Source organism: Anomaloglossus baeobatrachus, chromosome 3, assembly GCF_048569485.1.
Source record: "Anomaloglossus baeobatrachus isolate aAnoBae1 chromosome 3, aAnoBae1.hap1, whole genome shotgun sequence".
NCBI lineage: Eukaryota > Metazoa > Chordata > Amphibia > Anura > Aromobatidae > Anomaloglossus > Anomaloglossus baeobatrachus.
In genome coordinates, this window is record NC_134355.1 from 188,777,972 (window position 1) to 189,066,329 (window position 288,358).

General features: G+C 44.6%; 1 protein-coding gene across 2 annotated transcripts; it reads right to left on the bottom strand.

Moving 5' to 3' along the window:
- Positions 1-2,983: 2,983 nt before the first annotated feature.
- TULP4 (TUB like protein 4) lies at positions 2,984-241,558 on the bottom strand. Of its 2 annotated transcripts, none has more exons than XM_075339647.1 (15): positions 241,478-241,558; positions 173,909-175,894; positions 130,630-130,758; positions 96,120-96,281; positions 65,838-66,018; positions 51,784-51,918; positions 47,511-47,677; positions 45,480-45,704; positions 43,980-44,214; positions 42,194-42,338; positions 34,841-34,985; positions 23,801-23,894; positions 19,374-19,517; positions 16,116-18,685; positions 2,984-4,548 (listed from the first exon to the last, which is right to left on the bottom strand). In XM_075339647.1, exons 2-15 carry the CDS (start codon positions 174,158-174,160, stop codon positions 4,432-4,434), a joined length of 4,701 nt encoding a protein of 1,566 aa, XP_075195762.1. In that variant the 5' UTR covers positions 174,161-175,894; positions 241,478-241,558; the 3' UTR covers positions 2,984-4,431. The 2 variants fall into 2 exon arrangements, with proteins under 2 accessions (XP_075195762.1, XP_075195763.1); XM_075339648.1 differs by lacking the exon at positions 241,478-241,558 and adding an exon at positions 219,948-220,002.
- Between the last annotated feature and the right edge of the window lie 46,800 nt (positions 241,559-288,358).

Genomic DNA, 288,358 nt, shown 5'->3' on the forward strand with positions numbered 1-288,358 from the left:
TTTTTTTGCCACAATTCTTCTGGGAGCTGTAACGTTTTTATTTTTCCGTCAATATAGGCATATAAGGGCTCGTTTTTTGCAGAACGAGTTGTACTTTTAAGAAATAATTCCAAATGCAGAAAAATAGCAAAAAAACGTGCGATTGCACAATTGTTTTTGAGATATTTTATTCACTGTGTTTACTATGTGGTAAAACTGATATGTTGGTGTGATGCCTCAGGTCGGTGCAAGTTCGTAGACACCAAACATGAGTAGGTTTACTTTTATCTAAGGGGTAAAAAAAAAAAATAATCAGAAGTTTGTAGAAAAAAGTGGCATACGTTTTGCGCCATTTTCCGCGACCCGTAGCATTCTTATTTTTCGGGATCAATGGCTCAGTGACGGCTTATTTTTTTCCGTCACAAGCTGACGTTTTTAATGGTACCATTTTTGCGCAGATGCTACGTTTTGATCACCTGTTATTACATTTTGCACAAAATTTGTGGCGACCAAAAAAGGTAATTTTGGTGTTTGGAATTTTCTTTGCCGCTACGCCCTTTACCAATCAGATTAATTGATTTTATATTTTGATAGATCGCGCATTTCTGAATGTGCCGATACCAAATGTGTGTATATTTTTTTAACCCTTTAATTTTCAATGGGGCGAAAGGGGGGTGATTTGAACTTTTAGGTTTTTGGGGGTTTTTTATTTTTCAAAAAACTTTTTTAGTTTTTACTTTTTTTTTTTAATGTTTACTAATCCCCCTAGGGGGCTATAAGAATCAGCAGTCTGATTGCTCTTCCATATCTGCTGATCACAGCTACACAGCGATGAACACCAGATATGTTTATCTCCTTTCTCAGACAGCTCTGGGACAGGTGAGACAGGAAGTGAGTCATGTGAGCTACAAGAGTCATCACATGACCCTGTGCTACCATGACAACTATCGGATCCAGGTGATCATGTCATGTGACTTCCGATGTCGGGCGGTGAGTAAACGGAACACCTCAACCGCTATTATAATGCCGCTGTGACAGTTTCACAGTGACATTTAACACTAGAAGTCCCAGGAATTTCGAGCTCCATAGGGTTCCAATGGTAGAAATGTTAAATGACCCCTCTCTGGGACTTCTAGGGGTTAATAGATACAGGTGGATCGCAGATTTGCTCTACCTGGAAGGCACACGTCAGCTGTATAAATCAGCTGACATGTGCGCGGATCCCCCGGACTGCGTGCTAGGACGTAATTTTATGGCCCGCGGTCGTTAAGGGGTTAATCGCTGTATGTTGAAATACTTGTAGGGCACTTCAAATTTCCACTGTTATACAAGCTGTACACTGACTACATTACATTGTATCACATTGTCATATCTTCAGTGTTGCCCATGAAAAGATAATAAAATATTTACAAAAATGTAAGGGTTCTAATCACTTTTGTGATATACTGTGTGTATATATTTATATATATTACATACACACACATATACGTTTATTATATATATATATATATATATATATATATATATATATATATATATATATAAAACTGTCCACCCCCATTAACACTATGTAGACATACACTTTTCGTCAAAGTGGATTGAAGTTTGGAAATAGGCACCTCATAGAAGGTCTCATCAATTGACCTCAACAGATTTATATCAAATCCATCTGAGATGTTAAACATCTCTATCATAAGATTAATTATGGAATAATGTTTCTATAGGGCCATAGTAACTAAACACTCAACACTATAACAATCACAGGGTTAGATATTTCCAATGACATTTTTCAGCTTTCTTATATTTTCTTCTATTCAATGTGGACACCAACAAAATGTCCATGTTACACGTGCTACATAGAGATGCATTAGTCAGAATAAAAATAATAATAACTTATATGGGTAAAGTGATTCAAAAACCTTTGATTTTTATGACGCTAGTTACATTGTAGATTAGATTCTTAAAGAGTAACTATCACTATCTGGGGCTGCCCCTTATATTTAACAAAAGAGGGCAGCCTCAGATTGGTGATATTTCTGAAAATAAATATATTGAAGGGATCAGAAATAACCCAAATGCCTCATTCCTAATACTGCATACTTTACTGAGCTGTTACCCAACAGAAGCATCATTAGAGAGGTTACCAATTGGTAATATCTTAGTAAAGAACAAGACAAGAGTTCTCGCTCTTTCACTACGAGAGGGCGTGTATAGGGATTTGGTATCCCGCAACACAGAAATTCTATTAAAGTTCAGGCCCTTTCGAGGCGCTTCTGAGCAGGGTGATATTTAGAAAAATTAGTAACCTGGGGCTGCCCACTGTAATTACATAAAAAGAGCAGCCCTGATTAGTGATAGGTATTCTTACATGTGAAAAGTGCATCAGAACTGTGGCATTAACAAATACATCGTTCACTTGCCTTCTTCTGTTAGGTGGTAAATAATTGTAGAACGTTTCCTAGCTTTTTTAGAGTATGAATATTAAATCTGTCTTGATGTGCAGTAACACCAGAATGATGGAGATATTAATGTGTACCTCAGCAGATTTGCCATTCAAGAGATTGATAAAGCTGGGCAGCAACACATATGAGCTGGAATGGTGGCCATATAAGTTGCCATCTATAGGTCTTGGAAACCAGTATAAAAAAATACATAGTCTAGTAAACCTTTTTGGTTACCTACAGTTTTAAGAGTAATCAAGTGAAGAAAATTCTTAGAAGGTCATCTAAGTTCTGAATAATGCCAGTAATGCAGTAAATGCCCTTCAGTTATTCCCATCACTGCTGTGAAGCCTCAAAAACTAGTGTAAGACACCACTAGCAGTACCAGATTAACGTCATGCAGACATTTTATAGGGCCTAGGAAACCTAGAGTAGAAATAAATTCTAAATGTAATACTGTTCCTATGTTATAAATTAGAAAAAAAAAAAAAAAAAGATACTGCTTCAACATACAGAGCAGAATGTGCAAAACGTAAAATAAGAGGAATATTCCATACAAAATATACAGGCAGCCATTTATATCAACAGTAAAGCAAGTCGATTAAACATAAAAGTGAAAAATATTTGGCAGAGATGAAGACGCCATGCACACCGCCCTATTATCTGTATCAGGTCATAGCTACTTTTAAATGTACAGTAATAAGTCAAATTGAGGTTTAGGGCTAAAATTACAATATAAAAAAAATAGAAATGTTAACGACACTTTTGCATTATATCTTCTGATATGTTGCTCCATACTAGTATGTTCCTGTGACTTCCATCGATTTCAATGGTTGTTTAACATCTGCAGACCTCTCTCTTCAGCCGGGCCTGCGTGATTGCATATTCAAGATCCTAACTACCTCTCGCCCCCAAAATGTCTTCTTACAATAGCCGAACATTGGAATACCCCTTTGTTGGCGAACAGAGCTCATTGGTAAATTTTTCTCTGGATTAGTGAGTGTTATTAAGAGGAAAACATTTAAGGAGTATTGTATGGAAAATAATAAGTCTTTAATTTGATTGGCATATTTATTTATATACTGGCCATCCATTGTCAGCACATAAAAGAGCTAGGTCAACCTCTAAGGATGACATATCCAATTACCCTTCTTATTTGGGTCGATTTTGAATGCAATGTTATTTTTGGAAGGCACACAGCGATGACATAACTACGGACAAGATGTCACCGTCTTAGGCATCACCTGGTCTTGAGATGACAGTAGGTTGCCATTAAAGGTCCATTCTGAGATGCCAGAAGACCATTACGATAGTGATTTTAACAATATTGCATCCGTTAATTTATACACTTGGAAAAACACCACAGGGCAGGTTATGTAGATGTTCGGTTCTACAATACAGTGGACAATATTTCTGGGAACTATATACAGATTTAAGAACAGATCTACCCTTGAAATGAAAAAACGTCAAGAGTTTTTGTATAGAGGGTTTGTATAGATTCTGTTAAAACCAAATTCAAACGCAATCCACAGACATTCACAGGCTTGAAGAAATACTGTACTTCCTAAACAAATGTATCCAACCTTTAGTACCTACTACCCATTTTAAATGCATTCAAGTATTGAAAAATATTTTAAGTTGATTTTTTTATGTTTGTGATTTTACAAACTGGAAAAAAAACAGGTCAATGAACCACATCGCTTACAGTTTAAAAAAAAATAATGTTATTTTAAATAAGGCAGATTTTCCATGTAATACTCTAACATCTATTGAACCAAACACAGCAGAACAGCCACGCTGCCGTCATAACACATAATGGCTCTTGTTCAGTCATCAGCAATATTGCAAGTAGAAAAAGAAAACAAGAGTGCGGTCATACAGGAACTTATGGATCTTTCCAGTTGAAATGAATTTAATGTTTTTTTTGTCGTCGTCCCATTTGAGCTACCTATGCTATTGAAACGCTGCTTTATCCTCGGTTGTTGAAATGTTTCCATGCCATGATCTAGGCTCATTTGAGACGCTGAGTCACGTTAGCCAAAGCAACAGCAAAGGCTTGGACGGCTGAAAAGGGATACTGAAAGTCTAAAATGTAGGCATTGCCATCAATCCTTCCAAACTGCATTACCTGTGAGAAAAGAAGAAAAAGGCCAATTTATACTACACGGATGACATTTTTTAATACAGGCTTCATTTACATTTCATAACGGGGTTGTTCTGGGTTAAACTCTATGGATAAAAAAGTGTAAGCAGTAGAAAATAACCAACAAAGCTATACTCATCAATCCCAGGTTCAGTGATGCTGCCCCAGTCTTTGTTGACCTGTTGCAGTGATGCCATAATTAGAGTGCATGTGATCACTGCAGCCAATCAATGGGTTCCAGCAGACCTACAATTGTAGGTGGCACAAGTCACAAAGACCAGTGATCAGCTGCAATAGTCATGTGTAGAGATGAGCGAACCCAAACAATAAAGTTCAGGTTTCATACCGAACATTGGCTTTTTTTTTTTTTTAAATAAAAAAATAAAATAAAATCAGTGTCCAAGTTGGGAGTTCAAGCATCAGGGTGCTCGGCTATGCTGGGTGCTCGGCCAAAGGCAAGCTGAATGCAGTCTCTCAATGAGGATAAAAAAAACATTTTTGGATATAGCGTGTCCAAAAAAACCCCCAAACCCGCTCTCCCTCCCCCAGAAAAGCTCTGTTTATGATTGGGTCTTCACCCACATGCAGCAAAACTGCCAATCAGTGACTTCAAATGGGGTTTGCGACCCGGGGTCAAGTTCAGATCAAGTCTGTGTCCCAAACTGAACTATAGATAAAGTCCGGCTGAACCCGGCGAACTCAAACTTGAACGGGTCTGCTCATCTCTAGTCACCAGCATTTGTGAATTGGCAAAGATATCAGCTAAATACTTACAGCCACACTAAACATGGAAAATTGTCCTAAAAATATACATTGTCCCTACACCACAACTGAATTAAACAGAATGTTAATAGCTCTAAAGTTTTCACTGTAATGACCCTTGGAGCACAAGGGAAAAAACTCATGAAGTGTAAAGTTGGTCATCCAAGGCTTCTCTGGAGACCTACATTACTGGCAACATGGGGCATCTGGCACATGCACAAATAAGGACAAAACCAATATACTTGGCTTCATTGCATGATGAGCCAGAAGCTGAGAGAGCTGGCTTGTAATCTAAGGACTTCAGATACAGGGACAATCTCTTAACGTTTTACAGATAGCCTGCACTACTTCATAACTTTATTTTTTTCTCTATGCTATAGGAGACAAGGAAAAAGTGAACACCTCAATGATGGTGCTAGTAGCTTTATTGCATATATCAGTAAAAACTATGCTTTTGGTCTGTGAAATTTAAAATTTAAAAGCATTTTTTTTTACTGACACATGATCTAAAACACCCAAATTGTGAAAATCTATGGACCATCATCAAGCTATTCATTTTTTCTTCTCTTATTTTGGATACCACATTTGGATTTGTCCCTTACTCCCCAGTGAGTTTGGCACCCTTGCCCCGAGTGAGCAGGATATCGGCTAAAACTATTGAGTGCCCCTACCAGCATGCTGTATGATAGTGTTGTACATATAAAGCACAACCAGATAAGGTGAACACATCACATTGTTTTAACGCATTCTCAATCCTGATGCAATGACCCAATGTACCACTTGTTATTTCCTTTTTTGCAAGCTATTCTCTCCCATTTCAGAGAGTGACATCTGACGTAAACCATTACCATTCTGTGTAACATTATGGTGGCATTTTAAACTTCCTCACAATAAGGCTAGGTTCACATTTCCGTTATTTTAAATCTGTCAGGCCTGTCGGCGACGGATCCGTCGTTTTATAGATGGCAACTGACGCAACAGATGTGTTTTTCACAGGATTCTATTCACAGGAATCCTGTGAAAAAACTGATCCGTCGCGTCCGTTACATTCGCTGTGCGTCCGTTTTTTGACAAATCCGTCATGATCCGTTTATGTTTGGGACAGCCCAGTGGGTGTGCCAAAACATGCTGGGCATGCTCAGTAGAGCATGACGGAATCCAGCACTGGATTACGTTGTAAGATGGATTACGACGGAATCCAGCACCATAGACATCCATTACAAGCTTGACGGATTCCTGCGCGGTGCTTTAATTTTGACGGCCCAAAAAACGTTATATTCTGCGTAGGTTCTGCCCGGCGGTCAGTCCAAAAACGACTGATGCGCCGCGCAGCGAATGCAACGCTAGGTCATCAGTCGCAATCCGCCACTCATACAAGTCTATGGGAAACCAAAGAATCCGCCAAACGGATTCCGTTGTTTACCACAGCCGCGGATTGTGACAGATACAAATTAACGGAAATGTGAACCTAGCCTAAGACACTAAGACTGTAAAGTCCATCCCCTCAGTTTCTACATCTGATGATCTGACAGCTCTCCAGAGCACCATTTCTTAAAACTGTGTGTTATGAAAATCCTCCATTCCTCTTGTCAATATATAGTCTCTCAATGTCCTAGCAGTGCTAACAGTTTTAGTTAAAGTGGTTGTCCAGGCTTAGGAAATTGGTGCCTTAGGCAGATCATCATGATCAGATCGGTGAGGATTCAATGCTTTGCACCTGATCGGTTTATAGATCTGGAAGTGGAAGAATGTATAGAGCACTGTGGCTCAGTGGGTATCAGTCTTACAGTGGGGTCCTGGGTTCAAATCTCACCAAAGACAACATCTGTATGGAGTTTATGTTCTCCCCATGTTTGTGTGGGTTGATTAATATCGGGCATTTCAACAATAGGTTAATGCGGATTATTTGGTTTGGCTCATAAGGAGCAATGTGTATTATATGTGAGTTAACTTGTCTGTGTACTTTTTAGCTTAGTGATTTTTAATCTTGAACAATTAAAAGTTATGTTTTAAATTTACAACCCCCGCTGAATATAGATATTGTAAAAAGGCGACCGGTGATATTAATGGGCGGTAATTACCACCAACCTAAGCCTGAAGCTCTGTTGTGGTACTTGTAGTGCCACAGCTTTGTATTATGATGTTCACTGGGTCAGGTCACCTACATATCCCGCCCATGGGTGTGTCACAGGAGAGGCCACATGCCATGTAAGGGAGTCAGTGTTTGGCACATGGCAGAATGTGTCTAGAGCAGCCTAGGTGAGAGTTGCTCTAGACTGCCAGAGACTGGGAGTCTGAGAAGCCTCTGAGAGAAAGAGTGAGGACACTGGCAGAGGAGACTTTGTAGGGATCAAAAGTCCAGGTCTCTGAGGAGAAGCTTCTGAGGGTGGACAAGAGGCTGCTGGATTCAGTAAAGAGGAACAGAAACTTCTCAGAGTAACGGTAGCCGTGGAGGAAACCTGACTGGGGTCAGTGAAACCTGAGTGGGAGAGACACACTTAAAGGGGTCAGTAAACCGTGTGTTTTTTTGGCTGCTGAAGGAGGTCCCATTTGTGTTGCCAGTGTACAATTTATGCTTGGATAACGTAAATGAACTGCTGAATTAATAAAGCGACTTTGTTCCCTATGCTACCTCGTATCGCTGCCAGAGAACTATATACATCTATATATATAATTGCCTTATTCTGTCTGTCTGTGTGTCTTGCTCCAAAATTGTGTCCTTACGGTGACACAAAGCTGATTGGCCGCTGGGCTCGCCATGGCCCCGCCCCCCCGCACGGATTGGCCGCTCGCCTCGGCTCCGCCCCCCACGGATTGGTCGCTTGCCTCGGCCTGGCCCCGCCCTCCGCATGTTTTGACCGCTGGCCCCGGCCCTCCGCACGCATCGCCAGACATAACCTTGCGCTGCTGGGATCGTGACGGAGCCGGTGAACGCTGGTAACCATTATACACATCGGGTAACTAAGGTCCCTTGGTTACCCGATGTGTATCATAGTTACCAGCATACACCGGCTCCGTCAGGATCCCAGGAGCGCCAGACAAAACCTTGCGATGCTGGGATCTTGACGGAGCCGGTGAACGCTGGTAACCATTATACACATCGGGTAACTAAGGTCCCTTGGTTACCCGATGTGTATCATAGTTACCAGTGTACACCGGCTCCGTCAGGATCCCAGCAGCGCCAGACATAACCTTGCGATGCTGGGATCTTAACGGAGCCGGTGAACGCTGGTAACCATTATACACATCGGGTAACTAAGGTCCCTTAGTTACCCGATGTGTATCATAGTTACCAGCGTACACCGGCTCCCGGGGAGCCGGCATTATACTCCTCTCCCCCCAGGACTACTCCTCCTATTATAGTCCTCCTATTATACTCCTCTCTGAGTATAATAGGAGAACTATTATAGCATGGGGGATGGAGCACGATGGGGGGGTGCGCAGCATGGGGGATGGAGCACGATGGGGGGTGCGCAGCATGGGGGATGTATGTAGCACGATGGGGGGTGCGCAGCATGGGGGATGGAGCACGATGGGGGGTGCGCAGCATGGGGGATGGAGCACGATGGGGAGTGCACAGCATGGGGGATGGAGCACGATGGGGGGTGCGCAGCATGGGGGATGGAGCACGATGGGGGGTGCGCAGCATGGGGGATGGAGCACAATGGGGGTGGAGCACAATGGGGGGTGCGCAGCATGGAGGATGGAACACAATGGGGGATGCGCAGCATGGGGGATGGAGCACGATGGGGGGTACACAGCATGGGGGATGGAGCACGATGGGGGGTGCGCAACATGGGGGATGGAGCACGATGGGGAGTGCGCAGCATGGGGGATGTAGCACGATGGGGAGTGCGCAGCATGGGGGATGGAGCACGATGGGGGGTGCACAGCATGGGGGACGTAGCACGATGGGGAGTGCGCAGCATGGGAGATGGAGCACGATGGGGAGTGCGCAGCATGGGGGATGGAGCACGATGGGGAGTGCGCAGCATGGAGGATGGAGCACGATGGGGAGTGCGCGCAGCATGGGGGATGGGGCACGATGGGGAGTGCGCAGCATGGGGGATGGCGCAAGATGGGGGGTGCACAGCATCGGGGATGGAGCACGATGGTGAATGAGCAGCATAGGGGATGGGGCACGATGGGGGGTGCGCAGCATGGGGGATGGAGCTCGATGGGAGGTGCACACCTCCCCCCAACACACACACACACACAACAAACCACAAACACCGCCATACACAGACACCCACACACACAGACAACGCCGCACACACACAACACCCAACACACAAACACCGCGGCATACATAAATATACGCACATACCGCACAACACACACATTGCACAAAACATACCTCCCCCCAAAACACACACACACACCCCACACCCACACCCACACAAACCGCGCAACACACACACAACGCTACAGACACACAGCGCTCCACAAACAACGCAACACCCAACGCAACACACAAACAACACCGCTCTCACCCCCCGCCACACCCAGACAACACCCAGAACATGTACAGCGCCCTACACAAACACTTGGTAACTACACACAACAACATATACATATATATATATATATATATATATATATATATATATAACAAAAATCATACATTAACTACACAATACGTAAATTCTAGAATACCCGATGCGTAGAATCGGGCCACCTTCTAGTATATATATAAATATATATATATATATATATATACTTGCCTTATTCTGTCTGTCTGTCTTGCTCCAAAATGAGTCATTACAGTGACAAACGTCGCATTGGCCGCTCGGCTCGGCCCGGACCCGCACCCCCCACACATTGGCCGCCCGACTCAGCCCGGCCCCACCCCCACACGCAGTGGCCGCTCGGCTTGGCCACGCCCCCCAACGCATTGGCCGCCCAGCCACGCACCCCACACACTGTGCCCGCTTGGCCACGCCGCCTACACACTGTGCCCGCTCGGCCACGCCCCCACACACTGTGCCCGCTCGGCCACACCCCCCACACACTGTGCCCGCTTGGCCACGCTCCCCATACACTGTGCCCGCTCGGCCACGCCCCCACACACTGTGCCCACTTGGCCACGCCCCCCACACATTGGGCACCTATACACCTCCCCCCAGGACTACTCCACCTATTAGACACCTCCCCCCAGGACTACTCCACCTATTAGATACTTTCCCCCCAGGACTACTCCACCTATTATACTCCTCTCCCCCCAGGACTACTACTCCTATTATTCTCCTCTTCCCCCAGGACTACTCCTCCTATGATACTCCTCTCCCCCAGGACGACTACTCCTATTATACTCCTCACCTCCAGGAGAGGGAGAGACACACTTAAGGAGATCAGTAAACCGTGTGTTTTTTTGGTTGCTGAAGGAGGTCCCATTTGTGTTGCCAGTGTACAATTTATGCTTGGATAACGTAAATGAACTGCTGAATTAATAAAGCGACTTTGTTCCCTGTGCTACCTCGTATCGCTGCCAGAGAACTATTATATGTATATATATATATATATATATATATGATATATATATATATATATATATATATACAGTGCCTACAAGTAGTATTCAACCCCCTGCAGATTTAGCAGGTTTACACATTCGGAATTAACTTGGCATTGTGACATTTGAACTGTAGATCAGCCTGGAAGTGTGAAATGCACTACAGCAAAAAAGAATGTTATTTCTTTTTTTTTTTTAAATTGTGAAAAGTTTATTCAGAGGGTCATTTATTATTCAACCCCTCAAACCACCAGAATTCTGTTTGGTTCCCCTAAAGTATTAAGAAGTATTTCAGGCACAAAGAACAATGAGCTTCACATGTTTGGATTAATTATCTCTTTTTCCAGCCTTTTCTGACTAATTAAGACCCTCCCCAAACTTGTGAACAGCACTCATACTTGGTCAACACGGGAAAGACAAAGGAGCATTCCAAGGCCATCAGAGACAAGATCGTGGAGGGTCACAAGGCTGGCAAGGGGTACAAAACCCTTTCCAAGGAGTTGGGCCTACCTGTCTCCACTGTTGGGAGCATCATCCGGAAGTGGAAGGCTTATGGAACTACTGTTAGCCTTCCACGGCCTGGACAGCCTTTGAAAGTTTCCACCCGTGCCGAGGCCAGGCTTGTCCGAAGAGTCAAGGCTAACCCAAGGACAACAAGGAAGGAGCTCCGGGAAGATCTCATGGCAGTGGGGACATTGGTTTCAGTCAATACCATAAGTAACGTACTCCACCGCAATGGTCTCCGTTCCAGACGAGCCCGTAAGGTACCTTTACTTTCAAAGCGTCATGTCAAGGCTCGTCTACAGTTTGCTCATGATCACTTGGAGGACTCTGAGACAGACTGGTTCAAGGTTCTCTGGTCTGATGAGACCAAGATCGAGATCTTTGGTGCCAACCACACACGTGACGTTTGCAGACTGGATGGCACTGCATACGACCCCAAGAATACCATCCCTACAGTCAAGCATGGTGGTGGCAGCATCATGCTGTGGGGCTGTTTCTCAGCCAAGGGGCTTGGCCATCTGCTCCGCATCCATGGGAAGATGGATAGCACGGCCTACCTGGAGATTTTGGCCAAGAACCTCCGCTCCTCCATCAAGGATCTTAAGATGGGTCGTTATTTCATCTTCCAACAAGACAACGACCCAAAGCACACAGCCAAGAAAACCAAGGCCTGGTTCAAGAGGGAAAAAATCAAGGTGTTGCAGTGGCCTAGTCAGTCTCCTGACCTTAACCCAATTGAAAACTTGTGGAAGGAGCTCAAGATTAAAGTCCACATGAGACACCCAAAGAACCTAGATAACTTGGAGAAGATCTGCATGGAGGAGTGGGCCAAGATACCGTATTTTTCGGACTATAAGACGCACCCTGGTTTTAGAGAAGGAAAATAGGAAAATAAAATTTTAAGCAAAAAATGTGGTCATGACACACTTATGGGGCGAGGATCTGCTGCTGACACACTATTATGGGGGGTAATGTCCCCAAATTCTCTAGTAAGGTACCCCATCCTGGTAATGATTCTCCTGACTTGTATATAATCCCCATCCTTTTATATATATATATATATATATATATATATATATGTGTGTGTATGTATGTATGTGTGTGTGTGTGTGTGTCCCTCATCCTGCTATAGGTCTCTCATCCTGCTATAGGTCCCCCATCATCCTGCTATATGTCCCCCATCATCCTGCTATATGTCCCCCATCATCCTGCTCATATGTGCCCCATCATCCTGCTCACATGTGCCCCATTATCCTGCTCATATTTGCCCCATCATCCCGCTCATATGTGCCCCATTATCCTGCTCATATGTGCCCCATCATCCTGCTCATATGTGCCCCATTATCCTGCTCATATGTGCCCCATTATCCTGCTCATATGTGCCCCATCATCCTGCTCATATGTGCCCCATCATCCTGCTCATATGTGCCCCATCATCCTGCTCATATGTGCCCCATTATCCTGCTCATATGTGCCCCATCATCCTGCTCATATGTGCCCCATCATCCTGCTCACATGTGCCCCATCATCCTGCTCATATTTGCCCCATCATCCTGCTCACATGTGCCCCATCATCCTGCTCACATGTGCCCCATCATCCTGCTCACATGTGCCCCATCATCCTGCTCACATGTGCCCCATCATCCTGCTCACATGTGCCCCATCATCCTGCTCACATGTGCCCCATCATCCTGCTCATATTTGCCCCATCATCCTGCTCACATGTGCCCCATCATCCTGCTCACATGTGCCCCATCATCCTGCTCACATGTGCCCCATCATCCTGCTCATATTTGCCCCATCATCCTGCTCACATGTGCCCCATCATCCTGCTCACATGTGCCCCATCATCCTGCTCATATTTGCCCCATCATCCTGCTCACATGTGCCCCATCATCCTGCTCATATTTGCCCCATCATCCTGCTCATATGTGCCCCATCATCCTGCGGAACACACATAAAAAAAATAAAATAAACATTTATATTCACCTTTCCTCGCTCCACGCAGCGTCGCTCCTCCTCCGTCTGTGCCGGCAGCGCTGTGTGGAGCCGGCCACGCTCCCTGCTGCACCGCGATCTCCTTCTGTCTGTGCCGGCGATGCTGTGTGGACACGTGCGCACAGCGATGACGTCATCGCTGTGAGCCCCGTTAGTCTCTACACAGCGCGGCCGGCAATCAGGAGGACATCGCGGTGCTGCGGGGAACGGTGAGTAATGTGCACTGATTCACTGCACCCCGCGCTGATGATGATGCGCGGGGAGCAGTGAATACAGCCGCACATGATCACTCCTGGCTGTAGTTGCCAAGGGTGATCACGGCTGGCTGTTTACTTCGCGCGCGTCCCCGCTCATCACCCCGCCCACCTGTCAGCGCTGAGAGATGGGCGGGAGGATGGGCGTGCATATGTAATGAGCGGGCCCACGTGGTCACGGCAGGCGCTGCTGCTGCCTGTTCGTGCCCCGATGACCCGCTCCACCGCAGCACCCTCATTCCCCGCAGCCATGCCCTACATTCAGACCATTAGACGCACCCCCCACTTTCCCCCAACATTTGGGGGGAAAAAAGTGCGTCTTATGGTCCGAAAAATACGGTAACTCCAGAGACCTGTGCCGGCCTGATCGGGTCTTATAAAAGACGATTATTAGCTGTAATTGCAAACAAGGGTTATTCCACAATATATTAAACCTAGGGGTTGAATAATAATTGACCCACACTTTTATGTTGAAAATTTATTAAAATTTAACTGAGCAGCATAACTTGTTGGTTTGTAAGATTTATGCATCTGTTAATAAATCCTGCTCTTGTTTGAAGTTTGCAGGCTGTAACTTATTTGCATCTTATCAAACCTGCTAAATCTGCAGGGGGTTGAAGACTACTTGTAGGCACTGTATATATATATATATATATATATATATAAAATGAATGAGTCATTACAGTGACAAACGTCGCATTGGCTGCTCCGCTTGGCCCCGCCCCCCACGCATTGGTCGCCCGGCCACGCCCCCCACGTATTGGCCGCCCGGCCACACCCCCACACGCTGTGTCCGCTAGGCCACGCCCCCAGACGCTGTGCCCGCTCAGCCACGCCCCCCACACACTGTGCCCGCTCGGCCACGCCCCCCACACACTGTGCCCGCTCGGCCACGCCCCCCACACACTGTGTCCGTTTGGCCACACCCCCACACACTGTGCCCGCTCGGACACGCCTCCCACACACTGTGCCCGCTCGGCCACGCCCCCACACACTGTGCCCGCTCGGCCACACCCCCCCATACACATTGGGCACCTATACACCTCTCCCCCAGGACTACTACTCCTATTATCCTCCTCTTCCCCAGGACTACTCCTATTATACTCCTCTCCCCCCAGGACTACTCCTCCTATTATACTCCTCTCCCCCCAGGACTACTCCTCCTATTATCCTCCTCTTCCCCAGGACTACTCCTCCTATTATCCTCCTCTCTCCCCAGGACTACTCCTATTATACTCCTCTCCCCCCAGGACTACTCCTCCTATTATCCTCCTCTCTCCCCAGGACTACTCCTACTATTATACTCCTCTCTCCGCAGGACTACTCCATCAACACACACACACACACACACTGCACAAAACATACCTCCCCCAAAACACACACACACACACACACACACACACACCCACACAAACCGCGCAACTCACACAGCACCACACACACAAAACGCTGCAGACACACAGCGCTCCACAAACAACGCAACACACAACGCAACACACAAACAACACCGCTCTCACACACCCCCAAACCCAGACAACACCCAGAACATTTACAGCGCCCTACACAAACACTTGGTAACTACACACAATAACATATATATATATATATATAAAAATAAAAAAAATCATACATTAACTACACAATAAATTCTAGAATATATATATAATTAGCTCTGGCAAAAATTAAGAGACCACTTCAAAATTGTTAGTTTTTCAAATTTTTCTCTTTATAGGTATATTTTTGAGTAAATGTAAATTCTTTTATTTTATAAACTACTCACAACATGTCTCCAGAATTTCCGGGCAATACATTTTGTATTTTCTGAAAATGAGAAATGGTCAAAATAACAGACCTCAAATAATGCAAAGAAAAATCATTTACAAACAACAATACTAATGTTTTAACTCAAGAAGAGTTCAGAAATCAATATTTTGTGGAAAATCCATGATTTTTAATCACAGCTTTCATGTGTCTTGGCATGTTTTTCACCAGTCTTTTACACTGCTTTTGGGTATCCTTATGCCACTCCTGGTGTAAAAAGTTAAGCAGTTCTTCTTTGTTTAATGGCTTGTGACTATGCATCTTCCTCTTGATTACATTCCAGATGTTTTCAATGGGGTTCAGGTCTGGAGATTAGACTGGCCATGACAGGGTTTTGATGTGGTGGTCTTTCATGTTATTCCACAAAATATTGATTTCTGAACTCTTCCTGAGTTAAAACATTATTAGTATTGTTGTTTGTAAATGATTATGTACTTGTTTTCTTTGCACTATTTGAGGTGTCTGAAAGCAATGCATTCTTTTGTTATTTTGACCATTTCTCATTTTCATAAAATAAATACAAAATATATATATACACACACATATATATATGTATATATTTATTATATTATATATACACATATACACACACACACACACACACACACACACACACACACATATATATATATATATATATATATTAGTTTATGAATACTTAATTTTCTAAAGGTATTTTTTTAAAAAATGCTTTTCCATACCTGTCTACCTTCCAGTTCTATTTGGAAATTTTTTGCAGATTCCTGAGTCACCCGACCTCCAAAGTCCAACTGGTAGACCTGTGTTGCCTCATTCCAAAGAGGCTGCTTGTTGGCCATTACGTATACAAAACCTTGGCTTCCAAATCTGCCATCGTCTTTGTCATTTGCTTTCCGACACTTAAATTCGTCCAAGTCACTAGCTGTCCTAAGATTCCGTTTTGTTTTCCAACCCTTTTTATTGCTCTGGCTCTGATTCATCAGCTCATCTCCACTAATGAAGAGCTCTGGTTCACTTTCTGAACTATCTTGAAATTCATTTGTCTTATTTAGCTTCTTGGATTTTAGCTGATCTTTCTGACTTTTGACCTTCTTTTTTTCTCTTCCAAGTCGGGGGCTAGATATCAGAGAATTAAAATCACCCAAAGTTCTTGCTTCCTTTTTCACCTTGCCCTCAGTAATGGCCTGAACGTTCCCTTCTTCTGCCCTGCTATCCAAACGCTTCCGATTTTTCTTAGCAAATTTGTCTGTTCTCTGGGGTATTGGACTTTCTGTCAAAGAAAGTACCTCTTGGAAATTATCAGCGGTTTCCACCATTACCTCTGTACCCACATTATTTTGGAGCTCAGGCTGAGGAGGAGCAAGGACAGGTTTCTCTGGCAACAAAAGAGGTTTTGGTGGTAGGGCAGCTTGTGAGCTTGGAACTGGAGGGCATGCACTGTATGTGTTCCATGGGTGCAAAGCTATTGCAGGAAGCTGCAAGCCATTGCAATTACTGCTTCCTGGATACATGGGTGGCAAGGGGCAACAAGGCAAATTGGGTGGATATGCTGGCTGTACTAGTATAGCAGACTCCTGTTGAACAAACTGTGTTGGAGCTAGAGCCTCCTTTGGGGAGCAAGGTTTTTGTACTTGTTGAAGAGGAGGTGGTATATTATAACTTCCAGTAAAAGGTATTCCAACACCAAAATTTGATTGGAATGTCGAAATGGGGCTAGTAGTCGTCTTAGGAGAAATAAATGGCACACGTAACATTTCGTGATGTTGTCCCTGTCCTAATATTAAAGGAGGAGGCCTTTTGGGAATTGGTAACGTGTTATGAGCTGTCCTTTCCTGTGGAACCCATACATCTTCACTTACCATTGGGTCCCATTGGTATGGTGGGGGGCGTTTTATTGTTAGTCCTGCCTCAGACAGGTTTATATGTCTGACTGGCTTTTCCACTTGGCAATGTTGAGAAACCGATTCATCTTCTGTAAAAGCAGAGTTTATATAGTCTGTCCTGTCTCTGCAACTTTCAGCAGGACTTAAAAGGTTATAAGATGACTGAGAAGCTAAAGGAGTTGTGCTGGCGGAGTGAACTATAACAGTACTCTGCTGAGGACTACAAGCTGAGGGGAGGTCAGGGCGAACACTTCCAGCACCAATGCTGCTGGTGATTATATTACTATTATGATTACTGATGCTACTGCTGATAACTCCAGTGCTACTGCTACACTGGCTGCATGTGTACAATGCTGTTGGTGTCCTCTGTTGGTACTGTCCAGTCACAACATTACTCTTTGATTTGGGTAGATGTTGTAGTGTAGCCCTCTGGTTATCAGCCATCTGAGCCATTTTAAGAGTAGCTTCACGACTATTTCTCCGTAGAGTAGCATGGATAAGACTGCTGTCTATTCTTTGAGCTGTTCCTCTGCTTTGAGCAAGTTGGGCAGCAATCTCAGGATATGGTGGTGGATCTCCAGGGGGTATAGAATAACGGGGAACAGTCAGTCTATTCAGTGTGGCACTAGTGCAAGGTTGTTTAATCTTCTTTTCTGTGGCAGAAACTCTTAGTGTTGCAGAGCTTCCTGGGCCAGGAAGAGTATAAGTATTTTGAGCACACAAAATTCGAGTTCGTGGTCTGCACACCTCTTCCACATTGCCACTGCTATCAAATGTTGTGATTCGTTCATAACCTAGTGGAGTCTGGTAATGCGCACTAGAAAAAAGAGAAAAATCCCCCTTTTTCAAGCAGAGATCTACAGGAGGCTGAGGGATTGGTGGTGGAGGGGCTGCTGATGTTGGAGGAGCTGGAATTGTTCCTGGGTATGGAGGGGGAGGATTGAGTTTGTTCAACTGCCTTTCTTGAACTGTGGTGAAAACAACAGCATCTGCTTCTGCAAACTGGGGAATTGGACGTATAGGTTTTGATTTTTGGGGATGTTCATGGTCTCGTTCAGGGTGCTCCACAGACATCTGTACTGCATTTTGGGGTGGGTGAGGCAAAGGAGGCTGGGGAGGTTGCAACATGCGGCCCATTTCAACTCCACCAAATATTACTTGCCCTGGATTAGAATAGCGATTCTGTGCAGGATACTGAACGGTATTATCGGTTGGATGATCTTGTGGTGCTGGTGCCACCATTTGATTGGCCAAAACATCTAGTTGTACATTTTGATTTGCTAACAATGACTGAACTAAGCCAATGCTTTGAGTTGGCGACATAGCTTGGGCAGAGCTATGGATAGGTGCAATGGGGATATTCACAGTGCAAGGTGGATTATTTTCTGGTGCCCCAGAAGTTCCAGTTACTGTAAGAGAGAGAAAAAAAATGCAATAAATAACTAAAAAGCAACAAATACAAACATAAAATTATTATTCCTATACTCTTAGACTCTACAGTTGACACGTTCTATGTCTATTGAATTTTACCTTTTCTACGCTTATGAGTGTATTTAAGGACAGGCATAAAATATGTTAGTAAAATTAATTGATGCATATACACCGCTGAGTCTATGGAGTAATAAATGGACAAGCTTCTTAAACAGGGACAGGACAACCTGATTTTGCTGCATCCCTAGCCTTGATGGTAATACCTTGCTTACTAAATAACAACCTGGCTCCCCATTTTTACTCTCTCATCGTTAACAACAACAGCCTGTCTTACGCCTAGTACTGCTTTCTCAATATATCGACTAATGTATGAAAACCTGTACTAGCTTCTATTCTAGCTTTCCCGACCTCATGATCTCACTTATTATTCTAGTTTTGGCTTTAGAATATTTTAACTGGAAATCATTAATTATAGTATGCAATATACAAGGCTACAAACTCACTTACGATAGTAAAAGTGACTACTGTAGTAAATAACTCTTTCAAGACAGGGCTGAGTATGAGAGATGCTAGATGGCTTCAATCAGCCAAGCCAAACACCCCTGATAAGAAAACAGATTAATGTAGTAGGATTATTGTAATAAATAGTTTTTTTTAAATACTTACCTGGTAAGTCATCTTCATCTTCACTGAAAACATTTGTATTAAATACTGGCAAATTTATGTAGTCCATAGAAATTTTTCGCACTTCCGGAAGGTAAATAGTCATCTGCCTTGGCTGGAGGTGCAGTAGACTCGTCTTATAAATAACTATATGATGATATGAAGAGGGTTAGTATGTATAACAGACAATGTAAATGATAATTAATAAAACAAGTATTGCTATAATTTAATGTTATGGCATACAGCCGTAGTTCTGACCACCTGCTGAGCAGAAACGGCGTTACAGCTATATTCTACCAAAACGAGCAAGGAACACATACTTAAAGAGGACCTGTCACTTGCTAAAAAAAAAATTGAGTTAAATACCTTGAAATAATTCTTGAGCTCCCGGAATTCTGCTGCTGTATTCCGTTTTGCGCTGTGTCACTCTATTACAGATATATTTATAGCATTTGGATAGGAATATGTGAAATCTCTGCTTGTAATGCAACTGTTTCCTCAGCGTTTTCTCCCACAACGTGCACTTTTACCTACTCAGATGCTGCCAATCACAGGTTGGCAGCTAATCTAAAAGTCTAGTAGTCTCAGAAGCTATTGAGCTGTGATTGGTCGTCTCTGGGGAGGGTGAAAGTGCACCCCACCAGAGGAGACTGAAGAAACGCCCAGTTGCACTACATGCAGAGATTTCCCATATTGAGATCCAAAATCAATCACATCTGAGTGACAGCGCAAACCGTAAAAGAGCGACAGAATCAGGAGAGCTCTAGGATTTTTATGAGCTCTTTAACTCAATTTTTTAGCAGGACCTAAGGGGAGAGGTGTTTCAAAGATTGATTTGGGCCAAGAGTTCAGACACTCGCCAGTTCTTAACTGATGGCATATGCTGGCCACATTCTGTAATGGGAAAACTCCTTTATAACATATTGTATTTTTTGGACTATGAGACGCACCTGACTAGATGACGCACCCAAATTTGGACAACAGAAAATAAGAAAAAAATATTAATATTAAAACTACCCTGGTGATGTAAAATGTTGTCGGTCTAAATCTGTGCTAATTTCTTGGTGCTCTAAGATAGAAGAGGGGATAATGAATTTTTCCAAAGTGATAGTGATATTAGGAGGTTTGTACTAAAAAAATAAAGGGTATTATATAGTGTCCACAACAGTGACACCAAGGGCTCAAACAGTTTACTTTGGTTGTCTTATACCAAAGTTCATAAAGAGCACGAGTACATTTACTGTGGAATCAGCTATGTGCCTGGTGTCTTACATGTCTAATGTTCTTCATTTATGCCACTTAAATTTCTTATGCATAATTTAGCCGGTTGTATACTTTAGTAAAAAATGTTCTAATAACCTCACTACTTATAAGGATGCCTGTAGCAGATTTTATATCAAGCACTCCTGTGCTACACTTATTTTCTGTGCCCTTCATGATCACAAATAGATGTGAGCAAACAAGGACGGGATTACATATGTATCGTATATGTTGTACAAACAGAGAGTGAAAATGCAGGAGATTGGCTTTTGCTTGGGGGACGCTTCTGCTAAGTGTAAATCAACTAGTTTGTCACATGTGACAGTTTTATTTTTCTTCAGCTGGTGCACCAAAGATCCATTCTATTAATCCTCATGTGAATACAAGCTTCTCCTAACCTGCCAGCAATATCGGCTCAGTCTCTCCTGAGTTAAGCTGGTGTCACACATAACGACGACGACAACGACGTCGCTGCTACGTCACCATTTTCTGTGACGTTGCAGCGACGTCCCGTCGCTGTCGCTGTGTGTGACATCCAGCAACGACCTGGCCCCTGCTGTGAGGTCGCCGGTCGTTGCTGAATGTCCAGATTCATTTTTTGGTCGTCACTCTCCCGCTGTGACACACACATCGCTGTGTGTGACAGCGAGAGAGCGACGAAATGAAGCGATCAGGAGCCGGCACTGGCAGCTGCGGTAAGCTGTAACCAGCGTAAACATCGGGTAACCAAGGGAAGACCTTTCCCTGGTTACCCGATGTTTACGCTGGTTACCAGCCTCCGCTCTTGCTGCCAGTGCCGGCTCCTGCACTGTGACATGTGGCTGCAGTACGCATCGGGTAATTAACCCGATGCATACTGTAGCAAGGAGAGCAAGGAGCCAGCGCTAAGCAGTGCGCGCGGCTCCCTGCTCTCTGCACTGTGACATGTAGCTGCAGCACACATCGGGTTAATTAACCCGATGTGTGCTGCAGGAGAGCAAGGAGCCAGCGCTAAGCGCGGTTCCCTGCTCTCTGAACTGTGACATGTAGCTGCAGCACACATCGGGTTAATTAACCCGATGTGTGCTGCAGGAGAGCAAGGAGCCAGCGCTAAGCGCGGCTCCCTGCTCTCTGAACATGTAGCACAGCGACCTTATGATCGCTGCTTCTGCTGTGTTTGACAGCTAAGCAGCGATCATAACAGCGACTTACAAGGTCGCTGTTACGTCACCGAAAATGGTGACGTAACAGCGACGTCGTTGTCGCTGTCGTTTAGTGTGACACCAGCTTTAGGGTGCGCTCACATTAGCGTATAAATGGGATGAGCACAATGCAAGAATATCTTGCTGCATATCATGCAGCTGCTTAGTTATCTCAGTGATAAGAGCACAGCGCATATGAATGTTCTACCCTATTATATAAGGAAGCAGTCCGCGAGGTCTTGGAATGGCTGACATTACAGACTGTGGACTATAAGACGCTCCGAAATTTTAGAAAGATATCAGCTTGTTAAAAAATGCGTCTTAGGCCCTGTGCGCACTGGAAAACGGAATTTTCTTAAGAAAATTCCGCAGGGTCTGAAAGATTACAGCACCCGCGGTAAAAAAAATGCGGCAAACCACACCCGAAAACCGCATGCGGTGTGCTGCGGTTTTACCACGGTATTGTTCGCGGTATTGCCGCATGTCGGTTGGTACATGTGCTTTAATGCATTCAATGCAATAAAGCACATTGAAGAAAAAAAAGTAATTTCCTTCTGAGATAGATAGCAGACAAATAAATAGACAGATAGAAGAATAGAAGACAGATAGAAGAATAGATAAAAGAATAGATAGATAGAGGGATAGATAGATAGAGTCCCTGTGAGCACACGCTGCATTTCTGCCAGTGGTTGTGTGTTCACATTAGCACCGGCCATGGGAAATGCCCCGTGGTTACCTCTGCTGTCTCGTTGCGAGGTTGCATTCAGTATGTGTCAGTCGCGGCTGGATGCAAGCATCGCAGGACATGGATTACGCCAGAGCTGTGTGTTTGGGTGGGGGGTTAATAAAGGGGTGAACCAGGGGCTTTTTTGTGTTTTATTTAAAATAAAGGATATTTCGGTGTGTGTGTTTATTCACTTTACTTACGGGTTGATCATGTCAGCTGTCTCATAGATGCTGCCATGATCAAGCCTGGACTTAGTGGTGGCGATCCGCCGCCATTAACTCCTTTTATTACCCTGATTTGCCACCGCATCACGGCAACAGGAAGAGCTGGGGACACTCCGGGACTGCCGCATAATGGATGCGACAGTCCCCGGGGCAGCTGCGGGCTGATATTCTCGGCTGCGGGAGGAGGGGGCATTAACCCTGGCCCTCGCCCTCCCCAGCCTGAGAATACCGGGCCGCCGCTGTGTGCTTACCTCGGCTGGACGGTAAAAATACGGCGGAGCCCACGTGTTTTTTTTTCTATATGTCCGTTTGCTTTCTATGTGTATTCTATGTGTCTGTGTGTGAGTGCGATGTGTTCTATGTCTGTGTGTGTGTGTGTGTGATATGTGTGTGTTTACTCTGCTCCGCTTCCTCTTCCTGTCATAATGACATCACTTCCCTGCAAACCGCAGGGCAGCGATGAACATTACCGCAGGTAAACTGCGAAATACCGGAGGGAATAACGCAGGAAAACGCAATGAACCGCACAGAATTTGCTGCCTGCGATATTCCCTGCGGGATTTCACGATTACATTGCAGTCAATAGAGTGAAATCCCGCAGCGACGTGTGGAAAAGAAGTGACATGCAATTGTTTTTGCTGCGGGAATCCCGCAGCAAAACATGCAGCTGTCAAAATCCGCATAGTGCGCACAGCATTTTTTTTCCCATAGGTTTTGCTGGTGAATCACTGCAGAGATGTTATGAACATAACATGCAGCAAAACCGCAGGAAATCCGCGGCAAAAAACGGCAAGTGCGCACAGGGCCTTATAGTCAAAAAAATACGGCATATCAAGATCCAGGCAGATGTCCATGTAGTCACAATAATAGCAACTAATAATGCAAATAGTGTGGTAGATATTATATATAAAAAAAAGTGTAAAAAAAAAAAAAAATCTGTTTCCCAATTTGCAACAGAATGTCAAACAATTGACAGAATAAAAGTACCAGATTATTGCCAATCATTCTGTATCTAGAATAAACTGTCCAAGTACTTACCCGCTCCAAGATTAGATGGTAGGAATGCTGCTAATCCTACTATTTTAAATTTGGTTCCCCATATATTGGATGTGACCTGAGCAAGATAGTTATGCTGTAATGACAGATAACAATATTCATGAATATATGATGGGATATCAAACACTTCAGTTTGCTTCACAAAAACTCTATCACATTGTTCATGTTGATATTTCAAATATTGGTCCTGAATAAATATCCACGTGTCATGCATGTGTATTTGTGGTCAACATTATGGTCATCTTTGAATATCACTTGTTTGGATATATAAACTCATATGTTTAAAAGGCTTGAGATAGAAAATCATTTAAAAAAAACAAACAAAATAAATAAAAACATGGCAGGAAAAAAAGGATACTTTAAAAATGCCAGGAAATAATTAACTGCACTCCTTATTCACTTTAAAACAAAGAATAAAATCAGACTATTCTGTGATTAATAAAGAATTAGACTTATCTATCCCCACCTTGCCAGTGCTCACAAGACTAAGGGGTACTTTGCACACTACAACATCGCAGCTGCGATGTCGGTGGGGTCAAATCGAAAGTGACCCACATCCGGCGTCGCTGTCGACATCGGAGTGTGTAAATCGTTTTTGATACGATTAACGAGCGCAAAAGTGTCGAAATCGTATCATTGGTGTAGTGTCGATCATTTCCATAATGTCGCGGCAGCGACAGGTACAATGTTGTTTCTTGTTCCTGCGGCAGCACCCATCGCTGTGAGTGAAGCCGCAGCAGCGAGGAACATCTCCTACCTGCGTCCCGCGGCTCACGCCGGCTATGCGGAAGGATGGAGGTGGGCGGCATGTTTACGTCTCGCTCATCTCCGCCCCTCTGCTTCTATTGGCCGCCTGCTGTGTGACGTTGCTGTGACGCCGCACGACCCGCCCCCATAGGAAGGAGGCGGTTCGCCGGCCAGAGCGACGTCGCAGGGCAGGTAAGTGCATGTGAAGCTGCTGTAGCGATAATGTTCGCTACGGCAGCTATCACAAGATATCGCAGCTGCGACGGGGGCGGGGACTATCACGCTCGGCATTGCTACCATTGGCTTGCGATGTCGTAGTGTGCAAAGTACCCCTTAGTCAGTCTATCCATAATGGCTTTGATGCTTAAAAAAGCGCATTATTCCTAATTCCTTGATAGCAAAGGTAAAACCAAGAGAACTGTCTGAAAAGACCAGAAATGCCATCATCACCAAGCCCAAGCAGCCTAAACGGTACAAAAGCATCCCCAATGACCTTGGCATCCCGGCTTCAACAGGTCAAGATGTAATTTAGACAGTTTGCTTTTCATGGAACAGTCGAAAGTAAAAAAGGGATAACCCACAGTTGCTCAGGTTCGGCCGGACTTAAAAAAAACAAAAACAAAAAAACAAACAAAAAAAAACAAAACCTGGTTCAGGACCGGACTTGAACCCGAACATCTGTCCAGACGCTGAACCGCATATAGGTCTATGAGGACCCGAACAGTGTGCTGTAAAATGGTTGTAGAAAGGGCTAGGGGGAATTAGAGCAGGATAGTTATACTTACTGAGTCTCCCGTGTGGCTGTTAGGCCTCTTTCACACGTTCGTGAAAAACCTTGCACATTTTCATGGACGTGTCAGACGTGCGTTTTGCCATCCGTGAGCTGTGTTTATGGCCTACGTGCGTTCTCCGTGTGTTATCCGTGATAACACACGGAGAACGGGAACTTTCTGCTCACCTGTCGCTGTCCATGGTGCTGATCTTCGGTCTCCGGTCCTGTCGACTCCCCGCTGCTGCTGAAGCTTCCGGCCGCAGTGAAGTGAATATTCAATGAGCATAATGAGCGGCAGTCGGAAGCAAGTGAAAGCAGCGGCAGAGACAGGAGGGCAGGAGAAGGTGAGTAAAGTTGTTTTTTTTTTTGTCTCAAACACAAGTGTTTTCTCCAGAGTGTGTAACACAGAACACCTCCGTGTGGTCCGTTTGCTTTCCGTGTGACACCCGTGATGCCGGAGTAAAACAGACATGTTGACGTATGTAGCACACAGACACACGTATGCTCCACACGTACACATAGTCCATGGCAGAACACGCATGTGAGCGCAGACCCATTGATTTTAATGGGTCTACATGTGCCCGTGTCTCCGGTACGTGAGGAAACTGACCAAACACGTACCGGAGGCACGGACGTGTGAAAGAGGCCTAAGACTGCTGTCGAGTCCGCTCATTAACACTCATACATATTCACTGCTTTCCCCGCCCACAGTCAGTCCCGGCATCTGGGATTGGTTGCAGTCACAACGTGTCCCCACCCTGTGTGACAGCTTCAGTGACTGATTGGAATCACACTTGCTGTCTGCACCCCTACAGTGTAAAAATAAAAAAATTGGCATAGGGTCCCCCCATATTGTGATACCCAGCGCAGACAAAGTATACAGCTACAGGCTGCAGCCCCCAGCCGTGTGCTTATCTTAGCTGTGTATCAAAGTGAGAGGGACCCTATGTGGCTTTTTTTTTTTTAATTATTGAAATAAAAAAACACCATCATGCTGTCACCCTGAATTTTGATACCCAGCCATGATAATGCCGACAGCGGATATTCTCAGAGTGGGGAGGCCCATGGTCACTGGACCCCAAAAGCCTAAAAATAGCAGCCTGCAGCCCCCAGAATTGTCACACCCCTTAGTTGTGACAATCTCGTCACTTTACCCGGCCAATCCAGATTGCCCTGGTGCAGTGGCAATCGGGGTAATATAAGGGGTTAATGACAGCTCACAGCTACCAGTAAGTCTTAGAATAGTAATGGAAAGCGTTTATGAGGACCCCCCATTTCTAATACTGTAAGTGAAAAGAAATAAACACTGAAAAAATCCTTAATTTGAAATAAAAATGCAAAAAAACCTGTTTCCCCAATTTAATAACCCCAAACACCCAGTTCCGAGGCAATCCACACGAAGTCCCACGATGATCCTTGATCTGCTAGATACTGACGTCGCAGCGCGTGGGCACATTAGAAAACATGACCGCCTGCTATGGCTTCAGTCAGAGTCTGACTGAGCCACAGCTGTGAGCGGTGATGTCACTCAGTTTATCTGTGGTCACAGCTGGAGGATCCCACGGTACCCCACCTGTGACTGCAGGTAAACTGGCCTCAGGTGACCTCATTGAACTCGGTATCCTCACCTCAGGTGAACTCATTCAGTTCAATGAGACCTGCATCTCCTAGCAGAAACTATGTTATTTTTGCCAAGAGATGCAGATATGGTACTGAAATGTACACAAATTCCTGCACCAAATCTGCTTCTTCTGACAAAATATCGCATATAAATGCAATGTGGTTTTGACATGATATTGTTGCATTTTTTTTGCCAGAAGATGCAGATTTGGTGCAGGAATTTCGTGTATAAATTTCAGCAACAAATCTGCATCTTCTGGCAAAAAAAAATCAAATCAAAACCACATTGTGTTTTGATGCATTTTTTTGCCAGGAGATGCAGATTTGATGCTGGAATTTTGTATATAAATCTTAGCACCAAATCTGCATCTCTTGGCAATAAAAATGCAAAAAAACAGTTTTGATGCCACTTCAGTGCCTGTAGCCATATGGTTTTATCTGCACTGGGTATGACAATATGAGGGGTCTCTACGCCAATTTATTTATTTAGTTTTACAATATAGGGATGCAGATAGCGTGTGTGATTCCAAACAATTTTTAGTGTTTAGTGTTTTTTAGTGTTTAGCTTTACTTTAGTATGTATGAATAGTGGTTATGGATCGCAGGCCTTCTATATAATTTGTTAGGTAAACATAGCTTTTGTCCAGTCTAATGATGTGTGATGGACAGAGAGGGCAGTACTTTAATCCTGCATTTCCTACAACTTGCACTTCAGTTGCAGTCCAACTAGTGGAATCCCTCCATACTAATTTTATTTTAGCTTTTATGGATTGGCTACAACAAAAAATAAAAATTCAGATCCTTCCAACTTATTTTCTAAATGTGTTTTATTTATCATTTTATAACTCTCAAGATGTGACTATCCTCTACAAAATGCAGCTTTAAAGTTTTATTAATTTTATGTATACAGCATTTATGGAGACAGTAATGCTACATATATATACAGCGTTTTACTATACCAGGACAGTGAATGAAACATTCAGCAGACACAGGGGGCTGAAGGACGTAGACCCAAATCCTGTTGTATTGAGGATGGCTTATGGATTTATTTTTTGTCTGTCCATTCATAGTTGTAGAAGCCGTAACATTTTAATTTTTATGTAAGTTTCACTATAAGCGATCTTGCTTTTTTGTCTGTAAAACAGTGTTCATGTGTTGTGTAAATACGGTGTTTTATCTTTTGCATGTTTTCTGCAGGTATCTTCACCTTAATATGCCATAACAATCTTCTCATGTTATTGCACTTTTGCGGCTTTTCTCTCCTCCCTATGTGATGCGTTCTTGGTGCAGACTGGAAGTAGCAATCTTAATAGTACATAAAAGCTTTGATACTGCACTAAAATAAAAAGCAACTGCACTTTTTTACATCCATTTCTTTCAGGCTCCCAATAGAAAAAAAAGAAGTACTAAAACAGCCCAGTCCAGCAGCGTCTTCAGAAACACAGCTGGCTGGAGTTTTCATGAAATCTCGGTTTTGGTGCATTTTTTCTCTATATGATTCTAAGAGGAGCCTGAAAAATGATAATTACACTAACTGGTAATTTGCTTTTCCGGAGCCCATGACAGCAGTCCTTCTCCATGGTCCTCCTCTCTGGTCAGGAAACCTGTGGATATGGAAAGGCAGAACCTCCCACCATTCCTCAGTGGTTTAGAAATAAGAGGTCACCTTCATGTGGTTAATTTATGGAAATACATTTCTATAGCACCTTGGTGACATGATCCCCATCAGTGTAACACTCGAGAACGGATGGAACTAAGGAGTACTGTCATGGGCTCTGGAAACGCAAATTACCGGTTTGTGTAATTATCATATTTCCTTCACCCATGACAGCACCATGAGAGATCAGAGGGGAATTGTGCCTTAGGGTGGGACCACCGTTACAGAGCTGATCAGAGGAAGACAAGAGATCCAATCTATACTGTTTGAAAAAAGGTAGACACAGAATATCAAGTGCACATAGCCATACTAAAGCTCCAAACTAAAAAAAAATAGAAGAAAACCCCCCCCCCATTATTTAGTCGAAAAGAAGACATTTAATAAAACATCTCCTTACGAACATCTGAAGACTAACGTCACAGCTCACGGGACCCGGTGCCTCTGTAGAGTGGTGGCATCACTACTCTTCAGTCGTTCTTGCTCACTCTGCACTCTGGACTACCTCGGATTTGGTGGACTATGTCAGGGACGGTTGGGAACATTGCTTTCTAATAAATTGGTGAATGTGGGACAGTTTCTTGTTTTTATTTTTGAAATAATGAACCAGGAAAAAATGTCCGTGAGTGTTTTTTCAAATAAACTATTTTTGTGTGTACGATTTTTTCTTTTTAACTTATTGGGTTAGTAATGGGAGTGTCTGATAGTATCAGCTCTCAGCTGTCTGCTTTACATTTCCTGTTTTTTAAAAATATAGGGGGACCCCAAGTCGATTTTTTTTTTCATTTATTTAATCATAAAAGGCTGTTCAATAGGCTCCACAGGGTGCAATTTTATTATATGTTGAGGTTGTAGAATTATATATGTATATATGTCTCTGTTTATATCTATTTTCTATTATCTATCTCTATCTATTATTTATCTCTATAGCATTCACTGCTGTCCAAAAACATTAGAAAACGCAGGCAAAAACGCATCGATAACGCTGTAAAAATGAATGTTTATCCTGCAAAGAGATGCAGAAATGATACAGAAATTTCTGCATCCAAATACTCATTGTGTGCACATACCCTTAAAGTGGTAACCCCTCAACAAACATCGCCATCTGCTGGTCGGATAGAACTAAAGCATGATGTGTTTCCTGGAGAAAAGAGTTTAAGGAGGAAGGTGACAGCTGTGGCACAGTTACAAAATATAAAGGTCAGGATGGCAGAGAAAGGTAATAGTTGGCGCAACAACCAGCGGGGAAACAGCGGACCAGGCCTGTGTCGACTACACTAGAGGAACCCAAAAACAGAATACTGTACCCAGTGGAACCCGAAGACCAGACTTCATGGTCAAGCAGCGAAGGCTGAATACCAAAGGCTGGAAAGTGGGAACAGACTATTCACTCCAGTGCAGCCTCCAACTAAGCAGAGCTACCTTAGTGTATGGTACTAAGAAAGTAAAGCTATTACCAAAGTTACACTGCTGATGTAGTAATGGTGCCGTAGCCATGTTGAGTCTAGTGTACTTCTAAGATGTAGAAATCTTGAGTTTGTTTCAATAAGGGAATACTGTGATCAGAAGCAGGGCGACACTAACACTTCGCTGACAGAAAGATTGGGATTTTGTTAACACTAGCAAAGTTTAAGAAGTCATATGTAATAGACTAGTCAATAGTTACTTTGTATATTACCAATTGTGAATTGATTTGCCTTCTCTTGAATGCTTGTATCATTCTCTGATTACTAATCATTCCGCTAACTACCTTTTGCTGTAAAAATAAAATAAATATTTGTTGTAAGTCACCACTGAGTCGCCTTTATTGCACTGCTGCCCTCCTGCTTACACAAGTGCCATGGAGAGGAGATTCACCATGTTAATTTCACTAACTGTTCACTAACTGATAGTATAAACTATCGCTAGGTTATTGGCACCTAATAAAGATGTACATGTAATTGGATGTTTCCAATGTTATTCATTCATACTCAGGTGCCTTAATCAAATCTCCTTGCTTGTTAATTGAAAATGTGAATATGGTACTATGTAAAACACTCTTTCCTCACTTCCAGGCTTCTTTGTATGTCTTGAATGTTGATTTAAGGTACCGTCACACTCAGCGACGCTCCAGCGATCCCACCAGCAACCTGACCTGGCAGGGATCGCTGGAGTGTCACTACACGGGTTGCTGGTGAGCTGTCACACAGGCAGATCTCACCAGTGACCAGCCCCCAGCCAGCAGCGACGCGTGGAAGCGATGCTGCGCTTGGTAACTAAGGTAAATATCGGGTAACCAACCCGATATTTACCTTGGTTACCAGCGCACACCGCTTACCGCTTAGCGCTTGCTCCCTGCACTCCTAGCCAGAGTACACATCGGGTTAATTACCCGATGTGTAGTCTGGCTATGTGTGCAGGGAGCCGGCACTGACAGCGTGAGAGCGGCGGACGCTGGTAACGAAGGTAAATATCGGGTAACCAAGGAAAGGGCTTCTTGGTTACCCGATATTTACATAGGTTACCAGCGTCCGCAGAACTCGACTCCCTGCTCACGCCACATTCAGTTGTTGCTCTGTCGCTGTCACACACAGCGGTGTGTGCTTCACAGCAGGAGAGCAACAACTAAAAAATGGCCCAGGACATTCAACAACAACCAACGACCTCACAGCAGGGGCCAGGTTGTTGCTGGATGTCACACACAGCAACATCGCTAGCAAGATCGCTGTTACGTCACAAAAGTCGTGCCTCAGCAGCGATGTTGCTAGCGATGTTGCTTAGTGAGACGTGGCCTTTAGACAGCAGTCATCTTATATTTGCATTTAACAACTTGCTCTGTATGTCTGTACATACTTTGCATGACTACATTTGTTGCATAGTTGGTGACTATTTCAGACAACTGCAGTTCCAACACTAGAGTCAGTTGAGGGCATCTATTGTTAAAGTTTTGTCCTACCGATTTGGAGAGAAAAATCAATTTGTCTTCATTTTGCTTTTATTGCAACCAAAACTCTCTCTCCAGACTTCCTCACTTCTGCACCATCCTGTGGCCTCAAATGAATTGAATAATAAAGGAAAAGGGCTGAAAAGATCTATGATGTGACCCCTGGAGGACTTAGTGTTGTCCGATTGTTATGACATTAAGGGCTGGTTCACACTAAGCGACAGCGACAACGAGGTCGCTGTTACGTCACCATTTTCTGTGACGTAACAGCGACCTTGTAAATCGCTGTTATGATCGCTGCTTAGCTGTCAAACACAGCAGCCGAAGCAGCGATCATAACCGCGAGAGCAGGGAGCCGCGCACACTGCTTAGCGCTGGCTCCTTGCTCTCCTAGCTACAGTACACATCGGGTTAATTAACCCGATGTGTACTGCAGCTACATGTGCAGAGAGCAGGGAGCCGCGCACACTGCTTAGCGCTGGCTCCCTGCTCTCCTAGCTACAGTACACATCGGGTTAATTAACCCGATGTGTACTGCAGCTACATGTGCAGAGAGCCGGAGCCGGCAGCACAGGCAGCACAGGCAGCCGGCAGCACAGGCAGCGTGAGAGCTGCGGAGGCTGGTAACTAAGGTAAATATCGGGTAACCACTTTGGTTACCCGATGTTTACCCTGGTTACAGCTTACCACAGCTGCCAGACGCCGGCTCCTGCTCCCTGCTCGCTTCATTTCGTCGCTCTCTCGCTGTCACACACAGCGATCTGTGTGTCACAGCGGGAGAGCGCCTTTGAAGAAAACGAACCAGGGCTGTGTGTAACGAGCAGCGATCTCGCAGCAGGGGCCAGATCGCTGCTCAGTGTCACACACAGCGAGATCGCTAATGAGGTCACTGTTGCGTCACCAAAACCGTGCCGTATCAGCGATTTCGGTAGCGATCTCGCTATGTGTGAAGCACCCCTAAGTGAGGAAGGAACACCTGTAAATTGATCAGTCATTATCATAAGTCTCCATTTGTATTCAGTGAAGGCTTTATGATTACTGAGATAGGAGATGGCAGCTGTTACTGGTGAAATTCTATGTAGAATAGGAGGGGGCAGAGCTCTGTTAATAGTTCCACCCTCCTCCCATCGCCCAAAAAGAGGAGCTACACGCAATGACGATGGCAGGATAGAAGACATTGCGCAGAGTTAATGGAAGTCAAGACACAGCCCTAACCTCCCGAGACAGATCTCTCAAATCTGGAACGGTCCCACTGGATTCGGGAAAGTTGGGAGCTATGCTGAAGGTCTTTGTAGGTCTTCAGTTTCATGCCAGATAGAATGGTGGAGAAGAGATCTGATGCCTTCTTGCACCATTACTGGGTACAAGTGTATCTATGTCCTCAGGACACAGATAAAGTTGGAGTTAAGACATCACCCCAACCTCCAAGGACAGCTCCCCCAATATGGGACTGTCTCACTGGGTTTGGGGCAATTCAGAGTTGTGATCAATGTGTGTTCGGACTAAACTACTACACTTTGAAACTAATTCCATTACAAAACATGATAGAATCATTTTAATTTCAATATCTTACATATGTATTTAATATAACAAGATTTTAATTTCATATTATGTTGTTACTATGGATAACCTAGTGTTAACTCTGACCATTCACACTTTAAATACCCAGATAAATTTAAAGCATACAATGTCCATCATTTCATAAAGAAAAAGTTTATCTCCAATTGCCTAGAAGAATCTTTTACTCCTTGCTACAATATTGAGTCAATATTGAGTCTCCCAGAGTCTCCCATTAACTACAGTCTATCTCTAGAAGTTATTCCCCCTGTGTTTGGAGGTCCCGGCTGAAAGACAGCAGTCATCATCGTATATATCATTTCCTGACATTAGGGCTATGAAATGTCCTGGCGAGGTAAAATTTAAGGACTGAAAATTAACCCCTTCACAACCGGGCAGTTTTTCACTTTCAGGTTTTTTTTTCCGCCATTCTTCTTCCAAGACACGTAACTTTTTTATTTTTTAGTCAATATGGTCACGAGAGGGCTTATCTTTTGCGGAACGAGCTGTACTTTTAAATGAAATCATAAATTTTACCATATAGTCTATAGGAAAACAGAAAAAAAAATCCAAATGCAAAAAAATTGCAAAAAAATAAAATGCGATAGCACTATTGTTTTTGAGATATTTTATTCACGGTGTTCACTATATGGCAAAACTAATGTGTGGGTGTGATGCCTGAGGTCGGTGTGAGTTCGTAGAAACCAAACATAGGTTTACTTTTATCTAAGGGGTTAAAAAAAAAATCAGAAGTTTGTCCGAAAAAAGTGGTGCACGTTTTACGCCATATTTCGTGACCCGTAGCGTTCTCAGTTTTCGGGATCTATGGCTCAGTGATGGCTTATTATTTGTGCCTCAGGCTGACTTTTTTAATGATACCATTTTTGTGCAGATGCTATGTTTTGATCGCCTGTTATTAGATTTAGCTCAAAATTTGTGGCGACCAAAAAACGTAATTTTGGCGTTTGGATTTTTTTGCCGCTATGCTGTTTACCGATCAGATTAATTGATTTTATATTTTGATAGATCGGGCTTTCTGAATGCGGCGATACCAAATATGTGTATTTTTTTTAACTCTTTAATTTTCAATGGGGCAAAAGGGGGTGGATTTGAACGTTTATTTTTTTTAATTTTTTTTTAAAACTTTTTTATTTTTTTTATTTTACTAGTTCCCCTAGGGGACTATATGGATCAGAAATCTGATCACTCTGCCATATCTGCTGATCACAGCTACACAGCTGTGAATAGCAGATATGGTCATTTCATGTCTCACCCAGCTCTGGGTGGGGTGAAAAAGAAAGTGAGTCATGTGAGCTACAGGAGTCATCACATGACCCTGAGCTACCATGACAACCACCAGAAGTCATGTGATCACGTCATGTGACTTCCGGTATCGGCCGATGAGTAAATGTTTACCGCCAATGCCATTATAAGGGCGCTGTCACATATTGACAGCGCCATGTAAGGGGTTAAACGGCATGGGCAGATAACGATTCAGGCACATATCTCAGCTGTAAAAATCCGCTGATGTGTGCGCCGATCGCTGCAGGCTGCCGGTAGCAGACCGCGGGCAGTAACATTATGACCGTTAGGACGTAATATTAGTGCCCACGGTCGTTAAGGGGTTAAAATGAATATGAATATGGAATTTATCCTATAGCATGAACCTTTAAGAACTGTATGTTTATAGATTTATATCAGTTCTAGAAATTAGATTTAAGTTAGCAATACAGAAATTAACGATCTTACCTGTGTGATATCATCTAAAGGAAATTCTCTTCGCGTTAAGCTTGGTGACCCAATTGAAGGCTTCCTTATAGGCAATCGAGGGGACCTTGTAATCTCTTGGGCAGCACGAGACAACTTTGGAGATTTTCTTGCTTCAATGTTAATTCTATAAACATAATCTTGGTTAAAATGGCGATTTAAGGCAAAAAAAAATGACACAGAAAATTGCAGCAGGACTGTAAAGAAATATAAAAACACTATAATCGCCTGCCCGGTCGCTTCTATGGCTTCCTTGCTAGTTATACTGCAGGTCTCTGTACAACTGGCTTCCTGCAAGAACGCCTCACTTCATGTAAGCACTGCAGGAAGTGATGGGCTACAGCGGACACATGGGACGAGAAATCTTCACAAAAGGCCAGCTTGTACAGACTGCGCATTACACACTGCTAAGACCTGGATTGGGAACGGAGATATTACAGAAATACGTTTCCATTATATGGCGCAACAATTAGGTTTATTCTGGTTACATTTAACAACAGTTGATTCCCCCCAAGTAAAGCAACAACAGGCAAATGACGTGATGATTTCAATCTCTCTATAGCGTTCTGGGGTTATAGGAGTCTAGAAAAACCATGTCACTTTCATCTGGAAAATGCATCACTCTTGTCCATGGGCTGTACCTGGAAATAGAATTCACCTCATGGCCAGGGTCACACTCGAGTATAGCATTGGATGCAATACACTAGAGACACGTGGCGCAAATTCTTCTGTGAGTGTCATAGTGGTTGGGTGAAGCCATTGTCAAAATACTGTTTTCTCTTTTTAAATCATAAAAACAACCAAAAACATCCAAATAGCCCTGATCAAAAGTTGACATACCCCAGTCCTTAATACCGTGTATTGCCCCCTCTAACATCAATGACAGCTTGAAGTCTTTTGTGGTAGTTGTGGATGAGGCTCTTTATTTTCTCAGATGGTAAAGCTGCCCATTCTTCTTGGCAAAAAACCTCCATTTCCTGTAAATTCCTGGGCTTTCTTGCATGAACTGCGCGCTTGAGTTCTCCCCAGAGTGGTTCAATGATATTGAGTTCAGGAGATTGAGATGGCCACTCCAGAACCTCCAATATGTTCTGCTGTAGCCAATGACAGGTCGACTTGGCCTTGTGTTTTGGATCATTGTCAGGCTGGAACGTCCAAGTACGTCCCATGCGCAGCTTCTGGGCTGATGAGTGCAAATTTGCCTCCAGTATTTGCTGCGTTCAGCTTTCCTTCAACTTTGACCAAGGTTCCTCTGCCTTTGTAGCTCACTCAGCCTCACATCATCAGCGATCCACCTCCGTGCTTTACAGTAGGAATGGTGTTCCTTTCACAATAGCCCTTGTTGACACCTCTCCAAATGTAACGTTTATGGTTGTGATCAAAAAGTTTGATTTTGGTCTTATCACTCCGAATTACCTTGTTGCAGAAGCTTGGAGGCTTGTCTCTGTGCTCTTTAGCGTATTGTAGGAGAGATACTTTATGGCTTTTGCACAGTGATGGCTTTCTTCTGGCAACTAGACCATGGAGCCCATTTTTCTTCACGTGCCTTCTTATTGTGGGTTTTTCTTTGCATCCCGAACAATTTTCCTGGCAGTTGTGGCTGAAATGTTTGTTGGTCTATATGATCATGGTTTGGTTTTTACAGAGCCCCTGATTTTCCATTTGTTAATCAAAGTTTGAACACTGCTGACTGGCATTATTAATTCCTTGGAATTCTTTTTCTATCCCTTTCCTGTTTTATACAGTTCAACTATCTTTTCCTGTAGATCCGTTGACAATTTGTTTGCTTTCCCTATCCCTTTCCCACAATCCAGAAAAGTCAGTGGCTGGATGAAAGACGCAAGAGTCTGTCTGGATGCCAAAAACTCACTCAGCTTTTATGCACACACACGGATTATAAGCAAACAGGTCACAGGTGAAGCCATTCAAACTAGTTTGTGTCAACGTATGTGCATGATATCAGACCAAAATCACCAGGGTATGTGAACTTTTCATCAGGGTCATTTGGATGTTTTTGGTTGTCATTATGATTTAAAAAGAGAAAGCACAGACGTTTGACAATAAATGGCTTCACCCAAACACTAACCATGAGTGGAAAAAAAGATTTTGTGTTATCATTCTAATTCTAGGAAAAAAGGCCAAGAAAGCAAAAAAAATCTGCCGGGGTATGTAAACTTTTGAGCACAACTGTATGTTGCATGTGAGAACGGAGCACAGGTGTGGAGAAGATGGAAAGTTTATTAACAGTCTAAATTAAAGACCTGAGGGAGGTAAGCAAAATTTGAATCACATTTATTACTGTGGCATACACTGCATGATCAATTTTGTCCACCCTAATAGACAAGTTAGACACATTTCTTTAACTTACATTAGACAAGTATTTTTATATAAAATTGTGGGGATATTCATAATAAATCTGGCTGATTTTTGGACTTTACTTTTGTAATTCCTCATTTGAAAAGTGTCTAGTAAGTGGAAATTCTGACTGACAGAATGTCTATCTATAGATACATACAAGTAAAATATATCTTTGTACCGTGTTAGCCAGTAGAGATAAAAAAATTGTTTAAAAGAAGTGAAGTCCTCAGTGGTTGATACCTTTTAATGGCTAACTGAAAAGATGGTAATAATTATAAGCTTTCGAGACTACTCAGGTCTCTTCATCAGGCATGGTATAACACAAAATCTGAAGAGTCACATATTTATACACAACAGGACTTAGAATAGTGCAGTAAAAAAAAAAACAAGTTATATGAAACAGAACTATCACTATGGCAGGGGGGGGAGGGCAAACTGTTGTGGCCATAAATATTGCTGCAGTTCAGTGTGAAAGTTTTATTGTCCTTTGATAAGGGTCTGGTCCGGGCTGTGACCAGTGTGAAAGTTTTATTGTCCTTTGATAAGGGTCTGGTCCGGGCTGTGACACACTGAACTGCAGCAATATTTATGGCCACAACAGTTTGCCCCCCCCTGCCATAATGATAGTTCTGTTTCATATAACTTGGTTTTGTTTGTTTTTTACTGCACTATTCTAAGTCATGTTGTGCATAAATATGTGACTCTTCAGATTTTGTGTTATACCATGCCTGATGAAGAGACCTGAGTAGTCTCGAAAGCTTGCAGTTATTACCATCTTTTCAGTTAGCCATTAAAAGGTATCAACCACTGAGGACTTCAGTTCTTTTAAACAATTTTTTTATAGATACATATACGCACACATATTACACACAGTGAACTGTGCAAAAGATTTAGGTAGGTATGGAAAAAATGCTGCAAAGTAGGAATGCTTTACATAAAATACAACTGTTGCTGTTTTTTGTGTTACAAAGTAAGGGCTCATGCGCACGTATCTGGTGAATATTCTGCAGCGATTTGACAGCACATGTGCGCTTCAAATCACTGCAGAAACACTGCATAATGGATGCAGTTTTTTTGTATAGCTGATTTCATGTGCTATGGCTGCTGCCCCCACTATAGACAGAGTGGGAGCTGTATCCATAGCGCACGGAATAATTGACATGCTGCTTTTATGAACGCACGGATTTGGGTCAAAATTTTAGCACCCAAATCACTGCGTTCATAAAAGCAACGTGCGCAAGTATCATGCACAATCTAAATAGATTGTGCAGGGAACGCAGGACGCATGCATTTACGCTGCAGTGCTATACGCAGCGTAAATGTATGCAATTACGCAACATGCGCACGAGCCCTAACAAAATGCAAAGTGAGTGAACAGTAAAGAAAATCTAAATCAAATCAATATTAGGTGTTACCAATTACAATTTTTTGCCTTAAAAACGGCATAAATTCCTTGGAATACATGCTCCTGTCAAGGATTTTCTAGGTTGATAGTCAGGTATTTAAAGTTATGGTTAATATTTTATAGCTTGCTTTATCATTTAAACAATTTATATTTATATGTCTAGTTCTAATGCATGTGTGTTTCTGTATGCTCGTAACAAGATTTGTTTGTAAATGTAACAGGACAGAATACTTTTTCTGATAAGAAATGGCCAACCCCACTGATGTTCGGGTTCGGAGGGTCCGCAAGACATTAAAAATAAAAGTCAAGGTCGGGACCGAACTTGACCCCAGATGCACATACAAGTCTAAGGGAGCCGAATTTGAGTGCTATAAAATGGTGTTCGTAAAAGCTTCTGGACTGCAAAAGGAAGCAATATGGGGCTTAAAGCAGGACAGTTATATTTACTGAGTCTCCGCGCGGCTGTCACACTGCTCCAGGTTCTGCTCATTAACTTTCATGAATGTTTACTACTTCCCCCGCCCACCATCTGTGATAGTGTCTGTGATTGGTTGTAGTCAGACTGCCAGCGTCTGTGATTGGTTGCCCTCACAGTAGCTGTCTTGATCTCAGAAGTGGAGTGTAAAAACAAATAAATAATTGGAAAAAATCGTGTAGGGTCCCCTGTATTTTGATACCCAGTATAGATAAAGCAGACAGCTCTAGGCTGCACCTCCCACCTGTGAGCGTTATCTTAGCTGTATCAAAAAACGAGTGACCTCATGCGGCTTTTTTAAAAATTATTTTAAAAAAATAATTTTAAAAACCGGCATGCGGTCCCCCCATTTTGATTACCAGCTAACATAATTGGACATGCGGGGGCTGGTATTCTCAGGCTTGAGAGGCCCATCGTTTTTTAGCCTTTCCCAGCCTAAAAATAAGAGCCCGCAGCTGCCCCAAAATTGGCGCATCCATTAGATGCGCCAATCCTGGCACTTACACAGCTCGTCCCGATTGTCAAAAATAATCACACCTGTCATCAAGCCCAAGTTTTTTAATGGGATACTAATCGTGTAAGGAAAGAGAAAAAACATAAAACACAGAAAAAATCCTTTATTAAAAAAATAAAAATCCTCTTTCTCCAATTTATTAAGCCCAAAAACACCCCTGAGGTCCTACATAATCCATACCACAATGTCCTCTGCTACATTCTAAGACTGCAGTGCGCAGTGACAGTAGAAAATGCGACCGATCACTCCAGTGTCAAGCACACATTGACGGAGTCGCAGCTGTTAGAGCAGTAACGTTAGTGAGTTCACAGCAAGGGTTCCCTAAGTATAAGTGTGTGGCTTATTGTTGACAGTGTGCCTGGTCCAGACTTCTGCGTGGATGATTTGGTGTGGTTATCAACTAAAAATATTAAGTTTAAGAAAGGGTATCTGCCTTCAGAAAGGGACAGTTAAGGCCGTATTCCAAGTTACCTCGTCACACTCCATGAGAACTCAGTGACCTCACGTCAGGTGAAGTCATTGAACTCAATACTGAATTACCGGATTAGGTGATGTGCGTATGTTGAGAATTTGGTTGCAAACATTTCTGCAAGAAATCTGTATGACCTGTCAGATAAAGGCACCAAAACCGCATTACAAATGCATGCAGTTTCGGTGCGTTTTCCTGCCAAGAGATGCAGATTTGGTGCAGAAATATCTGCAACCAAATTCTCAAAGTGCACACATCACCTAATCCGGTAATCCGTCATTGAGCTCAATGACCTCACCTGAGGTGAGGTCACTGAGTTTTCACAGAGTGTAACGAGGTAACTTGGGATAGGGGTGCCTACCCTGGCCCTAGCTGTCCCTGTTCCCAAAGATGTGTCTAATGCTGATGATGTTCACCTCTCATTCCCTTGAGGTCACAGATGGGGTATTTCCACTGCCTGGATAAAAAAAATGCATCGAAACCACATACATACGCACACAGAGGAAAAAGATCCAGCATCCAAATCCACGTAATTTAAAAAAACTTCGGCTTTATTAGAAAATCATATTAAAACCATGCGGTAAAGATTTAACCCAGGTGAGGTGTCATGATCAAGAATAAATACGCATGCAGTGTTGGTTCGTTTTTTTGCCAGGAGATGCAGATTTTGTGCAGAAATAACTGCAACCAAATACTCAATGTGCACACATTGCCAAATTCGGTGATCCAGCATTGAATCCAATCACTTCTGAGGTGCGGTCACTTAGTTCATCTCAGTTCAGTTAACCTGAGGTCACAGCTGGGGTTTTCACGGTACCCTAGCTGTGACCTCAGGTGAACTGACCTGAGATGAACTCCGATACCGCACCTCAAGTGAAGTCATTGTACGCAATACTGGATTACTACATTAGGCAATGTGAAAAGATTGAGTATTTGGGTGCAGATATTTCAGCTCCAAAACTGCATCTCCTGGCAAAACAACCGCACCTAAACCGCATCAAAATGCATGCAGTATTGGTCTGTTTTTTCACCAGGAGATGCAGATTTGGTGCAGATAATTGTTGGAGAAATCTGCACCAATCTGCATCTCCTGGCAGAAAACCGTATCAAAACTGCGTACTGATGCGTTTTTGTGGCAGGAGATGCAGATATGGTGCAGAAATTTGATAAAGAAATCTGCTCCTCCTGGAAGAAAAACGCATCAAAACCACATCGCGTACTAATGCGCTTTTCTGCCAGAGATGGTGCAGTAATTTATTGCAAAAATCTGCACCAAATCTGCATCTTTTGGCAGAAAAACGCATCAAAGCATTTTTCCTGCCAGGAGATGCAGATTTTCTGCAACCAAATACACAAAGTGCACACATAGCCTAAGGCGGTATTCCGGCATTGAGTTCACCTGAGGTGAGTTCACTTAAGTTCACTGAGTTCGCTTGAGGTCACAGCTGTGGTACCGTGGCAATGGACAGCTATCTGAACTCTGTGACGTTACCGCTGCAGCTCCATCAGTGTGTCCCTCACGCTGCAGTAATCAGTCAAGTTTTCTAATGTGGCCATGCACTGCGATCTCAGATGTAGCAGAGCTAAGATTGTTGTGGGACTGTGTGTGCATTACGTCAGACCTGCAGGGGTGTTTTGGGGTTAATTGAAGAAGAGGTGTTTTTATTTTTTAAAAAAGGATTTTCTGTATATTTTGTGTTTATTTTTTTTGCCTTACATGGTTAGTAATGGTAGGGTCTCATAGATTCCTCCCCATTACTATTTTTGACAAATCACAGCTGTCATGAACCCCTTATATCACCTATTGTCACCACACCAGGACAAATCGGGATGAGCCAGGTAACGAATGCGAAAATTCCGAGGCAGCTGTGGGCTGCTATTTTAGGCTGGCACAGGGGGGTCATGCACAAAGAGAAATAAGGATGGGCTCACACTACGGTAGAGTGACACACAACAAAACTGCACCATGTCAGTGAGGTTATTCTTTTCCACAATTACATCATTTGTGCAGAGTGCCACACTACTGCTCGTGAGAACCATTGATCTGATTCTCTGCTATGGACACCATTGGCACTTTTTACCGCATAGCTAGAAATAAAATAAGACTTTAAAACCTGGGTAATTTGGGGGATTTGCTAGCTCTTGTAATCTTTGGAGATTTCTTGGCCGCCCAATCATCACTTAACTCGATGTCACTGGAGTCAGAACAATTACAGCTGTCAATAACGGTTGAAATCAATCCATTGCTGTAAATTTCATCTGGTAAAAGAGAAAAAGAGCATATGAAACATTTAAAAGGTAGAACTAGACGTCACACCTTCAAATAACATAGCCCTTGCCCATTGAGTATAAACAAACATCCATCCCAGCTACTTCCTTACTCTCCAATAATGAGAGGATAGAAAAGTGGGGTTGGTTAGCTTACAAAAAAAAGAGACGTCTCAGAGGAGATCTCATTTGTATGTATAAAGACAAGTATGGTCATACAAAAGACTGGCACATGACTGGAGGAGAAAGGTTCAACTTGATGGACCTGGGTTTTCTTTCAACCTATATACGGGACCTATGTAACACTGCACTGTATACGGAGCTCACTGGCAATATTGCCGGATTTTCCTTGTCTAACCTACAGCTAGGATAGAACCCTATGAAGAAAAGCAAGGAAGCATTTCCTACAGGAAACTTTGGGAATGTTTCACTTCTCCCCTGTGCTAGGATGAACATCTTGGGTGAGAGAACACAACCATGAATGAAGTCTTAATTATGAGTACTTTAAGTTTACATTATTTTTCCATGTAGGATTACTGCTTTCTTGATATGCACCACATATGTCTACATAAGCAGCACAGTAATAAAATATGATCACCTTCAATGTTTAGCTGAAATTCAGTACATCCACCATATAAGCAAAGCCAAGACGGAAAAAGTCAAGATCAATTCAGGACTCCAGGTTAGAAAAAAATTCTTCATTTTAGCGTGTATAGCTCTTACATTTAAAAATCCAGGAGCCAAAAATATTCAGTCATCATTGGTAGGGGTGTAGATATTTTCTGCATATTCTTATTAATTGAAGTCAATTACAAAGTAAGATATGCATCTTGAGTGGTGGCTGACAGCAGCCAGAATGTCATATTTCAAGGGGAATATGTCACTCGAATCATGCTGCTCAACCCCGAACAGCCTGAAACAGAGTCTGGCTGCAGGACGGACATCAAGTATGTTATTCTCTGAAATGCATTTCACTAAAAAAACAGAGCTAGAAGAGCAGTTGGGAACTTTAGGTTCCACCTTGGGTGGCTTCTCCTCGCACTACTCTAATTGCTTGTTAGTTCTCTTCCATAAGGAGAGACCTGTCAATCACCTGGAGTGGTGTGGAGAAAAGTCAGCGTGGAATCCGCATCAGGATAATCTCTTCTCTCCACAGTCCTCAGCTGGGTCATAAATCTATGTTTTCTCTGAATATTGAAGAGTTCAGAGAAGAACATACTGGCTACAACTGTGTAGGTAAATTCTGATCCCTGCTGCCCGTGATTTGAGCAGCATGAATCGAGGGACAAGTTCCCTTAAATCTATGCTTATTTTAAGAAAATCAACTCCTAAGTCTTACAATTAGGCAGTCAAGTAATATTTTTTGGTGTTGCATTTGTTACTATTTTAGCTGCTATCTGGATTTTCCACATTTTAAAACAATCACATTTTGTTAGAGACAGAGCTCTGAATCCATGGATTGGAAGGGTTAAATGGCTAAATAGGATGTGAGGTGGGGTAAGGGTCACAAGGATTGGGTAAGCTTATGTTTTACTCCAATAATGTTTTTCATTTTTACAAAAAAAACCTACTCTTTTCTGATCATAAGTAAACGTTTGAAAGATATCGAAGTAAATAAAGCAAGAAAAATACCCGTTTTGCCATCTGTTTTCGGATCCATGATAACAAACTCCGGCCTCAGTTTGCTAATCCTGCGCCCTTTGAGAACAGGCACCAATCCACCAAGGTATTCCAAGTAAAGTGTGTAGCACGGACCCCCAACCTCTGGGTCATCCTCGGTCCTCTTCATAGTGCAGTGCAACCTCTCATTTCCTGAAGTTGGATAACTGACAAAATCTCTCATATTATTGGGGTCTGGTATGGGAGGCTAGATAGAATGTAAACAAAAGACATGATCACAGAAAAAGAATTCCTAGCTGTTTTACTAACATTACACATTGAGCAATAATCTTATGTGTACCATATAATGGATTTCTCCACTAAAGAAAGAGGTGATGAAAATTCAGCTTAACGAAAGAGACAATGGAGGTATATAAGGATAGAATACAATCAGGTTTGAGGACTGAACTATCCAGTGAGAAGCTTATCACAGCACAATACAAGTTACAATATAACCTCTGTGTGACCAAAGCAAATCTCTAATTATTACAGTAGACTCACTTTATTAAATGGAAACATTGTTACATTTTATCTGCCACTTTGTAACAATATCCACACTAGTGGTTCTCCATATACTGTGGCTCATGCTTCTGGTAAAGGACACCCATCACTAGATCATGCACACTGAACTATGGGTATCATGAATCAGAACCTAGTCGCAAGATTAAAGGGGTTGTCTAGTAGTTTAACATTAATGACCTATTCCTAGGAGAGGTCATAAATGGCTGATTACAGGGGGTGCGACACACGACAACCCGCTGATCAGCTGTTACCTGTGCAGCCGCCACTGCTGTCTGGAACTACTCCGTTCCAGAACCACCAAGCTCCAGCTTGGTGACCAGCGACTGCACATCCACTTCTTATTGATTCGAATAGGGGCAAATATGCAGTAACCAGCGGCGGCCACTAGACAGTTAATGAAGCTGTGCAGCTCCGCAACCGAGCAGTTCCAGCTGGTGGGAGCAGCACAGCTGATCGGTGGAGGTATCATGTGTTGCACTCTCACCGATCAGACATTGATAATGTATTCTAAGTATAGGTCATCAATGTTAAAGTCCGGGACAACCCTTTTAAAGCATGATATGTTTTGAAAAGCCGACCGGAGACTATAGTGAGAGGACCTGTCTAGTCCAGTGTGGCCCCAGCTAGCTTTTTCCAGCCCTGCTCCAGATGACTGACTGGTCTCTTACTTTGTAGACACTTGGGAGAGATCCGTCAATCAAATGGAGTGGAGTGGGGAGAAGGTGGTGAGGGTCTTCAGCAGACTAGTCATATTTCTCACTGTAGTCCTCGGTTGGCTTTCTAAATGGTTTTCTATGAAATGCCAGTGCGTTTCAGACAAAGCCTTACCTGGCTGTAATTGTGCAGCCAGGCTCTGATTCATGCTCATCGTGGTTCGGGTGCATGAATCTAACGAAAAGGTTCCCTTTTTAATATAACTGTAATGCAGCCAAGCTAAACATTCATAATTACCTTAATGGTAGGTATAAAGGCGGTGGTGAGGTAAGAACATAGCCGAGGAGGCAGGGAAAGTTTGGCGATATCTTTGTCATCACGGAGAGAGCTGGCAATTGCTTGCTGGCAGAGAAGCTGCAAATTAGCGATTCTATGCTCCACCCGAACAACATAGAGCGCAGGACCAGAAGCCAGGAATAGACGGGAATCTCTGTGGCCCCAACATATAGACGTGATGGGACGCTGAAGAACACAAGTGACACAGAAGTTACTTTTCCAGATGAGCCAGGAAGTGTTATACTATGTAACATATTACCTGCATTTTTACATTGTTTCCAGTTGGTTTACTGTTACATAACATATTCCCAAATTAAAGTCAATTTATTCCATAATTAAGCAAAATCTGTAAGAAAATTAGATCTTAAAATTGTCTTCAGCTTATCCATTAATTCCATTCCAGTGTAGCCAAGTTTCCCCTTCCTGACCAGATCAGATTTTCCAAATTTGAAGTGTCAATTTATGTGTTAATAACTCTGGATTGTGCTACATAATCCCAGTGATTCTGAGACTGTCGTTTCATGACACATTGCACTTTACATTAGTCAATATGACTTTTATCATTTTTTGAAAATCTTGCCTTTTTTATGGAAATTTAGCAACTTGTATAATATTTTAAAAGTCATACTGTAGCCAAGGAGTCAATAGATAACATTTCCCACGTCTATTTTAGGTCACAATCAGTTTTGAAATGTCCTTTTATTTTGATAGGATGTTAGAAAGCTTAAGAATTTTGCAGCAATCTCATTTTTTTGCCAAAATTTTCACAACCTATTTTTAGGGCTTACGTCACTTGAAATGATTTTGAGGGACCTATATGTAGGAAGACCCCAAAACAGTACGTCATTTTAAAAACTGAACCCCTCAAAGAATTCAAAACTGTATTAAAAAAATTGTTAACCCTTCAAATACTTCACAGGAATAAAAAGTGTTATATTTTTAATATTTAATATTTTTTCCACAAAAAATCTCACCATTTTAGACAAGTACAATAGGAGAAAATGAACCGCACAATTTGTTATGCAAGTTCCTCTGAATGCTGCAGTACCCCATATTATGGGCAGAAACTACTATTTGGGCACGCAGCATGGCTCAGAAAGAAAGGAGCAATGTTTGTCTTTTTGTAGTGTAAATTCAGATTAAATGCCATGTAACATTTTCAGAGCCCCTAAAGTGCCAAAAAGCTGAAATCGCGCCCACAGTCACCCTTTTTGGAAACTACACCCCTCAGGGCATTCATTTCTTAATTCGTTATTTCCTTTAAACATTATGTTCCCAGGGAACTCCATACCACCAAAAAACAACTACTATCTATGGCTAATATAACCACTATACTTTTACTGAAATATTAAAAAATTCTTTCAGATTTTGAGATGCCACGTCTCTTGACGTTCTCAGATTTCCTAGGACTGATTTCCAATTCCACCACTTAACGTTTTTCAAAATGACCAGTCCTTCAGAAGGCAATTTTCACTGCTCATCTCAAAAAAGGTTATTTTGTACAATATGTTAAAAGGCAGTGTTCCTCAACTCCAGTCCTCAAGGCACACCAACAAATCAGGTTTTCAGGATTTCCATAATAAAGCACAGGTGATGGAATTATTCCCTGTGAAATATTGAGGAAAACCTGAAAACATTGGTGGGCCTTGAGTTGAGAAACACTGTGTCAAAACATAGTTCAAATTTATCTCTAGTCCAAAAAATGAAAATTCACAGTGCCGATCACCAATGTCAAACCAAAAGGGGTCTATGGTTGGTGGTGGGAGAGGTTTTTGAGGCTTCAATCTGCAAGAGCCATAACATGCCAGGGACAGAAACTCAATGGAGACCACCATTTAGTAAGAACTCTGCCAAACATCTGTCACCATACCTCCACTATCTGGAACTTCTAGGATTGTGACAAAGTGTTGAGTACTGAAGTTTATTGTCAGTTTTTCCTTTCAGTTTGAAATAAACTTGTTTTGAAACATGTTTCCTCTAAATTGTTCCTACCTGCACTGGAGTCTCCAGAGTGTAGATATGTTCTCCACGGACATTGTAGAACTTTATTATGGCACTTTTAATGGATGGACCATTGCCAAGATCAGGTAACAGATTTTGTTTCTCCATCCCTGCAACAGCTAGCAAATCTCCTTGTGTGCACCACTGAACCACTACATCTGAAAATCAAACAAGCCAACCTTGAAACATATATAGCAAGAAACCATTGTACGTTTCAAACAATCCTTTATTGTTCCAATGAACAGATCTATGTAAGAAATACTGTTGCTATACACTGCATTTCAAGTCAGCTTTATTGAATGCATTCCTGCTAATTGTGTTGAGTAGAAAAGATGGGAGTCTCCGATTTCTTGCCATAATACAAACTTGTACAGATTGTGCTGCCGGGAAGGCCAGCTGGAGAGTGAACAAGGGAAAGATGGAGGATTATGCTACTAATTGAGGAACAAAACTGCAGTAAGAGCATTCTTATAGCAGAAGGTATTCATAACAACAAACATTATCCAACAAGTAAGCCTTAAAGGGATAGTCCTATACCTAAAATGTCCTTTCTTAATATCTATCCTTACACCCTAAGCATTTTTGTAAGTAGTTTTATTCTACAATACACTACATAACTAATGGCTAAATATATTTGTTTTTTTACTTCACTTCCTCTGATGTTTCATTTGAGAGGAGGCTCAAACATGACGTCTCAGGACGCTGGAGCTGCACTCACTTCCCCTCAGCGTCTATCGCTCTTCTTGTAACACAGATGTCATCAGGAGGCAGCGCTGCAGTTACTTACTACAGTTTCTTGTACCCCCCCCTCTGAAGATCTCCTAGATCCATGTTGATAGATACTGCGGGAGTAGTAACAGCTGCTGTCTCCTACCTCAGTAATGGGAAAGTCTTCACTGAATACAGATTTTACCTCAGATACCAGATTTAATTATTTTTTATGTTTTGCTGCTATCACATAGTAAAAATGCTTTTTTAGAATAAACAATTTTTTGCTGCCATGTTAGGGTTTGATTTTTTTACCAATTACGTGTACTTCTGTGTTTTATTTTTGGTTTTTATGCAAATACTGCATTTTTAGTGTTACATTTTGTTATGATTTTTGTGCGCTTTTTTTTTTTGTACATATTTTAACTTTTTTTTATATATTCCCACTATGACACATGAATATTTTTTACTCTGATCATTGGTCTCATGCTTTAGTAGTAGTATGAGATACTCAGACGTGAAAATTGCATAGTGATCTATATATAAATTGCAAGGAAAGCAATATCAATGTATGGAAAAATGACAAGTTGTGACAAGTTGCATGTACATGCAAAAGCAAGAGAAAAGGAGGAAAAACGACCAAAACTCCATATAGGACTGTATGCAAAAGTAGTTATTTTACTAAGGACCAACAAATGGGGGAGGGATAATGATTGCATAAAAGAAGGGGGAGCACATTCCAAAATGGTGCTATCAATAATCACATAATTATATAGTAAAGAGTAGTAACAATTCTATTTAGTCCACCAAATGAATCAATTCATCACAGGTAAAAGGCCCTCATATGTAATAATGTAATATCTCAAACCTATGTAAGCATAATCAGAGGAGAGGACATGGTACCCTGATAGACAGAGGATGCTCCAAGGGGAATGGAAGCTATATATAGCAGGATCTAACATAACCTGGGGTCATAAGATGAACCTCAAGGTACCATGGGAACGCCAAATTAAGATCGCGAGAGGCCGTTCCAGCCAAGGGGGCCTTTTAACCTCCCCTTTTAACTTAGACACTGCTTTTGCTATTGTCAACAATATTTAATGGTTTAATTTGTGGAGGTCAGTTCCAAAACTGATTGGGACCGATGCGCACAGGTGTCAGCTGTAATATACAGTTGTCACCAGTGGAATTTTTGTCAGCAGGGATGGGGGGGCACTATTCACTTATTCCTTACCGTAGGTTTTAAAATGGCAGTAAGGAATATGGCCCCTTAACAACCGCCATTTTAATGTAAATTGATGGTTTTTAAAGGGGTTAACAGGGACAAACACGACAGCAGCGGCTCAGTATTGGTATATCAGTACAATGAGGAGTTTGTGGAGGTTGAAAATAGGTGAGGACAATGCTGGTAATGTGATAAGTCAGATGCGTCTTTTTTGTACACATTGCAGAGGAGTCGTGGCTGGAAGAATTTGTCATAGTGGTCTGGGCCATATGGAAAAGTTAATGACGCCATCAGAGAGAACATCATCTATAAGTCACTATCTATAGTTGTAGTGTAATCCCTTAATATGTTCTACAGCACTATCTATCTACATATACGTGGTCACATGGTTAGGTGGCCACTTAGATGTGTTTTCCCTCCACTCCAGCTAAGACAAAGCCATGGGGTACAAGACCAGCCCTGAAGGTGGGAAAAAGACTGTAAATTGCAGATGACATGCACAAAAACAGAAACAGGGACATGCTTACACTATATGGATTAAAATATTAGGACTCCTACACATTACACCTACAGGAGCTTTTATGACATCCCATTCTAAATCCATAGTATTAGTATGGAATTAGTTCCCCCTTTAGAGCTACAGCAGTTCCCACTCTTCTGGGAAGACTTTTACAAGATTTTTGAGTGCGTCTGTAAGAATATTTGCCCATTCATCAGACAAGTATTTGTGCATTTAGACAGCAAGGTATCCAATCTCTGTTCCAGTTCATCCCAAGGTGTCTGATAGGGTTGAGATCAGAGCTGTGAGCAGGGTAGTCAAGTTCTTCCTGCCAGATTCAACCCCATCTTTATGGACCTTGCTCTGTACACTGGAGCGCAGTCATTCTGCAATAGAGAAGGGCCTTCCCCAAACTGTCCCCACAAAGCTGGAAGCAAACAAGTTTCCATAATTTATTGAAATTAGGATTTCCCTTCACTAGAACTAACAACTGAATAGAATTACCCCTGTTTCATGAAACTTTACAGTACTGTAGTCAGGCAGGTAACATTCACCTGAGAATTGCCACATTTATATAGGTCCCTCAGACTGCCATATAGAGTAGATGTGATTCACCACTCCACCATGTTTCCACTGCCTTCTAGCACTCACTCTGATGTGTGACATTGTGCCGGGTGATATACGGCTTTCATGCACTGAAGGAAGGTCCTGGTGCACAGTTTTTGTAGATGTTAATGCCAGAGGAGGTTTGGACGCCATCTACTGAGGCAGCATGATGATTTTTATGCACTATGCGCCATAACACTTGGCGATCCCGATCTGTATTTGTAGGGGGTCTGCCATTTTGTGACCGAGTTACTGTTGTTCCTAAACACTTCCACTTTTTATTAATACAACTCATAGTTGATGTTGGAACAGAGACTTGCTGGACCTCAGGTGCCGTGGTGGATGTACCAAGTAAAAAAAAAAAAAAAGATATGCTGTTTTATCACATCAGAACATTTGAAAAAGTATTAACATTCAAAAATAAAATATCCCCCACGTAGGGCATTATTGGACTTAGCCAATAAAAGGCAATGAGACATTTCATCGTCATCAGTATGCAGAGAAGCTTCCTTTTACAAAGGTACGGGGGGAGAGCAGATAAATGAGTGGACCCAAATCGCAACGTCTCCAACACCTAAGATACAAAGGTTTAGCTCCCATTCCAAAAGGCAGTTACAAATCAACAAGTCCAAAAAAATAAGATGGAAGGTGCCTACTCCGCTTTGATACCTACAGCGCCGATGAAGAGGAGACAGGAAGCATCTCTAGGGAGAGTCAGCATGTGGAGCCAGTATATGTTAGGGGCTGCTAATTTTAACTATTAGAAAACACCCTTTACTGCCCAAATGTTTTTGCAAAAACATGCCAAAAAATCCCTTGTGGTTATCCATGTGAGGAATAGCAACATGTTAAGGTCCCAAGTGTAAAAAGCTGTAATTACCATTTGTGATGCATAATTTATATAATTCAGAAATGATAAACTATATTCTCAGTATTAAATATGTCTTCATTTGAATCATTCTTTCATGGTGACAGGTTCTCCTTAAATTCTCATTTCATCTTGACTTTGGATCTAGTCATTTATTATGCTCTCATACTGCTATTAATTTGCTCTACATAGAAAGAAAAGTCAAACAGAATGAGCACCGAGGATAAAAAAAATCTCTAATTTGCCAGATCAAGAATTACTGCCAATAGGTATCATCAATTACATAAAAGGAAAATGACTTACAGTTATAACGTTGGGAAAATTGAAGAATGAAAACAAATGTAAGAGACGTCTTTACCTTTCAATCCTGAGCGAATAATGGTTGGTGACAGGTCATCATAGTTGTTCATCAAACTAATATCTCCAGATGTGAATCCAACAGTAAGAAGTGGCTTGATATTCTCCACTGGGATGGGATATGCAGCAGGGCCATCTGCAATGATCAATCAATGCAAGGTAAGCAGGAAAGTAATAATGCAATCAATAAAATGAAGGCAATATAGCAGACAATATACTGTGCAGCACAACATCCTGCTTAACTATCATTACACCAGGTACATAAACTAATAATCCTTCCCCTTCGGCTTCTATTACTCATGCTGTGAGCTGTCAATGTAATGCAATAATGTTCTGCATTTTCAAAGGTTCTTGAACAAAAGAACAAAAATAAACCAAACCTTTGTTATTATTTCATTTATTGAAAGGGAAAGTTATTAAATGTCAACTTGCCATATATGTAGATAAAATAAATAAATAGCCAACTGACTTTACTTCAATTCTCTCAAAATTTCAGCAAAAAACACAATATTGTCAGACGGTGTCTGGCTCAAAACTCGCCGAGTGTCAGGAATACATCTGACGCTTTTCACACAGCAGAGTCAAACAGTCGACACATACTGCTTTTGAGTTGCACTGAAAGGCTCAGGCGTCGACCAGCTGTGCTCGTTAGTAATCAGGATTGCAGGAGTTAATTACGGCTAGCCTGTGGATTACTGCTTGAGTCACATGTTGCAGGAGACCTATCATAGTCGCCTCCATCTTAGTTAAGATGGTGGAGCCCGTTTTCCCATGCTGATGATAGCTTTATGGGATCCCGGTCCTTGTGCTTTGATATCCAGTTGCTGGTGAACTTCTGTGTGCTGTTTGGTGTGTTGTGGAAATACTCTTGTTGCCTGATTATTTCCTCCTTCCTTTAGTTTCCTCCTGAGCACGTATTGTCTATACCTCTGTGAGTGATTGCTGTGATTTTGAGTTTTGGTTTTCCCCCAGTCTATTTGTGTGGCAGTAACTATTCCTGTGTCCAGGCCCTCTACTGAGTGAAGGGAAGGAAGCCACTAGATCAGGGTTGTTCAGGAGCTAGGGTTAGGGAGGCGTCACCTTCAGACATATCTTTGGGATCAGGGTCAGCCAGAGTTCCCCTAGCTGATCCAGCTATGAATGCTGATTTGGGGCAAAATTTTACCATCAGCTGTGACTGGTTAAGGCATAAAACATCTTGCAATACACAACTGATTTACAGAAACCCAGCTACCCCTATATTACAAGGGTCGCTGCAAAAATGAAAAAATGGAGAGGCAGATGACGCAGACAGGTGTATAAAACAGAGTCTCAATGTATGACTTGCTAGATCCCTTTTTATTTAAAATGGCAATTGGAAATTTGTTACACAGATGATCCAATAAAATGTATAGTTGTTAGTTCAAAGAAATCTATATATTTTGTAAAATTATTTGGTTGCATGCTACATTTATTGCTCATATAAAAAATAAAGCTCCTTACTGAAAACATATTGCTAAACTTATTTTTATCTCAAGAGTTCCTCTACTTACAACTGCAGTTCTGATTGAAATATTACAAGTTCCACACCTCAAAATTAGGACAAAGGTGATGATGTTATATAGCAAAACTTGACCAGAGAAGAGATAGAAAAAATAGATTACAGAAGCACGCCTATCAAATTTTTTATTCTCTTCATATATTGCAATCATCATATTACATAGCACTGTGTACTTACAATTGCTAATTCTGCCTTTCTACCCAGTTAATTTTTCTCTTTCATCATCTCTCTGCTTCATGTAGAAACAGGAAGTCCATTTTTCCTGCATGAGTCATCCCCATCTTCAACTCTTGACCCAGCTTGCTCTGTTCATATCTAGTGATGGGCAAACCCGGACTGTAAAAGTCTGAATCTGAGCGGGATACCTAATATCCGTGCACCGACCTTGGCGTTCTCAGGGAACTCCATGTAAATATCCATCAGAATCCAGCACCCCGGGTAATTGAAATATACAAAACAAAAGAAAAAGAAAATAGGAATACAGCAGTTATACTTTACCAAGTCCCTCCTGCGCAGCTCTAACACTACTTCCAGGGCTGCTCATTACCCTCATACATATTCCCCAGCCCATCAGCAGTCCCGGCGTCTTTGATTGGTTGCAGTTAGACCACACCCCTGCCCTATGTGAGACCGTGTGACTTCCTGGAATCACACACTGTGCGTGTCTATAGTGGTGTAAAAATAAATAAAACTGGATTAGGGTACCAAGCATACAGCTACAGGATGCAGCCCCCAGCTGTGTGCTTAGAAATATTTATAAATAATTTTTAAATTATTATAAGTGATTTTAAAAAATTGAGTGTAGTCCCCCCAAATTTTGATACCCAGCCAAGATAAAAACCGACAGTTGGGGGATGGTATTCTTAGGGTGCAGAGACCCATGCTTATTGGGCCCTCAGCCTAAAAATAGCGGACTGCAGCTGCCCAGAATGTTCGCATCCATTAGATGAGACAATCCTGGCACTATACCTGGTTCATCCCGATCGCCCTGGTGTGGTGGCAATTGGGGTAACATAAGGTTGTAACAGTGTGCACTCTGTGGCTTCAGGCAGAGACTGACTTAGCCGCAACTGTGAGTGGTATAGCTATTATCTCTCTATTTACCTATCTATATCTATCTCTCTATATATTGTGTAGCTATCTATTATCTATCCATCAATCTAGCATTTAACTAGGATTTTTCTTATACACATTAAAAAAAAAAATAAAACATTAATTTCAGTATCATCTGTTTTTTTTTCCAGTACCGGTCACACTGATATGGCACACGGATGTCCAAAACGGACTGTGCAACATGTCCGTTTTTTACCCGGGTGTGTGAAGGGGGAGAGATTTCAAGGATTCGGCTACTCTGTCTTTAATCTCACACACACATGCGTTATATTATATATATATACTATACATACATATATGTATATATACACACATACATAAATATATGTTGCTGTAATGATCAGAGTTGTTAAAAGAAACACTAGTGTGACGCCCTGGCGCCGCCAAGTGGTCACAGAGGTACATAACACCATACATAACACCTTCCCACACAAGGGTTCCATCAGCCACAAAATCCTAGCCACCCCCCCAGGGTAAGAATGACACACCAGTGGGCAGGACCAGTCGGATTGGGAGCGCCCGCCTAGGGGTCTTGAGGATCCGGGGGTGGGAACACAGTAGTTGAAGTTGAAGTCAGAGGAGTTTGGAGTTTGAAGTTGGAGGTCAAGTGGAGAGGAGTGACAGTGACAGACTATCAGGATGAAAGCTGAGCCTAGTGAGGGTAGACAGGGTAGTGGCCCTGGTCTACTGGCTAGGTGGCAAGCAGTGGGCCGTGTCCAAAGGCGACGGGAATACGGTCGCGAAAGATCCAAAGTGGACCGGGACAGGGTTGGAGCCCGCCGGTACCGACAGCGGAGATCAGGTCCGAAAACCGTGCACAGGCGGGGTACCTGGACCCTAGTTAGAAGACAGTTGAAAGCCCCTTCTCTAATTCACCAGGCCGGGAGCAGGTTTCAGGCCTAGCTCCAGAAGTTCATATAGAGGACTGGAAAGGACAGGATAATAGCGTCTAATATGAGTCACGCTGTGTGCAACCTTGCTGGTATGACACTGCCAGAAGTGCAGTATGGGAATATACGGCGTTTCCACAGGATATGCCAGTGGGAAGTGTGCTATGGGTTTCAGGAACCTATGTGGATGGCCAAGGGTTAATGCAGGCGGTAGCACCGGAGGAGCTTAAGGCCTAGGTCCTCGCCGCCGCTGGACGTGCGTTCTGTAATAGTGCGCTCCTGTGCAGTCTCCTTATGCTGAGATACTAAAGCACCTGGCTGGTGCGCCTACCACAGTACAGTCCTACCTTATAACAGTCACTGAACAACAGTGACGAGCACAACAGTATAAACTACTTTTCATTATCCAGTTCTCTTGATTGACGTGTTTACCACAACTATATTTGTTTTGAAAAGTCCAGTTTGACGAAGGTTGAAGGCCGAAACGTCAACTTGTTTTGGACAAAAACATATATGCAATAATTTTTTTCAAAAAAACGAACTAATAAAGAGTGATTTTGGATTACAAATTACTGTGACTTTCTGACTTATTTGGGAGTTTTAGTGTGCCGAGGTTATCCTCTATATTGACTGTTATTTAACTCTGAGCACCTGTTCACCAGTGAAGCAGAGCTTCCTCTATATAGCTCCAGAAGTTCAGCCCAGATAGAGTGAACCGGCAGCCCACCGCGGGGGATAGGGCATCCGAAATCACCCACTGAAATCCCAAGGGTCAGTGTTCGCGGGCAACGGCTCCTCAGGTACACAAGACACCGGGAGTGGATTTCTCCCGTTCCACAAGGGTTAAATCAACACAAGAAAATTGCAGACTGTCGGAGGAAGGGACATTGGTACACCAGCCTGGGTGTGGGACCAGAGTACTCCCGGACGCGGCAGCCGGCAACTGACACCTTGGTTTACCAAAGGACTTGTGTGAAATTATTCCACAGTGAGTACACCAACACTCCCCGGTCCGGCGCGCCACCTCCAGCCTACATCACTCCCAGTGTTAAGGACACTGAGCCCCGGGGCAACCATCCCTACCCATGGAGGGGTTAACATCCAGCTACCATCCCATCGCCCCCGGGTGCTCCCCAACCGCAGCGGTGGTGCTACATCTCACCACACACCGTGGGTGGCGTCACAAAGTACTTGCAGCAATCCCGTACAGATACGTCCCCTTTTTATTTGAGTGTCCGCGCGACCCCCAGGTCCGTAAATCCCTCGAGCCACTGCGGATCCAGATCAGAGCAGCCCGACTGCTGACGTGGGGGCGGCACACTAGCAAACTGTTACAAAAATTGTTGCACATATAAATTTTGGAAAATTTTGCTATGTTTAAAACATTTGACTATTTCACATGCTTTGTTTTTGCAGCAATTCTTTATGCAAATTAAAAACTGCTTCCTACAGTATAAAAAAATGGTTATCACATTTTAGAAACCTCATGCACAAGCTTGTTTTTTATTTAACTGACCATATTTAAGAACTGTAGTGGTTTTTTTTAATCTACAACAATTCTTTCAGATTTTTTTCGGTGTTTTTGGTGAATAAAATTAACTTTATGATACATGCACTATAGAGAAAGCATACATGTAATCCGCAACCAAAAATGCAGCAAAAGGTTTTTAACGCAGCATTTTTACTGCCAGGTGAGCAGGTTTGACTGCAGAAAAAATGTAGCAAAAATGCTGAGAATGACTATAGCCTTATAGTCACAGATTTAAAATGCAAGTCTATTTTTAATATTACACATAATAATATTTAATATATAATAATAATAATATTTAATATTATCACCTGAAGTTACTGGATTAGAAAAAAAACCCTCTATGGAGGATACGAACAAGTATGGCAAAGCTAAACTAGGATACATAGTGTTCTCTTTATTTATAGAATGCTGATTAACATATTCATCACAGATAAAAAGCAGCTATGAAATAGCGTTTATATAGTTGTTTGGAAAATAAGGTCACAATCAGAATAGAAACTGGAACCTAAATGTCGTCAAATATTTGCCTGATATACAGCAAGCAGAACACATGGGCTCCAAATCATCAAGATCGTTGAGATTCACACAGGTCTGTATGAGAGGGCGGAGTGGAGTGTGAGACTCATGATTCCATAGGGTTCGGGTTTTTTTTTAAGGTATATATTGTGTATTAAAGTGATTTTGGAGGATCTACAGTATGTAATGGAAGCCCCCCCCCCCCCCAAAAGTGAGCCATTTTCAAAAGGATCCATTAACATATTCAAAACTGCAGCCAGGTAGTTTATTAAACCTTCAAGTGCTTTTTAGGACTAATTGCAAAGTGAAAACACAGGAATGAGAAATTATACTTTTTACCACTAAAATGTTACTAACTTCTGAACAGGTCACTATAGCTGCCAGACTCTTAAGGTACCGTCACACATAACGAGATCGCAGATGAGTCACGGTTTCTGTGACGCAGTAGCGATCCCGTTAGAGATCTCGTTATGTGTGACATCTACCAGCGATCAGGCCCCTGCTGTGAGATCTCTAGTCGTTGCAGAATGGTCCAGACCATTTTCTTCAAAGGCGATGTCCTGCTGGGCAGGACACATCGCTGTGTTTGACACTGTGTGACAGGGTCACAGTGACTGCTGAGATCGTTATACAGCATCGCTGGTAAGATCTGACTGTGTGACATCTCACCTGCGACCTCCCAGCGACTTACCTGCGATCCAGTGGCGTAACTAGCGTTTGATGGGCCCTGGTGCAAAATTTGGACTGGGGCCCCCCTCCACGTACACCGACACTTAGGGTACGGGATAATGACACTGACACTTGGCTTTTACCCTGCGCACACAGGTTTCCCATGATGTGAAATCCCTCTATCAGCACCCAGCTTTCCCATGTTCTGATATCCATCTTGTCCTCGGCACCCAGCTTCCCCATGCTCTGCTATACATCATTCCATCAGCACGCAGCTTTCCCATATCAGAGCATGGGAAAGCTGGGTGCTGAGAGAAAGAGCCTTTTTCCCTGAGCACAAAACGTTCCCATCCCCTGCTTGTATCTTTGTCCCCCCTTGTATATAGTTCTCCAAATACAATAATGGCTCCCACATAGCCTTCCATATAGTATAAAGGGTCCCACATATCCCTTCATATATTATAATGCACCCCCATAGTTCTCCATGTATTATAATTCAACCCATAGTTCTCAATATATTATACTGCACCACATAGGCCTCCATGTTTTATAATGCACCCCCATAGTCCATGTATAAGGTAGGCTCCATATTCCTCCATATATTATAATGTAGCCCCCATTGTCCTATATGTATTATAATGCAGCGCCATAAATCATCATTTTGTATTATTCAGCCCCATAGTCCTCCATGTATAATGCACCCCTAGTCCATGTATAAGGTGTCCTTCATGTTTATTATGCAGTCCCATAGACCTCCATGTATCATGCAGCCAGCAAAATAAAAAAAAACAAGCACCTCTCTTCTCCTTCCGACCCCTGCGACCGCGGTAGTTACACCCCTGCCCCCATATGTCACACACCCTGCTCCCCATACAGCCTGCACCCTCATATCACACACACTACACCCCCATATCTCACACACCCTGCTCCCCATACAGCCTGCACCCCCCATATCACACACACTACACCCCAACATCTCACACACCCTGCTCCCCATACAGCCTGCACCCCCCAGATCACACACACTACACCCCCATGTCACACACCCTGCTCCCCATACAGCCTGCACCCCCATATGACACACACACTACACCCCCATATATCACACACACTGCTCCCCATACAGCCTGCACCCCCATATCACACACTACACCCCAACATCTCACACACCCTGCTCCCCATACAGCCTGCACCCCCCAGATCACACACACTACACCCCCATGTCACACAGCCTGCACCCCCCATATCACACACACTATACCCCCATATCTCAGACACCCTGCTCCCCATACAGCCTTCACCCCCCAGATCACACACACTACACCCCCATGTCACACACCCTGCTCCCCATACAGCCTGCACCCCCCATATCACACACACTACACCCCCATCTCTCACCCTGCCTGTACCCCAACTTACCCCTCTCAAACACTCTGCACCCCTTCACACCCTTCTGTCACAGTCTGCAGCCCTCATATGCCACTCACCCTGCACCCCCGTCCCCCTCATGTCCCCTCTTTTCTTATTACCAGTCATCATGCGTCCAAATCTCCTTCAGGATTCAGTATCTTTGCTTTCTACCCGGCATCCTGTGTCTCCTCCCACACAGTCATATGGGCGTGACATCACCACAGGTCCTGCAGGATGGATTATTCCGTCTGCTGTGCAGGTCAGGAGCACTCCTGCTCTGCTGCAGCTCAGAAACGCCTGGTGGGCCTCTCCAGGTCAGGGGCCCCTCTACTGACACTGGGCTCCCCTGACTCACAGGCCGGCCCCCTGACGGTCACATTGTCGGCCACTACACAGCGGCACTACACATAGGGGCCCGGCGCTCGGCTCTGCAGAGCATCTGCCGGGCCCCTATAACCCTGCGGGCCCGGTCGCAGTGGCCACCTCTGCGACCGCAGTCGTTATGCCCCTGCTGCGATCGCTATCAGGTCGCATCGTTTTTGGGATCGCTGGTAAGTTGTGGTGTGTGATTGGGCCTTTAGACTGTTACTTGGCCTTGGAATGCCATATCAACAAATAGAGACCACACCATGGTGATCCCAGGGTGCCGGTGAGCTTAAAGAGTGAGCCCACATGTTCACTCTTGTCAGTGTGAGGATACTTAAATGCCATAATGCTCCTCTGGGAAATTAAATATGCACATTGTCTCTTCAGAGAAGAAGATTTGAACTTTAGTGCCGCCTATTGGAAGCAGCAATCCTAAAAGTCCCCATTAAAGAGTAGACACTGACTTTTAGGATTGCTACTTCCAGTAAGTGACATTGGAGTTCAAGTCTTCTTCCATATCTTTGCATATTCAATAAAAGTGTAAAACCTTATGAAATGCTTCTATCGGTACTTCGCTAACAATAGAAACATGACTAAGGCTCTGTGCGCACTGGGAAGTGGAATTTTCTTGAGAAAATTCCGCATGCCCTCAAAGATTACCGCACCCGCGGTAAAAAACCGCCGGAAACCGCACCCGAAAACCGCATGCGGTTTGCCGCGGTTTGCTGCGGTTTTACCGCGGTATTATTCGCGGTATTGCCGCGGTTTTGCCGCGTGCGGGTTGGGATGTGCTTTATTGCTTTCAATGCAATAAAGCACATTGAAGAAAAAAAAAAAAAAAAAGTCATTTAATTCTGAGAGTAGATAGACAGAAGAATAGATAGAGGGATAGATAGATAGACAGACAGAGGGATAGATAGATAGAGAGATAGATGACAGATCGCTGCATTTCCCACGGTCGGCAGTGAGTTCACATTACCGGCCGTGGGAAATGACCGGTAATTACCTCTGCTGCATTCAGCCTGTCTCTGTGACAGTCGCGGCTGGATAGAGGCAGCGCTGGACGTCGGACCTGGATTACGCCGGAGCTTTGGTGCGGGAGGGGTTAATAAAATGGTGAACGAGGCTTGTTTGTTTTATTTAAAATAAAGGATTTTTCGGTGTCTGTGTTTTCTTCACTTTACTTACGGGTTGATCATGTCAGCTGTCACATAGACGCTGCCATGATCAAGCCTGGAGTTAATGGCGGTGGTCCCCCATCACCATTAACCCCTTGTATTACCTTGCCACCACTGCTACACGGTGGCAAGAAGAGCCGAGGACACGCCGGTATTGTCGCATATTGCATGCGACAGTGCCGGGGCAGCTGCGGCTGATATTCTCGGCTGCCGGAGGGGGAGTGAGGCGGGGGACATTACCCCTGCCCCTCTCCCTCCCCAGCCTGAGGATACCGGGCCGCCGCTGTGTGCTTACCTCGGCTGGACGGTAAATATGCAGCGGAGCCCACGTTCTTTTTTTTCTATATTTCCGTTTTCTTTCTATGTGTGTTCTATGTGTTCTGTGTCTATGTGATCTATGTCTGTGATGTGTGTGTGTGTGATCTGTGTGTGTGTTTACTCTGCACGGCTTCCTCTTCCTGTAATGACATCACTTCCCTGCAAAACCGCAGACAAGCGATGCACATTACCGGAGGTAAACCGCAAAATACCGCAGGGAATAACGCAGGAAAACGCAGTGAACCGCACAGAATTTGCTGCCTGCGTTATTCCCTGCGGGATTTCTTGATTAACATTGAGTCAATGGAGAGAAATCCCGCAGCGACGTGCGGAAAAGAAGTGACATGCACTTGTTTTTGCTGCGGGATTCCCGCAGCAAAACACGCAGCTGTCAAATTCCGCCCAGTGCGCACAGGATTTTTTTTCTCCATAGGATTTGCTGGTGATTCACTGCAGAGATGTTATGAACATTTTCTGCAGCGAAACATGCAGCAAATCCGCGGCAAAATCCGCGAAAAATCCGGTAAGTGCGCACATAGCCTAAAAGTCAAAACTTTCGGTCATGACTGCATCTCACCTCCGGATGTTTATTAAGAAGAAAATAATAATATAATTTTTGCATGATTGCTGAATCATTTTTTTACGTTTTCATGATAAGATCCTGCTAGTAACAACTGTTCAATAGAATTTGATTAAAACAAAATGACTTCCGACTAGAACATACTTTATTTTGAAGCGTTCCTTCTACTAGAAAATTGTAGCTTCCATTTTTACTCCTTAACTAGAATGACTCAAAGCAGGTTTAGTGGAGGGTTTCTGCCACCCACTCATGAAAGTGACTCAGAGACTTGTCAACAAGTTATTGATGTATATTACTGTCACACCACTAGAAGGGCAGATAAATTGTATATTAACCGTATTCATATCTATAGTTATAAAGAATTATACAGAATAGCTATTACAACAAACGGATCCCTGGGTGAGAAATAAGTATTATTCAGTTTTTACTAATGTGTTAATGTAAGACTACTTAAACCTCTATTCATTTAACGGGGCTGTCCTGGACTTTTACACTGATGGCCTATCCCATCCTTAGGATAGGTAATCAATATTTGATTGGTGGAGGTGCAACATCCCCGCTGATCAGCTGTTTCTGGTAGCGGCTTGGAGCGCACAGGAGAAACTGCCTAGAACAGCTCCGCCACCTGTATAGTGGTCACAGGATACTGCACATCCGCCTCCTATTTGAATCCGTGCAGAGCCACCACAGGTCTCTTCCAGCCAGCACCGCCAGCACTGGGAAGACGCTCACCACTTATCACATATTGATGACTTATCCTAAGGACAGGCAGTCAATGTAAATGTCCTGGATAATCCCGTTATTGATATTTTCAAGCTATAATAAGAAAAAGCACTTGAAAAATGTATAAAAACATTCACTAAGTGATACTAGACAATGTTAAGAATCATTGCCACAAGCACTAACTCTCTGTTTCACCTCATCAGTTGTATGTAGACCGTATTGGAAACCACCAACAATATTCTGCAAGTAATGATCGAAGGGTTGTCTTTTGTTTGATGGAAAATTGTGATCCCCAGGAACAGGTTGTTAAAAAAACAAAACAAAAAAACCTTCTCTTTACATCCCCTCCCCAGGTCCAGCACCAGGTCTCTGCCACTGCATCAGTGTTTTTTTATTGTCTGCCACACTGATGTCAAGTAAAAAGCGCTATAGCCAATCAGTGTGCTTAGCGGCTCTTGCCATCTAAACTGCCATCTAATGATACTGCCTTATATTTGCAAGACAAATAGTTAAAAGGGTAACCGTTGTTTTAATTTTCATTTAATTAAATCAATTTTACAAATCAAAATAAGCAACTTTGTATTCTATCTTACCAGACAAATTTGCTTCTTTCTCTGCCACAAGTGATCAGTCATTATCAACATTCTCAATTCTGAGGTAAAATCTGTGTTCAGTGATGAGAGTCTATGATGACAGGAGAATGGAGGAGTTAGAGGCAGAGGGAGGAGCTAAGAGAGAGGACCTAGAGGCAGAGAAAGGAGCTAGAGGAAGAGGGAGGAGCTAAGAGAGAGGACCTAGAGGCAGAGAAAGGAGCTAGAGGCAGAGGGAGGAGCTAGAGGGAGGACCTAGAACCAGAGGGAGGAGCTAGAGGCAGATGAAGGCGCTAGAGGCAGAGGGAGGAGCTAGAGGCAGAGGAAGGAGCTAGAGGCAGAGGAAGGCGCTAGAGGCAGAGGGAGGAGCTAGAGGCAGAGGGAGGAGCTAGAGGCAGAAAGAGGAGCTAGAGGCAGTGAGAGGAGCTAGAGGCAGAGGAAGGAGCTAGAGGCAGAGGAAGGAGCCAAAGGCAGAGGTCTACCCCTCCCACTCTTCTATCTACATACAATCTCATCAGTAGTAGCGCTCATCTCCTATCTCAGTAATGGGAAAGTCTTCATATAATACGGATTTTACCTCAGAACTGAGAATGTTGATAATCACTGATCAGTTCTGGCAGAGAAAGAAGCAGATTTGTCTGATTATTACAAAGTTGCTTATTTTCATATGTACTATTGATTTCTGAAATAAAAATTAAAACGATGGTTACGTTTCAAAACCCCAAATCACTAAACCTTCTTTGTATCGTGACAAGAGTATCAATTTAGCAAATCAGAAATTACCCTCTTTTTTTTTTTGCATTTAATTAGTTTCACTTTATATTCATTTTCGAAATAACGCCGGCAATTAATAAATTCAATTACTTTAACATCCTTTAAATTCAGTTTTTTTTAATGACAGGAAAAGATTATCTGGCTGAATCCATCTCCACATTAAATCTAATTTACCAGGAGCCCTCAGATTTGCTTTCAATCTCACTCAGTGTCAGAATGTGCAGATTTAATAAGATCCTTCCAGATGAACTATCTTTCTTGTCATTTTCATAGTTACATAGGTTGAAAAAAGACCTGGGTCCATCTAGTTCAATCTTCCTCCACCAATTATATATTTTTGTCACTAAAGTGTCTATAACCAACAATGTTGTGTGTAGTGAGGAAATCATCCAGCCCTTTTTTGAAAGCTGTTATAGTATCTGCCATTACTACCTCTTGTGGTAGGGCATTCCACAGTCTGACTGCTCTAACTGTAAAGAACCCTTTCCTATTTAGCTGCCGAAATTGCGCTTCTTCCTCCTATAATCAGTGCCCCCTGGTCCTTATTGTCGTCTTTGGAAGGAATAAATCATGTGCCAGTCCTTTATATTGACCACACATGTATTTATACATTGGCAGTCATGGGCAAAAGTGTTGGCACCCTTGAAATTGTTACAGGAAATTAAATATGATATAATAAATAAGTACCGGATAAAATTTCTGAATGCACAACTCCAATGTTTTTGCCATGAACAGGTTATGGCAGATTGTTGTCAGCAATTGATTAGCCATATACATGAACAACATCATTATGAAACATTATAAGTGACCTGAAACTTCATGAAATAGAGAATGTAGAGTATCCAATAAAATTAAAATGTGGACTGAAGCCCATAAGGATTCTATTATAGTGGAACCTCGCTTAACGAAAAACCCACTTAACGAGAATTTCGCTTAACAAGCAAAGCTTTCTGTAAATTTGTAACTCGATTTACGAGAAAGCTTTGCTGTACGAGCAAAATCCTCACCTCAGACACTTCCGGTTCCGTACATCCACCGTGCTCTGACCCGCTCTTGCAGTCCACACAAACACACACATGTACGCACAAAACACACACAAATACACACGCACGCACACACACATAAACAGTATTATGCTCACCTTACCTTCCATTCCATCGCCGGCCTCATGGTTCTTGTAGTCCGCCGGCTCATTGCGACGTCCTCACGGCGAACTACAAGACCTAGGAGGCCGGCGATGGAACGGAAGGTAAGGTGAGCATAATGTGTGTACCTTCAGTTCCATCGCCGACCTCCTGGGTCCTGTAGTTCGCCGCTCCACTCCAGGCTGTGCATCGGCAACCATAGCGACGAAGTAGGAAGTTCCTCTGTCACCGCTACTCAAAAGGCAGCGCACTGGCCAATCAGAGGCAAGCGGCTCCTGCCTTTGACATCAACGCGCTGGGAGCGGAAGTTCCTCCCTCGTCGTTATGGTAACCCGATCCACAGCCCGTGCCGGAGAACAGCAAGTCCCAGGAGACCAGCGAGGGAACGAAAGGTAAGGTGAGCATAATATGTGCGTGCGTGCTTGTGTGTTTGTACGTGTGTGGAATGACACAATACGGGACCTGAATGGGACATTTAACAAGTTGGGGAACAAATTGTCTGCATTGCAATGATTTCCTATGGGATGAGATGAGTAACTTGGTTAACACACTCCCAGAACGGATTGTTCTCGTTAACCAAGGTTCCACTGTATTTAACACCATTTTCAATAGCCTACTAAACCTAGAAGCCCAACATGGAGAATATTATGTGTATCCACTTTGTAAGCCTTTTGTAGAGAAGTATAATTATGCCGCTTTGGCCAGTTGTTACCTTGAGGTGGAGAGTAGTCATCAGAATCTGTGTCACTCTCACTGCTATCTTCCACCAAGAAGTTGGGGTAATTCCATGACATGCTCAGAATGCCATCTGACTCGTGTAAGAGAACATGTGCCAACATCCTGCCATGACAGTCCATAACTATAACCTGGCCATCCGCAGTGCCAAAGAGAACCTAGCAAACAAAACAAAAGACATTTTTTAAGCTGTATCTCTCCATTTCCTTGAATACCAGTTATGACAATTTTGTTATACAGCAGTCTCTTATTCATTACTTTCAACATACAATAGTCTTGGACACTCAAACCAGTATACTAAGGTACACACTAGACAGAGAATTTAGAAGAGATAATTAGAACAGATAAACATAAAATGACAGCTTTGTAGGGCATTTCTGGTATGTTAAATGTGAATTCCATGTACCATCATGTCAAACTTTGTCCGACTTTTCAAACTTGTTTCACTTTATTTTATAAATTAAAAGAAAGAAAAAGAATAAAATAAAATAAAAAACCCCAACATAGCAATAAATATTTCTTTAACATTAACCTTTATCAAGTATGATGAGAATAATACGTCAATTGCAAAGGAAAAAAAAAGATGACAGCTATTTAAACAAAAATAGTTATCTTCCCCTTCACCCCTCCCAAAATGTCACACGGAGATTTTCATAAACTTTGACGACTGTCATGGTGGCGTCAGGTTCTGCTCAGATTACAGATTCTTACACTCTGGTGTCTGGAATCAGTGCAGGCAAACTCGACCTGCAGTGCGGATTCATAGGCAAGCTAGCAAGAGTTAATCTCTGCTAGTCTGCTTGTTAGTCTCCTATGATCAAATGTTGTGGGGAAATCAATCATATCTGCTCCCCTCCTATTTATGCTGGCTGAATCCTTCCACCTATGCCAGCTATGGTTTATCTTACTTGCTCTGGTGAGGTGTGGTGTTCTAGACTATCTGGTGGAAGAAGTGCTTATTGCTTTGTGCAGTTATGGAGTTTACCCCTGTTGTCTTTTGTAGCTACTTTTCTGCGCTTTTAATTAATTTACTCAAAAAACCCTTAATACGGTATAAGGGTGCAGAGAACCAACCAACAGAGCATGTATACAGCTACAATGTATGTGCATCAGTAGTATTCATCGTGATATTGCATATCATAGATCTTATGTTTGCATTATACACTGATATAACGTCACATTCCCTACTGTGTCCAGCATAAGCGCAACGAGACAAGGAAAGCTCACGGATATCTGTTCCGGGGTTCAAAAGGTCCTGGTTCGGAGAAATAATCTATGCTTGGCTGCACATCATAATCATGCTGGTAATAAGATTGAGACATAAGGATGTTGAATTTCTTAATAGAAGTTTCTCAAGGTCTGTGTGGAGGGGGAAACGATCTCGCTTTGGTATAAGGAAGCTGACTGCATCAAAGGATAATTGGGGGTTAAACCTACCAAATGTGTTAGGGGTTACAATCTGGCCTGTTTGTCTAGTTATTGGATGGATTGGATTCATGGCTCACAGAAACACGTGTCCCTTGGAGTTAAGAGAGATTATGCATTTCCATGGGATTTAAAGGCCCCTCTACACACCACTCAAGCTAATCTACCCCACAAAATTAAGCAGTCTTCTCTGTTTAAGGATACGATAGCAGCCTGGAGAGCAGTGAGGAAGCATTACAAGTTGGCATAGAAAATTTCTAAATATTTACCCCTATAGGATAATCCAGGGTTCAATCAGGGTTTTAGCAATAAACTATTTGAAGAATGGAGGCGGAAAGGTATACAGAGGGTCTCCCATCTTTTTTATCCTTCGGAGCCAAGATGATTGGGGAGGGAAGAATTGGTAGGTAATTATGGGTTGAATCCTAACCAAATAATCCAGTATGATCAGGTGAAGCATAAGGTTATGGCTCAATTGCAAAACATATCGTCGGAGGTGTCACTTAATACATTTAACGGCCTTGGTCAAGTTGGCACAAACGTCCTCGTCAATTTCATCTCTATATGGGGCAATGCGAGACCAGTTGACTGGCTATCAGTTTCTTTAAGCCATGGGAAAAGCAACTAGGGGATTCCGAAAATGGAACAAAGATCAGGGAGGGGTGGAGGGTCCTACGAAACGCAATACTGAATGAGCAGTGGCGGGAGACTCAATATAAAGTGATGCATCGGGCGATATATGCATTCAATTTGCCCAGAAAGCTTGAGAATCCTGAGAAGAATACACGATGTCCGAATTGTAATTTAGACTCTACGGATCTCTACCATGGATTGTGGATGTGTCCCCACCTTGAGCCACTGTGGGCCCAAGTATCAAAGTGTGTTGCTAAACTCTGGGATATCACACTCCTTCTCTCCCCTACTCTGGTTCTGTTCCATGAGTGGGAAGAGGTGAACGTCGAGGGGAGCAGGAATAAACATCCCCCTTTACTATTACATTTAATCATACTTGCAACAAAGAGGATGATACTGAAATATTGGCTAGAGTCAAAAGTACCCTCGTTCGAAGAAGTAATAATCCACATAAAATGGCTGATGGAGTTAGAGGGCCTTGATGCTGGAAGGAAGTCGGGACGACTGGCTGTCACTTCAAAAAGTGGAGGGAGTTTATTATAACCTACTACAATTCGGAGGAAATAGAACGCTTAATGTCACCATTTAAGACGGCGGCATGGTATCACTGAGAAATTAGGTGGTACACTTGGAGGATTGGAGGTGGGGGGTTGAAGGTGACTAGGTGGGAGTGGGTTTGAGCAGAGGGGGTTTAGGGGGGGGTGGGGAGTAGGAGAGTTTAAGAAGAAGGTTGCAAATTAATTCATATAGTTAGCTATAAGTGTATCCACGAGGTATTAAAGATTCTGAGTCTAATGCCGGCGTCAGACAATTTATCGTGCGATCGCACAAGCGATCGTACCCGCCCCCGTCATTTGTGCGTCACGGGCAATTAGTTGCCCGTGGCGCACAAAGTCGTTTACTCCTGTCACACGCACTTACCTGCTGAGCGACGTCGCTGTGGACGGCGAACATACCCTTCCTGAAGGGGGAGGGACGTTCGGCGTCACAGCGACGTCACACAGCGGCCGGCCAATAGAAGCGGTGGGGAGGAGATGAGCGGGACGTAAACATCCCGCCCACCTTCTTCCTTCCGCATTGCCGGCGGGACGCAGGTAAGCTGTGTTCATCGTTCCCAGGGTGTCACACGGAGCGACGTGTGCTGCCTCGGGAACGATAAACAACCGGAGCACAGAAGAAGAAACGACTTTTTGAAAATGAGCGATGTGTCAACGAGCAACGATAAGGTGAGTATTTTTGCTCGTTCACTGTCGCTCGTAGCTGTCACACGCTACAATATTTCAAACGATGCCGGATGTGCATCACTAACAACGTGACCCCGCCGACATATCGCCTGATGTATCGTACCGTGTGACGCCGGCATTACTGTGAATACTGTGAACATTGATTAGATGTTGTAGTACTGAATTGTAAAAGGAGAGATATACAATTTTCTTGTCATTTTGCTGGTAATATTGTTGATATTATTAATGTTTTTTGTTTCTATGTAATGATTTGTTTGCTTTTGAAAATCAATAAAAAATTATAATTTAAAAGAAATGGGTCATGGCTCGATCTTCCAGCACGACAATGACCCAAAGTATACAGCCAAAACAACAAAGGAGTCGCTCAAAAAGAAGCACATTAAGGTCATGGAGTGGCCTAGCTGGTCTCCAGACCCTAATCCCATAGAAAACTTATGGAAGGAACTGAAGCTCCGAGTTTCCAAGCGACAGCCTCAAAATCTTAAAGGAGTTGTCCGACATTAGCTTACCAAACATTTTTGAGTTTATCTGTGCTGTATTGTCATATAAAACACCCCTACATTGTTATTTTTTGTTTTCTAACTTTTGTTCCTCTTGAATTATCCCTTTATTCTCTGCAGCTCCTTGTTTACATTCAGCTCCAGCAAACAGACTTCTTCCTGTGCCACACCTCCCAGTCAGAGCTGGCACAGCCCGGCCTCAGTGTCCAGGCTCGCCCCCTGCCCGCCCGCCCTGTCCAATCTCGCCCCCTGCACACACATTCCCTGTCAGTATTCTGCCCCAGCACCTGACCTGTTATCACTCTAGCATTGGAAATAACAGCCCCACATCGGGCTCTGCACTCCCCACACACATCGGGCTCTGCAACACCCCCCCACAAACACACACAAACGGCGCTCTGTACCGACCTCCCCCCACGATCGTTCTGTACTGACCCCTACCCCCATAGGGAACACATGTAGGCTACATTCACATGACCGTTCCGTTTTTGCGGACCGCAAAAAAAACGGAAACAGCAAGAAAGATGAATACAATGAGTAGATATAGAGATGGATAGATATAGAGACAGAGAGATAGACGGATGAATGAATGAATGGTATAGATAGATAGATGATAGATAGATAGATGAGAAAGCCCTATATAATGTCCCACCTCCCTGCATATTCTAAGCTGGCACCCTTAGTGACTTTCATGTGGCACTAAAGGGTGCTTAGCCTTGTATTAGGCAAAAAAAATAAATAATTTAAAAAAAACTACGTGGGGTCTTCCCTATCTTTTGTAGCCAGCTAGGGTAAAACAGACAGCTGCAGCCTACAAACCACAGCTGGCAGCTTCACCTTGGCTAGTAATCCAAAACAGAGCACACACCACACTGTTATTTTAAATTAAATAAATAATTTAAAACAAAAAACGTGGGGTCCCCCCCAAATTGGATCACCAGCCAAGGTAAAGCGGACAGCTGTGGTCTGGTATTCTCAGACTAGGGAGGTCCACTGTTATTGGACACTCCCCAGCCTAAAAATAGCAGGCTACAGCTGCCCCAGAAGTGGCGCATCCATTAGATGTGCCAATCCTGGCGCTTCGCCCCAGCTCATCCCGTTGCCCTGGTGCAATGGCAAACGGGGTAATATACGGGGTTGATGCCAGATGTGTAATGTCACCTGGCATCAAGCCCAGCAGTTGGTGAGGTTATGCGTCTATCAGATACCCAACATCACCAAGCCAGTCAGTAATAAATAAAAAAAAAAAATAGACAACAAAAAAAGTTTTATTTGAAAAAACACTCCCCAAAACATTCCCTCTTTCACCAATTTATTGAAAAGAACAATAAAATCCAGGTCCGGCGTAATCCAATAAGGGAGTCCCACGATATCCATACCATAGTCAATGTCCCAGTCAATGAAGCACAGAATGTTCCCCATTGTCTGGGAGACCAGTGCAGTGACCTGAGCTAACATCAATAAGTCAGCCCAGGTCACTGCAGGGGTTGACGAGCGCTGCTGTCAGGAGGTTAGAGGAGATCATTACCTGCAGTGACGATCTCCTGCACTCCTGACGTCAGCGCTGTCACTGACTTCTATGCCCGCCGAGTTCTCAGCAGTATCGCGAGAGCCCGTGACGTCACCGCTAGTGACAGTCTCGGGCCGCCCGCGAGACGTGACGTGAGAACGCGGCGGGCCTAGAAGGCAGGGACAGCGCTGACGTCAGGAGAGCAGGAGATCGTCACAGCAGGTAATGATCTCATCTAACCTCCTGACAGCAGCGCTAGTCATCCCCGCGGCTGCACGCACTGTGAGAAGCTGCTGATACACTGCAGTGCAAGCAGCCACGGGGCTGGCAGGGAGCGGGACACAGTCTGCACGGGCACTCCTGCTATCCTAAGCACTGTAAGCAGGGGGCCCGGTGCTGGCGGTGACACCGTGGGCGGGGAGAGTACGGGGTGCGGGGGAATGTGTGGGAGGGAGCAGGGAAGGGGGGCGGTGACTCCTCGCACTGTAGCCGCCCAGCAGGGCGGCAACATGCTGTTCCCAGATTTGCATGTCAACATGGTCCTGCCCATGTTGACATGAAATGACCGGAAGCAGCAAAATTGCGACAGGAGCGGTCACATGACCACTCTGAGCCGGGGAAGAGGGGCTGACAGCAGGGCAGGTAAGTGGTCACTATCTACTTACCTGCCCCAATGTAGCCCAATAGGGTAATAATAAAAAAAAGTCAAAATAAGCCGGATAACCCCTTCAATGATTTAGAGATGATCTGCAAAGAGGAGTGGACCAAAATATCTCCTGACATGTGCGCAAACCTCATTATCAATTACAAAAACGTCTGACTGCTGTGCTTGTCAACAAGGGTTTTACCACCAAGTGTTAAGTCTTGTTTGCCAGAGGGATCAAATACTTATTTCTCTCTACAAAATGCAAATACATTTTCTGGATTTTAATTTGGATATTCTATCTCTCCCTGTTAACCCCTTCACGACCGGCCGATTTTTCGCTTTCCGTTTTTTTTTTTCGACATTCTTTTTCTGAGAGACGTAACTTTTTTATTTTTCAGTCAATATGGTCATGTGAGGGCTCATTTTTTGTGGAACGAGTTGTACTTTTAAATGAAACCATCAGTTTTACTATATAGTGTACTAGAAAACGGCAAAAAAATTCCAAATGCTGAAAAATTGCAAAAAAAGTGCGATAGCACTATGGTTTTTGAGATATTTTATTCACTGTGTTCACTATATGGTAAAACTGATGTGTGGGTGTGATGCCTCAGGTCAGTGCGAGTTCATAGACACCAAACATGTATAGGTTTACTTTTATATAAAGGGTTAAAAAAAATCGGAAGTTTGTCCGAAAAAAGTGGCGCACGTTTTACGCCATATTCCGTGACCCATAGCGTTCTCATTTTTCGGGATCTATGGCTCAATGATGGCTTATTTTTTGCGTCTCGAGCTGACGTTTTTAACGGTACCATTTTTGCGCAGATGCTACGTTTTGATCGCCTCTTATTGCATTTTGCGCAAAAGTTGTGGCAACAAAAAAACATCATTTTGGCGTTTGGAAATTTTTTGCCGCTACGCCGTATACTGATCAGATTAATTGATTTTATATTTTGATAGATCGGGCGTTTCTGAACGTGCCGATACCAAATGTGTGTATATTTTTTATTTTTTTAACCCTTTAATTTTCAATGGGGCGAATGGGGGGTGATTTGAACTTTTAGGGTTTTTTTTTTTTTTTTTTTAATTTTTTAAAACTTTTTTTTTTACTTTTTTTTTTTTATTTTACTAGTCCCCCTAGGGGGCTATAGCGATCAGCAATCCGATCGCTCTGCACTCTGCTGATCACAGCTACAAGGCTGTAAACAGCAGATACGCTCTCTTTCTCTTTTGCTGTGCCGCTCGCACAGCGAAAGTGAAAGCAAGTCAGGTGTAGTACAGGAGTCATCACATGACCCTGTGCTACCATGACAACTATCGGGAGTCACGTGATCGCGTCACGTGACTTCCGGTATCGGGCGGTAAGGAAATGTTTACCGCGATCGCGCTTATAATGGCGCTGTCACATATTGACAGCGCCATATAAGGGTTTAAACGGCACGAGCAGATAACGATTCTGCTCGTGCCTAGCAGGCACACATCTCAGCTGTGAAAATCAGCTGAGATGTGTGCCGATCGCAGCATGATGCTGCCGGCAGACCGCGGGCAGTAACATTATGACCGCAAGGACGTAATTTTACGGCCCACGGTCGTTAAGGGGTTAAAATTAATATGGCATTAAAATTTATAGACTGTTCATATGTTTGGCAGTGGGCAAACTTACAAAATCAGCAAGGGATCAAATTATTATTTCACTCACTGTAGTTATTGAAAACAAAAAAAAAACAAAAACATCAGTAGCGATTGTAAATTCTGTCCATTTTCTTTTACCTTGTAGAAACAAGGATATTGTAATTACGAAATTGATATTTATATATGAACTGATACTGGGTACGTCATTTCCTACTTTGCTGATATAGTTGTAAATTATAATTTATAAATGTTGACGCAAGGATTTTTTTTTTTTCAATGCTTCTTGATTATAGTATGAACATCAATTATGGTGTGGGATTTCCAAGAGGGTCAGTCATTTAAAAATTATATTTACTGTAGTTCAGTGAAAGTAAACCACACACTGTAACATCAGGATTAAAAGGGTGACTCATTTTCGCTAATTTTCTATGATTCTATATACCGTAGTTGTACATATTGTAATTTTTACAAGTTGAATATATTGACACTGTCTTTTCACTTTTAGGCAAAACCGTGAAAAAGGCTCCAGTAGCCGAAAAGTCGGGTGTTTTGCTTTTTCATTTCTGTGCACTTTTTGCAGAATATCAAAAAATTAATAAAAATTTCTAAATTTTCAATTTATCTCTATTGTCTATCATTTGAGTGTTGGGGTTTACTCTTTAGTTTACTTATTAACCCCTATAGCACCTGCCTATATAGTGGTTGAGCCTGACTTATCTCTTTTGCACTATACAGGGGATAAGTAACAGTTTTTCAGGAGCACTATACTACTTTTTTAATTGGAGGTATTTGATATTATTATTATTATTATTATTATTATTATACCTATAGCATATTGGGATAGAGTCATGTTAGTGGGAATATCACTTTAAGAATGCATATAGCGTTCCAAAAGTATGGGTAGAACTTTTTTTTTATCACACTAAACTAAGATTTTTGATGAAAGAAGGAAAAAGGGATAATCTGAGTCAAAGTTGTGCAGACTTATTCTGCAGGCGCTCCGCAGTGATAGTTTATACAGGTATGATGACAGTTTAAATCATATAGAAAATTGGGGACAAGAGATCAAAATTATCAAAATAAATTACTCTCATCAAAATAACTCATCATATCTGTATGCACTATCATTGTGGTTACCATGAAGAAGTCTGTACAACTTTGAAACACGTAGAGGATATCACCGCGGAATTTATCTTTACCATACTTTTGGAGCATTAATTCACCAGCAGAACAGCAGATTATCCGCTTGTCCTTATTCTTTCATGTTATACTATGTTCATAGAAATCAGAGTGAAAAGGGGGTTAATGCCGCGCATCAGCCAAAAATGAAGATGTAGCACGTTGATGTTATAAACGTATTCTTTTATTCCATCGGTCTACGCGTTTCGAGGATATACCTCTTCTTCAGGACCAGTGCATCAACATAGTAATTTTGATACTATGATACATAGTATCATACTATCATACTATGATACTATGTTGATGCACTGGTCCTGAAGAAGAGGTATATCCTCGAAACGCGTAGACCGATGGAATAAAAGAATACGTTTATAACATCAACGTGCTACATCTTCATTTTGGCTGATGCGCGGCATTAACCCCCTTTTCACTCTGATTTGTATGCACATCCACGTGGGGCTGCAGCAGATGCCATCATCCTATGATCTACCTCACTGATCTGTTGGTATTACACTATCAGCGCTCCTTATTTTTCAGCTTATATGTTATACTATGTTGAATTCTTTTAATACGCGGAGCAGCAGCAGCTGGGCATCTGTACAACCGTAAGAGTAGTGCTTAGTGTACTTGGGTTGTGCCTTATTGAGCCCTCTTTGTCACTCTAAGGCTATGTGCGCACGTGTGCGTATTACACGCAGTTGCACTGCGCTTTGTCGCGCAGCGTAACTGCATGCGTCCCCTGCATAATCTATGGAGATTGTGCAGGAGCCGTCCGCACGTGGCGTCTTAGAGCACAGCGATTCGGCTGTTGCCCGAAGCACACGTTCTAAGAAGTGACATGTCACTTCTTCCGTGCGCTTTGCCAGCAGCTCCTGCTCTGTCTATGGCAGGAGCTGCATGCAGAGCGCACATTCTCTGCCGGCACCATGCGCTTCAGAACGGAGCTTTTCAGCTGCGCTCTGAAGCGCACCTTTTAGGTGCGGTGCAGAGCGCACACGTGCGCACATAGCCAAAAGCCCATCTTCACATGAAGATTTTCAATATTTCAACATAACGACCCCAAACATACCTCCAAACAGATCACTACCTTGCTAAAGAAACTGAGGTTAAAGGTTCCAAGCATGTCTCCAGACCTAAACTCTATTGAGTATCTGTGGGGCATTTTCAAACAGAAGTTGGAGGAGTGCAAGGTCTGTAACATCCACCAGCTCTCTGATGTTACCATGGAGGATGGAAGTGGATTCCAGTGGCCCCTGTGAAGCTCTAGTGAACTCCAGTGCTTGAAAATAATGGCTGCCACACAAAATATTAACACTTTAGGCACAATTTGGCTATTTGCACTTAGATGTGTACTCACTTTTGTTCCCAGCGGTTTAGACATTAGTGGCTGTATGAGTTATTCAGAGGACACACCAAATTTACACTGTTATACAAGCTGTACACTTTACAATGTATCCAAGTGTCATAACTTCAGTGTTGTCATAATAAAATATTTACAAAAATGTAAGGGGTGTACTCACTTTTGTGATATAATGTATGACTAATTTTAATCAAGCATGTTACTGTAACAGTGCACTAGTAGTGAAAGTATGAAAGCACTTAGAGATTACAGGTACAGTCTGTGCGCCAGCCAATTCATCTAGTAGAGCCCAGGGGACACTTAGCCATCACTATTTAACCCCAACAGAAAGATATAGATTGATGCAGGGGCTCCTAGGTTGAGTTTACAGAGTGGCTGCTAGCAGGTGGTGTAGTATAATAGGGGGTGATCAGAAAGACAGGTCAGTACCAAGGGGTCAAAACAAAACAAAAAAAGAATTCAGGCCATGGAATAGTCAAAACCCAAGCCAAGGTCAGTAATATGAATCAAACTTGCTGAGCTGAGAAGTGAACCAGGGTAAGTAGACCTAATAACTGGCAGCACAGAACAGAAAGCTAAGGGTTTATATAGGAAAGGACCCTTACCATGGCTCTCAAAAAATATATTAACACAAAAAATAATCCACTCATTGCAGAAACATATCTAAAAACGTCTCAGCAACACTAGAATTTAATCAAAACCCGTGTGTCACCTAGGGATATCTGCACTGTGAGTGCCGCACTGCCATGCAGCAGGGGAGGGGTGGTATGAGCATGTTCAGACATGGATGTGACAGTGTAATGATACATGGTTATACAACTAAAAGCACTAATTATAACATCAAAAAATCCGAGAATACAACAGCAAGTCTGAGGACTATAAAATCCTGGGTTCTTTGAAATTGTAAGAATTGATTGTATTTAATGAGAAACACAAATATATTTAAAAAAGGAATCATTTAGCTTCACTTCTTTTAGCAAGTAATGTAAGTTATCACAGCGTTATCACAATAGCAGTGTATACGTGTAAAAGAATTGTAGGAAGGTTCCTTAACATCTTGAGCTCTGAGAGCAGAAATGGCAGTGAAGTATGAAAAAATGCTCCTATAACTCCAAAGAAGCCACCGGAGGGACTAGGATGATGGGCAGTTCTAGGGTCAAAGCTCGATAGACTACTATAAATGAAGTGACATTGGTTGTGCAGTATATAATATCACAAAATTCATGATTACTGGAAGAAAGCTCGTGAAAACTACACCAACTGGTAAAAAGCTGAATGATTGATTTGTCTTTGCTGCACGTGTTGTATTGAATAAGTATTTCCATCCCAAATAATAATAATAAAAAAAAAGGAATCAGCAAAAAAAAAAAAAAAAAAAAGATTTCACCAAGATAGGATTTCTATTGTCCCAGGTGGCAAACTCTGTGGTTAGCATTTTACTGTAGTATGATTTATTTACCCGTTCTGGCGCCGTTCCAGTGCTGTGGTAATGGTGGTTTGGGGCTCACGTAATATTGTGACCTCACGAGAACCCCATGCCCAATCACCGCCGACTTCTCTCTCCCAGTCTTCGGACCAAATGAGTTAATCAACAGGAAGTGACGCTGCAGCTGGTCCGAAAGCATGGCGATAGAAGTTGGCAGTGATTGGACACAGGGCTCGTGTGACGTCACAATGTTACGTGAGCCCCAAACAGCAATTACTGACAGCACTGGAACGGCATTAGAATGGCACCAGGACAATTATAGCTCTGCTACATAACTGAAGTTACAAAGCGCGATCATGGAACATGACCGAACTCTGAGGTGCAGGCAGAGGATGAGCCACGATCAGTAGTGTCATCATTCAGATGATTTGCGGTCACAGCTGGAGATATCTGTGACTCCTAATAGCCTGAGTGACGTCACCGCTGATCATGCGGCTCATTCATTCTCTTCCTCACCTTACAGCGGGCAGTCATGATCTATGGCGCTCGCTTCAGATGTAGCAGAGTTAGAATCGTCGTGGGACCTCGTGTGCTTTACATCGGACCTGCAGGGGCGTTTTTGGGGTTAATAAAGTGGCGAAAGAGGGTGTTTTTAGCATTTTAATTCAAATAAAGGATTTTTTCTGTGTTTTGGTTTATTTCTTTTCGCTTATAGATTAGTAATGGTGGGTGTCTCATAGATGCCAGCCAGTACTAATCTAGGGTTTAGTGGCAGCTGTGGGCTGTCATTAACTCCTTATTAGGCTATGTGCGCATGCTGCGTTTTTTTGACGCTGCGTTTTTGTGCGTTTTTAGCCGATAAAAACGCACCCGCGTCGAAAAAACGCGTCAAAAAAACACATGCGTTTTTACCGCGATTTGGTGCGTTTTTGGCTGCGTTTTTGATCTCTGCGTTTTGCTGCGTTTTCCAATGCGTTGCATAGGCGGAAAACGCAGAAAAACGCAGGAAAGAATTTACAGGTCCATTTTTTTTTCAAGCTCAAAAACGCAGCTTAAAAAAAAAGCAAAAATGAAAACTCATAGACTTTGCTGGGGAAGCAAAGTCATGCAGTTTTGAGGCCAAAAACGCACCCGAAAAATGTGCAAAAACGCCGCGAAAAATGCACACATAGCCTTACCCTGATTGCCACCGCACCAGGGCAATCGAGAAGAGCTGCGTGAAGTGCTGGGATTGTCACAGCTAATGGATGCAACAATCCTGGGTGGATTCAGGCTGATATTTCTAGGCTGGGGGCGCACCCAATAAACTTGGGTCTCCTCAGCCTTAGAATACGAGCCCCCAGCTGTCGGGCTTTATCTTGGTTGTGCATCAAATTGGGGGCGACTGCATGCTATTTTTTTATTTTTTTTTAAAGGGGTGGTTCACCCATCAGCTCCCAACTCCCTCCTCCCTCACAGCAAAGCGCTGCAAGCAGGAGATACACCGGGCTGTGACAAGTGGTGAAACATCGCCCACAGCTCATCACTCACGGACACTGCAGCTGGCCGCGGTGTAACAGGAACTTGACATGACGTTACCGGATCAACGAGGTTACGGAGTGCGGGGGTCACGGAGCGGGGAACAGCGGTCCACAACAGCGCCTCTCACAGGCACTATTGCCAGCATAAGGTATTTGGGAAAAACATTGTTTCTCAATATATTGATCTAGAAAATAACAAATATGTAGAACAACCCCTTTAATTATTTATTTAAATAATTTAAAGAACAAAAAAACAGCATGGGGTTCCTCTTATTTTGATATACAGCTAAGATAAGCACACAGCTGGGTGCTGCAGCCTGTAGCCACTGGGTATCTTAATATGGGGGGACCCTACGGCCATTTTTTTATTTATTTATTTTACTGTACGATAGCCCTGCAAACTGGGTCTGTGATTGGTTGCAGTCAGACGCTGTCACACAGGTTGTGGGCGCGTCTACCTGCAACCAATCACAGATGCCGGTGGGCTGGGAAACCAGTGAATGTTTGAGGCTAATGAACGGCCCTGGAAGTAGAAGGAGGGCAGTGGGAGGCAGATAGAGTGATGCTGGAGACTGGTTAAGTATAGTGCGCTTGCTTTATTTTTACTTTTTTTTTTAATTACCCGAGTGCCAGATCCAGGTCACTCCTGGCCCATGCCTGACACTCAGGTACTTTTGAACCCCTGTGGATCTGGACTTGGTCCGGCCATCATAGAAGTGCAAAAACCGCTGTAAAACGCCATGTGCGGTATGCACAAAAAGCCTGGCCAAAAACCATACAAAAAAATGCAGAAAACCACCAGGACACCCAGGAGCCCCCAAGAGACTTCTGCCACAAGATCAGGTTTTGGTCAGGAAAAAAACGCCGTGTAAACATAGCCTAATGTTGTCATAAACCAATGATAAGAACGCTGCCAGAAACAATCCAGGAATATAACATATCAATATGGTAGTAGTATATAAGAAAAATGTGTTTTAAAAGATACATTAAAAATATTCCTTTAGGGGCAATAGACTCATGTTCACACAAAACAAAAAAAACTTTTAATGTCGAAACATTATACCAGCTTCAACCACGTTATATCATTATTTGCACAATTTGTAGAGAAGAAACATTACAAGTGTAAAAACTAAGCATGATATTTTCTGACTTTCACAATCTTAATTAATAATATGTTCCTGTTTTTGCTTTAGGAAATGGAGCCAAACCAGAAATTACAAAGCTAATGTAGACTGCTGATGGCTGGCAGGACTTAATGATGTTCTGACAATTAACGGCAGGGAGCAAATTTAGGTTAATAACTGCTCTTGAGATGTATGGGTTCCCAGCATATGGCCACTTCCACAAACAGATATATGGTTAACCATTTCTCACTGCACTAAATCGCTTTCTTTGGCCTCTACCGATGGACATCAAGCACTCATATTACAGACAAGGCTTTTTATGGAGTAAGTGGTATCATACATTAGGGGAAATTCAGACTGCAATGAACCATGTTTATTAGCACTCTAAAGCCATGTTCACATGTTGTATTTTTGCTGCGGTTTTTCATGAGTTTTATGCAAATTAAAAACTGCTTTTACAGTACCAGCAAGACCTATGAAGTTTCAGAAAATTCATCCACACACATCTGTTTTTTTTTCCTGACTGAAAGAAGCAACAGCATTCTTCCACCATTAAACGCAATGAGAAAGTGAAAAAATGCTGCTGCAAAAAAGGAACAGCTGCGTTTTTGCTGCTTTTGTGGAAAATGAAACTAACTTTATTTTAACATGTACTGTAGACAAATAACATCCCAAAAATGCAGCAAAAAAAAAAGCAACAAAAGTGTAGAAAAAAAAGCAACAAAAATGCAGCAACACCTGCTTTTTGAAAGCAGCTTTTTTACTGTTGAGAGGTTTTGGCTGCAGAAGTAACACAGCAAAAATGCGTGTGAACATAGCCTAAGTCTTTTTTTGCTCCCAGTTCACATATGTGAGCCAGTGGGAGGTGAGTGCACAGCTCCTCTCACAGTGTGCTGGTGCTGTGTGGTGGCCGCTGTTGTGCTGGTGTCGTGGCGGTGGGGTCTGGAGCCTCGGGGGCTTCGCCTTGCAGCATGGGCGCTGTGAGGCACCAGGTCGCCTGCCCTGCTGGTGCCTTGTCGCTGCAGCAGTGGTTAGTGCACAGCACCACACTATAAGGTTTAGATTAGGGACCCACTCAGAGGTTCGCCGTGAAATGGCAGTGGGCTTAATAAAATCTGATCAGAATGGTAACAAAGAACTCATGTTCTATTATTTCATTTTTTGCCTAACGGCTTTAGATCATTGTATTTTTGGAATGTGCGATCCTTGTCTTTTTCTGCATGGTGTGTTATAGTCTAAGTCTTACACTAGACAGTATGAAGATGTGCCAAATTGATAAAAGTGGTCCATGCTGTTTTATAAATTTGCCATATGTCGAATCTCTAATCTAAGTTTACGCCACCTATTAGTTGGGGTACACCTTTTCTAGTATAGCAGGTTTGTTTTCAGAAAGACCACTTATCGGACAAGGCACAAAACGCTCCTGATGAAGCTGTCTGTTGGTGAACTGCACGTCGAGGCGCGCCCAGCTTCACGGTGTCTCCAGCCTGCTCCACTGTGTCATCATGACCCAAGGTATATAGTGTTCGGCTCTGCTATACACATATATAGTGGTGTGGCATTTGTCTTATCAGTGAACATAGTTACTTGCAAGCTTATTCCTGCACAGGTATAGTGGCTGGTTATTTGCTACATACAGTGCCTACAAGTAGTATTCAACCCCTGCAGATTTAGCAGGTTTGATAAGATGCAAATAAGTTAGAGCCTGCAAACTTCAAACAAGAGCAGGATTTATTAACAGATGCATAAATCTTACAAACCAACAAGTTATGTTGCTCAGTTAAATTTTAATAAATTTTCAACATAAAAGTGTGGGTCAATTATTATTCAACCCCTAGGTTTAATATTTTGTGGAATAACCCTTGTTTGCAATTACAGCTAATAATCGTCTTTTATAAGACCTGATCAGGCCGGCACAGGTCTCTGGAGTTATCTTGGCCCACTCCTCCATGCAGATCTTCTCCAAGTTATCTAGGTTGTTTGGGTGTCTCATGTGGACTTTAATCTTGAGCTCCTTCCACAAGTTTTCAATTGGGTTGGCCACTGCAACACCTTGATTTTTTCCCTCTTGAACCAGGCCTTGGTTTTCTTGGCTGTGTGCTTTGGGTCGTTGCCTTGTTGGAAGATGAAATGACGACCCATCTTAAGATCCTTGATGGAGGAGTGGAGGTTCTTGGGCAAAATCTCCAGGTAGGCCGTGCTATCCATCTTCCCATGGATGCGGACCAGATGGCCAGGCCCCTTGGCTGAGAAACAGCCCCACAGCATGATGCTGCCACCACCATGCTTGACTGTAGGGATGGTATTCTTGGGGTCGTATGCAGTGCCATCCAGTCTCCAAACGTCACGTGTGTGGTTGGCACCAAAGATCTCGATCTTGGTCTCATCAGACCAGATAACCTTGAACCAGTCTGTCTCAGAGTCCTCCAAGTGATCATGAGCAAACTGTAGACGAGCCTTGACATGACGCTTTGAAAGTAAAGGTACCTTACGGGCTCGTCTGGAACGGAGACCATTGCGGTGGAGTACGTTACTTATGGTACTGAAACCAATGTCCCCACTGCCATGAGATCTTCCCGGAGCTCCTTCCTTGTTGTCCTTGGGTTAGCCTTGATTCTTCGGACAAGCCTGGCCTCGGCACGGGAGGAAACTTTCAAAGGCTGTCCAGGCCGTGGAAGGCTAACAGTAGTTCCATAAGCCTTCCACTTCCGGATGATGCTCCCAACAGTGGAGACAGGTAGGTCCAACTCCTTGGAAAGGGTTTTGTACCCCTTGCCAGCCTTGTGACCCTCCACGATCTTGTCTCTGATGGCCTTGGAATGCTCCTTTGTCTTTCCCATGTTGACCATGTATGAGTGCTGTTCACAAGTTTGGGGAGGGTCTTAATTAGTCAGAGAAGGCTGGAAAAAGAGATAATTAATCCAAACATGTGAAGCTCAGTGTTCTTTGTGCCTGAAATACTTCTTAATACTTTAGGGGAACCAAACAGAATTCTGGTGGTTTGAGGGGTTGAATAATAAATGACCCTCTGAATAAACTTTTCTCAGTTTAAAAAAAAAAAAAAAAAAAAGAAATAACATTCTTTTTTGCTGCAGTGCATTTCACACTTCCAGGCTGATCTACAGTCCAAATGTCACAATGCCAAGTTAATTCCGAATGTGTAAACCTGATAAATCTGCAGGGGGTTGAATACTATTTGTAGGCACTGTAGCATTGATACTAATATATATATATATATATATATATATATATATATATATATATATATATATATATTGTATTTTTCGCCTTATAAGATGCATTGGATTATAAGACACACCCCCAAATTTGGTGAAGGAATAGAAATTTTTTTTTAATAAATGGGGTCCGTCTTATAATGCCAGTGTCCGTCTAACAAATCATAGAGTATATGTCCCTCATAGCCCCTCCCCATCTTAAAATTAGCCCCCTTAATCTGGATATGGCCACCTTATATTGAATATAACCCCCTTGTGCTGGCACACGTCCCCCAGTGATGCAACATGCCATCTATGGCTGGCACACGTCCTCTATGGCTGGCACAAGGCCCCCTGTGGTTGGCACACGGCCCCTATGGCTGGCACACGGCCCCTGTGGCTGGCACAGACTGCCCCCTGTGGCTGGCACACACGGCCCCCCTGTGGCTGGCACACACGGCCCCCCTGTGGCTGGCACACACGGCCCCCCTGTGGCTGGCACACACGGCCCCCCTGTGGCTGGCACACACGGCCCCCCTGTGGCTGGCACACACGGCTCCCCTGTGGCTGGCACACACGGCCCCCCTGTGGCTGGCACACACGGCCCCCCTGTGGCTGGCACACACGGCCCCCTGTGGCTGGCACACACGGCCCCCTGTGGCTGGCACACACGGCCCCCTGTGGCTGGCACACACTGCCCCCTGTGGCTGGCACACACTGCCTTCTGTTGCTGGCACACACTGCCTTCTGTGGCTGGCACACACTGCCTTCTGTGGCTGGCACACACTGCCTTCTGTGGCTGGCACACACTGCCCGCTGTGGCTGGCACACACGGCCCCCCTGTGGCTGGCACACATGGCCCCCCTGTGGCTGGCACACATCCCCCTGTGTTAGATATCATCGCCCCCATGCTGCTGCTTTTAGTAAAATAAACTATTTCCTTACCTTCTCCAGCACTATGCTCCCTCGTGTCCCCCTCCTTGGGGTTGAGCTCCGGTCTCCTGCACTTCCTACTTCCTGGTTCATGGTCCCGGTCATGTGATCGGCGCAGCAGAGTGAAATCTCTGCGTGCATGATCACAGCACCAGGAGGGAGACCGGGGAGACACGCTGGCGGGGGTAAGTAAAGAGTTTTTTATTTCACTATGGGTAGCAGCATGGGGGCCATATCTAACACAGGGTTGCATGTGCGATCAATGGGAGCACAGGCAGATATACCGCGGTGCGGTTTCAGCACCACAGTGATGGACAGCGGCTATGCATATTATATGAGTGGGAGCAGAAGATCAAAGGCTCCCTCCCGCGCCTTCACCAGCCTCCACCAGCCCCCCCAGCACCACTCCAGAGCGGCCCCCACCTCCCCTGGACCCTGCAGTATATAATCCGTATATTCGGTTTATAAGACGCACCCCCTACTTTCCCCCAAAATTTGGGGGAACAAAAGTGCGTCTTATAAAGCGAAAAATACGGTGTGTGTATATATATATATATATATATATATATATATATATATATATACACCGTGTTTTTCCAAAAATAAGACCTCCCCCAAAAATAAGACCTAGCAGGCATTTTCAGCATTTTCGGAGAAAGGCTTAAATATAAGCCCTGCCCCGAAAATAAGCCCTAGTCGTGGATCAATAATGAAGTGTCCGTGCAGCTAAAAAGGTTGCAGATACTGCAGGACACTTCATTATACACAGCGGCACCCGGCAATTACACTCACCAGACGCCGAGCAGCAGGACCTGCAGTGATCACACACCCGCACTCTCACACACACACACACACACACACACACACACACACACACACAATCAGATCTCACACACACACACCAGAACTCACACACAAACATTGGATCGCACACACAGTCAGATCGCACACATAATCAGATCGCACACACAAACATCGGATCACACGCAAACATCAAATCACACACACAAACATCGGATCGCACACACACTCACCTCATCCAGCGACACCGATGTCTTCTCGCCGGCAGAATCCTGAGGCAGTGCAGTGGAGAGCAACGAACAGGACCTGCGGCCGGACACACGTGACTTGCTCTCATTCCCTGCGGCCGTAAGTGCTAGATGTGGTGTGTGTGTGTGTGTGTGATCTGCTGTGTGTCTGCGATCGGCTGTTTTTCTGCGATCGGCTGTGTGTATCTGTGATCGGCTGTGTGTGCCTGCGATCAGATGTGTGTATCTGTGATCGGCTGTGTGTGCCTGCGATCGGGTGTGTGTGTATCTGTAATCGGCTGTGTGTGCCTGCGATCGGATGTGTGTATCTGTGATCAGCTGTGTGTGCCTGTGATCGGATGTGTGTGCCTGTGATCGGATGCGTGTGCCTGTGATCAGATGTGTGTATCTGTGATTGGCTGTGTGTGCCTGCGATCTGCTGTGTGTGTGTGTGATCTGCTGTGTATATCTGCGATCTGCTGTGTGTGTGTGATCTGCTGTGTGTGTGTGATCTGCGATCGGCTGTGTGTATCTGTGATTGGCTGTGTGTGCCTGCGATCTGCTGTGTGTGATCTGCTGTGTATATCTGCGATCTGCTGTGTGTGTGATCTGCTGTGTGTGTGCCTGCGATCAGCTGTGTGTATCTGTGATCGGCTGTGTGTATCTGTGATCGGCTGTGTGTATCTGTGATCGGCTGCGTGCATCTGTGATGGCTGTGCGTGCCTGCGATCTGCTGTGTGTGATCTGCTGTGTATATCTGCGATCTGCTGTGTGTGATCTGCTGTGTGTGTGATCTGCTGTGTGTGTGATCTGCGGTGTGTGTGATCTGCTGTGTGTGTGTGTGATCTGCTGTGTGTGTGTGTGATCTGCTGTGTGTGTGTGTGATCTGCTGTGTGTGTGTGTGATCTGCTGTGTTTGTGTCTGGGATCTTCTGTGTGTGTCAGTATGTCAGCTAGCAGCAGGGTAGGACGGCGTGCAGCACCAACCGGAGATCACAGGAGGACCTGGGAACCATGCAGACGTCCTGGTCTGGTGAGTATGAGTCTCCTGGAAAGTGTGTGGGGGGGTCTGCTTTTTTGGGGGGTAAACTTACCTCCAACCGTGTTTCTCCAAGAATAAGACCTCCTCCAAAAATAAGCCCTAGTGCTTTTTTGGGGGGCAAAAAAAATATAAGACAGCGCCTTATTTTTGGAAAAACACGGTGTATATATGTGCATATATGTGTATATATATATATATATATATATATATATATACATATATACATATATATATATATATATATATATATATATATATACATACACAGTATATGCCTATGACTGTGCAGACATAGTGTTTGATTGTTTAGCACTCATTGTTCCCTGCGTTCCGTTTATTTACCTGGTGCACAATGTCTCCCACAATTGCATTATTATCTGCACGTGGGTGGCTGTATACAGTGTGGTGACCTCTGGGAGCTGGCTCCTTTACTCTGGTTGTTGCTGGGTGGCTGTATTTCATCCTGGCCACCCTTAGGGTACCTTCACACTTAGCGATGCAGCAGCGATCCGACCAGCGATCTGACCTGGTCAGGATCGCTGCTGCATCGCTACATGGTCGCTGGTGAGCTGTCAAACAGGCAGAACTCACCAGCGACCACTGAACAGCCCCCAGCCAGCAGCGACGTGCAAGCGACGCTGCGCTTGCACGGAGCCGCCGACTGGAAGCTGCAGAGACTGGTAACTAAGGTAAACATCGGGTATGGTTACCCGATGTTTACATTAGTTACCAGCGCACACCGCTTAGCTGTGTGTGCAGGGAGCAGGGAGCCGCGCACACTGAGCGCTGGCTCCTTGCTCTCCTAGCTACAGTACACATCGGGTTAATTAACCCGATGTGTAATGCAGCTACATGTGCAGAGAGCAAGGAGCCGCGCACACTGCTTAGCGCTGGCTCCTTGCTCTCCTAGATGCTGTACACATCGGGTTAATTAACCCGATGTGTACAGCAGCTACATGTGCAGAGAGCCGGAGCCGGCAGCACAGGCAGCGTGAGAGCTGCGGAGGCTGGTAACTAAGGTAAATATCGGGTAACCACCTTGGTTACCCGATGTTTATCTTGGATACAGCTTACCTCAGCTGTCAGACGCCGGCTCCTGCTCCCTGCTCGCTTCATTTGTCGCTCTCTCGCTGTCACACACAGCGATCTGTGTGTCACAGTGGGAGAGCGCCTTTGAAGAAAACGAACCAGGGCTGTGTGTAACGAGCAGCGATCTCGCAGCAGGGGCCAGATCGCTGCTCAGTGTCACACACAGCGAGATCGCTAATGAGGTCACTGCTGCGTCACAAAAAGCGTGACTCAGCAGCGATCTCGGCAGCGAGCTCGCTGTGTGTGAAGCACCCCTTACTGCAGGCAGTTTTCTTGCAGAGTTGTTATATTTATGATAAAGTTTCCCCTTTTAGATTACATTTTTTGGTCTTTCTCTTTGTGATCTCTTCTTTGTGTGATAATAGTGGCATAGCATTATTGAGGGAACCTCCTTTTTTTTCATTTTATAGGGCACAAAAAGTGTCTGTAACACAATAAATTCGGTGCAAGACAGTTTTTCTGGAGCAAATGATAACAGAATTCGGTCACATTTAGATTATTAAATGCCCAAAAAGTCTTCGTTAGCTCAAGTCATCCAACAATCAAGGATGGACTATATGGAGAGCAATTTAGATTTTCCTAGGGTTTCGTCTAGTGATGAGCGAGCACTACCATGCTCGGGTGCTTGGTACTCGTTCAGAGCAGTTCGTGCACCCAAGTATTGTGAACATCAATGAGCGACTTCTATAGGAACACCCATGTTAGCATTTGCATGTGATACATCCCCAACCATATGATCTATAATGTAAATGTGATTCCACCTCCTCAGCACAATAAACTGAATGACGATAATCTGATTCTAACAAAGCAGTTCATGCGCACGGCAAAGAGGATCTTGTTGCTGAGACTTATACATGAAATAAATTAGTCAGAATTGCAGATCACATGATCTCATCCTTGCCCCATCCTACGTAGTGTTTATCAAAATAGAAAGTACTTTTCATTTTCATTCCAACCAGGGGGCTATGAATCACGGATGTCTCAGATTACGTGTTTTCCCTGTCCATTAGTGATGAGCGAGCACTACTATGCTCAGGTGCTTGGTACTCGTAACAAGCAGATGGGTGCTTGTATGGGCGCAACTCCAGTACCTGAGTATAATGGTAGTCAATAGGAACTCAAAACATTTTCTGGAAGATTTTCTTGAAAAATTATAGTCCCCCATTGACTTCAATTATACTCAGATGCTCGAATTGTTCCCATTCGAGCATCCACCTGTTCTTAAACAGTACTGAGCACCCGAGCATGGTAGTGCTCACTCATCACGGCCTATAGAAACATCACATTCATTTTTTTATACTTTTTTAGTGCAGTGAAGTAAATGAATGGGAAGGTTGGGAAAATGCCTATGTGAATCAGCCTGATTTTGGTCAGCATAAAATACCAAACAAAATGGAGTATGATTCATGCTGATCAGTTTTAACTCCCCCCCACCTTGTTTCCCCGCAAGTAAGCCATACCCCGAAAATAATTCCTAGCAGGAATTTTCGATCTTTTCAGAGTAAGGCTATGTGCCCAAGGGATAATGTACCACGGCTATTTCCGCAGGTTTGTCCGCAGGTTTTCCGCAGCTGATCCCCGGAATCCACAGCTATACATTGCTGCGGGATTCGAGCATTTTTGCTGCGGTAAACCTGCAAGACAAGTGCAGAAATACTGCGGAAGTCCCGCCCTGTATCTCCATAGTGAAAAGGCACGAATTCCGCAGATATTTCCACATGAATAATTGACATGCAGTTACGTGCGGTTGCGGGAAATCCGCAGCATTTTCCGCAGCCGCATATACCGCAGCATTAATACAGCACTCTCCAAATCCCATAGGATAATATGGGAACTGTCTGTGCTTGCGAAAATCTGCGGATTTATCTGGAAAATATTTTTGGCCAAGACGAAAAGATCTGCAGCAAGTGTCTGTTTGTGAAGAAACTTGATTTCGTGAAATATGAACTACCTTGGTCACATACGTCAGTGTGTTAATAAGTAAACAATTGTTCTATCTACAAATGCATCTTTATTTATACTGCCTATGCACAGAACACTGCGGTCATCAACTAATCTTAAAACTGTTTACTTATTGCGCCTGAGCACACCCTTTTTTATTTATACACTTTTTCCGTTTATGTAACCACTTCAAAACCTTGCAATTTTTTGTTGTTTTTTTTTTCTCTTCTTTTTCCAAGAGTTATAACTTTTTTTATTTTTCCATCAATATAGCCGTATGAGGGCTTGTTTTTGTGGAAGAAATTGTATTTTTAATGACATCATTCATTCTGCCCCATATTATACTGGAAAACGGGAAAAAAAATTCAAGTGCGGTAAAATTGTAAAAAAAAGTGCAATTCCCCAATGCGTTTTTTTATTTACCATGTTCACTGTATGGTAAAAGTGACCAGGCAGTGTGATTCATCAGGTCAGTACAAGTGCATAGATACCAAACATGCATAGCTTTTTTTCTATTTAAGTGCTGGAAAAAAAATTCAGATGTTTGAAGAAAAAAAAAAAAAAAAAAGAAAAAAATATCACTTTTGTTGTCATTTTTCAGGAACTGTAAAGTTTTTACCTATACCATTTTTGAGTAGATATATTTTGATCGCCTGTTATTGTGTTTTTTTGCAATGTTGTGAAATTAAAGCCAAATAAACTTTAATTCTGGCATTTCTGAATGCGGAGATACCTGTTTATTTTTTATTTTTGTTAATTGGTTAATTTTCATTGGGGCAAATTTGAATTGTGTTTTTTTTATTTGTTTCATATTACTGAAATTTATTTATTATTTTATTTTTACTTTTTGCTGTATTTACTAGTCCTTTTAGGGGACTTAAAGCTGCAATCGTCCTATCGCTTCTGTTATATGAACAGTACCATTAGGCATGCTCTGAACAGCAGAAATCACAATCTCCTGTGAATACTGGCTTGCAGGTGGCGTTCACAGGCAGAGCATCATGACAGATACAGGGGTCATCAGCTGGCTCCTGGCTGTTATTACAACCCATTGGCGCCCTACGATGACATCATGAAAGCTGTTATGCGCAGAAAAAGATGCAGGCTCAGCGTGCGAGCCCACATCAAAGGCAGGGACACGGCCTATGACATACCAGTACATCAAGGTCATGAAGTGGTTAAAGGAAATAGGTCAGTAGGATCAAACCTACTAATGTGCCTATATGGGCATGCAGGTCACAGAATGTGAATAAAATGATACCTTGATATCTGCAATCCAATATTTTATGCAAGGCATATCCAAAATTTCTTTTCTATGTAAATAAGCTGTTAAGATCTATGGACTAGACTCTTATTTATCCCCCTGATAATCTTCCTTCAGAGCTTATTTTAAGTGAAAGGGGGAGTTACCATTGTGAGACATGTAATGACTGACACTTTGCTCTAATAATCACACTCAGTGAACTCATTACAAACACATTTGCAAATACAGTTATCTGCTCATAGTGCTGTCAGCTCTACTGCATAGCTGTGCCTGGCTATAACCAGCACGCAGTACAGCAGAATTAAACCTTGTCTCATTACAAACACAACAAATACATTTGCAGTAGTCCTCTCACAGTGTTCCCAGCTCTGCTGTGCTGGCTGCCTCTAAGATGGAAGCTAAAGCAGTTTGAGACGACTGAAGCTGCAACTGTGTTTGTAATGAGAACAAGTTAACTTCTGCTGTACTGTGTTAGTTTTCATCTCACTGCAGAGCTGTGGGTAATTATGAGAGCAAAGTGTCAGTCATTACATGTCTCACACTGGTAACACCTTCTTTCGTTTAAAATAAGCTCTGGAGGAAGATTCTTAGGGAAATCTGTGTCTAGCCCATTGACCTTAACTTCTTCACGACACATAACGTACTGGGTACGTCATAGATCGTGTGAGGTTAATCTGCGCCGCCTGCCGTGGGCAGTCCGTGGAAAGCAGCACACATAGCTGATTTCAGCAGCTGACATGTGCCTACCAGGCGCGAGTGGAATCGCGTTCCACCCGCGTCTATTAACCCCTTACATCTCGCTGTCAAAATATATATATAACATAACAGCGCGCCACCGTAAGCATAACTTACCCAGCCTCATCGGAAATCTCAGGACTTGATCACGTGACTTCTGGTGGTTGCCATGGTAGCACAGGGTCACGTGATGACTCCTGTAGCTATCATGAGTCACTTTCTCCTCTCACTGCCGGCAGAGGGCAGTGTGTGAGAGTAAAGGCTGCTTTACATGCAGCAACATCGGTAGCGATGTCGCTCGTTAAAGCACCCACCCCCATCGTTTGTGCTTCACGGGCAAATCGCTGCCCGTGGCGCACAATATTGCTAGGAGCTGTCATACATACTTACCTTCCTAGCGATGTCGCTGTGGCCGGCGAACAGCCTCTTTTCTAAGGGGGCGATTCGTGCGGCGTCACACGGCAGGCATCCAATAGAAGCGGAACTACGGAGAGCAGCCGCTTGAAAGTCACGCCCACCTCATTGCCGGAGGACGCAGGTAAGGTGTTGTTAGTCGTTCCTGGGGTGTCATACGTAGCGATGTGTGCTGCCTCAAGAACGACGAACAACCTGAGTCCAGTACAAGGAACGACATTTGGGAAATGGACGACATGTCAACAATCAACAATTTGGTGAGTATTTTGCATCGTTAGTGGTCGCTCGTACGTGTCACACGCAACGACGTCGCTAACGAGGCCGGATGTGCATCATAAATTCCGTGACCCCCAAAGACATCTCATTAGCAATGTCGTTGTGTGTAAAGCCCCCTTTAGACCTGTTTCAGACGTCAGTGATTCTGGTACGTTTGTGCTTTTTTTTTTATACGTATCAGAATCACTGACATACGCAGAGCTATTATAATCGATGGGTCTGCTCACACATCAGTGATTTTTCACTGACTATGTCTTCGTGCAGCGTACACGCGTGTCCGTGCTTCTGCACGGACACATGTCCATTTTTTTCTGGCATCACTGATGTCCTATGGACCACACTATGGTGTGATCCGTGAAACACGTACCAGAAAAACACGGACATTTAAAATAATAAACAATTTCAACTCACCTTTCCAGCAAAGCACTGAGCAGCCTCCGCTCTCTGTAGCTTCCTGGCCGGCTGATGAATATTCATGAATGCAGTCAGAGCAGACCCGGAAGTAGCTGCAGAGAGCGGTGGGCGGACGCTGCAGAGCTGAGGAGTTCAGCACCATGGAGAGCAGGAACGGGGCAGGTGAGCATACGTCCATGTGCAATCACGGATCACGTATCACTCCTGGACAACCCACGTGTGCCGTGAATCATGGAACATGGAGGGACATGTAAATTTTTTACACATCAGTGAAAAACGTCTGTGTTTTTGACTGACGTGTGAGATGGGCCTAAAGCTGCCTTTCTCTAGATCTCAGCTGTGTAGCTGTGATCTAGAGAAATGGAAGAGCGATCAGACTGCTGATCCTTATAGTCCCCTAAGGGGACGGTAATATATATATAAAAAAAAAAACAATTAAAACAACTAAAAGTTCAAATCACCCCCCATTTGGTCCATTGAAAATTAAAGGGTTAAAAAAATAAAATATATACACATATATGGTATCGCCGAGTTCAGAAACGCCCGATCAAAATATAAAATCAATTAATCTGATCGGTAAACGGCGTAATGGCAAAAAAATTCCAAACACCAAAATTACTTTTTTTGATCGTCGCAAACTTAACGCAAAATGCAATAATAGGCTATCAAAACGTACCATCTGCGCAAAAATAGTACCGTTAAAAACGTGAACTCGAGACGCAAAAAATAAGCAGTCACTGAGCCATAGATGCCGAAAATTGAGAACGCTATGGGTCTTGGAAAATGACACTAAAAGTGTGCCACTTTTTTTGGACAAACTTGTGATTTTTTTTAACCCCTTAGATAAAAGTAAACCTATACATGTTTGGTGTCTACATACTTGCACCGGACTGAGGCATCACACCCACACATCAGTTTTACCTATACAGTGAACATGGTGAATAAAACATCCAAAAAACGATTGTGAGATTGCACTTTAAATTCTTTGCTGTTTTCCAGTACACTATGTGGTAAAACCTATGGATTAATTTAAAAGTACAGCTCGTCTAGCAAAAAACAAGCCCTTATGGCAAGATTGACGGAAAAATAAAAAAGTTATGGCTCTCGGAAGCAGAGGAGCAAAAAAAAAACCAAAAACGGAAAAACGAAAAATTGCCCAGGGGTGAAGGGGTTAACTAGAAATGGGCAAGCTTTAAAATGATAGGGTGCTCGTTACTCAAGCTGAGCAGGTCAGATGCTCTAAAAGGGCTCAACGAGTATTATGGAAGTCAATGATCAGGCAATTCAGCTCTTCGCCCACATACAGCCAGCCATATACAGACCATTTCCGGGGGGTGAGGGGACAGGGTTTTTTTCTTGACATACAACATACAAAAAATGTTCTTTTTTTATCTCCCAGGAGAGCCATTCAGACACTGCCAATGGCTCTCCCTGGGTGCCTGCTCCATCATTCAGTGAAGGGAGCCAGCTGTGTGTGTTCATGCTTCATGGATGACATATCAGAGTACCCGGGATACTCGGCCGAGCACCAGGAGTACCCAAGCACCCCAATACTCGATCGTGTATTGAGTAGTGGTGAGCGCGATAGCTCATCACTAAGATTAACAGTTTATTTACATATAAGAAAAAGGTGGATGTCTCCAGATAACGAAATAAGATCGCAGATATCAAGGTATCATTTTATTCAACTTTATTTGGCCTCCATGCTCATATATATGGCTTCGAAGACTTGATCATACTGACAGATGGCATTCACATACAGTATTTCTTCATATGACACAAAAAAAATTGTAAAAGAAAAATACATTTTTAACATGTTGTAAAAGTAAAGCTAATGTCCAACAATAGCATCCACAGAGGCCCCATAATCTATATATACACATTTCTGCAACATATTGGCAATTTTTTAAGTAGAAAAAATGATGGTTTTTTTTTATAAGTAAGAACAAAGTTAACACAACCTTGACAGTGAGCAGACCGTAACGGTGAAGTGACACCCACACCTAGGACATTGTATCCCATCACACACAGATTGGGAGGGACAGATCCCTGGGACCTTTACAGATTGTTAGACAGACATTCCTGACCTTTGGAGAACCACACTTCCTTCAGAATTTTTCCCTCCTTAGCTTCTATATGTCCGACCATAATGTGCAAGCACCATACCTTAGACTTATTCAGCATTTTAAGCCCTAATAATCCCTGTGTGAATCTTTTTTTTTTATATTACAACCATGTCAAGTGATTTTATTTTATAAAAATAAAACCATGCTATTCTCTCGCTGATTACCATCTGATCATAAACAGGTTGAGTCATTTTGTTATAAGATCTGATGGATTCTGAAATAAATTGATGGTATTTACTCTTATCAAATTATATATATATATATATATATATATATATATATATATATATATATATATATATATATATATATATATATTGCTGTGTAATGGACTGCAATTTAAGAATTGCATAGCAACTATTTGGAAAGCTCATTTTTTAATTAATATTGAAGGGAACCTGTCAGGTCCTATATGCCCTCTAACCCAGCAGCAGGGACATGTGTGGACCACAAATCCCGGCCTAACCATCACTGTCTAATAATATTGTGTAAAAGCAATGTTTTAAAAAGGGAAAAAGTAGCTTATTAATCCTATGTTAAATAGGGCTGTGACTAGTCGCAAGGGCTTTGTTTCGCTCTGACTAGTCTGCCCTCTTTCCATGTTATGTGGGCATAACATAATTTCCATGAGCCGTTGTCACCGCCAGCTCATGGAAATCTCGCGCATGCGCGTCTCTTTCCCGCAGCGTCACTTGGCCTCTGTAGCTGGATGTTTGCTTCTTGGATTCAGAAGTGCACTGCACATGGTTGGAAGTATAGGAGACTTTTGATCATGCGCAGTGCGCTTGTGAAGCAGACAACCGTACACCGAGCTACAGAGGCCAAGCGACACATACGTGCACCAGATTTTCATGAGCTGGCGGTGACATCGACTCTTGGAAATCATGTTATCATGACTACAGAGGCATGATAACACAAGGAGGGCAGGCTACTCGGGGCGAAACAACGCCCTTGCGACTAGTCACAGCACTAATTAGCATAGGGAAACCGTAAGTTCTAAATCCACACATGTCCCTGCTTCTAGGTTAGAAGGCATATAGGACCTGAGAGGTTCCATTTAAAGCCTTATGGGTAGAGATGAGCGAACGTGAAAAGTAAAGTTCGGTGTTCGTACCGAAAATGGACATTACAAAAAAATCAATGTTTGAGTTCAGAGTTTGGGTGTTTTACATATGCAAACCACTCGAACGAGCATATCTGTGCTCAAGTACGCTTGGTGCTCAGCCCAGTGCGAGCCACTTGAAGTGTTTGATCAGCTCGTACTGGGGGTAACAGCGAAGGGAAATTTAGCGTGTATAAAAAAAAAAAAAAAAAAACCCTGCTCTGCCTCTTCCGGAATATAATCTGTTTATGGCTGGCTGTATGTGGGCGGTGACCCGAACTGCCCAATCAGTTACTTCCATTGGGGTTCAGGTCAAGTCCGCGGCCAAAACTGAACTTTTTAATTAAAGTTCGGCACAACCCACCGCACCTGAACTTCAATGGGTCCGCTCATCTCTACTTATGGGTCACATATTTTGCAGCCTTTCTGGAATGTGTAAAATGTAAATCTGAATATATTTTTGGAATTTAGTTAATCCATCATACCTGCTGATCATCCGGAGTCCAAATTCCACAGGTGATTTGACTTTCTAGGTTGATCTCCGATGACCAATGTCGTTGACCACTCACTGAGCCCACAAGTACAAATCCATCTCGGTATGATATCAAAGCTTGAGTGCCATCGTGACTCCAAGTAAAGTCACTAACCTTAAGGATAAAAAAACAGAGAAAAAAACATTACTTTATCTGCAATATTAAGAATATGGCAATAAATTGGTGCACACAAGATGAAAATGGATTCCAGAATCTTTTTTTTTTTTTCATTTTTCATCTACAAGGGTGATACTAGCACAGAGTCCCGTTATAGTTTAAAGTACAGCGCAAGGTGGTTTAAAAGCCAATAATCTTTATTGTAAATTCCTTTAAAGATTGATGGTACAGAAAAGTGTGCTGACGCATTTTGAGCCAATTCAACTCTTAATTGTAGATTCAAAAACTGAAATCTTAAAAATCCTTCAACACGATTATGATACAAGCATCACCTGTGAATCTTTAACTCAACGTACTGACTGGGTAATGCCATTGTTTGGATACTTGTATGTAGTAACTCACATTACAAAAAAATTACATAGATATAAGTACCAAAAAAACTGGCAAATGTTTTGGGTTTTTTTTTTTACATTAAGTGTAACAGGAGAGGATGAATATCATATCAAGTATAAACATTGTATATGGTCTACATCAGAATAAAATAGGATGGAGTTTGAGAATAAATTTAAGCCTACACAAATAAACGACATCAAGTGAATGGGTACAAAACGGAGCTAAAAAGAGATTTTATTCTATGATCAAATAGAACATAACTGAATTTGTTTGACATTAAATTGAAACATTAGGAAATACAGATAAACTGCATCATGTGAATAGGTACAAAATATATTCACGTTTGATATTTATATGGAGTTAGTGGAACATTCTATTTTGTGATCAAAATGAGGCAGACGTGGGGTTTTTTTACATTAATTTGTCACAAGAATAGCTAATTGGACACAATTTGGCCATTTTTTCTTAGGGGTGTACTCGCTTTTGTTGCCAGCAGTTTAGACATTAATGGCTGTGTGTTGACTTATTTAGAGAGCTCACCCAATTTACAGTTATACAAACTGTACACCGGCTACTTTACATTGTATCAGCGGTTTTTACATTAACGGCTGTGTTGAGTTATTTAGAGGGTACATTGCATCAAAGGGTCATATTTTCAGTGTTGTCCCATCAAAAGATATAATAAAATATTTACAAAAAAATGTTTGGGGTGTACTCACTTTTGTGATGTACTGTATACGAGACTTTACAGAAGTCTAAAAAAATAGTGAAACTTTGATTACCGTATTTTTTGGACTATAAGTCGCACCAGACCATAAGACGCACCCTGGTTTTAGAGGAGGAAAATAGGAAAATAAAATTTTAAGCAAAAAATGTGGTCATGACACACTGTTATGGGGCGAGGATCTGCTGCTGACACTGTTATGGGGTAAGGTCCCCAAATTCTCTACTAAGGTAGCCCATCCTGGTAATGATCCTCCTGCCTTGTATATACAGTATATTCCCTCAGCCTGGTATAGCCCCCATCCTGCTATATACAGTCATCCTGGCATATGGCCGCATCCTGCTATATACCCCATCCTGGCATATGACATCATCCTGCTATATAACCCATCCTGGCATATGGCCCCATCCTGCTCATATACCCCCATCCTGTGGCACATTAAAAAAAAAAAAAACGTTCATACTCACCTTACCTCAACTCCCTGCAGCATCACTCCTCCTCCGTCTGTGTCACCAGCAGTGCTAGAGTGTGGAGCCGGCCACGATCCCTGCAGCATCGCGATGTCCTCCTGTCTGTGCTGGCGCCGCTGGCACAGACAGGAGGACATCGCGGTGCTGCAGGGATCGTGGCCTGTGAGTTATACTGATTCACTGCACCCTGCACTGATGATTATGCGCGGGGAGCAGTGAATACAGCCTCACATGATCACTCCAGGCTGTAGATTGCAGGGGTGATCATGCGGGCAGGCTGTTTAATATGCGTGCATTCCCCACACATCACCCCGCCCACCTGTCAGCGCCGGCTTCAGCGGTGAGAGATGATGGGCGGGATGATGGGCGTACATATTAAATGAGCGGGTCCACGTGGTCACGGCAGGCTGCTACAGCCTGCTCGTGCCGCCGATGACCCGCTTCACCGCAGCACCCTCACTCTCCGCAGCCCTACATTCAGACGCACCCCCCACTTTCCACCAACATTTGGGGGGGAAAAAGTGTGTCTTATAGTTCGAAAAAATGTTCACACTGGCCATGAGACAAGGAGAAACCAAGGAAAAAATTGTGAAAAAATACCCTGCTGTAACTAAATAAAAGCATAGTGCATATAAACATAGGGTACTTAGTAAACACTGTTTTTGATCAAAAAAAGCATAAAGCTATCCCACCAACGCCAAGGTGTACCCACCAACGCCAAGGTGTACTCTCTAATATTAAAACCTTACCATGGGTCTAAAATATATAAAATATAAAATTTTTTGTTTTTATGTAGTTTGTTTTTTTTTGTATTCAGTACAAACAGGGAGTGGCCCCCTTCTCAGCGAGCTGGACATTTCATTCTGTGAATCCCCCTGACTGTGTGTGTCCTGTTGGGACCCGGTCGCTCTCAGCCCTTAGCCACATTGAGGCCTATTTTAGACCCATGGTAAGGTTTTAATATTAGAGAGTGTAGGTACTATCCCAACTGGGTACACCTTGGCGTTGGTGGGATAGCTTTATGCTTTTTTTGATCAAAAACAGTGTTTACTAAGTACCCTATGTTTATATGCACTATGCTTTTATTTAGTTAGAGCAGGGTATTTTTTCACAATTTTTTCCTTGGTTTCTCCTTGTCTCATGGCCAGTGTGAACATGGTCTCACAAGTACCATGTATACCATCTCCTACTCCGGCTCACTTTTTTGTTTTTATGTAGTTTTTTTGTATTCAGTACAAACAGGGAGTGGCCCCCTTCTCAGCGAGCTGGACATTTCTTTCTGTGAATCCCCCTGACTCTGTGTGTCCTGTTGGGACCCGGTCGCTCTCAGCCCTTAGCCACATTGAGGCCTATTTTAGACCCATGGTAAGGTTTTAATATTAGAGAGTGTAGGTACTATCCCAACTGGGTACACCTTGGCGTTGGTGGGATAGCTTTATGCTTTTTTTGATCAAAAACAGTGTTTACTAAGTACCCTATGTTTATATGCACTATGCTTTTATTTAGTTAGAGCAGGGTATTTTTTCACAATTTTTTCCTTGGTTTCTCCTTGTCTCATGGCCAGTGTGAACATGGTCTCACAAGTACCATGTATACCATCTCCTACTCCGGCTCACTTTTTTGTTTTTATGTAGTTTTTTTGTATTCAGTACAAACAGGGAGTGGCCCCCTTCTCAGCGAGCTGGACATTTCATTCTGTGAATCCCCCTGACTGTGTGTGTCCTGTTGGGACCCTCTCCTACTCCGGCTCACTTTTTTGTTTTTTTTTGTTTTTTTGTTTTTACCATATATAATATATATATATATTTTATTTTTTTGTACACACTTTGGGATCACTGATTTTGAACATTTTCACTTGTTCATTATAGCAAACGTGCATATTCTTTGTTTAAATATAAAAACATTTTTTTTTTTTTTTTTTTACATTTTATTCCTTTCTTGTAACTAATAGTCTTACAATTAGCACGACATAGAAATTTTGACCAACATCCTTTAGTAATGTTCCCCATATTGTTGTAACGTGCCCATCCTTGTCCCCTTGTAGTATTGTGCCCCATCCTAGTCCCCATCCCACAGTAATGTGCTCATCCTTGTCCCCATCCTAAAGTAATGTTCCCCATCCTTATCCCCATTTTGTAGTAATGTGTGTTCATCCTTGTCCCCATCCTATAGTAATGTCCCCAATCTATAGTAATGTGTCCATCCTTGTCCCCCATCTTATAGTAATGTTCCCCATCCTTGTCCCCTTGTAGCAATGTCCCCATCCTATAGTACTGTCCCCATTCTATAGTAATGTGCCCATCCTTTAAGTAATGTGCCAACCTTGTCCCCACTCTATAGTAATGTCCCCAGCATGATCCCTATTCTATAGTAATGTTTCCCATCCTTGTCCCCTTGTAGTAATGTCCCTATCCTACAGTAATGTGCCCACCTTGTCCCCATCCTGTAGTAATGCCCCCATCCTATAGTACTGTGCCTACCTTGTCCCCATCCTATAGTACTGTCCCCAGCCTTGTCCCCATCCTATAGTAATGTCCCCAGCCTTATCCCCATTCTATAGTAATGTCCCCAGCCTTGTCCCCATTCTATAGTAAGGTGCCTATCCTAGTCCCTATCCTATAGTAATGTGCCCATCCTAGTCCCTATCCTATAGTAATGTACCCATACTATAGTAATAATGTCCCGATCTAATAGTATTGTGCCCATCCTTGTAATGTCCCAATCCTATAGTAATGTCCCCAGCCTTATCCCCATCTCATAATAATGTGCGCACTTTGTCCCCATCCTGTAGTAATGGGTCAGCTGCTCCCCTCACCTTCCACAGACGCCGTAGTGAAGCTGAGGGGGAGTGGTCTGCGGCCCCAGATCCACAGTGATTGGAGAGATCGGTCACAAGGCCGGTCTCTCCAATCAGAGCTGGGGGCGGGTGAAACACAGGTCACCCAGCTCCAGCCAATGATCGGTGCTACAGCTGCCCTAATCATGGCTGGATTTCCTTGTTTCAGCGATTTTCAATGGCTGAAACATTAGTGGCTGTGATTGGCTGACGAACAGCGCTCAGCCATTCACAGCCTCCGTAGGTCCGGAGAGGAGACACCACCCCTCCTGAGGTCCCCTCCTCCCAGAATCTAAGGTATTTGCAGCGATCGCAGCCACCAGGGCCGCGATTTCGCCATGACGTACTGGTTATGTCATGGGTCCTTAAGTACCAGGGAGCCATAACGTACCCAGTACATCATAGGTCGCTAAGGGGTTAACGTCCAACACACACACACACACACACACACACACACACACACACACACCATTCTTCTCACCTGTCCTGCGCTTCCTCCACTGCCTCATCTCTGCTTCATGCGGCCCCCAGGCCCGTGCCCCTGTTCACTATCGCGGCAGGTGCAGTGTCACTGTCAGTGATTTATGTGAGATGATTGTATTGCCGACGCGAGAGCGCAGCGTTGGCAACACATTCATCTGACATAAAGTGCAGGTAGTGGCTGCGGCCCCTGCACCTGCCGCGATAGTGAACAGGGGCATGGGCCTGGGGGCCGCACGAACTACCTTGAGGGGCCGCATGCGGCCCGCGGGCCGCGTGTTTGAGACCCCTGCCCTAAACCCTCCAAATTTCTTTTTAATCACATCTATTTTTATACAGTCTTTCAAAAGATTTGCATTGGATGGCTGTAATAAAACCTCACCAAACAGAAACATGCAGAGAACCACAAAGCAGATTCTTTATCAAAAATCAATGGAATCATTATCTCAGACCCATTATGGTAACGTCTTTTAACTTGATAAATCGTGTTGACAGATCCTCTATAAGGAGTCACAACTGATGGCCATATCAATTCTAGACAACCTATAAAGGGAAGGAGTCCCACCGATCTGTATGTAATGATGCTACAGATGTGGATGTTGCTGTTTCTGCAATTATGGTATTCCTGTGTGGAATTTATCTCATAATGGATGCATACTATAATAATATCTAATAAAAAGAACTGGAACAATAGGGGAACTTGGTTACAAAATACAGTATCATTTTACGGTGAGTATTTCAGTAGATTATAAAGGCGAGATAGACAAGGTCAAAAATCATTGTGACACTATAAACAATACCAAGGAGACAAATATACCTTTCCCTCGGAATTACTAGACTGTTTTGTACATATGAATGATATAGACCGGTGGACCAATATGCTCACACTTCTCATATGGGTAGAGATCACCGAGTGATATAAAGGTCAAGGTCAACATCAGGGGGCTTTATGAGCTGAAACCAGTGTTGGCCACAAGATCTGTGAGGGAGCAAAGACTTCGTAACCCAACTGATTACTGGTATAACAGATCCCTTACACTTCTAGTAGACAAGGTGCAAACTTCACATACACTTCCTAACCAAGAATGGAATAAGCCATACAGCTAACCAATCTCTATTGTTAAATGTCAATTGTTAAATATTGGACATCACTTATCACCTGTGCTTATGTAAGGTGATCAAAGAATCTGGCTTGAAATTAAATATAACTAAATCCATTTCCCCATCTATGTTATATGTTATGTGGTATTTTCAGCCATCTGGATGCCGAAAAAATGTTAATGCAACGACATTAAAAGAAACTTTCTATGGGTCTCGATAGTGGTGAAAAAACTTATCCCCTAGACCTGAATTATGCTCCATGGCCAACCTCTCAACCTTTTCTTTCAAATTAATTGGTTACAAGCGTACAATCTTAAGAAAACTCAGTGGGAGATATACTTTGTATTGTTGGGAAGCTTTATATCCAAGATGAGATGGAAACGCAGTATTATACAATCAAAGCACACAATGGAAAGGAAAACACAAGGTTATCACCATCTAATACGCCAATAAATGTTGAAGTTTGTTACATTTTAAAAAGGCAACACAAGTTCTTTTTCATACCAAGATGCACACAAGATGACCCACTGCATTCCGGCCCTTACTGACTCTTTCAGTGACTCCTAACTCAGTAGGCAATGATTCAGGGTCAGCGAGGGCCAGCATCTGGTGGATCAGGAAGACCTACCAAAATAAATGTAAGTGAAGCAGTTCAAATGTTTTAATAAGAACCAACAAAGGCTACCACCATAGGATGGTGGGTCAGGGGGTCATTTGATGGGACGGGATGTGAAGGAAGTACCTACCGTATTTTTCGGACCATAAGACGCACTTTTTTCCCCCAAATGTTGGGGGAAAGTAGGGGTGCGTCTTATGGTCTGAATATAGGGCTGCGGCCGGGAATGAGGGTGCTGTGGTGAAGCGGGTCATCGGTGGCATGCGCAGGCTCTAGCAGCGCCTGCCGTGACCACGTGGGCCCGCTCATTACATATGCACGCCCATCATCCCGCCCATCATCTCTCAGCGCTGAAGCCAGCACTGACAGGTGGGCGGGGGGTGCGCGCATATTAAACAGCCGGCCGTGATCACCCCTGGCAACTACAGCCTGGAGTGATCATGTGCGATTGTATTCACTGCCACGCTGATGATGATGCGCGGGGGGCAGTGAATAAGTACGGTACACTCACCCGTCACCATTCCCCTGCAGCACCGCAATCTCCTCCTGTCTGCCGGCCAGCTGATCTGTGTAACGAGCGGTGAGCACAGAGATGACGTCATCCCTGTGCACGCTCTCCACACACATCAGCCGGCAGACAAGAGGACATCGTGATGCTGCAGGGGAACGGCTCCAGACAGGTTAGTGCTGGGGGCAGTGAATCAGTACACTCACCCGTCACCGTTCCCCTGCAGCACCGCAATCTTCTCCTGTCTGCCGGCCAGCTGATCTGTGTAGCGAGCGGTGAGCACAGCGATGACATCATCGCTGTGTGTGCCGCTAGTCACGCAGGTCAGCTGACCGGCAGACAGCAGGACGAGCGATGCTGCAGGGAGCGAGGAAAGGTGAGTATAAACGTTTATTTTTTCTGTGATACAGGATACATGCCATATAGCAGGATGGGGCCGTATAGCAGGATGGATGGGGGTATATAGCAGGATGGATGGGGGTATATAGCAGGATAAGGGCATATAGCAGTATATAGCAGGATGGGGGTATATAGCAGGATAAGGGCATATACCAGGATGGCAGTATATATCAGGATGGGGCGCATATAGCAGGATGGCAGTATATAGCAGGATGGGGGTATATAGCAGGATGGGTGTATATAGCAGGATGCCAGTATATAACAGGATAAGGGCATATACCAGGATGGGGTACATATACAAGGCAGGAGGATCATTACCAGGATGGGGTACCTTAGCAGAGAATTTGAGGACATTACCCCCATAACAGTGTAGGCAGCAGATCCTCGCCCCATAAGTGTGGCATGACCACATTTTTTGCTTAAAATTTTATTTTCCTTTTTTCCTCCTCTAAAACCAGGGTGCGTCTTATGGTCCGGTGTGTCTTATAGTCTGAAAAATAGGGTAGATGGTGGAAGGAACATGAGAGGCACCGCCTGATGTGTGGAACGCAAGGGACGCATACTATGGGAGGTGAAGAGACAGTATTTACAGTACTAGGGGCAGCTATGTGAACAGAAGCCCTAGTAATACACCAGTTAGCTTTTTCCTAGGTGTATAGGGAGGCCGGGTGGGCTTCTTTGGTGGTGGTCAGAGACAGACGGGGCAAGAGACAGACGGGGCAAGAGACAGACGGGGCAAGAGACAGATGGGGCAAGAGACAGACATAGAAAGACAGACATAGAAAGACAGACAGACACAGAGATAGAGAGACAGACAGACACAGAAACAAAGAGATAGAGACAGATACACTGATACGAAGACAGACAGAGAGATAGAAACAAACAGAGCCATACACACAGACACACAAGGAAAGAGACAGACAGAGATACAGACAGACAGCGGCACACAGACAGACTGGGAGAGAGACAGAGAGACAGTTACTATACCAGGCAATGCCCGGGTACTACAGCTAGTCCAAAATAAAATCCAGAAAAATCACATTATATAAATTTATTTGCATTTTGCAGAGAGAAATAAGTATTTGATCCCTCTGGCAAACAAGACTTAATACTTGGTGGCAAAACCCTTGTTGGCAAACACAGCAGTCAGACGTTTTTTGTAGTTGATGATTAGGTTTGCACACATGTCAGGAGGAATTCTGATCCACTCCTCTTTGCAGATCATCTCATTAAGATTTTGAGGCTGTCACTTGGCAACTCGGAACTTCAGCTCCCTCCATAGGTTTTCTATGGGATTATGGTCTGGAGATTGGCTAGGCCACTCCATGACCTTAATGTGCTTCTTTTTGAAACACTCCCTTGTTGCCTTGGCTGTATGTTTTGGGTCATTGTCTTGCTGGAAGATCCAGCCACAACCCATTTTTAATGTCCTGGTAGAGGGAAGGAGGTTGTCATTTAGGATTTTATGGTACATGGCTCCATCCATTGTCCCATTGATGCAGTGAAGTAGTCCTGTGCCCTTAGCAGAGAAACACCCCAAAACATAATGTTTCCACCTCCATGCTTGACAGTGGGGATGGAGCTCTTTCGCTCATGGGCAGCATTTCTCTTCCTCCAAACGAGACAAATTAAGTTAAGGCCAAAGAGCTCAATTTTTGTCTTCTTATCTGACCACAGCACCTTCTTCCAATCACTGTCAGAATCATCCAGGTGTTCATTGGCAAATTTCAGATGTGCCTGCACTTGTGCTTTCTTGAGCAGTGGGACTGCAGGATTTTAAGCCATTACGGCGTAATGTGTTACCAATGGTTTTTTTGGTGACCGTAGTCCCAGTTGCCTTGAGATCATTACCAGTTCCCCCCGAGTAGCTTTAGGCTGATCTCTCACCTTCCTCATGATCCTGGATACCCCACGAGGTGAGAATTTGCATGGTGCTCCAGATTAATGTCAATTGATATTTTGTATATCTTCCATTTTCTTACTATTAGGCCGGGGCCACACGGGGCACTAGTGCGATCCTTGCATGACACTCGGCTCATGCTGGCAGCACAACAGGAGCCGAGTGGCATGCGAGTGTCACTGCGACTGAGGTCCGATCATGCGATCGGACCTCAGCTGCAGGGGGCGGGCCGGCTCTGAGGAGGGGCGGGCCGGCTCTGAGGAGGGGCAGGCCGGCGCTGCGGAGAGCGGGCCGGCGCTGCGGAGGGGAGGGCCGGCTCTGAGGAGGGGAGGGAGAGATTTATCTCCCTCTGTCCTCCATTAACGGCTATTGCCATTCTCGCCCTGCACTCGCAGTACTGCGAGTGCAGAGCGATTTTTCTCTTGCCCCATAGACTTGAATGGGTGCGAAAGAAACAAGACTTGTATTACAATCGCAGCATGCTGCGATTATTTTCTCGGTCCGATAAGGGCTGAGAAAATAATAGATCATGGGTTCTAGGACATAGGCTAGTATTGGTCCGAGTGGAATGCGATGTTTTATCGCATTCCACTGGCTCCGGTTTTCATGCCTTGTGGCTTAGGCCCAACACTAACAGTTGTCTTCATCTCACCCAGCGTCTTACTTATGGTTTTGTAGCCCATTCTAGCCTTGTGCAGGTCTATGATCTTGTCCCTGATATCCTTCGAAAGCTCTTTGGTCTTGCCCAGGTCATAGAGGTTAGAGTGTGACTGAATAATTGAGTCTGTGGACAGGAGTCTTTTATACAGGTGACAATTTAAGACAGCTGTCTTTAATGCAGGTAACGAGTTGATTAGGAGCTTCTAAGTGGTCTGTAGAACCCAGTACTCTTAATGGTTGGTATGGAATCAAATACTTTTTTTCTCTGCAAAATGCAAATAAAGGACTCCTGCCTGTCTCGCTCCCAAGGTCTCCTGCCTGTCTCGCTCTCAAGGTCTCCTGTTATGATTCAGGGACCGGGGAGGATCAAATAATGCGGAATCCCAAAAAGGTAACAGAGTGGCTGGATACTTATCGGACTGCAGACCTAATCCTGACACACAACTAACAGTAGCCGTGGGGCATGCCTACGATGACCTGGACGCCTCAACAAAGCCGGAGAACTAAATAATCTCACAGATAGAAATATAAGAAAGCTAATCTGCCTCGGAGTAGTCCCCAAAGATAGATAGATAGCCCCCCCACATGTAAAGGCTACGGTGATATAGAAAAACACAATACAAAGCCAGAAAGGACAGATTTCAGCAAAGGTGAGGCACAAACTATCTTTATACAAAAAGGATAGGAAAGAGCAACTGTCTGCAGCCGTAAAAACCCTTATAAATACCAGCACTACTGATATGGAAAAATCCTAAGGTTACTACACCTCTCCCCCACTGTACCAGCACTCAGATGTTACAGGGATCCAAAAAAACACTAATACAGATGAGGGACTAAATAATACCAGGCATGACAAAACACAAATCCTGCAGAATCATGGAGCTAAGTATACAGACACTCCCAGCAGGGAATGATCCCATTCCACCACTCCACACAGACAAATTAGGAATCATGCATAGTATCAAAGCAAAACAACAAAAAGGGTGGTAAACAAACAGCAGAGGTACAAGACCACTTACAGTGCCTACAAGTAGTATTCAACCCCCTGCAGATTTAGCAGGTTTACACATTCGGAATTAACTTGGCATTGTGACATTTGGACTGTAGATCAGCCTGGAAGTGTGAAATGCACTGCAGCAAAAAAGAATGTTATTTCTTTTTTTATTTTTTTTTTTAAATTGTGAAAAGTTTATTCAGAGGGTCATTTATTATTCAACCCCTCAAACCACAAGAATTCTGTTTGGTTCCCCTCAAGTATTAAGAAGTATTTCAGGCACAAAGAACAATGAGCTTCACATGTTTGGATTAATTATCTCTTTTTCCAGCCTTTTCTGACTAATTAAGGCCCTCCCCAAACTTGTGAACAGCACTCATACTTGGTCAACATGGGAAAGACAAAGGAGCATTCCAAGGCCATCAGAGACAAGATCGTGGAGGGTCACAAGACTGGCCAGGGGTACAAAACCCTTTCCAAGGAGTTGGGCCTACCTGTCTCCACTGTTAGGAGCATCATCCGGAAGTGGCAGGCTTATGGAACTACTGTTAGCCTTCCATGGCCTGGACAGCCTTTGAAAGTTTCCACCCATGCCGAGGCCAGGCTTGTCCGAAGACTCAAGGCTAACCCAAGGACAACAAGGATGGAGCTCCGGGAAGATCTCATGGCAGTAGGGACATTGGTTTCAGTCAATACCATAAGTAACGTACTCCCCCGCAATGGTCTCCGTTCCAGACGAGCCCGTAAGGTACCTTTACTTTCAAAGCATCATGTCAAGGCTCGTCTACAGTTTGCTCATGATCACTTGGAGGACTCTGAGACAGACTGGTTCAAGGTTCTCTGGTCTGATGAGACCAAGATCGAGATCTTTGGTGCCAACCACACACATGACGTTTGGAGACTGGATGGCACTGCATACGACCCCAAGAAAACCATCCCTACAGTCAAGCATGGTGGTGGCAGCATCATGCTGTGGGGCTGTTTCTCAGCCAAGGGGCCTGGCCATCTGGTCCGCATCCATGGGAAGATGGATAGCACAGCCTACCTGGAGATTTTGGCCAAGAACCTCCGCTCCTCCATCAAGGATCTTAAGATGGGTCATCATTTCATCTTCCAACAAGACAACGACCCAAAGCACACAGCCAAGAAAACCAAGGCCTGGTTCAAGAGGGAAAAAATCAAGGTGTTGCAGTGGCCTAGTCAGTCTCTTGACCTTAACCCAATTGAAAACTTGTGGAAGGAGCTCAAGATTAAAGTCCACATGAGACACCCAAAGAACCTAGATAACTTGGAGAAGATCTGCATGGAGGAGTGGGCCAAGATAACTCCAGAGACCTGTGCCGGCCTGATCAGGTCTTATAAAAGACGATTATTAGCTGTAATTGCAAACAAGGGTTATTCCACAAAATATTAAACCTAGGGGTTGAATAATAATTGACCCACACTTTTATGTTGAAAATTTATTAAAATTTAACTGAGCAACATAACTTGTTGGTTTGTAAGATTTATGCATCTGTTAATAAATCCTGCTCTTGTTTGAAGTTTGCAGGCTCTAACTTATTTGCATCTTATCAAACCTGCTAAATCTGCAGGGGGTTGAATACTACTTGTAGGCACTGTATCTGAGGGAAGTTCTGGAAGTGAGCAGGACTGGTTGCAGAATGTCCAAACACAAAGGAGCAATTGACCACCGGCAAGTAACAAGAGAAAGCTACTAAGTTAAATAGCCCAATCTGACCCTGATTGCCAGTCCTCTGCAGGTGTGTCGCTTCCATTCCACACATCAACTGCACTGCCAGCACTGACCACCAGAGGGAGCTCTAAACCGGAACACATATTCACAACAGTCTCCTGCCTGTCTCGCTCTCAAGGTCTCCTGCCTGTCTCGCTCTCAAGGTCTCCTGCCTGTCTCGCTCTCAAGGTCTCCTGCCTGTCTCGCTCTCAAGGTCTCCTGCCTGTCTCGCTCTCAAGGTCTCCTGCCTGTCTCGCTCTCAAGGTCTCCTGCCTGTCTCGCTCTCAAGGTCTCCTGCCTGTCTCGCTCTCAAGGTCTCCTGCCTGTCTCGCTCTCAAGGTCTCCTGCCTGTCTCGCTCTCAAGGTCTCCTGCCTGTCTCGCTCTCAAGGTCTCCTGCCTGTCTCGCTCTTAAGGACTCCTGCCTGTCTCGCTCTCAAGGACTCCTGCCTGTCTCGCTCTCAAGGTCTCCTGCCTGTCTCGCTCTCAAGGTCTCCTGCCTGTCTCGCTCTCAAGGTCTCCTGCCTGTCTCGCTGTCAAGGTCTCCTGCCTGTCTCGTTCTCAAGGTCTCCTGCCTGTCTCTTGTGTTTCCCGTCTATCTCTCAGGTCCACTGCCTCATTCTCCCATGTCCCTTCTTCCATCTTTTCACTCTCCCGCTCTTTTCTTTTTGGTCTCCATCTCCCTGGTAGTTTTTCGCTCTGCCACATCCATTTAGCCCCACCCCTCCCCTCTCCTCTCCTGGCTCCCCTGACTGCAGGCTGGGATAAGAACTCCTGCTGCTGAGCAGCCTGCTATGCAGGTCCCAGTGCTGTGTCTCAGTCTAACAATCCTCCAGACAGTGCTTTTGCTGCTGGAGGATTGTGCTGCCTCATAAGACACAGTACCGGATCGCGGGATTTCTTCTTGCCCTTTCTGTGAACCAACTATGATTTGAACAATCGATTTGGGAAAACAGGCTGAATCCCACCCCTCAGGTGCAGACATATCACTGGGGCAATCTGTGCAGCCAGAGAGGGGTCCATGAGGTAAGGGGCCAATTTCTACTTCCAAAGCAGGTGCAATTGTGTATTTTGATGAGCTATTCGCCCGCAAAGGTCTCATAGACAGCTCTTGCACAGGGGCCCTCTTCTGTGTATCTCCACCAGTGCCACCCCTGACCCCATCCCTTATCTACCAAATGAGATGTTGTTCCTTAGCCAGAGGGCCTGACAAAGCCTGTGTGTTGTGCATTGTAGACAGATAAAGAGACTTGTTTATATATATATATATATATATATATATCTCTATCTATCTATATATATATATATAAATATATATATATATATACCCACACACATATTATATATATATATATATATATATATATATATATATATATTGTGAGGTAGCACGGTCGGCTGCGCAGCAGAAGACACGGGATCCAGGCATGAAGGTTCACAGCACACGGTTTAATGTCCAAACAAAAGTCCACAACAATATACATGTGCCTCTCCAGCAGAGAACTCAGAGAGTTCTGTTCACTCCCCCACACCCGGCACACCTGCCCTTGTTCCTGTTTCCATTTAACCCTTCCTTCAGCCTGAAGGGAAACAGCATTAACCCTAGAGTGGATTTACTTTCTATCATGGAGTGAGCACAACCGGGGCGAGACATACCGGCCGTCATAGATAACCCCGGTCACAGTCTCACATACCCCCCCCTCAGTTCAAGCGTGCGGGGTTGAACTCCCGCCATCAAACATGGGCCGCGGGACAAGGCATCGGCGTTGCCCTGCAACCCACCGGCCCTATGTTCAACCGTAAACCGGAAGTTCTGCAGAGAAAGGAACCACCGGGTAACCCGGGCATTCCGTTCCTTGGCGGACCTCATCCAGACCAGTGGAGAGTGATCCGTCACCAAGCGAAACTGCCGTCCTAGCAGGTAATAGCGTAGGGACTCCAAGGCCCACTTGATCGCCAGGCACTCCTTCTCCACTACGCTATAATTCCGCTCGGGAGGGGTGAGCTTCCTACTTAAGAAGGTGACGGGGTGTTCCTCCCCCTGAACCACCTGAGACAGCACTGCCCCCAGGCCGACCCCTGAGGCGTCAGTCTGTACTATGAACTCCTTCCGGAAATCAGGGTGTACAAGAACGGGCTGTCCGCACAGGACCCCCTTCAGGGCCCGGAAGGAGTCCTCGGCCTGCGGAGTCCACCGCACCATGACGGACTTCTTGCCTTTGAGAAGGTCCGTCAAGGGGGCTGACAGTCCCGCAAAATCCTTTACAAACCTCCTGTAGTACCCCACGATACCTAGGAAGGCCCTAACCTGCTTCGTGGTCAGGGGTCTAGGCCACTTCTGGATCGCCTCAACCTTGTTAATTTGGGGCTTAATCACTCCTTGGCCTATCACGTAGCCCAAGTAGCGGGCTTCCGTGAGTCCCAACGCACATTTCTTGGGATTGGCTGTCAATCCGGCTGTTCGAAGCGCGTCCACCACCGCTTGTACCTGTTCCAAGTGGGTCTGCCAATCGGAGCTGTAAATAATGATGTCATCCAGGTACGCTGATGCATACGCCTGGTGGGGTTCCAGCACTAAGTCCATCAACCTCTGGAACGTGGCCGGAGCGCCATGTAACCCAAAAGGCAAGACAACATAGTGGAAGAGACCCTCCGGCGTAACAAAAGCGGTTTTCTCCTTGGCGGACTCCGTTAGTGGCACCTGCCAGTACCCCTTGGTCAGGTCGAGCGTGGTAAAATATCGCGCCTGTCCCAGCCTATCAATCAGCTCATCCACCCGGGGCATGGGGTAGAGATCGAACTTGGATATTTCGTTCAATCTCCTAAAGTCATTGCAGAACCTTAAGGAGCCATCGGGTTTTGGTATTAGGACAATCGGACTAGCCCATTCACTCCGGGATTTTTCGATGACCCCCAGGCGTAACATTGTCTTTACTTCCTCCGATATGGCTTGTCGTCGAGCCTCCGGTACCCGGTATGACTTCAGGCGTACCTTCAGGTGGGGCTCGGTGACAAAATCATGTCGTATCAGACTGGTCCTACCGGGCAGCTCGGAGAAGACATCGGGGTTCTGCTGAACCAACCGTCTGGCCTCTCGCCTCTGTTGCTTGGTGAGGGCTTCTCCAATCCTTACTTCCGGTTCGTCCTCTCCGGAGGTCGCTGGAGCCGGATGTGAACGACCCGAAGAGGAGGGAGGTGGGGAAAAAACAGCCATCAGGCTTTCCCGTTCCTGCCAAGGTTTTAATAGGTTGACATGGTATATTTGTTCAGGTTTCCGCCTACCGGGCTGCAATACCTTATAGTTGACCACCCCGACTCTTTCCTTTATCTCGTAGGGGCCTTGCCACTGAGCCAGGAATTTACTCTCCGCCGTGGGGATTAATACCAACACCCGATCCCCGGGTTTAAAGGTCCGCACGGTGGCTTGTCTATTGTAGCGGCCGCTTTGTGCGGCCTGAGCCTCCTGTAAATGCTCCTTCACAATTGGCATGACCGCGCTTATGCGGTTCTGCATACCCAAAATGTGTTCAATCACACTTTTATGGGGGGTGGGCTCTTGCTCCCATGTTTCCTTTGCCAGGTCCAACAATCCCCGGGGATGTCGCCCGTATAACAATTCAAAAGGCGAAAACCCCGTGGATGCCTGTGGCACCACACGGATGGCAAACATCAAATAGGGAAGCATCATATCCCAGTCTTTCCCGTCTTTGGAGATCACCCTTTTGAGCATGGTTTTCAGGGTTTTATTAAAACGCTCGACTAAACCGTCCGTTTGAGGATGATACACAGACGTACGCAACTGCTTGATCTGGAGTAGCCGGCATAGTTCTTTGGTCACTTTAGACATGAATGGGGTCCCCTGATCCGTAAGGATCTCCTTGGGCAACCCCACCCGGCAGAACACAGCAAACAACTCCCGAGCTATAAGCTTTGCTGCAGTATGTCTGAGAGGTATCGCCTCGGGATACCGGGTGGCATAGTCAACGATCACTAGGATGTGTTGGTGCCCTCGAGCGGACTTTACGAGGGGCCCCACCAGATCCATCCCTATACGTTCAAAAGGGACTTCTATAATGGGTAACGGTACCAACGGACTGCGAAAATGGGTCAGGGGTGCGGTAAGCTGACACTCCGGGCAGGTTTCGCAGAACCGTTTTACCTCCCCAAAGACCCCGGGCCAATAGAACCTTTGCAATATTCGCTCCTGCGTTTTCTTGACCCCTAGGTGGCCACTCATCAGGTGTTTATGAGCCAAGTCGAGGACCCGCCGGCGATGCGGCTGGGGCACCACCAACTGTTCTACCCCCACGCCCCGTATTTCATCTACCCGCTAGAGTAAATCCTGCTTAAGAGCGAAATGGGGGTACCTTACCTGGGCACCGGGCAGCTGTGCCACCCCGTCAACTACTGTCACCCGACTCCGGGCATGTATTAACGTAGGGTCCTGGAGTTGGGCTGTCCCAAACGTATCCGGGGACGCCTCCAACTCCGGGATGGGCTCGACCGTCTCAGCCTCTCCTGCCAATACCTCTAGGGGTGACCTATCGGGTTCACACTCTGTCCCTATCATGGTGACCCCTACGGCAGGTGTCCCGGATTCAGGATTGTAGGGCTCAGGTCCCGGACTGACCAATATCTGAGGGGACTTAGGGGGTCCCCTCCATAAAGTCCAAAAATAGGGCAGATCCCTTCCTAGGATCACGTCATAAGGAAGAGTGTTAAGAAGTCCCACCTCATGTTGCACCTGACCGCAAGGTGCTGTGATGGTGACAATCCCCGTGGGATAGTCGCGGCGGTCCCCATGTATGCAAACCACCCCCACGGTACGTCCTGTGGCCTTTACTTTAGCCCTCAAGGTGGATCGCACAAGGGTCACTAAGCTTCCGGAATCCAACAATCCTGTAACCGGACATCCATTCACCTGTATTTGGCACAAGTGGGGCTCCGTCTCTGGGGAGACCAGGTCAGCGGTACACAGCACCTGAGCATACATTGAACCCCGCCGGGTAACCCCACAATCCATGGGCTCCGTGGTGAGTGGACACTGGGCTTCCATATGTCCCACCCGCTGGCACCGCCAACATCTAATGGGGACGGAAACCCCCTTGACGGGTTGTCGTTTAGGGTACAGAACCTTCCGGACCTCAGGAATGGCGGCCGCGGCCTCAGACGGGACGGTAGGGGACTCCTGCACCGTTGTCAGCGGTGGGTCCTTGGCCCTAGGCTTGGAGGGGCCGGACCGACGGGCGGTACGCAAAGTCTCAGTGTCCCGTATCAAGTCCTGCGTAGCCACATGCCGCTCTACCAGGGACACTAATTGGTCCAGGGTACTCTGGTCACCCTGTCCGACCCACCGTTGAACGGTGACGGGTAAAGTGCGCACAAACCGATCCACTACTATCCTTTCCACCATTTGCGCCGGGCTTAGAGTGTCAGGCTGCAACCACTTTTTTACAAGATGCAACAAGTCATAGGCCTGGGAGCGTACGGTTTTGGCTTCCTCATAGAACCACTGATTTACCCGCTGAGCCCGTACATAGGTATTCACCCCCAACCGAGCCAGTATTTCGGCTTTCAGGGTCACATAGTCAATGGCGTCCTCGGTACAGAGGTCCAGGTACGCTTTTTGGGGTTCCCCCGTCAGATAGGGCGACAATACCTCAGCCCACTGGGGGGTCGGCAGCTTTTCCCGCTCGGCCACCCGCTCAAACACCGCCAGGAACGCTTCCACATCATCACCCGGGGTCATCTTTTGCAACGCTTGTCTCACCGCTTTCCGGACGCTGCCGCCGTCACCCGGTCCCGGGGTTGTTGCTGCCGGTCCGGCACGGATCGACGTGGCCAGGAGAACCATCTGTTCTTGGTGCCTTTTTTCCTGCATTTGCAAGGATTGCTGCTGACGTTCCAACGCCCGGAGCAGGTGTGCATTGGTCTGTTGCTGCTGTGCATTAGCCTCTTGTAGCTGTGCATTAGTCTGTTGCTGCTGCCTTAGTATGTCCTCCATGGCGTCGCCGGGTTTGGGCTGTAGTATAGCCGCTCGAATCCAGGACATGTGCTGCTGGGTCACCAGGGATGGATGCTACACCTCACCGGCTGTCATGCCCGCCGATTCTCCACCATATGTGAGGTAGCACGGTCGGCTGCGCAGCAGAAGACACGGGATCCAGGCATGAAGGTTCACAGCACACGGTTTAATGTCCAAACAAAAGTCCACAACAATATACATGTGCCTCTCCAGCAGAGAACTCATAGAGTTCTGTTCACTCCCCCACACCCGGCACACCTGCCCTCGTTCCTGTTTCCATTTAACCCTTCCTTCAGCCTGTAGGGAAACAGCATTAACCCTAGAGTGGATTTACTTTCTATCATGGAGTGAGCACAACCGGGGCGAGACATACCGGCCGTCATAGATAACCCCGGTAACAATCTCACAATATATATACATATATATTATATTTTAATATCTAGGACTATTAAATTGGAAGTTTGTGAAACTAATACATATGTGCAGCCCAATAAATGTTACATCATTAGAATTGGGGTCCCTCCCCTTTCATCATGCTGCTCTCTGCTCTCTGGTAGCAAAAAGATGGCGGCCGATTCCCTTATTTAGTTCTTTAGGCCTTTGAATTTAGTGTTCATATGTTCATTTTTTTGCTGCATTTAGAGCAAAAACATAATTTCGTTGTAAATTTTAAAAAAATCACAGCAAAAAAATTGCAGTTTACAGAGATCTCAGCAGAAAAAAAAAGTGCCAAAAGCTTATGAACACAGCCTAAACCTATGCCTGCCATTTTTTTAAAACCTTTCCAACTAGTAAACTGCTGTCTAGATTAGCACCTCACTTAAAATGTAATTAAGTGGACGTGCGTGCTTCACATGCAAATGACATAGTCTCCGATAATAAAGGCTATGCAATTTCATCTGGAGAAAATAATGATAGATTTCTGATCCAGTTTGGTTAATTTAGATAGATCGCCTCATGTAAACACTCATTATATGCATGATTATGCTCATGTTACAATACTTAGCTTCATTATTCTAGACCACATGATAAAATAACTCCTGCTGAGGATAAAAAAAAATCTTTACTGAGGTTACCAAGCTTCTCAAACATTTTCTCTACACTATTATATAGGAAAAAAAACTCACTACAAGAACTCCTATTTTGGGGGCACTAAATAAACAATCAAAAAAGAAAAAAAATGTCAAAACTTTGCTTCCCAGAATAAGAGAAAATATTATTTCCAGTTTATTTAGTTCCAAACAGGTTCTATAAACATCCCACATGTCAACGCGTTTCGAACCACTGTTCTTTTTCAGAGCCTCGCCCAGCTGTTCTGACACTACAATGGTATAAGAACAGAAACACTAAAAATAAAAAGATATTTTGAAACATATATAACTAATCTTTATGTGTGTTCTTTGTTCAGATGTTACTATACTGATCAAAAATAGAAACGCAACACTTGTTATTGCTCCCATGTTTCATGAACTAAACTCAAAGGTCTAAGACTTTTTCTATGTACACAAAAGGCCTTTCTCTGTCAAATATTGTTCACAAAATCATCTAAATCTGTGTTAGTCAGCACTTCTCCATTGCTGAGATAATCCATCCACTTCACAGGTGTGGTATATCAAGATGCTCATTAAACAGCATGATTATTACACAGGTATGCCTTTGGCTGGCCACAATAAAAGGCCACTCTAAAATGTACAGTATTATCACGCAGCACAATGCCTTAGATGTCGCAAGTTTTGAGGGACTGTGCAATTGGCATGCTGACTGCAGGAGTCTCCACAAGAGAGAACACCCACAAATTGAATGTTCATTTCTCTACCATAAGCTGACTCCAAAGGAGTTTCAGAGAATTTGGCAGTACATCCACCGATCTCAGACCACACCAGCCCAAGACCTCAACATCCAGCATCTTCACCTCTAAGATCGCCTGAGACCAGGCTAGCTGCTGCAACAATCTGTTTCCATAACCAAAGAATTTCTGCACAAACTGTGAGAAACCGTCTCATGGAAGCTCATCTGCATGCTCGTCATCCTCCCTGGGGGCTCCACCTGACTGCAGTTCATCATCATATCCTACTTGAATGGGTAAATGCTCACATTTGATGGCAGCTGATGCTGGAGAGGTGTTCTCTTGACAGATGAATCTCAATTTTCACTGTACAGGGCAGATGGCAGACTCTCAAATCGTGGTCACACCAGAAACTGACAGGTTTACTAACCCCTCCGGAGCTCCGCAATACTGTAAAACTGCACATTTTAGAGTGGCTTTTTATTGTGGCCAGCCAAAGACACACCTGTGTAATAATCATGCTGTCTGATCAGTATCTTTATATACCACACCTGTGAGGTGGATGGATTATCTCAGCAAAGGAGAAGTGCTCCTTTATGTTGCTGTCAGATGAGGTAGCAAAAATCTGCTGACCGATTCCCTTTAAAAAAAACATGGAACCAATCAATTGTGATCTTTACAACACACAAACTTTGTACACTCTAGTACTATGGTTATGAAAATGAGGACAGTGTTCCAGCAGGATAACGACCTGAAGCATTCACTGAGATTGCCAAAGAAATGGTTCAATGAAGTAAAGGTGTAAGATTGGTCTCAACTGTCCCCAGACCCCAACCCAATCAATAGCTTGTGGGTAGAGTTGAATAAAACGCTGTATACACAACCACGTGTGTCGTCCAGTATGCACCAACTTTGGGAACGTGTAGAAGAGAACTGGTATCAGATTTCGTCGGAGATATGCTTGAATCTGATCAACAGCATGAGCAGCAGGATTCAAGCAGTGTTGAAAGCCAAAGATGGATTTGCAAAATACTAACAAAATACTAAAAATTTTAATTTAAAATTTTTGGAGCAAAACAGTAACAATGCAGTGACATGACAAAAATCTGCATAACTAATCATATGCTAAATAGTTGCAAGTCAAATTTATGTATGAGATAGCCAAGATAAAATGAAGGTAGTCTCATGGTCGAAGTTGTAGTGGATGGTGAGTGATAGGGCCTGAAAGTGAAAAATTCAAAACATTATTACCCTTTTGCTTGTCAGTGTATTTCAAAGAATTAACTGGAAGCCCCGATGTGCCGTCGCACGCAAAATTGTAGGAATCGTTCTACTAAAGTGAGGGGGGAAAAAACACAATGGACACTGAAATAACCGGAAACTGACAAAATTAATTTTCAGTTTAAATTAACGGGTTATCAACTTACGAAAATCGGACATTGCTTCTGAATTGTGGCTCAACAGAACAATTAAAAATTTGAGAAAATAAAAATGGCTTGGACAGAAATGATGGTATCCTTAATTTAATATTTTGCTGCATAACATTTTGAGGCAATCACTGCAAACAAATGATTTCTGTAGCTCTCAATGAAACTTCTACACTTGTCCACAGGTATTTTGGCCTATTCTCCGTGAGCAAACTGCTAGAGCTGTGTCAGGTTTGAAAAATGACATCCTCAGACTGCATGTTTCCTCTCCTTCCACAAATGCTTTTTGACACTAGGCCGGACATTTCATTCCAGAAAGACCCAGTTGTACACTCCAATATGATGTGAAAAATGTAGTTACTTACAATAGCAGAGGATCCAGTATGTGAAGACGTTTCGGTCACATATTTTGACCTTCATCTGCTCACATACTGCTGTTGTAATAAGGTGCCTACTACAATAGCGGTGGACTCCACTAGCACGCTCCTCACAGCAGTATATGAACAGATAAAGGTCAAAATATATGCCCAAAAAATCTTCAAATACTGGATTTGCTGTTATTTGTGAATAGATCAATTTTTCGTATCGTATTGGAGTGCCTGGTTATAATGGTGTTCACTGTACCGTGCTTTGAATTCAACTGTCCAAAGGACATTTTTCTAGAACCTTTGTAGCTTGTCAATATGCATTTTGGCAAATTCTAGTCTGGCTTTTCTGTTATTTGCATTCAACAGTGGCTTCTTCTTAATTCAAATTCAATGGAGTCTACTTTGGCTAAGACAGCGACAGATAATGCAATCTGACATGATGTATTGTGACATTTGAGTTCACCTCTAATCTCTTTGGATGTTGTTCGGGGCTCTTTGGTTACCATTTGTATTATCTGCCTCTTCATTTTATCATCAATTTTCCTCTTGCAGACAAGTACAGGGAGGTTGGATACAGTCCCATAGAACTTAAACCTTCTGAATATTATGTGCAACTGTAGTAACAAAAACATCAAGCAGTTTGGAGATTGTTACAGGTAAAGGCTATGACATATTTGGCAATTATTTTCTTTCTAACCTCCTGAGACAACTCTTTCCTTAGCTTTCTTTGATCCATGTTTAGTGTGGAACACACCATGATGTCAAACATCACAGTGACTACTTTTCATCATTTAAATAGGCAGAATAACTGATTACAAGTTTGTAGACACCTGTGATGCTAATTAGAGGATACGGCTCAAATTATTTTCTAGGGGTACCATATAATTTTTGTCCAGGCAATTCTTAGCAGTTTTTTTAATCAGTTGATCCACAATTTATAAGCAGTGTCTGATTTTCATTAATTTACAAATCAGTAAGTTTACTTTTGACAGTTTCAAGTTTTTTTCAGTGACCATTGTGGGTTTTTCTTACTTTAACAGGATACCAGTAATTTTGTCCTTGTCTATAACAAGCTATATGTGAACGGAGCCTTAAAAATTCTACAAAATGTTATGTACAACTAAACGCCACCAATAACAGCATCAACTTAACCCACAAAAACAAGGCCATACCCAAGTCTGTCATCTAGTAATGAAAATATGCACAAAGGCTTTAAAAATGGGACTTGACTCTAACCCCAAAAGATATCCAGCAAAATGTGTTCCCCCCCAAATTCAAATAACCTCTTTCTTTTGAGCCACATAGTGCGCCTAAACCGCAATTCGCATTCATATGTTTGGCATTACTGTAACAGACTGTACAGCCAGATGTGGGGTATTGCCACATTCAGGAAAAATTGTGGAACAAATTACGGGGCCAATTTTATCTATTTCCCCAAGCGCTGGGGCTGAAACAACAATTTAATGATTGAAATGTAATTATTTTGTCTTCAGGTATAACACGGTCTGAAACACCTGTTGTGTCAGTATGCTCTTTGCATTGAGGAGTGTAAATTGTAAGAAGGGGTTATTTATATGGAGAAAGGGAGGGGGTTTCTGCTGGTTTGGGACCTAAGGGGATCTGCCAATGTGACATGGCACCCGCAAACTATTCCAACAAAATCTGTACCCCAATATGGCGCCTCTTCGCTCCTGGGTTTTGTACTGCTATTGACAAGTAGTTCCCAACCACACTTGGGCTATTGGCATGCTAAGGAGAAATTGCGTAACAAATTATGTGCTCCATTTTCTCCTTTTAGTCCTGTTGAACATTTAAATCTTGAGACTAAAACAACATTTTAGTGGAAGAAGTGAAATTTTTCATTTTCACAGTCCAATGTTATACAATTCTATGATTCACCTGTTATGTTGCTCACTACAACCCTAGATACGTTCCTCGTGAGGTGTAGTTTCCAAAATGAGGTTACATGTGTGGGGGATTCTGCTGCTTTGACATTTCAGGGGCTCTTCCCTTCTGAAACATGCCTTGTTCCCAAACAGTAGTTTCTGACCATATTATAGAGAGTATCAACGCACTCAGGAGGGGTTGCACAACAGTGAGGTCCATTTTTTTTTACCTTTTACTTTCGTGAAACTGAAAACAACTTGAGGATAAAGCTACATTTTAATAAGAAAAATTGGATTTTTAACTTTTTTCTTACAGTATGTATTATTTATGTATTTACTTATGTGAAGCACCTAAAGAATTTATCTTTCTTAATGAGGTTTTTAATATGATGAGGGGTGCACATTTTAAAATTGAGTCTATATATGTTTTGTGAATTTCATTGAAGACAAAAAACTAAAAAATTTCTGCAAAATGTTTAACCCTTCTAACATTCTAGCAAAGAATAAAAAAGTATTTTCAAACATGATAAATATTATTTATCAACTGTTTTGTGTGGTACAACTATCCGCTTTAACCCCTTCATCCTAGAGCCTGTTTTTACCTTCCTGACCAGGCCAATTCTCTCAGTTCTGACAAGTGTCACTTTATGTGGTAATAACTCTCGGATTCTGAGACTGTTTAATCATGACATATTGTACTTCACGTTAGTGGTAAACGTAGGTCAATATTCTTTGCATTTATTTGTGAAAATATTGGAATTTTGGAGAAAATGTTGGAAAATTTTGCAATTTTCTAACACTTAATTTTTATGCCTTTAAACCAAATCGTTATAATCACACAAAATAGTTAATAAATAACAATTCCCACATGTCTACTTTACACTGCCATCATTTTTGAAACATATTTATTTTGTTGTTACAATGGTTAAAAGTTAATCAGCAATTTGTAATTTTTACAACAAACAAAATTTACATAAACATTTTTTTTAGGGACCACATCACATTTGAAGTGACTTTTAGAGGCCTGCATGATAGAAAATACCAATAAGTGAAAACGTTTTAAAAAGTGTACCTCTCAAAGTCCTCAAAACCACATTCAAGAAGTTTATTAACCCTTCAGGTGCTTTACAGGAGTTAAAGTAAAGTGGAAATAAAAAATGAAAACGTAACTTTTTCCTACAAAAAATGTTGCTTTAGCACAAAATTTTTCATTTTTACAAGGGTAACAGGAGTAAAATTAATCAATTTGTTGTGCAATCTCCCGCGTACACAAATGTCCCATATGTGGTGAAAAACTACTGTTTGGGCACATGGCAGGGCTCGGAAGGGAAGGTGCAACATTTTACTTTTGGAACGCAAAATTGGCTGGAATAGACAGCAGATGCCATGTCACGTTTGCAGAGCTGCTGATGTGCCTAAACAGTGGAAACCTCACACACGTAAACCCACACCACTCAAGCAATTTATTTGCAGGTGTAATGAGCACCTTGAACCCACAGGTACCTCACAGACGTTTATAAGGTTGAGTCGTGGAAATGAAAGAATCAATTTTTCCCACTAAAATGTTCTTTCAGACCCACAATTTTCAGTTTTACAAGGATAACAGAAGAAAATGGACAATACAATTTGTTGGGTAATTTCTCCTGAGTTCATTGATACCTCACATTTGGTAACAATCTACTGTTTGGGCACACTGCAGTGCTGGGAAGGGAGAGAGTGCCAAATGAATTCTGGAGTGCAAATTTGTCTGGAATAGATTGCAGATGCCATGTCACATTTGAAGAGCCCCTGACATGCTAAAAAGCAGAAACCTCCACAAGTGACCCCATTTGGAAACTGCACATTTTGAGGCATTCATATAGGGCTATAATGAACATTTTTAACCATTCAATTTTTTATTCATTTTCATTGACACATCAGCAATACTGTATATTCAACATACATATTGAAAACAAGTTACATACTGTTTGTACAGTAACACGTAAATCAGTATGGATAACACAAAAACCAAACAACAAACAAAAATAAAAACTTGTGGTTAATGCAATTAGGTTGAATAGGCTGTTTAAACAGGGATCTTATTCAGTGATGAGTTTATCCACACTTGCCAATCTTTTATGAACCTATGGAAATTATTTTTATGAGCTAACATTTTTTCGAAAGCGCATGTTTTATTGATTGTAAAAATTGTATCTGCATTGGTGGAGAGGTCTGGGGTTTTCCAACGCCTGGTAATGACTAATCTGGTGGCCAGTAAAATGTGTGCAGACACCACTCTACCTCGGGCAGGGATGTTCTGTAGGTTAAGCATAAGCACTGCTAGTTCAGGGGAGGGGTGGATTGTTGTGTTACCAACTGAGGAAATTAATTGGAAAGTATGGGACCATACAGATGATATTCTGGGCATTCCCACAGAATGTGGATAAGGGAGCCTTTTGAGGTACAATTGCACCAACAGAGATGTGGGATCTGAGGGAATATATAGCCAAGTCTGACCTGGGTATACCATCTCAGGACCGTTTTATGTGAGATTCAAAGTATGACATACAGCTGAAGGTTTGAGAAGCAAAGAATAATGATTGTTGCCACTCAGAAGTGGAGAAATATCTATTCAGTTCTCTCTCCCAGGACATGAATGGTGTGGTTTTGACAAACCTATTTTTGGATCCTAGTAGCAAATAAATTGGTTTCAGGCCTGCGGGTGAGAAGTGGGATTTGATAGAATTTGGATTAATTAGTTATGTAATTTTATAAGGTCCTGAAAAGCAGAGCGTATTGTGTGTCTGACTCGGAGGTAATCATAAAATTCCTTGGGGAGGAGTTAAATTTTTTGCTGTAGTTGTTCGAACGTCAGCATACCATTCCCATTCGTGATATGATTAATCGAGGTGGCACCTTTTCTTGGCCAGTCTTGTAGGTTAAGATCTTTGGACGGACTTCTAGTGGTGCTTTCGATATTAACCAATTGGAAAAGGATGGACTTATTTGAGAAAAGAAGTCCAGTTGGTAACTGAATAAACCGTTAAAGGTATGGGGTCATGTCCCTTCAATGGAGCAACCATCAACATTAAAGGGAACCTGTCATCAGAAATTTAGCTATAAAGCTAAAAGTTCCCCCCTCTGCAGCTCCTGGGCTGCATTCTAGGAAGCTTCCTATAGTTTTTGTGGCCCCTTTTATTCCAAAATAAATACTTTACAAACTTGTACCTTTTCGTATGCAAATTTCTTAAATCTTCCATGGGGGCGGGCTGCCTGATGTACGTTACTGTCCTCCTGCCGATTTACGCCGCCCCCGAATGCTGAATTTCAAACCTCAGGACGCCGCCCCTGGGCGCCCGTGGTCCCGCGCATGCGCTGTGCTACTGTAGCGGTGCCGTGCACTGTGTGCACGTGTGACCGCTAGTGACACTTTGCGCGGGCACGAGGTTATGGGCGGCGCTGTGAGTGTCATCAGTAAGTGCCGTCCATAACCTCGTGACCGCACTTTCCCCTCTTCCTCCAGCGTTCTGCGCAAACGCTCGCTGGCCAGATGACCGGACGTCACCTCCTTCCCATCCTGCTCAGCAGCAGGAATTAGATGGGAGGAGCGGACGGAGCAGTCGGTGCCCGCGCAAAAGCGTCACCAGCGGTCACACGTGCACGCAGTGCACGGCACCGCTACAGTAGCACAGCGCATGCGCGGGACCACGGGCGCCCAGGAGTGGCGTCCTGAGGTTTGAAATTCAGCATTCGGGGGCGGCGTAAATCGGCAGGAGGACAGCAACGTACATCAGGCAGCCCGCCCCCATGGAAGATTTAAGAAATTTGCATACGAAAAGGTACAAGTTTGTAAAGTATTTATTTTGGAATAAAAGGGGCCACAAAAACTATAGGAAGCTTCCTAGAATGCAGCCCAAGAGCTGCAGAGGGGGGAACTTTTAGCTTTACAGCTAAATTTCTGATGACAGGTTCACTTTAAGCAGAGCACAAAGGTTTTTTGAGGGGACAAAATGAGATTTGATCTGGACCCATTGGTTGGGTTGATCTCCTCTCCACCAGCTCCTAAGATGGTCTATTTGTGAGGCTGGAAAATAATCGGAAATGTTGGGAAGACCCGAGCATCCAAATTCTTTGGGTCTTTTCAAGAGGTGGTTGGAAAGTCTCAGCTTTTTGCCTTTCCATACGAATGAGTTTAGAAATTTGTGAGCTTGAAGGAAAAAGAATTGGAGAGGGTAAATTGGGACAGTGCAGAAGATATATAGAAATTTCGGGAGAAGGATCATTTGGAATGTTACGATGTGCCCGATCCAGGATATGTCAATTTTCAATTGTGTTCAGTAGAGGAAGGTAATTGTATTTGTATAGAGAGTGGTTGTCTGGAGATTTGAATATGCCTAGGTAATTAATACATTCAAATTTCCAGTCTAGAGCAGTGCTTCCAAGAAGTTGGTTCAGTTCAGCATTTGAGGTGGGATGCTGATTGGCTTATATTTGGAATTTCCCATTATTTATTTTATAGTAAGATAGATTGCCAAACGTTTTAATTGTTTTAAAGGCTGCTTTTAATGAGGGCAGTGTTCCAAGGATAGGATGATGTTGTCAGCATATAAGGTTATGCAGTGGGCATAGCCCCCTACAGTGATGCCATGGATCTCAAGAATTTTACACCATTGAGCGATAAAGAAAAAATAATATTTTTACCACTAAAATGTTGGTTTAGCCAAGTTTTTACTTTTCATAAAAGCTAATAAGAAAAATTGGACCTCACAGTTTGTTGTGCAATTTCTCCTGAGTGTACCAATACCCTACATGTAGTCAGGAAATTCTTTCCAGGCACAATGGAAAACTCAGAAGAGAGAGTGCCACATTATAGTGTAGATTTTACTGCTATGGTTTGTGAGTGTCTGGGCCCAATGTAAGAGCAACTGAGGTCCCAGAACAGCAGAACCCCCCATAAGTGGATTGCTCATATTGACACCAGGTACCGTATTTTTCGGACTATAAGACGCACCAGACTATAAGACGCACCCTTGTTTTAGAGGAGGAAAAAAATAGAAAAAAATAAAATTAAAGTAAAAGAATGTGGTCATGACACACTGTTATTTTACTGCTGACAGCGTTACTGAGGTAATAATATCCCCAAATTCTGTCCTCATATCCCCCATTCTGGGTACCTTCCAGGTATATATGGCCCCCATCGTGGAATATGTATATTCCCCATCATTATATGTGTGATCCTCCAATCTGGTGTGTGTGTGCGTGTGTATATATAGTTATAGTGTGTGCGCGCGCGTGTGTGCGCGTATATATATACAGTTAGGTCCAGAAATATTTGGACAGTGACACAAGTTTTGTTATTTTAGCTGTTTACAAAAACATGTTCAGAAATACAATTATATATAATATGGGCTGAAAGTGCACACTCCCTTCTGCAATATGAGAGTTTTCACATCCAAATCGGAGAAAGGGTTTAGGAATCATAGCTCTAATGCATAGCCTCCTCTTTTTCAAGGGACCAAAAGTAATTGGACAAGGGACTCTAAGGGCTGCAATTAACTCTGAAGGCGTCTCCCTCGTTAACCTGTAATCAATGAAGTAGTTAAAAGGTTTGGGGTTGATTATAGGTGTGTGGTTTTGCATTTGGAAGCTGTTGCTGTGACCAGACAACATGCGGTCCAAGGAACTCTCAATTGAGGTGAAGCAGAACATCCTGAGGCTGAAAAAAAAGAAAAAATCCATCAGAGAGATAGCAGACATGCTTGTAGTAGCAAAATCAACAGTCGGGTACATTCTGAGAAAAAAGGAATTGACTGGTGAGCTTGGGAACTTAAAAAGGCCTGGGCGTCCACGGATGACAACAGTGGTGGATGATCGCCGCAAACTTTCTTTGGTGAAGAAGAACCCGTTCACAACATCAATTGAAGTCCAGAACACTCTCAGTGAAGTAGGTGTATCTGTCTCTAAGTCAACAGTAAAGAGAAGACTCCATGAAAGTAAATACAAAGGGTTCACATCTAGATGCAAACCATTCATCAATTCCAAAAATAGACAGGCCAGAGTTAAATTTGCTGAAAAACACCTCATGAAGCCAGCTCAGTTCTGGAAAAGTATTCTATGGACAGATGAGACAAAGATCAACCTGTACCAGAATGATGGGAAGAAAAAAGTTTGGAGAAGAAAGGGAACGGCACATGATCCAAGGCACACCACATCCTCTGTAAAACATGGTGGAGGCAACGTGATGGCATGGGCATGCATGGCTTTCAATGGCACTGGGTCACTTGTGTTTATTGATGACATAACAGCAGACAAGAGTAGCCGGATGAATTCTGAAGTGTACCGGGATATACTTTCAGCCCAGATTCAGCCAAATGCCGCAAAGTTGATCGGACGGCGCTTCATAGTACAGATGGACAATGACCCCAAGCATACAGCCAAAGCTACCCAGGAGTTCATGAGTGCTAAAAAGTGGAACATTCTGCAATGGCCAAGTCAATCACCAGATCTTAACCCAATTGAGCATGCATTTCACTTGCTCAAATCCAGACTTAAGACGGAAAGACCCACAAACAAGCAAGACCTGAAGGCTGCGGCTGTAAAGGCCTGGCAAAGCATTAAGAAGGAGGAAACCCAGCGTTTGGTGATGTCCATGGGTTCCAGACTTAAGGCAGTGATTGCATCCAAAGGATTCGCAACAAAATATTGAAAATAAAAATATTTTGTTTGGGTTTGGTTTATTTGTCCAATTACTTTTGACCTCCTAAAATGTGGAGTGTTTGGAAAGAAATGTGTACAATTCCTACAATTTCTATCAGATATTTTTGTTCAAACCTTCAAATTAAACGTTACAATCTGCACTTGAATTCTGTTGTAGAGGTTTCATTTCAAATCCAATGTGGTGGCATGCAGAGCCCAACTCGCGAAAATTGTGTCACTGTCCAAATATTTCTGGACCTAACTGTATATATATATATATATATATATATATATATATATATATATATAGTTATATACTGTGTGTGTGTGTGTGTGTGGTTGTGTGTACATAGTCATAGTGTGCGTGTGTGTGTATATAGTTACACAGTGTGTGTATATAGTGTGTGTGTGTGTGTGTGTGTGTGTGTGATATATATACACACATTATATATATATATATATATATATATATATATATATATATATATATATATGATCCAACCCCATCCAGGTGTACAGTAATGCCTTTATATACTATATTATTTATTGCCTTACTTTTACAGATGTGCTGCTCACCATGCTTCAGTTTGGTCCTGGCATTACAAACAAAGTCTCCCATATCTCAAGGACCTGCAGTGATGTAATGAAGAGGCGGGCACTGTGCTGTTCTGGCCCACCCCTCTGCATTACATCACTGTAGGTCCTTGTCAGCTACGGGAGACTGAGCAGAGGCAGCAGGAGCAAAGTGAAAGTAATGTTTGCACTCAGCACAGAGACTGCGGCTGTGCTGTGAAGGTATGACGTGCTCTGGCCCGGACACTGCAGTGATCTGCACATCCTCCGGGCGAGACATGACTGCAGCGGCACCCTGCTCCTGCCTCCTAAACAGCGGACACTGTCTGCAGGAAGCCGGCGGCTGGAGAACCCACGTGTGTCCACTGTTTACATTAAACTATTGATTTGCTGCTCCTCACCCCCGCTGACTGCAGAGAGAGGTGGGCGGGGAGCAGCTAATGAATATTCATTTACTTTAAGCAGCGGGCACACGTGGTTTCTCCAGCTCCAGCTTCCTGCAGCAGCGACCCTCCCTGCCTCCTGTGATCCCACTGCATAGCGCTGACTCCCCACAGCTCCCTACCCTGCAGCTTCAGACCATAAGACGCACCCCACACTTTCCTCCCAAATTTGGAGGAAAAAAAGTTCGTCTTATGGTCTGAAAAATACGGTATGTGTCACAGAATTTAATACCATTGGGCAGTGAAGTAAAAATATTTTAATTTTTACCACAAAAAAATGTTGTTTTAGCCCTAGATTTTACATTTTCCCAAGGGTAAATGAATAAAAATGTGTACAAAATGTGTCAAATTGTCTCTCCAGGGAGAAAGGAGACAAACTCTAGCACCACCTATTGGAAGTAGCAATCATAAAAGTCAAAAGTGACCTTTTAACAAGCCTTTTTGACTAAGGATTTATGCCAGATCAGAACCCAATTTGCAGACACTGTGTTTCAAGGCGATTGCCCCTTGTCAGTGCAAAGTATGGGATCTTATCTGGCTGTATGAGAACCTATCGTGGGGTCTAAGGAGAAAACCTTTCTCCTTGCAGAGACCTGACAAACCAGTCCGGCTGCCAGTGAAAGGTCTTATAGCTGCAATGCCCCTCTTGGAAATGCCCTTTCCCAGAGGGGCATTGCAGCTATAAGACCCCTCAGTGGAGGCCAAACTGGTTTGTCAGGTCTCCGCAAGGAGAAAAGTTTCGCCCTTAGACAACAAAATTTGTCACACTTTCTGCTATATATGGCAATACCCCACATGTGGCTGTACAGTACTGCTTAGCCATACGACGAGACTCGGGAGGGAAGAAGCGCCATTTGATTCTTAGAGCACAGATTTTTTCTAGAACAGTTTGCAACATCAATATACAGAGCCCCCAACTGCTAGAAGAGCAAAATCTCCCCTTAAGTGACCCTATTTTGGAAATTACACCCCTCTGGCAATTTATCTACAAGTGTAGTGACAATTTTGACTCCATGGGTGTTTTCCAGAAACAAGCAGCAGTGGATATGGCTGAATAAGAATTGTAAATCTGCCATTGTAGTGCTCGGTATGTTGTAGCACCCATACATTTTGCCCACCTTGTGCTAATGGAGACATGCATCCCGTAAATAAACTGCACTCTCATCGCTACAGAAATGCCAAACATTTGGATGCTGAATGTTCTAAATGTACGTTATTTGGCAAAATCCTTTTATATCTTCTATTTTTCAGTTATGGAGTGTGTGCTGCCTGGAAGATAAGCCTCCTCCGATCTTCATTATACAGGATTCCTCCTCCCTTTCTCTACCCTGGTTTCCCTCTGACATCAGGTGCGCGGCCGTTAATCTCGCGCCTGCGCATTATGCCTGCCATCCCTCCCTGCTGTTCTGCTCAGGCTTTAATTTAGCTGTGTGCAGATGCTGGGGAGTCACTGCTGCCTGGAAGATAAGCCTCCTCCGATCTTCATTATACAGGATTCCTCCTCCCTTTCTCTACCCTGGTTTCCTCTGACATCAGGTGCGCGGCCGTTAATCTCGGGCCTGCGCATTATGCCTGCCATCCCTCCCTGCTGTTCTGCTCAGGCTTTAATTTAGCTGTGTGCAGACGCTGGGGAGTCACTGCTGCTTCACAGTGCGGGGGGAGAGATGGCAGGCAGAATGCGCAGGAGCGGGATTTCTGGCCGCGCAACTGACGTCACAGGGACTCTGAAGAGAAGGGGAGGAGGAATCCTGTATAATGAAGATCGGAGGCAGACTTATCTTCCGGGCAGTGCATGCCCCATAGCCTTGAAGATAGAAGATAAAAAAGAGGATTTTTGCCAAATGACCCCTCATCCAGGAGGCAAACAGGTATGGCTCATTTCAACTTTATGCCACATGTATGCCCATATTAATAACTGATAAAAAAAAAACCTCAGCGGGGCTGTAATACCTCCCTAGCACTTTGATTTACAGCTAATTAAGTAACGTCTTGAAGAGTAATTACAGAAGTGCTCATGGTATAGTGAGCAGTGACTAGAATGTTTCCCTCCACTGCCCTAATGGCAGGCAGTAGAGGGAAAATATTAGTTAATTTTCTCCCTGTAGCCACTGCTCCGATAAGGCAGTCGGGCAGGATTTTAAGTCTATTTGCCTGCACATCCTTCATCTGCAGGTATACAGCATTTCTGGAGATGACAGATTCCCTTTAAACTTGACTTTTTCTCATTATCAAACTTCAATCTACACACCATTAGCTGTCTCCTTAAACTGTCTAAGCTCTTTAAAGGAAAATTAATTTCCATGTACCAAATCTCATTACTTCATGGAACAGACACCAGATTTACCACCCACCTGTGCTCCACGATCATTGACCAGTTCCACAGACCATCTACCTTCATACTGGATCCACACGAATATTCCTCCATCTGCATCGCAGGTTGCCAACTTTTGAAAAGGTTCGTTCCATCTCACTAGCACAACCTGAAAAACAACAAAAACACGATCAATCAACATTAACAAAGACTCTGTGCATGAGCTGAGGACATCTTTCCTTGTTAGGATTCATTAACGTCTAATTTATCTCTATGAAGTTGGAGCGGTCAACCATTAATCACTATATTCAGAAATCTTTAGTGAGCTTTAAAGGTAAGCCGATAAACAGAAAGTGGTTTAACATTTAAGACAGAGTTTCATCTGATGCACTTAGGAGTCTGAAAAGACAACACGTTTGTTTCGCTAAGTAAAACGCAATACTCACTGTTATTTTTCTATAAATGAGGCAGACACGTGGCTGACACCTAAACTGGAGTGCAATACTAAAGTTTGCTGTATAGCTTTATATACAAAAGCCCAAATTGTAAAACTGGCAATTTCTATAAAAAATGACTGAAAACCAAGAGTCCGGAAAATATGAATACAACATGGAAATGACATATAATACAAACAAATTAAGGGTGGTTAACTGTACAGTCCCTTGTTTGACCTTGGTAAAGACCATAAAAGTTAGCTGGCCCGAGCACTGCAGGCACCGGAACTTGGATGCGGGCCGCAGAATATTTCACTGCCTCTGTAGACGGCGAGTGGGCCCCCCGGCAGTCCAGGCCCCCGGCACTTGCCCGGGTGCTCACGTCGGCCCTGATTTTGGTAAATATGTGGATGGGCTAACAATATTCAAAAGAGTAGAGCTTGATACTGAAAATGACATACTGGTATCTGTTCTTCAAATAATAGAGCAACTTTCAGGAACTTTTGGTAATTTTTGTGAATTGGCACATAATAATAAGCATGCTTTATGTTCAGGACTTGCATGAAGCAGTCCTGAAAAAGAAGGTCTATTGCCGACCCTATAGTCTCCATCTTGAATAGTAGACTTTTGTTTAGACTTTTTAGATTTATAACCATTCTTAAAGGGAACCTGTTGTGTAAAAAGGCTATTAATCTTCAGGTATGGGGTTAATCTGCAGGTAATGGTGTCTGAAACCTGCCAGGCGCCTCCACAATAAACCCCACTGTCAGTAGGAAAAGAACTTTAATCCTTGCTGCAGCTTCAGGGCTTCAGTCAGAAAGGCGGCTCGGGTTCAGTCACAGCTCTGTGTATTGAGGGCATAGGCCGTAACCACCGCCGCACTGACTGACATCTTGTTCTAATGCTGTCGGAGCTGTCAGTCAGTGCGGTGTGCGCGAATGACTAGTGCGGGACACTAGTTGCTCAAGCCACACAAACTGAGCCTCCCTGGCTTAAACCCAAAGCCCCAGATTCCCAGACCCTCCTCAAGAAGCTTTCAACTTTCCTATCCATACAGTCTTCAAGGGAGCCAATGGTATTGAAAATGTTCCAGATATTTTACAAATCTAGACATGAATTATTGATGACCTGTCTCAACAGGCAGAAACAGTTTTGTTAAACAGTTATTTGCACTTTTAGGAAAAAAAAAAACTGATTGTTTTCGTGTTTTTCATCCTCCGTTATATAGGGATGCTACAATCTTATTGATAAAGAAAGAACACTTTTGCTAACGCCCAGGCTCTCAAACATGGCGTCCTAGACCTATCTAGGTTTCGTAGGCTCCTCAATATTCATCGCTGCTTTAATAGCCTTTACTAGATGATCTATGTCTTACAATATTTTTCAACCCTTCCAATCATCTGAAGAAGAGAAAGAATCCAACAAAATGCAATTCCTCTTTTTAACAAGGCGCATTAGAATAATGTCCTCCACCAGAGGATGAGCTAGGAGCCGATCTTTTATTTAAAACTGACTGAACCTCACTTCTTATCAGATGCTTAACCCGTTAAGGACAAAACCAATTTTGACGAGGCCAAATTTTAGCAATCAGACCACAGTCACTTTATGAGGTTATAACTCGAGAACGCTTCAATAGATCCCAGTGGTTCTGAGATAGTTTTTTTTCATGACATATTGTACTTCCTGTTAGTGGTAAATTTAGGACGATTTATTTTTTAATTTTATTACTGAAAAAATTGGAAATTTGATGAAAATTTAGCAATTTTCAAACTTTGAATTTTTATGCCCTTAAAACGAGAGAATTTTGTAACAAAAAATAGTTAATAAATTGCATTCCCCACACGTCTACTTAACATCAGAACAATTTTTTAAACCTAATTTTTTAAGGACAGAAAGTTAGAAGGGTTCAAAGTTCATCAGCAAATTCGCATTCTTCAAACAACATTTACAAAACCAATTTTCTTTTAGGGACCACATCACGTTTGAAGTGACTGAGAGGCCGAGGTGACAGAAAATACCCAAAATGATAGCATTATAAAAATTGCACCCTTATTAACCCTTCAGGTGCTTCACAGGAACTGAAGCAATGTGGAATGAAAAAAGAAAAAAAATTAACATTTTACCTAAAAATGTTGCTCTAGCCTCAATTTATTCACTTTTAGAAGAAATAACACAACAAAATGGACCCCAAAATGTGTTACCCAGTTTCTTCTGAGCGTGCTCATAGTCCACGTGTGGTCAAAAACCTGTGTTTGGACAAATGGGAGGGCTCGGAACAGAAGGAGCAATATTTGAATTTTGGAATACAAATTTGTCTGAAATAGATAGCGGGCACCATATTGCATTTGCAGGGCTCCTTCAGTATCTAAACAGCAGAAACCCCCCACAAGTTACCCAATTTTGGAAACTAGAGCCCTTCAATGATTTTATCTAGGGGTATAGTGAGCATTTTGAACCATCAGGTACTTTACAGAATTTGATAACATTGGCCGTCATATTGAAAATTTTATTTTTTTTTTTCACATAAATGTTGCTTTAGCATCCATCTTCTCACTTTTTAAAAAGGTAATGCCAAAAAGTGGACCCACAGATTGTTACTCACTTTCAGAAAGTTCTGTTTGGACAATTGAGAGGGCATGGAACGGGAGGAGCGATATTTGAATTTTGGAAAGGAAATTTGGCTGAAATGCCTTGCGAAAGTATTCGGCCCCCTTGAATTTTTCAACCTTTTCCCACATTTCAGGCTTCAAACAAATATAAAAAAAAAATTAATTTCATGGTGAAGAATCAACAAGTGGGACACAATTGTGAAGTTGAACGAAATTTATTGCTTATTTTAAACTTTTATAAAAAATAATAAAGTTGAAAATTGGGGCGTGCAATATTATTCAGCTCCTTTATGTTAATACTTTGTAGCACCACCTTTTGCTGCGATTACAGCTGCAAGTCGCTTGGGGTATATGTGTCTATCAGTTTTGCACATCGAGAGACTGAAATTCTTGCCCATTCTTCCTTTGCAAACAGCTGGAGCTGAGTGAGGTTGGATGGAGAGTGTTTGTGAACAGCAGTTTTCAGCTCTTTCCACAGATTCTCGATTGGATTCAGGTCTGGACTTTGACTTGGCCATTCTAAGGCTATGTGCGCACGTTGCGTATTTGCATGCAGTTACGCTGCGATCTGCACCTCAGCGTAACTGCATGCGTCCTGCGTCCCCTGCATAATCTATGAAGATTATGCAGGAGACGTGCGCACGTGGCGTATTAGAGCGCAGCGCTTCGGCTGCTGCCCGGAGCGCGCGTTCTAAGAAGTGACATGTCACTTCTTTCCTGCGCTCTGCATGTAACGCTCGCTCTGTCTATGGGAGAAGCTGCACTCAGAGCGCATGAAATCGGCTTTTTTTTTTCATTACGGACTCTTTGTGCAGCGATTTGAAGCACACGTGTGCTGTTCAAATCGCTGCAGAAATTTCTGCAGGGACAAACGCTACGTGCGCACATAGCCTAACACCTGGATACGTTTATTTGTGAACCATTCCATTGTAGATTTTGCTTTATGTTTTGGATCATTGTCATGTTGAAAGACAAATCTCCGTCCCAGTCTCAGATCTTTTGCAGACTCCAACAGGTTTTCTTCAAGAATGGTCCTGTATTTAGCTCCATCCATCTTTCCATCAATTTTAACCATCTTCCCTGTCCCTGCTGAAGAAAATCAGGCCCAAACCATGATGCTGCCACCACCATGTTTGACAGTGGGGATCATGTGTTCAGGGTGATGAGCTGTGTTGCTTTTACGCCAAATATATCGTTTGGCATTGTGCCCAAAAAGTTCGATTTTGGTTTCATCTGACCAGAGCACCTTCTTCCACATGTTTAGTGTGTCTCCCAGGTGGCTTGTGGCAAACTTTAAATTACACTTTTAATGGATATCTTTGAGAAATGGCTTTTTTCTTGCCACTCTTCCATAAAGGCCAGATTTGTGCACTCTACGACTGATTATTGTCCTATGGATAGACTCTCCCACCTCACTGTAGATCTCTGCAGTTCACCCAGAGTGATCAGGGGTCTCTTGGCTGCATCTCGGATTAGTCTTTTCCTTGTTTGAGATGAAATTTTTGAGCGACGGACAGGTCTTGGTAGATTTGCAGTGGTATGATACTCCTTCCATTTCAATATGATCGCTTGCACAGTGCTTCTTGGGATGTTTAAAGTTTTGGAAATCTTTTTGTCACAAAATCTGGCTTTAAACTTCTCCACAACAGTATCACGGACCTGCCTGTTGTGTTCCTTGGTCTTCATGATGCTATCTGCGCTTTAAACAGAACACTGAGACTATCACAGAGCAGGTGCAAATATATGGAGACTTAATTACACACAGGTGACTTATATTTATCATCATCAGTCATTTAGGACAACATTGGATCATTCAGAAATCCTCAATTAACTTCTGGAGTGATTTTGCTGCACTGCAAGTAGAGGGGCCGAATAATATTGCACGCCCCAATTTTCAGTTTATTATTTTTTACAAAAGTTTAAAATAAGCAATACATTTTGTTCAACTTCACAATTATGTCCCACTTGTTGTTGATTCTTCACCATAACATTAAAATGTTTATCTTTATGTTTGAAGCCTCAAATGTGGGAAAAGGTTGAAAAAAATCAAGGGGGCCGAATACTTTCGAAAGGCACTGTAGATAGTGGTCACCATGCTGCATTTGTAGGGCCCCTAAGGTACCTAAACAGCAGAAACCCTCCACAAGTGATCCCATTTTGGAAATTAGACTCCTCAAGGAATTTATTGTGCAATTTCTCCTGAGTATGCTGATACGTCATATGTGGTGGCTCTCGAAAGGCAAGGAGAGCCATTTGACTGCAAAATTGGCCGGAATAATTAACGGATGCCACGTCACGTTTGAAAAGCCTATATTGTGCCTAAACAGTGGATCCCACACATGTGACCTCATTTTGGAAACTAGACCCCTCAAGGATTTTATTCAGGGGTATAGTGAGTATTTTAAACCCACAGGTACGTCACAAAATTTGATAATCTTAGGTCGTCACATTTAAAAAAATTATTTATTTTTTTTTTCACAAAAATGTTGCTTTAGCACAAAATTTCTCACTTTTTCAACAGGCACCATGTGTTCTGCTCATGGCTGGCTGTATGTGGGCAGATACCTGAACTGCAAATCAGTGATTCCCATAGGGATTTGGGCCAAGTCCGTACCCATGGCAGTACAGTTTGGCTGCACCTGCCAAACCAAACTTCTATGGGTTCGCTAATCTCCAATTCTTAGTTTTTTGTCGTAGCCATCCTAGGTCTTTTCTGCAATTTAATGTGACGGCAACAAAGCTAGAATCAGAACGTATGGAATAAAGATTCTTAGGCCTTGAGCAACAAACTCATGTTATGACTAGGGCTGAGCGGATCCGGACTGTAAAAGTCCTGATCCACGCGGTTTCAAAGATGTCTGGGTGCCGGACCCGGGCCCGGGTGCGCGATCCAGATCCGGCACTGCGGCAAATAATTGAAAAATAGAGAAAAACAGAATTAAAACAGTGTTTCATACTCAAGGCAGCACACTGCTTCTGGGTCGCGCATTCACTTCCTGTACTGCACAATAGGCTCATCGCATACACACAGCTTTCTGTGCTTTAACCGCCCACTAGCCATCCTGCCGCCTGTGATTGGTTGCAGTCAGCTGACACCCTGCCACTCAGGGTGGGGGCACGTCTAATTGCAACCAATTACATGCGCCGGTGGGCAGGCAAAATAATGAATATTGAATTGTCGGCTTCTGAAGGAAAAAGTATGATCCGGAAAGAGTTTCCCGCCATGACACCGCCTGGGTGAGTATACTGTGCACGCTCCTATCCCCCTATCCCTTCCACCAACGTTTTTAATCTCCAGATTCTGGTCCCCATTGATTTATATAGCCACCGGATTCCGGAACGGATCGGACTTTTTTTTTTAATTGAGCAGTGATCCGCTGGTCCCGGTTTTTGGCCAGTTTGATCAGCTCTAGTTATGACAGAAGAATGAGGTGTCTCAGTTTGCTTCACCTGGAATCACCATGCTTTTAGTCCTGGTAGCCTTAATAGCTGACTGGGGTGCACCTAAACCCTGGTACGCCTTTTTGTAATATAGGCATTCACCAGGTTGGCTGGTGATCTGTCCTTCCTCCTCCATTTCAAGAGGAATGAGTTTACAGAAATTGCGATCTCCAGTGTTATCATGCTCAGGTTAGACAGGGCTTTCCTTCCTTCTTGACATGCTTCTGATTTTCGCAGTCTACTCTTCAACCTCCACATATTACACCCCGTGATGTCGCCTGCCGAGTCGCACCTTATTTATCAGATTTCCAGCATCTTCGAGCTGCTCAGCAGGTACTCTACGGGGAGGTACAAATGAAGGTAGATTAAGCAACTGCTCTCTACCATCATCAGGGACCACAGCAACAAAATACACCAAGAGGGACAACAAGCCGTCCTCCTTGGTAATACTTGGGCCCTAAAGGTCTTTAAGTCCTAGCACAGAAAATCACTAAGGAATGGATGGGAGGCTCCACTTTATTATACATATAGGGTATATGCCCACAATCAAGAATCATGCAGCGGGTCCTGACCTGCGGGGCTGGGTGTCTCCTCCGCTGGAGAATGCAGGAGACCGCAGCTGCTCGCACCCACGATCAGGGTTCGGGCCCTGGGATCTCACGCTGTGTTCTCCCTATGGAGGACGCAAGCAAATCCGCAGCAAACAAACAATAGACATGCTGCGCAGGTTACTGTTTGCAGCGAAAAAAACAAGCACAGTGGGCATGGGACTTCTAGGAATCCATCCACTGTGCTTATACTGTAGAACGCTGTGTTTTGGACGCAGCAAAAACATCCAAAACGTTGCAAACACTGATCGTGGGCACGCACCCATAGGCTTCTTGTCCCAGGAGGCGGATGCTCTCTCATGGTCATGGCAATGGAAAAAAAATTGCAGCAGTCGCTATTCTGGCCTAATTTATGGATCAGATTTGTCCATCTATATAGCAGGCATCTCCTGTACCTGCCCAATGCCAGACACGTTGATTAGTCACAAATGTAACTAGATAGAGTTTTACAACAGCAGTCCAGACATACAAAAATTGCAACTCTGTGTGCCCACCTGCAAAGCGGGCACATGGAACTGCGGATATAATTGCCCACGTTTTTCAATGGAGGTTCAGACAGCCATTGTAATACTTCGGTCAGTCATATCTGCAAATTACACAGCGGACTTGTACAAGAACTGCCTGCTTTTTACATACACTAACTTTACCTACTCAGTAAATTGGACTTAGACTAATGCATGCTGCGATGTTTTGTGAACTAGTACATCAGCAGGGTGGCTCAGTGGTTAGCACTGCTTTTAACATCCCACCAAGGACAATATCTGCAAGCAGTTTATATTCTCCCAGTGTTTACATGGATTTCCTCTGGTTACCTCCCATATACCAAAGGCATACTGATAGGGAGTTTACATTGACAGCCCTAATGGGGACAGTGCTGTTATCAGACTATAAATATTACAAAATAACTTGTTATCTCATATTTAGAGTTAAGTGTGCACTATAACAAACGTCCTACATGAGGAAATGCTGGGTTTTTCTGCAGACGTCCACACAAAAGATGCAATAACTATCTGCTCTGAGCACTGCATGTTTGCTGTATTTTTATGCCTTTATGCCTTAGTGGAGATTTGATGCTATAGTTTTTGAGATGTGTTTTGTTTTTTAGCACAGAAAGGGTGGATTTCTACACTTAATAATGCAACAAAGTTTTTTACATGCATTTTTTCAGCCTGCAGATAGAAACCTATAGGGGAAAAATACACCAAAAATACACAGTTCAATAACATCTTTAAAAACACAGGGGCAATGAGTTTTGATGAAATCACATCCACTTTGATATGTTAAAAACACAGCAGAATTTACTCACACAAAAAAAGAAAGAAAAATTAGGCATTTATGCTACATGGGAATATGGATATATATGTATAAATAAATACACATGCTTTTTTTCCCCTTATGAGCCACTTCCTCCCCTCCCCCAATCTCTTGAACTCCTCTTTCACTTTATGTAAAAAAAAAATCAACCCAGCTTGTTAATACTATCTGCACAGAATATCACGTTATTATCTCTGTATTTGTAGTAGGTACGTCATGATATTCGCAGCTTGAAATCTGCTTAAAGGGGTTTTACCACGAACAAAGTTAATTTCAAAGTTGATTTCAATTAATATATCTTGGAATAATAATAATTTTTACAATTGGATGTGTTTAAGAAAAATGTACCTGGGCTGAAATAATCTTATATATGTGTCCCTGCAGTGTACTGTGTAATGGCTGTGTCTGACTGTACAGGGACATGGTCTGATCATACCACATATCCAGAGCAAAAGAATAACTTGTGATTCCGTGCTGTAATCTCTGTATTCTCTTTTTCTTCCTGCCCAGCCGGTATGATCATAGAATGTCTCTGTACGGTCAGGCACAGCCATCACACGGTACATGGCAGAAACACAGATATATGAAAGATTATCTTAGCACAAATATATAGATTTATTTTATTTTTTTATTTATTTATTTTTTTAAACACATCTAATTGTGGAAATTATTATTATAAAACCTATTGATTAAAATCAACTTTAAAATGAACGTTGTCCGTAGGGACAACCCCTTTCAACAGGATGAAATGCTGCAGATAATATATATTGTACTTGCTTATATAGCACCATGATCTTCCACAGAGCTTCATATCATCATCACTGTCCCCATTGGGGCTCATAATCTATATTCCCTATCAGTATGTCTTTGCAGTGTGGCTGTAAACCAGAGTACCTGGAGGAAACCAGCGCAACAAGGGGAGAACATACAGACTGCTTGCAAATGGGATTAGCAGGATTTGAACCCAGGACCCCAGCGCTGCAAAGCCGAAAAGCTGTCAAACAATTATTTTAACCCTTGCTGGTACCACAGGGTCAATGTGCTCTCTTGCAGATTGGTACAACTATTGATTTTTTTTTTTTTTTCATGGTACCAGACAAGGGTTAAAACCTGCCTTACAAGTCACGGCATCCAACCTTTCCTTAGGCACATATAATTGATACGGTGTGGTGTGGTCCTGCCAATAACATGATGAGTAAAATAATGAATATTTTCACTGATAACATATAAGTACATTTTACAGCCAACAGAAAGGGTTCAAGGCTTGTCGCTGTCATTGTAATTTGTGATGCAATAAAACCCGGAGAGGGGCTGACATATGGGTCTTAATTATACAGAACAGGAACGGCTAATTATGGTTCAGTGACTTTCACATCTACTGCAATTTCCTTTCGCACGTGAGACAAAATTGATTTTCTGTAGAAGGATATACTGTTGGAAGCAATGAAACCCACACTATTATGCATATATCCTCCATTGCTGTAATGCGCTACTTCTCATTTGCGCAGATTATCCTCTCAGACGTCTCTTGAATGCCTCCTGCCTTTAGAACAAGATTTCTCTTGTGAGTACGTCTCCGTTCTCCTCTCTGAAAAGCAGCCTAATTATCTGTCCTCCATGCCTGAACACCAGGCGCGGATTATCAGCATTATATCTCGCCCTGTCTAATGTAACACCCTATGTGGGTCTGCAACGTTCAACGGCGGGATCGCAACGAGTCCTTCTGTATTAACACAATCCTGTACAGGGGGCTTGTACAGATGGAGAACAATCACACCGGTACTAGAGATCCAGCCCCAGATCTGAAAAGTACAAGAGAGCAATTCACTCCCTACTAATTCAAAGACACGCCTAATGTATAATCTTCCCAGCTAAATCACCATACACCAAATATACAGTAGTGCCACACTTCATCCCAGTTCTCTACATCTTATAAAAGCAGGGGTTGTACGCATCATCAATTATCGAACTCCAAATACACAAATAAAGGGAACATGGCACCAGATTTTTCATGTGTGGACTAAAGACTAGCCCCTTCAGCAGCGCCTGTGCTACATTCCATAAAGTTGTATGCTATCCCCTAACTCCCCCTGTATACACCATGAAAACCTATTTCTATTCTCCTGCGCTGTATGAGAATCTGGACAGTCATGTCCCATGGATGTCCTTGCTTCAGCGCCTATCCCTATTGCCACCCTTTTCCTCTGATCGACATGGATGGCGTCTCCTGCATCATCCACATAGTTGGAGGGAAATCTCACTCCTGCGCATACACATCGCTGACTCCCACATGCGCACTTTGCTCTGCCATATTGCACGCAGAGCCTAAAACATAACTGCACATGCGAGAGCAGAAAAGTGTGGGCGCAAGTGCCAGATTTCCGCTATGTGGATGATTATGTAGCTGGGCGAAATCTCACGCCTGTGCAGACACATTGCCAGCTCGCACATTTATGTTTTAGGTTCTATATGCAGTAGGGCAGAACAAAATGGGCATGCGCGAGTTGACGATGTGTATGAGCAGGCACAAGATTTGTTGAAGGTGCTAGTTTTAGTTTACAGTGGAAAAAAAAGAGATTTCCACAGTGGGAACAAATAAATAAAACAGGCAGACTTGAATGTTGTTGGGGTTTTTTCTCCCCTTTGCATTTTTTCCTAAGATGTCCATGCAGTCGGTCCGATCTCAGGCCGCAATGCAAGGACTGGCCGAGGCTATCTCGACCGTCACAGTGTCATAGAAATATATAAAGCTGCCATACTCCAGACGGGAGACCTGCAACGTCTGTGCAATGTGGTGCGAGATTGGATCAATTTGTCAGGATGTCTGTATAGGCCTTAAAGTGGGTCAGATCATTTAATAAAGCATTTATCAAAACATTAATGACAAATCACTGTAATTTAATATCAGTCTTTGAAAGGCCCATAATTGGCCCCACAAGCCTAAAAATAGCAGTCTCCCAGAATTGTCGCATCTATTAGATGCGACAATCCCGGCACTTTACCTGGCTCATCTCAATTGCCCTGGTGCAATGGCAATCGGGGTAATAAAAGGGGTTAATGACAGCTCACAGCTGCCTCTAAGTCCTAGATCTAGAAAAGGTAGGGTCATTGGCACTAATTTTGTAAGTGAAAAGAAATAAAAACACAAACACCACAAAAATCCTTTTTTTGAAATAAAATATAAAATAAACACCCTCTTTCTCCAATTTATTAATCCATCAAACACCCAGGTATGATGTAATCCACACAAGATACCAAGAATATCCTGGCTGTGCTACATACTGAAGTGGCAGAGTGCGGGCACATTACAGAACATGACCACCCGCTGCAGCTTCAGGCAGACACTGACTGAGCCATAGCTGTGAGTGGTGACGTCAACTGCAGTCACAGCTGGAGGTGCCCACGGTACCCCACCTGTGACTGCAGGTAAACTCACCAAAGATTAACTCACTGAACTCAGTGACCTCACCTCAGGTGATCTCATTCCAGTTCAATGAGACCTGCATCTTATGGCAGAAAATTGCTTGGGATTTTTGCCAGGAAATGCAGATTTAGTGCTAAAATTTATACACGAAATTCCTGCATCAAATCTAAATCTTCTGGCAAAAGAGACGCATCAATTTTGCATGAAAACAGCATCATGTTTAAATGCGGGGTTTTTTTTGCCAGAAGATGCATATTTGGTGCATGAATTTGGTATATACATTTCAGCACCAAATCTGCATCTCTAGACAAAATAATGTGTTTTTCTGACAAGAGATACTAGTCTCATTCAACTGAATGAGATCACTTGAGGTGAGGTCACTAAATTCAATGAAGGAGAGTTTACCTGTGGTCACAGGTGGGGCAGAGTGGGAACCTCCACCTGTGACTGCAGATAAACTCAGTGACGTCACTGCACACAGCTGCGGCTCAGCTAGAGAAAGAGGGCATTTTTTTGTATTTTATTTCAAATAAAGTATTTTTCAGTCAGTGATTGTGTTTATTTCTTTTCACTTACAGCATTACTAATGGAGGTCTCAAAGATCCTGCCCATTACTAATCTACAGCTGTGAGCTGTCATTAACCCCTTATATCATTTCGATTACCACGGCACCAGGGCAATCGGGATAAGCCCGGTAATGTGCCGGACTGTCACATCTAATAGATGCGACAATTCTGGGTTGCTACAGGATATTTTTAGGCTGTGGGCCAATAACCATGGGGCTCCCCATCCTGAGAATACCAACCCCAGCTGTCGCCTTTATTTCGGCTAGGATTCAAAATTGGGGGGTGGGGACTACATGCCGGTTTCTTGAATGATTTATTTAAATAATTTTTTAAAAAGCCATATAGGTTCCCTCTTATTTTTATACACGGCCCAGAAAAGTACACGGCTGGGGCTGTGGTCTATAGCTGTATGCTTTATCTGTGCAGGGTATCACAATATGGGGAGGACCCAATTTTTTTAAATTTATTTTTGCACCACTATAGGACCTTAGACAGCGTGTGTGATTCTAACCAATCACTGATGCTGTCAGACAGGGAGGAGGGCTCGGTTTGACTGCAACCAATCACATATGCCGGGACTGACTGTGGGCGGGGGAAGCAATGAATATGTATGAGAATTAATGACCGGACGAGTAAGTATAATTTTCCTGCTCTAATTTCCCTAACCATTTCTACCACCATTATACAGCACAATGTTCGAGTCCCCATAGACTTATATGGGGTTCGACATCAGAGTAGATGTCTGGGTTCAAGTCCGGACCTGAACAAGACATTTTTTTTTTAAATCCCGCAGGACCCACTGAACCCGAACATCTGCAGGTTTGCCCATCTCTAGTGGCCACCATTATTTTCATGGACTGCCTTATTTCTTGGGCATGGAGCTCACCAAGTAACCAAGGAAATGGTGGATCACCTGCAGCAGGGCTGGGAAAATGAGAATCTGTAAAGTTTACTTTCTCTGAAAAAATGAGGCATTTGATAGAATAGTACACACTGAGATTCATAGTACTTATGGTCTGGACAGCACAAATCGCCTGATAACTTTCCATTGAATCACATAAAAAGTGCATAAGGCTTCAACTGATTGCAAGACCTCAGAACAAAAAAAAGGAGGTGTAACATCTTGTAACCTGCTGAGACAGAAGGTCCTGTAATGGTCACCCTTAGGGATGAGTGGACCTGGACTGTAAAAGTCTGGATCCGCGCGGTTCCAAAGATGCCCGGGAAGCCGGCTGTTTGATCTGGCACTCAAGAAATTAAAAAGAAAATAAAGAAAACAAGAATGAATTAAATGCTTACGTCACGGCTGTACACTGCTCCTGCAGCCTCTCTGGGCCGCTCATCATTGCTCATCCTTATGCACTGACCCATCCCACCCACCAACTGGCCTGGCATCTGTGACTGGTTGCAGTGAGACGTGCTTCCAGCCTGTGTGACAGTGTCTGCCTGCATCCAGTCATTGCTCATGACGGCTCATCCATTCTCTAGAGCTTAAAGCGGACAGTCATACTCTAGTCTATGGCCATTCGCTGTGACTGAGATGTAGCAGAGCTGGAATCGCCGTGAGACCTCGGCTGGATTACATCGGACCTTCAGGGGTATTTAGGAAGTTAATAAAGTGGAGAAATAGGGCATGTTTGTATTTTATTCTAAATAAAGGATTTTTCTCTGTGTTTATTTACTTTTCACTTACAGATTAATGTTGGTGGTGTCTCATAGATGCCTGCCATCACTAATCTAGGGCTCAGTAGCAGCTGTGGGCTGTTATAAACCCCTTATTACCCCGATTGCCACCGCACCAGGGCAACAGGAAAAGCAGGGTAAAGTGTCGAGCTTGTCACATCTAATGGATGCGACAATCCTGGGTGGCTGCAGGCTGCTATTTTTAGGCTGGGGGGGGGTGAAATAACCATGGCCCTCAACAGTTTGAGAATACCAGCCCCCAGCTGTCGGGCTTTATCATGGCTGGGTATCAAAATTGAGGGGATCGCATGCTGTTTTTTTTTTTTTTTAATTAATTATTTAAATAATAAAATAAAAAGCTGCATGCACTTCCTCTTATTCTGATACATAGCCAAGATAAGTGCATGGCTGGGGGTTACAGCCTATAGCCATGGGTTATCTATGCTGGATATCATAATATGGGGAACCCTATGCCGACTTTTTTATTTTTACCGTACGGGTAGAGTCACATTGATGTAGGACTCGCACAAGTGCAGTGAGAAAATCTCGCATTGCACTCGACCCATGTAAGACAATGCTGCAGCTCACATCTGCAAGTTTTTCCTCAGCCCTAATTGGACTGAGGAAAAAAAAAAAATCTATGAAAAATCTATCTAAAAAAATAAAAGTCTATGGGTGCGAGAGAAACATCAGACTGCACTCGGATCTCATCCAAGTGCAGTGCGATATACACACAGGCTGACAATAGTGGAGATGGGGGATTAATCCCTCCCTCTCCTCCACAGCTGCGCTCCGATTGCAGGATCAGATCGAAGTCACATGACACTCGGACCACGCTCTCAGCAGAGCCTGAGCCGAGGGTCATTAGTATATCGCATCCGATGCTATACGCCAGTGTGACCCCGGCCAACGATATAGACAAGCATAGCGCCTGTGAATGGAAGCAGTCAGCTGACACTCACACATGCTACTACGCAGTGTGGGAGCGCGGCTGACTGCAACCAATGGTTTCTGATCCCCATAGACTTATAATGGGGACCAGATTCCGGATCGGAACCCGATTTTTAAAACAAGATAACAGGGACCCGCCAATCCCAGTTTTCTGCGAGTCGGCTCATCTCTAGTCACTGTTCAATATTTATTTTTTGTAGAGAGACAAGACTTAGGGAATCATCCTGTTGATTGACTGTTGGGTATGGGGTTTTACAGAAACAACCCTTTAGACATTTTAAAAAAAAAAAAAGACATTTTGTACACTACTATAAAAATAAACAAACTGGAGTAAAAAGCACCAAATTTATTATTGCTCTGCTCACATCAATATTATTTTATTTAGATTTTCTGCACCATCGTGGAATAAAACAACAAGTAATGGCAGTGCAACAAAGCAGAGTGAAATATTTGGTTTTACAAATGTTTTTCCCAGAGGACTGAGTTGGCATAGTCCATTTTGCCTCTACTTGTAGCAGATCCCTATGGCGGTGGCCACCCATTTTCATGGATGCTAACTGCTCAAAGCCAGCGAACCGTAGAATCTTGGGGGTCACCCTGATGACCGCTCATAACATGTTCAATTAGTTTCACTGAGCCTCTTTAGTAAACAGGTTTTCATTGGTTCTAAGCTTGATTCTATCTCTTCCCCAGTTTATGTGAGACCTGGTGATGCACATAGAAGAATGAATCATGAATCAAAAAAATGAGGTTCCATCCAATGAGGACACCTTGATGCTAGTGGATGACTTAAAATTGATGGCTTATCCTTCAAATAAGACAAGATAACACCTGTAGGGTCTGTGCACATGGTGCGTTTTTTGGGGGTTTTTTTGGACGCGGGTTTTTGAGAAATCTGCATCTAAATGTGCATGCACATCCTGAAGCCAGCAAAGTGTGCATGACGTATCCTATGTCATATGCACATGAGCCGGCATTGAGGTCCTGCGCAGGCGCACTTTGATCTGCCCTGAGCAGGGCAGATCAAAGTATTGTAGTGCGCCTGCGCAGTACCTCAATGCCGGCTCATGTGGATGACATAGGACGCGTCATGAACCCAAGCTTCAGAAGAAGGACAAAGATGGCTGAAAGATGAGGCGCCAGACTCGGAGAACGGAGACACCCATCGACCAGTCTGCACCGCACCGACCGGTTAGGTGAGTATTATAAAGTGATTTTTACATTCTACACAATGGCCTGGGCGCTTATATACCGCATGTTAGAATGCTGTATATAAGAGCCCACTGGTGGTGGCCGCAGCTTATAGTCACCAAATCTGGTGAAAGGTTCCCTTTAAACACCCTAAGTAACAGCATGGTATAATCCACATTTATCAGCTGGACCAACTGTAAAAGAAGGTGCTTGGTGTAAGCAGAAGAATAAGCTTCCCACCTTATTATGCCTTTTCATTGGTTACTAGCTCTGCTTTCATCCAGTAAAATGTTACACCATAGAAATCAATGTGATAAGTTAGTGTCATCCATATAATGGAATTGTTCCCTTCCTTAGCTTAGCTGGCTGTTAGATCAGTAGGCCAGTAAAAAGGAGCCTACAGCAGGCAGTGTTCTTTTATGGCGTCTACTAAAGCGGAGTTACTATGTACCAGCCAGTAATGTTTGCTTTTTTTCTATGAAACAAATTATGTCAAACAGCTCTGCTTTCAGCTTCGTGATTTGGCTTAAAGCAACAGCATGGCCGCAGAATACTAATAAGGGATGCTTTGGGATCATTGAGAGACCCTTTTTGTAACCTATACCAAGTGTTTTCAGAGGTCATGCAGAGGGCAGTCTTTAGAACGGCGAAGGCTAAAGAGAAGCTCAGAAATGTGGCCACAAATGGCTCAAGCAACAAAAAATGACCATTGGCAAATTAAGATAACTGGCAGCATGGTGAAATGATAAATCATTATAGACGGCCAAAGCCAGCGTCTATCAGATTCTGCTAACACTGAGGGGTGCGTATGTAATGAGAACACTGACGGCACTTCCTAACAGACAAATGTGAACAGGTGCAAACTGAGCAAAGTGTGTAGGTAATGTAGTGTGCTTCAACAACATACGGTATCTCTTTAGACAGGCCTATCACCTCAATTCACTAACCTAATTCTTCCCTGTCCCAGCTTTCTAAATGTTAAATGGAACCCATCACCAGGTGTTCCCCTATAAGCTGTGGCCACCACCAATGAGCGCTTATATACAGCAATCTATAATACTGCATGTAAGTCCCCAAGCTGATCTGTATAACATAAAAAAGACGATTTATCATAATCACCTGTGGGGTGGGCCAGTCCAATGGGCATTGCTGATCTTGATCTGGCGCCTCCGCTCTTATTGCAATCACAGTCCTATTACCATGCTTTGCATGGATGAAACGCTACTCGCACCATAAGTATGTTGTTCGGGTTACTCGTTACATTACGAGTTTTTCCCCATTGACTTGCATTGCACTCACTATTCGGAACAAATACGTGAGTATTAGACAGTACTCGTTAAGAGGATAGTGAGTACGAATACTTCGGTACTCGTTCATCACTAGTCCTACATCATCCACACAGTGTCTTCCATTGGCCTATTGCACACTTTTCTCTGTACTGCCGAGGGCAAAGTACTGTAGTGCGCATGAATGGGTGGTCTTAGACCTTTTCCCGCGCATTACAGTACTTTGCGCTGACCTCAGCAGGGAAAAAGAGAAGTGTGTGTGTGCAGGAGCGTAATGGAGGACACTATGTACTCATCCACACAAAGCTAAGGAGAATGGTGATCGCAAGGAGAGAGGAGGCACCGGATCAATATCAGTGACGTCTATCGGATCAGACCGTGCTTTACGTGAGTATGACAAAAGTTCTTTTTTTAGGCTATAGATTGGCCTGGGGACTTCTATACAGTATTGTAGAATGGCGGCCGCAATTTATATGGGAATATCCTGGTGACTGGTTCCCTTTCATCATAATCTACTACCCCGTATTCCTGTGTCCACACCCTCCATGCATCCAATATTTTAAAAAGTAATTAAACTTTTTTTTTTAATTATTGAACAGTCTTTGCAAAGTTATGAATGTTAATAATGCAGTCCACTACCTTATCTATTACTTTTCACCCAAATTCAGTGCTGAAAGGGCTGCTCCTATATACCTTGTTCACGGATGTAGAATAGCTGTTTTGAACTGCAGGTCTAATGAATATCTGTATCCTGTGGGAGCTCCTCTGTTCTCCTCCCCATGAAAAGATACCATTTACAACACTATCACTGTCTAAGCATGGGTGAGGAGAGGAGCAGCTCACACACCAGTACAGATACTGTGTAGGTTAGGCAAGTATGGCGTAAAATGCTACAAAATAAGAATTCTTACAAAACCAGAAGTGTTAATATGGTAAAGTTTATTTGTTTCAATTAAAAAAATGCAAAGTGAATGAACAACAGAAAATTCTAAATCAAATATTTGGGGAGATCACCCTTTGACTTAAAAACAACATCAAAAGCATCAAATCTTCTAACCGTGTTTCCCTGAAAATAAGAAGGGGTCTTATATTATTTTTTGCTCTGAGAAATGCGCTAGGACTTCTGTTCAGGGGATGCCTTATATTTTACCATGAACAACAATCCACATTTATTCTTGAACAAAAAATCAACATATATTCAAATATAATCCTGTCATCACATTCTGGAACATCAACATTTTGTGTTACTCCTATTACTGATTCAGATGCACAGATTCTTATCTGATCTGCTATTCTCATGGTGCAGAACCTGTCCTATAGTGATAGGTACATACCATATTTACAAAGGTTTAAAGTACTGTATATATTTGAGTATAAGCAGAGGCCCCTAATTTTACCACAAAAAACTGGGACAACTTATTGACTCGAGTGTAAGCCTAGGGTGGGAAATGAAGCAGCTACTGGTAAGGTTCAAAAATAAAAATAGATACCAATAAAATGTAATGTGGCCCATCCTTGTCCCCTGTAGTAATGTGGCCCATCCTTGTCCCCTGTAGTAATGTGGCCCATCCTTGTCCCCTGTAGTAATGTGGCCCATCCTTGTCCCCTGTAGACATGTGCCCCATCCTTGTTCCCTGCACTAATGTCCCCCATCCTTTAGCCCTGTAGTAATGTGCCCCACATCCTTTAGTAGTGTCCTCCTACTGGTCCCCTATTATGCCGTTGTTCACAAACATACACACACAAAAAAATTCCCGTGGTGTCCTTTTACCTGCTTCTTACGAACCACAGGCACATAGACCCCTCGATGATCTCAGCTGGTACATGGGGCCGCCACTGCCGGCAGCGTTTTACTTCAGTTGAATGCTGTGCAGCACCGCAAAGTATTCAACTGAAGTAAAGTTATGATAACAGCGGTGGCCCTTTGTACCAGCTGAGATCATCGAGAGGTCTAGGTGCCTGTGGTTCGTAAGAAGCAGGTAAAAGGACAATGTGGGAACAGAAGACAGGTGAGAATCATTTTTTGTGGGACCCTCACTTGAGTATAAGCTGAAGGGCGCGTTTTCAACATAAAAAAATTGGGCTGATAAACTTTGCTTAGGCTCGAGTATATACAGTACCTGCTTAAAAGTGTTATTTTCTCTGTACTGCTAAGTTTACCACCAAAAGAAAGCAGACACCCCCTAAAAGAATCGTACTTACCAGACTCCAAAAACATAAGAATTAGCAAGTGAATGGGCTCTCATATACAAATTTGAGTCACTGTCAGGTACCCCTGCATTCTACAGCGAATGGCTCCCTCTGGTGACTGGAAACAGTATCACTCGCATGGAGTGATACTGGTACCTGATCTGTTTGTGAGAGCTGCAGTGCAATGCAGCTGGAACAGCGAGGCAACTGACAGTGGTGTGATTTTTTTTTTTGTCGTGGGGGATGGCGTCTGCTTTTTTTGGGGGGGTGTACTTTTTTGATGAAGAGTTCTGCTGTATTATTTGAACTTTTTTTTTAGTTGCTTGGACACTTTCTTATGGAGCCGCAACTAGGGTTTATTTTTCAAGTAAGGCTTATATTTATGCAAAAACATGCCTATCCCAGAAATGCTCTCTTTAGGCTGGCTGTATGTAGGTGGAGAGCTGAATTTTCACATCATTGACTTCCATTATACTCGTTACTCGAGTCAAACCCGTCAGGTCCCTATTGGCTTATATGTGGTACAGGTTCCGGAAACAAATTCAGGTCAAGTCTGGGTCCAGAAATGAACGTTTAACTAAAGTGATGTATAGAATATTATATCTGCATACAAAATATTATAGAGATGTTGAATAGAATACATCAGCCCCACCATTATGGGAACGCTTCCCTGATTCTATACCGCTGTATTAGATTGGTAATCGTCACTACATGGGATTGTGATCATCATGAACATCGGCTATTACGAGTCCACTGGATTCTGTCTGATTAGTGGACAATATAATGCTGGTTTACAATCATCTCCACTCATTGTTATAAAGTATTAATGTTTTATGTATACACAGTGCATTCCTAACACTGCATATACACACAGCTTCTATTACCAATGTGGGCTATTGCTAGTTACGTACTCCTTGGCTAAAATACTGAAACAACATTTCTTATCCCTATTGAAAAAATGTCAGACTCTCTATGACAACTGGCAGTCTCTGCAAGAAGAAACCAGAACAGCTTCAACATTAACGAGGTTCATGTAAGTTATCCCCCATCGATGAGATATGCAATAACTTTGTGACCTTTTGAGATCTCACCATGATGACCCAACAGATCCTGAGATAGTGATTCTGGGGAATTCACTTTTAATGTGTTCTAACATCCTCTCCTCTATAATATTCAAGGAGAGATGATCACTGTGCTCTGCAATTTCTGGCAGCGTGAGATTGAACAGAGCATGTGCAACCTTTGCTCCATGAAGTCGGAGCTCTATAGAGCCCTATTTTCAGGATTGATGGATGTTCAAGCAGCCAGACCCCTATTAATATTCTATCAATAGTGGCTAACTTATACACCTGGTATAACTTCATTAACCCCTTCACCAACTGGCAAGAGTAACCCTTTCCAAGAGCCATAACATTTTTAATTTTCCATCAGTATACCACATAAGGGCTTGTTGATTGTGGGATGACTTGTACTTTTGAATGACACCATTTATTCTGCCCCATATTGTACTGGAAAGCGGGAAAAAAAATTCCAAGTGCAGTGAAACTGCAATTTCACAATTGTTTTTTGCGTTTTTATTTACAGTATTCAATATATGAAAAAACTGACCTGGGTCAGTATGAGTTTGTAGATACCAAACACACGTGTGTATATTATATATATACACATGCTACACACACACACACACACACACACACACCAGGGCTGTGGAGTCGTTCAGCCAAACCTGCGACTCCGACTCCTCAATTTCCCTTGCACCGACTCCGAGACTCCCGCATATATTGCTTATGTTTAAGTTAAAAATTCACTATATATACATATACACATATATATATATATATATATATATATATACACACACATATATACACACACACACAGTACAGACCAAAAGTTTGGACACCCATTCTCATTCAAAGAGTTTTCTTTATTTTCATGACTCTGAAAATTGTAGATTCTCATTGAAGACATCAAAACTATGAATTAACACATGTGGAATGAAATACTAAACAAAAAAGTGTGAAATAACTGAAAATATGTCTTATATTCTCTGTTCTTCAAAGTAGCCACCTTTTGCTTTGATTACTGCTTTGCACACTTTTGGCATTCTCTTGATGAGCTTCAAGAGGTAGTCACCGGAAATGGTCTTCAAACAGTCTTGAAGGAGTTCCCAGAGATGCTTAGCACTTGTTGGCCCTTTTGCCTTCACGCTGCAGTCCAGCTCACCCCAAGCCATCTCGATTGGGTTCAGGTCTGGTGACTGTGGAGGCCAGGTCATCTGGCGAAGCACCCCATCACTCTCCTTCTTAGTCAAATAGCCCTTACACAGCCTGAAGGTGTGTTTGGGGTCATTGTCCGGTTGAAAAATAAATGATTGTCCAATTAAACGCAAACCGAATGGAATAGCATGCTGTTGCAAGATGCTGTGGTAGCCATGCTGGTTCAGTATGCCTTCAATTTTGAATAAATCCCCAACAGTGTCACCAACAAAGCACCCCAACACCATCACACCACCTCCTCCATGCTTCACGGTGGGAAAAAGGCATGTAAAGTCCATCCGTTCACCTTTTCTGCGTCGCACAAAGACACGGTGGTTGGATCCAAAGATTTCAAATTTGGACTCATCAGACCAAAGCACAGATTTCCACTGGTCTAATGTCCATTCCTTGTGTTCTTTAGCCCAAACAAGTCTCTTCTGCTTGTTGCCTGTCCTTAGCATTGGTTTCCTAGCAGATATTTTACCATGAAGGACTGCTGCACAAAGTCTCCTCTTAACAGTTCTAGAGATGTGTTTGCTGCTAGGACTCTTTGTGGCATTGACCTGGTCTCTAATCTGACCTGCTGTTAACCTGCGATTTCTCAAGCTAGTGACTCGGATAAACTTATCCTCCGCAGCAGACGTGACTCTTGGTCTTCCTTTTCTGGGGCGGTCCTCATGTGAGCCAGTTTCTTTGCAGCGTTTGATGGTTTTTGCCACTGCACTTGGGGACACTTTCAAAGTTTTCTCAATTTTTCGGACTGACTGACCTTCATTTCTTAAATTAATGATGGCCACTCATTTTTCTTTACTTAGAATTTGTACTATGGCAAGAAAAAAGCAGCTAACAGTCTATTCAGTAGGACTATCAGCTGTGTATCCACCAGACTTCTGCACAACACAACTGATGGTCCAAACCCCGTTTATAAGGCAAGAAATCTCACTTATTAAACCGGACAGTGCACACCTCTGAAGTGAAAACCATTTCCGGTGACTACCTTTTTTTTTCATCAAGAGAACGCCAAGAGTGTGAAAAGCAGTAATCAAAGCAAAAGGTGGCTACCTTGAAGAACCTAGAATATAAGACATATTTTCAGTTGTTTCACACTTTTTTGTTAAGTATTTCATTCCACATGTTTTAATTCATAGTGTTAGTGTTTATATATATATATATATATATATATATATATATATATATATATATACTATGTAACAAACTATCTAAATGGCAGAAAACAGTTTTCAACAAAAATATACTAAATAACATTTGTGCAGTCTATGAATTTGTTGTAAGAAATAGAATTGCCTCCATCAGATCCTCCTTTATAGATGACCTCAAATCTGACGTAATAATTTTAAGGCTAGAGAACAACCTCTCTACACTAACTTGGGCTGGAGGCAAAGCCGTAACCACAAGGGCAACATCTCTAACAATTTCCGGGTATAAAGGAATTGCCTCATGCACAGTCAGTTTTTATGAACGGTTGAATTTTTCTATTATTTCAGAGCAAGTGAAAACTTTTGCTGAAATATGGTCAATCTGCTGCTATAGGAGACGGAGTGAAATCTTTTTCCTTGCGGCAACTTTTTGCCTGCTCCATATCTTCTAAATACTTGTCAAAGTTAAACTCCTCATCTGATGAGGATGAAGATATGGCAGCAGTAGCACTGTCAGGACCCAAGTCCTCTTGCTCCTGGCAGTCCTGTAGGCCACTCATCCTAACTGCTACTTCAGTCAGAGCTTCTTTTCCTTTAGTAAGAGGTTGATCATCAAGCAGTATACGATGACTTGGGTCTACATAAACAGTTGCCAGAACAATTTTATTTTCCAATAGCTGTCTCTCTCTCTCCGTTTCATTGAAGCAGAAATGCCATCTGCGATTAAACCTACTCTTTGGGACAGGCAAAATAGCAAGTTCTTCCACTCCCTTATGAAAATGCCAGGAGTTAAATCCTCAGCTTGTAATTTTTTAGTCACGGTAAATGGGTGATTAAGCAATTCCTTCAATTCAGCCACCTGTGTCCATTGACCTTCATTTAGGGTTACCTGAGGGTTTGCCATATCTAAAAGAAACGGTTTTAGTTCAAGCAAATCGCTCAATCATTAAATAAGTGCTGCCCCACCGAGTGGCTTGATTGACAATTGCCCCTTTCCCAGCACGTCTCTTCAAGATGGAATCAATTTTAGCTGTTCTGGCGGCAATAACCAATTTCCTCACTTTTCTAAAGAGATTTCGAGCATGTTCCTCTTGCAGACTATCTCTGATTGCCAGCTGTAGCGTGTGCACAACACAGCGCATGTGATGAATATGAAAGTGTTTTGAAGCAGCTTCAACAAGATCATCTAATTCTAAAGTATCATTTTGCTGTTCTGTTGTAATATCTGTTTGTTCCTCAGTAACATGAACAGCACTGTGGCCTTCCATCTCACACATACTGAATCTTAAATTTTCTTCTAGCTGGTGTTCATTACGCTCATTCATCAGTGTAATTGTACTTATCATTCAGTTGGTAATCTTGCAGAACGTTTTCCACTAAGGCCTGGAGAAACTGGCTGGTGTGAGGAGCTTTAGAATCTTTTACTGCCAGTGTCTTGGTAAAAAAATTTTTGTTGTCACAAACATATCGATATCAATGTATTATATATTTTAGGAGTCGGTCCATTTTATACCAACTGCGACTCCACCAAAATGAACACCGACTGACTCCACAGCCCTGATACACACACATTTATAATTTTTTTATTTTATTTTTTCATTTAAGTATTAAAAAAAACCTGAAATTTTTGGAGTTGTGTGATGCCTTATTTTTTGCGTCTCAAGCTGACGTATTTAATTATACAATTTTTGGGTAGATATGATGTTTTGACCACTTGTTATTGCTTTTTATTGCAATGTTGTGGCGCCCCAAAAGACTTAATTCTGGAGTTTTGATTTTCTTTTCTTGTTACACCCTTTAACAATCAGATTAATTTATTTTATAGTTTGCAAAATCGGACATTTCTGAAAGCAGCGATATCAAATATTGTTTTTTTTTCAATGGGACAAAAGGGGGTGATTTGAACTTTTGTTGGTTTTTTTTAATGTTTTTTAAACCTTTTTTTACATTTTTTTTATTGATTTTACTAGTCGCATTAGGGGACTTAAAGCTGATACAATCCTGTCGCCTCAGCTTTAGAACAGAAATGATGCCCTCCAGTGAACATCAGTGAAGAACTACGTCATGACAGTGACAGGGGTCATCAGTTGACCCCTGGCTGTCATGACAACCCATCGGTGCCTTGCGATCACGTCATGCGGCTGCCAATGGGGGTAGGGAATGGCGCGCTTCCTGTCAGCGCACGTTAAATTCCGCTGTCAGAGATTGACAGTGGGATTTAACTGTTTAATAGGTGCATCAGATCAACCGACATGTGCGGGGGAATAATGAGGGCTTGCCACGCGAGCCTGCATTAAAGGACAGACACGACCTTGGACGTATTGGTATGTCCAAGGTCGTGAAGGGGTTAATGTCGAAAGTCAAGTGTAAAATGATAAAACACAGCATGTCCTGGGTATAGTGGGTTTTGTCATTTTTACAATGACTGGTTCTGACTATTTTCTTGGGTACAATTATCAGTCATAAAAAAGCAACTTCGTTCCAATCCTTTCCACAATAAGCAAAATCACCTTTGTTCAGCGGCTGCCAGTTGCATCTGTAAATCTGCTGTATGGGATGATGCACACCGGCTAGCACCATAGTAACACGGCTTCTTTTACATGTCCACAGTGTACTATCACCATGGTTACCCAATGAACATACACCAGGGCCTAGCTGGAAAAACAGGACTAGAGAAAAAAACAATTCTGAAAAGGATGAACTGAAATTCTGTAGAACAAAACCACAAAAGTAAGTGTATTATATATGTAAACTATACGTGCAGCCAAATAGAAATTACGCAAGGATTCCTCGGGGGTTTCTTACTTGCTTACTTAGCAAATATATATAACTGAAATACATTTTTCTTTTTCACCGCCACTGTCATGTGCATGAGAACACATACAGTACATTAAAGAGTATTTCCGCTGCATGGACAACCCCTACTCATTCCCCTTGTTTGCTCCATTAAAAATGAACAAGCACCTCACCTCTGGTGCGGCCGTGATTCCAGCGATGTCTGAAGCCGCGTCCCTGCAGCCCACATGACATTGTTTTGACACGCGAGCCCCGTTGCCAGTCAGCGCCCGGTGTTTCTCCCCGCCTTTGGACATTTGAGCAGGAAGTCAGAACAGCGGTCACATCCTACTCAAATGTCCGAAAGCGGGGAGACAGATGCCGGGCACTGATTAGCTGCGGAGCTCACGAGTCATAACAATGCCACATGGGTGTAGGAATGCAGCTTCAGCAATCACTGGAATCACGGCCGCACCGGAGGGGAGTGTAGGCTTATTTATTTTTACGGGGTCAAACAAGGGGAATGAGTAGGGGGTTGTCCAAGTAGTGGACATCCTCTTTAATGGCTGTGATAAGTTATTTTGAGGGTACACCAAATTTACACTGTTATACAAGCTGTACACTGACTACTTTACATTCTAAGTATCATATCTTCAGTGTTGTCCCATAAAAAGATATAATAAAAAAAATTACAAAAATGTGAGGGGTGCATTCACTTTTGTGATATACTGTATCTTCTAATGGGAGGATCTTTAAAGGGAAACCATCGGGTATAGTGATGGGTGGACCCGCAGATACCCAGGTCCAACCTGGTTTTTAAAAAAAAAAATGATCCCTGATGTCAACCTGGACACCGGTCCCCCAAATGAGTCTATGAGGACCCAAATCCGGTGCTTTAAAATGGTGCCAGGAGGGATAGGGGGATTATCTTTTACGTGGCTGTAACACTACTTTCGGGGCTGCTCATTAACTATGTGCATATTCACTGCTTCACCCACCGGCAGTCCTAGAGTCTCTGAATGGTTGCAGTCAGACAGCCGTGTAACCGAAAACCTGTGGCAGTTGGCGAAGTAGCAGAAGACTACAGAACCATAGCAGGAGTACAGATGACTAAAGTGGTAACAGGATTGCTGGAGGCCGCTGGCAGACAGGTAGCAAAGTTACTGATGAGTCAAGACTACAAGATGAATGAAAACCGCAGGCAGACAGGTAGCAGAGATACTGACTACAGGCAGAAGGTTTTGAGGTGTAACATGGAAGTCTAACAACCTTGGAAGCTGCATCAAACCAAAAGCAGACACACGACAGAATGTCCTAGGACCCAGGGCAAGTCGCCGACAGGACTCTGAAGTATAACAGATCCAAGATGCAGCACAATAAACCAACTCCAGCTCAGTCCCTCTGTACTCACTCATACAGGGTTAGTCTCCATTAACCCCTTCACGACCGCGGGCAGTAAAATTCCGTCCTATTTTAACGTGACTTAACGACCAGGGACGTAATTTTACTGCCTAAACTTCATTTGATTGCCGTGGCCATAGCAACGGCTTTCAAATGATGTCCCCTGCTGTTTCTTACAGCAGGGGACCTTTGCCTGACCCCAGGGGGGGTGGCATCGCCACCCCCCATAGGCGATCGATGTGATTGGCTGTTCAAATCTGAACCGCCAACCACATCGTTCGCACTAATTTCGGCAAAAATAATGCCCGAATTAGTGCGATACTGTGAGATCCTGCTATGATCTATTGTAGCAGCTACAGCAGATCATAGCCGGATCTCTAACATGTCGCCCCCAGCCCCTGCAACACTGATTGGAGCGATCGTGCTATGATGCGCAATCGCTCCAATCGGTGTGCAGTGGGGCGGTCTGATCTGCGGGTGGCCGCCCTCCCCAGGCCTGTCCTGGTCTGGGGACCCTCCCCCAACATGTCTGCAGCGTGGAGTGGCTGGTACTTTTGGTACCACGCCACCGCTGCTGCTGCCGCCGCCGCCTCTAATGTCACCGCCGCTGCTGCTCTAATGGTAAGTATTCCGCTCCCTGCGCGCTCCCGTGAAGACCCCTGCGCGCTCCCGTGAAGACCCCTGCGCGCTCCCGTGAAGGCCCCTGCCCGTGCCCCCCCCCCCCCGATCTGCCCCCCTACGCCCCGATCTGCCCCCGGCATCCCGATCTGCTCCCTACGCGATCTGCCTGCCTCCTCTGTCATCTCTATTCTGCTTCCAAGGTTCCTTCCTTCTGCCTTTGCTTCTCTGCCCCCTCTGCCCCCCCATCTGCCCCCCCCTCTCCCCATCCTCTCCCCATCTCCCCCTGCCCCCCCCCCCGACGTCCTCTTACCTGCCTTCACGGGTCGTCCGAGGTCTTCACTGGCCCGATCACATCTGCCTCCATCGCTGGGTCCTTCTGCTGATCTGTCCAACGTCCTGCCTGCTGCTGGTGTTAAGCTGTCTATCTCACTGCCTTCTTGTTCCTCTGCAGCTCTTCTGGTCAGTCCTCTTGGTACTGTGAGTATAACTTTTTTTTTTCTTGTATCCTGTCCATTTTTACACTTCATCCATCCGTGCGTCCCGCCAAGCGCTGATCAGGGATGCAGATAACGGATCTGCATCCGTGGTCAGTTTTTGGCGTGACTTTTTTCCGTATTTGCGATGCTTTTTGTATCGCATCCGTCCGTGCGTCCCGCCAAGCGCTGATCAGGGATGCACATAACGGATCGGCATCCCTGCTCAATTTTTGGCGTGACTTTTTTCCGTATTCACGACGCTTTTTGTATCGCATCCATCCGTGCGTCCCGCCAAGCGCTGATCAGGGATGCACATAACGGATCTGCATCCCTGCTCAATTTTTGGCGTGACCTTTTTTTTTTCCGTATCCCCAACGCTTTTTGTATCTCATCCGACCGTGCGTCCTGCAGCAGCCGATCAGTGCACTGCGTCTGTGCGTTTGAAAAGTCAAATGGCGTTCCTTCTCTTCTGAACCCCACCATGTGCCCAAACAATTACTTTCCACCACATATGAGGTATCTGCGTACTCAGGAAAAATTGCACAATATGTTTTATGGTACATTTTTTCCTGGTACCGTTGTAAAAAAAAAGCTACCTGGTTGATACAAAAATTTTGTGGTTAAAAAAAAATAATAATTTTCACGGTTCAACGTTATCAACTTCTGTGGAGCCCCTGGGGGTATAAGGGGCTCACCAAACATCTAGATAAATTCCTTGAGGGGTCTAGTTTCCAAAATGGGGTCACTTGTGGGGGAGCTCCACTGTTTAGGCACCATAGGGGGTCTCCAAAACGTGACATGGCGTCCGCTAATGATTCCAACCAATTTTGCTGTCAAATGGCGCTCCTTCTCTTCTGAGTCCCGCCATGCGCCCAAACAATTACTTTCCACCACATATGAGGTATCTGCGTACTCAGGAGAAATTGCACAATACGTTTTATGGTGCACTTTTTCCAGATACCCTTGTGGAAAAAAAAGCTACCTGGTTCAAGTGACAGTTTTGTGGTGAAATAAAAAATTGTATTCATGGCTCAACATTATCAACTTCTGTGGAGCCCCTTGGGGCTCGCTAAACATCTAGATAAACTCCTTGAGGGCTCTAGTTTCCAAAATGGGGTCATTTGTGGGGGAGCTCCATTGTTTAGGCACCTCAGGGGGTCTTCAAACCCGACATGGCGTCCGCTAATGAGTGCAGCTAATTTTGCACTCAAAAATTTAAATGGCGCTCCTTGCCTTCCGAGCACTGCCGTGTGTCCAAACATTTGATTTCCACCACATATGAGGTATCTGCGTACTCAGGAGAAAATGCACAATACATTTTATGGTGCATTTTTTCCTGATACCCTTGTGGAAAAAAAAGCTACCTAGTTGAAGCAACCGTTTTGTGGTAAAAAAAAAAACAAATTTTTTCACGGCTCAACGTTCTAAACTTCTGTGAAGCCCCCAGGTGTTCAAAGTGCTCACCAAACATCTAGAAAAATTATTTGAGGGTTCTAGTTTCCAAAATGGGGTCACTTGTGGGGGAGTTCCATTGTTTAGGCACCTCAGGGGGTCTTCAAACCCAACATGGCGTCCGCTAATGAGTGCAGCTAATTTTGCGTTCAAAAATTCAAATGGCGCTCCTTCCCTTCCGAGCTCCGCTGTGCGCCCAAACAATTGATTTTTACCACATATGAGGTATCAGCATACTCAGGAGAAAATGCACAATAAATTGTAGGGTGCACTTTCTCTTTTCTCCCTTGTGAAAATGAAAATTTTATGGCTAAAGTAACATTTTTGTGTTAAAAAGTAAAATTTTCATTTTTTCCTTCCACATTGCTTTGGTTCCTGTGAAGCACCTAAAGGGTTAATAAACTTCTTGGATGTGGTTTTGAGCAGAGTGAGGGGTGCAGTTTTTAGAATGGGGTCACTTTTGAGTATTTTCTGTCACCTAGGTCTCTCAAAGTCACTTCAAATGTGATGTGGTCCCTAAAAAAAATTATTTTCTAAATTTTGTTGGAAAAATAAGAAATTGCTGATGACCTTTGACCCCTTCTAACTTCCTAACGAAAAAAAAATTTGTTTCGAAAATTGCGCTGATGTAAAGTAGACAAGTGGGAAAGTTTATTTAGTAACTATTATGTGTGACCTATCTCTCAGATTTATGGGCATAAATTTTCAAAGTTTGAAAATTGCGAAATTTTCAAAATTTTTGCAAAATTTCCTAAATTTTCACAAATAAACGCAAAAATTATCGGTTTAAATTTACCACTGACATGAAGTACAATATGTCATGAAAAAACAATCTCAGAATCGCCAGGATTCGTTGAAGCGTTCCAGAGTTATAACCTGTCAAAGTGACACTGGTCAGAATTGCAAAAAATGGCCCGGTCATTAGGGTGTTTTAGTGGCCGGGGGTGAAGGGGTTAATACCAGGGTCCAGATTGTGAATCCAAGAAACCTTTAAATAAGCCGAGGCAGTTCATCAAATAGAAACACGCCAGGCTTCTTGCAAAGCCTGACGTGAAGCAAAATCCAAACCAGGGATAGGAGCATAACACACAGGGACTAGCCTAGCCCCTGAAAGGAGTATTACTAATGACACTCGTTTTATGGAGGGGGGCAAAGGCTTTCGAAGTGACTGCATCCTCTATCCACTGATGACGCTTCATTAGAATATCCCAGCATACACTGTAAATTCTGAAACAAAGCATCATCAGAGAGGAAGTAGGGGGAAAAAATACAATAGCAGTTAGAGTAGTTAGGGAAGGATAGGGAATTTTTAATACATAGTGTATTAGAAATTAGTTTAGATAACGGCACTAAATAGAGAAGATTTCACTAAAAATTATTTTGGCCTTCAAACCACCCCTTGTAAGCTAAATTAGGTCCATTTCCTGACAGGTTAACTTTCCAGATTGCCCAGGTTAAGGAGAATACTGTTCACATCATTGCTCCATGACAAACACCCTGCCTTTATCTCAGCATGGACCCCTTGGTTTACCTCCCAGAGGTTTCTTACATCTTCTCTCAGATTACCTGCAGTGCAGGCTTGTTCGTAAGTGATACATTGCAAACGTTTATCCCTCATATATGCTGTGCTGTTTTGCTATTGTGTGTAAGTTTTTAGTATCATTTTGTGAAATTGTACAGTTCTCTTTAATCAAATATAGAGAATTTTAAAATATTCTGCACGTAGAAACTGAAATGTTGGGAGGTCTAAAATATGCAGTTCTGTGTTCTTACAAAGAGTAAAAACGTCCTGCAGTCAGATGAATAAAAGACACAATGTATTATATAAAGATCAGACTAAAGATAATCATAATTTAAAGATCTTTACCACAAATCCATCTATGCGATGTCACCTTCTTTGAGGGAGTTATCCACTGCTCGGACAATTTCTCCTTAAAAGGGTTATCAGCCTTATTTTGCTTATTTTTGTTTTTTGTACTATTGGGCTACATTGGGTCAGGTAAGTAGATAGCTACCTACCTACCCTGCTGTCAGCCACTCTCCCCGTGCTCAGACCGCTCCTTTCAGGATTTTGCTGCTTCCTGTGATATCACGTCAACATGTGCAGGAGCTTATGCTCGCCTTGTAGATGGGCATAACAGCCGACGTCATGTAGCCACCCTGCTAGGCATGTACAGTGCGCCAGAGTCCCCGCCCTTTTTCCCACGCACCCTCCCACACATTCAGTACTCTCCCACGCCACTGCTGTGGGACCCGTGAGCAGAGGGGAGGGGACTGGTGGCAGATCCCGCAGTGTCAGCGCCAGCACTGGGCCCCCCAGCTTAGAATCGCAAGTTCAAATGTATCGGCATCACAGATGCCAATACATTTCAAAGCACTGATGAGACGGAGCGCTTCTCATCACTGTCCCGCTGTCTGTGCTCTCTGACAGTTCAGTACAGTGGTGAGGTCACTACTTTGCTAATATGGGCAGAACAGAGACAGCGTGCGAAAGGAGGAGCAGCGGCAGGAACCCGGGAGAGGTAAGTATGTATTTATTCCCTGCACGGTGGGGGCGTATAATTCTATAATGGGCTGCAGAGTGCTGTGTGGGGGGGTGCAGAGCGTCATATGGGGGGTGCAAAGTGCCGTGTCGGGGGATGCAGAGCCCTATGTGGGGGTGCAGAGCCCTATGTGGTTGTGCAGAGCCCTATGTGGGGGTGTAGAGCCCTATGTGGGGGTGCAGAGCCCTATGTGGGGCTGTTACTTGCAATTCTGTAGTGATGAGAGGTCAGTGCTGGGTAGAACACTGACAGCCATTGAGTGTGTAGGGGGCAGGGCGGTGCCAGCTCTGACTGTGAGGTTTGGCATAGGAAGATTTCATGTTTAGTTAAGCTGCATGTAAACAAAGTATCTGCAGAGAATAAAGGAATAATTCAAGAGGAACAAAAGTTAAAAAAAAAAAAATAATGCAGGGATGTTTTATATGACAATACAGCACAGATTAGCTTAAAAAATGTATGAGTTTATGTCCGACAACTCCTTTAATTCCCGGGAGAGGTAAGTATGTATTTATTCCCTGCACGGTGGGGGCGTATAATGCTATAATGGGCTGCAGAGTGCTGTGTGGGGGGGTGCAGAGCGTCATATGGGGGGTGCAAAGTGCCGTGTCGGGGGATGCAGAGCCCTATGTGGTTGTGCAGAGCCCTATGTGGGGGTGCAGAGCCCTATGTGGGGGTGCAGAGCCCTATGTGGGGCTGTTACTTGTAATTCTGTAGTGATGAGAGGTCAGTGCTGGGTAGAACACTGACAGCCATTGAGTGTGTAGGGGGCAGGGCGGTGCCAGCTCTGACTGTGAGGTTTGGCATAGGGAGATTTCATGTTTAGTTGAGCTGCATGTAAACAAAGTATCTGCAGAGAATAAAGAAATAATTCAAGAGGAACAAAAGTTAAAAAAAAAAAAAAAATGCAGGGATGTTTTATATGACAATACAGCACAGATTAGCTTAAAAAATGTATGAGTTTATGTCCGACAACTCCTTTAATTCCTATATGTTCCCCCAGTAAAATAATAACCGCTATACTCCCTTCCAGTGCCATTGCCATTCTAGTGGTGTCAGCAGTGGCTCTCACGGGAATCATGTGACATTTATCCCTGTGTCCAATCAGTGCTGGCTTACGGTTCCCTCTTTCGAACATGACTGATATACAAAGGAAGTGAGAGAAATGTCCCATATGTCCAAACGAGGGATCCAGCACTGATTAGCAGCAGAGATCACATGACACAGACTACTCACACAAAGTTAAAGATATTTGGCTTTCGGGTGAACTTTCAGGAGAATTCTAAAATGCCCTCTAACCTTTTCAGGTGAACTTAATGTGACCTTCTCCTTCTCTTTTCCTGAATGCACATATCCAACTGTTCAATGCTTCAGTACTTTTGCACAACTTGCTGTTCTCTAATAATGCGCTTGATGGCAAAATTCACAACAGGTGTTTGATCCATGAATTGCCAATAGATTGCGGGGTTCAGTTATGATTGGTACTTAAATAGTCCTCCTCATTATGCTGTTCAATTTTGACATCAAGATACCAAGAGAACAAATAAAATTGTGAGTGGTACAGTGACAAGCCCCTACTACTTGAATACCATCATTAATGCAGTAATTGTGCCTCTGCATGAAAAACACAGGCCTAATTGCATCTTCATGGATGATAATGCTCCAGACCTGAATCCCATAGAAAATCTATGGGATCAGCTAAGTTGCTGTGTAGAGGCTTGTAACTCTGTGCCCCAGAACCTCAACGACCTGAGGGCCACACTTCAAGAAGAGTGGGATGCCATGCCTTAGCAGACAATAACTCCACTTGTGAAAAGCATGAGACATTGTTGTCAAACTGTAACTGATGCTCAAGACCACATGACAAGTTATTGACATTTTGGGGGTGTGACAAGGCAACCGGTTATATTGGGAATGACAGGTATGTACCACGGAAGAGGTGTGATCCTGGGATTTCTTTCTGGTACTTGTAGTGCCACAGACATTTTCTATAGTTTTAAATGGGCCAGGATTACGGATGGCTAAGAGATGGGTGGGACTGGCCATCCACATACCCTTGCCTATGGGTGTGTCTGACACAGGTCTTAAGCTTGTTTGGCACATGGAGTCAGAGAGTGTGTTTTGGAGCAGTGTATGAGAAGCACTGCATGAGGAGCAGCCTCAGGCAGGTAAAGAGTCTGCTATTCTCAGAGAGGTTGGAGCCTCTGGAAGGAACCTGCCTAAGGAAGCGTGGGTTGCCTTCAACCTTCTGGAACTGAGTGTGTGGAGGCTAAGGGAGTTCCACTCTGACACTCGTAGTGTCCAAACCTGAGCGGGCGGTCCGCTACAAAGACTGACCAGAAATCCGTGTCACCTGGGGAGACAGCCATACATACCTTCACTATGGACATTTACATGGATTTGATGCCCACGGGATGTGAAGGTGTTTAGTTTACCTTTTCCTTTAAGCCAGGAGAAGAGCAGTTTATGTTGGTTACCAATAAACTGCTGCATTTTGAGAAAGACTGTGTTGCCTGTGTATGCCTAAGCTACCCTGCATCGCTGCAAGCGAGTAAAACCCCTCAGGTTGCACAGTGCAACGTCACAGGGGGTATACCCACCACTTGTTACATTTTGTTTCAATAATCTGTTTGAGATGAGGAATTCACCATTGCATGCTTCTAATTAAATGCCCTACTTTCATGATAAAATATCACTATAGTGTGAACTTTTAACATTTCACGTAAATTTGACCCAAAAGCCAAATATCCCTAACTTTTTGTGAGTAGTGCTTGTCAGGCAAGTCCTGGGAGCGCAAGAACCAACACAGCTTGGACAGCGCTGGCATCGAAAGTGAGCATAGGTGTTATTTTTAATTAAGGAAAACATAGTGATTAAGAAGGGGTTATCAGAGTAGTGATGAACACCAATTTTATGAATAATTAGAGAAAATTATACTGCTAATAGAACGAAAGACTAATTTCTCTAAAATCTATTTTTATTTATAAATATTAAAATAATTAAATCAAGCCATATTTTTCATATGCAGCTATATCTGTCAGTGAGCACAAACCCGGTCGTGCAAAGCTAGATGTACTTAAAGGGAGTATTAATCTAGGAGGGTGAGGTATAGCCCAAGATGATTTTACTCGTTAAAGGGATATCGCTATGATGTATAAATAGGGGCCAGGTCATGAATCCCTAGTCTGTCTCCTTCCTAGCCGCGGAGGTTAATACGCCATACAGTTTTGGGCGCCCCCGCTCGACATCGGCTATCCCTAGTACACCCTAAAATCTAACTGTGTGCCAAAAATTGGCCCAAAGCCCAAAGGGGTATAATTAGTGCTGAAGTCAAAGTGGCTCAATCATACTAGGTGCATAGTCAGAACACTAGTAAACTACTAGTAACTAGTAAAGTTACTAGTGTTCTGACTATGCACCTAGTATGATTGAACCACTTTGACTTCAGCACTAATTATACCCCTTTGGGTTTTGGGTCAATTTTTGGCACACAGTTAGGTTTTAGGGTGTACTAGGGATAGCCGACGTCGAGCGGGGGCGCCCAAAACTGTATGGCGCATTAACCTCTGCGGCTAGGAAGAAGACAGATTAGGGATTCATGACCTGGCCCCTATTTATACAACATAGCGATATCCCTTTAATGAGTAAAATCATCTTGGGCTATACCTCACCTCTCTGCTGCTTTCATAGAAGCGCCATCTTCTGGCACTGTATCCAACTCTTCCAGCTGCCCTGTTGCCGGGGTGGCTCGCTGGGTAATAATGGCGTTAGGGCTAGCTGTATATTGTCAGCTGGCCCTAAGCCCGAAATTCATGGTGTCACGCCAATATTAGACATGGCCACCATGAATTTCTAGTAAAGATAAAAAAAAAACAACACAGAAAAATATTTTTATTAGAAATAAAACAACACAATTAGTGACTCCTTCTTTATTGAAATAAAGAACCCCCCTCCGCAGTAATCCTGGGTCAAGGGTCTCACGCCGTCCAATCCGGATCCAATATCATCTGATCGGTTTGCTGGAAGGCATACCGATCAGATGATGTCAGGTTAAAGGACGTGAATCACATCACACATCAGCTGATTGTATAAAAGCCGATTATACAAATCAGCTGATGCATCAGTAGAAAAAAAAAAATACTGAGTCACTTCCGTACTGATTACCGGCAGCTCCTGTAGCGATCGGATGAGAGTCTGATCCTGTCCCATCGCTGCAGGAGCTGCTGGTAATCCGCTGATGGAAGTCTACTGACGGCAGGGCCAGCTGATCGGTTAAACCGTCCGGGCGCTAAAAAGCCGGCGACACCGCGAGAATTACGATCAGCTGATGCGTCAGGTGACTGCATCAGGTGATCCATCGCCAGGTCCTGCAGGCTTCATACGTGCCTGAGAGCACACAGCCGAAGCGGCGGTACCGGGACAGGAGCTGGGAGCGGATATGGAACCGGGAGTCTTCAGACAGGTGAGTATGACATTTTTTTTTTCTACTGTTCAGTTTTGTTTTCGCCACTGCCTCCACCTCCCGTCCAGCCATGACGCCGCACGGGAGCTGACATGCACAGGACTGGAGGTGGAAGCGGCGGTGACTTTACCGGGAGGATTTACGCTTCTGTGTTTACCAACAGAAGGAATCCTCTTCCTGTACATGTCACTGTAGTACCCACCCCTTGTGTTTATAGCTGCGTTTTTAGTCATAGAAACGCAGCTATATGCGTTTCTCATTGCGTTTTTGAACATCTCATTGAACTCAATGGGTGAAAAACGCAGTGAAAAACGCAGAAGTAATTGACATGCTGCGTTTTTGTGGTCACCCCAAAAACGCAGCTACAAAAAAACGCTGTGTGCGGACAGCAAAAATGAAAACTCATAGACATTGCTGGGGAAGCAATGTCACTGCGTTTTCAGCACAAAAACGCGGTAAAAAACGCCGCTTAAAACGCAGCAAAAACGCCTAGTGCGCACAAGGCCTTAAGCTACCAGAGCAGTATATATTTCAGGATATAATGGCAGCACTGTCCTTCTTTAAGCAGAGTACGACGTCAAAGTTTGCACAAAGAGTGAAATAATACACGTCTATCATTTCTCCATGAAATGCTTCTTTGCTGGGACCAGAATGAATTACTGAACCCCTATGTCACATATCATGGGCTTCATCCTGTAAAATCAAGCAGGTTTCAAACCTCAGGCATCCCTCTTCACAGTCACTCAATGCCCTCAGGAGAAGAAGCCATAAATAGCTGTGGATTTTAGCTTTTTTCCTGCAAACCTTCCTTCACCCTCCCACTAAGAAAATGTATGCAAGAATTGTCTGCAAGCTCCGAGGTGCAGCACTCTCCATTCATTCCACAACAAAACAAGTGAAGTCTTGATCAAAGGCAAGAAAAAAACAAACTACACAGCGCATATCAGTAATATCTTTATGACAGGAAATATAATTTTTATTATGTGCCGCGTACACCATATTCATGACCAGGAGAAGTAGAAAATATAACAAATATTCAAGAACTGAAGCACAAAAGCAGCAGTACCTGATCACGCCGTACAAAATCATCACCCATGGAAGGGGAGAGAGAAAAGGGTATATCATTATACAAATTACTATTGATACACAAAGAAACTGGAACACATTGAGGGGTTCTAGTAGTAAAAGGTCATCGTAGTATGCCACAGCAACGTCTGCATATTTAGAAGAAGAGATGTGGCAAAAATCCATGTATACACCGCAGAAACCATCCCATTCAGATGTAAGAAAAATATTGTATAGACGGCCTCAAACAAACACACCCCGAAGGAAGAGGTTTGTATGCGTGCACTGTAGTACATTGTATGGAAGGAATAAAATGTATTTTTACAAAATTCACAAATCTTTGGTTGAACATGTTGCAAAAATAAAAGGGAGTCAGATTTGGGATGCAAACATGTCATTTTAAGACTTAAAGGGAACCGGTCACCAGATTTGTCCCTTATAAGTTAAGCTATTGCCACCACCAGAAAGTCCTTATATGCAGCATGCAGAATACAGTATATAAGAATCTAGGGCACTCTGTATAATGTATAACCTTTTATTATACTCGCCTGCAGGGCAGTCCGGTCTAATAGACGTCGCTGATCCTGGTCCAGGGCCTCCTCTCTTTCTTCCATCGCCGTCCTCCTTCCCAGTCCGTGTTGATGATGCATCCTACACCGTCCTCCTTTCCTGCTCCGTGCGGATGACCTCTGTGTGGATGATGTAGGACGTGTCATCCACACAAAAATGGGAAGGAAGAGAGGAAGAACCAGACTGAGACCAGCGACGGCCACCAGACCCAACTGCACTGCAGGTGAGTATAATGAAAGATGTTTTCTATGATATATAGAGCAGACTGGACACTTCTACACAGCATTCTAGAGTGCTGTATATAAGAGCTTACTGCTGGTGGCCGCAGCTTATAGGGGTCAAATCTGGTGACAGGTTTCCTTTAAGGCAACACTAGTGAAAGATATTAAAGAGGACCTGTGTTAGCAGGATATTCAACCGCTTTAAAACTTCAAGGATGGATTTCCTAAATTGTAGCGGGACGGGCACTGTGCCTCCAGGTCTGATATGATCTCTACCTTTGCCTCGTCCACTGTTATTTGATAGGTCATTCTTCACTCAGTGACTTTATTCCCATACGCATGCGTCTTCATTGCCTGGGTTTGTTTCATCAGAAGGCATGGCACATAAGCAGAAAGCTCTTGATAACATTGCAAGATCACTCTCTCTCAATGTCATCAGGATCTAACTGTGCATGCTCCACCACTTTTGATAAGACAAATCAGGCAATGATAGTGCCTAGGGAGATGGGTCCCATAGAAGTTAATCAAAGACCAAGGGCCCGCAGCAGGCAGGGAAAAGACAAAGAGCACAGCAGAGCTGTAAGTGCAGTGTCTGCTCCGCTCCACCCGGGGCAATTTACAAAAATCCATTCTTGAAGTATTAATCGTAAGTACAGCAGGCCAGACACTGCACTTCCAACTCTGCTGTGGTCCTTGCTTTTTCCGGTTATTGGTCTAGGTAATCTTTCCTCAGTGATCTGTCTGGCTTTACCTGAAATTCTGCACTCCCAGAATCATCTCATAACAATTAGTGGCACATGTGCAGTAAACTCCTTATGACTTTGGGGGAGTCAGTCAATTAATCTTGCAATATCATTAGGACCGTTGTGTGCATGTGCCAGCCCTTCAGCTAAAACAAACACAAGCAACAACAGTGCCTGCATAGGAGAGACAGGTCACTGAGACAAGAGTGCCCAAAGACCGCCACGTGGAGAAAAGGCAGAGGGGACAGCAGACATGGAAGAGCAGGGTCTGCATAGGGGAGACAGGTCACTGATACAAGAGTGCCCAAAGACCGCAAGGTGGAGAAAAGGCAGAGGGCACAGCAGACATGGAAGGGCAGTGCCTGCATAGGGGAGACAGGTCACTGACACAAGAGTGCCCAAAGACAGCCAGGTGGAGAAAAGGCAGAGGGGACAGCAGACATGGAAGAGCAGGGTCTGCATAGGGGAGACAGGTCACTGAGACAAGAGTGCCCAAAGACCGCCAGATATAGAAAAGGCAGAGGGCACAGCAGACATGGAAGGGCAGTGCCTGCATAGGGGAGACAGGTCACTGAGACAAGAGTGCCCAAAGACCGCCAGATATAGAAAAGGCAGAGGGCACAGCAGACATGGAAGGGCAGTGCCTGCATAGGGGAGACAGGTCACTGAGACAAGAGTGCCCAAAGACCGCCAGGCATAGAAAAGGCAGAGGGCACAGCAGACATGGAAGGGCAGTGCCTGCATAGGGGAGACAGGTCACTGAGACAAGAGTGCCCAAAGACCGCCAGGCATAGAAAAGGCAGAGGGCACAGCAGACATGGAAGGGCAGTGCCTGCATAGGGGAGACAGGTCACTGAGACAAGAGTGCCCAAAGACAGCCAGGTGGAGAAAAGGCAGAGGGGACAGCAGACATGGAAGAGCAGGGTCTGCATAGGGGAGACAGGTCACTGAGACAAGAGTGCCCAAAGACAGCCAGGTGGAGAAAAGGCAGAGGGGACAGCAGACATGGAAGAGCAGGGTCTGCATAGGGGAGACAGGTCACTGAGACAAGAGTGCCCAAAGACCGCCAGATATAGAAAAGGCAGAGGGCACAGCAGACATGGAAGGGCAGTGCCTGCATAGGGGAGACAGGTCACTTAGACAAGAGTGCCCAAAGACCGCCAGGTATAGAAAAGGCAGAGGGCACAGCAGACATGGAAGGGCAGTGCCTGCATAGGGGAGACAGGTCACTGAGACAAGAGTGCCCAAAGACCGCCAGGTGGAGAAAAGGCAAAGGGGACAGCAGACATGGAAGGGCAGTGCCTGCATAGGGAAGACAGGTCACTGAGACAAGAGTGCCCAAAGACAGCCAGGTAGAGAAAAGGCAGAGGGCACAGCAGACATGGAAGGGCAGTGCCTGCATAGGGGAGACAGGTCACTGAGACAAGAGTGCCCAAAGACCGCCAGGTGGAGAAAAGGCAGAGGGGACAGCAGACATGGAAGGGCAGTGCCTGCATAGGGAAGACAGGTCACTGAGACAAGAGTGCCCAAAGACCGCCAGGTGGGAAAAAGGCAGATGGCACAGCAGACATAGAAGAGCAGGGTCTGGCTTGTTGCATTTCCAATTAAAATTGGATTTTTCAAAAAGGTCCCCCAAAATACTACAAGGTATGAACAATAAGAATTAAAAGGGCTTTATAGTCATGTCTTTAATTAGGAGGTCGAATATCCTGCTGACAGGTCCTTTATGACCGACATATATTAGTTATTCAGCTTTCTCAGTTGGGTAGAACCAGTAACAATTTAAAAAGGAGAGTTATTCATGGACTTATTTTGGGGCGAATCTGCTTTTTCCTTAGCAGTAAAAAAATTATTTTTATATATATTGTATAAAGATTTTGGCGAAATTCTTTGATATTGAGGTAAAACGGAGTGCTGTAATTTTGCCAAAATTATAAGAGTTCTCTTTATTGATTTCAGGGCCTTAAACAACACTTATTTCAAATAGGTACAACTAAACATTGGTTGTTTTGAGAAAAAAAGAAACTATTTTAATCCATAATTTGCCGATATGTTATAGTACTTGTTATATGTCAGCTTTAGAAAATCACGTTTTGTTTCAGCTAAAAGAACCCAAGGCCAAACCTGCGATCTTGTAAAAGTGTTCTGTAAGACATACAGATATTCTCTTAGAATAATGACCCCTGGAAATCTCCTCATCGGGTTATCCTTCAGTGCTGATCATTGTTAGGTTTCACTAGAACTATTTATTGATTTTGTTTGGGCATGCATGGAAACTACGTGGCTGTGAGTAAGAATATTGGTTAAATATTGCCCCCTCTCTCACATTCGCAGAGGTCTCCATTTTCTGACATCCTGGGATTGTCAGAGAATGCCACCGCTGTAAAACGTCTGATATTATGGATCATGGAAGATCTAGTCTAAGTGGAGATACTGTGAGTAGAAGTATCCGTGGCACATAAAAATGGTCTATTCTTCACTAAAGTGGGATGCAATATAGAGGGTTTCTTCACCTCCATGAAATGGGTTTTCAAGGTCAAGCAGCTGTACAAAAGCACAAGCGCATCGGGCACAAAATGAAGCTTCAGCTAACGCGGTGTAAAGTACGGCACCACTAGATTCTGGAGCACTTCACATATTGTCTAGTGATAAATCACACTTCATTGGCAGTGTACTGGATTATTCAAACTGTGTGGATGCCCAGAAAATGTTAAAAAATTAATAGTGCCTACTGTAGGTTGGAGAATAAAAGGTATGGGTATGGGGCAGGTTTTTTTCGGAGTTTGGGTGAGGCTTCTTATTTAGATTAAGGAAAAGATGAGAAATCCAATGACAGAGAGCCATCCCATAATGAAAAAGTAGTATACATAAAATATCACAATTATTTCATCAGTAAAATAAAAACAAATACAACAAGACAAAAACATATCAAGCAGTCAGACAAGTAAAAAATGACACCATGGTGAAAAAAAACCGAAGCATTTCTGTTAGAAACTATTACTAAGGCATAACCGAAACGCGTCGGTTTTATTCGTTTTTTTATCATAGTGTCATTATTTAACTCTTCTGACTGCTTGATGGGGTTTTTTTACTGATGAAATAATTGTGAAAATTATATCTACATTCCTTTTTCATTGTGGGATGGCTCTCTACTGCTGGATTCCTCACCTTTTCCTTCGTACTACAAAGCCTGCCAAGGTTTTTTTTCCATGCTGATCGAGAGGACCACAAGACATTGGGTGGACACGGTGAGCTGATTGACAATTGTTTTCCCCCATTGATTTAAATTGAGGTGGAGAACTACAGATGATCTGCAGACACCTCACCCTGCAGACACCTCATCAACTACCTTCAGGATTAATTGAAATGTCCTTTCTTTTCGTCTAGAATCAGTACCCAGCCTCCACAGAATGGCAGAACCTAAATTCCAGATTTTAATTTTCTTTTTACAAAGACAAAAGGGTGGAAAAAGTGTGACATTTTGTAGGTAGGTTGAAAATCAACAGCTTTTGTCTTAATTCAGATAATAAGGATATGGCTATGTCCTGGAGCCATAAATCGTCATAAGGCAATGGATTACATCACTTGTAATATATAAAAAAATGGATTTCTTAAATGTTTCACTTGGGTATAAGATTTTTCAATTAAATATGACAAGATTTGATCCAGTTTCTGGATCTTAAATATATAGCTGGGAAATCACTTTATGGCCAACAACTGTCAGTTCTCTCCAATGACGGCCACAAAAACATGAATATTCTGCTTTTTCAAAGAGATAAGCCATAACATATGGAGACCAAACTACCATCAGCATATCAGAAAGCGTGATCTTCTGAGAAGTGGCACATCACAAGTTTTGGAATAGGAAACAAAACACCTACCTCACTGTTGTGACCTCGAAGATTGAAGTTGGTTCTCTGCGGTGTGTTCCTGTCTCTTCTACAATGGCTGAGGGTGAACGTAACACCCACAACTCCCCTTCCATTGCCGGTAGCTAGCCACCCTTCCTCATAGTAGCGCCTTCGACACACTGGTTTCTCCTTTTCACTTTTTGGCACCCTTCCTTTCCAAGAAAGGCATAAAATGTTGGAGTCACTACAAAGCACAGGCCCATGCTCCACCGATGCGTACATGCTTTTTCTACTGTTTTGTTGCCAGTCCTCCTCACAAAATTTGCATCCAATTTAAATAAACCAAGATCCAAAAGTCAGGTGCATTTACATTAGACCAGAGTTCTCAAAGAGTTAAGACTGACCTTGAGTATTGTTAAGTGGTCAGTGCCTATAAACAGCCTCTTAATGCATAGTAACAGTTATTCATGTACAAAACAACTAAAGAAATTTGGCTTCAAATTAACCAGCAGTCTGGATTCTTGTCGTGAAGGTTGTGTGGTTGATTACCCTTTGGACAATCATGGTTTCTAGTCCTGCTTTTTCCTTCTATCCCACAACGTGTCTCATCAGCAAATTACGAAGCGAAAATGTATGTAACCTGAGATTCCAGTTCCAGGATAGCAGTCCAATGACGTCACATACATGATGCCATAAATTAGAGGATTGTAAAGGTTTCAAGTATTTAAGGCATAAAGAACAAACACCAGATGCCTCAAGGTGCACAGCGAAAATGTCCTAACTCATTGTTTTCTAACTTCAAATCCCTTATCCGACAGTTTCTTGCAGCCAACGCAAATTTGCATAAAAAGCAGAAGGAAAAGGCACATGAAATGTGCAAAATTATTTCCAGCCAACTATTTTTTCCCCCAATCTTCTTCAATTTCCAGTTCTGCAAAAAAAAATAAAAAATCAAAGCAGTGATGTCTCTAGAATACAGCTATTGCATACCTCGCTTTGGTTATGCAGCTGCCCAGATAAGAATGTTCAAGCTCTGTGATCAGATATACTGAGAGTCCAAAAACTGCGATCATTGCTGGCTCCAACAAAACGTGCAGGAAGCACACTGGTCCATGGTCGCCCTGATCACCTGTTACCACTAGCTGAGAATGTCTCTGCCCTTCCGAAAAACCCAAGACGTGAACAAAGCCTTCATTATCCTATTGCCAGGCTGATTTCCTTACTAAATTAGATAAATGTTATAACCAGACTCTGGCACGATGTGTTACTACCAGAAACCAAAGACGTTCCTTCTTCACAACATAGCTAAATCATTAGATCTCCCAGACCGAGCAGCTAGTTACTGGCACAGAAATGCTACCTTAAGCCTATGGTCATCCGTAAGGAGAAAGTAGGAATGTATTTCCCTTTCAGCAACCAGTCGACCACCAAGTTATGATTTAAATGGTGTTCAAGTCCTTTGAGGAAGTGAGAAGAGACGAGCAAAAGTCATGGGTGAAAAAAAAGTAAATTAATTTCACGACCCAATTCACACAGTGCACTCTAGTCTATTTGTCAGAAAACCACCCAGACTTGCCTCGCCTTACTTCTAATGTGTTCTCTTCCACACCATCAACACACATTAGGCATGGCTATTTACTAGCCTTTATGTCTGGAGGCACAGGCTTTTTTTTATTACCTTAACTATACGTTTTAGGGCCTTTATTATTTACTGCTGCTTTGTACATAAAGCTCGGATAATGTTCTGGGGGATTTCTTTTAACTCAATAATCAGTTTTTTCTAATTAAGCTGAAAGTCTCCTTTATTCTTCAGTTTTTCAAGGTGGTTAGGGAGCAGGACATAAGCCTAGTCTTCTGGCGTTTCGGATGACACTGTAAATGGTTTGATGAAGCTCGAGGTGTCCATGGTTGCCTGAATGAGGTCAACAATGGCATACAATAAAGTTGGCTTTGGCAGTGCTGCTCTGTAGGGAATTTTCGGGAGGAGAGTTAGACCAGCTGCAATCTTGTAGTTACCTAGAAGAAAAGAAAAGAAAGACTTATTATAGAGAAAAGTGTCACTCAAAGGAGTTATAGAGGACTTTTATTATTTTTTTTCTTAAGGGGTCAAGAACGTATAGGCAGGTAGTTGCTAACTACCTGCCTTTTCTACAAGACGCCGATCTTTGCCGACTCAGGATGGTCACATTGAACCAGCCGTCGATTCTGCTGCTTCATATAAACTCACTTCAACACAGCGTTTCTTCCACTCTGCTCTGCTGATGGGGCGCCACTGCCGACATCATGCTAACTGACCGTCAGCTCCCAGCCAGCTGTTAACCAACATGACATTGGCAGCGATGCCCTGTTGACAGAGAAGACCAGGAAACACTTTTTTTTTTAAGGACCACATCATATTTTAAGTGACTTTGAGGGTCCTATGTGTCAGAAAATACCCCAAAGTGACAATATTTTAAAAACTGCACCCCTCAAACTGCTCAAACCCCCCTTCCAGACGTTTATTACCCCTTTAGGTGCTTCACTAACTAAAAACATTCTTAAAAGTTTACTTTTTCTACAAAAACGTTGATTTTGCCCCACATTTTTCATTTTTACAAAAGTAACATGAGAAATGGAAAATACAATTTATTGTGCAATTTCTCCTGAGTATGCCAATACCCGATATGTGGTGGAAAATGACTATTTGGAAGCGCAACTCGAAAGGGAAGGAGTGCATATTGAATTTTTGAGAGCAAAAGTGTGCCTAAACAGTGGATAAAAAAACCCACAAGTCACACCATATTGGAAACTAAACCCCTCAAGGAACTTATCTAGATGGTTTGTGAGCACCTTGAACCCACATGTGCTTCACAGAATTTTGTAACGTTGAGTCGTGAAAATAAAAAAATAGATTTTTACCACTAAAATGTTGCTTTAATCCTAAATTTTTAACTTTCACAAGGGTAAAAAGAGAAATTGGACTATACAATTTGTTGTGCAAGTTCTCTTGAGTACAGGGATACTCCACATGTTGTGGAAAACTATTGTTTGGGCACCCAGGAGGGCTCGGAAGGAGCGCTATTGGAACTTTGGAACGCCATTTTGGTTGGAATAAATTGAGGATACCGTGTAACATTTGAAGATCTCCTGACATGCTTTGGCATGAAATCCTCATAAGTGACCCCATGCTCAAAAAAACACTTCTCAAGGAATTAATCTAGAGGTGTAATGACCATTTTAACCAGCAGGTGATTCCCACGGAATGGTAGTACACTGAGCTGTGAAAATAAACAAAATAAACAAATTTCCACTAAAATGTTAATTTGGCCACAAAGCTTTAATTTTCAAAAACACTAATAGGCAAAAATAGACTGTACAATTTGTCACACAATTTCTTCTGATTATACCAATACCCCATTATGCGGTTGAAAACTACTTCTGAGGGACAGTGCAAAGTTCAGAAGGGAAGGAGCGCAATATTGGAGGTCAGATTTTGTTGGAATGGTTTGGGGGTGTCATGTTACACTGGTAGAGCCTCTGATATACCAAAAAAGTAGACCCTCGAATACTTGACCCTAATTTACAGATTACACTTTTAAATAAATTGATCTAGGGGTGCAGTGAGCATATTGACACCACAGGTGTGTCACTGAATTTTATATCATTGGGCAATGAAGAAGATATAATTCCATTTTTTTTTCACTAAAAAATTGTTTTAGCCACAAATCTTACACCTTTGTAAGAACTACTAAGAAAAAAAATTAGACCAAACAGTTTTTCGTGTAATTTTGAGAGCTCAAATACCCTCCACGTAATCGGGAAATACTTTTGAGGTACAGTACAATGCTGAGGAAAGAAAGAGCACTATATTGGACTTCAGAAATGGTTTGCGGGTGCCATGACACATTCGCAGAGCCCCTGAGGTGCCAGAACAGCAGAAAGTAAACTCCCCACAAGTAACCCTATTTTACAAACTGCACCCCTCACTGAATTCATTCAGGGGTACAGTGAGCCAAATGACTTTACAGGGTACAGTGAGCCAAATGACTCCACAGGGTACAGTGAGCCAAATGACTCCATAGGGTACAGTGAGCCAAATGACTCCATAGGGTACAGTGAGCCAAATGACTCCACAGGGTACAGTGAGCCAAATGACTCCACAGGGTACAGTGAGCCAAATGACTCCATAGGGTACAGTGAGCCAAATTACTCCATAGGGTACAGTGAGCCAAATGACTCCACAGGGTACAGTGAGCCAAATGACTCCACAGGGTACAGTGAGCCAAATGACTCCACAGGTGTGTCACAAAATTATAAACTATTGGGCGGTGAAGAAAAAAAATAATTACTTTTACCAGCAAAATCTTGGTTTAGCCTCAGACTTCCAATTGTTTCAAGGTGGATAGATAAAACAGACCTCAATGTGTTACACAATTTCTCCTGAATGTGCGATAGGCCACATGTGACTATGCAGTACTGATTAGCCCCACATAAAGGGTCAGGAGGGAATGAGCACCATTTGACTTTTTTGGGCACAGAGCTCATAAGTGCCAGAAAAGCAGAAACCCCCTCTGGGAATTAATCTACGGCTGCAGAGACGATTTTGTGTCTGACAAACACCCATGAAGTCAAACGTAATGAATATTGCAGAATTAAAAACTGCAAATAAGCCTTTGTAGTGCCCAGTACATTGTAGTGCCCATATATTATGCCCAGCTTGTGCTTCTGATACACACAGCCTGTAAATAAAAAGGGGCTCTCCTCATTACAGCAATGGCAAACATGTGGGCATTAGTTGTGGTTTAGGCACATTGCGGTGCTCAGAAGGGAGGGAGTCATTTGAATGCTTGAGAGCAGATTTTGCTGATATTCTTTTTGTTGGGGGAGGGGGGGGTTGCGGGAGTAATAGCGCTTTTCCAGAGCCTTTGTGCTACCTGTAACATGGAAGCCCACTATATTTTCACTAAGAGATCATGGACATGAGTGTGGATTTTTTGCAGGTTAAGTTGAATGCTATTGGTATCAACTTAGAGCACAGGATAAATGTGAGCTGTTCCAAAATGTTCTGTACCCCATAATGAGCACTCACATAAGGGTTTCCATTCACATCTCTGAAATACATGATTCAGGCGAAACCCGAGTGGGATCCATTAATGAGGCAGCAGAGTTACTCTGGACTTCGTTTGGCTTCTGTTCATTGATGTCCTTTTCATAGGTGCACAAAACTGTTGTTTACTGCACGTCAAAAGACACACAAAAAGATGGACACCACCAGACCACAGGCCAGAAGGGAATTCAAAGTCACTAAATCTGCCTCATTAAAGTAAATTTTTTGTTGGGAATTTTTTTTGGGAATTTTGTCTGAATCACGTTTTTCAGAGATTTACACGTAATCTCTGGTGTAAGAGTGCAGCACGGAGCGCAGGATAAATGTGAGCAGCGCCTTACTGCGATCTATGGGTGGTATAATGAACAAATCAACAGCTTTTGAAGAACTGCCTTTATTTTTATTTTGCCGCTCACCTTTTGGTACAAGTGATAAGGCAGCTTTATTCCTCATGTCAGTTCGATTACATGGATACCAAATTTATATAGTTTTTCAAGCTTGTCTGCTATCACACTAAAAAGCCCTTTTTACAAAGTTTTTTAAGCTGTTCACCATGTTGTAAAAGTGATAAGACAGCTTTATTCTTCGGGTCAGTAGGACTACAGCGATACCACATTTATATTGTTTTTTTTCTCCATTTTGCTGATTTTACAGAACAAAAACAATTTTTTCTAATAGTATTTGCTATGGTTTTTCTTTGTTTTGTGTTTTTGTTTTTTTCTTTTACGGTGTTCACTGAAGGAGTTAACTAGTATAAACGTTTTCTGGACTTGATACCAAAACTCTGTACTTTTTTTTTTTTTTTAACATAAATATTCATATTTGTTGGTATACTATTTTTGTTGTTCATTTTCTATTTTTTTTTTTATATTTTTACAATATTTTTTTTCCACTCTTTAACTTAGTCCCTATAAAAGGCACATTAGCTTTTTTTTACTCTTATAGATGACATGTTTTACAATGCAAAAGCATTGCAACACATTATGCTTCTCAGTATAACTCTGACAGAATGCCTGTTAGACCATGCTCCGACATGGTCTAAAAGGCCACCGTAGCGGACATACCCGGTTGTCAATTGATCTCAGGTTGCCATGGCAATCATCAGGCCCCCGTGATCGTTGTCATGATGTATGTGCTTTTCTCCATCCCATATTTTTTGTATAAGATGCCATGTGATGTATTTTACCTTCTCACTGTATTTGCTGTAATACTATGTCAGGATGTGATGTAACTTTTCTTTGGTTGTACTTACTGAACACTTTGAAATTTCTTGGGATGTAAGTAACCATACCTTCCCCCCATCTCCTGTGTCTCTGGGCCTATAATGCAATTATCTCTTGTCCACACAGCCAGGGGAACTTCCCATTGTTTCGTAAGCAGTGGATAACGCCAACTACACAAACCTGTAGACATCTCGGAGCCAACCTTCTAGAATCTTCTAGTGGGCCCAACCATTGCATAGACCCCTAAACTTGAGGGGCGGGTCTATGAGCTCAGACAATACACTCCTGTTTCTAAGTGCAGTTGGGAGCTGAGTTTTGAAGAGGAAGGGAGCGACATCTGATTCTGCGGACAGATCTCGCCGTCCAGTGGATTGTGTGGGATTTCTGGGACTCTATAAAGGACTATTACGTCGTGATCTGGCACTTTGGATTATCGGGAGGTGCCCCCGAATCTGTTTTATTTGGACTTGTCGTGTGCTGTTCCTGTATTCCTGTTAGTAAACCTGTTGGATCATCCTCGGCCTGTTGTCTCTCCTTGCTCTGCTGTACACCCCGTCACAAACTGGTGGCAGCAGTGGGATCAGAGCAGAAGGAATGGAGGACAACGGCCCATCAACAGCTGGAACCAGAACCTCAGAGTACAAGAATTGGACTGCTGTGAACCTACAAACAAAGGCCCGTGAACTGGGAGTCAGCTACAAGGGTCTCTCCAAGGAGCAGCTGATTGAGGCGTTGGAAGGAGTTTGCTCGCAAAATGACGCTGAGGAAGGATCCTCCCAGCAAATGGAAGAGAGATGGCAGCCGGAGGTAAATATCCAAAAAAGTCAGTGGTTTGTGTGGTACGAGGAGGAGATGGCCTTGCTGGGAGAGGAGACCACCATAGAATATAAGATGGAGGTCATGCGTGGAGCTAAAGAGAAGGAGCGCAGGATGGAGGAGATGGCATTGCTGGATAAGCAGCTCGCTGTGGAAGCCGCTAGAGGTTCCAGACAGACTGTAACCCCAGCATCCACCATGAGGGAACTTCCCAGAGTATCCCGCAATGACTTCAAGCAGTTTAATGAGGCTGCTGGTGACATTGAGGGCTTTTTCCAGGACTTTGAGCATCAGTGTCGATTAATGGAAGTCCCAGAAAGGGAGCGCGTCCGGCATCTGGTTGGGCTCTTAGAGGGTGGAGCTGCCTCAGCCTATAGAGCTATGGACCCTCGGTGGAACTGTGAGTATGCGGATATTAAACAGACTATTCTAGAACATTATGCTGTAACGCCAGACACTTACAGGACTCAGTTCCATACTTTAGCATGTGATGAGGAAGTGTCTTTCAAGATGTATGCCCACAAACTCAAACATCTGTGGCATCGTTGGCTGGAGGCAGAGGAGGCCTTAATCTTGGAGACCGTCCTCCAGGTCCTCCTAAAAGAGCAGTTTTACTTCAAGTGCCCCGCTGAGATCCGGGAATGGGTGCGTGAAAGGAGACCAGCCACTGTGGAGGAAGCTGCAGCTCTAGCTGATGAGGCTCTCACCATCAAGCCTCAGTGGAAAAAAATACTACTCAGCGAGAAAAAAACCACCAGCCCCCCAACGCTGGCGGCCCCTGGTCCTTCTGGCCCCAATGTTCACCATCACCCTAGACCAGTGATGGCGAACCTGTGGCACTCCAGCTGTTGCAAAACTACAATTCCCATCATGCCTGGCCATTCAAAGCAAAAGTTTTGGCTGTGAAGACATGATGGGAATTGTAGTTTTGCAACAGCTGGAGTGCCACAGGTTCGCCATCACTGCCCTAGACCATCAACTCATGGGGACCTTCGTGTGACTGTGCCTCGCATTACTCCTGCTCCACCTTTGGGAATACGACATGGAGGAAGAATCCCAGAGCGCAGATCATAGTATCATAGTATCATAGTTTTTAAGGTTGAAGGGAGACTCTAAGTCCATCTAGTTCAACCCGTAGCCTAACATGTTGATCCAGAGGAAGGCAAAAAAAACCCCAATGTGGCAAACAAGTTCCAATGGGGAAAAAATTTCCTTCCTGACTCCACATCCGGCAATCAGACTAGTTCCCTGGATCAATACCCTGTCATAAAATCTAATATACATAACTGGTAATATTAAATTTTTCAAGAAAGGCATCCAGGCTCTGCTTAAATGTTAGTAGTGAATCACTCATTACAACATCATGCGGCAGAGAGTTCCATAGTCTCACTGCTCGTACAGTAAAGAATCCTCGTCTGTGATTATGATTAAGCCTTCTTTCCTCAAGACGTAGCGGATGCCCCCGTGTTCCAGTCGCAGGCCTAGGTGTAAAAAGATCTTTGGAAAGGTCTCTGTACTGTCCCCTCATATATTTATACATTGTGATTAGATCCCCCCTAAGCCTTCGTTTTTCCAAACTAAATAACCCCAAGTTTAATAACCTGTCTTGGTATTGCAGCCCACCCATTCCTCTAATAATCTTGGTGGCTCTTCTCTGCACCCTCTCCAGTTCAGCTATGTCCTTCTTATATATCGGTGACCAGAATTGTACACAGTATTCTAAGTGCGGTCGCACTAGTGACTTGTACAGAGGTAGAACTATATTTTTTTCATGAACACTTATACCTCTTTTAATACATCCCATTATTTTATTAGCCCTGGCAGCAGCTGCCTGACACTGTCCACTAAAGTGAAGTTTACCATCCACCCATACACCCAAGTCTTTTTCTGTGTCTGTTTTACCCAGTGTTCTACAATTAAGTACATAATCATAAATGTTATTTCCTCTACCCAAGTGCATGACCTTACATTTATCTACATTAAACTTCAATTGCCACTTCTCAGCCCAATCCTCCAATTTACATAAATCTCCCTGTAATATAAAATTATCCTCCTCTGTATTGATTTCCCTGCAGAGTTTAGTATCATCTGCAAATATTGAAATTCTACTCCGCATGCCCCCAACAAGGTCATTTATAAATATGTTGAAAAGAAGCGGGCCCAATACTGACCCCTGTGGTACCCCACTATGAACTGAGACCCAGTCCGAGTACGTACCATTAATAACCACCCTTTGTTTCCTATCACTGAGCCAGTTTTTAACCCAGTTACACATATTTTCCCCTATCCCCATTATTCTCATTTTATGTACCAACCTTTTGTGTGGCACCGTATCAAAAGCTTTTGAAAAGTCCATATACACAACATCCACTGCATTTCCCTGGTCCAGGCTTGAACTTACCTCTTCATAGAAGCTGATCAAATTAGTTTGACAGGATCGATCCCTCATAAACCCATGTTGATACTCTGTCATAAGGTTATTTTTCTTGAGATACTCCAGTATAGCATCTCTCAAGAACCCCTCAAGGATTTTACCAACTGTAGAGGTTAAACTTACCGGCCTATAATTTCCCGGCTCAGTTTTTGTCCCCTTTTTGAATATTGGCACCACATTTGCTATGCGCCAGTCCTGCGGTACCGACCCTGTTATTAAGGAATCTGAGAAGATTAAAAATAATGGTCTATCACAGAACTCAATTCCTGTAGTACTCTGGGGTGTATGCCATCCGGGCCCGGAGATTTGTCAACCTTAGTGATTTCGAGGCGGCGGCGTACTTCCTGCTGGGTTAAGCAGGTAATACTCAAGGGTGAATTTATGGTATCACTGGTCATGTCATCTGCCATGGCATTTTCTTGTATAAAAACCGTAGAAAAAAAGTCATTCAGCAGGTTGGCTTTACCCTCATCCCCTTCCACCATTTCACCAAGACTATTTTTAAGGGGGCCAACACTATCGCTTTTCAGGTTTTTTACGGTTTATGTAGTTAAAGAATATTTTAGGATTATTTTTACTTTCTCTCGCAATGAGTCTCTCTGTCTCAAACTTAGCTAACTTAATTTGCTTTTTACATATTTTATTTAATTTTCTATAATTATATAATGTCTCATCACTACCTACCCTCTTTAATTCTTTTAAGGCTTTCTGTTTTTCTTTTATTGCTTCCCTTACAGCTCTATTTAGCCATAGGGGTTTCCTCCTATTTCTAGCATGTTTGTTCCCATAGGGTATATTTTCTGCACAAGCCCTATTCAGGATGCCCATAAAAGTCTCCCATTTGCTTTGTGTACTTTTATTACTTAGTACATCATCCCAGTTTATTGCACTAAGATCATCTCTCAACCGTTTAAAATTTGCTTTCCTGAAGTTTAGCGTCCTTGTAGCCCCTCTACTAGACATCTTACTAAAGAATATATGAAAACTTATTATTTTGTGATCACTATTCCCCAAGTAACCCCCAACTTGTATATTTGATATGCGGTCTGGCCTATTGGTTAGTACAAGGTCTAGTAGTGCTCCCCCTCTTGTGGGGTCCTGTACCATTTGTGAAAGGTAATTATCTTTCATTGTAATCAAAAATCTATTTCCTTTGCTGGAACTGCAAGTTTCTGTTCCCCAATTTATATCAGGATAGTTAAAGTCCCCCATAATAATTACCTCTCCGAGACTAGCTGCTTTATCAATTTGCTTTATGAGGAGATTCTCTACCTCTTCCATAATATTCGGCGTCTTATAACACACCCCTATCAGTATTTTATTATTCATTCTCCCCCCCCCTTATCTCCACCCATAGGGACTCTACATTCTCAGTACCCTCACATATGTTGTCACGCAGGAGGGGTTTTAAGGATGATTTTACATATAGACACACACCTCCCCCTCGCTTATTTGTACGGTCATTCCTGAATAGGCTATAACCCTGTAAATTAACAGCCCAGTCATAGCTCTCATCCACCCATGTCTCTGATATCCCCACTATATCTTAATTTTCTTCCAACAATATTAATTCTAATTCCTCCACCTTATTTGTGAGGCTTCGGGCATTAGTGTACATGCACGTTACGTATGACTCTGTACCTGTATTCCTGCTTACTGTACTAACTGTCCTAACCCTTCCCCCCTTACCACCCCCAATTTCATTACTTGTGCCCTGGTCACTATCTGCACTACATTCCCCTTCTATAAAGTGAATACCCTCGCCCCCCATTCCTAGTTTCAACACTCCTCCAACCTTCTAGCCATTTTCTGCCCCAGCAGAGCTGCACCCTCCCCATTAAGATGCAACCCATCCCTAGCATAGAATCTGTAGCCAACTGAAAAGTCGGCCCATTTCTCCAGGAACCCAAAACCCTCTTTCCTACACCAATTCCTGAGCCACCTGTTAACCTCCCTGATCTCTCTTTGCCTCTCTGGTGTGGCTCGTGGCACAGGTAGTATTTCCGAAAATACCACCTTTGAGGTCCATGCTTTAAGCTTACAACCTAATTCCCTGAAATCATCTTTAAGGACCTTCCACCTACCTCTAACTTTGTCATTTGTGCCAATGTGTACAATGACCGCTGGGTCCTCCCCAGCCCCTCCCAGTAATCTGTCAACCCGATCAGCGATGTGCCGAACTCGAGCGCCAGGAAGACAACACACTGTTCGGCGATCCCTGTCTTTGTGACAGATTGCCCTATCTGTCCCCCTAATAATTGAGTCCCCCACTACCAGTACCTGTCTTGCCTGCCCTGCACTCCTATTCCCCCCCTTACTGGAGCAGACACTCCTCTGGCGTTCAGAGGTCATGCCTTGCTGCAGCAATGCTACCCCTGTAATGACATCCCCCTCATCTGCCAAGTTTGCAAACCTATTGGGGTGTGTCAGTTCAGGACTAGCCTTCCTAGCACTTTTCCCTTTACCCCCCTTTCTAACTGTCACCCAGCTACCTACCTCACCGTCCTGCCGCTCCCTACTACGATCCTCCCCCACATCTGACCCAGCAAGCTGCTGCTCAGTGAGCAGCAAACTCCTTTCCATATTGCTATTGCATCTCAGAGTTGCCAGCTGCTCATTTAGATCCAGTATCTGGGCTTCCAAATGTGCAACTTGCTCACATCTCGAACAACAGTATGCACCCTCGAACGGCTTTTCAAGGACTGCATACATGAGACAAGATGTACACTGGATCGCATTAGCAATAGTGGAGCACATTTTCTAATGGGGATAGCACTAAACAAATGTTAAGTAATTAAACAACTAAATACAAACAATTCTACTCACACTTACTTTTGCTCACACTTTGCTCACTCACGCTCACAATGAAGAAGACAGGCTAAAATTCGCGCGCCGCTAGGCGCGCGGTTTTCAGAAGTCTTCCTTCCGGCTGTAACGGCCAAAACCCGGTTCTCCTTGAGCTCGCGGTGACTCTTCACTTATCCCAGAAGGCACTGATGTTATGGATGTGGGCAGCCTGGGCACATGCAATTCCAATGTCCAGGTGTTCGGAGGCAGAACAGCTACAGACCGCCTTTGCCTGTTCATTATCTACAGACACCTTCACCAGGAGAAAAGCTGGATTCTGTGCCTGATGTGGGGAATCTTCATTGCCACTTTGTCGGTGCGGTAACCAGAAGTCAAGCCAAGAGAGCAGCCCATGTGGACGTGTACAACCCATCCATGGAAATGAGGCCACCAGAACTGCCATTACAGCCGGTGAGTGATTCTTCTTGTGGGGATAATATGAATGTTACTTGGGATAAAGTTCAGTTTAGACAAGAAGCAGAGACTGACCCCACCCTTGCTAGTTTTAGAGCTCGAGCAGAAATAGGGCAGCTAGGGGAGAACGGAGAAAGAATTATCAGAGAAAATGGACTTCTGTATCGGGTTGCCAATGCCGACTCCCTAGATAAGCCCTGGACTTATAGCAAACAGCTGATTGTTCCTCAGAAATACAGAATTCCCCCTATTACACCTGGCTCATGACATTCCTACTGCTGGCCATTAAGGCAAAACCCGCACCGAGAGACGATTGACTCAAACTTTTTATTGGCCGGGGATTTCCCAAGCAGTGGCGCATTTCTGCCGAACTTGTGACATATGTCAGCGTAGAGGGCGACCCGGAGATCACCCAAAGGCACCCCTGCAACCGCTCCCTATAATAGAAGAACCCTTTCAAAAAGAGTAGCTGTTGATATCATTGGACCTCTGGCTAAACCAAGTAAATCTGGAAAGCAGTACATTCTCACTGTTGTGGACTATGCCACCCGATATCCAGAAGCCGTGGCCTTGTCAAGTATTTCTGCAGCCAAGGTGGCGAGGCCTTGGTTATTATTTTTACCAGAGTAGGATTCCCCAGTGAGATCTTGTCGGACCAAGGTTCCCAGTTCATGTCAGAGTTGGTCCAGTGTCTGTGGCGCACCTGTGGAGTACGAGCGATCCGAACGACCCCGTATCATCCCCAAACAAATGGACTTTGTGAACGATTCAATGGCACTCTGAAGAATATGCTGAGGGCCTTCACGGACCGAGATTCAGACTGGGAGAAGTACCTACCCGATCTCTTGTTTGCCTATCGGGAAGTTCCCCAGGAGTCCACTGGGTTCTCCCCCTTTGAACTACTCTATGGAAGAAAGGTCCGAGGACCCTTAACCCTGCTCAAGGAATACTGGGAGGGGCAAATTGAAGATACAGGAGCCCCTGTTGTCCTTTATGTCCTAAAGCTGCGAGAAACCCTGGCCCAACTTGCTAGTTTTGCCCAGAGTCATTTGCGTATGGCTCAAACCAGACAGAAGACATGGTATGACCGTAAAGCACGCTATCGGGAGTTTGTAGAAGGACAACAAGTCTTAATGATTGTTCCCCATCGGCAGAATAAACTGCAGACCACATGGGAGGGTCCCTTCCGGGTTCTCAGAAAACTGAATGATACCAATTACCTTCTTGCTTTAGATGATCAGGGGCTAAGACAAAAGACTGTCCATGTGAATATGATTAAGGAGTACCATGACCGGAACATTCCAATGATAGCAAGCTGTCGGTTGGCTTCAGAAGATGGTCAAGAGGATGAGGACTCTCTACCTAATCTCGTGGAAGCAAGGTTCCCTTGGGAGATCACCTGGATTCCTTACAGAAAATCCAGATGCTGGAAGTGCTTCAACAGAGACGGGCTGCTTTCTCATCCCAACCAGGTCGAACCACCGTCACCCAACATCATGTGGACACTCAGGGCATCCGTCCCATACAACAGGCTCATTACCGGGTCCCTGAATCAGTTCGAAACACCATGCAGCACGAACTGGAGGAGATGTTACAGCTTGGGGTAATCCAGACCTCCCATAGCCCTTGGGCCTCCCCTGTGGTGTTAGTACCCAAGAAGGATGGGAGTACTCGATTTTGTGTGGACTATCGGCGACTAAACGACCATACCGTCAGCGATCGTTACCCAATGCCTCGTATTGACGAACTTCTAGACCGACTGGCTGGGTCCCGATATGTCACTACCTTGGATCTCAGTAAGGGATACTGGCAGATCCCTCTAACGGAGGAAGGGAGAGAACGGTCCGCTTTTATAACCCCCTTTGGTCTGTATGAATTTCTAAGCATGCCTTTTGGAATGAAAAATGCCCCGGCCACCTTCCAGAGAATGGTGGACCAGATCCTCCGGGGATGTGGTGGCTTTGCTTGTGCCTACTTGGATGATATCGCCGTCTTCAGCCAGATGTGGGAGGAACATCTGAATCAAGTAGCCGTTATTCTGGACTTGATTCTTGCAGCCGGCCTCACCATTCGACCTGATAAATGCCAATTGGGGATGGGGGAAGTCCAGTACCTAGGGCATAGAGTGGGAGGAGGGAAGCTCCGTCCTGAGCCTGCCAAAATCCAGGCTATTAGAGACTGGCCTGTACCCCAAACTAAGAAACAAGTTATGGCTTTTCTGGGCACTGCCAGTTATTACCGAAAATTTGTTGCCCATTTCAGCACTGTGGCCAAGCTTCTTACCGACCTGACCAAGAAAACAATGCCCCGGCTGGTGATCTGGACTCCAGCCTGTGATGAGGCTTTTAACCGGCTGAAGGACGCTCTGATCTGCGATCCTGTCCTGGCTGCTCCAGACTACAAGAGGAGATTCATTGTGCAAACGGACGCCTCTGCTTATGGACTGGGAGCTGTCCTCAGCCAGGTGAATGCAGCTGGGAACGAACACCCCATCGCCTATCTCAGCCGGAAACTGCTGGACCGAGAAGTGGCTTATGCAACTGTTGAAAAAGAATGTCTGGCTGTAGTGTAGGCCCTTAGAAAACTAAGGCCGTATCTGTATGGGCGAGAATTCACTGTGGTTACTGATCACAATCCCCTCACCTGGCTGAACAGAGCCTCTGGGAACAATGGACGCTTATTACGATGGAGCCTGGCTCTGCAGCCCTATAACTTTACCATACAGTATAGAAGAGGCAGCCAACACCAAAATGCAGATGGACTGTCCAGGCAAGAGGAGCCTTGAGTCCTGTCAGCCATGCCTGCGTGTACTTAACCAGCGACCTGTAGTGGTCCCTAGTACGTACACAAGTTGGGAGGGAAAGGGATTGTCATGATGTATGTGCGTTTCTCCATCCCATATTTTTTGTATAAGATGCCATGTGATGTATTTTACCTTCTCACTGTATTTGCTGTAATACTATGTCAGGATGTGATGTAACTTTCCTTTGGTTGTACTTACTGAACACTTTGAAATTTCTTGGGATGTAAGTAACCATACCTTCCCCCCATCTCCTGTGTCTCTGGACCCATAATGCAATTATCTCTTGTCCACACAGCCAGGGGAACTTCCCATTGTTTCGTAAGCAGTGGATAACGCCAACTACACAAACCTGTAGACATCTCGGAGCCAACCTTCTAGAATCTTCTAGTGGGCCCAACCATTGCATAGACCCCTACCCTTGAGGGGCGGGCCCATGAGCTCAGACAATACACTCCTGTTTCTAAGTGCAGTTGGGAGCTGAGTTTTGAAGAGGAAGGGAGCGACATCTGATTCTGCGGACAGATCTCGCCGTCCAGTGGATTGTGTGGGATTTCTGGGACTCTGAAAAGGACTATTACGTCGTGATCTGGCACTGTTACGAACCAGCGCCGCCATAGCCGCAAGCAGCCTGCTGCGGTTCCTGTTGCGCCAAGGCGCCGGCTGCCGTTCTTGGCCGTGCCTCGGGTCGTCCAGTTGGCTGTTCCTTCCACCACGTCTAAGTGTGGAGAGGCGGCTAGTGCGCATGCGTGCGCCGATTTACCCCAGCCAGAGTCTAAGCCCGGTGTTTTGCCTAGTGAGCATGCTCAGCCTGTTTGTGTTATGTCTGAGACTAAGTCCTCAGTTCAGGCTACTGAGCATGCTCCCACAATTAACCCTAACAGCCTCTTTGCACAGGTACTTGGACTTCGTGCTGTGTCTAAGTTCTGGGATGTGCCTACTGAGCATGTTCAAACTGATAGTCTGCTTTCTAAGCCTGTGGCTCAGGCTACTGAGCATGCTCAGGCACTTAGTGCATCAGAGGCTAGGTCCGGTAAGGACCTCACTGAGCATGTCCGTGAGGTGGCAGGCCCTGATAGGGCAGAGGGTGTCAGGTGTCCTGATGACGTGGCAACTCCGGACTGGCTCGCAGAGGCCCGCCCCTATGATCTGGCACCTCAGTATTGGTCGTCAGACGATGACTGGTGAAGTGTTTGGGGCGTGGCTGCCATGAGGTCATCAATGACGTGGCGGTTCTGGATAGGTCGCATGTGACGTCACTGATGACATGGCACTCTGCTATTGGACCTTGGTGGTTCCACCCTGGGTTTGGGGGCGGACCCAGGTTATAAAAGGGGCTGGAGACAACATGGAGGTGCGCAGTCTTCACTTTTGCTCAGTCAGAGCACACCTCCATGTTAGAGCCTCATTGCGGCATAAGCCTATGTTGGGAAGCGGTAGGTAGGGTTAGGCGAACGGTGCCTGTCACGCCAAGATTCGTGGCTCGGCACATCAGGGTCAGGCGCCGTGCTTCCCTCCTGCCGTTCCAGTCTTGCTATAGCAGCCCAGTGGCGTTAACTGGGCTGCGGCTGCTGTGCTTCCTGTCCGATTGTGCCCCCTACGCACACGGACAACGCACCTGCTGTGCCACCTGTCTGATTGTGCCCCCTACGCACACGGACAACACACCTGCTGCGCCACCTGCCCGATTGTGCCCCCTACGCGCACGGACAGCGTACTCCAGGACCCCTGTGGAGTTAACAGGGTGTTCCTTATTTTCCTCGGCTTCCCGGTCAACGCTACTGGTGTACCCATCTGGCCTGATGTGTCCTACACACACGTGGCCAGTCGAGAGGTGGCCAGAAACGCTAATCGGAGGACCGCTCGGCCTGACGTGTCCTACACACGTGGCCGACAGGGCGCTTTTGTGGCGGTCTTCCGGTCAACGCTACCTGGTTACCACCCGGCCTGACGTGTTTCCTGCACACGTGGTTGGTGTAGCGCTAGGTGCACCAAAACGCTAATCGGGTTGTCGTCCGGTCTGACGTGTCCCAACACACGTGACCGGTTCCCAGAGTTCCTGGGTTATCTCAGAGCCATCCAGCTCTATAGTCTCTGCCTAACCCTCAGGTGCCAGCAGCTCCATTGTCATCTGGAGCACGGTGGGCCCCAACTGGCGATTAGGATATATACCCCCTGGTCCTAATCTGCCGGTCCCCCCGTAACAGGCACTTTGGATTATAGGGAGGTGCCCCCGAATCTGTTTTATTTAGACTTATCGTGTGCTGTTCCTGTATTCCTGTTAGTAAACCTGTTGGATCATCCTCGGCCTGTTGTCTCTCCTTGCTCTGCTGTACACCCCATCACAATCGTGTCATGGGGGTCCCAAGTGGGTAGGTGGGAGAGCGCACTCCATTTGCCAGCTTCTTAAATGCTGCTTATGTCATTTTGCAGGATCCGCTAGACGACCATGACTTAAGCTTAAGTCAAATGTCTTGAAGGGGTTAAAATAAGACTTCAGCAGTTTTGATTATGCAAAACTGCTGAATGCTCTAAAGAGATGACAAAAACAACTTGGCACTCAAATCTTGATGCAAAGAAGGTGAATTTTTATTCCCAGACACTGAATAATGTCATTGCTTATGGGATTAAATCCTACTTCTGCACCCGCTACAGAAGCGCCGTGTATTCCATTTCTTCTGCTCTAAAGAGGTGACCAGTAGATGTGTTTAAATATATAGTTCTGTAGGTTTTTTTCCAGGAATATGAAAGAGAAAATGTATGTACGCACTGGGCGGCCTCCTGAGGTATGAATTGCGCGATGGGAGACGGCCTAAAGCGTCAGGAGGCAGACTAACGGACACCAGAGAGCCCGCCCTCGTGTACCATTATCAAGATTTGAATACAAATAGGTACCACTTTATAAAGTCTTTATTTTGGTCAGAAAGGGGGCACAAGAACAATAGGAACCTTGCAAGAATGCAGCCCAGGAGCTGCCGAGGGGGAATCTTTTAGGTTTAGTGCAAAATTTCTGATGACAGGTTCCCTTTAAGTCCAAGTGGATGTTATCATAGTTTGTTCCGGGGCCTATGGGACTCAAGTTGAGGCACTGCCTCTCAGCCTCACTATATACAGCATATCACTCTTCTTAGTCCGTCTTTACACAGTCCCTGCAGAATATCACTCTTTGCAAAGATATCTAGAATTTCTATTAAAAGGACGATTTAGTCCATCCTGGACTTTTTCAAGTCGTATCTGGAGAAGTAAAGTACTGCTCTCTGGTTGAAACACATTGTATCCCATAATCAAACCAACAGGAAAGATTTAATTTTTTGTCTCTGAATCTGAACATTGTCTGATCATTGACTACAAGATGATGTGAAAGCTAAATAGATAAAATAAAATGACATAAAAATACTAATTTTGTGTACATGCAAATAAATATAGCAAAATAATGGAAATCAGTAAGCCTCATTAAGCAATAGAAGTAAACACAGCAGCACACGATCCCAAGCAATCTGCATGTCTGGATTCTGAACCGCACCAGACAAGACAAATTATATGGTTTCTGATCAAGCAAAGCAAAAGGCAGATGGCTAACAGCTAGTTCAAGGCGCTGTGACTGGAAACCGATCGAATAACAATGCATTACACGTCCCTACCTCGAATATTAACACCAGGAGCAGAAATAGTTAAGAATATGATAGATTCAGGACCCTAACAAAGCACTAGAAAGGTACACATCGAATGTCAGTGTGGGTGAGAAAAAAAGACAGCCATTAGCTGACAAGTAAACACATTTGGGCTGGTTATCCCACTGAGATCTGAAGAGATAGTAAAGATTAATGTTCAAACGCAATTGAAAAAGAAAAAAAAAAAAACACAAAGAAGAGAAGGCTTGCAGTGTTGTATGCAGAATCCATAGGACGCAATAGTAAAAGTCCAAATCATGTCCTCCACCTTCTCCAAATGCTGTCATCACATCCAATACATAAACTAGAAGTTGTTTTTGTGAGATAAATGTTCCTTAGCACCCGAAGTGCTGAGACTTAAGGAGCGAGGGTGCAAAAAAGACAAAATTGAAGGCACCAGAATTCTGAAACCAAAAAATAAAGGCTACAAGGTGATGTGTTGCGTGACTGGTTCTTCAGACAAGTCACAAAACCCAACAATATTTATGTAACTATCACTTGACTCTTCTAGAGCTGTGAATAAAGCAGCCAAATCGCAGACAAGTGGCATGAAAGTCGCGGTCACATATTACCTGCAATGAAAAGCAACTCAGGCCTCATTCAGACATCCGCCTTGCCCTACGTGGTGTATCCGTTTTTTCCATGGATACAATGCTTACCCATTACAATCTATGGCGCTCTTCACGTGTCTGTTCCAGTGGTGTTGGCTATGCCCCTCCCAGGGCTTGCAAGACATAACAATCCCTGCAGACAATCACTCTCCCCACCGTCAGACATGGCACAAGTGAGAAAGCAGCGGCTCTCGCTTCCTACGGATGTATGTGATTTGTCCGAAGGCAGGGAGAGTGAAAGGGATCCTGACAGGTCCAATATACACCTAGAATCAAGAGCAGTTCTTGGTGCATAGTGATAATCCCTGCCTAAGGCCTAAAATACACAGCATCAAAATCGGAGCGAGCGGAATGCGATAAAACATTGCATTCCACTCGGACCAATATTAGTGCCTATGTGCCAGCACCCATGTGCAATTTTCTCAGCCTTAATCGGACCAAGAAAACAATCGCAGCATGCTGCCATTGTAATGTGATCCTCGTTTCTCTCGCACCCATTCAAGTCTATAGGGCGAGAAAAAGCTCACACTGCACTCACAGTACACTGGTGTACCCCAAGTGCAGAGCAAGAATGGCAATAGCCGGCAACGGAGGAGAGAGGGAGATAAATCCCTCCCATCCTCAGCGCCGGCCTGTCACCCACAGAGGTCCGATCACATGATCAGACCTCAGTCGCAGTGACACTCGCATGACACTCGGCTCCTGCTGTGCTGTCAGCGTGAGCCAAGTGTCATGCGAGGATTGCATTAGTCCCAGTGTGGTCCCGGCCTAACTGTCCCTATATTCACTAGCATAGATAAAGGGATCTGTAGAAAAAGTATTTCTAAAGATCTTTTAACGTATGCTAATGAGCAAGGGGACAAGTCCCAAAGGCGTTAGATCCCCGGCCAGTCGCCCCCATGAGCATGTTAGTATGCCCCTGTAGGTATTACTAAAGTATTAGTTGGGAAGTGTTAGGATAAAAGAAAGGGGATTACATTAGTAGTGGAAAACCTCTTTAATCTGTATTACAGCACCATTATGACTGTGTCTTTACTTTAACTTGTAAAATCAGGCAGACAGGTTCTCTTTAAATATTTGCAGCAGACATTTGTGCACCAACAAAAAGCCTCGTGGCAGAGAAAATGCTGAGTAAAAGAAGGGTGTATTTTTCCTCATTGACATGAATGGGTGAAAAACGCTGCAAGAACACGGAAAGAATTGTCACTCTGCAGATCTAAAACTGCTTCAAATCTGCAAATGAAAAAAGCAGCGTCTGCTTGAGATTTCAGAAATCTTCAGTAGTACACTACCAGGAAAGAGATCAACATGTGAAGAAGCCTAAAGGCCACGTTACACGCAACAACATCGCTAACGAGATATTGCCGGGGTCACGGAATTCGTGACGCACATCCGGCATAGTTAGCGACGTCGTTGCGTGTGACACCTACGTGCGACCGCTAACGATCCGAAAAAAAAGGGAAAAATCGTTGATCTTTTAGGACGCAGGTTTTTGTCGTTCCTGAGGCAGCACATATCGCTATGTGTGACACCCCGGGCGCGACGAACAACAGCGTTCCTGCGTCCTCCGGCAACAAGGTGGGAGTGACGTTAATGCAGCTGCTCTCTGCCCCTCCGCTTCTATTGGGCGGCCGCTGTGTGACGCTGCACGAACCTCCCCCTTAAAAAAAAAAAAAAAAAAAGAGTTTGTTCGGTGGCCACAGCGACGTCATTAGGAAGGTATGTGCGTGTGACGCAATGTCGCAGCGTGTAAAGCGGCCTTTAGTCTACATAAACTAATGTAACGCATGTCGCCACATTAAAGGAGTTTTCTATTTATATGTCTCATAGGTTTGCGCTATTAACATATAATGACATCAGAGTTACCTACCATCTACAAGGCCAGCATTGCCTCTCCACTGCTGCAGATTAAGATTTTAACAATTTTAAACTCTACAGCTGTGTCAGGAGAAACACTGACTGTATCATACATGATAGGATTAGATACACAGCTCAGCTCAGGCAGTGTAAGGCTATGTGCGCACGTTGCGTACTAGCCCTGCAGAAATTTCTGCAGCGATCTGAAGAGCACATGTGCGCTTTAGATCGCTGCAGAAATGTCCGTAGTGAGCGCCGATTCCATGCGCTCTGCCTGCAGCTCCTCCCATAGACAGAGCAGGAGCTGCCGGCAAAGCGCAGGAAAGAAGTGACATGTCACTTCTTTTTGCGCAGCGCTTCGGCAGTAGCCGAAGCGCTGCGCTCTGAGACGCCACGTGCGCACGTCCCCTGCACAATCTCCATAGACTGTGCAGGGGACGCAGGACGCATGCAGTTACGCAGCGTAACTGCATGAATTTACGCAACGTGCGCACATAGCCTAAAGCCTCATTTAGACGTTCCTGCATCATAGCCATCTGAATGAGGCTTTACTCTGAGTAGAGTTGGTGTTCAGAGCACAGCTGCGTGATGATTACACTGCTGAGCCCTGAACTGTGGTTACAGTGTCGGTGAGCAAAGATCGGGCAGCCTGACACTGTGCTACTAATACCACCTCTCACCTTTCAGAGGAGGATTGTAGAAGCAGTTAGAACAGCTCGATAGCCTGATATTATAGCACAAAACCAGGCCGTCCAACCTGTATTCACAGTGCAGCTGGCCAAACCTCCTGTCACCACTCACTGCTGAACACATTGTGAGCTGAGGAACTGTAAGAGTATGTGCGCACTAGGCGTTTTTGCCGCGTTTTTAGCAGCGTTTTTTACCGCGTTTTTGTGCTGAAAACGCAGTGACATTGCTTCCCCAGCAATGTCAATGGGTTTTCATAAGTGCTGTCCGCACACAGCGTTTTTTTTTAGCTGCGTTTTTGCGGTGACCACAAAAACGCAGCATGTCAATTATTTCTGCGTTTTCCACTGCGTTTTTCACTCATTGAATTCAATGAGATGTTAAAAACGCAATGAAAAACGCATATAGCCGCATTTCTATGACTAAAAACGCAGCTATAAACGCAAGGGGTGGGCAGTATAGTGACGTGTACAGGAAGAGGATGCCTTCTGTTGGTAAACACAGAAGCATGAATCCTCCCGGTACCGTCACCGCTGCGTCCACCTCCCGTCCTGTGCATGTCAGCTCCGTGCGGCGCCATGTCTGGGCGGGAGGTGGAGGCAGCGGCGAAAACCAAAGTGAACAGTAGAAAAAAAAAAATGTCATATATAGTCACCTGTCTGCAGGGTCCCGGTGCCATGCCCGCTCCCAGCTCCTGTCTCGGTACCGCCGCTCCGGCTGTGTGCAGTCTCCCCGGGGCAGGACCTTGCTTACAGGACCTGGCGGTGGATCACCTGATGCAGTCACCTGACGCATCAGCTGATCGTAGTCTCTCCGGCTTTTTCGCGCCCGGCCGGCTATCAGCTGATCCTGCCGTCAGGGGACTTCATCAGCTGATTACCGGCAGCTCCGGCAGCTCCTGCAGCGATCGGACGGGATCAGACTCCTGTCCAATCGATCGCTGCAGGAGCTGCCGGTAATCAGCACAGCACATAAGTGAGTATTATTTTTTTTTTTTTGCACTGATGCATCAGCTGATTGTATAAATCGGCTTTTATACAATCAGCTGATGTGTGATGTGATTCAGCCCCTAGAACCTGACACATCATCTGATCGCTTTGCCTTCCAGCAAACCGATCAGATGATATTGGATCCGGATTGGACGGCGCGGGACCCCTGACCCAGGATTACTGCGGAGGGGGGTTCTTTATTTCAATAAAGATGGAGTCACTAATTGTGTTGTGTTTTATTTCTAATAAAAATATTTTTCTGTGTGTTGTTGTTTTTTTTTTTTTTTTATCATTACTAGAAATTCATGGTGGCCATGTCTAATATTGGCGTGACACCATGAATTTCGGGCTTAGGGCTAGCTGATAATATACAGCTAGCCCTAACTCCATTATTACCTAGCTAGCCACCCGGCTTCAAGGCAGCTGGAAGAGTTGGATACAGCGCCAGAAGATGGCGCTTCTATGAAAGCGCCATTTTCTGGGGTGGCTGCGGACTGCAATTCGCAGTGGGGGTGCCCAGAAATCTTGGGCACCCTGCACTGTGGATTCCAATCCCCAGCTGCCTAGTTGTACCCGGCTGGACTCAAAAATTTAGGCGAAGCCCACGTCATTTTTTTTTTTTTTAATTATTTCATGAAATTCATGAAATAATTAAAAAAAAAAGGGCTTCTCTATATTTTTGGTTCCCAGCCGGGTACAAATAGGCAGCTGGGGGTTGGGGGGTTATAAATAATACACTGAAGGTGCAGAAGGTGTACGGGCTACTAAAGCGTAATATCAACATATATAGCTATGGATAATATATAGATAATTATGTGAGCTAATTAGCAGCTACAATAAAAATATGTCCCAAAATATATAATGTGCAAAAGGTTATAAAACAGTAAAGTAGCAACAGTGTGTAACATAGAAAGACCTATAAATATCCGAGTAGGCAAAATTGCATCTATAATGGATGTAGTATACATGCAATGTGCAAATTATGCAAATCGCTACTAAAGTGCACGAATATAAAATTGTAAGCAATAAATCACTATATAAATCGTGTGACAGCTATAACAAAACAATAACTACAGTATAAATATACAAAAAATATAACCAAAAAAATTATATGGGATACTATATAAATCGTATAGCAGCTAATTACCAATGTAAACAATGGCCAGTGTGCAATTTATGCAAGGAGCTCATCATATAAACGAATAACATTAATAGTAGAATATATAGTAGACTAACATACTGAAAACCATATAACAAAAAGGAAACACCAAATGAGTTTACATGATACCGACATGGTCAATAGATTTTACTAAAGGCGATTACCTGTAGTGATCAAAGCAGCAGCTGTGGCAGCACCAAGTGCCAGATCCCTACGCGCGTTTTGGCGTACCTTCATCGACCATACTCCCCGATTCCCTGTATGTTAGGCTACTATATATTCTGCTATTGAGGTTATTGGTTTATATGATGAGCTCCTTGCATAAATTGAACACTGGGCATTGTTTACTTTGGTAATTAGCTGCTATACGATTTATATAGTATCCCATATAATTTTTGGCTATATTTTTTGTATATTTATACTGTAGTTATTGTTTTGTTATAGCTGTCACATGATTTATATAGTGATTTATTGTTTACAATTTAATATTCTTGCACTTTAGGAGCAATTTGCATAATTTGCACATTGAGCGTTTTCTACATCCATTATAGCTGCTATTTGGCCTACTCAGATATTTCTATACCTTTCTATATTGTACACTGTTGCTACTTTACTGTTTTATAACCTTTTGCACAATTTATATTTTGGGACATATTTTTATTGTAGTTGCTATTTAGCTCTTATAATTATCTATATATTATCCATAGCTATATATTTTGATATTACGCTTTAGTAGCCCGTACACCTTCAGTGTATTATTTATAGTTTATAAATAATATATACATTTTTTAACACTGATTGACATTTCATATTAGTATTATATGGATTGATATGGGTGTGCCGGACCCATTTCTCTTTGTGTTGTCATTTTTCCTTGCTGTTTTTTTATTTTTAATTTTTGATTCAATAAAGATTATAATGTAACTATTTATATATGTTTGTGGCTATTTCTTGTGAATTGGTTTTCCTGGTGGTGCAATAAGCAGAGGAGTCTCCGGGTCATATCAGTCCTGTGTAGATGAACCCTGGTTGTTTCTAAGGCTGCTTTCACACTACGTTTTTTTTAACATGTGTCATGAACGTTTTTTTGCTGCAAAAGCGGATCCTACTTTTACAGCAGAAAAACGCATGTGTTATTTTGCAGGATCCTGTCACTTTAAGTTTATGGGCGGGCATTGGAGTCATGTGATCGGGAGTGAGGGAAACTGAACGTGAAGACTGTGAGCCGACATTAACAGCTGTGGAGGCTCGTAACCAAGGTAAACATCGGGTAACTTGCTTGGATACCCGATATTTACATTGGTTACGAGCGTCTGCAGCTGCTAGGACCTGGCTGCCTGCTCCCTACACACGTAACCAAGATAAACATCGGGTAACTAAGACCACTGTTACCCGATGTTTACCTTGGTTATGAGCGTCTTCCGCTCTCAGGCGGGGGAGAGTGGAGAGAGAGGTAGTGGGAGGGAGAGAGGTGGAGAGATAGACTGATCACGGAGGCTGGCTTCTGGGCATGCTCAGTAGAGCAAGCAGGATCCTGTCTATCAGCATGCCAGCGTTCACATCCGTTTGCATGCTGTTTAGTCAGGATCCAGCAATTTGCAGTATTTGGATGCAGCTCAAAAACGCTACAAGTAGCGTTTTTGGAAAAGTTAAAAAACTGCAACTCGCTGGATCCTCACTATAAGGCTGGGGCCACACGGGGACTACTGCGATCCCCTTGCATGAGACTCGGCTCGTGCTGGCAGTACAGCAGAGCCGAGTCTCATGCTTGTGTCCTTGCAACTGAGGTCCGTTCGTGCGAGCAGACCTCAGCTGCAGGGGGCGGGCCGGCACTCAGGAGGGGAGGGAGGGATTTCTCTCCCTCTCTACTGCGTAGCTGGCTATAGACATTCTCGCTCTGCACGCACGGTACACCGATGTACCGCGAGTGCAGTGCGATTTTTCTCTCGCCCCATTCACTTGAATGGGTGCGAGAGAAAGAGTCTCGGATTACAATCGCAGCATGCTGCGATTGTTTTCTCGGTCCGATTAGGGCTGAGAAAATAATCGCTCATGTGTGCTGTCACACAGGCTAGAATTGGTCCGAGTGGAATGCGATGTTTTATCGCACTCCACTCGCACCGATTTTCTCGCCGTGTGGCTTAGGCCTAAGGCACGCAAACGCAGGTGAACGCATGTTGACGCGAGTCCATTGCACATGCATTGAAATGAAAACGCATTTGCACTGGATCCGTTTTTGCGTTAAAAAACGTTTATGACGGATGTTAAAAACGTAGTGTGAAAGCAGCCTAAGATCCCTTGTGTTTACTCCAGACAGACCTTTTTGGACTGGAAGCTTTACAGTAGAAAATTATTGTCACCCCTTGTTTGTTGGAACATCTAGCGCCAGAATATACGGAGCTAACTGGTAGTGATACAAATTGACACAATCCTTATCTGCATGATGTTTTTGTATAAAAATGTTGTTTTTCCACTACTTTTTTATTGCAGGTTGCAGGTCGTTACCACTGGTGTTCCACATTAAACTGATCTATTAAATTTGGGGTGTGCGGTGAAGACCATACTTTTTTCTGCAAAAACTGAAAGCAAACAATGAATGCCATTTTGCACTGACTCACAAATACCCAGACAATAGCCTCAAAGGGAACCAGGTGCCATATGCTTTCCAATCCAGCAGCATTGACCTGTGTGCCCAAATTCTACCCCACCCCACCAGCTCTGTAAAAAAAAATCCCATAAACCTATTGTCACAAACCACCGGGGGGGTCACTCAGAAATCCCCCGCGCTGGCTACCAGTACGTCACAATCGGGGGGTAACAAGTGGGGGTCACCCCTCCTTTATACCTCCCGACCGACAGACAGAGCACGTGACGCGCTCTCTAGCGCCCCTCTTATAGTCAGGCCAATTATGGAATTGCCCGACCATAAGCAAGGAGGCCGCTATACTACTTATGCCGATTATTGAAGGGTCCCCGGTGAGAGTAAGGTATATATTCCCCCGACCTCCGCGGGCGGAATATATAAAATCTCCCCGAATCTCACTGGCCTCCCCACAATAATCCTTGGCACAATTCGCTGCCACCAACCGATTTACGGTAACTATTAGCCGAACACACAGACGTGGGATTCAAGATCGAGATAACAGAACAGCCCAAGATTAATTATATAATTTAATCAGCCTAAAGCACACTAGAAACTACAATATATACAATAGGGAATCTACAGAATATACATATGTCAGAGTAGTTACAATCAAAGCATGGGTTACAAACAGGCATACACAGTTCCAGCAGTTACCTTGTTGCGTCTGGCCACAGGGGGGCGCTGTACCCAGGTTTCTAGGATCCTTCCCACAGATGTTTCCTACACGTGCCCCCAGCGAAAAGAACACTGGAAAATGGCCGAAGTAGGGTTATCAACCTGGCCAAATCCAGGTCCCCTCCTACCTTCGTGACCTCACAGGGAGCACTGCTCCACCCCTGGCTTGAGTTATGGACAATATCCCAACATGGAATATGGGCCATAACTTTGCCTGGGAGCGTCGTAGGCGGACGCCAACGCTCTCATTGTGACAGCTATGAATTTAGCCACAGAACGAGGGGACTCATGACCTGTCTGCCAGTTCCCCATTGGCTGATATCACGCCTGGGGCATTTCCCAATGTCCTGCTCCCATAAAAAGGGTGTGCCGGCATCGTCCGCATGCGGAGACACCATTTTTATGGTTGCCATATTTATCGGAAATATGGCTTGCGAGATATGAACCATTTTTTACTGGAGTCGTTCTGTCTGGCTATTTCCATAGCCTTGCTAATGAGATACAACTCTTGTTACAGGGTGGCGGCAGGGAGTCATCCTGTGTCCATTGTTCCCACACCACCTCATTTCCATATCACAGGACATGGCCATGGAGGTGTAAGTGGAACACTGAGAACAAGAAGGGAGGGGGCACTGCCAGGGAGTGATGAGGGATTATGACTGGAGTCAGAATTCATCTTCATATCCCGGGATTTGCCTCACACCTCCCCCCTTTTGAGGGCGCTAGGGGGCAGCACACTCCGGTGTTCCCCCGTGCGCCCGTCCGCGACCTCTCCTTGTCGGGACAGCCCGTCTGCGTTACTGTGGTCACGGCCCCTTTTGTGGCGAATGGTGAAGTTGTATTGCTGGAGCGCAAGGCTCCATCGCAACAATCGCCCATTCGTCCCAGAGACGGTGTGCAACCAGCTGAGGGGATTGTGGTCCGTCTCCACGATGAAGTGGCGCCCGTATAGATAGGGTTGCAGACGCTGCAGGGCCCACACTATGGCCAGGCACTCCTTCTCCATCGTGGAATAGGCAACTTCCCTTGGTAACAGCTTCCTGCTCAGGTACAAGACTGGGTGCTCTTGGCTCGCAGAGTCCACCTGGCTGAGCACCGCACCGAGGCCGAAGTCACTGGCGTCGGTCTGTACTACAAACGGCCGCGTGAAGTCGGCTGCCTGTAGCACGGGCGGGCTGGACAGGGCGTCCTTTAGGGCCCGGAAGGCTGTCTCGCAGTCCATTGTCCAATCGACTGCAGAGGGCAGCTTCTTCTTGGTGAGGTCCGTCAAGGGCTTTGCCAGGCTACTATAGCATGGAACAAACCTCCTATAGTACCCAGCGGTCCCCAAGAAGGACATCACCTGCTTCTTGGTCCTGGGGGTGGGCCAGGATGCGATGGCTTCCACTTTCTCAGGCTCGGGCTTCAGTGTTCTCCCACCTACCCGGTGACCGAGGTACTGGACCTCGCTCATGGCCAGCTGACACTTTCCCGGCTTGATGGTCAAACCTGCCCGGTGGATCCGCCTGAGCACCTGTGCTAGATGCTCTAGGTGGTCCTCCCAGGTGGGACTGAAGACGGCAATGTCATCCAGGTACGCGGCCGCGTACCCTTCAAGTCCCTTGAGCAGGGTGTTGACCATCCGCTGGAAAGTGGCAGGGGCATTCCTCATCCCGAATGGCATCACCGTGGACTCGTACAGTCCAAATGGGGTAATAAAGGCAGAGCGTTCCCTGGCCTTGCGAGTCAGGGGGATCTGCCAATATCCCCGGCTCAGATCCATGATGGTCAGGTACTGAGCCCCGGCCAACTGATCGAGCAGGTCATCGATGCGTGGCATTGGGTACGCATCGGCGACCGTGACCGCATTGAGCCCCCTGTAGTCCACGCAGAACCGAGTGGTTCGGTCCTTCTTAGGGACGAGGACTACAGGCGAGGCCCAAGCGCTGTTGGATGCCTGGATCACCCCCAGCTTCAGCATCTCGTCAATCTCCTGGCGCATGTGTTGCTGCACCTCCAGGGAGACCCGATATGCTGAACGCCGGATCGGGGGATGATCCCCAGTGTCCACGTGATGGACAGCCAAGTCAGTCCTTCCGGGCTGGTTGGTAAACAACCCCCGGAAGGGGAGGAGGGTGGCCCACAGCTGGGACCGTTGGTCTTCCAAGAGCTGGTGGCCAACCTCCACATCCTCAATGGATCCGCCTGCCCTAACCTGGGCTAGCATATCCAAGAGGGTTTCCGCTTCTCCCTCCTCGGGCAGGTTGCACACGGGGAGCGCACATGCCTCCCGCTCATGATGTGCCTTCATCATGTTCACATGGAAGGGCTTCCGCCTTCCACGGGCAGGGTCCAGGGTGACCAGGTACGTTACAGGGTTGAGCTGCTGGTACACGAGGTATGGGCCTTCCCAGGCTGCCTGAAGCTTGTCCTGTGGTACGGGGACCAGTACCCACACCTCTTGACCCACTTGGTAGGTCCTCTCACAAGCGTTCTGGTCGTACCAACGCTTCTGATCGGCCTGGGCTTGAGCCATATTGTCGTGTACCAGTTGCGTCAAGGCCTGCATTTTGTCCCGGAAGCGCATGACATACTCGATAACCGACACTCCAGGGGTGGCCAAATCCCCTTCCCAAGCCTCTTTCACCAGAGCCAGGGGGCCCCGCACACGTCGCCCGTACAGGAGCTCAAACGGTGAGAATCCTGTTGAGGCCTGTGGAACCTCCCGGTAAGCAAATAACAGGTGTGGGAGATACCGCTCCCAGTCACGCCCATGGGAGTCGACCAACATCTTAAGCATCTGCTTTAAGGTGCCATTGAACCGCTCGCACAGGCCATTAGTCTGTGGATGGTACGGGCTGGCCACCAGATGTCGCACCTGGACTTGCTTACAGAGGGCCTCCATCAGCTGGGACATGAATTGGGTCCCCCGGTCAGTGAGCATTTCCTGGGGAAAACCCACTCGGGAGAAAATCTCCAGCAATGCGGTGGCCACCTTGTCAGCCCGAATGGACGACAAGGCCACTGCTTCTGGGTACCGGGTGGCATAGTCCACTACCGTCAGTATGAAGCGTTTCCCGGAGCTGCTGGGGATGGCCAGCGGGCCGACCAGATCCACAGCCACCCTCCTGAAAGGCTCATCGATGATTGGCAGAGATACCAGTGGGGCTTTGGGGCGTGGCCCCGCCTTCCCCACTCTCTGACAGGTTTCACACGAACGGCAGTAGGCAGCCACATCGGCCCCCATTTTTGGCCAGTAGAAATGCTGGTTTAACCTGGCCTTGGTCTTAGCGATCCCTAGGTGTCCGGCCATCGGAATCTCATGTGCGATCCGCAACAACTCCGTCCGGAACGGGTAGGGTACCACCAACTGTCGGTCCCTGGGCCACGCCTCCGGTGAACCCTGCTGGACCGTGGCCCGGTACAGCCGTCCTTGGCCCCAGACCACTTGCTCCGGGTCCGAGTCCGAGGGAGGCTGTGCCGCCTGCTCCTTAAGAGCTTTCAGGCTGTCGTCAGCTTCTAACGCTGCCTGAAACCCCTGACTAGATGTGGCCAGAATCGACGAGACTGTCACATCTTCAGTCAGTACCCCGGGACCTGTGTCCTGGCCTCCACCTGACTCGGCTGCCACTTGGTCAGAAGGGGAAGAGCTATCGGACCTCCGGGAGGCCCCTTGGCTTCCAGCACTCCCACTGCGGGTGACAGCGGCCACAGCCGCTGCGACCGTGGGTCGTGCCTGCTCCTCCTCCGTTCCTGACCAAGTCGCCGGTTCAGGCAGACCTACCTGGCTTCCTGACACCCCGGTTGTGGGGGAACCATGCACCGAGATCTTACCTGGGAGCACTTCCGCTCCTGGACCGGCCCCAATCTCACCTGCCTGTTCCCCTCCTGCAGCAACAGAACCCCGCTGTGAAATCTCTGGGGACCCCACATTTGCTGTGGTAGCCCCCACCCCACACACTGGTCCTCCCCCTGCAGCACCCTGCTCTCTGCTTATCCCTGCAGAGGGCAACAGATCCCAGCTCACAGGCTGGTTACTTGTAGAGGCATTGTCACACCTTTCTCTGACCCCCTCCCCTCCTGTCACAGCTGCAGCTGCGTGTGTGTCTATGGTGTCTATGCAAGCAGAAATATCAGAGTTCACTCCCTCCTCCCTTACATCATTCATAGATAACACATTAACATTGTCAGGAGTCATGTCAGTACTGGCTGAAGGTTCAGCCCTTGGTTGGGGCCCAAACTGGGAGGTTATCTGCCCCAAATCTGTCCCAAGTAGCACGTTTGCAGGGATCCGATCAGTTACCCCCACCTCCCTCACCCCCCGCCCTGCGCCCCAGTCCACATAAATGTCAGCAACAGGCAGCGCCGGGTCAGTGCCTCCAATCCCGGAGACAGCGAGGGTTTTTCCAGGGATCAAGTCTTGGGGGGACACCATCTCAGGCCGCACCAGAGTCACCTCCGAGGCGCTGTCTCGCAGTCCTATGGTCACAGACCGGCCGACGGTGACAGGTTGGAAGCTGTCCAGGGACCTACCACCACCCCCACCCACACAATACACCTTGGGCGGCCCTTGGGACGGGGACGGAGCCGGGGCCTTGGGACGCTGAGGGCACATGGCCTTGAAGTGTCCAGGTAGGTTGCACTGGTGGCACCGTCTTGGTTCTGCCACGGGCCTGGAGAGGGGAGTTGAGGGGGACACCCCCTGCAGTCTAGGGGCAGGTGGGGCAGTCGCAGAATTCATCTTACCCCCTCTCCAGGTGCTGCTGGTGGCCGCTCTCCTGGCCTCAGGGGCCCGGTTGTTGGTGTAGTCATCGGCAAGGGCAGCTGTAGCCGTGGACCCCTTTGGCTTCTGGTCTCGGATGAACTGGCGGAGATCCTCAGGGCAGTTCCACAAGAGTTGCTCCGTGATGAACAAGTCCAGGATCTCCGGTCCGGTGGAAAGCTGCAGGCCTTGGGTCCAGTGGTCGGCAGCTCGGGCAAGTGCCCGCCGGTGGTCAGCCCAGGAGTCCTTTGGTCCCTTCTGTAGGCTCCGGAACTTCTTGCGGTAGGACTCTGGAGTGAGGTTGTACTGTTGGATCAGGGCCCGCTTGATGGTGTCGTAGCCCTGATCTGCCTCAGCAGGCAAGTCCCCAAGGATATCCAGGGCCTTACCCCTTAAACGGGGGGTCAGGTATTTGGCCCACTGGTCCTTGTCCAGATGGTGCTGCAAGCAAGTCCGTTCAAAAGCAGTCAAGAAAGAGTCCAAGTCTCCATCCTTCTCCAGCACTGGGAAGTCCTCAACACGGACCTTTGGAAGTTTGGTGTCTCGAAGGTCACATGTGGCTGATGAGGGCCGGAGCTGAGCTAGCTGCAGCTGGTAGTCACGGTCTGCCTGTCGCTCTCGCTCTTCACGCGCTGCCTGCCGCTCTCGCTCCGCAGCCTCACGCTCTGCGTGCCGCTCCGCAGCCTCAGCGTCACGCGCTGCCTGCCGCTCTGCCCTGCGCTCTGCCAGGAGTTCCTTGTAGCCCTTCTGGTCTCCAGCCTGGAGAAGGGCCATAGCCATTTGAAGAAGGCTATCCGAGCCTCCCAGGCTCGGTGGAATGGCACGTGGTGATCTGCGGCACGCTGCAGAGCTAGGCGATTCACTGTCCCTTTCAGAGCGGAGGGCTGGCATCTGGCTCGTTGAGGAACCTTGGGTGAGCTCCTCCTCATCTTGTCCAGCAGTGCCAGGTTGCGCAATGTCCTCGGCAGAACGGTTTTCTGGCGTCGAGCTCCTGGAGGACTCGTGGGCAACCTCCTCATTGCTGTCCACAGCACCGTCCTCCCTCTCTTCGGCTCCTGCCTTAGCATTGGCCAGTTGCATAGCTCTGCTCCTGGTGCCATCAGCCATTCTTGCAGACTTTTGGTCACTGACACAGAACTGACACCTGATGCCTCCACACACCTTACAGTATCTGCACTCTGACACTCTAGTGTTGAGCTAGTCTGAAGACCCCAGCAGCCACAGCTGCTGCAGGCAGTCTTTAGTGTCTGGGAGTATGGGTCTCACACTCACACACACTATTATCTCGATCCCACCGCTATGCCACCAATATGTCACAAACCACCGGGGGGGTCACTCAGAAATCCCCCGCGCTGGCTACCAGTACGTCACAATCGGGGGGTAACAAGTGGGGGTCACCCCTCCTTTATACCTCCCGACCGACAGACAGAGCACGTGACGCGCTCTCTAGCGCCCCTCTTATAGTCAGGCCAATTATGGAATTGCCCGACCATAAGCAAGGAGGCCGCTATACTACTTATGCCGATTATTGAAGGGTCCCCGGTGAGAGTAAGGTATATATTCCCCCGACCTCCGCGGGCGGAATATATAAAATCTCCCCGAATCTCACTGGCCTCCCCACAATAATCCTTGGCACAATTCGCTGCCACCAACCGATTTACGGTAACTATTAGCCGAACACACAGACGTGGGATTCAAGATCGAGATAACAGAACAGCCCAAGATTAATTATATAATTTAATCAGCCTAAAGCACACTAGAAACTACAATATATACAATAGGGAATCTACAGAATATACATATGTCAGAGTACAGTTACAATCAAAGCATGGGTTACAAACAGGCATACACAGTTCCAGCAGTTACCTTGTTGCGTCTGGCCACAGGGGGGCGCTGTACCCAGGTTTCTAGGATCCTTCCCACAGATGTTTCCTACACGTGCCCCCAGCGAAAAGAACACTGGAAAATGGCCGAAGTAGGGTTATCAACCTGGCCAAATCCAGGTCCCCTCCTACCTTCGTGACCTCACAGGGAGCACTGCTCCACCCCTGGCTTGAGTTATGGACAATATCCCAACATGGAATATGGGCCATAACTTTGCCTGGGAGCGTCGTAGGCGGACGCCAACGCTCTCATTGTGACAGCTATGAATTTAGCCACAGAACGAGGGGACTCATGACCTGTCTGCCAGTTCCCCATTGGCTGATATCACGCCTGGGGCATTTCCCAATGTCCTGCTCCCATAAAAAGGGTGTGCCGGCATCGTCCGCATGCGGAGACACCATTTTTATGGTTGCCATATTTATCGGAAATATGGCTTGCGAGATATGAACCATTTTTTACTGGAGTCGTTCTGTCTGGCTATTTCCATAGCCTTGCTAATGAGATACAACTCTTGTTACAGGGTGGCGGCAGGGAGTCATCCTGTGTCCATTGTTCCCACACCACCTCATTTCCATATCACAGGACATGGCCATGGAGGTGTAAGTGGAACACTGAGAACAAGAAGGGAGGGGGCACTGCCAGGGAGTGATGAGGGATTATGACTGGAGTCAGAATTCATCTTCATATCCCGGGATTTGCCTCACACCTATGCCTTCCCTTTGCTAATTAGACCTGTGCTAGTTGTAGGGGTGTTTTCTCAGACTAGTCGTCCCTCTTTCCATGTTATTACGCGCCTGTGGGCATAATCACATGATTTCCACAAGTCTGCGTCACCGGCAGCTCAGGTAAATCTCGCACATGCGCGCAGCTCATTTTGGCCATTCATGAGCAGTAGGTCTAATGAAGCCGGGAAGCGTACACGGCTTAAATAAGCCGCGCGCATGCGCAAGATTCCCAGGACCTGGTGGTGACGCACGCGGTGTGATAAGATGAAAAAAGGGCTGACTTGTCTGGAGAGCAAACTCCCCTCTGACTAGTCAAGGACCTAATAAGCTCAGGGACAGCGAGGTTTATAAGTCTTTTTTTTTTTTAAATATTCATATTAGTGAATAACAGAAAGGGCTGGCTAGGGAGGGAATTTGGGCATACAGGGATCAATGCTGCTGGGCTGGAGGGCATAGGGGACCTCACAGGTTCCACTTAAAGAATATTTACCCTGCAAAATAATCATGGAAGTTAAAAATGCAAATTTCACAATTATCTTGCCATGACAACAGGCTGCCAATCACCCGATGAATAAGCAAAATTCATGTTTATTGCGGTCATTTTTTGTGTCGCACAAGATGATCGTTCTCGGCAATGCATCATCCTGTGTCATCTGGACTCGCATTGCCATGAGCAATGGCAGTCTATGCGCATTGTTTGCTTTGGTGAAACGACCGCCAATTGGTAAAAGGTTTATCGACTGGTGGTCGTATCATGCCGCTGGTTGGTCTATACCCTTAATATGCACTAGTATTTTGATCAATTTACCAATGTATTAGGTGAGATACTATACAGATGTCTGAAACAGAGAACCCTTCTTCCCGCTGGAAAGAAATCTCAGGTTCTTGACCAAAGAATACAGTATGGGCATGCGCTGACTCCTGTGCCATTTTAATAAAGACATCATTACTCTAGCAATGAGCAAGCGCCGACAACAGCGGCTATGGTGGCACAGAGTGACATTTGAATAATGAAAAGGGGCAAGGCAGGAGGACCCCGGGGGGGAGGAATTTACACAGAGAACCCGACCCACAAAGGCCCACCCGTAATGCACACGTCAATCAAGGAATGCACTAATTTCTGAACTTTAATGGGGTTTCTTGGTGTCACTAATGTGAGGGGGCGAAAGCTGGATGGCTCTCGACCCTCTTAGAGCTGAATGAGGCTCTTAAGGTCAGAAAGGTTGGGAACCACTGATATAAAGGTCAATAAGGGCTTTATTAATTTGATGTGTGGACTGTGAATGTATGTTAAGATTGGTACTGTATGTATTCTATGGTATATACAGTAGCATAGAGAACACCAATTGAACTCTGAGATAATATTAACAGTATATTTATTGGATGTGGCAGAAGACAAGGTTCATATTAGTACATAATCACATTTGCTAGAAATTTCACTGACATGTGACTACAAACCTCATTTTGGGACCCAGACCTTATTGAATCAATTGAAAGGGAATCTGTCACCTGATAATGCTGGCCAAACAGCGGGAAGCATGAATCAGAGTCTGGATGCACGGTTACAGCCAAATGTTTATTTTTTTTCTCTGAAGCACTCCAATGTTTCTGAGAGTGTTTGCTTTACAGACTTGGCCGGGGACCATGAGGCTAATCCAGCTCTATCCCTCATCAACGGTGATTAACAGGTGTTTCGCTATCGGAGAGACTTGTCAATACCCTTGGGCCGAGTTCTGACCAGGGGCGGAGCCAAACTAGTCTTCTCTCCAGCTATGGTCCCCAACCGGATCCATAACTACTTCTGAACTGCCCATAGACTATAAATATCTAGACAGTGCACACTTTACTTTCCACTGACCTTCTAAAATGTCAATACAGTGTAAGCAGCTTCCAACTGGGGATAAGGAGAGAGAGGCTGTCAAACACAGCCAGACTCCCCACAGAGAAGATAACATGTTTAGTATTCTATACCTCTTCCATCTCTGTATATACAATGCATCTAGGTGCTGCGTATACACATTAGGAGGCACTAGGTGCTTTCCTCTCCAGACCCTGCAATCATGTGATAGCTGGGAATACGGAGAGGACAGGACCTGCTGGGTCCTAGGAGACCCGATTTGCTTTACTTTGCTAAGAGGCTAAATTTCCCCTGTAAAAAAAATAAATGTATAAATAATTACATACAGAATTATATATGTAATGTTAAAGGGGTTATCCGGCTTATTTTGCCTTTTTTTTGTAATTTCACTATGGGGCTACATTGGGGCAGGTAAGTAGATAGTGACCACTTACCTGCTCTGCTGTCAGCCCCTCTCCCCCCGGCTCAGAGCGGTCATGTGACCGCTCCTGCCGGGATTTTGCTGCTTCCAGTGATTTCATGTCATCAGGGGCAGGATCATGTTGACATGCAAAAAAGCCGATGCATGTTTCCGCCCTGTTGAAGTCCCGGCCCCCTTCCCCGCACCCTCCCATATATCAGAGGCAGCAGCTGATGCATCTGAGAAAGCTGGAGAGCTGCAAACAGAGCTCGTGTCTGAGCAGCGCCCGGGAATCTGTCCTCTGTCAGCTGCAGCCCCTGCACCGGCAGCGTTCATCAAGGTGGTTGCAGCGCTTCATATCAGAGGACCGATTCCCCAGCACTGCTCAGAGGGGAGCTCTGTATACAGCTAATGCAATGATAAGCCGCCGGCCAATCAGAGGCAGCAGCTGGTCACTAGAGAAGCTGCATAGAGAACTCGCTCTGCACAGCGCCCGGGAATCTGTCCTCTGATATAAAGCACTGTCAGAAGCAGGACACCGAGGGAACGAGGACAGGTGAGAAGGATTTGTCTTTGTTTGTTTTTTTCGTGTAAAGTATGGCAGAATAGGGGACACTACTACAAGACAGAAGAGGAGCAGGAAAGGGGCCATTACTAAAGGATGAGCAGGATGTGCACAAGGATGGGGCCCAGTACTATAGCAGGAGCACAAGGATGGGGCCCAGTACTATAGGATGGGCACAAGGATGGGGCACAGTACTATAGCATGAGCACAAGGATGGGGCCCAGTACTATAGCATGGGCACAAGGATGGAGCCCAGTACTATAGCATGAGCACAAGGATGGGGCCCAGTACTATAGCATGGGCACAAGGATAGGGCCCAGTACTATAGCATGGGCACAAGGATGGGGCCCAGTACTATAGCATGGGCACCAGGATGGGGCCCAGTACTATAGCATGGGCACCAGGATGGGGCCCAGTACTATAGCATGAGCGCAAGGATGGGGCCCAGTACTATAGCATGGGCACAAGGATGGAGCCCAGTACTATAGCATGAGCACAAGGATGGAGCCCAGTACTATAGCATGAGCACAAGGATGGGGCCCAGTACTATAGCATGGGCACAAGGATGGGGCCCAGTACTATAGCATGAGCACAAGGATGGGGCCCAGTACTATAGCATTGGCACAAGGATGGGGCCCAGTACTATAGAATGGGCACAAGGATGGGGCCCAGTACTATAGAATGAGCACAAGGATGGGGCACATTACAGGTTGGGGGCATTACTATACGAAGAGCACAAGGATCGGCACATTACTACATTACATGTGGCCATATTGTGCTGTCCTAGAAGTCTGTGCTGAGCAGAATACTGACAGCCAATGAGTGTACAGAGGGCAGGGCTAGACACTGAGGCTGGGCGGTGCCAGCACTGACTGTGAAGTTCGGCATAGGAAGTGATCATGTTAGGTTGAGCAGCAGGTAAACAAAGAGGTTGCAAAGATAAAGGGATAATTCAAGAGGAACAAAAGTCAAAAAACAAAAAAAAAATAATGTAGGGGTGATTTATATGACAATACAGCACAGATTAGTTTAAAACATTTTTTGGCGTGTATGTCAGACAACTCCTCTAACATTCACCCCCACCCCTGCCTTTTAAGACCCCATGATAATGAGGGGAAGCATAGTGTGTGAAATAAGTGAAGAAAAAAAATAAAGAGGCAAAAATAAAAAGTTTTAGTTATGTTTCCTTTTTTAACAAAACTAAGACACTGCCAATGCTGAATAGCTTTTCTATTCCTGGTCTCATAAAAAAAGAAATCAAATACTGCATATCAAAATAAATTTTAGAGAAGGAAAACACAATTTAGAAAGGTCTTTAGGGGTCTATTATGGTAAAAAGAAAAAAAAAACAAATGTGAAAAATAGGCAAACATTTTCTATTTTTGTTTACATTTTCCTCCAATATCAGCAAGAAAAATAAACAGAGGAAAATAAAAATGACAAAAATGAAGCGCCGTGTATTGCAAAAAAGAGGCAATTATATAGAGCTGATACAAGTGTATGAATGATAAAGCCTGGAAACGTGCCCGGTCAGGAACGGGGAAATGGGCTTACCTGGATAAACATATATAAGCATGTCATTCCTCCACATTAAATGAAAATTAGAAAAATACACGGAAGAACAAAATCTAATTGTCCATTTTTATTGTTTTTTTTTTTTAATATATATAAGTCATTCAGTGTTTGTTTACACCGTCTGATGAGCAATGATGGGGCAGAACGATCACTAATGGATCACCTTGACCCCACATACAGAACGTACCTGCTTACACGGGGCAATGTGCTGCCGATAACGTTCCTACACTTATCAACCTGTCTGAAAGGGCTATAAGCCTCCTCTCAGGGAATAAGGATCATAAAAATCCAGTTTATCTTTGAAGACACACAAAAGCTCTACCATAATCTGGCTTTAGAGCATAGACTAACTAACACAGCAGAAACATGCAGAGAACACATCCAGCTATGGAAGATCAAAGCAAGGTTTCAGCAGCACAAATGTGTCCCCCAGGGAGCAGGCTCTGAAGACACAATGTAACCAGAGGGGGCCACTACATGGAAAGCTGCATTAGCAAATTTAGACACAACATAGTGTCTACTCAGGCAAACATAACAAGACTGGTGAGAACATGCTTTACCCAATTACTACACAAGGCTCTTAAAGAGGACCTTTTACTAAAGTTTATGTTGAACTATGATACAATAGTAGCTTCACAGTGGAATGTGTCCTTTTCTTATTTAGTCTTTCCATTGTGGAAATATTAGCAAAGTAATTAGAACATGAGTTAAAAAAAAAAATCCAAGTGGGTGCTAGGAAACAGTTTTATCTGGGGATGTTGATATTTCTTCCCCATATGCCACTGATAACTCATAAACAGTCAGCAACACTAAAGGAAAGAAGAACAAGCTCCCAACATCGCTTAGAACACTATCAGTGAGAGATGCAGTGAAACAGCCCGGATATCCAGGTCTAACCTCCTGCATCATTAGAAAGTACAGATGACTGCCATCTTTAAAAGGAGGTCCCCGTGGGAGAGGGGCAGTGCAGCAGAGTTGTCTGTATATTAACAAGAATGCATTTAATAGGCTTTGAGAAAAATAAATTGTGAGACTAACATTTTGGTAAATGCACGGAAGAACTCTTCAGCTTGCTCATATATTCTACTATTATTGCTACTAATAATGAAAATTATGAGGATTAATTATTGCCAAAACTTACATGCCAATGACAATATCCATATTCGCAGGCCTATGGAAATAATCTCTTTTGTGCCATGTAGCAATTGTTGGGAAAACGGGTGAAGCTTTGCTCAAGCTGTATTTCCTGCCCGGTGTTAACTCCTTCTGCATGATGGCTTGGCTCCTTTGCCTGAAGTCACACAACATAGAGGCTGTCTGTCTAGCAGAAGGCAGCCCCCCTGGGTGGAAAATAGAGCTGGAGTGACAGAGGCTTCAGACCTGCAATAGTTCTTCATCCTGATTTGCACAATTCAAACGTAGACTTCTTAGTAACAGAGGAATGGATTGGCCAAGTAAAGATGTTGCTGGACTTGCCTTTATAAGAGCTACATTCACATATAAATATTTTGGGGGTGTAAAATCCTGCTGACAGATTCCCTTTAAAATATAAAAAAAATATAACTACAATTGAAACCAGAAGTTTCCATACACTATCTAGAAAGACACATCTGCATGTTTTTCTCACTATCTGACATGAAAATCAGAATAAACCTTTCCGTTTTAGGTCAATTAGGAACCAAAATTATTTATATTTGCCAAATGCCAGAATAATGAGAGAGAGAATGTATTAAGGAATTTTTATTACTTTTTTCAAAGTCAAAAGCTTACATACATTTCATTAATATTTGGTACAATTGCCCTTAAATTGTATGACTTGGGTGAAACGTTTCGGATCTCCTTCCACAAGCTTCTCACAATAGTTGGTAGGAATTTGTAATGGCTTCTTCCTGGCAGAGTGGCCTTTCAGCCCATGTTGATACAGTACTCGTTTCACTGTGGATAATGACACAATCTTACCAGCTTCCGCCAGCATCTTCACAAGGTCTTTTGCTTTTGTTCTTGGCTTGATATACACGTCTGACAAAAGCACGATCTTCTATGGTACATAGAACCAGTCTCCTTACTGAACGGTGTGATGACTGGACATTCCCATTTTGTTTGCACTTACGTATAATTGTTTGTACAGATGAACACGGAAGCTATCTGAAAATTGCACCCAAGGATGAACCAGACTTTTACAAGTCCACAATTCTGTTCCTGAGATCCTGGCTGATTTCTTTTGACTTTCCCATGATGCTACACAAAGAAGCAGTGTGTTTCAGGTGTGCATTAATATACATCCACAGGTGTGTCTGTAACTTAGAAGCTTCCAAAAACATGAGCTCATTATATTGGCTGTCCCATATTGTTTAAAGGCATAGTACTGTTAGTGTATGTAAACTTTTGACTTTGCAGAAAGTAATAAAAATGCCTTAAAACATTCTCTCATTATTCTGGCATTTGGCAAACATAAATCATTTTGTTAATCCTAATTGACCGAACATGAGAAACGTTTATTTTGTTTTATGTCAGATAGTGAGAAAAACATGTACATGTGTCTTTTTAGAAAGTGTATGTAAACTTTTGGTTTCAACTGTATATAAAAGACTTATACAGTTAGGTCCAGAAATAGTTGGACAGTGACATAATCTTAGTGATTTTGGCTCTGCATGTCACTATTCATTTATTTTTTTTAAAGGTAAACAACTGAGATACAATTGAAGTGTAGTGTACTGCAAGTAATTCCAGTTGTTGCTTGTTTGTGGGTCTTTCTGCCTTAATTTGTGTCTTCCGCATGAAGTGCATGCTCGATGGGGTTGAGATCTGGTGATTGACTCAGCCATTACAGAATATTTTACTTCTTTGCCTTAAAAAACTCCCAAGTTTATTTCACAGTATGTTTTGGGTAATTGTTAATCTGTACTGTGAAGCACCAGCCAATCAACCTAGTACAGGTTGAGCTTAGTTTCATCTGTCCAAAAATGCTTTTCCAGAACTGGGCTGGCTTCTTTAGTTTCTTTTTTTCTACAATGTCTAATCTGGCCTATTTTGAAGACTGATTAATGGTGTGCATCTTGTGCTGAATCCTCAGTATTTGCTCTCATGAAATGTTCTCTATATGATAGACTTGCACACTGAAACCCCTACTTCCTGGAGAGTCTGCTTCAGTTGGATGGATGTTGTGAAGGGTTTTTCTTCACCATGGAAAGGATTATGATATCATTCACTACTATTGTCTTTCATGAATGTCCAGGCCTTTATGAGTTCGTAAACTCACCAGTGCGCTCTTTTTTTGCAAAATTTAAAAAAATGTCGAATTGACCACAGCTAACATTTCTTATCTCTGATGGATTTCCTTTTTTCCAGCCTAATGATGGTCTGTTTCACTTACACTGAGAGCTCCTTTGACAGCATGTTGTGGTTTCAGAGCCACAGTTTTCCAATATAAATACCACACCTAGAAGCAGCTCCAGACCTATTGCCTGCTTGATGATGGATTAATGAGGGAATAGCCCATGCAGCCTGTTAAAGAGCTTTGAGATAATTGCCCAATTATTTTTGCTCCCTTAAAAACAAAACAAAAAAAAAAAAACAGCTCCATATTAAAAAGCTGTAATTCCTAAACCCTAACTCCAATTAGGATGTGAATACCCTCAAAATATAGCTGGGTGTCTGCACTAATGCGGGCGATAGATCGTCGGGGTCACGGTTTTCGTGACGCACATCCGGCTTCGTTGGCGGCGACGTCCCGTGTGACACCTACGAGCGATCGCCGATCGGTGAGAAATTGGGTATCGTGTACTGGTCATTTATTTTAAATCGTTTATTTTACTTTGTGCAGGTTGTTCATCGTACCCGGGGTAGCACATATCGCACTGTGTGACACCCCGGGAACGATGAACACAGCTTACCTGCGTCCCGCGGCTCCCATCAGCTATGCGGAAGGAAGAAGGTGGGCGGGATGTTTACATCCCGCTCATCTCCGCCCCTCCGCTTCGATTGGCCGGCCGCTCTGTGACGTCGCTGTGACGCCGAACATCCCACCCCCTTCAGGAAGTGGATGTTCGCCGCCCACAGCGACATCACTCAGCACGTAAGTACATGTGATGGGGGGTAAACGACTTTGTGCGACACGGGCAGCGATTTGCCCGTGACGCACAAATGATGGGGGCGGGTACGATCGCACATGCGATCGCACGATAGATCGCATCATGTGAAGCCCGCATAAGCCCATATTGGTTATATAGCTAGATTTAATTTCTTTTGGTAAACAGCTAAATTGGCAAAACATGTGTCCTTGTCCAAATATTTCTGAACCTAACTGTATGTACATGTACCCTGATGGTGATATACATTTACATCAGTGAGCAAGAAGGGGATAAACAAACATACTTTTGCATTAAAAAGTTTCAAATAAAGAAAACTTTGAGGGCAAATCTCCAAGCATTGCCTTGCTAATACACATGTACAGCGAATAGCACATAAAACAGATGGTTAAGAGTCTATTCTGTTCTTGCTATAATGATAACCAGCTCTCTATACAATAAATGAGAATGTCATATAATAGTGTTATACACCGCAGACATTCGTAGATGCAGAGCTAAAGGGAAGATGGAGAAATAAGACGCCTGACCCAAGCAGGAGACAGAAGATGTGTCTCAGACTACTTAGGACTCCCCTAAGGACCATCCTGATTGGGTACACCTTGTGCAGTGAGATGACTTTTACACTTATTTAAGCTAAAACTATATTATTTACATGGCCTGTTACTATTTATTTATGTACTGCCTGGTATTTTCTCATCATTTTTATCTTAGGTCTTGTCTGTTAATGGCCACAGTGTGAATATACACGTACACACTACACTTGTACCAACAGACCTGTCAGCCAAATTTCTTTGGTTTTTCTTTAGTTCCTTGTACTTTCTCCGTGTGGGAGTATGGGCCCCCCATTTTGGGCTGCCTTTGTATAAATAGCTTTCCAGGGTCAGACGTGAAACCGACAGGTCAGGGTCCTGTTCTACCCCAGTCTATTTTAAGGGCTAATTATTGGAGACTACAGCACTCACACTAGGTAGAAGGGGTCTAGTGGGGGGCTGCAGGTAGTTGGCAGGGTCCACGTACACCTGTCTGTATATTTAAAAACAGTAATAATTGGAGACTACCGCGCTCACTAAGTAGGAGACCCCCCATTTTGTGGGCGTGTCCATTCTTAAATCATCTATTTTAAGGGCTGTTGGTACATAGCGAGGTGAACAACTAGCGATAGGGACCATGCTGATTGGTACACCTTGTCGCGGTGGAATGGCTTTTCTGCTTCTTCGATCAAAATAGAGTTAACTAAAGGCCGCTTTACACACTGCAATATCGGTCCCGATATCGCTAGTGTGGGTACCCGCCCCCATCTGTTGTGCGACACGGGCAAATCGCTGCCCGTGCCGCACAACATCGCCCAGACCCGTCACACGTACTTACCTGCCCGGCGACGTCGCTGTGCCCGGCGAACCGCCTCCTTTCTAAGGGGACGGTTCGTTCAGTGTCACAGCGACGTCACAGCTGCTTCACTGAACCGCCGCCCAATAGAAGCGGAGGGGCGGAGATGAGCGGGACGTAACATCCCGCCCACCTCCTTGCTTCCGCATAGCGGCCGGGAGGCAGGTAAGGAGAGGTTCCTCGTTCCTGCGGTGTCACACGGAGCGATGTGTGCTGCCGCAGGAACGAGGAACAACTTTGTTACTGCTGCAGTAACGATAATTGAGAATGGACCCCCATGTCACCAATGAGCGATTTTGCACGTTTTTGCGACGATGCAAAATCGCTCATAGGTGTCACACACAACGGCTTCGCTAATGCGGCCGGATGTGCGTCACCAAATCCGTGACCCCAACGACTTCGCATTAGCGATGTCGTAGCGTGTAAAGCCCCCTTAAGTATCCTATGTTATTTATATGTTCTGTTGCTATTTATTTGCTCACTGCAGGGTATTTGCGCATTGTTTTTATCCTAGGCGCTTTACCTTGGACTCATATAGACAATGGAGCCATAGATCACAGCTCTGCCACTAAAATATCCGACAGATAGTAATATTCTTTTATTTTTTCAAAGGTAAGATCAGAGGAAAACATATAGTGATTCCCAAAGGTACTTTTTTCGCTCTTGAGCTCCTGACGCAGCAGTTCCATTAACTATTTTAGAGGAATATTTTTATTTGACAAAAATTCAGATTAAAGTTAGCAACTTAAAAAGGGAATCTGCCAGGATGAAGCTATTCATATGGTCGTATAAGTCCTGGTACAGCCACAAAAAAAAAATGTTACCCCTGTTCCTAGTAACTCCATGTGCCAGCAATAAAGGAAGCTTTGCCCCTGGAGTATTAGGCTTGAAATGTGTTGGAAAATGTCAAATGAGGGCTAGTGCATCAACTCACCTCCGATGCACTGCCATGTGGTTTCAGGGCTTCATTTCTCAGCACATGAGATTACTAAAAAATAGAACAGCAATAAAGATATCTAAGAACAGTCACACCATTAGTTTCAGTAGTTATATCATCCTGACAAATTGCAGGGGTTGTCCGGTGGTGCTCACTTCCATCTCGACAGGTGAGCAGCACTGATAACATAGCATCTGCACATACCCGCCATGACACGCACAATAGCCAGTGTCATGCATCTGTCCTATTCATTACAATGCGGACATGTACAAATATGAACAACCCCTTTAAATTAACATATTTATTCCTGTATGACCAAAAGCTGTATACCAATCAATAAAAAAACAAAGAAAAAAAACTGGGCTTCCAGATACTGTACCTTGCCTTATAAAACATTACCATGGCTTTTTCCCCCCTAACACATGTACCATTCACCAGATTCTCATTTGTTTCTCTTTGGTAGTCTACAATTTAGCAGTGGTTTACCACTATATAATCATTCTACCCTTACTATAATAGAAATCAGCTCTTCATGACCCGGCTCCATCTTCAGAAGCAGACAATTTATACAGTAAGGTCTCAGTAAGCAGTAGCCTAAACCAGTGATCAAATGAGAGCTGGATTTTAAAGGGTTACTCACATTTTCAATGATTTGTATATTTGCATAGTCCTTGCAATAAGAAGCAACTTTGCAAATTTGTCCCTGCAACTTTATATTTAAAAATGTATTGTTTACTGCTGATTTCCAAGGGGACTGGCCCCTGCTGCCTTCTAGCAGTGGCGGCTGACAATGCACAGCGCTTACAAGCTCTTTCCCAGTGAGTCTACAAGCACTGACACTCCTTTTGTTGTTGCAAAATTCCCTAAAATTGTGTTGAAGCCAGCGGTGAGATACGGAACAGCTCAGAATTATAAGCTGTAGACATGTATCACTTACAGAATATCACAAAAGTGAGTACACCCTTCACAGTTTTGTAAATATTTCATAGGACAACACTGAAGATATGTCACATTGATACAATGTACAGTAGTCAGTGTACAGCTTGTATAACTAAATTTGGTGTACCCTCTAAAAAACTCAACACAGCCTTTAATGTAAAAACCACTGGCAACAAAAGTGTGTACACCCACCGCTATTTAAAAATGGCCAAATTATGCCCTATAGTGATAGCTCGCTTAACGAGTAACCCACTAAACGAGAATTTTGCTTAACAAGCAAAGCTTTCTGTATATTTGTAACCCGCTTTACGAGAAAGCTTTGCTGTACGAGCAAAATCCTCACTGCACACACTTCCGGTTCCGTCCATCCACCGTGCACTGACCCGCACTTGCAGTCCACACAAACACACACATGCACGCACAAACACACACGCACGCACACACATACAGTATTATGCTCACCTTACCTTCCGTTCCGTTCCACCGCCGGCCTCATGGATCTTGTAGTTCTCGGGTACATCGCGACGAACTACAAGTACCATGAGGCCAGCGGTGGAACGGAAGGTAAGGTGAGCATATAATATGTGTACCTTCCGTTTCATCGCCGGTCTCCTGGGTCCTGTAGTGCTCCGCTCCACTCCAGGCATCTGCATCAATAGCGACGAAGCAGGAACTTCCTGGTTCCTGTCACCGCTACTCAAAGGCAGCGCGCTGGCCAATCAGAGGCAAGCAGCTCTGCCTTTGACGTCAGCGCTCTGCCAGGAAGTTCCTCCCTCGTCGTTATAGTTACCTGATACACGGCCCGCACCGGAGAACAGCAAGTCCCAGGAGACCGGCGATGGAACGGAAGGTAAGGTGAGCATAGAATATGTGCGTTTGCGTGCGTGCTTGTGTGTTTGTACATGTTTGTGTGTGTTTGTACGTGTGTGGAATGACACAATAGGGGACCAGGATGGGACATTTAACTAGTTGTGGAACGAATTGTCAGCATTGCAATGATTTCGTATGGGAAATCTTGCTCTGCTGAACGAGTAACTTGGTTAACAAGCATAGTCCCAGAACGGACTGTTCTCGTTAAGCAAGGTTCCACTGTATTAGCCATTTGCCCTCCCCGGTGTCATGTGATACAAAGTCTCAGGTGTGAATGGGGCGCAGGTGTCGTAAATTTGGTGTTATCACTCACACACTCTCTCATACTGGTCACTGGAAGACCAACATGGCCCCTCATGGCAAAAAATTGAGGAGCTGAAAAAAGAATTGCTGTTTTCTATAAACATGGCCTCCCTAGGCTATAAGAAGATTGCCAAAACACCCTAAAACTGAGCTGCAGCACGGTGGCCAAGACCATACAACGGTCTAACAAGATAGATTCCACTCAGAACAGGCCTCGCCATGGTCAACCAAAGAAGCTGAGTGCCTGTGCTCAGCGCCATATCTAGAGATTGTCTTTTCAAAATAGACATGCGAGTCCTACCAGCATTGCTGCCGAGGATAAAGGAGTGGGGGCCAGCCTGTCAATGCTCAGATCATACACTACACACAGCTTCAAATTGGTCGGCATGGTTGTTGTCCCAGAAGGAAGCCTCTTTTACAGTTGATGCACAAGAAAGCCTGCAACCTCATGCTATCCAGTAATTTGGATTATTGGAGCCATGCCCTGTGGTCTTAGGAGATCAAGATGAACTTATTTTGGTTCAGATGGTGTCAACCATGAGTGCTGCCGGCTGTGGGGAGCTACAGTTCATTGATTGAACCATGAATGTCAACATGCATTATGACATACAGAAGCAAAACATGTCAAACCCCCCCTCCCCCTCCTTCTCTGGAAACTGGGCTACAGGGCAATATTCCAACAGGATAACAACCCCAAACATCTCCAAGACAACCACTGCCTTGGTAAAGAAACTAAGGGTAAAGGTGGTGGACTGGCCAAGAATGTCTCCAGATCTAAAACCTATTGAGCACATGTAGGGCCTCCACAAACGCAGGGCTGTGAAATCAGAAAGCCAAATCTCTGACTCCTCAATTTCCCTTACTCTGACTCCCCTATACAGTACAGACCAAAGGTTTGGACACACCTTCTCATTCAAAGAGTTTTCTTTATTTTCATGACTCTGAAAAATGTAGATTCACATTGAAGGCATCAAAACTATGAATTAACACATGTGGAATGAAATACTGAAGAAAAAAGTGTGAAACAACTGAAAATAAGGTCTTCTATTCTAGGTTCTTCAAAGTAGCCACCTTTTGCTTTGATTACTGCTTTGCACACTCTTGGCATTCTCTTGATGAGCTTCAAGAGGTAGTCACCAGAAATGGTTTTCACTTCACATGTGTGCCCTGTCAGGTTGCCATATAAATGGGGTTGGGACCATGAGTTGTGTTGTGCAGAAGTCTGGTGGATACACAGCTGATAGTCCTACTGAATAGACTGTTAGAATTTGTATTATGCAATGCGCGCAGGATATTCTGACGTCACTCCATGGTATCACGCCCACAGGGGCGTGATACCACGGATATATGCAGATGTCCATAGGGCAAGGTGCCGCCCCTGTGTCCACATTCCCTGCTATTTACATACGAAATATGAAGGTAATAAAACGTTTATTACTTTCATATTATACAATTTTATAACATAGGGATGGGTAGGGAGGTGTAATTAGGGCACATATGCGTCTGCTGATAGGTCAGAACACATATTCTAGGTGACAGGTTCCCTTTAAAATATCACATACTTAAACCAGAACAACACAAAGATAGATTTTCAAGCCGGACAGAAGTCCAAAACCTTTATCCTTTCAGAATATATATTCACAGCACCAACCACAATGGTGAATCAGTACTTATTATATGATGGAGCTGAGCTCATATATATAACTCCACTAAACAATATACCAATCACAGTGAGAGTATAATCAGAACGGTCTCACCATTTGTGTTGATCCAGGAGTATATGGAATCGGATCATCTGCCCAGCTCCAACTACTCAGTCAGATGGTCTATCATGGAGAGATCCTGATCCCTATTGTGGCCCTATACTGCACTGGCCCTGGCATCCCAAAAAGACTCCCACCCTGACAAGGGCATTGCACAACTGACACCTACATGATAAGTGCTCCTGGACTGTCCAGCCATGTGTGTCTCCTAAAGCGTTTTCTCTTTTCCTGTCTTTGTGTGAGAATCATCAGGGGAATGACGTATTATGGTCAGGAAACCGCAAAAAATCTTGCAAAAATCTTGCAAAAATCCCATAAATAATAGTAGAAGATAATGCAGAAGAGTAGTTGGAAGCTTAGCTGGCTGCAATCCACTGACTACACAAACACAACTAGAAGTAGCGGTGGAGTGTTCCTAACAAACCTAGACGCCTCGTCACCGCCGGAGAACTAACTAACCTCAAAGATGAAATGAGGAATCCTGACTTGCCGCAGAGCAGCCCCAAAGGAAAGTCAAAAGCCCCCAACATACAACGACGGTGATGTAAGAAAAAAAACAAACAATACACAGATGGTAGATATAGAATTAAGCAAAGTGAGGCCCTGCTAGCTAGATAAAAAAAGTATAGGATAGATTGCTGGTTGCAGCCAGTAAAAACCCTTAAAAACAATCAACACCTGATAATCAAAAATTCCCTTAAAAGATCACATGATCTTTCCTCCAACTATATCAGGAACTCTTGTGCAAATACATTATACAAAAATATAAACTCCAGATCAGACAGGGAACAAAACTCCGTTTCTTGCTGGGAATAAACCGTCCTCCAAAAATAGTGCAGGAAGAGCTCTTATTCACATGCAAGAAACAAAAGGGAATATTTTCACACACAGATTTATAATAATAAAAAAAAAAAAGACTTTGATTAAGCAGAAACGCCCTTCAGTGCAAATTCAGCCTTTAACCAAGCCCAGACTAAGAAAAAAAACCCTCAAGGAAAAATCACTGAGATTGCACTGTTCCCACAAACTGCAAACAAAAGGACAGAAATATGCATGAGAACTAATTAAATCTCAAGAAGAAAAAAACAAAAATACTTATCAGGCATAGCTGCAGACTCAGGATGACATGGAAATAAATCCGATGCAAAGGAATGAAAAAAAAAAAAAAAGCTGTAGAAATCATTCATGGAGAATACAAAAAGGAACAGAAAAAAGCAAAAACAGAACCTACAGGGAAAGGCAAAAAGCCTAAAGGCTGGAGGACAAACTTCAAGACATCTTCACATGGAGCAGAAACAATTATCACCGGCAAAGGTTAGATAGAGTCTGCCTTCCAATTTCCCCACAGGCTGGACTCCATAGGCTTCCTGAAACGGCAATCATTTTCCATACCTGTCTGAGCGACAGATGCAGAATCAGACTCACTACCAGCACTAGCCACCAGATGGAGCCCAGAAACACTCCCAGTAACAGTACCTTCTCTGATGATATTCACAACAGACATGGCCTCTACACTGACTCAGTTTATTTTGGGATGGTGTCAACAAAAACTTACTTAACATTTGTGCAGTCTATGACTTTGTTCTGAGAAATAGAGTTGACTCCATCAGATCCTCCTTCATAGGTGACCTTAAATTTGACCAAATTATTTTAAGGCTAGAAGACAACCTCTCTAAACTAACTTGAACCACGGCAAATAGACATATAACGTAATACTTCATACTCATTTACTCAGTTAAAATCACCAGGTGGTTGAAATGACGGACGCGTCTGAGAAGATATTGGACAGAGGTGCTGGACCTTGTAGACTCGGTATATGACTGTGGCCTTTGACGTGTGTTCTTGGATATACTGTGAAACTACCTATTCAGGGAAGTCATAAGACAGCTATCGCACGTATACTATACCAAGCACGACAGGTCATATCACTATATTGGATGAACAGTAGGCCCCAGATTCTAGAGAATTCATGGAGAAGTGAAACAATACACTTAGATTTGAAAAATATGTATACCAGAAGAGGAGGGCGTATAAGAAATTTGAGGACCTGTGGGCTCCGTGACTAGATACCCCTAAGCTGGCACTGACGTGGGCCTAGAGCCTTGCTAGTGGACCTGGTTTACACTGTATTTGTGAGATGGGATTTGGGGGACTGTATGGACACACCTTGTGCATTCTAGTCAGATAACATAAATGTTGGTTGTTGACCTACTCCTCGATTTTTATACGAATATAATATATCTGCATGCTGAGCAGAATTGGGGAATTTACTGGGGGAGGGAGAGAGGGAGTGGGATTGTTCTTCATACTTTTGTGTATGAGTATTCTTTTTTCTGTACCAAAAATGTTTAATAAAAAAACTATCTGATTTAAAAAAAAAAATCACCAGGTAGTTAGACATGAGGACATCAAATCGTGAGCGAAGGACAAAAACTATCGTGTTTCGGCTCAGTAGGCCTTAACCATGGTATAAGTTATGCATCTACAGTCCCTGACAGAAGTTCTGTCGCTTAGGGGTGCTTCACACATAGCGAGCTCACTGCCGAGATCGCTGCTGAGTCACGCTTTTTGTGACGCAGCAGTGACCTCATTAGCGATCTCGCTGTGTGTGACACTGAGCAGCGATCTGGCCCCTGCTGCGAGATCGCTGCTCGTTACACACAGCCCTGGTTCGTTTTCTTCAAAGCCGCTCTCCTGCTGTGACACACAGATCGCTGTGTGTGACAGCAAGAGAGCGACAAATGAAGCGAGCAGGGAGCAGGAGCCGGCGTCTGACAGCTGAGGTAAGCTGTATCCAAGATAAACATCGGGTAACCAAGGTGGTTACCCGATATTTACCTTAGTTACCAGCCTCTGCAGCTCTCACGCTGCCTGTGCTGCCGGCTCCGGCTCTCTGCACATGTAGCTGCTGTACACATCGGGTTAATTAACCCGATGTGTACAGCAGCTAGGAGAGCAAGGAGCCAGCGCTAAGCAGTGTGCGCGGCTCCCTGCTCTCTGCACATGTAGCTGCATTACACATCGGGTTAATTAACCCGATGTGTACTGTAGCTAGGAGAGCAAGGAGCCAGCGCTCAGTGTGCGCGGCTCCCTGCTCACACTGGTAACTAATGTAAACATCGGGTAACCATACCCGATGTTTACCTTAGTTACCAGTCTCCGCAGCTTCCAGACAGCGGCTCCGTGCAAGCGCAGCGTCGCTTGCACGTCGCTGCTGGCTGGGGGCTGTTCACTGGTCGCTGGTGAGATCTGCCTGTTTGACAGCTCACCAGCGACCATGTAGCGATGCAGCAGCGATCCTGACCAGGTCAGATCGCTGGTCGGATCGCTGCTGCATCGCTAAGTGTGAAGGTACCCTTATCCATGTTATGTAAATAAAAGCTTATAACCTGACTTTAAATTCATCCATTGGTTTTATAAATTACTCTTTTATAAGCTGAAACCCTCCCACATTTGGTTTAGGTTATGAAAATAAAGTTGCTGCAAAGCTGAAATATTGATCATTTAATGAACACAGAAAGGTCAGATTTTGGCAAGACAAAAGTTTTGTCACCCACAGAAAGTAATGTGAAATTAAAACAAGTAATTAACTTCTAATACAAAGATATGTTGCATAACATTGGTGAATGAAGTGGTGGTGCTATTAGAGCCATATTTAATATTTTGTGTAACTTCCATGAGCTTGAAGGACTGCATCCATGCGGTTCAACAATGATTCATACAATTTATTGATGAAGTCATCAGGAATAGCAAAGAATGCAGTCTTACATGCCTCCCAGAGATCATCTAGATTCTTTGGTTTTGTCTTCCAAGCTTCCGCTTACATCCTACCCCAAACATGCTCAATGATGATTCATGTCTGGTGACGCCGAGGGGCATGGAAAGCAGTGCATATGCATGAGCCTAATGAGCAGCCACGGAAGTGAATGAGTGGCTATGGGAGCAGTTACAGCTGCACCGGCGTTCGGTAAGTATGAAGCACCGCTTGCTTTATTATTTTTTTCTTTTTTTTTATTTTTTATTTCCCGAGTGCCGCACGCATATCATTAGCGGAAATCCCTGAGAATTCGGGCCTGGGTCCGGCAACCGGATACTTTTCAAACCGCGCAGATCCGGACTTTTACAGTGTGGGTCCGCCCATCACTACTCATATTTTCAGTGTTGTCCCATGAAAAGATATAGCAAAATACTTACAAAAGCAATGGGTGTACTCACTTTTGTGATATACTGTTCATCTATATATGTATTAATAGGGCATATTGAAAGGAGATTCCAGATTTCAACAAAGTTCTTATGTGAAAGGGAATCTGTCAGAAGGTATTTTCTCTGCTGCTGTGTGCTCTATATATTTACATATACACATTATATATAGATATATAGATATCTACACACACACACACACACACACACACACTAGCTAGCTATACTACCCGGCTTCGCCCGGGTTAATAACTGCTGTTAAAGTAGAATGTATTAACAAAAATGTATTCTGCACACAAAAACCACAAAACAAATAGACAGAAATGTAATTATTAAATTGTTGCCTATATTAACCAATCAGAGCTTAGATTAATTAACTGTAGCAAAATAGAAGCTAAGCTGTGATTGGTTGCTATTGGCAGCCAGATAAATCTCCAGGCAACAGAAAGCCCTCCCCCTTGACAGTATATATTAGCTCACACATACACATAATAGACAGGTCATGTGACTGACAGCTGCCGTATTTCCTATATGGTACATTTGTTGTTCTTGTAGTTTGGCTGCTTATTAATCAGATTTTTATTTTTGAAGGATAATACCAGACTTGTGTGTGTTTTAGGGCGATTATGTGGCGAGGTTGGTGTATGTGTGGTGAGATGTGTACTGAGGGTGGTATATGTGTTCAAGCACGTGGTAGTGTGTGGCGCATTTTGTGTGTGTGTTCATATCCCTGAGTGTGGTGAGTATCCCATGTCGGGGCCCCACCTGAGCAACTGTACGGTATATACTCTTTGGCGCCATCGCTCTCATTCTTTAAGTACCCCTTGTTCACATCTAGCAGCTGTCAATTTGCCCCCAACACTTTTCGTTTCACTTTTTCCCCATTATGTAGATATGGGCAAAATTGATTGGTAAATTGGAATGCGTGGGGTTAAAATTTAGCCTCACAACATAGCACCCGGCGCTGCCCAGGATAGTAACTGTCTCTCTGTTTCTCTCCCATTCTCTGTCTGTCTCCCCCTCTGTATATATCTCTCTGTCTCTCTCTCTCTTTGTCTGTCTGTCTCTTTCCCTGTCTGTCTCTGACTGTCTCTTTCCCTGTCTGTCTCTTTCCCTCTCTTTCCCTGTCTGTCTCTTTCCCTGTGTCTGTCTTTTTGTCTGTCTCTTTACCTGTCTGTGTCTGTCTCTTAACCTGTCTCTCTCTTTCCCTGTCTGTCTCTTTCCCTGTCAGTCTGTCTCTTTGTCTGTGTCTCTTACCCTGTCTATGTCTGTTTCTTACCATGTCTGTCTCTGCCTCCTTCCCTGTCTGTGTCTGTCTCTTTCCCTGGCTGCATTGTGACACGCCAACATTCCATATAAGGGCGTGGCTGCGCATCCTTCTGAAGTTCTGGCTGCACTGTGGCTCCCAGCTCCATTCGCTTTAATGGAGGCAGGTTTTTTGGTGAATAACTGTAAAGCGCGGGGTTAAAATTTCCCCTCAAAACATAGCCTATGACGCTCTCGGGGTCCAGAAGTGTGAATGTGCAAAATTTTGTGGCTGTAGCTGCGACGGAGCAGATGCCAATCCCGGACACACACACACACACACATTCAGCTTTATATATTAGATGTCACATTTTTCTCTGCTGAAGATCTAGCCGTAATCATTTGTTTAGCTGTGATTAACCCGCTGATACCACAGCGTACATTGTGTACATTGTCTAGGGACAGAGAGCTGCTGATCATGGCTGGAGCCAGGTTGAACCCAGAAGCCAGTTGTCGTGTAGTGATAATCTCCTGCTGATAAAGCACTGATTGTATTAAAAAAAAGCCAAACACAATGTAGTAAGTGCCCATTGCTACAATCAGGGTCTCTGCTCCTACATTATGGAACTCACAGATTACACAGTAAAAACATGGGGACAAATTCTCTTTAAAGGGAATCTGTCACCAGGTATTTGTTAGCTCATTTGAGAGCAGCATAACATAGGAGAGAGACCCTGATTCCAGCGATGTGTCACTTACTGAGCTGTTTGCTGTCATTTTGATAATATCAATGTTTTTTGTGCAGAAGATCTAGCAGTTATACAGAGCTCCTGAATATGCTGGACTACCTGGCAGCAGGACAAGTAGTCCTTTAATGATAATCTACTACTGATACTACTTATTAAACAGTGATTTTATCAAAACTACACTAAGCAGCCCAGTAAGTGACATCACTGGAATCAGGGTTTCTGCCCCTACATTATGCTGCTCTCAGATTAGATAGCAAACACCTGGTGACAGATTCCCTTTAATATAAATACATTTAAAAAAGAATGAATTATTCACTATTATCTGTATCATTACTTTGAGAAATGACAAATGGTGAACAACAACAACAATAATAATAATAATAAATAAAAGTTTAGTACAATTATAGCAATTTATTAGATGAGAATTTAGAAAAAGGTTAACACGTCCTATAATGCAGAGGCTTCTCTAGGAGTCCATTTTTATCACACTTCACTAATCTGCTACTATGGTATACCCCTTTAAATTCATGCTTCTACAATAAATAACTACTTGATGCCCCTCCAAGTGCAGATTAATAGGGAAAATAAAAGAGCGAGGCAAATAGCTGACTACTTCTTTCAGGGAGCCCTTTTGGACAGTCACAACAAAGAAGCTAGATACTGCAGATCTTATAGTTGTCATCACCTCTCCAGAATAATTTGTCATTGACATAAATGGAAAAGAAACAAAAAGTCTCGATATGGCTTACATATAGCCTATAGACATGCAGCCATTTGCATATACTGTATTAGGCTAATTTGTAGATGCCTTAAAGGGATTGTCCACTACTAGGACAACCCCTTCTCATTCCCCATGTTTGTCCCTGGTGCCATTAAAATAAAAAAGCTTATACTCACCTCCCATGCTGGCACGGTTCCCGGCACTCGCGATCCTAGGGCTCACGTGAGGTTGTGAAATCACGCAAGCCCCGCACCCCAGTCACCGTTGGCGTCTTTCTCCACTTCCAGATGAATAAGTAATCAGTGAGAACTCGGCTTCCGATCACTTCCTGTTGATTGGTGAAAGAGTAGCCGGCGGTGATTGGGTGTGGGGCTCAGGTGGCATAACAACCTCCCATGAGCCCTGGAATGCGAGTGCTGGAACGGCACGTCGGCACCAAAGGAGACTATAAACTTTTTTTATTTTAAAGGGGGGAAAAAATGGGGAATGAGAATGGCTTTTCCTAGTAGGGGACAACTGCTTTAACAAAATGGACACATAAAAATCTAGGATTCAGATCCAACAACTTAGCTCTCGAAACACGAGGGCCAATTTAATAAACAGTTCTTCCAGAATCGTCGTAAAACTGTAACTGAAATGTTATATTTGTGACATTTCAATTTTTCACACCAGTCGTTGGCAAAGCTTAGCTGGGATAAGAGACGGTCCATTATGGCCAACAAATTCATCATAATATACACCACAAATTCAGAAGAAATGTGTCAGCAGGTTTTTTCTACCTCATCCGAGAGAAGCATGATGTAGGCAAAGAGATCCTGAATCCACCGATGTATCACTTAGATTACTGGGTGCAGCCATTCTGACATGATCAGATTTTTTAGTTTGAGCCATCTCTCCCACCCACACTAGGCTCTCTACAGAGATGGTACATTGACAGTGAGGTGTCAATCACAGCAGGGGTGTGCCGGCCTGCCATGTGTGCGTGACTTGGTAGTCCGAGCAATGAGAAGCCCTGCTGCTCAAATAAACATAGCAAATAAGCAACAGATTGGACCTTGACAAGACAGGCATCCTTGTATTTCATGTTTTAACCCTTGCAGCCTCCGGTCTTCAGATTACAGAGCAAAAACCTGCTGATAGATTCCCTTTAAGAGGTGCATGATTCTTAATTTATTTGGCTTGTTACTGTAGGCCCTGTTCATCAATACAGGCCTGCAAAACACTATTCTTAATGAACATGGAGGGTTTTTCAGGAAAGCCTGACGATATGTAAAATGGAAACTTTATTTTTTGCATTTCAACTGTTGTTTTTTTTAGATGCCATTAGTCATTGTTATTTTATCACCACACCAAGTATCTACAAATGACAGTCAAAATGATGCTACTCCTAGGAAACATATATATGGGGGAACCATGACCCCACAAGGGGTATTTTATGTTCTGCCTGCTAAAGTGTAAACATGGTAAAACTACTTAACTTTTTTTACTACATTTTCCAAAAGTAATTTACATCTTTCAAGAGGTGTGATGGGGAGCAATTTTTAATATTAGCAATTTTTGGACTTGCCAGTGAATATAAATGTGTATAAATATATTCTCATGACCTAGGGCAGGTTGGATTCACACAAACCTGAATTTTTCAACATAGATAAATCTGTGCAATCAGCATGTCTTAAGGCCCCGTTACACGCAACGACATCGCTAACGACATCTCGTTGGGGTCACGGAATTCGTGACGCACATTCGGCCTCGTTAGCGACGTCTTTGCGTATGACACGTACGAGCGACCGCTAACGATGCAAAATACTCACCAAATCGTTGCTGGATGCAGGTTGTTCGTCGTTCCTGAGACAGCACGCATTGCTACGTGTGACACCCCAGGAACGACGAACAACATCGTACCTGCGTCCTCTGGCAACGAGGAGGGCGTCACTTTCATGTGGCTGCTCTCTGCCCCTCCGCTTTTATTGGACGCCTGCCATGTGATGTCGCTGTGACACCGCACGAACCGTCCCCTTAGAAAAGGGGCTGTTCGCCGGCCACAGCGACGTCGCTAGGAAGGTAAGTATGTGTGACGGGGAGTAGCGATATTGTGCGCCACGGACAGTGATTTGCCCTTGACGCACAAACGACGGGGGTGGGTGCTTTCGTTAGCGATGTCGCTGCGTGTAAAGCAGCCTTTAGGTTATGTGCACAAGGAGCTTATTGCAGCAGGTCTGCTCCCCGCCAAAAAAAAAAAATCACTAGGCTATGTTCACATGTTGCAGTAAAAAAAAAGCTGCTTGCAAACAGTCACTGATTGGGCAGCCAGCCAAACAGAACACTTCTGCGGGAGGGTGGAGAGCGGTGTGTGTTTGTTTTGTTTTTTTAGGTACGTCATTGGTCGTGAAGGGGTTAAAGACCACGCCACATTTTCCAAGTCTGGTCAGTGTCATGTATGATGTAATAACTCTGGATGCTTCTATATTTCCCAGTGATTCTTAGACTGTTATCTTGTGACATTGTACTTCATGTTAGCAGGAAATTTACGTGATACATTTTTAGTTTTCTTGTGAAAATATCTGAAAATTTATGAAATTTAAAAAAAAAAAAAAAAAAAAAATACTTTTCAACTTTTAGTGCCAGAAAGTCATACTATACAAAATAGTTAATAAATAACATTTCTCTTTTATTTTGCTATGTTAGGTTAAAATTTAGCAGTAATTTTTCAAGGAAATTTACATATCCTAATTTCTTATACAGACTCCTATTCAGTTTTGAAGGACCTATAGATCAATAAAAAACAAAAACCCGAAGTGATACTGTTTTAAAAACTCCCCCCCCTCAAATTATTCTAAACTGTTACAAAATTTGTTAACCCTTCACGACAAATTACAATAGTGCAATAATCTTATCAGCTGTTCTATATACAGTATATAGTAGAAATCACAGTCTCCTATGAACGTTGGCCACGAGCTGGCTTTCTCAGGAGTCACCGGCTCATCGGTTTCCTGCGACTGGCACACCAATGAGGGCTAGGAAGAGCGCACCCACTGCCGGAGAGTGTTAAATGCCACTGTCAGAGAATAACATCGGCATTTCACAGGTTAACAACCGCAGGCAGAGTGCCGCTCCACCCACGGCTGTTAGAAGAAGATGAAGGTTAATTAAATCAGCCAGCATGTGTAATGCCGCATCAAAGGCAGGGAAATTATGAATGACGTACATAAAACGTTAGTCGTTAAGGGGTTAAGAAGTTGTCTAATTAGTGGACAACCTGTTTAAGAAACTAACAGACTCCACCAATGGCAGGCTTAGGATTGTTATTGAAAAGAGGGCAGCCATATTGGCCACTGATATTTTTGAAATATCAGAAATGAATTTTTGTACATTGAGTGGTTTGGCTACAATTCTCACTGTAACAGATGAAAATAAACAATTGAGATGGAAAAATGTATGTTTTTCCATTTAGTTGCAAAATAATTCTGCACACCATTAGTAGTCCAATAATTCTGCACACATACACCGCGTGCAGAATTATTAGGCAAGTTGTATTTTAGAGGATTTTTTTATTATTGATCAACAACTATGTTCTCAATCAACCCAAAAGATTCATAAATATCAAAGCTTAATATTTTTGGACGTTGGAGTGGGGATTTTTTTAGATTTGGCTATCTTAGGAGGATATCTGTTTTTGCAGGTAACTATTACTGTGCAGAATTATTAAGCAACTTAATAAAAAACAAATATATTCCCATCTCACTTATTTTCACCAGGTAAACCAATATAACTGTACAAAATTTAGAAATAGATCAAAGTGGAGAAGGAGAAGGGGTTAAACCCGCGCAATCCGCCAGATAAATTCAGAGGAGATGTTGATAATTCAGAACATTCTTTTATTCCACGGGTCTACGCGTTTCAAGGTCTGTGACCTCTTCTTCAGGACCAGTAAATCAACAGTGTTGAGTGTTGATTTACTGGTCCTGAAGAAGAGGTCACAGACCTTGAAACGCGTAGACCCATGGAATAAAAGAATGTTCTGAATTATCAACATCTCCTCTGAATTTATCTGGCGGATTGCGCGGGTTTAACCCCTTCTCCTTCTCCACTTTGATCTGCAAACACGTGGGGCCGCTGCAGCCGCCATTATCTGATGCTATCTATGGTGGTTGTGACCTCTCACAACCTGAATCGGTGAGTGTATTTTGATATATGCTAAACCGTATGTGTAATCTGGTAAAACCCTATCAGCGCTTCTCTTTTCTAGTTTCCATATAAAATTTAGAAATAAACATTTCTCACATGCAAAAACAAACCCCCAAAAAATTAGTGACCAATATAGCCACCTTTCTTTATGATGACACTCAACAGCCTACAATCCATAGATTCTGTCAGTTGCTAGATCTATTTACGATCAACATTGCATGCAGCAGCCACCACAGCCTCCCAGACACTGTTCCGAGAGGTGTACTGTTTTCCCTCCCTGTAGGTCTTACATTTTATGAGGGACCACAGGTTCTCTATGGGGTTCAGATCAGGTGAACAAGGGGCCCATATCATTATTTTTTCGTCTTTTAGACCTTTACTGGCCAGCCACGCTGTGGAGTAGTTGGATGCATGTGATGGAGCATTGTCCTGCATGAAAATCATGTTTTTCTTGAACGATACCGACTTCTTCCTTTACCACTGCTTGAAGAAGTTGTCTTCCAGAAACTGGCAGTAGGTCTGGGAGTTGAGCTTCACTCCATCCTCAACCCGAAAAGGTCCCACAAGTTCATCTTTGATGATACCAGCAATTTCAAGACTGCTGCATCCCTCTGCAAGACATCTCACAATTTTGGACTTTTCAGAGCCCATCAAATCTCTCTTCTGACCCATTTTGCCAAATGAAAGGAAGTTGCCTAATAATTAAGTACACCTTATATAGGGTGTTGATGCCATTACACCACACCTCATTACAGAGATGCACATCACCTGATTTACTTAATTGGTAGTTGGCTCTCAAGCCTATACAGCTTGGAGTAGGACAACAAGTATAAAAATTATCATGTGATCAAAATACTCATTTGCCTAATAATTCTGCACACAGTGTAGATATTCTAAGGCTATATTCACATAGTGCTTTAACCCACAAAATATTCAGTGTCTCTGCCGAGGCTTAGCACAGAATCCATGCAAAATGGAATTCGGGTATACGCACTGACAGGGCCACTGACTAGAATGATCCAAACGGGGTCACAGTATGCTCTGGGACATCATTTTCGGCTGTATATGGCTGCTTGAGGCCAGGCAGTAAGATATAGTAGACGTCTTGAAGCCCACCTCCAAGGTCAATGGCCCCATAAGCTCATACACCCAAATCTCCTTTTACATTGGCACCCACCTCCTATGGTCAGAACATATACCCAATCTTTTTTTATATTGGAGTCCACCTCCAACGGACAGCGGATACTACCAAAACCTTTTTTACATTGAAGCCGACCGACAATGGTCAGTGCAAACACCCAAATCTCCATTTACATTGAAGCCCCCACCAATGGTCAGCGCATACACCTAAATCTCCTTTTACATTAGAGCCAACCACCAATGGTCAGTGCAAACACCAATTTAACTATTAACCATTGTTGATGGGCTTCAATGTAAATGGAGATTTTGATTTGTGCTGGCCATTGGTGATGGGCTTCAATATAAAAGGAGATTTGGGTGTTTGCACCGACCATTGTCGGTGGGCTTCAGTGTAAAAAAAAGAGTTTTGGGAGAATGTGCTGACCATTGGTGGTGGGCTTCAATGCATAACGAGATTTGGGCGTATGCGTTAACCATTCTTGGTGGGCTTCAATGTAAAAGGAGATTTAAGTGTACAGTGCCTACAAGTAGTCTTCAACCCCCTGCAGATTTAGCAGGTTTGATCAGATGCAAATAAGTTAGAGCCTGCAAACTTCAAACAAGAGCAGGATTTATTAACAGATGCATAAATCTTACAAACCAACAAGTTATGTTGCTAAGTTAAATTTTAATAAATTTTCAACATAAAAGTGTGGGTCAATTATTATTCAACCCCTAGGTTTAATATTTTGTGGAATAACCCTTGTTTGCAATTACAGCTAATAATCGTCTTTTATAAGACCTGATCAGGCCGGCACAGGTCTCTGGAGTTATCTTGGCCCACTCCTCCATGCAGATCTTCTCCAAGTTATCTAGGTTCTTTGGGTGTCTCATGTGGACTTTAATCTTGAGCTCCTTCCACAAGTTTTCAATTGGGTTAAGATCAGGAGACTGACTAGGCCACTGCAACACCTTGATTTTTTCCCTCTTGAACCAGGCCTTGGTTTTCTTGGCTGTGTGCTTTGGGTCGTTGTCTTGTTGGAAGATGAAATGACGACCCATCTTAAGATCCTTGATGGAGGAGCGGAGGTTCTTGGCCAAAATCTCCAGGTAGGCCGTGCTATCCATCTTCCCATGGATGCGGACCAGATGGCCAGGCCCCTTGGCTGAGAAACAGCCCCACAGCATGATGCTGCCACCACCATGCTTGACTGTAGGGATGGTATTCTTGGGGTTGTATGCAGTGCCATCCAGTCTCCAAACGTCACGTGTGTGGTTGGCACCAAAGATCTCGATCTTGGTCTCATCAGACCAGAGAACCTTGAACCAGCCTGTCTCAGAGTCCTCCAAGTGATCATGAGCAAACTGTAGACGAGCCTTGATATGACGCTTTGAAAGGTACCTTACGGGCTAGTCTGGAACGGAGACCATTGCGGTGGAGTACGTTACTTATGGTATTGACTGAAATCAATGTCCCCACTGCCATGAGATCTTCCCGGAGCTCCTTCCTTGTTGTCCTTGGGTTAGCCTTGACTCTTCGGACAGTAGTTCCATAAGCCTTCCACTTCCGGATGATGCTCCCAACAGTGGAGACAGGTAGGCCCAACTCCTTGGAAAGGGTTTTGTACCCCTTGCCAGCCTTGTGACCCTCCACGATCTTGTCTCTGATGGCCTTGGAATGCTCCTTTGTCTTTCCCATGTTGACCATGTATGAGTGCTGTTCACAAGTTTGGGGAGGGTCTTAATTAGTCAGAAAAGGCTGGAAAAAGAGATAATTAATCCAAACATGTGAAGCTCATTGTTCTTTGTGCCTGAAATACTTCTTAATACTTTAGGGGAACCAAACAGAACTCTGGTGGTTTGAGGGGTTGAATAATAAATGACCCTCTGAATAAACTTTTCACAATTTAAAAAAAAAAAATAAAAAAAGAAATAACATTCTTTTTTGCTGCAGTGCATTTCACACTTCCAGGCTGATCTACAGTCCAAATGTCACAATGCCAAGTCAATTCCGAATGTGTAAACCTGCTAAATCTCCAGGGGGTTGAATACTACTTGTAGGCACTGTATGTGCTGACCATTGGAGGTGGACTTCAATGTAAAAGGAGATTTGGGTGTTTGAAGTACACCGACAATGGTCAGTGCAATGTAAAAGAGTTTTGGGAGTATGCGCGGACCATTGGTGGTGGGCTCCAATGTAAATGGAGATTTGGGTGTTTGTGCTGACCATTGGTGGTGGGCTCCAATATAAATAGAGATTTGGGTGTTTGTGCTGACAATTGGTAGTGGGCTTCAATGTAAAAGGAGATTTGGGTGTATGCAAGGACCATTGCAGGTGGGCGCCAATGTAAAAGGAGATTGTGGAGCCCACCTCTAATGGTCAGCACATTATCCAAAATCTAATTTTACATTGGCGCCCACCACCAATGGTCAGCACAAACACCCAAATCTCCATTTACATTGGAGCCCACCACCAATGGTCTGTGCATGATCCCAAACCTCTTTTACATTAAAGCACACCGACAATGGTCAGTGCAAACACCCAAATCTCCTTTTACATTGGAGCCCACCTCCAATGGTCAGCGCATACACCCAAATCTCATTTTACATTGGAGCCCACCTCCAATGGTCAGCGCATACACCCAAATCTGCTTTTGCATTGAAGAAGCCCACCACCAAATTACATTTTGGATAATATGCTGACCACTGGAGGTGGGCTCCTATGTAAAAGGAGATTTTGGAGCCCACCTACAATGGTTAGCACATTATCCAAAATCTAATTTCATATTGTCGCCCACTTCAAATGGTCCATGCATACACCCAAATCTCCTTTTACATTGAAGCTCACTACCAATGGTCAGCACAAATACCCAAATCTCAATTTACATTGGAGCCCACCACCAATGGTCAGCACATACTCCCAAAACTCTTTTTACATTGAAGCAAACCGACAATGGTCAGTGCAAACACCCAAATCTCCTTTTATATTAGAGCCCACCTCCAATGGTGAGCGCATTATCCAAAATCTAACTTTACACTGGCACCCACCTCCAATGGTCCGTGCATACAACAAAATCTTCTTTTACATTGAAGCCCATCACCAATGGTCAACACATACGCCCAAATCTCCTTTTACATTGGACCCCACCTCCAATGGTCAGCATATGCTCCCAAATTTCCTTTTACATTGGAGCACACCTCCAATGGTCAGCGCATACACCCAAATCTCATTTTACATTGGAGCCCACCTCCAATGGTCAGCATATGCTCCGAAATCTCCTTTTACATTGGAGCCCACCTCCAATGGTCAGCATATGCTCCCAAATCTCCTTTTACATTGGAGCCCAGCTCCAATGGTCAGCATATGCTCCGAAATCTCATTTTACATTGGAGCCCACCTCCAATGGTCAGCATATGCTCCCAAATCTCCTTTTACATTGGACCCCACCTCCAATGGTCAGCATATGCTCCCAAATCTCCTTTTACATTGGACCCCACCTCCAATGGTCCGTGCATACAACGAAATCTTCTTTTACACTGAAGCCCATCACCAATGGTCAACACATACGCCCAAATCTCCTTTTGCATTGCAGCCCATCACAATGGTCAGCACATACCCTTAAAACTCTTTTTACACTGAAGCCCACCGACAATGGTCAGCGCTTACTCCCAAATCTCCTTTTACAGGGCTTCACGTGTAAGCTCGATGGAGACAGTGAACGCATACTAAAACCTTATTTGAACATAGCCTAAGAAAGACAAAACTAAATGTCCTGTGAGAGCTGGAGCCGCCATCGCTGGAATGGCAGCCGTAGCAGAGGGAAGTACAGGAGGTTGTTATTTTACATGGAGATAATATAGTAATTGAGGCGTTGTCTGAGTAGTGGACGAAACCTTTAAAAGGTGATAAAGATAACACAAACACGATACCAAAAATCATTGTTTGTTACAAAAACGAGTAGTTCTACATTGTTGGTAGTATTATGTATGCGTTCACACAAGCAAGCCAACCGAGGGATTTGCCGCTTCTGGCCATGGCTAATAGTGACGGGAATCCCCCGGATGATGGCTCTACAATCACCCCACACCATGAGATTACACTTTTGGAGGGTCCCACACTGTGACTACGGTATTACACATGGACCCTGACTCGTAGCATTCTGGGACCCTGGAAATTTAGAGACTATTTTGAAGCCGGAGATTTTCTAGACCAAAAAGGGAACACAAACTGGAACTTTTCACTGCGTTAATTACAGCAGAATATGCCATGTTTGCACGATTGGGGTGGACAAATCCCAGAAACTTAGGTCTGGTATCCTAGTGGATTTTTTCCATGATCTTAAACGCAGCCCTTATTTCTGACCATGACGAAATGAAACCCCCCCTTTATGCAGAGGGATACAGTTGCCGTGACAACAGTACCACACCTGAAGAGTATTGTGCCGGGGGCCCAATATTCTGAACTGGAGCAGTGGCTGATACTCTATGGGTGGGGTACAGTTGCCATGGCAACAGCATGCCGGAGAGTCTCACCACGTCAGACGGTTAAGCTTAGGTGGGAGACACATGCGGTTCAGGTCATCCGTAGCCATTGGATGGATTTGATGGGTTAATGATTTATACACTGAAAGGACGAGGTTTGTCGCCTTTGATACAAAATACATAGAAGATAAATTGTAGTGTATGGATTGTCGACACACAAGTAACTACATCACAGAAGCTACTGTAGAAAAATATTATACAGTGGAAACAAATTAGCAAGGAACCCAGACATGGCATTCAGAAACCGCGCCATGGCACAGCGGAGCATCCCGGGGGGCTACCACCACCGCCACCCTCCACTGTCACCAACACGGAGACAATAGATGACATCACTCAGGACAATAAGATCCCGGTGTAGGAGGGACACAGAAGGCGACGACATGGTCCAGGAGAACGGAGGGCGACCAGAAATAACCAGCACGGTGCCAATCCATGGAAGGACCAGAGATGGACACTGCAGCCGGTGGCATCGCCCGCTTCTCCACAATGGTCAACACTTATAGGGGTAAAAAGCAACAAGGTAAAGAGGACAAAGAAAAAGGACAAGTGTGATCAGGATGGAAATACACAATAATAGAGATCAGATGGGAGACCCGGGACCAGCACCGGGCACTCAGGGCAGAGGTCATCGTGATGCCACCATGGCTCCACACAACATCGTGCCCAGCCCTCCACAACATGCCACTGATCGCTGCCCCTCACCCAGTGCTGCCCGGGAGCGGCACACTGCCCATATCATGCCCGCAGAGCGCTGCATTACAACAGCTGCACACAGCAGAGGGCAGGAGCCGCTCCCGTCATCTGCACCAGCACACGAGCGCTCCATCACCACGGCCAGCCATGGCGGATTCACGGAGGACAGACACGTAGTCAGACATGTCGGCTGCTTACCTCGGGGCAGGAGCAGCTCTCCTCCGCCGTCCTATGTCTCCTGTGCAGGGCCTACCTCCCTCCCTCCTCCTCCAGCTCGCAGCACACGTGATCCCTGTCACATGACTCCCTCCTCGGCCTCCCCCTGCTTCAGCCTGTCTGTCACTTCCCTGCTTCTTCCTGCTCGGCGTGACTGGGATTAGCGACGTGCTGCCTTCTGGGCCCCTCCTGCCCTCTGGCTCACTGCGCCCCTCTAATTCCCTCCTGCCCTCTGGCTCACTGCGCCCCTCTAATTCCCTCCTGCCCTCTGGCTCACTGCGCCCCTCTAATTCCCTCCTGCCCTCTGGCTCACTGCGCCCCTCTAATTCCCTCCTGCTCTCTGGCTCACTGCGCCCCTCTAATTCCCTCCTGCTCTCTGGCTCACTGCGCCCCTCTAATTCCCTCCTGCCCTCTGGCTCACTGCGCCCCTCTAATTCCCTCCTGCCCTCTGGCTCACTGCTCCCCTCTAATTCCCTCCTGCCCTCTGGCTCACTGCGCCCCTCTAATTCCCTCCTGCCCTCTGGCTCACTGCGCCCCTCTAATTCCCTCCTGCCCTCTGGCTCACTGCACCCCTCTAATTCCCTCCTGCTCTCTGACTCACTGCGCCCCTCTAATTCCCTCCTGCCCTCTGGCTCACTGCGCCCCTCTAATTCCCTCCTGCCCTCTGACTCACTGCGCCCCTCTAATTCCCTCCTGCCCTCTGGCTCACTGCGCCCCTCTAATTCCCTCCTGCCCTCTGGCTCACTGCGCCCCTCTAATTCCCTCCTGCCCTCTGACTCACTGCGCCCCTCTAATTCCCTCCTGCCCTCTGACTCACTGCGCCCCTCTAATTCCCTTCTGCCCTCTGGCTCACTGCGCCCCTCTAATTCCCTCCTGCCCTCTGACTCACTGCGCCCCTCTAATTCCCTCCTGCCCTCTGGCTCACTGCGCCCCTCTAATTCCCTCCTGCCCTGTGGCTCACTGCTCCCCTCTAATTCCCTCCTGCCTTGTGGCTCACTGCTCCCCTCTAATTCCCTCCTGCCCTCTGGCTCACTGCCCCCCTCTAATTCCCTCCTGCCCTCTGGCTCACTGCTCCCCTCTAATTCCCTCCTGCTCTCTGGCTCACTGCTCCCCTCTAATTCCCTCCTGCCCTGTGGCTCACTGCTCCCCTCTAATTCCCTCCTGCCTTGTGGCTCACTGCTCCCCTCTAATTCCCTCCTGCCCTCTGGCTCACTGCCCCCCTCTAATTCCCTCCTGCCCTCTGGCTCACTGCTCCCCTCTAATTCCCTCCTGCTCTCTGGCTCACTGCTCCCCTCTAATTCCCTCCTGCCCTGTGGCTCACTGCGCCCCTCTAATTCCCTCCTGCTCTCTGGCTCACTGCTCCCCTCTAATTCCCTCCTGCTCTCTGGCTCACTGCTCCCCTCTAATTCCCTCCTGCCCTCTGGCTCACTGCACCCCTCTAATTCCCTCCTGCCCTCTGGCTCACTGCGCCCCTCTAATTCCCTCCTGCCCTGTGGCTCACTGATCCCCTCTAATTCCCTCCTGCCCTCTGGCTCACTGCTCCCCTCTAATTCCCTCCTGCCCTCTGGCTCACTGCTCCCCTCTAATTCCCTCCTTCTCTCTGGCTCACTGCGCCCCTCTAATTCCCTCCTGCCCTCTGGCTCACTGCGCCCCTCTAATTCCCTCCTGCCCTGTGGCTCACTGCGCCCCTCTAATTCCCTCCTGCCCTGTGGCTCACTGCGCCCCTCTAATTCCCTCCTGCCCTCTGGCTCACTGCTCCCCTCTAATTCCCTCCTGCTCTCTGGCTCACTGCTCCCCTCTAATTCCCTCCTGCCCTCTGGCTCACTGCGCCCCTCTAATTCCCTCCTGCCCTCTGGCTCACTGCTCCCCTCTAATTCCCTCCTGCCCTGTGGCTCACTGCTCCCCTCTAATTCCCTCCTGCCGTCTGGGTCGGCCCACTGCCGGGCCCCTGTCTCGGCCCACTGCCGGGCCCCTGTCTCGGCCCACTGCTTGCCGGGCCTCCTGTCTCGGCCCACTGCCGGCCGGGCCCAAGTCTCGGCCCACTGCCGGCCGGGCCTCCTGTCTCGGCCCACTGCCGGCCTGGCCTCCTGTCTCGGCCCACTGCCGGCCGGGCCCCCTGTCTCGGCCCACTGCCGGCAGGGCCCCCTGTCTCGGCCCACTGCCGGCCGGGCCCCCTGTCTCGGCCCACTGCCGGCCGGGCCCCCTGTCTCGGCCCACTGCCGGCCGGGCCCCCTGTCTCGGCCCACTGCCGGCCGGGCCCCCTGTCTCGGCCCACTGCCGGCCGGGCCCCCTGTCTCGGCCCCCTGTCTCGGCCCATGGCCCTGTGGCTCATTGCTGCCCTCTGGCTCTGCTTCCTTCTGCTCGATGTGACTGGGATTAGAGATGTGCTGCCCTCTGGCTCGGCTTACTCCTGCTGTTTGTAACTGGGATTAGAGACGTGCTGGCCCCTGGCTCCATGCTGTCTCTTGCTCACTACTTGCTTCGGGCTCGGCTCACTGCTGCCCTCTGGCTCACTGTTGAGATGGCTGCACTCGTCCCACAGTCCACTTCCGAAAATATGAAAGAAAAGCCAAATTTCACCTCTGAATTGATTTATTTTGGATTTTTATCAAAATTGGGAAAAGTGACCTTCGCAACCTATGATAGATCAGATTAAATTCTCTAAACTGCGTTGCAAAGAATGTTCTGTGCCCTGTGATTGGTTGCCATGGATGAAAGTGACATTTTGTCCATGCTTCAGACTTGTCAACTCTGTTGTGCTCCACGTCAGGCTTTGCAGATGGCCTGGCATGATACCATGTGATCATCTTTTTAGGCTTATATATGGCTCACCAAGACATACACCTGTGTCTTAGTTTTAAGACGTTATCGATCCTGAGTTATGTCTACCTGCAGCTTTCAGTACCTCTGCTACGTATTGTTATAGCCACACTGGCAGTGACCGCTGCGGCCTAGACGGGAGTATGGACCCACTAAACCATGGAGACCGGGTTTACCCCGGAGAGATGTGACAGAGCAGCTACCTGGTCTTCTCTAGAGCTCCTGGCGGTGAGATTAGGTTCGTGCTGCATATAGGCGGACAGACAGGGTCATCTGTCGCCGAGACCGTGAATGCCGAAAAGTGTGTTGTCTGCCGGGTGCTCAGGTTCGGCATATTGCGGATCGCATAGACAGATTGCTGGGTGGGGTTGGGAAAACCCAGCGGTCATGGTGCACATTGGTACTAATGACAAAGAGGCAGGTGGAAGGAGCTTAGCAATGATTACAGGGATCTAGGAGAGAAGCTGAAGTCCAGGACCTCCAAGGTGGTGTTTTCAGAAATACTACCGGTGCCACGAGCGTCAATAGAAAGACAGCGAGAGCTTAGGGAGATAAATACGTGGCTTACAAATTGGTGCAGGAAAGAAGGGTTCGAGTTGATGGAGAACTGGGCCGACTTCTCAGTCGGCTACAGGCTCTACGGTAGGGACGGGCTGCACCTCAATGGGGAGGGTGCAGCTGTGCTGGGGGAGAAAATGGTCAGATGCATGGAGGAGTTTTTTTTATCTAGGATCTGGGGGAGGGAGGGTAGTGGAGCAAATAAGGGGATAGATAGGGCAGATAGAGACAGTGAGACGGTAGGGGTCAATGAAGGATGAGGAGGGGCTGGGACATGCAAGGAACATAGGGAGGCTAGGAGTAATAAATTAATATATAAAGCTCAGTGTATGTATGTGTGTGTGTCCGCTAAAGGAATCTGCACCGTCACATTTACAATCATGAAATTTTGCACAGATGCCCCATATGACCCAGGGAACATCATAGACTATGTTTTGACGGGAAAAATTAACCCCACGCTTTACAGTTACTCCCAAAAATCCTGCCTCCATTAATCTATTAATAGCAACTGTCAGTGGTTGCCATAGGAACAAAATAAACAGTATAAGAAGCTTATGTGTGAGTGAGAGACAGAAAGAGACACAGACAGAGACAGACGGGCAAAGAGACAGACGGGCAAAGAGACAGACGGACCTAGAGACAAACGGGCAGAGAGACAGCCCTGGAAAGAGACAGCCCTGGAAAGAGACAGCCCTGGAAAGAGACAGCCGGGCAAAGAGAGACAGACCGACACAGACAGACATAGAGAAAGAGAGAGACACAGAGATAGAGACAGACAGAGAGACTGATACAGAGACAGACCGAGAGACTGATACAGACAGAGACAGACACACAGAGACAGACAGACAGAGACAAACAGAAACTCGAGAGATAATTACTATCCCGGGCAACGACTGGGTACTACAGCTAGTCTAATATATAAAGCTGAGTGTATGTGTGTATGTTTGCATGTGTGTATGTCCGCTAAAGGAATCCGCGCCGTCGCATTTACAATCACAAAATTTTGCACAGACACTCCATGTGACTCAGAGAACGTCATAGACTATGTTTTGGTGGGAAAATGTAACCCCGCACTTTACAGTTACTGTCCAAAAATCCTGCTTCCATTAAACTGAATGGAGGTGGGAGCTATAGGTTATTAATAGCAACTGTCAGTGGTTGCTATAAGAACAAAATAAACTGTTAGTATAAGAAGCTTATGTGTGAGGTAATAAGATGTCAATGGGGAGACGGATAGAGAGAGACAGAAAAAGACAAACAGAGTCACGGAAAGAGACAGACATGGAAAGAGACAGACATGGAAAGGGACAGCCCTGGAAAGAGACAGACAAAGACAGACGGGGAAAGAGACAGTCGGGGAAAGAGAGAGACAGAGACACACACATAGAGACAGAAATAGCGAGACAGACAGACACAGATATGGAGACAGACTGATACAAATACAGACAGAGATAGAGAAACAGACAGACAGAGACACAGACAGACAAGGAAAGAGACAGAGAGACAGACAGCGACACAGAGACAGAGAGATAGTTACTATCCTGGGCAACGCCCGGGTACTACAGCTAGTGTATTAATATTATTAAATGTCTACTGGCAAATGCAAGAAGTCTTGCAAACAAAATTAATGAATTGGAGACTCTTATGTCGACCATGGATTATGATATGGTGGGCATTACGGAAACCTGGCTGGATGAAAGCCTTGACTGGGTGACAAACATACAGCATTACACTACATTCAGGAAGGACAGGAAAGACAAAAAAGGTGGTGGGGTGTGTATATTTATCAAATCTAACCTAAAACCTGTGTCGAATGATGGCATTGGGGGGGAACTGCAACAATGTAGAGTCAATATGGGTAAATGTTCATGGGAAGGGGAATAATGGAAAAATGCTAATGGGATTTTGCTATAAGCCTCCTAACATACCTGAACAGGTAGAGGCTGAAATGCTGCAACAAATTGAAAAAGCAGCTAATAATAATAATCCGGTTTTTATTATGGGGATTTCAACTATCCAGACATTCAGTGGGACATAGAATCTTCTGGTTGTGTTACAGTCAGGGCCAGAAATATTTGGACAGTGACACAAGTTTTGTTATTTTAGCTGTTTACAAAAACATGTTCAGAAATACAATTATATATATAATATGGGCTGAAAGTGCACACTCCCAGCTGCAACATGAGAGTTTTCACATCCAAATCGGAGAAAGGGTTTAGGAATCATAGCTCTGTAATGCATAGCCTCCTCTTTTTCAAGGGACCAAAAGTAATTGGACAAGGGACTCTAAGGGCGGCAATTAACTCTGAAGGCATCTCCCTCGTTAACCTGTAATCAATGAAGTAGTTAAAAGGTCTGGGGTTGATTACAGGTGTGTGGTTTTGCATTTGGAAGCTGTTGCTGTGACCAGACAACATGCGGTCTAAGGAACTCTCAATTGAGGTGAAGCAGAACATCCTGAGGCTGAAAAAAAAGAAAAAATCCATCAGAGAGATAGCAGACATGCTTGGAGTAGCAAAATCAACAGTCGGGTACATTCTGAGAAAAAAGGAATTGACTGGTGAGCTTGGGAACTCAAAAAGGCCTGGGCGTCCACGGATGACAACAGTGGTGGATGATCGCCGCATACTTTCTTTGGTGAAGAAGAACCCGTTCACAACATCAACTGAAGTCCAGAACACTCTCATTGAAGTAGGTGTATCTGTCTCTAAGTCAACAGTAAAGAGAAGACTCCATGAAAGTAAATACAAAGGGTTCAGATGCAAACCATTCATCAATTCCAAAAATAGACAGGCCAGAGTTAAATTTGCTGAAAAACACCTCATGAAGCCAGCTCAGTTCTGGAAAAGTATTCTATGGGCCAGATGAGACAAAGATCAACCTGTACCAGAATGATGGGAAGAAAAAAGTTTGGAGAAGAAAGGGAACGGCACATGATCCAAGGCACACCACATCCTCTGTAAAACATGGTGGAGGCAACGTGATGGCATGGGCATGCATGGCTTTCAATGGCACTGGGTCACTTGTGTTTATTGATGACATAACAGCAGACAAGAGTAGCCAGATGAATTCTGAAGTGTACCGGGATATACTTTCAGCCCAGATTCAGCCAAATGCTGCAAAGTTGATCGGACGGCGCTTCATAGTACAGATGGACAATGACCTCAAGCATACAGCCAAAGCTACCCAGGAGTTCATGAGTGCAAAAAAGTGGAACATTCTGCAATGGCCAAGTCAATCACCAGATCTTAACCCAATTGAGCATGCATTTCACTTGCTCAAATCCAGACAAGACGGAAAGACCCACAAACAAGCAAGACCTGAAGGCTGCGGCTGTAAAGGCCTGGCAAAGCATTAAGAAGGAGGAAACCCAGCGTTTGGTGATGTCCATGGGTTCCAGACTTAAGGCAGTGATTGCCTCCAAAGGATTCGCAACAAAATATTGAAAATAAAAATATTTTGTTTGGGTTTGGTTTATTTGTCCAATTACTTTTGACCTCCTAAAATGTGGAGTGTTTGTAAAGAAATGTGTACAATTCCTACAATTTCTATCAGATATTTTTGTTCAAACCTTCAAATTAAACGTTACAATCTGCACTTGAAATCTGTTGTAGAGGTTTCATTTCAAATCCAATGTGGTGGCATGCAGAGCCCAACTCGCGAAAATTGTGTCACTGTCCAAATATTTCTGGACCTAACTGTATAAGCTGTAAGTTCTTATCCACAATTCAATACAATTTCCTCTCTCAGATGGTAGATGAACCGACCAGGGGAGATAATTTGCTAGATCTGGTCCTGTCAAATAGACCAGATACAATTTCAGATCTACAGGTCCAGGAGCACTTGGGCAAAAGTGATCTTAATATGGTAAGCTTCAGCGTAATATTCAATAGAACATTTCAAAGGGGAAATGCTAAAACTGGAATTTTAGGAAAGCTGATTTCAACAAATTAAGGGAAGAGCTTAAATGTGTAGATTGGGACAATGTTATGGTAACTGGGAATACGGAACATAAATGGTGTAAGTTTAAGGATATACTGCTAGAGTCCTGTAAAAAACTTATACCCTCTGGTAATAAAATGTCCAGGAATAAAAAGAAACCACTTTGGTAAAGACAGTACAAAGTATAATAAAACAAAAACATAGGGCGTTTAAACTCTTGAAGGCTGAGAATACAGAAATAGCATTTCAGAAGTATAAAGATATCAATAGTAAATGCAAAAAAGAAATCAAGCAAGCAAAATTAACTACAGAAACAAAAATCGCCAATGACATTAAAATACATCCCTAAATCTTTTATAAGTACATTAATGCCAAAAGGAAAACAAAGGATAGTATCGGCCCCTTAAAATATAATAAGTTAGTTATAGAGGACAAACAAAAGACTGAGATATTAAACAGGCACTTCTCATCAGTGTTCACCAAGGAACTAACTGCACCAGGGATCATTCAACAAGTGAAAAATCAAAGTTCACCACCCGATATAATTAATTTAACACAAGATGAAGTATTCTTGCGTCTGAATAAATTAAACATTGACAAATCCCCCAGTCCAGATGTCATTCATTCATGAATATTGAGGGAATTGAGCTCCGTAATGGAAAGACCACTGTATCTCATCTTGTTAGACTCGCTTGTAACAGGGTTGGTGCCTCAGAATTGGAGGATTGCTGATGTGGTACCGATTTTTTAGAAAGGTAAGAGGGTAGATCCAGGCAACTACCGTCCAGTAAGCCTGACATCAGTAGTATGCAAAGTTTTTGAGGGCATTTTAAGGGATGACATGCAAAAATATATTGCAGAAAATAATATAATAACTGACAGCATGGATTCATGAAAGATAAGTCGTGTCTAACCAACCTGTTGAGTTCTATGAGGGGGTAAGTGCAAACCTGGATATTGGTAATGCAGCTGATGTGATTTATTTGGACTTTGCAAAGTCATTTGATACTGTACCACATAATAGCCTTATATCAAAGCTTCAGAAGCAAGGACTAGGGGAAACTATATGCAACTGGGTAAGGAATTGGCTAAAAGATAGGAAACAAAGAGTAGTCATAAATGGTACATTCTCTAAATGGGCTATAGTCAGCACTGGGGTGCCGCAGGGATCTGTGCTAGGACCGATTCTTTTAATCTCTTTATTAATGACCTTGTGGATGGGATTGATAGTAAAGTATCAGTCTTTGTGATGACACCAAACTATGGATATTAAAAACTGACCTTGATAGTACAATATTACAAAAAGATCTGGATAAGATGTCAGAATAGGCAGATACTTGGCAAATGAGATTTAATGTTGATAAATGTAAAGTAATGCACCTAGGACGGAGTAATCCTATAGCTACGTATACATTAAATGGAAGTAAACTCGGGACTACAGAACAGGACAAGGACTTGGGTGTTCTTATTACAAATAAGCTGAGCAGCAACACTCAATGTCAAGCAGCAGCTGCTAAAGCAAACAAAATTTTAGGGTGTATAAAAAGAGAGATTAGATCCCGTGATCCCAACGTATTGTTACCCCTCTATAAATCACTTGTATTGCCACATCTGGAATATGGGAAGCAGTTTTGGGCTCCACATTTTAAAAAGGACATTCAGAAGTTAGTCAGTTCAAAGGCGGCTAAGTAGACTACTACAAGGAATGGAAGGCCTCCCATATGATGACATGATGATATGATGATATGATGACTGTTGAAAAAGTTAGCTATGTTTAGCTTAGAAAAAATACGTCTCAGAGGAGATCTCATTTATATGTATAAATACATGTGTGGTCAATATTAAGGACTGGCACATGACTTATTTCTTCCAAAGACAATACTAAGGACCAGGGGACACTCACTGCAAGTGGAAGAAAAGCGATTCCGGCAGCTAAATAGGAAAGGGTTCTTTACAGTTAGAGCAGTCAGACTGTGGAATGCCCTACCACAAGAGGTAGTAATGGCAGATACTATAACAGCTTTTAAAAAAAGGGCTGGATGATTTCCTCAGTACACACAACATTGTTGATTATAAGTGACTAAAGCGGGCTTTACACGCTACGACATCGCTAATGCGGAGTCGTTGGGGTCACGGATTTTGTGACGCACATCCGGCCGCATTAGCGATGCCGTTGCGTGTGACATCGATAAGCGATTTTGCATCGTTGCAAAACCGTGCAAAATCGCTAATCGGCGACACGGGGGTCCATTCCCAATTATCGTTACTGCAGCAGTAACGAGGTTGTTCGTCGCTCCTGCGGCAGCACACATCGCTGCGTGTGACGCCGCAGGAGCGAGGAAGCTCTCCTTACCTGCCTCCCGGCCGCTATGCGGAAGGAAGGAGGTGGGCGGGATGTTACGTCCCGCTCATCTCCGCCCCTCCGCTGCTATTGGGCGGCGGTTCAGTGACGTTTCAGTGACGTCGCTGTGACGCCGCACGGACCGCCCCCTTAGAAAGGAGGCGGTTCGCCGGTCACAGCGACGTCGCCGGACAGGTCAGTATGTGTGACGGCTCTGGGCGATGTTGTGCGGCACGGGCAGCGATATGCCTGTGTCGCGCAACAGATGGGGGCGGGTACCCACACTAGCGATATCGGGACCGATATCACAGTGTGTAAAGTAGCCTTTAGGCCGAATGGTAAGAATCCGGGTCTGGACGGATTTACCTCCAAATTTTATAAGATATTTGGTGACCAAATTGTCCCTTTCCTCACGAGGGTTTTTGGCTCTGTATCTGGAGACTCCCCCTTTGTCGTCTAGTCCCTAGAAGCACATATTAGTGTTCTACCCAAACCGGGGAAGGATCATTCATCTGTCTCTAACTACAGACCCATCTCCCTCATCAATGCTGACATCAAAATTTTTGCCAAGGCTCTCGCCAATAGACTGGCTCCACTTCTTCCCGGTATTATTCACACTGATCAGGTTGGCTTTGTATTGGGTCGTGAGGCCAGGGACAATACCAACAAAACCCTTATTCTTATGGCGCGGGCTAAGGCCAGAGGTCTCCCTACGTGCCTTCTCTCCATTGATGCAGAGAAGGCCTTTGATAGAGTCAGCTGGGAGTTTGTGATGGCCTCTCTGCGGCAGGTGGGACTGGGAGACAAATTCATTGAAAGGGTCTCTTCCCTTTATAGGAATCCCTCTGCCAGGGTCAAAGTCAATGGGTTCCTCTCATCACCAATTGCAATACATAATGGTACACATCAGGGGTGCCCCCTTTCCTCCCTACTTTATGTCCTGGTTATGGAACACCTTGCCGTGGCTATCAGAAACAATTCCAGTATCCACGGGATAGGGGTGGGGGGTGGGGAATGCAAGGCAGCTCTTTACGCAGATGATCTACTTATGTTCATTTCACAGCCTCGCCTTTCCTTCCCCTCACTTATTCAAGAGTTTGAAAAATTCAGTCACCTCAGCAACTTTAAGGTCAATTACTCCAAATCCGAGGCATTAAACATATCTCTCCCTGATGCCGACGTGGATCATATCAAGAAAAATTTTCCCTTCAAGTGGCAGGACTCCGCCATTACTTACTTAGGGATAACAGTCCCCATGGATCTCTCAAAACTATATCAGCTTAACTACCTTCCCCTTCTCAACAGGACAAGAAAGGATCTTACCTCATACAATAGTAAAAGACTATCCTGGTTTAGACGAATAAATGTTATCAAAATGGACGTTTTGCCTCGGTTTTTGTACTTGTTCCAGACGGTCCCCTTGGTTCCTCCTGCGGCCTTTTTCTCCAGCCTGCAGTCAGTTATCACGCGCTTTGTGTGGGGAGGTAATCGTCCGAGGATAGGCTTCACTACCCTTTGCAGACTTAAAAGCCGGGGGGGGGGCTGGATTGCCCAACCTTAAACTCTATCATAAAGCGACGCTACTGATGCGATTACTAGATTGGCAATATCATGGGGCCACAAAGCAGTGGGTAAGCCTAGAAGAAATGGACCACGAGATCCCCTTGCGTTACCTCCCTTGGATTAGCTCGGGCTCCAGAGGCCAGCCTCTCTCTAAGGCTGATCTCTTGAGGGCGACATTGAGGACGTGGGATTTAGAAATCAAGAGGGGTTGTCTGACCAGGGGGCGCGGTCCCCTCTCCCCTATCTTTTCAAACCCAGATTTTGCCCCGGCAGTTGGGGCCGATGTTTTCCTGTGCCGGAGGAGGAGTGGGGACGTGCGCTTCTTTCACATACTTCAGGGATCCCCATTGCCCACATACGACTTGCTCTCTGCCTCTGCCTTGGGAGGGGCCATACCCTGGTTTGAATACTTCCAGATCAGGTCTTTCTTGACCGGATCAGGCCGGGAGGCACTTTATGCTGCCACCCCTCCTTGTTTGAAAAGCTCTTTCTTTTGGAAGAGGCTCCGGGACATACCCTGTCCCTTATCTATAACCTTTTGATCCAGAAGGGGGATGTGGACGAGCTCAAATTTGTGGGGGGATGGAGTAGAGACTTGGGCGTGACTATCTGCTTTGAGGAATGGAGGACTGCTTTTCTTTTCACTCACAAATTTTCTAGGGCTTGTTCGGCCCAGGAAAAGGGTTATAAAATTCTCACCCGCTGGTACCGCTGCCCTCATGCCCTACACGCAATCTTCCCTTCAGTGTCAGACAGATGTTGGCGGTGTAATCACGAGAGGGGGGATATGTTGCATATTTGGTGGAGCTGTAGCCTCATTAAGCCTTTTTGGAGTGGGGTCTTCTCGGCATACAATAGCATTAGTGGGGAGGCCCTCTCTGGTTCTCCACAAATCGCTCTCTTATCTATCCTACCGGGGTCTGTTAAATCTCAGAAAATGGGACTATTGCGGTTTTGCCTAGCGGCTGCCCGACCCGTGGTCCCCAGACACTGGAGGTCCACCCGTGCCCCCGCCTTGGATGAGTGGCTTGAGGAGATGGCCTCCCTTTACAGAATGGAGAGTCTCACTCCTGAAATTCAGGACGCTACTGAAAAATTTATTAAGATCTGGAGTCCCTGGGTCATTTTTTTGGATTCTCCAGACTTCAGGTCCCTCTTTGGGGCGAGTTGAGACTCTACCAAATTTTTCCTGCTAGTTATTCCCGGCCCTTTCTTGCCCTTCCCCATGGTCCTTTTCCCCGTCATCATTCACTTTGTCTACTTCCCTCTTTCTTTCTCTCTTTATTTCTTTTCCTTCGACTGACCATTATGTGTCTCTATGGTATGAATGGTAAATCTTTGCTGTTTATGGTATAGTTTATGGATTTTATAGTTTTATAATGGTTCAAGACAGAATGATATAAATGTTCTTAAATGTTCTTTATTGTAACAAACTGTATATGGCTACAACCATGCAAAGCCTTTCATCTTTCATTGCATTCTTGGTTTTTTTTGTTTTGTCTCTATTTGGGGGTTTGCCTTGGTCTGCAGCCCTGCTTATTGTAACCAACCTTAATTTTTCAATAAAAAAGAGATTAAACATAAGTGACTTAGGGACAAAATGTAGAATTGGTGGAGGAAGGTTGAACTAGATGGATTTAGGTCTTTTTTCAACCTATGTAACTATAGCCACCAGGTGCCACTCCAAGGTAGTCCCTGTGTCTGCAGTAGCTGACCAGAACAGCAGCAGGCAAGATGGATTCTGAGTCACTGGCTGGAATCTGGTCTGATAGCAGGCGAGACATCATCAGAGCCACAGGCTGGTGTGTGGACTGGTAGCAGGCAAGAGGAATTCTGAGCCACAGGTTGGAGTCTGGACTGACAGCAGGTGAGACGGAGTCAGAGCCACAGGCTGGACAGGTTTAGGTAGAGGTGCAGTTTCAAGCAGGACGGGTTCAGGTGCAGACAGAACAGCTGGTACAGACAGGACAGTTCAGGTACACAAGGTGGATTAGGAATTTACAGACAGGTTACAGGGACACTGGAACGAGTTTTGGTAAATAGGCAGGTTCTGGTTCAAGAACTAAACCTGTTCAGATGCACAGGCAGGTTCTGCTTCAGGACACACTAGGCTCTCACGTTGCTCAGGCACCTCCATACAGTGGAGGGTGCCTTAAATACCTATTGCCTCTAGGCCATAGGCTTAGAACACTTCCAAAGTACGCGCTGTCCATTTATGAAGTGGGGAGTGAACACATGCCCTAGGTGTGCAACGAGACGACCGACATCCTGAGAGCCACAATGGGTACTGAAGCAGGGATGGAGGAACATGGCGGCTGCGGCGGTGAGTATGTCGGCCTCCCTGCCAGGAGGAGGTAGTGGGTCAGTGCAGGGACACTGATGTTACAGTATCCCCTTCCTTATGCCCTCTCTTCTTCAGGCCCGAAATATATATCTTCATAGCAAGGATGCTCTTTAACTCAAAGACATCCTCAGAGCTGGCGAGCGTAGGAACAGGCGAAGGAAGGAGAAGTCTGGACTGTTTGGAAGCCTTATTTCGAGTACATGAAGGACAGGCCGAAATTAATTTCAGCATATCTCTCCATATGGAAGGCCACCAGTACTGATGAGTTGAATGGTCTTTCTCCATCCACCATGGCTGACTAATTTGAAAGAGTGACCCCACAACAACATTTGCTTTCAATCAGACTCAAACACAAGTCATTGCTAGGGGACCCTGGGACAAAACTGCCGGAACCATAGCAACCATCTGGGTGGACTCAATGACATGTTGGGAATCCTCCTTCTTCTTGTCGAAGACATCAGCATCTGATTGACAGGCAGGAAGTTGGGCCAGAAGACGAGGTGGTGTCTCAGAAGATCAGGACGGATGAACACCAGACACCCCTCGTGGCAACACTGACCCCAACGTAGCGCCTCATGGATTGCCAGTCAAGGACTGGTTCATGGGTATGGAGCCAAGGAAGTACCAGAAGGAGTGGGTGAGACAGGTTAGGAAGCATCAGAAAGGAGATCTTTTCTGAATGCAAAGTTCCTACCCGTAGTTCCACGTGCTTAGAAACAAAGTGTACGGTTTCAAATAAGGGTTTTCCAACAACACCATCAAAAGGACTCTAGAGGTGTCAGCTGGAAATCTGATACCGATCCACCACGGCCTGTTGTATGAAGTTTCCAGCCAATCCAGAAGCTAGGTCTCAGGTTGGAGTCTAGACTGGTAGCAGGCAAGATGGAGTCAGTGCCACATACGAGACAGATACAGATACAGGTACTGGTGCAGGTTCATGCAGGAAGGGTTCAGGTTCAGTAGACTGAAGACACAGTAGGCAGAAATGTTGCTCAGGCACATCCCTACAGGGGAGATTGCCTTGAATAATTAGTGTCTCTCATAGGCTGAGGACACTTCCAGTGTACACGCTGTGCCCCTTAAAGAAGCAGGGAGTGTGCGCACCCTAAGCAGGAGATCTGTGCAACGTGCACAGACTCTGGGAGCTGAGAGTCGCGGTGGGTAAGCAGCAAGGGTCGGAGGAACACATTAGCTACCATGGCAGTGAGTGTGTTGGCATCTCTGCCGGGAGGAGATGGCATTCCACTTGTTCCCAGACAGGAGAACGCCTGTAGTCTTCAGTACCCCTGCTACCGGTCTGCAGTCTCCAGACCTCTTCTACCTGACTGCAGTCTCCAGGACCTTTTACTTCTTGTCTGCCATCTTTAGGACCACTACTACCTGTCTGCAGTCTTCCATCATGCTGCAAACTTTTGAAGACATTGAGAACCAGTTTAATCTGGTTTCTGAGGATAGTTAGCAGAATCTCTGATTTACAGCTTTTGTGTTGTTAACTTACATATTCTTTCTTTGTAATCTGCTGAAAATTGCCGATTCCTATAAATGCAATCAAAATCCTGGTCTATGAGTCTGAGACTCCTGTGTATGTGTTAAGCTCACCTGGTGAGGTGGATACTCCAAAACCAAGGAAGGCATACGGTCACAGCCATTATTGTAGCAGGCAGGTGAGGCACACGAGAGACTGGTAGCTGAGGTTCTGGAGACCGCAGGCAGACAGGAGACCGGGAACAGGTAGCAGAGGTACTGGAAGCCGCAGGCAGACAGGAGACGTCCTGGAGTCTGCAGTCAAGTAGCAGAGGTCATGAAGACCGTAGGCAGACAGGAGACGTGCTGAAGACCGCACGCAGACAGGTAACATAAGTCGTGGAGACCGCAGGAAGACAGGACGATCTGAATAACATATACAGGTAGCAGAGATGGAAGCTGCAAGCAGACAGGAGACATATTTTTGCAGTAACAAAACTGTACCAAGAGAAGTGCAAAATCCCTCTCTGTCAGTGAATGGAAAAATCAATCCTCGCTATTAGATCAAGGAGCAGTCGCTCCTAGATAAAATGTGTGTATAAGAGAAAAAGGGAGGAATTTTTATAGTGAACGTACATTTTATTTGTATTCTTATTTAGCTAAACACCATGTCATGTACCATTACATATATAATTATATACAGTATATAATATATACAGTGCCTAAAAGTAGTATTCAACTCCCTGCAGATTTAGCAGGTTTGATAAGATGCAAATAAGTTAGAGCCTGCAAACTTCAAACAAGAGCAGGATTTATTAACAGATGCATAAGTCTTACAAACCAACAAGTTATGTTGCTCAGTTAAATTTTAATACATTTTCAACATAAAAGTGTGGGTCAATTATTATTCAACCCCTAGGTTTAATATTTTGTGGAATAACCCTTGTTTGCAATTACAGCTAATAATCATCTTTTATAAGACCTGATCAGGCCGGCACAGGTCTCTGGAGTTATCTTGGCCCACTCCTCCATGCAGATCTTCTCCAAGTTATCTAGGTTCTTTGGGTGTCTCATGTGGACTTTAATCTTTAGCTCCTTCCACAAGTTTTCAATTGGGTTAACGTCAGGAGACTGACTAGGCCACTGCAACACCTTGATTTTTTCCCTCTTGAACCAGGCCTTGGTTTTCTTGGCTGTGTGCTTTGGGTCGTTGTCTTGTTGGAAGATGAAATGACGACCCATCTTAAGATCCTTGATGGAGGAGCGGAGGTTCTTGGCCAAAATCTCCAGGTAGGCCGTGCTATCCATCTTCCCATGGATGCGGACCAGATGGCCAGGAACCGTGGCTGAGAAACAGCCCCACAGCATGATGCTGCCACCACCATGCTTGACTGTAGGGATGGTATTCTTGGGGTCGTATGCAGTGCCATCCAGTCTCCAAACGTCACGTGTGTGGTTGGCACCAAAGATCTCAATCTTGGTCTCATCAGACCAGAGAACCTTGAACCAGTCTGTCTCAGAGTCCTCCAAGTGATCATGAGCAAACTGTAGACGAGCCTTGACATGACGCTTTGAAAGTAAAGGTACCTTACGGGCTCGTCTGGAACGGAGACCATTGCGGTGGAGTACGTTACTTATGGTATTGACTGAAACCAATGTCCCCACTGCCATGAGATCTTCCCGGAGCTCCTTCCTTGTTGTCCTTGGGTTAGCCTTGACTCTTCGGACAAGCCTGGCCTCGGTACGGGTGGAAACTTTCAAAGGCTGTCCAGGCTATGGAAGGCTAACAGTAGTTCCATAAGCCTTCCACTTCCGGATGATGCTCCCAACAGTGGAGACAGGTAGGCCCAACTCCTTGGAAAGGGTTTTGTACCCCTAGCCAGCCTTGTGACCCTCCACGATCTTGTCTCTGATTGCCTTGGAATGCTCCTTTGTCTTTCCCATGTTGACCAAGTATGAGTGCTGTTCACAAGTTTGGGGAGGGTCTTAATTTGTCAGAAAAGGCTGGAAAAAGAGATAATTAATCCAAACATGTGAAGCTCATTGTTCTTTGTGCCTGAAATACTTCTTAATACTTTAGGGGAACCAAACAGAATTCTTGTGGTTTGAGGGGTTGAATAATAAATGACCCTCTGAATAAACTTTTCACAATGTAAAAAAAAAAATAAAAAAAGAAATAACATTCTTTTTTGCTGCAGTGCATTTCACTCTTCCAGGCTGATCTACAGTTCAAATGTCACAATGCCAAGTTAATTCCGAATGTGTAAACCTGCTAAATCTGCAGGGGGTTGAATTCTACTTGTAGGCACTGTATACACAGTCATGGCCGAAAGTGTTGGCACCTTTCAAATTGTTCCAGAAAATGAAATATTTCATCCAGAAAATTATTGCATGTTTTGTTATACATATGTTTATTTCCTTTGTGTGCATTGAAAGAACAAAAAAAACTGAAAAAAGGCGAATTCAGCATAATTTCACACACAACCCCAAAAATAGGTTGGACAAAACTGTTAGCACATTTCCAAAATTGTCAGGAAACAACTTTGTTTCAAGCATGTGATCCTCATTCAAACTCACCTGTGACAAGTAACAGATGTGGACTATGATACTTACACCTGAAACCAGATAAAAAGGGGAGAAGTTCACTCAATCTTTCAACTGTGTCTGTGTGTACCACACTAAGCATGGAGAACAGAAAGAAAAGAGAACTGTCTGAGGACTAGTTAACCAAAATTGTTGAAAAATATCAATAATCTCAAGATTACAAGTCTATCTTCACAGATCTTGATGTTCCTTTCTCCACGGAGCACAATATAATCAAGAAGTTTACAACACATGGCACTGTAGTTAACCTCCCTGGACGTGGATGGTAGAGAAAACTTGATAAAAGGTTGCAAAGCAGGATAGTCCAGATGGTGGATAAGCAGCCCCAATCAAGTTCCGAAAAAATCAACATGCCCTACAGGCTAAAGGTACCGTCACAGTAAGCAACATCGCTAGCAACATCGCTGCTGAGGCACAACTTGCTAGCGATGTTGCTTAGTGTGACATCCAGCAACAACCTGGCCCCTGCTGTGAGGTCGCTAGTTGTTGCTGAATGTCCTGGACCATTTTTTAGTTGATGCTCTCCCGCTGTGAAGCACGCATCGCTGTGTGTGACAGCGACTGAGCAACAACTAAATGTGCAGTGAGCAGGGAGCCGGCTTCTGCGGACGCTGGTAACCAATGTAAACAGCGGGTAACCAAGAAGCCCTTACCTTGGTTACCCGATATTTACCTTCGTTACCAGCGTCCGCCGCTCTCAGCTGTCAGTGCCGGCTCCCTGCTCTCTGCACACGTAGCCGGAGTACACATCGGGTAATTAACCCGATGTGTACTGTGGCTGGGAGTGCAGGGAACAGAGAGCCGGCACTGGCAGTGTGAGAGCAGCGGACGCTGGTAACGAAGGTAAATATCGGGTAACCAAGGGAATAATTGGGCAGTTTGGGTCTCCTCCAACATGCAGCCAGGCATAAACAGGGTGGGCAGGGGTTTTCCATTTTTTTTGTTTGTGCACACTACATCTGAGCATTCAGTTGTTACTCCCAGTGTGAGCCGTTCAAACACTGCAAGCAGCTCACACTGAGCTGAGCACCGAGCGTACCCAAACACAGCGTTGCTCACACGAGTGGTTTGCATACATAAAGCACCCAAACATATTTTTGTAAAGTCTGTGTTTGGTACGAACACCAAACTTCGGATTTGCTAATCTCTAATCATGAAATCTGAAGATTACCTAAGGATTTGGGGTCACAAATATAATGCCCAGTGTCAGAAAGCTGGTTTTGTGTCCTAGGTCATGGGTCTTACAGCAGGACAATGACCAGTTCAAGACTGATGGAAAGAAAAGCTAGAAGTGCTTTATAAAACACTAACGTTATTGGTTAAAAATGAACAATGACAATTCAGCAAAAGTGTTTATAGACAAGAGGGCGTAATGTGGCTACTCTAGGCCCCCAAGGTCTGAATGACAACTTCGGTTTTGGAGCTTTTAATGATTCTAAAAAAAAATTTGGTCTAGTGTACTCTTTTAGGTTCAGCTTCCTACGTAGGGTTAGAGAGTTAGGTTTGTTGCTGTATACTCTTCATTTTACTTCTATTTTTATTTATACATTTGTGATATTTTTCTCTTTATTTTTTCTCCTCTTTTAGTAGAGAAATTCCACATTTACCTCTTGTGATTGAGGTCCACTCCTTGTGTGTTGGGAATTCGTCCTTTATCTGCACATTTTCCTACATCACTAATTTGGAATGAATCCAGGGGGACTTTTATATTGTTCTAAAGTAATCCCACATATTTTTCCCCATCTTTAATTTTTTGTTGCCCTTTATTCTCTTTTTTTCTTTTCTTTTTGTACTAATTTTTGCATATTTATCCCCTTCACCCCCGGCCACTAAAATACCCTAATGACTGGGCCATTTTTTGCAATTCTAACCAGCGTCACTTTGACAGGCTATAACTCTGGAACGCTTCAACGGATCTTGGCGATTCTGACATTGTTTTTTCGTGACATATTGTACTTCATATAAGTGATAAATTTATGCCAATATTTTTTGCATTTATTTGTGCAAATTTTGAAAATTTGGCAAAAATTTTGAAAATGTTGCAATTTTTAATTTTTGAAATGTTATGCCCATAAATCTGAGAGATATGTCACATAAAATAGTTACTAAATAACATTTCCCACATCTCTACGCTACATCAGTGCAGTTTTCGAAATTATTTTTTTTCGTTAGGAAGTTAGAAGGGTTCAAACTTCATCAGCAATATCTAATTTTTCCAACAAAATTTACCCCAAAATTTTTTTTAGGGACTACATCACATTTTGAATTACTTTGAGAAACCTAAGCAACAGAAAATACCCAAAAATGACACAATTCAAAAAACTGCACCCCTCACACTGCTCAAAACCACATCCAAGAAATTTATGAACCTTTAGGTGCATCACAGGAACCAAAACAATGTGAAAATTTTACTTTTTTACACAAAAAAGTTAGTTTAGCCATAAAATTTTGAATTTTCACAAGGGTATCAGGAAAAAATGCACCATAAAATTAATTGTGCAATTTCTCCTGAGATAGCAGATACCTCATATGTGGTGGAAAACCACTGTTTAAGCTTACGGCAGGGCTCAGAAAGCAAGGAGCGCTATTTGACTTTTCAAACACAAAATTGTCTGGAATCGTTAGCGGATGCCATAGTGCAATTGAAGAGCCCCTGATGTGCCTAAACAGTGGAAACCCCCCACATGTGACCCCACTTTGGAAACTAAACCCCCCCAAGTAACTTATCTAGATGTGAGATGAGCAGCTTTATCCCCCAGGTGCTTCACATTAGATTGGAACATTGAGCCTAGAAAATAAAAAAATCACATTTTTCTCCACAAAAATGTTTTTTGAGCTCAAAATTTTTCATTTTCTCAAGGGTAACAGGAACAATTGCACCATAAAATTGGTTGTGCAATGTCTCCTGAGTACGCGGATACCCCATATGTGGTGGAGAACCACTGTTTAAGCTTACGGTAGGGCTCACAAGGCAAGGAGCGCCATTTTACTTTTCAAACGCAAAATTGTCTGAAATCGTTAGCGGATGCCATGGTGCATTTGAAGAGCCCCTGATGTGCCTAAACAGTGGAAACCCCCCACATGTGACCCCATTTTTTAAACTAAAACCCCCAAGGACCTTATCTAGATGTGTGGTGAGCACATTCCCTACACTGGGCTCTGCTCTCGCCCTTTCGGAGCAGCTGCCCAGTTAGTGACGTAGGGAGACCCCTCTAGTTTCTGCGCACAGTACTGCACGCTGCAGTAGCTCTGGCAGAGAGGGACCTGAATAGTGGGATGCTGGTATAAAAGTTATCAACATATAGGTGATAACCCTTATTCAGCAGTGGGTGCACCAAATCCCACATGATTTTCCCACTCACCCACAGAAAAAGGTGGGCATTCCGGGGGTTCGATCTGGGTGTCTTTTCCCTCATAAACTCTAAACCTGTGAGTGTACCCTGAGGTTCTCTCACAGAGTTTATACAGTTTGATTCCATACCTAGCCCTCTTGCTGGGCAGGTACTGACAGAATCCCAGCCTCCCCTTGAAGTGGATGAGGGTTTCATCCATGCAGATTTCCCTTTCGGGAATGTACACTTCAGAAAACTTGTTGCTGAAGTGATCGATGACCGGACGAATTTTGAAAAGTCTTTCAAAATTCGGGTCATCTCCGGGAAGAGACTCCGAATTGTCCCTTAAATGAAGAAATTTGTGAATTGACTCAAAACGGTGACGGGTCATTACCATGCGAAATACTGGAGTGTTATATAAAATATCTACACTCCATTGGCGAAGATCAGGCTTCTTCACCAACCCCATATGAAGAACCAGACCCCAGAACTTCATCATTTCTACTGCATCAATGGGAAACCAGTCAGAAAATGAGGAAGCAGCATTTTGAGCCAAAAACGTACAAATTGGTTTGCACCACCATGACTTATAAACTGCTCAGTGAAAAATACTTTGAAAAAGTCAAGGTCACTGAGGTTGGCAGTCTTAGGCGGGCTTTACACGCTGCGACATCGCTAGCAATTGCAAGTGATGTCGAGCGCGATAGCACCCGCCCCCGTCGCACATGCGATATGTGGTGATTGCTACCGTAGCGAACATTATCGCTACGGCAGCTTGACACGCACATACCTGGTCGGCGACGTCTCGGTGACCGCTGAACAATCCCTCCTTCAAGGGGGAGATGTGTTCAGTGTCACAGCGACGTCACTAAGCGTCCAGCCAATAGAAGCGGAGGGGCGGAGATGAGCGGGACATAACATCCCGCCCACCTTCCGCATTGCTGGCGGGACGCAGGTAAGGAGATGTTTGTCGTTCCTGCGGCTTCACATACAGCGATGTGTGGTGCTGCAGGAACGAGGAACAACATCGTACCGGCAGCAGCAGCGATATTATGAAAAGGAGTGACGTGTCACCGATCAACGTTTTTTGACGTTTTTGCGATTGGTGATTTAGACACTGCGATGTCGAAAACGGCGCCGGATGTGTATCACTAATGACGGGACCCCAACGATATATCGTTACTGATGTCGCAACGTGTAAAGCCCGCCTTAATCTGGATTCCTGATTGGGGAATGAAATCCGGAATCCGTGGTGCAAAGTTTGCAGGGGCTGGGGACCAGAGGGGATCACTAGTGCTAGGCTGGGGGACACTAGTACTAGTGCTGGGTTGGGAGGCAGTAGCACTAGTGCTGGATTGGGGGGCAGTAGCACTAGTGCTGGATTGGGTGACACTAACCCTCGGCTTTTCTCTACTTCTTCTCCTGTGACTTCTTGGTGTTTCGTCTGCTTCACTGAAGGAGGAGTAAAAGGAGGAGTGGGAGGAATATAAGAATGTGGGGTCTTCTCCCTTACTATCGGTTTCAGAGGCAACATGGCCATATGCCTCCTGGGCTGAATAAAATCGTGGTCGGGATGAGCGGCGTAAGTGGGACATTGTGTAGGGTGTGTGGGGCGTGAAAAAAATACAAATAAACTAAACTTTATTAGTGTGTGTGTAGAAAAAAAAACTTAGAAAGAAAAAAAAATAGGAGATTAAAATTTGGTAACACAAAAAAGAAACATACTAAACAGGTGCCAGTAAAAAAAAAAAGTCCTGCGCAAAACTAAGAACGGACGCACATCCATGATGTGCATCACAGATCTCTGCTCGGCGGCTGCATGAGGTGCAAAAGGCAACTGCGGATATGAGAAAAAAAAATATCCTGCCCAAAACTGAGCACGGACGCAGATCCATGATGTGCATCACGGATCTGCGCACGGTGGCTGCAGGACGCTCGGACGGATGAGGTACAAAGAGCAACAAGTGATGGGGATAAAAAAAAGACAAAAATAAATATATATAAAAAAAATGTATACTCCTAAGACCAGCAGGAATATCAGTGACCAGAGGAACTGCAGAAGGTAGCTAGATAGATGACTCAAAAAGGACCCAGGAAAGATGCAGATGAGTTTGGAAGATGAAGACCTTGGACAACCAGGCAGGAGTATCAGGACAGCGGCAGTAGCAGGCAAGGGGACGACAGAGGCAAGGGGTACAGGAGAAGCCAAGGGGGGGACAGGAGAAGCCGAGGGGGGGCAGAGCAGGTAGAGCGATTGGAGGGGGGGCAGATCAGAGGAGTACTTGCGGCTGCAGAGATCGGGCACCGGCAGTGGTGGCGGCAGCAGGGGTCGGGCACCGGAGCGGTGCCGAGGGTGGGCTGCACAGGTAGAGCAATCGGAGGGGGGCAGATGGAGAGACCAAAGGGGGCAGATTGGAGGTATACTTGTGGCTGCAGAGGTTAGGCAGCGGCAGTAGAGATCAGGCAGCATGGCACTACAAGTACCAGCAGGTGCACGGCGCAGAATGGTTGGAGAAGGCACTCCTGGAGAGCGGTCACCGCCAGGTCAGACCGCCCCCTCTGCACGCTGATTGTAGCGATTGTGCGTCATATCACGATCACTTCAATCAGTGCTGCGTAGGGGGGGGTCGCTGTGTCTGCTGGCTTCCAGCAAAGGATCGGAGCTGCTGAAACTCTGGTCCTAGCTGGATATTACAGGATCACACTATTTGGGGTATTATTTTTTTTGCCGAAAACAATGCAGATTTGAACAGCCAATCACAACGATCGCCGATTGTGGTTTAAGTTCACAATTCCCTTCCTGAGATCTTGGCTAATTACTTTTGACTTTCCAGTGAAGCTACACAAAGAAGCAGTGTTTTTCAGGGGTGCAATAAAATACATTTATAGTTGTTTTGTTGCGTGTCTCTATATAACTCAGATATTGCCAATAAAGCTTCCACAGACATGACATCATCATATGGGCTGTTCTTAATTGTTTAACCCCATAGCGACGGCCTAACGTCTCAAGACGTCGGAAAAACAGGGTACTTATTCTGTTCCGACGTCTTGAGACGTCAGGCTGGTAAAAGCTTGTAGCGCCCCCCAGTGATGAAAAATCTCGGGGGTTTCAGCTACACCGTATACCGACGTACACATAAAAAAAAAAAATGGCAAATAATACTGATTTCTTTCTCATCTGACATGATCAAACATGTCAGATGATAAAGAAATATAATCCTCTAGTGAGCCCAAAGCCCCCGGTACCGGAGAAATCAACCCCCACCACCCCCACCCCCACCGGACATCCAAAATGGCGCCGACGCATGCCGAAAACTGCCGCCGCAGCCGGCTCTGCATTCATTTCCCTCCGATCTGAAATGATGAAACATTTCAGATCGGAGGGAAATGTCCTCCCCCTGACCTCTCCTCCGGTACACCGGAGCTATCTGGTCCCCCGGAGCACCCTCCGGTTCTCCAGAGCGCTCCCCCTTCCCTCCTCTGGAGCGTGCAAGATGGCGGCACACAGCGCACAGTAGCGCGTGGCCGCATTCATCCTGCTCTTTCTGCCGCATGTGACACGTCACATGCGACAGAAAAGTTGTCCCCAGGTCCCGCCAGGTTTCCCGCCGTCACCCCCCCTTAGCCCCCGGTTTTCCGTTATCTGGCTGCTGCTCCGTCCCCGCGATCACTCCGCCTCCTCTGGAAAGCTGGCGGCGCATGTGCAGACAGCGGCTGTCAGCTGGATCCTTGCAAGCTGGGACGCTGACCGCGCTGCTTGCACATGCTGCTGTACTGTGGACCGGGGGAGAAAGAGTGCAGTAATCTGCAGCCACACTCCTCACATGGAGAGTCTGCTGTTCTAGAAAATGGGGGGTACGTTCTGTGAGCGTGCCCCTCATATTCTGGAATGAGGTTACGGCAGGTCACTCTGTCCTAGGTTGGACCGGGGCAGTGTGAGTGCAGTATTCTCAGATTACTGCACCCACACTGCTCATTGAGAGCTTGCTCTTCCAGAAAATGGGGGATACATTCCCTGAACGTGCCCCCCATATTCTAGAAGGTCCAGAGTCGCCGAGGGACCTCCAAAATGGATTACAGCGACCGAAATTTATTTATTTTCAATAAATTGGTGAAAAAGGAATGTTTCGGGGAGGTTTTTTTTCAAATAAATTTTTTTTTTGTCTTTATTTTTTTCTATTACTGACTGGGTTAGTGATGTCGGGTATCTGTTTAGATGCCGTGACATCACAAACCCCAGGGCTTGATGCCAGGTGACATTACAGCTGGTATCAACCCCGTATATTACCCCGTTTGCCACCGCACCAGGGCGCGGGATGAGCTGGAGCGAAGCGCCAGGATTGGCGCATCTAATGGATGCGCCACTTCTGGGGCGGCTTCGGCCTGCTATTTTTAGGCTGGGAAGAGTCCAATAACCATGGCTCTTCCCACCGTGAAAATACCAGACCCCAGCTGTCCGCTTCACCTTGGCTGGTGATCTAATTTGGGGGGGACCCCACGTTTGTTTGTTTGTTTGTTTTTTTTTTAAAAAAAGCCTGGGGAGCCCTCCAAATTGATCACCAGCCAAGGTGAAGCTGTCAGCTGTGGTTTGCAGGCTACAGCTGTCTGCTTTACCCTAGCTGGCTATCAAAAATAAGGGGGACCCCACGTCGTTTATTTTAATTATTAATTTTTTGGGGGGTCTAAATACAAGGCTAGGCACCCTTTAGTGCCACATGAAAGGTACTAAAGGGCGCCAGCTTATAATATGCAGGGGAATGGGACGTTATATTTGTTTGACATCTATCCATTCATCCATTGTAGCATTTTAGGCTGTGCGCCCACAATCGGGATTTACAGCGTTTTGGGCGCAGAGTGTTTTCCCTGCATCCATAGCGCTGCGTTGTGCAGTAGAAGCACAGTGGAAGGATTTTTAGAAATCCCATGCCCACTGTGCTTCTTTTCTCTGCAGCATAAACCGACCTGTGGCGCAGCTTCCCGAGCCTCAGCGTATCAGTTTATGCTGCGGAGACAAGAGTGTTCTCTGCAGGTAGCTTAGAGCTCCACAGTAGCCTGAACAAAATCGTGGGCATGGGCAGCTGCGTTCTCCCGTGGACAACACTCACATCTCTGCAGGAAGGCTGACACGGTGTGCTAGATGCCGTGTCGCTGGATCATGGCCACATAGCCTAAAAGTGAGAAATTTGTTGCTACAGCAACATTTTTGTGAAGTACCTGTGGATTCAAAATGCTTACTATACTCCTGAATAAAATCCAGTTTCCAAAATGGGGTCACTTGTGGGGGGTTTCTGCTGTATAGGTACCCAAGGGGCCTGCTAATGTGACATGGTGCCCGCAATTTATTTCAACTTATCCAGAATTCAAATGGTGCTCCTTCCATTCCAAGCCCTCCCATTTATCCAAACAGAGGTTTTTGGCCACATGTGGGGTATCCCTGTGCTCATAAGACATTGGATAACAACCTCTTGGGTCCACGGTTTGTTGTTGCCTCTTGAAAAAGTAAGAAATTTGATGCTAAAGCAACATTTTTGTGAAAAAAATGAAAATTTTCAATATGCCAACCTAAGCTTATCAAATTCTGTGAAGTACTCTTGGATTCAAACTGCTCAATATACACATAGATAAAAGCCTTGAAGTGTCTTGTTTCCAGAATGGGGTCACTTGTTGGGGACCTCCACTGTTTAGGCACCTTAGGGGCTTTCCAAATGCAACATAAATGCAACATAGCGTCCGCTAATGATTCCAGCCAATTGTGCAGTCAAATGGCGCTCCTTCCCTTCCGAGCCCTGCTGTGCACCCAAACAGTTGATTTCCACCACACATAAGGTATCAGCATACTCAGGAGAAATTGCACAATAAATCTTATGCTGAATTTTTTCCTTTTACACTTGTAAAAACAAAAGCTACCTGGTTGAAGTAACAATTTTGTGGTAAAAATGTATTTTTTTATTTTCACAGCTCAACATTATAAACGTCTGTGAAGCACCTGAGGGTTCAGGGTACTCACCAAACATCTAGAAAAAATTCCTTCAGGGGTCTATTTTCCAAAATGGGGCCACTTGTGGGGGACCTCCACTGTTTAGGCACCTCTGGGGCTCTCCTAATGCAACATGACGTCTGCTATTGATTCCAGACAATTTTGCAGTCAAATGGCACTCCTTCCCTTCCGAGTCCTGCTGTGCGCCCAAACAGTTGATTTCCACCACATATAAGGTATCGCCAAACTCAGGAGAAATTGCACAATAAATTTTATGCTGAATTTTTTCCTTTTACACTTGTAAAAACAAAAGCTACCTCGTTGAAGTAACAATTTTGTGGTAAAAATGTATTTTTTTTATTTTCACAGCTCAACATTATAATATTCTGTGAAGCACCTGGGGGTTCAGGGTACTCACCAAACATCTAGATAAATTCCTTGTGGGGTCTATTTTCCGAAATGTGGCCACATGTTGAGGAGCTTCACTGTATAGGCACCTCAGGGGCTCTCCTAATGCAACATGGTGTCCGCTATTGATTCCAGACAATTTTGTAGTCAAATGGCACTCCTTCCCTTCCGAGCCCCGCTGTGTGCCCAAACAGTTGATTTCCACCACATATAAGGTATCGCCAAACTCAGGAGAAATTGCACAATACATTTCATGGTGACTTTTTTCCTGTTACCCTTGTGAAAAAAAAAGCTACCTGGTTGAAATAACAATTTTGTGGTAAAATTTTATTTTTTTATTTTTATGGCTCAACGTTATAAAATTCTGTGAAGCACCTGGGGGTTCAGGGTACTCACCAAACATCTAGATAAATTCCTTGAGGGGCCTAGTTTCCAAAATGGGGTCACTTGTGCGGGGTTTCTGCTGTTTAGGTACCTTAGGGGACCTCCAAATGCGACATGGTGCCCGCAATCTTTTTCAGCCAAATTTCCTTTCCAAAATTCAAATATTGTTCCTTCCGTTCCAAGCCCTCACATTTGTCCAAACAAAGGTTTCAGACCACATGTGAGGTATCACCGCGCTCATAAAAAAGTGGGTAACAAACCTTGAGGTCAAATTTTTGGAATTACCTCTTGAAAAAGTGAGAACATTGATGCTGAAGCAACATTTTTGAGAAAATTATTAAAATTTTCAATATGACAACGTAACGTTAACAAAATCTGTGAAGTACCTGTGGATCCAAAATGCTCACTATACCCCTAGATAGAAGCCTTGAGGGGTCTAGTTTCAAAAATGGCGTCACTTGTGAGGGGTTTCTTCTGTTTAGGTACCTTAGCGGACCTGTAAATGCAACATGGTGCCCGCAATCTATTTCAGCCAAATTTGCTTTCCAAAATTCAAATATTGCTCCTTCTGTTCCGAGCCCTCCCATTTGTCCAAACAGAGGTTTCTGACCACATGTGGGGTATCGGCGTGCTCATAAGAAAGTGGGAAACATGTTTTGTGGTCCATTTTGTTCTGTTATTTCTTCTAAAAGTGAATAAATTTGGGTTAGAGCAACATTTTTAGGTAAAATTTAATTTTTGCTTTTTTTCATTCCACATTGCTTTTGTTCATGTGAAGCACCTGAAGGGTTAATAAACTTCTTGAATGTGGTTTTGAGTACTTTGGGGGGGTGCAGTTTTTAGAATGGTGTCACTTTTGGGTATTTTCTGTCATCTAGGCCTATCGAAGTCACTTCAAATATGATGTGGTCCCTAAAAAAATGGTTTTGTAAATTTTGATGTAAAAATGAGAAATCGCTGATAAACTTTGAACTCTTCTAACTTCCTAACAAAAAAAATTTTGTTTCCAAAATTGTGCTTATGTAAAGTAGACATGTGGGAAACGTTATTTATTAACTATTTTGTGTCACAGAAATCTCTGGTTTAACGGTATAAAAATTCAAAAGTTGAAAATTGCTAAATTCTCAAAATTGTTGCCAAAATTCTATTTTTTTCATAAATAAACGCAAAAAATATTGTCCTAAATTTGGTCTAACATGAAGTCCAATATGTGACGAAAAAACAATCTCAGAATCACCGGGATCTGTTGAAGCGTTCCAGAGTTATAACCTCATGAGGTGACACTGGTCAGAATTGCAAAATTTGGTCTGGTCATTAAGGTGAAAATTAGCTCCGTCACTAAGGGGTTAAAGGCATAATACTCTTCGTTAATGTAAACATTTGACTTTGCAGAAAATAATAAAAAATGCCTTAAAACATTCTCTCTCGTTATTATGACATTTGGCAAATATAAATAATTTTGGTTCCTAATTGACCTAAAACGGGAAAGGTTTATTCTGATTTCATGTCACATAGTGAGAAAAACATGCAGATGTGTCTGGTTTCAACTGTATTTATCTCCATATTCCATTTTTATTATTTTTTTACATTAACTTTTTCTCATATATATTTATACATAATGTCCTTGTTCATATATATTTGACCTTCTTATATATTTTCACTTTAATTTATCTTTTCTTTACGTTTCCAATCCTTTTTTGTTACCTTGCTTATTATCCTTCACCATCATTCTTTTTTCACTTTCCTCTGTTTTCTGCCTAATTTTTTAATTAATTATTTTTTTATGAATATTTCACTTCCCTTCTCTTCTCTATTTATTTTCATGATTGCCTTACTTTATCATTCTATTTATGCTTTCTTTTCTGTCTCCCTCCTTCCTACACTTATGTCGCATCTTTGTGCGGCAATCCTCCACTCATCTAGATTCCATTCTGTTCCTGGCGGGAGAGCGCATGCGCCGCTATGAGTGCATTTATCAACTCTTCTACAAGAGCGAACATGGGGACACCACCGATCCACAACGGTGCATTCCAACATGGGTCGGTGTGCGTTCCTCTGCGGCTCATGGCGTTCGTCACTTTCAACTACAATTACCTCATGTGGTGATGCATGCGCTGCACCCATTCACCTTGTTACCATGGCCCCTCTTACCTTTCCTATTGGCTGCTCTGTATTGTTTCTGTATCTCTGTACGGTTCAAAAGTTTGGGGTCACCCAGACAATTTTGTCTTTTCAATGAAAAATCATACTTTTATTTATCAAATGAGTTGCATAATGAATTGAAAATATAGTCCAGACATTGACTAGGTTAGAAATAATGATTCTTACTGGAAATAATAATTTGCTCCTTCAAACTTTGCTTTCGTCACAAAATGCTCCTTTGCAGAAATCACAGCTTTGAAGTCCTTTGGCATTGTAGCTGTTAATTTGATGAGGTAATCTGGATATATTTCAACCCATGCCTCCAGAAGCCTCTCCCACAAGTTGGATTGCCTTGATGGGCACTTTTTGGTACCATACGGTCAAGCTGCTCTCACAACAGTTCAATAGGTTTGAGATCTGGTGACTGGGCTGGCCACTCCATTAGAGATAGAATACCAGCTGCCTGCTTCTTCCTTAAATAGTTCATGCATAATTTGGAGGTGTGTTTTGGGCCATTTTCCTGTTGTAGGATAAAATTGGCTCCATTTAAACAATGTCAACAGGGTATGGCATGGCATTGCAAAATGGAGTGATAGCCTTTCTTATTTAAAATCCCTTTTACATTGTACAAATCTTCCACTTTACCAGCACCAAAGCAACCCCAGACCATCACATTACCTCTACCATGCTTGACAGATGGCGTCAGGCACTCTTCCAGCATCTTTTCAGTAGTTCTGCGTCTCATAAATTTTCTTCTGTGTGATCCAAATACCTCAAACTTCGATTCGTCAGTCCATAACACTTTTTTCCAATTTTCCTCTGTTCAATGTCTGTGTTCTTCTGCCCATATTAATCTTTTCCTTTTATTACCCAGTCTCAGTTATGGCTTTTTCTTTGCCACTCTGACCTTAAGGTCAGCATCCCGAAGTTGCCTCTTCACTGTAGATGTTGACACTGGCGTTTTGCAAGTACTATTTAGTGAAGCTGCCAGTTAATGACCTGTGAGGCGTTGATTTCTCAAACTAGAGACTTTAATGTACTTGTCTTGTTGCTCAGTTGTGCAGCGGGGCCTCCTAATTCTCTTTCTACTCTGCTTAGAGCCTGCTTGTGCTCTCCTCTGAAGGGACCAGTAAACACCGTTGTAGGAAATCTTCAGTTTCTTGGTAATTTCTCGCATGGAATATCCTTCATTTCTAAGAACAAGAACAGATTGTCGATTTTCACATGAAAGTTCTCTTTTTCTGGTCATTTTGAGAGTTTAATGGAACCAACAAATGTAATGCTCCAGATTCTCAACTAGCTCAAAGGAAGGACAGTTTTATAGCTTCTCTAATCAGCAAAACTGTTTTCAGCTGTGCTAACATACTTGCACAGGGGTTTTCAAAGGATTTCTAAACATCCATTAGTCTTCTAACACAGTTAGCAAGCACAATGTACCATTAGAACACTGGAGTGGTGGTTGTTGGAAATGGGCCTCTATACACCTATGTAGATATTGCATTCAAAACCAGATGTTTGCAGCTAGAATACTCATTTACCACATTAACAATGTGTAGAGTGTATTTCTGTTTAATTTAATGTTAGCTTCATTGAAAAAAAGTGCTTTTTTTTCAAGAATAAGGAATTATCTAAGTGACCCTAACTTTTGAACTGTAGTTTATGTACTCTACCTACTCCCCCAACTTGACACCCCCTCGCTCGAAGAAGCATGATGAAATGCGTGGCAGGGTGGAGGGACGTAGCTGTTGACACACTACTTTTACACTGCCTCGAAGTAATATAATTTGATATATACTACAGTTCAAAAGTTTAGGGTCACTTTAGATATTTCCTTATTTTTGAAAGAAAAGCACATTGACGCCATCTGTCAAGCAAGATGGAGGTAATTTGATGGTCTGGGGTTGCTTTGGTGCTGGTAAAGTGGGAGATTTGTAAAATGTAAAACGGATTTTGAATAAGGAAGACTATCACTCCATTTTGCAAATCCATGCCATACCCTGTGGACAGCGCTTCATTGGAGACAATTTCATCCTACAACAGGACAATGACCCAAAGCACACCTCCAAATTATGCATGAACTATTTAGGGAAGAAGCAGGCAGCTGGTATTCTATCTGTAATGGAGTGCTCAGCCCAGTCACCAGATCTCAACCCTATTGAGCTGTTGTGGGAACAGCTTGACCGTATGGTACACAAAAAGTGCCCATCAAGCCAATCCAACTTGTGGGAGCGGCTTCTGAAAACATGGGGTGAAATATCTCTAGATTATCTCAGCAAATTAAAGGGAACCTGTCAGCAGAATTTTTGCAATTAAACTAAAAGATTCCCCCTCTGCAGCTCCTGGGCTGCATTCTAGAAAGGTTCCTGTTGCTATTGTGCCCCCTTTGAGACCTAAATAAACACTTTATAAATTCTTACCTTTTTGTATGCAAATGTGTTTTTATGGTCACGGGGGTGGGCTGTATTTCGTCCGTTATTCGCACCTCTGCCGCTGTACACCATCGCCCATTGCTCATTTACATACATGAGGACGCCGCCCTCATGTAACTGTGTCCTCCCGAGGTCTCGCGGATGCCCAGTGGCACTCTCGCGGGACTGAGCACTTTGCAAAGCGTGAACGCTGGTGAGGTGATTGCGCAGGCGCGAGATTATGGGCGGCGCTGTGATTGTCATCAGCAGCGTCATCCAAGTACCCGCCCATAATCTCATGCCCGCCCTTTTCCCTCTGCCTCCACCGTTATGCGCAAGCACTGGCCATATGAACCACGTTACCTATTACCCATCTTTCCCTGGAGCAGGAAATAGATGGGAGGAGCAGCACACCACCGATCAATAGAAGAGACGCACTTGCGCATAACGATGGAGGCAGATGGAAAAGCGCGGGCACGAGATTATGGGCGGGTACTTGGATGACGCTGATGATGACAATCATAGCACCGCCCATAATCTCGCGCCTGCGCAATCACCTCACCAGCGTTCACACTTTGCACAGTGCTCAGTCCCGCAAGAGTGCCACTGGGCATGCGCGAGACCTCGGGAGGACACAGTTACATGAGGGCGGCGTCCTCATGTATGTAAATGAGCAATGGGGGACGGCGTACAGCGGCAGGGGTGCGAATAACGGACGAAATACAGCCCGCCCCCGTGACCATAAAAACACATTTGCATACAAAAAGGTAAGAATTTATAAAGTGTTTATTTAGGTCTTAAAGGGGGCACAGTAGCAAGAGGAACCTTTCTAGAATGCAGCCCAGGAGCTGCAGAAGGGTAATCTTTTAGTTTAATTGCGAAAATTCTGCTGACAGGTTCCCTTTAACAGCTAGAATGCCAAAGGTCTGCAAAGCTGTAATTGCTGCAAAGGGAGCATTCTTTGACGAAAGCAAAGTTTGAAGGAAAAAATTATTATTTCAGGTAAAAATCATTATTTCTAACCTAGTCAATGTCTGGACTATATTTTCTATTCATTATGCAACTCATTTGATAAATGATTTTTTCATGAGAAAGACAAAATTGTCTGGGTGACCCCAAACTTTTGAACTGTAGTGTACTTACCTGTCATGTACACGTTACAGAATATATAAATCTTTGCAATTTCTGGGGTTGTGCAATCACACCTGTATTTGGCACTTTTTTAGGGACTCTTTTGATAAGTATAAATATATATAATACACACACTGACAAGGAAAAAGATAACAATGTTTTCATCGTCTGCCTTTCAGGCTCCATATATCACCATGCACTACAGCTTCAAACGTGAAACTACCATTATTTTATACACAAGTGTGGCGCCCTAGGACCTGGTCGCCACAGCAGCATTGCCCTTCCAAAGGGTTAATGCTGAGCCTGGAGGTAATTGGGAGATCCATTGGCCAGCAGGTTTAACACCCAACACAGTTCTCCCTCCGGCCAGCAGGGGGAGCTCTGAACCTGGAACTCCAGGGAGCCTTCCTCTACCTGACCAGAGGGAGGAAGTGCAGCCAGTCTGTAGGGAGTAGTGGAAGTGAACAGACGCAGAGTGAGCTGTCCTGTGAATCTGGGGCCTAGAGCTTGAGCAGCTTGGCCCAGAGAAGCAGGAATAGCTGAGAGGCAGCAGAGAGACTCAGACATCGGAGTCTGTGGTTGCCAGGGTATAAAATCCGCCCCTGGTAGCCGAGTCCGAAGGGCAGGAGAGCTGCAAGCCCCTGGCCCAGAAACATCCAAGGTACAGCTGCAGCATCAGGGCCCGGTGTGGACTCCAGCGGAGAAGCACCAGAGAGAGGGTCTGCGCAGCCACCTACAGAAAGAAGGGACGTGCCATCGGTCCCAGCAGCAAAGAGGGCCATTGCTGGATTCAGAGAAGCAGGGTCCTATCATCACAAAGCAAAGTACAGGAGTAGGCCTCATACTCAGCTGGCCAGAAAGATCATCCCAAGTACTTCCAGGCCGACCGGATCCCCATCACCATCTGTAACGGTCTCCCAGGACTGGACTGTTCCCAGAGTAAAAGAGGAGAAGGTAAAGAGACTGTTGTTTGTGCCTGGTTCTTTCCTCGCCTGTCGGCCCTGCACCGTGTTAGCCACACAACACCATAGACTTTCACGGGCACCAACTGTATCCCGGGGCATCGCTCCACCTGTGGGGAGCAGTAACATCATAGCTGCCATAACATCACCCCGGAGTTCTCCCATAGCAGCGGCGGCTTAATAGCCGCATACCACAGGTGGCGTCACGAACATTAACTTCAACTCATCAGCCACATATTCAACTGACACCCACCAGGGCCACGGAGCCGGGCCCAGCCACCACTGACTACCATCGGACTAGTCCGGCCCGGCACCGGGTGTCCCCTAGCCCTGGGGTGGGCGAGTCAACTTTTGGCGTCACGAACAGGATTTCGTGCCCGGTTCCACCGGGTACTGTGCGCCTGAATAATTGCGCTTTAAAGACTGTATTACTGCGTGTTTCACTGTTTGAAAACTGCCGCCGCCATTATCCTCACTGAGCGCAGGAAGAAGGGGGGCGTGCCTGACAAAGAGCGCGAAGGGAGCGCGCCATCAGAGCAGAGCGCTGTTAACCCCGCGCGACCCGGAAGGAAATTTGAAAAGTGAACGGAGCCTGGTAAGGTTCACTAAGGGGGAGGAAGATGTCCGACGCAGAGGGAGGGCAGGTGGCTGCCATAGCCCGAGACGCCGCAGCGCCCGCCGAAGCGATCCCTGTCGCCGTCGCCCCATCCCCCGCTGTAGCGCCGGTAATGCCGATCACCATGCCGTACATACCGGGCGCAGAATGGCTGCCGCAGTATTCCGGGGAGTCCCATACCTTGAGCGACTTCAGAGAAAGCCTGCACAGCTTATTCCGGGTGTATCCGCTGACTGAGAGCCAGAAGGTGGGCATATTAATGGGACAGCTAGCCGGCGCAGCCCAGCGTGAAGTGAAGTCCTGGCCTGATACAGATAAAGGGACAGTAACCCAGATACTGGCCAAGCTAAAGAGTACTTTTGACACCCGCACCGCAGCAGAGATAAAGATGAGATTCTTTGGGTGCAAGCAGCGGCCCACAGACAGCATAAGGGACTATGCCTTAAACCTGCAGGAGGCCCTGAAAGCGGTTAAACAAGTGGACCCAGAGAGTGTACGTGAAGAACACAAACTCCTAACTGAGCAGTTCATAGAGGGGCTCCTGTCAGATGCCCACAGGACCCAGCTGCGTATCATGGTCCTGCAGAACCCTGCTCTGGACTTTGCAAAGTTTAAGGACCAGGCCATCCGGGTACTGAGAGAATCTACACCGAATGACCCAGTGCCCCTCCGGCCTCTTGCTATCACGTACCCCGGGGTGGTGCCTGCAACACGAGCCACTGCAGGGGCTGAGGCGCAGTCCCTGGATAAGGATCCCACTGCAGAGCTCAGACAGCAGTTCCAGGAGCTGACCAAGACTGTAGCTGCCCTTGCCAAGATCGTGCAGTCCCTACAAGTGACCCCATCGCCTGCAAAAATCGAGTTGGCCTCCAGCCCAGATGACGTCCCATGGATGCGACAGAGGAGGGTTCCGCCGACCCGAGGCAGAGACACAGACCGGTATGATTCAACGGGACAACCGATCTGCCGCCGCTGCAGCCAGGCGGGCCACATTGCACGATACTGTCCTTTAAATGGGCCGAGCCTGGGGCCAGGAGCCGACCCCCAGGTGTAAGGAAGCCCGGCTCAACCCCCAGCCGCAGCAAGTATGTGGGAGGACGACCGGTCCTTCCTATTGTGCTGGATGGGATCCCTTTGAATGCCCTCCTGGATACTGGGTCCCAGGTAACGACCATCCCCTATAAACTGTACAAAAGATATTGGGCTGATTCAGACATTGACCATGGCCCAGATGATGATTTAACAATTGTGGCCAGTAATGGTCAGCCCTTACCTCAAATTGGGTACAAAGAAGTAACCATTAAAGTGGGGCGGGTGGAATTGCCATGTCAGGGGATGATAATTGTAGATATTGATCGCAAAGAATCTGACCCGCTGGTAACCATTGGTACAAATGTGATAGAAAATTGTATTGCCGAAGTGATAATTTTGTTGCAACAGGCGTCTGAAACTGCCAGCTCCGGGCAGCAGCGTGCCCTACAGAGGGAGATCAGAGCCCTGATGAGGAGGCAGCAGGTGGAGCTGGCCGGAGGAGAAATTGGCAGTGTGAGGGTAAGTGACCCCCTACCCATTGCAATACCCCCAAGAAGTGAAATGTTGATATGGTGTCGGGCAGCAATAGGCCTCAAGGGTCAGGATTACCATGCCTTGGTAGAACCGGTGTATTCAGACAGTAGGCCTGGAGTCCTGATAGCCAGAGGGGTAGCAGACGTCCGCAAGGGGAGAGTGCCCATCCGTGTCCTGAATTGTGGGGAGGAGGAAGCCAAATTGCCCCGGTACGCCACTGTAGCAAAACTGTACACTGTCAGCAACAACACCATCAAAGCAGTGGAACCCTTGATCCCGTCCGACCAGGCGGACGACAAGGGCTCCAAGGGGCAGCTGGAAGACTGGTGCCAAAACTTACATGTGGGCACCGACTCCACCCCCTCACACCAAAAGAATGGGGTTTACCGGGTGGTACAGGAGTACGAGCGGGTCTTCAGCAAACACCCCCTAGATTTTGGGCAGGTGAAAGGGGTTAAACATCAAATCCCCACGGGTGATCATCCTCCCGTTAAAGAGAGATACCGCCCTGTACCCCCCGCACAGTATCAGCGTGCCAAAGAAATGTTACGGGAAATGAAGGAGGCTGGGGTTATCAGAGATAGTTGTAGCCCCTGGGCAGCTCCACTAGTGCTCGTAAAGAAAAAGGATGGTACAATGAGAATGTGTGTAGATTACAGGCAAATTAACCGCATTACACATAAAGATGCTTATCCCCTACCCAGAATAGAGGAGTCACTAACAGCCTTAAAGTCAGCTAACTATTTCTCCACCTTGGATCTCACCAGTGGGTATTGGCAGGTTCCCGTGGCAGAGGCGGACAAGGAGAAGACTGCATTCACGACGCCGATGGGCCTCTGCGAGTTCAACTGCATGCCATTCGGGCTCTGCAACGCCCCAGGGACATTCCAACGGTTGATGGAGTGCTGCTTGGGCCACCACAACTTCGAAACCGTGCTGTTGTACCTGGATGACGTCATAGTCTACTCCAAGACTTATGAAGACCACCTGAAGCACTTAGCAGAAGTGTTCGAGTCTTTGTCAAAATATGGCCTGAAGATCAAGCCGTCCAAATGTCACCTCTTGAAGCCAAAGGTACAGTACCTGGGTCATGTGGTCAGCGCAGAAGGTGTGGCACCTGATCCGGAGAAAGTCACCGTAATCAAGGACTGGCCAAGACCCACCACGGTAAAGGAGGTGCGGCAGTTCCTTGGGCTGGTGGGCTACTACCGAAGGTTCATTGATGGTTTCACCAAGATAGCAGCGCCCCTTCAAGATCTCCTGGTGGGCCAGCCAAAGCAGGCTAAGAAGCAGAGCCCTCCATTTGAATGGAGCAGCCAACTAGAAACCTCCTTTGTCCAGCTGAAAGGGGCTCTCACGGGAGAAGAAATTCTGGCCTACCCTGACTACAGCCAGCCGTTTGTACTGTATACAGACGCCAGCAACGTGGGCCTGGGAGCCGTTTTGTCCCAGGTGCAGGGAGGCAGGGAGAAGGTGATAGCGTACGCCAGTAGGAAGCTTCGGCCCACAGAAAGGAATCCAGAAAATTACAGTTCCTTCAAGCTGGAGTTCCTCGCTATTGTTTGGGCAGTGACTGAACGCTTCAAACACTATCTGGCGTCGGCCAAGTTCACCATCTTCACGGACAACAATCCGTTGACACACCTGGCAACAGCCAAGTTAGGGGCGTTGGAACAGCGATGGATGGCCCGGCTGTCTAACTTTGACTTTACCATCAAGTACCGGGCTGGCAAGAAGAATAACAATGCTGATGCGCTGTCCAGAATGCCTCACTTACCCGAATCTGGAGAAGACCTGGATGAACTCGAAGAGATAGAGTTACCGGCTTTCCATCATCAGGGCGTTTCCCAGTGTGAGCATGCTGTGGGAGTGAAGCGCTCGAGCCAACACGAGGTCCCGGTTAACCCATTACTCCACCATAATTGGGAAGAGACACAGAACGGTGACCCGGCGGTGCGATTGGTCAAAGAAAAGCTAGCACAAGCTGAGACTCATCTTGGTCCAGATGCTCCAGAAGAAGCCCAGCAGTTGTGGAAAGAGAGGGGACGACTGTTCACCTACCAAGGCAAGCTCTGCAAGAGACACGTCAACTGGCGAACAAATGAACTTGTCTGGCAGATCGTGGTTCCGCAGAGGGATGCTCCAATGGTCCTAGCAGCTTATCATGATAACGCAGGCCACTTTGGGTGGAAGAAGTTGGAGGCCCTACTCCGTGATCGGTTCTATTGGGTGCACATGAGAAAGGTGATCGAGAAGTGGTGCCGAGACTGTGGCCCGTGTAACCTGAGGCGGAAGGATGATGCCAGCCAAAGGTCTCCCCTACAGCCAATTGTTACGAAGCAGCCCCTGGAGTTGGTGGCCCTGGACCACGTGAAGTTAACACCAAGCCGGTCAGGCTATGTGTACGCCCTCACAATTGTGGACCATTACTCTCGTTTCCTGGTAGTGGTGCCTGTGAAGGACCAGACAGCCAGAACAGCAGCTAAAGCGTTCCAGGCATCCTTTTGCCGGCCTCACGGTTATCCGGAAAGGGTACTGACCGATCAAGGCCCTGCGTTCGAGGCGGAGGTGTTCCAAGAGTTTTGTAACATGTACGGTTGTAAGAAAATCAGAACAACACCGTACCACCCCCAAACCAATGGACTGTGCGAGAAAATGAACCATGTGGTTATTGATATGCTGAAGACTCTACCTCTGGAAGAAAGGAACCAATGGCCAGAGAAGCTGCCAGATCTGGTCGACCTGTACAACCATATCCCAGTAAATTCGACCAACTGCAGCCCCGCTTACCTGATGCGAGCCAGACCTGGCAGGTTGCCTGTAGACTTTGAGATGGGGACTGTGTCGCCTGAGGCGGTTCAAGAAATAGAGGATTGGGATACAGAACGGCAGCAGCAGTACCGTAAGGTCCAGGAATGCGTAGAGAGGAGCCTGTCTCAAGCCAGAACAAGACAAGAGCAGCAGTACAATCAAACGGCCCCAGCAACTCCCTTAGCACCTGGAGAACAAGTCCTCAAGAAGAAGCGGAGGACGCATAAATTGGATGATCAGTGGGAGAACGAGCCCTACACCATTATCCCCTCCAACTTTGACAACAGTAAGGTGTGCCTCATAAGCAAGGACGAAGGCAAGACTTGTCAAGCAATATCCAGAGACCGCCTGAAGACGTGCCCTGAGCGGTGCAAAGTTCAAAGGGAAGTGGAGGAAGTTCGAGAAGAAGGGGAAGAGATGATACAAACGATCCTCGGCAAATTCCCCAAGACTTGGACCCGCATAAATGGTGCCGTAGTGGTACCGGTCCTGACGTTCCCACAGTTGGTCGAGCCAGAAACAGAACAGGTTCCGGATCCACCCAAAGAACCGTCCGCCCCGACACGCGGTGACACGCCAGCAGTGGAACAGGAGGATCAACCCCCTGTCAGTGGTGAACCTGTCATACCCTTGGCGACTCCTAGACCACATAGGCAATCATCATGCATACCTATTGGGGTTAGGCCTATCGGTAGTGCTGAGATAGGAGACACACTAAGTAGTCAGGGACAAACACCAGAGCTACGCAGGTCTCAACGCAGCACTCGGGGACAACCCCCTCTAAGGTATAGGGAATCAACTATATAAAGAAAGAGTATTTATTAGAATGTAAATAGTTATGTGAAAAGTCTGTAATGTCGTGTACAAAATGTTTTTTTTTGTGATTGCGAAAATGGACAATTGGGCCACTGGACTATGGGTGGCCAACACCTAAATTGTTTATAGTTAGCACCAGTGTGCTCAACACCCCTGAAGAAAAACCCGTCCGGCGTGCATAGAGTGGGGTCATCAATGCTCTGACGCACGCCCAGAGCCTACGTTGGGGGTTTGATCGCGGCGGGTCCCCCATGGAGCAGTGTAATGGACACCCGGCAGGGAGCCACACTGGACTCTTATAGTACTGTCTGAAGTTGTAACGTTAAAAATAATGTGCCTCCCATATTGGGATGAAATGTATGACATGTTATGTTTTGTTTCCACAGTCCGGGAGTACTGAATTTAACTAAGGGGGAGTGTGGCGCCCTAGGACCTGGTCGCCACAGCAGCATTGCCCTTCCAAAGGGTTAATGCTGAGCCTGGAGGTAATTGGGAGATCCATTGGCCAGCAGGTTTAACACCCAACACAGTTCTCCCTCCGGCCAGCAGGGGGAGCTCTGAACCTGGAACTCCAGGGAGCCTTCCTCTACCTGACCAGAGGGAGGAAGTGCAGCCAGTCTGTAGGGAGTAGTGGAAGTGAACAGACGCAGAGTGAGCTGTCCTGTGAATCTGGGGCCTAGAGCTTGAGCAGCTTGGCCCAGAGAAGCAGGAATAGCTGAGAGGCAGCAGAGAGACTCAGACATCGGAGTCTGTGGTTGCCAGGGTATAAAATCCGCCCCTGGTAGCCGAGTCCGAAGGGCAGGAGAGCTGCAAGCCCCTGGCCCAGAAACATCCAAGGTACAGCTGCAGCATCAGGGCCCGGTGTGGACTCCAGCGGAGAAGCACCAGAGAGAGGGTCTGCGCAGCCACCTACAGAAAGAAGGGACGTGCCATCGGTCCCAGCAGCAAAGAGGGCCATTGCTGGATTCAGAGAAGCAGGGTCCTATCATCACAAAGCAAAGTACAGGAGTAGGCCTCATACTCAGCTGGCCAGAAAGATCATCCCAAGTACTTCCAGGCCGACCGGATCCCCATCACCATCTGTAACGGTCTCCCAGGACTGGACTGTTCCCAGAGTAAAAGAGGAGAAGGTAAAGAGACTGTTGTTTGTGCCTGGTTCTTTCCTCGCCTGTCGGCCCTGCACCGTGTTAGCCACACAACACCATAGACTTTCACGGGCACCAACTGTATCCCGGGGCATCGCTCCACCTGTGGGGAGCAGTAACATCATAGCTGCCATAACATCACCCCGGAGTTCTCCCATAGCAGCGGCGGCTTAATAGCCGCATACCACAGGTGGCGTCACGAACATTAACTTCAACTCATCAGCCACATATTCAACTGACACCCACCAGGGCCACGGAGCCGGGCCCAGCCACCACTGACTACCATCGGACTAGTCCGGCCCGGCACCGGGTGTCCCCTAGCCCTGGGGTGGGCGAGTCACAATCACCTTGGCTATCTCATACTTAAATTTGACTGGCAACTATTTAGCATATGATTAGTTATGCAGATTCTTGTCATGTCCCTGAATTGTTACCATTTTGCTCCTCGTGGTGGAAAAATCGTTCTCTTCCTGTATAATAAAAGTTACAACCTGTTGTCACATTCCCTAATAGCTCAGTGTGTTATTAGGTTGATTTCTAAGCAAAAGGTCACTGGTTTGAATTGAGAAGCAATCATAAAGAAGATTTCCTAAGAAAAGAAAAACTGCATCATTCAGCTCATTGATAGTGGTCTATTGGCCAAGAAAATTCCCAAACTGCATCATGTGAGTGCCATGACAGTAGGAAGAATATGAAATGAAATCCGCTCATCCATTCAGAAGTCAAGAGGTTGATGTTCAGGCAAAATATCAGACGGCGTCAACAAGTTGGCTCATCACAAGGTCTACTGATTCTGGGATGACAAACACTGCAGTGGCTCGTATGCTTCGTAGTAGTGAAATTAGTCATCCAAGCAAGCACCGAGCAATGCATGTTCCACAAGTCTGGAATGGAGGCCTGAAACAAAGTGAAGAAGCCAATATCGTCATAAGAAGCGTCAGCTCAAGCCTGCGAAAAAGTGGACAGTGGAATGTTGAAAACGAGTGATTTTGTCAAGGGTGGTAATGAGATAACAGGACTGGGGCTCCTAGACTGGCCCTCAGGCTAGGGGAGCCCTAACTATCCCTGTTCCCAGAGATACCTTTCAAGGTGAAGACGTCGGGGCCGCCTACATGGCCCTGCTCCTGGCTAGCACTGATTTAATTCCTTCTCCCCCTCCCCAGGAGAGGGCCGTGATAGGAGTGGTCAACCCACAGAAGTAGACAAACAAGGGAAATCAAAACATGAGGGAGAGAGAGAATACCACAACACCCCAAGTAACACACAGTATAAACCCCAGCAAACTGGGACACACATCACATGGACCAGTTTAGCAAAAGCTATAGTTGGCATGGGAAGACAGTTTCCACAATCTTAATAAAGAGAGGATAAACTTTCATAGGTTTCCCACAACATGTGATGCTAGAGGTAACCAGCAAGCTAGAAAGATAAATTCTTGCTAGCCTTATAATTACTGACCCTGCCTGTGCAACCCAGAAGTACTATGGAAACCATAGTGTGGAGTGTCACAATCTGTAGTGTGAACAGCATCTGATGCCGCCATGACACTTGGCGAGTTTTGAGCCAAACTGCTTGTGACAGTACCTCTCCCTCTGTAAAGGGCCTGTGGACCTTCAGGATCAGGTCTTTTTAGATGACAGCGATTAAATGCCCTAAACAGATGCTCTGCATACATATCAGAGGCTGGTACCCAAGTCCTCTCCTGAGGATCATAAACCTGTCAGTGAACCAACTACTGTAAAGAACAATGATCGACACTAGAATCTAACATTTTCGATACTTGAAACTCCAAAGAACCATTATTTAAGACCGTAGGTGGAGGAATGGGAACAAGGGCTCCTGAATCTACAAATTTCTTTAACAGAGATTTGTGGAAATTGTCATGGATTTTATATGATGCTGGTAAGACCAGCCGGCAAGCCAACGGATTGATGACAGCAGTAATTTTAAATGCAACAATGAACTGAGGACCTAACTTAAGTGACGGCACTTTAAGCTTAATTTTCTTAGTGGATAACCACACAAGATCACCCACACACAGGTATGGACCAGGCACACGTCTATAGTCAGCCACACCCTTACACTCAGAGCCTATGTTTCTCAAATTCTGCTGAACCTTCTCCCATGTAGACTATAGTGCTGAGCCCAATTAGTCTTCCTTAGGTACCCCGGATTAGTGCCCCTCTAGAAATGTAGAGAACTGGGGATGATGGCCATAGACACAAAAGAAAGGAAATACCCCAGAGGATTCATGGCAGTGATTATTAATAGCAAACTTGGCAAGAGGAAGGAACAAGGACCACTCCTCCTGATTATCAAAGACAAAGCAGTGCAAATACCGCTCCAAATTCTGATTGATGTGGTTTGTTTGACCATTAAACTGTGCATGGAACGCCGACAAATGAGACAGTTTAATCCCTAACCAAAAGCAGAAAGCCCTCCAAAAGCTGGCAATAAATTGAGTTCCTTTATCAGAAAAAATAGCAGATGAGACACCATGGAGTCTGACAATCTCACGTATAAAAATCCGTGAGGTAAAGTTTTAGCATTGGGTAATGATGGTAAGGCGACAAAATGTGTTATTTTGGAAAACCTATCCACGACAACAAAGAAGAATATTACCACTACCAGCAGAGGAAGGAAGACACATAATGAAATCCATGGAAGTGTCCATCCAAGGATGGCAAGGGACACTTACAGGCTGCAGACAACCTGACATATGAGAGTGCAATGCCTTAGAGTGCAGACAGGTGGCACATGTAAACACATAGGACACCACATCCCTCCGGATACTGGGGCCAGCAAAAATGACGCAATATTAAATCCAGCGCACCTTTCACCCCACGGTGACTAGCCAGGACAGAATCATGATGTTGCCCCAGAACCCTGAGACAAGAATTCAGGGAAACAAATAACTCCACATACACCGGTGATTGCGTCTGATTTACCCGGGACCAGCTGGAGCCCATCGGGGTGGAGAGCGGCACTACCGGGGCATCTTACGAACTGTGACTAAACAGAACTTTGAACCGCTGCCCCGCACTGGAGAAATCTTGTATGCGATTGTAGGAAGAGGAGATTAAGAGGGAAGTTGAGACGGAGATCTTGTGAGGATCAGAGGTTGCAGGCAGGTAGGGTCCTGGGAGACTAGGTCACATATGTATGGAGGAGACAGGTTATGGATGGCTTTGTAGGTAGGTTTTTAAACTGGAGTCTTTGCGGAATGGGAAGCCAGTGAGGAGATTGGCAAAGTGGAGACACCAGGGAATAGCAGGGGGGAAAGGTTGGGCAGCAGAGTTTAGGATAGATTGGAGGGGTGCAAGAGTGTGGCAAGGGAGGCCACAGAGCAGGAGCTTGCAGTAGTCAAGATGGGAGATGATGTGGGCATGTGACGTGCCCACGGGACCTCAGGGCTACTCATCACTGAGCCAATGGTGTTTGGGGTTGCTGTGACTGGCCTGACCCGGCTCCTGGTCCCATAGGTGTCAATGAAAAGGGTGTAAGGTGACCGGTGTAGGGGGATGATGGAGGTTTGCTTTGCAGCGCCACCCGTGGTATGCAGCCAATGATCATCCACCGCTGCGAGATGTTGCTCTCCTCCGGGACGGATAGTCACGCAGCTCAGATGGTCCAGTGCCCCACTGGTAGAGCTCAGCCCAGGGGAGGACGATGGTGGGGGGTAGCGGCCATTGGCGCCGGAGCGCGGGGTGACGGTGTTGGCAATGACGGGATGACACCAGGTCTGCGGTCAAAATTCTTTTACTCACTGTGTCACGTCGTCACCCTTGGAGTGCCGGTTTCCGCCGTGATGGGCTCCAACCGATCCCGGATTATTCAGAGGCCACCACCGTTGTTGTGGAGTGTGAGACCTTCCTTCTTTGTGCTTGTAGTGTGGATCCCCATGGCATGGAGCTACTTGGGGACCCCAATATCCTTGGGTTTAGTTCCCGTCCTGTTCACAGGTGGCGTGGATCCACTGTGGGGCCTGACTGTAATCACGACTCCGGACCCTATGTGCCATTGTGGAGATCTTTGTGGTGGGCAATGGGATATGAAATCCCCCTTCCCTGCAGATTCTGATGACGCAACGTCGAGTGTACGCCACTCTAGGGTTCTGCACCTTGACTGCGCCTGTCCCGAAGGGGCTGTTAGGCTCTCCCATCGGCTACCGTGTTTCTCCTCTGTCTCACCAGCTCCCCTGGTCGTCTCCTGCTTCTTCCAATCTGCCTGGTCCTATCTGAAGGAGCTCTTAAGCACACCTTCCAGCGACTGCGGTCCTATGAGTCCCTGATGTTCTGGCATTCTCTCAGTCGTTCCCGTGAGAGCTCTTAAGCACTCCTCCCGGTTGGTCCCTCTGAGGGGAGCTATGCAGCTTATCCCTCAGCGACCCTACTTCTTCTGTGTCTCAGACTGTTCTGCTGTAAAATAGAAAATATACTCCGGCACACTAAAGAATATCATGAAAAAGAGTCCAATTTGGTGCTCAAAAGAACGTTTTTATTGGAAATAAATATTTTGTCCAACGTTTCAACCCATTGAGGGTTTTCTTCAAGGACTAATTTGTGATAACCGAAAAAAAGAAAGGGATACAGTGTTACAACAGTATAATGTACACAATTGTTACATAATGGGGACATGTATCACATACATGAGAAAGAATAAACAAAATGCTTTACCGAAACAAAAACAAAACAAGCATTCCATATAAAGTATAAATGAGGATCACCCATGAACAAAATGTAATAATATGAAGTATATCCCCTCAGGGATTAGCTAGATGTGGTTATGCAAATTGCGTGGATTAAATGAAGACATACCTATGGTAGATGAAACTAAAATTCTTAGGTAAGCACCAAGTCACGTTAGATGAAACAGTTTTTAATGTCCAAAATGGTACTAGGAAAAGGTGAAACATAAAGTGTTACTATTGAGAACTGATAATTACAACCATGGGGGACAGCATGGGATTGTGTTGTTGGCCTACCTAAGAGGGCCAGTGTTGGGTGTTAGGACATCAATTCGTGTGGGTAGAGAGAAAAGAAGAGAGGTCACAGCCGTTCTGTGAAATCAAAAGAATATACATATGCTCACTATGTACACTACAGGCGTCGTTTAAAGGCTGGTGTCATATCGGCTCCCCCGGAGAGCATACCTTGCAAGTGAAGCTAGTGTGTAAATTCCATGGAAGTCGCTGGAAGACTAATCCTAAATTAAAAAGATTATATTTCTATAAAAAACAAGAGACATGACAGGACGAATGGCATGTAACCCTAAAAAGGGGGGGGCGTACCTTGTAAGCAAAGCTAGAATGTGCCAAGGGTCCAAAGCCACGATGTGAGTCAAATTAAAGCCAATGTGGGTAAATGATTCATGCTGTGATATACATGGAAACACGTCTGAGATGTATGTCAGAGACTAAAAACATAGTAGCATTGTCACTGGATGTAGGTACCAACCAGGGTAAAATAAAGACATGATTACCATGAACACAGGAGTAGAGGGATAGGTCTTAGATGGGTCCACAGGAGT

What these genes read in the sequence shown, in the direction of transcription:
- TULP4 (XM_075339647.1), bottom strand. Translation starts at nt 174,160, where the DNA reads ATGTACGCATCGGTGGAGCATGGGCCTGTGCTTTGTAGTGACTCCAAC. An exon ending in TCAATGATCGTGGAGCACAG is followed by an intron (nt 96,282 to 130,629) that starts GTGGGTGGTAAA and finishes TTTATCCTTAAG; the next exon opens with GTTAGTGACTTTACTTGGAG. An exon ending in CTCTGGAGACTCCAGTGCAG is followed by an intron (nt 45,705 to 47,510) that starts GTAGGAACAATT and finishes TGTGTTCTTCAG; the next exon opens with CGTCCCATCACGTCTATATG.